Source organism: Orbicella franksi, chromosome 1 (genome assembly GCF_964199315.1).
Source record: "Orbicella franksi chromosome 1, jaOrbFran1.1, whole genome shotgun sequence".
Taxonomy (NCBI): domain Eukaryota; kingdom Metazoa; phylum Cnidaria; class Anthozoa; order Scleractinia; family Merulinidae; genus Orbicella; species Orbicella franksi.
The window spans coordinates 19,060,502-19,305,459 of NC_138145.1; the positions used below are offsets into that span (position 1 = coordinate 19,060,502).

General features: G+C 39.9%; 18 protein-coding genes, 1 non-coding gene and 4 pseudogenes across 31 annotated transcripts in view; 7 read left to right on the forward strand and 16 right to left on the reverse strand.

Annotated features, from left to right (window-relative positions):
• Positions 1 to 453, forward strand: part of LOC145495211 (alpha-1A adrenergic receptor-like) — a 5,737-nt gene extending 5,284 nt beyond the window's left edge. Inside the window, exon 2 of the mRNA XM_081474799.1 lies at positions 1 to 453. This exon is cut by the window's left edge and continues 976 nt beyond it. Coding sequence (XP_081330925.1) covers positions 1 to 78 — 78 coding nt within the window. The 3' untranslated portion in view covers positions 79 to 453.
• A 2,286-nt stretch (positions 454 to 2,739) lies between these two features.
• On the forward strand, positions 2,740 to 14,491 carry LOC145495196 (uncharacterized). 2 transcript variants are annotated; one of them, XM_081474788.1, is made up of 11 exons: positions 2,740 to 3,300; positions 4,729 to 4,840; positions 6,346 to 6,745; positions 7,421 to 7,842; positions 8,439 to 8,564; positions 8,905 to 9,033; positions 9,688 to 9,731; positions 9,991 to 10,067; positions 10,902 to 11,306; positions 12,108 to 13,040; positions 13,215 to 14,491. In XM_081474788.1, the coding sequence occupies exons 2-11, from the start codon at positions 4,771 to 4,773 to the stop codon at positions 13,591 to 13,593; spliced, it is 2,985 nt and encodes a 994-aa protein (XP_081330914.1). In that variant the 5' UTR covers positions 2,740 to 3,300; positions 4,729 to 4,770; the 3' UTR covers positions 13,594 to 14,491. The 2 variants fall into 2 exon arrangements, with proteins under 2 accessions (XP_081330914.1, XP_081330906.1); XM_081474780.1 differs by having other exon boundaries at positions 12,108 to 14,491.
• On the reverse strand, positions 11,760 to 11,832 carry Trnas-uga (transfer RNA serine (anticodon UGA)). The gene has a single exon. It is a non-coding gene; the product is annotated as a tRNA-Ser (tRNA).
• Positions 14,492 to 14,626: 135 nt separating the features above from the next.
• On the reverse strand, positions 14,627 to 32,592 carry LOC145495180 (uncharacterized). 2 transcript variants are annotated; one of them, XM_081474762.1, is made up of 17 exons: positions 32,018 to 32,592; positions 31,715 to 31,828; positions 27,206 to 27,623; positions 26,353 to 26,765; positions 25,957 to 26,088; positions 25,654 to 25,689; positions 24,507 to 24,848; positions 24,158 to 24,187; positions 22,372 to 22,713; positions 21,549 to 21,878; positions 20,720 to 21,107; positions 19,944 to 20,368; positions 18,654 to 19,070; positions 18,425 to 18,468; positions 17,549 to 17,640; positions 16,745 to 17,209; positions 14,627 to 16,280 (listed from the first exon to the last, which is right to left on the reverse strand). In XM_081474762.1, the coding sequence occupies exons 2-17, from the start codon at positions 31,791 to 31,793 to the stop codon at positions 15,698 to 15,700; spliced, it is 4,536 nt and encodes a 1,511-aa protein (XP_081330888.1). In that variant the 5' UTR covers positions 31,794 to 31,828; positions 32,018 to 32,592; the 3' UTR covers positions 14,627 to 15,697. The 2 variants fall into 2 exon arrangements, with proteins under 2 accessions (XP_081330888.1, XP_081330897.1); XM_081474771.1 differs by having other exon boundaries at positions 31,952 to 32,592.
• Positions 32,593 to 33,394: 802 nt separating this feature from the next.
• LOC145495252 (uncharacterized) lies at positions 33,395 to 52,793 on the reverse strand. Of its 3 annotated transcripts, none has more exons than XM_081474855.1 (15): positions 52,685 to 52,793; positions 50,699 to 50,820; positions 48,327 to 48,738; positions 47,470 to 47,882; positions 46,980 to 47,105; positions 46,004 to 46,412; positions 43,558 to 43,982; positions 43,245 to 43,361; positions 42,529 to 42,934; positions 41,241 to 41,659; positions 39,336 to 40,832; positions 38,729 to 38,772; positions 38,538 to 38,623; positions 37,932 to 38,381; positions 33,395 to 37,411 (listed from the first exon to the last, which is right to left on the reverse strand). In XM_081474855.1, exons 2-15 carry the CDS (start codon positions 50,772 to 50,774, stop codon positions 36,100 to 36,102), a joined length of 6,192 nt encoding a protein of 2,063 aa, XP_081330981.1. In that variant the 5' UTR covers positions 50,775 to 50,820; positions 52,685 to 52,793; the 3' UTR covers positions 33,395 to 36,099. The 3 variants fall into 3 exon arrangements, with proteins under 3 accessions (XP_081330981.1, XP_081330985.1, XP_081330975.1); XM_081474859.1 differs by having other exon boundaries at positions 52,183 to 52,787; XM_081474849.1 differs by having other exon boundaries at positions 51,187 to 52,787.
• A 475-nt stretch (positions 52,794 to 53,268) lies between these two features.
• On the forward strand, positions 53,269 to 56,133 carry LOC145495299 (uncharacterized). Of its 2 annotated transcripts, XM_081474902.1 has the most exons (3): positions 53,269 to 53,469; positions 54,389 to 54,481; positions 55,519 to 56,133. In XM_081474902.1, exons 2-3 carry the CDS (start codon positions 54,403 to 54,405, stop codon positions 55,905 to 55,907), a joined length of 468 nt encoding a protein of 155 aa, XP_081331028.1. In that variant the 5' UTR covers positions 53,269 to 53,469; positions 54,389 to 54,402; the 3' UTR covers positions 55,908 to 56,133. The 2 variants fall into 2 exon arrangements, with proteins under 2 accessions (XP_081331028.1, XP_081331021.1); XM_081474895.1 differs by having other exon boundaries at positions 53,269 to 54,481.
• A 3,001-nt stretch (positions 56,134 to 59,134) lies between these two features.
• On the forward strand, positions 59,135 to 69,133 carry LOC145495316 (inosine triphosphate pyrophosphatase-like). The gene is made up of 9 exons (XM_081474913.1): positions 59,135 to 60,050; positions 62,983 to 63,306; positions 64,199 to 64,256; positions 65,034 to 65,098; positions 65,478 to 65,551; positions 66,063 to 66,094; positions 67,154 to 67,269; positions 67,986 to 68,062; positions 68,913 to 69,133. The coding sequence occupies exons 2-9, from the start codon at positions 63,253 to 63,255 to the stop codon at positions 69,070 to 69,072; spliced, it is 636 nt and encodes a 211-aa protein (XP_081331039.1). The 5' UTR covers positions 59,135 to 60,050; positions 62,983 to 63,252; the 3' UTR covers positions 69,073 to 69,133.
• An 820-nt stretch (positions 69,134 to 69,953) lies between these two features.
• On the reverse strand, positions 69,954 to 71,722 carry LOC145495326 (uncharacterized). Of its 3 annotated transcripts, none has more exons than XM_081474937.1 (4): positions 71,673 to 71,722; positions 70,940 to 70,998; positions 70,699 to 70,789; positions 69,954 to 70,191 (listed from the first exon to the last, which is right to left on the reverse strand). In XM_081474937.1, exons 2-4 carry the CDS (start codon positions 70,946 to 70,948, stop codon positions 69,965 to 69,967), a joined length of 327 nt encoding a protein of 108 aa, XP_081331063.1. In that variant the 5' UTR covers positions 70,949 to 70,998; positions 71,673 to 71,722; the 3' UTR covers positions 69,954 to 69,964. The 3 variants fall into 3 exon arrangements, with proteins under 3 accessions (XP_081331063.1, XP_081331055.1, XP_081331048.1); XM_081474929.1 differs by lacking the exon at positions 71,673 to 71,722 and adding an exon at positions 71,493 to 71,569; XM_081474922.1 differs by lacking the exon at positions 70,940 to 70,998 and having other exon boundaries at positions 71,493 to 71,688.
• On the forward strand, positions 71,722 to 113,448 carry LOC145495275 (DNA repair protein RAD50-like). Of its 2 annotated transcripts, none has more exons than XM_081474869.1 (43): positions 71,722 to 71,817; positions 72,488 to 72,673; positions 74,333 to 74,416; positions 76,479 to 76,580; positions 77,169 to 77,228; positions 77,415 to 77,456; positions 78,462 to 78,535; positions 78,711 to 78,770; positions 79,093 to 79,138; positions 79,646 to 79,714; positions 79,894 to 79,983; positions 80,627 to 80,687; positions 81,060 to 81,137; positions 81,315 to 81,391; positions 81,732 to 81,833; positions 82,374 to 82,443; positions 82,685 to 82,785; positions 83,155 to 83,259; positions 83,707 to 83,808; positions 84,533 to 84,744; positions 85,322 to 85,504; positions 85,633 to 85,758; positions 86,313 to 86,457; positions 87,275 to 87,388; positions 87,675 to 87,770; positions 88,356 to 88,503; positions 91,071 to 91,128; positions 92,118 to 92,223; positions 92,554 to 92,649; positions 92,960 to 92,989; positions 93,595 to 93,675; positions 94,586 to 94,644; positions 107,285 to 107,432; positions 108,155 to 108,285; positions 108,470 to 108,515; positions 108,853 to 108,978; positions 109,291 to 109,343; positions 109,913 to 109,998; positions 110,412 to 110,491; positions 110,741 to 110,803; positions 111,244 to 111,377; positions 111,741 to 111,869; positions 112,422 to 113,448. In XM_081474869.1, exons 2-43 carry the CDS (start codon positions 72,551 to 72,553, stop codon positions 112,486 to 112,488), a joined length of 3,963 nt encoding a protein of 1,320 aa, XP_081330995.1. In that variant the 5' UTR covers positions 71,722 to 71,817; positions 72,488 to 72,550; the 3' UTR covers positions 112,489 to 113,448. The 2 variants fall into 2 exon arrangements, with proteins under 2 accessions (XP_081330995.1, XP_081331003.1); XM_081474877.1 differs by having other exon boundaries at positions 71,733 to 71,817; positions 72,492 to 72,673.
• On the reverse strand, positions 101,904 to 103,121 carry LOC145495290 (uncharacterized). The gene has a single exon (XM_081474888.1). The coding sequence runs from the start codon at positions 102,767 to 102,769 to the stop codon at positions 101,924 to 101,926; it is 846 nt and encodes a 281-aa protein (XP_081331014.1). The 5' UTR covers positions 102,770 to 103,121; the 3' UTR covers positions 101,904 to 101,923.
• Positions 104,129 to 105,674, reverse strand: LOC145483675 (uncharacterized). The gene has a single exon (XM_081462219.1). It carries the CDS (start codon positions 105,595 to 105,597, stop codon positions 104,512 to 104,514), a length of 1,086 nt encoding a protein of 361 aa, XP_081318345.1. The 5' UTR covers positions 105,598 to 105,674; the 3' UTR covers positions 104,129 to 104,511.
• Positions 113,112 to 114,612, reverse strand: LOC145484432 (uncharacterized). Its single transcript, XM_081463085.1, has 2 exons — positions 113,521 to 114,612; positions 113,112 to 113,272 (listed from the first exon to the last, which is right to left on the reverse strand). The coding sequence occupies exons 1-2, from the start codon at positions 114,575 to 114,577 to the stop codon at positions 113,112 to 113,114; spliced, it is 1,218 nt and encodes a 405-aa protein (XP_081319211.1). The 5' UTR covers positions 114,578 to 114,612.
• Positions 114,613 to 119,071: 4,459 nt separating this feature from the next.
• LOC145497384 (uncharacterized) lies at positions 119,072 to 125,802 on the reverse strand (annotated as a pseudogene).
• Positions 125,803 to 126,613: 811 nt separating this feature from the next.
• Positions 126,614 to 165,077, forward strand: LOC145497681 (DNA repair protein RAD50-like; annotated as a pseudogene). The gene is made up of 30 exons (XR_014050707.1): positions 126,614 to 126,706; positions 127,201 to 127,386; positions 129,788 to 129,857; positions 130,107 to 130,138; positions 132,270 to 132,374; positions 132,832 to 132,933; positions 134,111 to 134,322; positions 134,933 to 135,115; positions 135,238 to 135,363; positions 135,912 to 136,056; positions 136,860 to 136,973; positions 137,251 to 137,346; positions 137,937 to 138,084; positions 138,477 to 138,534; positions 138,864 to 138,960; positions 139,297 to 139,392; positions 139,701 to 139,730; positions 140,322 to 140,401; positions 141,440 to 141,498; positions 158,721 to 158,868; positions 160,299 to 160,429; positions 160,825 to 160,870; positions 161,212 to 161,337; positions 161,655 to 161,707; positions 162,276 to 162,361; positions 162,775 to 162,854; positions 163,104 to 163,166; positions 163,624 to 163,757; positions 164,138 to 164,266; positions 164,823 to 165,077. The product of XR_014050707.1 is annotated as a DNA repair protein RAD50-like (transcript).
• Positions 143,986 to 147,643, reverse strand: LOC145495219 (uncharacterized). The gene has a single exon (XM_081474810.1). The coding sequence runs from the start codon at positions 145,933 to 145,935 to the stop codon at positions 144,796 to 144,798; it is 1,140 nt and encodes a 379-aa protein (XP_081330936.1). The 5' UTR covers positions 145,936 to 147,643; the 3' UTR covers positions 143,986 to 144,795.
• LOC145495233 (uncharacterized) lies at positions 149,595 to 151,699 on the reverse strand. The gene has a single exon (XM_081474832.1). It carries the CDS (start codon positions 151,298 to 151,300, stop codon positions 150,329 to 150,331), a length of 972 nt encoding a protein of 323 aa, XP_081330958.1. The 5' UTR covers positions 151,301 to 151,699; the 3' UTR covers positions 149,595 to 150,328.
• On the reverse strand, positions 155,157 to 156,696 carry LOC145495227 (uncharacterized). The gene has a single exon (XM_081474822.1). It carries the CDS (start codon positions 156,613 to 156,615, stop codon positions 155,623 to 155,625), a length of 993 nt encoding a protein of 330 aa, XP_081330948.1. The 5' UTR covers positions 156,616 to 156,696; the 3' UTR covers positions 155,157 to 155,622.
• Positions 165,078 to 165,552: 475 nt separating the features above from the next.
• LOC145498054 (uncharacterized) lies at positions 165,553 to 166,891 on the reverse strand. The gene has a single exon (XM_081477936.1). The coding sequence runs from the start codon at positions 166,889 to 166,891 to the stop codon at positions 165,857 to 165,859; it is 1,035 nt and encodes a 344-aa protein (XP_081334062.1). The 3' UTR covers positions 165,553 to 165,856.
• Positions 166,892 to 171,026: 4,135 nt separating this feature from the next.
• LOC145495243 (uncharacterized) lies at positions 171,027 to 181,547 on the reverse strand (annotated as a pseudogene). The gene is made up of 3 exons (XR_014050386.1): positions 179,913 to 181,547; positions 178,910 to 179,446; positions 171,027 to 175,886 (listed from the first exon to the last, which is right to left on the reverse strand). The product of XR_014050386.1 is annotated as an uncharacterized LOC145495243 (transcript).
• Positions 181,548 to 181,788: 241 nt separating this feature from the next.
• Positions 181,789 to 218,550, forward strand: LOC145484533 (DNA repair protein RAD50-like; annotated as a pseudogene). Its single transcript, XR_014049033.1, has 34 exons — positions 181,789 to 181,881; positions 182,376 to 182,561; positions 185,047 to 185,107; positions 185,474 to 185,551; positions 185,698 to 185,774; positions 186,115 to 186,212; positions 186,719 to 186,792; positions 187,039 to 187,139; positions 189,092 to 189,196; positions 189,654 to 189,755; positions 190,963 to 191,174; positions 191,788 to 191,970; positions 192,105 to 192,230; positions 192,821 to 192,958; positions 193,763 to 193,876; positions 194,154 to 194,249; positions 194,838 to 194,985; positions 195,378 to 195,435; positions 195,765 to 195,870; positions 196,207 to 196,302; positions 196,611 to 196,640; positions 197,232 to 197,311; positions 198,344 to 198,402; positions 210,594 to 210,742; positions 211,267 to 211,397; positions 211,794 to 211,839; positions 212,177 to 212,302; positions 212,620 to 212,672; positions 213,241 to 213,326; positions 213,737 to 213,816; positions 214,066 to 214,128; positions 214,567 to 214,700; positions 215,081 to 215,209; positions 215,763 to 218,550. The product of XR_014049033.1 is annotated as a DNA repair protein RAD50-like (transcript).
• LOC145483685 (uncharacterized) lies at positions 204,078 to 206,848 on the reverse strand. The gene has a single exon (XM_081462230.1). It carries the CDS (start codon positions 205,746 to 205,748, stop codon positions 204,780 to 204,782), a length of 969 nt encoding a protein of 322 aa, XP_081318356.1. The 5' UTR covers positions 205,749 to 206,848; the 3' UTR covers positions 204,078 to 204,779.
• LOC145483693 (uncharacterized) lies at positions 206,977 to 209,173 on the reverse strand. The gene has a single exon (XM_081462241.1). It carries the CDS (start codon positions 208,577 to 208,579, stop codon positions 207,491 to 207,493), a length of 1,089 nt encoding a protein of 362 aa, XP_081318367.1. The 5' UTR covers positions 208,580 to 209,173; the 3' UTR covers positions 206,977 to 207,490.
• Positions 218,551 to 218,769: 219 nt separating the features above from the next.
• On the reverse strand, positions 218,770 to 238,227 carry LOC145495351 (uncharacterized). Of its 2 annotated transcripts, XM_081474966.1 has the most exons (3): positions 238,041 to 238,227; positions 227,270 to 228,370; positions 218,770 to 226,802 (listed from the first exon to the last, which is right to left on the reverse strand). In XM_081474966.1, the coding sequence occupies exons 2-3, from the start codon at positions 228,330 to 228,332 to the stop codon at positions 221,674 to 221,676; spliced, it is 6,192 nt and encodes a 2,063-aa protein (XP_081331092.1). In that variant the 5' UTR covers positions 228,333 to 228,370; positions 238,041 to 238,227; the 3' UTR covers positions 218,770 to 221,673. The 2 variants fall into 2 exon arrangements, with proteins under 2 accessions (XP_081331092.1, XP_081331084.1); XM_081474958.1 differs by lacking the exon at positions 238,041 to 238,227 and having other exon boundaries at positions 227,270 to 230,333.
• Positions 238,228 to 244,958: the final 6,731 nt, after the last annotated feature.

Below are 244,958 nucleotides of genomic sequence, written 5' to 3' on the forward strand. Positions count from 1 at the left end.
TGGCGACGTCCGATTAAGCGCCCCTCTCGAGTCGGCATATGCATGGAGACATCCAAGGGAACAACAACGAACAACTGAATTCTCACCCTAGTTCCAGTAGAAAAGTAACATCCGGGGTGGTACTCCCAGAAATATTGGGTGAAGGTATGTGGCCGCTTCCCAAAACCCTTACCCTATTTAAGACCAAAATCTGCGATTTTTCCTTCCCTCTATAACCCATCTAAGGGACTACTCCCCCGGGTAAGGAACCCCTTATGTAAGTGGCGTGAACTAAACCAAGATGATCCAGTGAAAATATCGTTATTTCCACCATAGTTTTATAAGTCAGTGGAACTGAAAAAAGATAAAATTGCTAGTATTCTATTCGAATGTGTGCGTTGAGCCAATGTAGAGATTAGATAACGAAAAATATATGTATATTGACGCGGCGTTATTGCATAAAACTTCTGGATTATTGCCACCCCTAAAATAATAATTACATACTATATTATACACAATAAATTATATACTTTCAAATGAGACTTCAGTCAGGTAACTCAATCTCTGTTTTCCAGCACAAACCTATATATATATATATATATATATATATATATATATATATATATATATATAAACGTTTGATAAAGCAAGGACGGACAACTTCTGACGGTAAAAAAAGTTAAAAAGTTAAAAATATAATAGAAAAACGTTTCGGTCTTAGACCTTCATCAGTTACAAGAGAAAAAGGACGAAAACTAAGTTTAAATACGGTTACAGTGTGGGAGATTACGTAACGAAATGAAAAATACAATATTGTGCTATTAATACAACGTGATTAATACAATACAGGAAGAAAATGCAAAACGAGAAATACAATGCTGTACTATAAATTGCGTCATACAGGGTGATAATTAATAGACCAAACGAAAAGAATACAATACTGTGCATAAATTACATTATAGAGCGTGATAATTGCAGAACTAGGTTAAATTCAACCAAAAAACTAAAAGAGTTAAAATAGATAAAACGGACTCTTGCAATGCGGTAAATAAAACGGGAAAAATAGTTTGCAAAAAGAATTTCACTCCAAAAACAGAATTTGTTATAATTAACTTTCTCTTGTGTAAATCTGCGTTCGCGCGTCCGTTTTATCTATTTTAACTCTTTTAGTTTTTAGGTTGAATTTAACCTAGTTCTGCAATTATCACGCTCTATAATGTAATTTATGCACAGTATTGTATTCTTTTCGTTTGGTCTATTAATTATCACCCTGTATGACGCAATTTATAGTACAGCATTGTATTTCTCGTTTTGCATTTTCTTCCTGTATTGTATTAATCACGATGTATTAATAGCACAATATTGTATTTTTCATTTCGTTACGTAATCTCCCACACCGTAACCGTATTTAAACTTAGTTTTCGTCCTTTTTCTCTTGTAACTGATGAAGGTCTAAGACCGAAACGTTTTTCTATTAAATTTTTAACTTTTTAACTTTTTTTACCGTCAGAAGTTGTCCGTCCTTGCTTTATCAAACGTTTATATATATATATATATATATATATATATATATATATATATATATATATATATAAGAAAGAATCTTTTTTATAACAACATTGACATATATATATATGATGAGTGGGCAACTGATGAGTCATGCAACTGATGAGTGGGCAACCACGAAACAGGCTTGTAGGGATGAATTTGTAGTTTATTTGTGTTTTTCCTCCCACATTATATATATATATATATATATATATATATATATAAGAATCATTTTTATAAGAACATTGAGGCTGAGATTAACCAAAATCTTAAGAACGTATTAGAACATTCCTCAGGCTGACAGTCGATTAAGAACGTTTTTATTTTGCTAATCTGTATGTATTAAATGGCAAGCATAAAATAAAGGTAACAAAAAAATGTAAAATTAGCCCAAATACTTAAGGGCATGTTTTGTATAACATTAACAATGGTTTTCTTATTGCATGACACACATCTAGGTTTGTCATAATTAATCAGCAGTTGGTATTTATAACTGTTCCAAAACAACTTCCGCACCATCAAAGTCATCAGGTGATATACAAAGTCTGAAGTATTATCAAAGTAGTTGACCTTGTATACCATGTAAATTTAAGAACATCTTAAGAACGTTTTCAGCCTCAAATCGCAAAAAAATATAAGAACGTTTAGCCTCAGCTCTAGAATTACACGTTCTTTTATTAAAAAAAATAAAGTGTACAGAAACACTTGTCAAATCCGGCCCTAAAAAAGAGATATCTACATGTACTCATGTCGCTAATTTTAGCTGAAGTTTGCCGTGCTCAATAGACTAAACAAAGAGAATAACCTTATTCCAAGGGCTCTTTGCACGGTTATTCCCATTTTTAAAGGGAAGTGAAAGCCCTGGAGGTCCTGGAGACAAAGCTGCCACTTGAGAACGACGCGTCCATTAGGTGGAAAACGTTAATTTTATTTAAACTTGTCACGGTCTTACATGCTTCGATATACCGACTCATGTGTTAAAACAAATTGAGCTACACTTGAATTCTGTCTACCCGTTACACAGTACGAAGTTGCAGTTCAAGAAAGGCTTTGAATTCGAGTACAACTTCAGTTCAGACCTCGTGCGTAAGTCTCCTATTTAACCGGTCAGCGGCAACAGTGAAGAGTGACTGTGAAAGTGTGAAGGCTATGGGAAGGAAACTGGAATGAACCTCGCTCAATCTTGTAATTCTTTTTACTGTACCCCCATTTTCTTACTATTTGTGCCACAGTAACGCATAAAAATAATACAAGAGTGATTTTTTTCATTGTAACATCCTTTAGTAAGATAAGGTCTCATATTTGGATCAAGTTTTTAAGAACTGATTTTTATTGAATTTCACTCTTAGACCGAAGTTTTGGTCAAATTTTGCCGGACTGTGAAAAAGAAATTTTCCCCGCCATCCCCTCCCCCTTTGCCCGTTATCTTCACTCACTCCTCATCTTCCCCTTCTTTTGGACATCGCTGGATCCGCCAGTGTCATGTTCTATAACATTTTTAGCGTCGAATTTTTATCGTTGAACTACTCCACGACAAGTGTTTGGACGCTATGCTATCGCTCATGTGCTGCGCTGTATGATAATAAGATGTATAAGTATGGGCTCCTGCTCATGGCAACGCCATTATCACGTCATTCAAAATTAATTAGTCTTCCGTGTTCGATGAGGACTTAAATAGCGAAGTGCATGGTTCCGCATGGCGGTCGAATATTGCCACTGTTCAGCCGCTATAATGCAAGAAACTGGTGCCCGTGAATGTTGTAGTGCATACAGGTAAGTAGGCACTTTATCAATACAGTCAATATACGACTCAAGTGATATTTAGGGTTCTTGATGGAATAGTTTATTGCATACATACATAGACTTAGTGTGCTTAACAACACATTCATGCTGCGTTCGTATAACTAAACTATATCTGGTCGTTAAACACTAGTTTTGTGACATGAACTCTACCATACAACAAGCTTAGTTTCTTTTATTTATCAATGATGGCTCTAATTGTTATGGGCATTGAATGAAATTACTGAAATCTAATATCAAAGGCTGAACGTGTCGGCGGAACGCTGGTCTATTTCCTTTAAAATAGGACAATGCAGGCCGTTTTCGGCAAATATTCGTACCCAATAAGATAAAGGGAGAGCGTGTTTTCCGTTTCTGTTTGTACGAACGATTAGTACCATTGCTTTATACAATGTTTGCTCGCTAATCTCAAGAAGAAAAGGGTAAAAAAAGCCAGATAAAGACTGAGAAATCTACTGCTAATCCGCCAACCCGAAGTGTTTTTTTAGGGAAAAACCCCAACTTCTGATTTCAGTTTCGCGGCACCGTTTTTCTTGCGACAGCGAGCTAGGCAAACTGAGGGAAAGGGTAAACCGCGACGTTTTTCGATTCTGTCGCATTCTAGTTGTCGTATATTTAGGCAACGTTTAGTGATTTATAGTATATTCGATAAATTTTGCTCTTCCGTGTGTCAGCGATTCATTTCCGGGATCAGAAATTATATTTGACTTCTGATATAGTTTAGTTGCGGTTATAACTCAAATTTACAGCCAATCTGCAACCTAGAGAAAAGAAAATAAATTTTAAGATACTAGATCAGTCAGAAGCTGCAAACTTAATTCGGAATGTTTCGAGAATGCTCCCGAGATGCAATTCTGTTAGACATGCCTGACCACCGTAAACAATGACGTGTTCAGGCCCTCTGGACGCAAATTACGGCGCTCCTGTACCGTTCATATTTTTGTTAACGCTGCTACAATATATATTACTATCCTTTCCAACAAATAACAGCCACCCGAAACCAAACACTACAATGCATTATTTGTTGTTCGGTGTTCAGCAAAATACTCCTCTTGTACACTAAATTTTGGCGGAAATTTGATCGATCTCATTTTACGGGAGGGGAGGCGCGGGGGGAGGGGGGTGGTTATCGGAAAACACCTTGATGCACTGGTGAGATGTTTTTTTTAAAAATCTTCTTATCAAATCGCCCCCCGCCCCCCCGCCCGCCAAAGATCAAGGCTTAACCAGGACAGTTAATGACGGATGCTTGAATCGGTTTGATTTTTGATATGATATGATGTGATATGATACTGCTTTCCATCCATCGTATTTGCTCTCATATGGCTAGTACAAAGGCATACCAACTGGAGGGGTAATGATGAGAATTAAAATTAAAATAAACCTTGAATTTTTTTTAAGTCTGCTTTACAGGTGAGGAATTCCGCAGCACTGAAGTTCAAAATGGCGGGTGAAGCAGCTTACTTCTTTGTGATCCTACAGTTATGGTTTCTAGTTAATGTCATCGTCCAAGGTAGTTTACCCTATGGCCCCTTATTGGTTAAATAATAATAATAATAATGAAAGTGAAGAATGATCATCGCAGTAAATTTTCCAATTTAAGCAATTGGAAAGAAGAAGCCTGAAAAAAATCAGGGCTTCAACGGGATTCCAACCCGTGACCTCCGCGATACCGGTGCGATGCTCTACCAACTGAGCTATGAAGCCACACATTGGGAGCGAGGCCACTTAATTGAGTTCATATCTTCCCGCGAGGAGTGAAATGATGTGAAGTTTATATGAAATAATTCATATATGAACTGCGGTTGTACATGAAAGTGAAGAATGATCAATTTACTGGGATGATCATTCTTCACTTTCATCTACAACCGCAGTTCATATATGAATTATTTCACACGAAGAATGATCAATTTACTGGGATGATCATTCTTTACTTTCATCTACAACCGCAGTTCATATATGAATTATTTCATATAAACTTCACATCAATAATAATAATAATAATAATAATAATAATAACAATAATAATAATAATAATAACAATAATAATAATAGAAACTACTAGTTTCCATACGGAGAGAATGAGATAGCAAATGATTTGAAGGTTTTTAACTTGACGTTGATAGGGCTAGCCTAATTGTGCCGTGAGGAATTTTGAAAGCTGGGGTTTTGAGCCTTGAGCCAGGGTATAGTATTCTGCTTCTCCTGATTACGGTTCCGAAAGATTCTACATTTATGCTAATCATTTCAGAAAACTGCAAAAGATCAAGTACTTGTGACTGCTTAAATAGCCAATCAAATAATATAATGATAAGTTAATATCTTAGAGGAGGCCTTCAATCACCTATTGGTGTTTTTCAGGAGGGTCCTCTGAAAAAGCAAAGCTCTAAAATGTATTAAAAGTCTAAAATTAAACACAGTATAGTGATAAAAGCTAAACACTTGCTCGTTTTGGTGTACTCATTGCAACAGTCTCTGGGACGACCCATAATAATAATCAATAATAGTCAACTGTTATGTGCGTCGTCAACCCCATACTGTTATGTGCCTCGTCAACCCTTTAGTTGACAGCAGTTGGCAGATGACAATGACAGCGGGTGAATAGCAATACTTTAAGTCAACATATTCAAAGGAAACCGAGCTGTAATCTCGAGCTATTGTGGCCACTAGGCTCTTGACGACTTTTTACTTCAAGGAGCTAAGTCACGGTATTTTGATTTTTTTTTTTTTTTTGCCACGAACAAAAATGCCTTTAAATTGAAGGAAACCTGAAAACAACAGTTTACCAAGATAGAAAAACACCAAAGATAATAATAAACCAGAAAGGAACAAGGATGGTTAAGGATGGAGATGATTAATATGGACTGACCAACGACGAACTCGAAAAAATTAGGCTAAACTTTTCAAGATACGCAAACTGTGACTTAGTTCCTTTAATCTATGTAACATGATGATGTAGCAAGTGCTGTATTGGAATTTTTGTAATCATGATCATTACTTACTATCTTCTTTATCCAGCATGTGACCCTCCATGTTTGTACTTTAGCGCTGGTCGAGTCATAAAGTCGATTGAACTGTCCTCTAACAAAATTTCTTCAAACGTAACTGAACTGCAGGCCCATGATGGCCGGGTCCTTGCCGTAGCAGTGGATATGGAAGAAAAAACCCTCTACTTTAGTAACCAGGTTAGCAGGACTATCAAGCGGATTGATCTGAAGTCAAGCAAAATCGAAGACGTAGCAAGCGAAGTTGGTTACTGTGAAGATATAGCTATAGACTGGGTAAACAAGTACATTTATTGGACGGATAACAACAACGGCAGGATAGAAATGTCACGTGGTAACGGAAGTGACAGAAAAGTGCTTTTTGACAGAGATGTTCAGAATCCTAGAGGAATCGCTGTGGATCCAGTCCATGGGTAAGGATTTTGTAATTATTGAATTGTTATCGGCGACTAGAACAGTAGCAAGTCCGGAAATCAGTTTCCTGCAGGGATACGAGAATTTCATTGATTGTGCTTGATTTTAACGCATTACTTTGTGATAGAATGCTGTACCCTCCACTTCTCCCCCATCGACATATAGAGGCTAACCCTTTGTGTATTGAGTACTCTGTATTATTTGCTTATTATTTGCCGTTTTACTGGAATTAACGTTCAAAGGGCTTGCCAGATCTATGGACGCTTTTCTAACTGGGTATTTTTGTGAACTGATCAGAATTTGAAGCAAATACAAGCGTATATCAGAAAATGACCTGCTTAGGTTACTCTTTTTAGTCAAGAGCATCAGTAGACACCAGGCGAAATGTAGAGGATACTCCCCAAGAAAAAGCCTGACGAACCCAATAAACTTGAAATAAGGCTCTGCTTCAGTTTAGAAATAGACCAACTAGTAAGCAAAGAAGGAAGAATTAGTGATTTGCATGGGCGTCCAATAATAATGTCTATAAGTGGTCATAAGTGAGCAGATTGCTTTTCTACATTCACACTGATTCCTGCCAGAATCTAACAGCGTGCTATTAATCTCTTTTCAGGAGGGGTGCGGGGGAAGGAGGGCTTTTTGCAGTTTTAACCAAATCATTTAAATTTATTTAGGTATATGTTCTGGACAGATTATGGAGATAAACCCAAAATAGAAAGAGCTACCTTAGCAGGACAAGAAAGGACTACAATTATTTCAAATACAATCATTACCAGATTAAAGTATCCAAATGATGTTTTAGTAGACTACACAAGCAACAAAATATACTGGGTCGATGCCGGGCCGAATGTAGTTGGAACAGCCGACCTGGAGGGACGCAATATTAAGATATCGGAACCCATAAAGAATAGCCGTCTTTTTGCTGTCGCACTCTATAATAACACGCTCTACATCACGGATTTGGAGATGAATGCAAAGTCCATAATAGTGATCGACAAGGAAAGCCTCAGAGAGATTCGCAGATTTACTTCATCAATGATCGGGAGCCTTGATCTTTTTGGATTGACCTTGTTGCACGAGTCGAGGCAGCCTCCAGGTGAGCGGGAAATCCTGCTAATTCTATACCCGTTTTTTTTTTTTTATTATTATAGAGTGGTTTTCAATTGAGTGTCGAGAGTAATCTGGCAATTACTTTGGTTTTGGTCTGGGTTTTACTAAGGCTTGAGATTGGCTTAGAAGTATAATTGGTAAATAATTGGTTTGGTTTTGGTTTTACGACACTTACTTGAAACCCACTCTAATAGCTCCTGTGTGTATTGATATTTCACTTGTGCAAGAGACTGGTTTTTAGTTGACCAAACCGTTTTAACGACTGTGAAGTCCCTAAAAGGGTAAAATGGGAATTTGGATATTCCCTTTTTTCAATGGAAAATTGGGATTTTAATAGTAATGGTGAAAATATAATTGCGTCATTTCTTTTCCACGAACATTTTAACAAGGTCACGTTACCACAACAAGCTTAGTTAGATCTCCCATGATTAAAAATTGTTGTTTTTGTCAGTCTTCCACTACAGAGGGGGAGGGGTGGGGCGAAGGTCTTGCGCCTCCGTAACTCCATCACAACCTACCTATATTTGGACGGTACAAGTCCCTTACTTTATATGCACACTAATTGTTTTCTTCCTTTCTCAGTAATTTCCCCCTGTAGTCGTGGAAACGGTGGTTGCGGCCATTTATGTTTCATTGTTCCAGATGGATACCGTTGTGGATGCCCTAACGGCACAGCGTTACGTGAAGATGGTTACTCCTGCCAAGAGGGTCTGTCTCATTTCTACAATGGATATTTATATACCAAAACTCTTATTTGTTCAGAGGCATTCATGCGTGTAACTCGGGTTTAACATCTCAAAGTAAAAGTCCCAGATTAATCAACTTTGTAATGACTTTCACAGATACATGCAATGACAGGAAACAGTCTACAGCTTTAAGTATTTTTTTTTCTAAATCATTCACCGGAGTACCTTATTTAATTGTGCGTCCTCCTTTAAGTTTCTAGGCTCTAAGTTTATGAATTAACGATTTATTGATTAATTCAGTAATAGATTGGTTGATTGATTGATTTAATGGCTGAAATTTACGTTTTTCAATTAAATTCCAGCAAACTTTACAAACTGTCGCAACCAGCCTTGTCAGAATGGAGGAACATGTTATTTTAACTTCCAAAGGTTTGCTGATGATTGCACCTGCAGTGAATACTATGCGGGAAAAGACTGTGGTTTGTATCTCGGTGAGTAAATATTAACTTTGCGTCAACCTTCCAGCCTGTTTGACAGTATTAAGATCTACTTTACTCACAAAACATGAAGAAAAACTTGCTTTGCTCAATTCTGTCAATCTTAATCCGACTGAAGATGTGCTCCTTTGGCATGATCCAAATCAGGATCAGTGATCCAAGATCACTCGGATCATGGTACATCAAAGGAGCCGATGAATCCACTGTGGTCACAGGTTCATCAGCTCCATTGATGCACCATGATCCGAGTGATCTTGGATCACTGATCCTGATCCGGATCATGCCAAAGGAACGTAACCTCAGTCTTCTCCAACCTTACTGAACTATTCTTGATTCATTTCTGTTTATCATCATACTATACTAGATATACTGTTGATTTATGGGTTTGAAAGATCTCTAGCTTACATAATTTTCTTCACTATACTTGAGTGCATAACGGCCGACACGAGTTGCATTGTTAACTTGCAACACAGAAAATAGACAGCAATTCATAGAAGTATCACATACATGTAGCTCATGTACATAGAATAGATTAAATCCTTTCAAATACCGATGGGACATTGCAGGACATTATAGTAGCTTCAACATTATTAACTATTTAGGTTACTACTTACGACTACTTAGGTTTCAGTTATTCTTACTGATTAGGTGCAGGTGCTGTTGGCATCACCCTGGAGATGAACGTTAAAGAGGTACAGTCATTTGTTGATTTGATTTCAAGTAGTCAGGTTCTGCACGTATCTAGTGGGGGCCTATGTCAAGCTTACTGTATTGAACGGTACTTTTGATAACTCTTTGAAAGTATATATGGGTGGGTCACTACATGGGTGGTGAAACTAAAACAATAGGCACGTATTCAGGTAAAACGGTAATGTGCTGTAAATACATCGCTCCATCGATCACATTTTCATTTTCATGTGCTTACTCTTTTGTTTTGTCTTTTCATTTTAGTGGGAAGAAGAAAAATTTAAACAAGCAATCATGAGAGGGCTGGACGACTATTGTAAGGGAGACATCTGTGGCTTGAGGTAGCTACTGATATGCTGGTATATATTTGTAGAAGCGAATTTCCTTTTGGAAAGCACCCTGTACCACACAATCCACTAAAGGATTTTGATACCCTGTCATCTTCTTTTCAAAGCGAAGTGTTAAATACCATAACGTGTATCTAAACATAGGAGGAACCTAACGCTACTTCCTATTAAGGCGGATGGCAACAGTTTCCAGCACTCTTACGACAGCTATACGACATCTCTTAATCAAGTGATGCTCTAGTAATATCCAGCAACTGGCGAACCAGCACTGGTAATCTTTGTGGTATAATAGGTTTCTACGTGAGAAAGAGTGGTAGTATTGATCATTTTAAAAAGTGTAAGTGATAGAAAGAGCTTTAAACTGCTGTCAACCTTGCACCTTAAACAACTTTTGTTGAGCGATAGGTAACTTCATTCGAGAAGTTAAGCATGACGTTAACGGCAGACGGCAAACGGCAAAGATAACTTCTGATTTTGAGTTCTTTTCTTCTAATCCGTAAATAGAGCACACAAAAATGGAATAACGTCTCCTACTATTCATTGTAAATACAAATAATTTCACTCTGCTGTACACACTGCTGAAGAGAGACGGCAAAAGTTTCATTTTTGCCGTTTGCCGTTTGCCGTAAACGTCATGCTTAACCTCTCTATTGTAAGTGAAGCAGTTAAACGTAAACTTATCATAGTTCGGCAACAAGGCGCAAAGATCTAGAGCCATCAACCCTCGAAATCTACAGCCGATGTATACGACAAACCAAACGATTGTTCGTGAGGGATTTGAAAGCTCTTAAATGTGCTTTTAACCATAGTGATTTCGCCTCTATACAGGAATGAATCAATTTCAAAGCAGTTCTGTCCCTGTTTCCTGAATAACTCTGCCTTCAGTGCAACTCAAGTTACTATCATTGGGAAGCCCGTGGCGTCGCCTTCAAATCATACTAAAGTGGACTTTGTAGTTATTCTTCGTCCAGTATCATCTTCAAAACCGTTGGTTGTCTTGAATACTACATTGGAACATATTGTTTGGGAAAGAGCTAACTCCATCAGTAAACATCTCAACAAAACCGTCCTTGTAAATAATCTTCCTCCATCATCGGACACACGTTGTAATGATGTTAAGTCAGTGGAAAAGGAAGAGAAGAGAAAGAGCAAAAATACTGCAATAGCAATAGGAATAATAACTCCTGTCGTGGTCATTTTACTTGTTTCAGTTGTTGTGGCTCTTTGGTACAGGTGAGAGTAAATTACCTTTCTGAAGGTTGTTTTAGCATTTAATACTTGTCTATATTCAGCTAGTAGGCCCTTCAGGTTTTGCCCAATCGATGTAGTTGCCTATAAGACTTTCACAGTAATTTGTTCCTCAAATTGCTCTTGATTCTGATGCGCGGTTTAGCGTCATTGGTTTAGTTAATTGTGAGATTCACAGAACAGATAGTGAGTAGGGTAGCCAATAAAAGAACGGCATCGTGATAGAACGTTAGAGGATTAAATAAAAAATAAATATCTTAATTGACCATTCCCCCAATGGGGCTTTTCAGGGCCAATAAAACCAAATGATGAAACAAATAATGCAAATGAACATAACATGGTTAAAAATCCCAACTGGCGGGAGGCGGACCAGTCGGCCATTTACAAGCATGACCGAGGAGTTGAACTACGGTCTACCAAGAAACAACTCCAGCTAAATGGTCAGAGCGAGACTTGAACCCGCGACCTCCGGATTTCAAGTCCGGCGCCCTAACCACTTGGCCACACTGCCTCCAAAAAGATTTTACATAAATCCTGCCTCTACAAGATTTATACTAAAACTCGATAGAAACACGGTACATGTTTCCTATTTCTTAAATAGTGCACCAAGAAGCTCAGCCTATCAGAATGCAGCATTTGCATTAGTATGCAAGTAGAATTCTACTTATTTTAAATACATAAGCTCCTCTTCTCTCCTTTTAATGTTACTTGTAGAGGTTTGAAATTGCATTATTGTACACACCATTTAGTATTGTTTTTAATTCCACAATACATATGTTCTTTCAGGCGAAAACGGGACATTCTAGCGAATCAGCTAAGAGACAACAATGAAGAGGAAAATGACGACGGGTACGAGTTTGACTTCCTAGCAGACCAAAGAGAAAATCAGCAAAGAGACAACAATGGAGAGGGAAATAACGGCGGGTACGAGTCTAACCCCCGAGAGGAACAAAGAGACAACAATGGAGATGGAAATGATGGCGGGGACGAGGCTATCCCCCTAGCGGGACAAAGAGAAAATCAGGAAAGGGGCAACAACAGAGAGGGAAATTATGGCGGGTACGAGGCTGTGCACCTGGCCAGACAAAGAGAAAATCAGCAAAGGGGCAACAACAGAGAGGGAAATGATGGCGGGTACCAGGCTTTGCACCTAGCCAGACAAAGAGAAAATCAGCAAAGGGGCAACAACAGAGAGGGAAATGATGGCGGGTACCAAACTTTGCACCTAGCCGGACAAAGAGGAAATCAGGAAAGGGGCAACAACAGAGAGGGAAATTATGGCGGGTACGAGGCTGTGCACCTAGCCAGACAAAGAGAAAATCAGCAAAGGGGCAACAACAGAGAGGGAAATGATGGCGGGTACCAAGCTTTGCACCTAGCCGGACAAAGAGGAAATCAGCAAAGGGGCAACAACAGAGAGGCAAATGATGGCGGGTACCAAGCTTTGCACCTAGCCGGACAAAGAGAAAATCAGCAAAGAGACAACAATGGAGAGGGAAATAACGGCGGGTACGAGTCTAACCCCCGAGAGGAACAAAGAGACAACAATGGAGATGGAAATGATGGCGGGGACGAGGCTATCCCCCTAGCGGGACAAAGAGAAAATCAGGAAAGGGGCAACAACAGAGAGGGAAATTATGGCGGGTACGAGGCTGTGCACCTAGCCAGACAAAGAGAAAATCAGCAAAGGGGCAACAACAGAGAGGGAAATGATGGCGGGTACCAGGCTTTGCACCTAGCCAGACAAAGAGAAAATCAGCAAAGGGGCAACAACAGAGATGGAAATGATGGCGGGTACCAAGCTTTGCACCTAGCCGGACAAAGAGGAAACCAGCAAAGGGGCAACAACAGAAAGGGAAATGATGGCGGCAACGGAGAGGGAAATAACGGCAGTTGCAGGATTGTAAACGACAAAGATTTCAATAACAGGCAAATATCGTTCGTTGGTGCAAATCGGGACATTGTAGACAATCAAAGAGAAAATTTAAGCGGGCAGCGATCAGCGGCAGGCTATGAGGACATGAGCTTCCCTCAAGGGTTGCCAATGCTTCAAGATACGTCCAGTGGTGCAATGGACAGTCGGAACATTCCAGGTAATCAGCATAAAGAGAACAGTAACCAACAAGACTGTGATGTCAAGTATGAAAACGAGGTTGCTCATCAGAATGACAACCAGCAGTTACAGGAAGCCTATGAGGACATGAGTGCCTCTCAAGCGCTGGCGACAGCACGTCAACCAGTTGAAAATGATGATGTTTCGGGCACAAACTAATCCAGTGCAATGTACGGACGAGATAAAGAAGAATCCGCGTTGACAACTTTTAGGCTAATAGGAATTTACAAAATGTTTGTACCGCTTTTCCCCAGGGTAAATAATGTCCTTTTCACTCCCTAACAGGACGTTTATAACGAAATTCGCAATTTCAATAGCCCTTTTATCAGTTAACTTTTCTCATCTGCAATACAATATCAACTAGCATGTGTGCGAGGTAATTTTGGGCTATTTTGTAGTTTCAGGTCGAAATTGCCTGGCATCCCCGTTGGATTATATTGTAATACAAATGAGAAAAACTAACCGTGAAACTAAAAGGGTTATTGCCTCTCAGTGGTAGAGTAAGTGGTAGATGTCGTAGTAAATAGTGGTCAAGTTATGCTTTGATCCCCTGCAAGTAAATGTCGAGAGCAGTATGGGATTGTGTTTAAATGCTGGCAGTATGTTTCCTGAGTACGAGTGATTTATAACAGAGATTTTTATGGCCTTTTAAATTGTTCTGCACGTACTTTAGTACAGTCCTTATTATCAGAGAAAATATAATTTAAATTGTGCTCGTAAACTGGCGCAATTTTTTTGTGCTTATATGAAGTAACTGTCGATCTCTTATGTAAGTAGCGTTACTTTTTACTGAAGTAAACATCGCATAGTTTTATAGGTAGGTAGAGTCTGCAGGTAGGTGGGTAAAGTCTGCACGCGGGCCAAGTGGTCCATCAGGCCGGAGGTAATCCCGGTTTCTGTAACATAAAGCGACTAGGTATATTTTCACTCTTCAATAGATAGGATGCTTGCTAACCCATCGCAAGGTTACCTTCGCCGGTACCCATTTATACGCCTGGGTGGAGAGAAGCACTATGAGAGTTAAGTGTCTTGCCCAAGAACACAACACAATATCCCCGGCTAGAGCTTAAATCCGGACCGCTCGATTCCGAGGCGAACGCACTAACCATGAGGTCCCCGCGCCTCTTTTTATGGCAGAGCTACATTTGCGACAGAACTAGAGATAACGAATTTAAACGATTAATAACGTAATAGTTATTTCCATTTACTAATTACTAACGTTGCAAAAAAAGTTTTTAAATGACAATTTTTATGACAACTATCTGGTAAGTATACAATAGAAGTCCAAGATCTACAAAACTGCATAAAACAGAGACACTCCGAGTGCTCTGATTGGTGAAACCAATTACCATTGTCCCGGTAACCACCCAGTTACCGATAAGGCAGCACTACGTGGAAAGACAAAGAATTCCCGACTTATTTTTTTAGTCTTCTTTTGGTCTATCAGTTTATTAACACTTAGCGTTGACCACTGAAATGAAGTTTCTTGCCACCCGCAGTGGAAGTGAAGGAACTTGAGAGAAAACGAGTTTCCTCTTTCACTGGCAGGCATAATATTTCAAACGGGAATATCTTTTTATTTAACATTCACTAGAGAAATTGGTCGAAATATAATCTTGAAGATTTTTTTTCAGACAGAAATTTACACCGATTCCTGATTCCCTTACGACAAAATCCAGTTTTGTCGCATGACGAAAAATCGGAAAATCACCTGTTTGCTGGCCGGGTTCAATGCTTTCATTTTTTTCATTTTCAGTATTCTTTTATTCTTTCGATGGAAAAGCCTATATATACTAGTCGACAAAAGGATTAGATTTACAAGCTTTTTTTGAGCTCTTTCAACATCCCGAGTTGGTTCATTGCGTTAGTAAATCCTTGGAAAATGCGGTCCATTGCTTAAATATATTGAGCATGGCCATTTTGTAAAAAGCGGCATTGATATTATCAACGCTATGCTTGAAAGTTTTCAAATTTTAAAAAAAAATTCATTCTAACAAAATTGTCATTATTTTTTTCCTTTGAAAATGTACAAGTCGTTATGCTTCATGCGTCTTTTTCTTTTTATAGAAAAAAGGGTTCCATATCAGCTTTTTGAGGTATACGTTTTCATGCTTGATTTGTTACATGTTACGATAAAAGCTTACTGTAGCAACCAGCACAAAAGACGTCTATTTAACAGTAAAATCACACATTTGTAAAAATGGAATTAATCCGAAAACTCGAAATACGAAGGCAAGGAATTGTTTTCCATCAGGCACACGTTTCACATTTCGGACGCCTTTTCGAGCTCGTCACCGGTCTCCAAAACAAGCACAGTTTGACCTTTATTTTCCTGTTCCTTACAAACACCATCATCGGGCACCATTGCAGATTCCTTCTTTTCAGTTTCCTCTTCATCACCTTGAACCGTTATGTCCACCTGGTTGGCTTTCAACTTCTTGATGGAAGCACTGCTCCGCAAAGATACTTTACTTCCGAAATCACCATCGTTGCCATTGTCGTTGGTGAGGTTTTCGTTATCGACCCAAGACATTTTCGGTTGGCTGCCAAACATATTCTTCTCGACATCAGATCTTCTCAAGGATCCTCCACGTTTATCTTGTGAGCCTAGCTTTGTCATGCCAAATTCAGAATAAATGGGGTTGCTTGCAGCGCCAAATTCATTCAGATCTTCATATGGAGAGAGAACCACTGGTTGTGGTAGGTCTCTGTAGAGACCATCATCACCTGTGGCAAATCCTTGGGTATTGTCGTACCCTGGATTCTCAAACGCTGCAACGCGTGGGCCAGGACCAGGAACATTTGAATTCTTTTTGTATGAAAATGGAAGACTGGGAATTTTTACCCTGTTGAGATGAAAAAATTTTCGATAGTCAAACTTGAAATTTGTTGCTTATACCAAGGCAATGAATTTATTTGTTCCTCTTGTGCTTGCGATCGATTACGCTTGTGTCGTTTCTGTCCATTCTTAGCAGGCGCGGATCCATACCGCTTTCCACCATTTTACAGAAATCGGTCAAATACTTTAGAATGACTCAGAAACCCTACTTATCCTAACACTATGCAATAATATGTAATTACTAAATAAGTATTTTTTAGCATGGGGTCTTAGGGTACCAATTCATTGTTATTGAAGAAATTCTCTGTTGAAAATACTTGTCTGTCTACTAACGCTAACTGCTAGTGGAAAACCGAGCTTTTCAATGACGAGATAAAAAAAAAGAGAGAAAGCGGTTTGACCCTTACTCAAGGGTCAGAAATCAAACTCTCCCCTGAAGTGATAGAGAGTAGACTAAAGAACTGTTTTTACCTGAAATACCAGACTGCCAATGCTATAACCATGATGATAATAACAAGCACAGCCACGACAACACCACCGATAACTCCCCCATTACTGCCTCCTGTGCTGGCAGCCACTTCACCCGGGACTCCCGGTGCCTGGGTAGTTGTTCCAGGTGTTTTTGTTACTTCTGGCGTTGTTTGTGTTATCGTTGTTGTCTTTTCACTGTTCGGCGTTGTTTTTGTTGTCGGTCCGGGAAATTTTGGTGTAATGTTTATTATCGTTCCATTGAGTCCTTGATTAATTTCCTCAGCCGACTCGAGTAATATTTGAGTGAGTTTTTCATTTGAGATAACAACATAGGAACCGTCAGGCATAGTTTTAACAATAGCCAACTCTACTTGAAGGTTTTCGTCGACTGGCTTGGGTTCCGTTACTATGATGTCTTCCGATGTGAAAGTCATCTGATTTATCGCTCGTTTTCTCCTTGTGCCCCTGTAGAAATGCGAAAGAAAGGTTAGAGCTCAAAGACCTCAAAGAATCAAAATCTTCATTAATATCAGTTTGACTCGAAAGCTATGACTGTGTGTCTCCGTACTCAGTAATCTCTCTGTAATACAGTGGTTAGAACACTCGGCCAGTTTTCTGGGGCATGAAATTTTTTCTGAAGTTTTGGCTATACATGATTTGTTTTTGGTGGGCAATAGCTTGGTGCAAGTCCTTTTTAAACGTCAATATTTGATGGATTCTGAATAAATAGAATGATAAATGTCACCTCTTGAAAAGGGGAAATATCAAAAATAACATGTGACTAATATAGCATGGTATACTTACTCTGAGAGTGGTACTGGACATCTGTTACTTTCACCTTCGCAAAAACTGTTCAAGATTTTGACGATGATGTCCGTCAGTTCCGTTATATTCAACTGAGAAAAAAGGAAAGATTATCACTGTAAAGGTAAATGTTTGCACAAATGACTTGCATGTTCGTGAAAACCCGCATAGAATACCATTATAGTATATTCAGTTTATTTAACCAAGTCCGAAGTTTAGTTTATAACAAAAGTTGACTTGAGATGGACCCCAACTAAGGGAGAAAGAAAGACAGTCCAAAAGCCACTTGGCTGGCGGAGGACGGTGTTGAAAGGGCTGAAGTGTCTCTCATGGGGCAAAGACCAGGCCAGAGCACGGGACAGGGGTCAGTCGCGGGGTATGATTGCAGTCTCATGTACCAGCAGGGAAGAACAGGGCTAGTAAGTAAAGTGCGCTTAGTTATAGGCAACCAGGCATCCATTAACAAAGTCTGAAGAATAAACCAGCTTATTTGCAGGGATATATATTTTTTAAAGTTTTAAATGTTTTAAAAGTCTTTTTAGAAGATGTCGACTTTTCTTTCAATGCGGTACACTGTTCGAGACGAAGGTTCTCAAGATATTTAAACTACTCTATTTAGCAAAGGCTTTGTCGGCACCTTGACCTGTAAAGTACGTCACTTAACTTCTTCCGTCTTCCCTCTTAGGCAACGCTTAATCTTCATTTTTGAACATAACTATCTTAATTTAAACAAAAAACGTAACACAGACGACTAAAAAAATACAACCTCATAAACAAAAATACGACATTCACCTGCCCGCATATTGCAAGTCATTTCTGTTTACATGTCCCCAACGAGAGAGGAAAGAAGAGAGAAGAAAACGATTGTATATTTACCTGATTGCCTGGTATCTGTATTACAATAACAACAGTTCCACCACCTGAAAAATAAGTAAGGTGGAAAGTTACTTGTACAGTTTCGAAAGCGGTTAAAATTATCACAGGCCAGTTTTTATGCAGTTTAACTAGAATGGTCTCAGTCAATTCAGAGCAAATGTCGCAGAAGCCCAGCATCACAGTGTAGCACTTTTAAGATTATTAATAATATAATTAAATAAAAACTCACTATAGTTTATTGAGCAGTGCTGGCCATGGAAATACTGTATGCACACACACGTGTAGCTGGGACCATCCATTTGGCAGCTGCCTCCGTTCTCGCATGGGTCGTTTGTGGAGCAGTAATCAGTAACAGGAGTAGTAGTCGCAGAAATCGAATTGACGAAAGATGTGGTGGCGGGGACCGGTTTTGTGGGCGAAGAATAAACTTTTGAAGGAGTAGAAGAAATGGCCATGCTGAGGTACGGCGTAGGAAGACTAGAGTAGGCGGAAGCCGAACTTATTGAAGATGAGCTTGAAACAGAGACCGATGAAGTAACTGTTGTCTGGCATGGCCCTCCAGGGCAGACGCATCTGTAACCTGGCGGGTTTATTAAACAAAGGTGGGAGCAACCACCATTGTCTTGTGCACATGAATGGTTGGAGGCTGAAAGAAATTTAAAAAATGGTGAACGTGAAAAGCTATTTTAATTTTCTCAACATCTTTCAAAGAATAAGCATGTAAATGTAAATGTAAATCTTATTCTTAGTGGTCATGCACTAATTATACAAGCACTAAGCTTAGCTAGTTTACGGGCATGCCACTGAGACAAAAGAAACAAATATTATGTTACTAACATAGTTAAAAATCCCAACTGCATTACAACAGCTTTAAGTGCATTATTTAGGGAACATGCAGCGAGAAGGTAAATGTCTCCTTCACAGAGCTTAAAAAAGTTGATTAGCACATGAATAAATCGAGGGGGGAGAGAAGGGGAACAACCTATACATTTATAATTAACTACATGTGCATTGGAAGGCTTCAGCCATGAAGGGTAAATTTTTCAGGTAGGTGCTGCATAAAAGGGCAGGGAATTCTGTTGTTCAAGTATGGCAAACGACAGGGAAAACTGTAATGTAGGCATCAAAAGAGCTTTCAGAATATCTCGAACAGACGCACCCAACGGCTGATTCATCCGGCTATTCAGCATTGTAAGGATTACTCAAATGTACATTTTAGAAAAGGGATACGGTACGTATTGTATATATATGAAATGGGTAACAATTTTATGGAGGGAAAATCATCTTTTATGTCAAAATTAGTTTATAACAGTGTAAAAGTTTGGTTCTCGACAAAGTCTCCCCCTTTAGAACCCGTTGAGTAATTAAACCAGAAAAACTAATCGAATTCGTCGAACCCAAATCAAATTTAACACAGGCAGAATTCTTGATTGCAGATTAATACCGCTATTAGTAACCATGACATTACCCTAGGACACCTAATCCATTTTATTATTAGTGTTCCATTGTGCCTCTATACCTGGTGACTCGCTGATTCTAGCATCGTGAGCGTATAATCCTGTGGGGTGCGAAAGAAGATCTACAACCTGACGAATAGGGCTGGTAAAAGTGACGTTGTTAACATCAGCCTTGTATATGGCTCCACTAAACATCGCTGCTCCAACACCAGTCCAGTAAAGAGTTCCGTTGAACAAGGTGAGACCAACCGGTCCACGAGGGTTTCCAGAAAGCACTGAATGAGTCTTGTAACTGGCAAGGTCAAGATACTTGACCAGGTTATTACTTTCGTCTGAAAAGTACAGTCGTTTTTTAACTTTGTCTAGTGATATGTCAAGTGTAGTTCTTCTAATGGAGGTCACATTCACCAAGATTACGACGTTTCTACCATCCATATCTGCGCGCCGTATTTGAGAACTGACACCAGTTAAGGTATAGTAGATATGTCTGAAAAGTAACGAAAGCAAAAGAAATTTGAATAGTATTGGTATTTTGTATGTTTCTTTCTCTTCCAAATGCATCTTCGGGGAAACCAAAATACTTCTTAAGGGAGCTCAATCACAGCAGTTTGAGTTATTTTGGCAACGTTCAGAATTACCTTTAAATTGAGGAAAACCTGAAAAAAGTAGTTTTCTGAGATAGAAAAACACCAAGAGATAATAGTAAACCATGAAGGAACAAGGATGATTAAGGATGGAGAAGATTAACAGGCATTACCAACGACGAACGTGAAAAATTTAGGCTAAACGTTTCAATATGTGCAAACCGTGACGTTGCTCCTGTAACAGAACTTCTTACCCTGCTTCGCTATCTAGAGCAATTCCATGGCACGCCTCTGAGGAGTTGATAAGCAGCATCTGATATGAACCGTCAAGCCTTGACACTTTGATGCCATCTTGGTCAGCTATGTACAGATTCTGGCCGATGTAGTCTATAGCAATACCTGCCGGATGGGTCAATCCTGAAGCTATAATCTGCCTAGAACTTCCATTTAGATGGGCACGAATGATGGATCCTGATTGTTCTGTCCAGTATGCCATTTGGCCCTTGCCGTGAAACGTTACTGCCAATGGTTTGTTCGTCTGTATTGCAAGAGGTAATCCTTTCTCTGGAAGGTCTGTGTCAAGTGGGATGTGATATAGTAAACTCCGTCCAGACCCACAAGCCAGAATAAAACTGTTTGATTCTGAAAAGAACAAAGAGATTTTGTTATTGCGTATGTTTTTCTAACAATAACAACTAAGGAAAAACCTCGGGTTACTAGTGTGTTCTCATTAACAACCAGTCTAGCACATATTCAAAACATAGCTTCATTACTAGCTCTTCCAAGATATCTTGCTCCTGAAATTGCCCCCTTTCTTTTTCAAAGTCGATCCAAGCTGCTGCATTGATGCATAACTAGTATTATGGCAAAAAAAAGTAATTTGACGACTCCTAATCCGATAAGGTATACGTGAGCGGCGGGCAGGAAACTGTAGAAATGAACGTTTGTTTACCCTTAGAAGTGATTTAGCTCAGCTGCTAATGGAGCCGAGCATCCAAACTCGAATATTTCAATTTTGAAAACATAACATTTGTATGAGTTCTATGGCTGACAAATTTTTCCTACCATTAGACACTGGCTTACCAAAATGTGCTGCTTCGCTCTCACAGATAACAGAAGCATCTTCATGATGATCACAACTGTCTACATTCCAACCCTGGTGTCCACACTGAGGAAGGGAGGTCTCATTACCTCGGCAGTTAACGCTACCGAGCCAAATTTTGCCATTCCCTCGGCCAAAGAATGCTTTTCCAGGAGCTCGTAAAGCTCTTGAGTAATTCAGCATTCTGCATACGACGTCTGCATCGTTGATATCCCAGTGGTCATCGCAAACCGTTCCCCATTCACCGTCATGAAATATTTCCACACGCCCTTCACTTTCTCTAGCTCCATTTGCGAGTCTCACAATTTGAGCTTTAATGAAAAGAGAAAATATATATATAATCATTATCTTTCTCTGGTACGAATTTGATACCAATATGTAATGCTTTGAAGGTCCTTTGAAGGGATCAATAACGCTTTACCCTCTTAGTCAATTGCCCAAGAACAATCAAAACAAAAACATCATTTACAAAGACTCTAATCACCCCTGTCAATCTTTCTTATTTGCAGATATTTAATTAAGAACTGAGCAGCCAAGTTGTCAAGCACACCACAGGCCTTTGTATCGAGTAGCATGCATTTTGATGTTACAAATAAACTCTATATTTTTATTGTATGTCAAGAAGAAAACACATACTCTCAATATTTTGGGCGCGGCATTACAAGTTGAAAGTGATAAAATAATAACATCTTGGAGACTATTATGTAATGGTTTGAATTAAACAGAAGAACAGACGCCAACTCAATAGAACTTTTTGCACAAAATTGAGCGAGGCATATAGATGAAACAGAAGGGGTGAATTACTTGGAGTTGCTATTGGTGTATGTTTACAAACGACTCCCACATCTTCAGTATGGCGACAGTTGTGACTTCCGAAGCCTGCATGGCGGCACTCTGCGATGCTCTCTTCATCACCAACACAATGGACATCGTCCAACCAAATCTGGGTCGCAACACCGTAGCCATTGTAGAACCCACAGCATTGTGTGCTTAAAGCTCCTTCTGTGAAGTTCAGCATTCGGCAAATGACGTTCGCTTCTTCGATTCCCCATGAATCATCACATATTGTTCCCCACGTTCCGTTCAGGTAAATTTCAACTCCACCCTGGTAATATGTGTCTCCACCGTACAATCTTACTTGAAGGTCTAGATGGGACGAAAAATTGGTTGCATGCAGTTAACATAATGATAGTAATAGTTCATTTAGTAATAATAATTCATTTATATAGCGCACCCATCCATCTCATCCATTATTTGCCCGATGCGCTTTACAAAACTATTCCTAAAAGCTACAATTTTACTCTAAGAAACTTAAAATCTAAAAAAACTAGTAAAATACCTAAAAAAGTAGAATCTAAAAATTAAAAATATGATAAAGAGTTAGTCTTAATAAATTTAGTAAAATTGAAGGTCTTGAGTTTGTTCTTAAATGATAAAACTGTGCTGGATCGACGTGTTTCCAAAGGAACAGTGTTCCAAATCTTCGGAGCGCATACAGAAAAAGCTAAATCACTATATGTTTTGGTGTTACAAGTTGGCTGCATAAGCAGGTCTTGAAAGTTCGAGCGAAGAGACCTAGTTGATTTCCTATCTGTTAGATATTGTGGGCAGAGACCACCATGATTCGTAGACAAAAAGAAGATGCTTAAACACGATCCGATGTGAGACAGGCAAACAATGAAGTTGTACTAAGGCAGGAGTAATATGGTGATATTTCCTTGCACCAGTCACATAACGAGCAGCAACAGTATTGTGCGTTATTGCTATTGTAGCAATAGTATTGTACATTCCAGGTTTCCTAGGTAGGTTCCAACATGAGTCTCAGTGACTTATAACGACCGACGAGCTCAGAGGAAAAGGTTTCTTTCTCAAATTCAATAGCTAGAAATTGCCTATGGTACTTGAAATATTCACCAAACTTTTGAATTGATCCGCAGAAGCTGAAACCCTTTGAAAGTCATTTTTGTCCCCTAAACCCCGCGATATACTCAGATCCCAAAAGAGCAATTGTTTTGACTGCCCTTTAACAACCAAACGGATACAACAGGTCGACCACGTTTATTCCTGGTCAATATTCTCATCAGCCATAGCTCTAGACCAATGAGCGCGCAAGAATTCTTGGAAATATATTTATCATGGGTTGTGTAACCTCGTCCCAGGGGTGTTATGTCATCGTGACACGTTGTTACAACGCTTCATTAGCGGGGAATTGGTATAGATATCATATTGTCTTCGTTTGTATTCATTCGAGTCATACGGCCGCTTTTTCGCCCTCTAAATTAAATACCCAATGACTAAGGCCGGCTAGTATTTTCGAGTATTGACGAATCGGGTTGTTGTAAGCTCTATACAGGTTTATTTTACAGGCTAGTATTGTTTTCTTTAAGTCGTTATCATGTAATTTTGATTGAAAGGACATGATGAAGAGGGTCATACAAGGTTAGTATTGGCACACCCCAGAAATGGTTGTTCAATACGTAATAAATTTTTTATATTCGGTTGAGCGGGGCAAATTAGAATACTGCGAGAGTTATTGCAAAGAAACGTGATAAACCAATCGGAATTCGAAGCAAAATTTCCAAACACATACCTGGGTGTGGCCCAGGAGCCAGAGTTGGTCCTGCAAAGTTAAATATATAATATCTATTATGAAAATATTCAATATCACTGTCGATTTTTGTTATTTTAGGTTAACCTGCTACGTTGTTTAATTACTGCAAGTAAAACAACATCTAAGTACTTTTTTAACATCCGACCTCATTTCAATATGCTTTTGATGTATTTAGTTCTGCGAATGAAAATATGAACTAACATCAAAGAATTAATGAAGTGATCTTCAGAGCTGCTTCGAAAAAATACATTCTAGGGAAAGCACGTAACACAAAAATCAAAAACAATAAATAAGTCGTAATAAGAGTTATTGCAGTTGAACTCAGTACCTTGAACAGGAGCCGTAGACTCTCTCCAACAGACAACACTAGCGTCATCTGAATGGTCGCAATTATTTTGACCCCATCCACTGTGTCGACAAGCGGCAATTGTGGACTCGTCACCTCGACATTTGACATTGTCTAACAGGATGGGCATGGATGCTGATCCTTCGCCAAAAAGCGCATTCCGTGGTGCAAACTCGGCACCTGAATAGTTCAGCATTCGGCAGATGACGTGTGCTTCGGCTATTCCCCAGTAGTCATCACATATTGTTCCCCACTGGCCATTATAAAGTACTTCAACACGACCCCTGCTGGCCAATGAGGAGCCCACGAGACGCACTTGGACGTCTGAAATGTCACAAAAGGCACACCGAAAAAAGCATAATTATGATTAAGATTTACATGCAATTCTTTTGCACAGTCGGTTTACTAAACCTCCTGTTGGCGGACACTTCGCTATGGTACATGCCACACACTACCTTTTTTAGCTCCCATAATTAAACAACTCTCCTAAGCGGACACAAAGTCATGATCCAAACAACACACACTAAATTGTTAACTTTTCGTAGGCGAATAGACCATTTTACAGTTGTCTGCTCAGTGACTTGGCCTTTGTATGGCAGCGAGGCTAGAGTTGACCTTGTTTTGATAAGTTGATAAAATAAGTTGTTCTGATGCTAACTAGGTGCATTTACATGACAAAAGCAGTGAGGTCTGTATCAAAACAAGGTCAACTCTAGCCTCGCTGCCACACAAAGGCCAGGTCACTGAGCAGACAACTGTAAAATGGTCTATTCCCCTCTTCAACGGGTACTTAGTCACGATTCCTTGCAAATGTATACACTAACTTTTAAAGTTCGACTGAATTACTTCCTAACACAGTACTTATAGTTTATAATTGGGTTTGTAAAGCCACTGCCCAGTCAAGCAGAGAGACAGTCAAGATAAATGAAAATAAACGCTGGCACGGTTTAAAGGTCAACGTATGAGATTCTTTGAATTTGAGAAAATTGAAACAAAATGTTTCCAAGATTTTCTAGTCTGGTTTATATAATACATATATATAACTAAATAATTGACAAATTCGTACTCCTTAAAGAGACCGAGAGATTTTTCAGTGAAGCCACTTAGGTATTAATCGCCGCGTACTGACCTGGAAGCGGTGGTGCCTGTGTCGCAAGTGCCGAGCCTAGACAAAGAGATATGATATGATAATTAATTGATCATTATAGTACATGGTATCGCGACTCCATGTCTCCTTCTTGTATCTCTTTTAAGAGCCGTACATTATTAAAAATATGCTATAACAAAACTTCGAACTCATGAAATGAAGTAGTGTACAACATTGAAAATTGGTCATATATAACCAAAAGTCAAATCAGTCATTTTAGGAAAGGTTGTAACCATTTTCTGTCTCTTTGTTCTCTTATTTCCTAAGTAGTATAGTTATGTTTACCGTTAGCACAAGTCGTTCCGTCGTCATTCAAGTCGACGCCTTGAGGGCATGCGCACTTCCTTCCTCTCCCTGGAGTTAACAAACATAGATGGCTGCAGTTTCCATTGTTTACTGCGCATGGCTGGTCAACGGCTGGGGAGAGACAAGAATTCAAATTTATATTTTCACCTAAACAAGAAATGGAAAACCTTCAAGTAATTTGCACAATTCTGTTGGCCACATAACGAACAGATAACGAATACAGTCACATCCTGGTCCAATTTGGAGATATATTGAATTGAAAGATTCCTCTGAGTGCCAAATTTTAGCACTCCTTGGATTTTATTTATAAAATTATTTCCAAATTAGACAGCATTTAGTGATTTACACTTTTGTAATGAAATTATAATGGCATACCCATAGGCTGCGTTGATAGGTCTGAAATCGTTACTCCGAGCACGATGTATGGAGACAAATTTTGACGAGTGTTCACAGTGGGAGATGAAGACTTAAAATTGAACCACGACACTCCTTGTAAATTCTGATCAGCCCAGTAGAAATTGCTTTGAAAGATTGCCAAGTCAAACGGATAGAAAACCGGGTGAAGATATCCTAAGCCTTGATATGCACTCCCGTCGATTCCAATTGATCCGATAAAGGTGTAAAAAAGGTGAATATCGGTCCAGTACACTCGATTCTCACTGTGATCGATGATAACGTAAAGAGGCAATCCATGAAACGTTGTGAACAACTCTTGATGATTTTCCCCTGTCAAATCTGCGCGCATTATTTTTGGTGCAGTGTTATTGTGGTCCGCCCAAACAACGTATCTGTGGAAAAATAAACAAATGTGAGAATATTTTGGGCACGAGGGCACCTGATTGGCGTAGAGCATCTTAGAAGTATACAACTATTCAGCTATGCCCATGGTCTTTACAGCATTTGTTTTAACTGGAGAATAACAGTGACTAACTTAACATCATGTTATTAAGTGGATACAAGAAATATCCTGTTTAATACCATTCTCAGTAATAAATAAAACTGTAGCAAAGCATTTTGAGTATCTCAGGTTTCATCCGTTTCATATAATTCAACGGAAGTTCGTTCTATAATTCACTTCCATTCTCCTCAGTCTAATTTTGTCATCAATGATGCATAATGCAATAAAAGTCTTGCAGAAACATGCGTTTCGAAAGAGACACTCAAACTGTTATACTTTTGTTGATCTTAGAGGGTAATCTTGGCCAAGCTACAGGCCATGTCAACTAACCCATTCCCTGGATCAACTGCAATTCCCATCGGCGACTCCACGTCTTTTGTTATCAGGGTCCGTCTGGAACTGCCATTTAATTTCGCTACCTCTATCCTCTCGAAGATTAAATCTGTCCAGTAGATCAAGCCGCTCTCCCATTCAACAGCTATGGAGTAAACTTCTCCAATGTTATCTTTTATGATGACTTTAACTTCTCCGGAAGTCAGGTTCATTCTGTTTATAGTCCAGGCCTGGGTGTCGCTCCAGTAGATCATCCTATTCCGCACGTCAATGTCAATGGCTGTTCCTTCTGCAAGATTGGAGACAACCGTCTGGAAGGTGGGGTTTGGTTGATTCAAAGAGTCGACAGCGGCACATTTTATGGTATGGTCATCAACGAAGTAGAGACTGGGATCATTCTGACAGCAGAGTACACCTATGAACACAACAGAAGTCAGCAATCCAGCAGATTAGCAATTCCGTCAGTCAATCAGTCAGTCAGTCAGTCAGCCCGTCAGTCAGTCAGTCAGTCAGTCAGTCAGTCAGTGAACCAGTTAGTCAGTGAGTGAGTCAGTGAGTCAGTGAGTCAGTGAGTCAGTGAGTCAGTGAGTCAGTCAGTCAGTCAACTAGTCATTCAGTCATGCAGTCAGTCAGTCGGTCAGTCAAGTCAGTCAGATGGTCAGTCAAATTTCAAAACATTGCTAAATTAAATCGGGGCATACCCTTTATTCCTCCAATGCTAAGTTATCGTTCTGAACTTAAGACAGAACTAATTGTTGAGCTTATCAAGAACGCGGGCGAACGTCAGCTATCATCAGAAAAAGGTATTTAGGTGTTTTTTTCATCTTGGCCTTCTACCTCCCTTACTTTCATAAATGAAAACGTACATCAAATGTACTAAATAAGGTTAGTTTCTGAACTTTCTTTTTTAATAAACATACGAGACGTTGGCATTCGAATTTAGTAAATAATGATAGTGTATTAACTGCCACTTCTCTTACGCAAACCGCTGTGAAATAAAACGATGAAATGGAAAGCTGTCAAGCGGTTGAGCATATTATTTTGAATCTTTTTATTATTATGCATCTTTTTATCATTGCTCTGAAGCCAATGAATTGGCAGCATATGACGAGACCCTTCAAATGCCATTCACTTGAAATTCCTGTTTCTTTAATAGAGCTATTTCGCTATTTTATGCTTTAATTGAAGTCCAAGACATTTTTTTTTATAGTGAGAAGGCGCTTTTAACTGCATTTATTTCCCTCACGGTATTTAGTTGAAGCAAATAAGTTTTCGACCCCTAATGCAAGATTAACCAATTTGCGTTATTTTCTCGCGGTATAGCTTGCAAATGTTAATGAGTAAGTGTCCTACGTCTCCCCTAGGGTACAATTTCCCTGTTTTCGTGATCAAAGCAGCAGCTCAGTAAAAATAAAAATAAATAAAAATTAATAAACGCATTAGACTAACAAATTTCTTTAGTTCTACACAGAAATCACTCGAAAGCGTATCATGACCAGGAAAGTACTACACGTCACTTTGGAATGCAAAGTAGTTCCAATATTGATTGTGAACAGTTCCATTGTGTTGTTGGTGTTTCCTTTGGCCTGTTTACGTCAATCGCTTCATGTTAATCGCAATTAAGTGTCAATAGACTCCACATTCCGTGCATTCCGTGAGGCCCATATACATACTTAACTGATTTCTAAACAAGTAATTATAAAGTGTTTTTATTTTACATCACGCGACTTAATGAAAGTCAACGCCTAGTTGCTGTGAAGCAGGGATAGAGAAGTTCATTTGGACCTTTTCCAGTAAATTCAGCACGCATTTGATTCAGTCAGAGCTTTTATATTGAAAGCAACATTATAACATAGCGCGCGCGCTAGTCCTTCCTAATTCCTACTGAACCATCATGAACGAAATCTCTATATACGCACGACTGTGCGTACTGTATATAACAAGGGGTTACGAATGGTAAATGTGAGACTTTGCGAGACGACGGGATTAGCGTTTTTCTTTGCGAGCCAGAGACATTTTGATTTTTTCAATTGCGAGACCGAGACTTTAACGTGTTTTGAATGCGAACTCAAGATGTTCAGGTTCTAAGATGTTGTGATGTCATTTAACTTTACTAAGAAAAAAAAAAATAAACAAATCGGCACTTCGCGACTTTCTTAGCCTTGAAAAAAATCGAGACTACGAGACAGCTTTGTGAGAAAAATAGCGACTGCGAGACGCACATAACCGCTAAAAAACAAGACTGTGAGACCCGTGAAATTCGGCGAAAATTTTGCGACCCACGGTTTTTGAAGGACCATTCGCCACCCCTATAACATGACGTGTGCATTTTCAATTTAGCTGCAAAGTTTCCGTCGAGTTTAATGCAAGTTCCTTTTGAAGTTTCGGCAATGTGAAGATTATTTTGAACAATCCAAACCCTGCTTCGAGCCTTTGACTTTTGCCAAGCTAAGATGTTTTACTTAAACTTGAGTATTTTAACTTGGTCTTCATTTTCTTTCAGCATTTTTGACTTTGTTTGCCTACATTTTCATTATAGTTAATTCGAAGAAGCGAATTTTTCATTGACAATCAGTTAGAAACCAGGTTAAGCGTTTTCGTTCAACTGTTGCTCAACTGATTGTGGCGTATTAGGATCACAAATAAAACATGTTTTAGCGCCCAATATGTTGTCGCTATGTCATAAAAGAATTGGTTCATGCTTTTAGCTGTGCGTATTCGAGTTATGGATCAACTTAGGAAGTTTGGAGAGCACTCAAGAAGCTAGAATTGCTCTCGGTTATCGCCTCTAGCAACTCTTACTCTTCTTTCGTGCTCTCCAAACTTCCCGCGTGCATCAATAACTCGATATACGCACGCTAAGCATGAACGAATTCTTTACTGTTAAATTCGCAAACTGGTGCTTCCAATTTCTCCAATATTTGTCAGTCTAATACCTTTTCTGATCGATTCTCCATCATATTACGTGATTGATTCATTGTTGTTGTTGATGTATCAGAGCGATATTTGCCAAGGTTACGAAATAACACAAATATTGTCCCGAAAAATAAAGTTATTATCTCATCTTATCTTATCTTATGTTATCTTATATGATGCTGTTTAAGGTCCTCTTCGAATGGTTTGATTTTTTGTTTTGACGCGCCGGGTTGCATGAACTCCTTAACCAGCTGCAATGTTCAATGCGATTCACTGGTCAATTGAAACTAATATCGATATCGCCTTTTTATGACGAAAATATCACCTTGCTTGATTGTAAGACGTGCGCACATGCCCTGATACACACCCTCTGCTCATATTATCACAAACTTTAGCAAAATCTCAGATGACGCTGAAATTGCAGCTGTTTGCAGCGCGAGAGCTGCAATCTGTTGCCGTGAAAATGGCGTTAAAAATCGCACCAAAAGTCGCCCGTGTAAATGTGCCTTAACATGGAATGTCACATGAAGTTCAATTAACTATCCTAACTGAAACACTGAGCTGAAAAACGAAACTGACCATCTTAAAAGGCTACAATAATCTGTCAAAACACCCGTTATATTTTTGTTTTAACCTCTGCTGTGCCACACTACTGAACAAGTTTTATGTTTTTCGGCCTCGCAAAACAACAGACCACAAAAAGCTTCTCAATTGATATTCAAATATTTATATCGTGAGCAGGTTAACCTAAAGTTTGCGGTTTTTAGTTATCATCATTACTGAGTGTGCACTCATAATAGCGGATGTAATTATAACATGTCAAAACATGCAAATTTTGACTCTCTAGCCCGCGGCTTTTATGACGTATTTGTATTTACAAACAATACTGGCACCAAAACATAACACAAAACCGAATGAATCAGCACATTTATCAGGTTCTATCACTTAAACATTTCCCCAGTTCGTTTTGGTAAATTTTACCAGCGCTTACAACCATTTTTTAAGGCTTTTTGTGATTTGCGATTAACATTTTAATAAGGCACTTTTTCCGTGTCTAAATAAATAACTCGAGTTCCCCAACGGAATTAAATTTTATCATTTTCATAATGAAAAAAAACTTTAAGAGAATCATCAGCGGTTCATGCTTAAAGAAACGACTTTAGAGAATAACAGATCTATCAAACTCGAGTTCAAGGTTTCACTCTTAATTCACTGAAATTAAATCAGTTAAGTTTTCATATAAATATGTATCTTACACAAAAATGACTGAACGTTTGTCGGACCCTTGCGACAGCCCTTCAAATTTACTGCGTATTCGAAAGAGCTACAGTTTTTGTACTTATTTCTTTTCAATTAAGAGCTCTCCTTTTTTGCGACCACTCGATCGTGCTCCCCAGAAATACCGGGCAGTTATCATGCTGTATGCCAGCCTGTTTGCCGAACTATGCTCACGATATTCGCTTATCACATGCAAAACTTCAAACGCTGTTTTAGATAAAGTTCTTGACCACAGCCAGAATATTAGACTGCAAGGTCTAACAACAAAAGTAGTAGTAAAGAACATGAATAAAGAGTCACAACTAAACTAACCTGCTATGTTCCAGGTGACAAGAACATAGAATGTTAAAGCCACCAACACGCGATAAACGTAGGAAAAAGAACTCTGCATGGTTGTACTCTTTTCCCGTTTCTGCCGCGAAGGTGCTATGGAAACAGAAAATCGTTCAGCGTAAGTGCTCTATAATTTTTTCGTGATCCTTAATTTATTCCACAGTTGTGCGCACAAGACGTCAGTTCATAACAAAAAATAATACAAATGATACTAACGATTCGCTCAAAATATTAGAGAAACGTTGAAAAGTTCTTGAGTCAGGCTTCAATTATTGTAGTTACCTTGGTATCGTTGAAATACTCTTCAGTGCTCTGCCTCTGTCTTCTCGTGGCAGCTTACGTAATGTTCCTACCAACTCTGCAGCTGTTCAGGTTCAACTTTCCGTATATGTATGCGTACCAATCAACAATATTGAAACCTTTGTTATGCAAAATAATCACAAACGTATGCAAAATTACCAAAATTTAATTGTCTCTTACGTAACATTATCTTTGTCAGGTTTCACGAAAAATATAACAGTAAAATAAGTGATTATGGGTTAGGGTTAGGGTTATTGCAAATTACTTCAGGTTTACTGATAATATTCTCATTGCCCCCGCTTCTCTGCAACTGAGAATAATTTTATTTTTTGATGAATTGGTTTGTCAGCAACTCTCAGTGTAATATTTTGCTTCAGTCTGACCTATTTTCCTTGGAGAGCTAGAAAAAAATTACAAAACAAAAAGTTGAGTAAAGCAGGACGGAGACATCTGTGTGCGAAACAACCAATAACAAGTCAAGTGATGGGTTGTATTGTACTTGTAGCCATGAGTATAAATTGAACAGTGATAAGGAAAAAACAGCCCCTTTTGTCCTAAAAAAAGAGAAAATTTGTTTGTTATGTTAACAACCAAACGTACAGATATCGACAGAAAGGAAGCTTCCAAACAATGACACAATGGGGACAATATTGACGTTATTTAACTGACTGTTTCAATTTTGCTTTCAGTTGCCATTTGCGCACGACCTGTCTTTGTAGCAACAAGCCGATTGGCTAATCTTGTCACGCTTGGAAAATTGCAGCCACGGATATGAAAATCAAAATAGTATCCCGCAGAAACCAAAAGTAGACACGATGACGGGGCAAACTTGTCAAAGAACAAAACACCAAATTAAAGACTGCGGCGTAGGATCAAAAGTATGCAGATTTCTTCAGAGATTAGGCGAAGTTAAACTCAAGTAAAATAGAGGATACACTAAAGATTCCAAAGCTATTTTCAAGCATAAGGAACCCGTGTCTTCATTAACGACGCAAAGAAGCAAGATTCACTTTGGGAAGAGGTTAGCTGATAACTATAGCAAAAAGCACTTTGGTAGAAATGATGCTCGGCTGACTTTGATGTGCAGATCTGATAGCCCAAAATAGCATAATACCCCTCTTATATCAACTCCAAACAAATCTTAACAACGCATTGTATCTTATTTTAATATATGGCTAAGGAATAGAAATAGAAATTCTTAAAAAAAAGGACTTTCCGTTCTATTGTATATCGGACAGGAAATCCGTTAGAGCAAACTCCAAACGATGACGAGTCATCTTAATACCAATACTTTACAAAAGTTTACGTTATCGATAATTTTTTCAACAAGTTGAAGTTAAGGTGACTGTCACTTCTTCAAGCGTCCCTCTTTTGTTTAAGCGCGGTGCGCGTTGAGTGAGGCCCTGTTGCACTCGAAAAGTGACTTCAACAAACCATCAAGTACTTTCTTTTCTCTTCTTTTGCGGACCGGAACTCTATTAGGGCAACCTGCAAACGATGACTTTGAAACGTGTCATTTTTAAAAGAATTTATGTTATCGATAAGTTGTTTTTTGACAAATTCATGCGCCATTTTCAGGGGACCGTCACTCCTTCAAGCTCCTTCAAGTGGTTTGAGCGGGGTGCGCGTTGAGTACCCCTGATGCACTCGAAAAGTGGCTTTACCTAACCATTAAGCGCCGCGCTAACTGTCACCGACGAAATGCAACTGCGCCGGGGAACGAGGCACGATAGGTGACGAGTATAAACGACAGCTAGAGAACTATAGTGGAATCCGGGAACGGTGCAACAAAGTAACGACTGTGAGATCACGAGCCGGTCATTTTGGCTTTGTGTTTGAGGAAAACTCGGCCAGAGAAGTCACATGATTATCGTAACGTCAATGTTTTTGAAAAGCTCCGTTTTCAAAATGTTTTCCGTCCACACTGAAAGGAAAGCCAGCGTTTTCAAACTCCTCCGGTTTGAAGCGCGTTTTCTCGAAGAGCTCCGTTTTCGTGACGGATTAGTGTGGATGGTAGGCCTAACCGGAGAAATAAAGCTTCGTTTTCGTGACGGATTAGTGTGGATGGTAGGCCTAACTGCAGAAATAAAGCTGCGTTTTGAAATTTCTCCGGCGTAGTGTGGACGGGGCTTTGAATGAGCGCAGCACGTTTGACTGCACCACATGATCATCTCGAGCTAGGTAGATAGAAACGAAGATAGTTTATTGAAGCTTTAAAATCACAGCTCTAGAGCTGAATTATAAAAAAACTTTACAAATCAATTCAAATAAAAAAAAACTATGCTAAAGTGTGATAAATGAAAAACACCAAATAAAATAGTCTATATTCAGTTGCTAGAGGAAATAATTCAAAAACTTGAGTACCCTCAAGACTAAAACGTCTTGAATGATCAAGAGGAAATTTTTCATATTCTTGCATATATGCAAATGACTAAAGTGCGAAACGCGTGCGGAATGAAAATGAGTCCTTAACGGTTATTAACATAAAATCTAGTCTGCGAGCAGGCTCACCTTTGAGTCACGCGCGCGAGCGGCGAAGAGCAAAGCGATCCGGCGGGAAGGAGTTTGGGGAGAGCTACTTTCTCGTCTTGCCGCTAAAAATGGCGCTCGCGGATACGCCTTGTGCGCTTGTGTTCCAACGTAAGCCTGCTCGTAGGCTACATAAAATCCGATTGGACAGTTTGACCGTGGCATAACCATATTAATATTAACAGGTTTAAGGAACACTGAGACACCTATTCTCGGCTAAGAATACTAAAGTCGCAAGCAGTTCATAAATCTGAACTTCAAATTTGGCCAGACATTTAAAAAAAATTATTTTGTTAAGTAAATAACAGGCTAAAGATGAAGATAGCAACCTTTACTATAAGGTTTTATATATTTACACTCCACCCCCTCCACCCACAACAACAACAACAGCAACAAAAATAGGTATGTCTGAATTTATGAAAACCACGTCAAATTTCGGGCAAAACTTTCGCCCCTGCCTTCCGCCTTTGCTGCGCTTGAAAACCTGGGGAGGGGGGAGGGACTTCCGTCAAGGAGGGTTGGGGCAGACAGGCCAGGTGTCTGGCTACCAGCTGATTCCAAGCGGGGCCCCCAGGGTTTAACCCCAGGGAGGTAGGGTGGGTCACAGAGAGAGGATTTTTGCAGGGCAAGCTTTGGCCACCTATGCCCAGCAGCGTTAGGAGCTGGCAGCCAGCCAGCCAGCCAGCCAGCCAGACACAAGCAAGGTGAGGGAGTAGGCTGCGTAGTGACAGACTGCCTGTGATTGATTGAGTACAAAAGCCTGTGTATGTTCTTCGAAAAGTGTCAGGCTGGTTGCGTTGAAATTAGGACGGTTTTCATAAATCCAGACATATTCAAATAAGTAAAACAACGGTAACTTGAAAGCGGTAATTTCACACATGGTACTGGTAAACAGATTGAAGCTCTGGCTTGCGGTATAATTTTGCGTATTTTAAGTTACAACATCGTAGTGAAAAATAATTAACAATTAATCACCGAAGTGGAGGTAAATATCCATCACTTTCACCGACACTGAGGTGAATAATTGTTTTAGTATATACCACACAAGCTGAATAATTAGCGGACCAAAACTTTATTTTGTGTGACAAGCGGTCGGAAATTTTAAAATCTCTCGCGCCGGCTGCTCGGAGGTGGATAGTACTTGCTAATCACCTCCGAGTTAACCAATCAGAGTTCGCGAAAAGCACTATTCACTTGTGTGGCATATACTAATTACAGTTATACTCCGTTTTACGGACTCCCGCTTGATTATTACGTGTGACACCTCCTTAAAACAGACGGTCCTTTTGGTCTCCACATAGCCATACATTTTCTTCCAAGGTAGTCACGGTTATCATCAATCGTTATTTGCCCTTTCGGTGCTCGTGTGAACAAGGATCGAAGGTGTACCTGAATCAATTAAGTTTTAATCAATTCATGATTTTGTTTCTGTAAACAGGTTTTTCAAGCTTTTCAAACGGTTGTAATCTGCACTCTGTATCGATTGGTTACCAGTAACTCTATATGTTCCCTAGATTATAACGGTCGCAAAAGAATCAAATTATCGTCTCGTCGGGACCAAGTTCAGTCGCCAAATATAAAACAGGTGCTTCTCCTTCATCCCGGTCTCCTTGGTTATTCCTAGGCTGATCCCTCGAGTAATTTTCACCTTTGCTTTGCTCGTCTGGGAAATCAAACTGGTCTGAAGCTCTTGCCTTGCTTGGACGGGATCGATTTGACTTCTCTGCCGTGTTTCCATCATCAGAAACATCAACTCTTAGATTTACATCCCAGGCTTTCTGGTTATTCCTAGTGTGGCCATAGCTTTGATTCTCATATTCCACGCGTTCCTTTGCGGAATCAAGATGGCCGGAATCCCTCGCCTCGCTTGATCGTGACCGATCTTTCTTCATTGCGGTGTCTCCCTTTCCAGAGTGGCTTCCGTCATCTTCTGCATTATCAAAGGCAGCACCTCTTTTAGGTCCGTAATTTTCGAGCTTGGGATGTACGGAGTTCACATTACGGAACTGATCTCTTGATGAACGACTCCTTCGAGGATCTGTGTTGAGTAGACGTGACGGGTCAAGTTGAGCATATCCATCAAACTCATTGCCTTTGCTTGGTTGCTCGAGACTCATACCCAACGGAGCGTAGAAGTTGTTATTTCGTCCGTCGTCAACGGATGGGTCAAGGGTTGAGGCAGGGCCGAACATTTTACCTGGAGGCTTCGAATAGTGCGGTTCCTCACGTTTAAGGGCGTCTTTGTGGAATTCTCTCTTTTCCAAGCTTGAATAACCAGAATCGGGGTTTCTTTTGGGGGAAACGAGCCTAACTCGCTGTTCACCTGAGGGGGACTTCTTTCGCTTAGCTTTATCATGACGGTCTTTGCTGTTTGAAGAAAAGTTTATTTTTCCGTTTTTAGGTTTAGAATTGAATTCCTCGGGGAAAGCTTCGTAAGTAGCATTAAAAGCAGCAATTGGGTTTGAGCGTTTTCGGCCATGGTGTTTCGCAATATCATTGTGTATCTGAGTAGGGAGGCGTCCATTTGCGCGGTGCTTTCTTTCAAACGCCTGATCACTGGCTTGTCTCAAATGGGCTTCGCCATCGTGTTGGTGATCACGTGTTTCCCTCATCTTAGCCTCTAGCGATGGGGCTATTTCAGCGTATAGAGGGTCCTTCTCGCGCCTGGAAGAAGATATTCTTTGACTTCGGTACCCTGTCTCTGAGGACATGACAGGTGATATTTCCTCGTAATCTGGTATGGTGAAGGGAGCCGCGTCTGAATCATCGTTATTGAAGTCACGGGGTTCGAAGCCCGGATTGTTGAATGAACATACCAATGTATCCCGAAGCGGTCGTCTTCGAGACCTTTAAAAAAAAAAAAATACAGGTGTAATTGGCTATGAAACGCTAACTCGTTGTCTGTTTGTTAACAGGCTATCTAGCTAAGAAAATTCCATTTATTGACAAATTGTGAAATGTATTAACAAAATCGACCAGCTCAATGCTACGAAATATCTACTGCCTTGATTTTAGCAAACTGGGCTCACGGTCTCTTCGGTAATGTCTGCGCGATTTCGCAAAATAATTGTCTTATAGCAGTTACGATTCAAGATTCGCGCGGAGATAATAACATATGGCATACCACAAGCCAGAAACATGCTCGATTTAAAAAAGAGACATTTTTATCAGTGAAATTCTGACGATGTGTGTAGAAATAGCCGCCTTTTCTATTACTCGCTGTTATAGCAGGGAGTTCGTTATGTCAGTTGCACTGCCCTACAACATTTGCGCTCACATAAGGAAAGCATTCGAAAAATGAACTGCTCAAATACGAAATAATGTTTGATGAAGTAGTTTGATAACAGTTAAAATTTTGACTGCTTACCTGTAAAACAAGAGAGCAACAACGATAATGATCATCAGGAGTATCAAAGTGCCGACGACAGTGCCAGCTACTCCAACAGAAGATAACTTCTCTTGCTGGCGACCTGCGGCTTGCGTCCTTTTCGCACTGGTATTATCATCATTGCCTTCTGAATCCGATACACATGGTGGATCTTTCTCTCCATTTATCAATTCTATAGAGGTATCACCCATGTACTCTGAAATCCGCTCCCACGTACTCACCACCATTCTGCAAAGAATGACAGCTGGGATGGTCTCCCGTTCAGCTATTGACTGTGGTTCATCTAAGGGTATGAGTACCGCCGCAACGACAGTAAACAATCCTGGTTTGTCGGCTTCAGAAGACCGATTGACCACTAGGACGTCGTCTGGTCGAAAAGCAACATTAGCGATTACCTCCCTTCTGCGCAATGTGGTTCTATCTTCCGGGCTAAAAGATAAAGAATGAAATTCATTGTGATTTTTTCCTTGTTATCTGCAAGCCTCTCTGTTAGATAAAACTCAAAAACCAACACTTTGTGAAGCGGGGAAATACCTTGATTTTGAGTTGAGAGCTAAAAGGGTGATAGGAACAATCACAATATACCTGTGACGAAGATTGCAGGGGGATTTGTCCCTGCAGTACTCGGTGAAAGCCCTTGAAATGCTCTTCCGGAAGGTATCATCTTTCCACTTAAAGCAAATAGGCAGAGAAAATAAGGTCAAACTCAAAGCAAGGCTTATTTTAATCAATATGAGGTCATTTTTACTAATGTCATGAAGTCATAATGGACTCACTTGGTCAACTGCCGTCTTGAATGCTATTTCCACAACATCGTTACCTGGCAACATAAAGGCAAAATTAAGGCTAAATGCTCGTGCAAGTTTGAGAGAATTTCAAATATTACTCATAGGGTAAGTCCCTAATTGCACTCGCATTCATGCGATTACCTAAACTAATGCATCGGTAAATAGCGCTAAATACGCACCCTACGACTCGGGTTTCCCAAATCTTATGATGTCAGTCTATTTCAGGGTCTCATTCAAGTCGTATACCAGCAATGGGCAAGGGATCAGGCAAGTCGATGCCAGCTAAATTATTAAAATAGCAAACTTAGACTCCCTAAGGTTAAGCAAAATTTGAGAGCTACTTGTCCCAAGGGCAAGCTAAAATTCATAAAGGACGAGTTTTTTCGAGCCCTGGACTTACTGTTTTGCATCGATCGTTGTTTGAATTACCAACAGCGTCACACCAGACAAATAAAGATAGTAGTAGAGAGGAATACAAAGTGGAAAATTACGAAGCATTCTGCACTGGGATTCTTTACACGTAACGACAGTAGATTCAATTTAAAAATCAACAAATTCACATCTGTGCTTCTTACAGGCCATAATTGATACATACCTACAAGGAGTTGACAGCGTGACAACCCATACCTCATAGGGCATACACAACTGAATGCACCTTGTTTTCCTTTTATACAAGTGCCACCATTCTGACACGGATTTGAGATGCACGGATCTCTTGAGGATGGCGATGTCGCAGAGGAGGCCAATAATATATTTGAAGACACTGATGGCGATGGGGTCATTGTTGTCTCACTTAATGAAGTTGACTTTATGAAAGATGAATGTTTTGTTGACATATGTGACGAGGTAGGCTTTCCTTGTGAGTTCCTTCGTGTAGCAGCAATTGATGAAGACGAAACATGCAGTATTTGTGACCTCGAAAACAAAGGTACCCTGAATAAAGTGGTTGAGAGCGATGGTGCATGTGATAACGACCGCGAAGATGAAGATGAGGACGATGATGGGGGTGAGGATGAAGGTAAGGGTGACGGTTTTTGTGAGGGTGAAGATGAAGATGAAGGTGAAGGTGAAGGTGAAGGTGAGGGTGGCGGTGACGGTGGCGGTGACGGTGACAGTGACGGTGACGGCGAAGGAGAAGGAGAGGGTGAAGGTGAAGGTGAAGGAGAAGGTGAAGTTGGAGGTGGAGGTGGAGGTGAAGATGAGGATGAAGATGATGTTGAAGGTGATGGTGAGGGTGAAGGAGAAGGAGAAGAAGAAGGAGAAGGAGAAGATGAAGGTGAAGGTGAAGATGACGATGAGGATGAAGATGGTGGTGACTGTGATGACGACGGTGATGTTGAAGAAGAAGGAGAAGGAGAAGGTGACGGTGAAGGGGAAGGAGAAGGTGCAGGTGCAGGTGCAGGTGGAGGTGGAGGTGAAGATGAGGATGAAGACGATGGTGAAGGTGATGGTGACGGTGAAGGGGAAGGAGAAGAAGAAGAAGAAGAAGGTGAAGGTGACGGTGAAAATGAAGATGAAGGTGAAGGTGAAGGTGAGGGTGACGGAGAAGGTGAAGGAGAAGGAGAAGGAGAAGGAGAAGGAGAAGGTGATGGTGAAGGAGAAGGAGAAGGTGATGGTGATGGTGAAGGTGAAGGTGACGGTGACGGTGAAGGTGAAGGTGAAGGTGAGGGTGAGGGTGACGGAGAAGGTGAAGGAGAAGGAGAAGGAGAAGGTGATGGTGAAGGAGAAGGAGAAGGAGAAGGTGATGGTGAAGGTGAAGGCGATGGTGAAGGTGAAGGCGACGGTGAAGGTGAAGGTAATGGTGACGGAGAAGGTGAAGGAGAAGGTGACGGTGAAGATGAAGGTGAAGGTAACGGTAAAGGTGACGGTGACGGAGAAGGTGACGGTGAAGGTGAGGGTGAAGGTGAAGGTGAAGGTGAAAATGAAGGTGAAGGTGATAGATAAGATGAAACTGTTGATGATGGGAAAACAGGTGTTGTTTTACAGGAAATGCCAACGGCAACATTAGCAGGACACGCACACTGGTAACCCCCAGGTTTTAAGAGACAGAGATGTGTACACCAACCGTTAAACAAGGTGCAAGGGTGATTGTCTGAAACGTGAAACAATGAAAGTTATAAGTTATGATTTACAAGGCACTGACCCATCTGACCCATTTCAAGCTATGTATTTGTCTTTTACAGAGGCTTTAGAAGGTCTGTCATAAAGCTAAATCTTCCGTCATCGCATCAGGTTAAATGCAATGCCCTTAAAATTCCGACCGAACCCATTATAACTTGTAATTATTCCTTGAAATAGCTTGCTGGCGTTGGAAAGCAACTGTAACTTAATCTAATCATGATTAGTTTTCGTTTTGAAGCTCATTTATCTACATGCAATCTGTCATTGCAGACGTTTTCCAGAACTCGACCAGCACAAAACTAAGGCAAATACCCAAAGTAAAGGAATCAATAGTGAGAGAACATCTAAAGTGCATATTAAAACTGGTCTATTGACATACCAGGTATCCCGGTATAGTTATGGTAGACATGAACGTCTCGAGGTCTCGAGAAGCTTCCAGCGAGACGTTTCACGTTACTACCAGTCATCTTATCTGCCGAATAAACAGATCCAAAAGTACTCCAATACAACGTATTTTCTTTCAGTGTTAATCCGTAGGGCTGGAATAAATACGCACTTCCCACAGAGAGGGTAACCTTAGCACCATTTCCTTGTTGTAAGTCAGTGTACTGTATTACAGAGTTGCTCGTGTCAACCCAGTAAAGTCTCCTATTTTCGGGATCTAGTGCTAATCCATTTGGTTTCGACGATTGCCACCAGGCGCTGGAGAATTGTACTAGGGTTTTCCTCATGCTTCCGTCCATAGAGGCACGTTCAATAGTAGGTTGTGTATTACTCCAGGAGGACCAGTACATGATCCTTAAGAAAACATAAAAATTCCATTAAAATTACAAAAAAAAAAAAAACATCGTTGACTAGCTGTCGCCTGTGTGGAATAAAATGCAGATTTACAGGCAGCAAACCAGAATTAAAGAGCAATGCTGGCAAGAGTGTAAATAGAGTAAAAGAGCTAAAAACCGGCAATTGATAATTATGTCCAGCGACTTAAAGACTGGGTTAGGTGGGGCTGGACGAAAAAGTAATTGTTTCGAGGTTAAAATGTACAGTGCTTGGAAGCGCATCGAGCGGCTTACAAAATGGCTTGAGCGGAATGTTTAGCTCTGTGACACAGTAGAGCCATTCAATAAGTGTTTTTTTTTACTAGACCACTGTTATCTGTTTAAATTTTGTTGAACAATCGAGGAAGTGTTTTGGTTTCTTACAGGTCATTTCTGCAGGTTCGGGAATGGACTAAAATTCAGTAGCTTGTAACGGAGACTATAGTGCTGGAAAATCTCATAAAAACAACCTCGCGTAATTTGCATTTGAAAATACTCCACCTCATTAGCCTGTATTGGCCTTTCGCAACAACATGCTGCATGGCAAAAGAATGCATCAGCCTACAAAGAAGCGACTTCAAACATTTAAGCTTCAGTTTTCTGTGTTTTACATACCCTAGTGCAGGCTTGTCATTCAATATGGTCGATTTTTTACTCATGATGGGCTACTGTTATTTAAATGCAATTCTTTCCGGGAATATTTAAATGTCATATTGCTATGAACTGCTGACGTGCGTGGATGTCTGTCAGAATTTCATTTTGCAAACTCGAGGTATTGGCTCCTGTGTCCAGAACACGACCTGAGGAGCTCCCGCTCTCTATATGTACTCATTGTTTATATATTCTTACCCGTTCTTCAAGTCCAACACAATATCCATAGGCTTCTGATTGTTCTGAGAGACTAGAACCTTCCTTTCTGATCCATTGAGTTTTGACACTTCAATCCTATTGGCATCAAAGTCTGTCCAATACAGATTCCGTCCAACGTGATCCACTGCAAGTCCTTTAGGACTTTGCAGACCGTTGTTGACAATAATCTTTTTTGCGCTACCATCAGGATGAGCACGTAATATCTGACGCAGCTGCAGCTCGGACCAGTAAATGAAGCGTTCCTGTGGGTCATAGTCCAGTGCTTCAGGTTCTGGCGTATTGCCTAATTTCACAGCAGTTGGTTGTGCTTGTGGGTTATCCAAATTAATCAGGAATATCTTCCGTCTACTTGAGTCGGCATACAACAAAAATTCGCTAAAATAACCTGCAATATAGAAGGAGACGACAATAACTTATCCAAACTATTATGGTTTTTATCACGACGAGGTTTTTTTGCTTTTGTCTATGTTGACAACCAAACGTTTACATGGTAAGCATAATTATGACTCATTTCACGTGGCCTGCAGTTGTTTCAATTTAAGTGTGGTACCGGTGATTCTATCTATTTCGCGGTACACGCCAACCACAATTATTGCGCAGTAGAGCTCATTTGATCATTATGGGCTACAAAGTAACTATAGTAATGTTTAGGTTAGTTTCAGGCAAGACTGTTAAAAATTTCAATAAAAGCTTACAATTTTTCTTGTCAGTCTTCAATTTCATTTCATTAGGACATGCGCACTGATGTCCACGCGGCGTCAGTAAACAAAGATGGCTGCAACCTCCGTTGTTTATCCCACATGAGGAATTTACTGCGAAAGAAAGGCATAATCGAAACGTGAATATTTAGGTGCAAGAATTAAACAAACAATAAAAACAAGAATAATCAAAGACATTTTTTAAAGAAGAAATAACGAAAGATTTCTTTTTTGTGGTGCAAAGTCTTACAACACTCATTTAATTTCATCCATTTTTTTTTTTTTTTTTTCGCAATTTAGCCACACGTACCTGTTTGCACAGTGTCATTCGCGTCATATACGCAGACATCTTCTGGTCCACGCAAGTTATCAACAATTTTTTTATTATTTCCACCTGATACTCTATCAGCCCTGTAAACTGCCCCACTCTGTCCCTGCCCTTCTGTCCAGTAGATGTAATTTCCATGTAGTGCTACACCCTTTGGATATCTAAAGGAAGGTCTTGTCAAAAACGTGGATCGTGTATTAGTGCTGAGGGAAACAAAGCTGATTTCAGTGCTTAGTCCGACCACATAATAAAGACGATTGCGTTCTTTGTCCAAAGCGAGGCCATTTGGTGTTCCAAAATGGAAAAAGGTCAAAGTGATTATCACTTTTCTATTTGTCCCGTCCATATCGGCTCGTTCTATCTTTGGGTTGTTGAGTCCACTCGCTCCTTCAGCCCAATACATGTACCTGCCAAGAAGGTGCTAAGTTGTAAAAATAATGCTTAAGAAATAGAAAACATGTACCGTGTTTCTGTTGGGTTTTAGTATAAATCTACAAAATGGGAATAAATCTTTGCGCAAGTTAAAATCATGACACATGCTGACATCTAACTGGCATCCACAAACTCTGAAACTGGAGCAAGCTAGACATCCATCTGTTTATTGAACAAGCTAATGAAATCCCGGCCTTCAATCAAATTCAAGGCTTAAAAAAATCAAGGTTTTTTGGAGAGCCGACAAATCATAGGTGTAAACAAGGTCAAACAAACGAAGCAAAGATGAATCCTGCATATATGGCTTTCTTTAACGAGGCGAGGAAGGCGAAGTGATAATACATAATACGCACGCACTGCTGGCATTTACAAAGAAGCAAAGCTCATAACATAGACTTTTCTTTATATTTCCGTTCTGATCTCACATTTGGTGACGAAACATATTCTGTACAAGGAGAAACACCTTTTCTAGGTTTACGAGCGTTTTTGAACCGATCAAGTGATTGTTGTGGGCGTAGGAATTTTTTTACGGTCAAAACTGAATAATTTGATCGTCTTAGATGCTCAAACCACAAAAACAACTTCTCCGATAATCTGATAAGTAGGCTAATGCCGAGCTCAATCGCCTCAATCGCCCTTATCTTTCATTAGGTTCATGTACATTCCTGATTACCCCTAATGCCCACCGAAACTTTTAGCAGCTTTTGGAATAATTACGCCAGACGAAAATTTTAGAGAACGAAGAAAACCGTCCGAAAATTATGGGACATGATAAAAGTGAGCACATCAATTCCGAAGATTAAAGAGAAACTTTATAGTTTTCCGAAAAAAATTGAAAAATCTAGAGCGTCGCTGGGAAACAAAATTCGAAATTTTTAGGTAATCTTCCATCCGAACAGATATTTTACCGAAATATTCCGTTGGGTGCCCCCGAGCAGTGTGCGCTTGTTAACAAAATAATGGCCGCTTCTTGAATTGGCGTTTTCGAAGTGTCTGTGAAGAGGATTTAGATAAAGTTCTGAACGACTAGTAGATTTATACTAAAACAATTAGATTATTCGCTCGCGATTTCTATGCGTGATAGTTGACTCGGGCAGCGCCCTCGTCAACTATCACGCAATAGAAATCTGTAGCTCATAATCTATTTGTTTAAAATATAAACACGAGTGGAAGGTTGGGAGAACGAGAAATGCTGTGGGAACACGAACCGACAGGCGAGTGTTTCCACAGCTTTTTTCGAGTTCTCCCAAACAGGAGACAAAACGAAACATCTCTAGAAGCACGAGGACTATTGAAAGGTAACTGCTCAGTCAGAAAGAGATTAATTACATCTTTTTCAAATATTCAATATTCAGGATCATCGCAGTTTTACACACGACTTAAGCAGTTGTGAAATTAACGCCTGAAAATCCCGTTCAGGCCTGAATTTTTTTTCAGACTTTGATTTCACAACTGCTTAAGTTGTGTGTATTACTGCGATGATCATGTTTTCATGTCTTTCTCCGCAGTACAGAAATAAATTATATGATCTCTCATATATGCACTTGTATTCAAGATTCAGTTTCCGAACCTATACCGTACATGCAGTGATCTCTCTGGGTTTGAGGCCCCATTAGGCAGGTCCTGGTATACCACCTCCCGTTAATTTTTGGCCTAAATGTCCTGTATCAACAATTCTCTCGGCTGCGTAGCAGGCTGGATTTTGAACTCGACTCATTAACAAACCTCTCGCAGCTTCGTCACTCGTGTTCGCGGCCACCGTCAAAAGAAAACCACTCGCGCGCGAACTCTCGTCAGCTGGGCAAAGGTAACAATTTTCATACTCGTTATCTCAGGATATCTGATCTAGAAAACCCGTATTCCATTAATTTTTTCCCCCCAAATATCCTGTATCCCGTTAATTTTTTTAATAAATATCCCAAATCCCGAAAACCTGTAATATAATATAAGGCCTCAAGTTTGATTGATAATCGAAAGACATTAAATTCACACTTACCCATTTTCCATGTCCAGGACAATATCAACAGGGTCATAAAGATTTTGATACACGAGCGTCTTCCTAAAGGAACCATCCAGTTTGGACACTCCTATTCTATTGCCTGTCCTGTCTGTCCAATATAGATTCCTTCCAACAGAGTCCACTGCAATTCCATCTGCTGTTCCCAGCTGATCCACTACCTGCTCCTGAGAGCTACCATTCAAATGCGCGCGAAATATTTCATCTCTGGAGCTATCAGACCAGTAGACGTACCCCTCGACGGGATCAAAGTCCACCCCTGCTGGTCTCCTGACATCATTGAGTGGAAGGGCTGTAGCGGTTGTTGAAACCGAGGAACCGGGTAACAGAGGGATTTGGAAGAGTTCTTGCTGCGTTCTATCGACAAGCAGCAGGCGCGCAGAGCTCCCTACAAAATGGAACGAAAATAATGTTAGCTAAATGATCGCTATTTTTCTGCTTTGCCGTTTCTACTTTAGATAGTTAATCAATTCAAGATTGTAGGAAAGGAAACAGGCAAATTCTATCCATTCAAGGTAGAAAAATAAATGCAAAAACTCAAAGTCCTCACAGAAGAAGTATCAATGGTAACTGCACTCTATTTCTCCTCTTGAAATGAACTCTTGTTAGCAACTACATGCCCATTCATTATTATTATTACTGGCAGACAGCCGGTGAAAGTTCACTTAAGACTTTCCCTGCCGTGTACACCGTTGAAATTGTGAAAGATTTGGTTTTCTAGCTAGAATATTCCGAGTTTAGTAACCAAAAACAGTGTTTATCAATCATCTATACAGGTTTGCTTTCTTGAATGAGGAAGAATATTCGTGCCATGGTCTTATCTAACAATCTGCCTAATCATGCTTACTATTTTCATGCATTTGGTTGCGTTTTTTCCAATTGCTAAGAGATCGCAACGGAAAGTCGACTTTCTTAGGGGTCTTTCTCATTTTATCGTCGTTACAAAACCCAGTACCTTCATCATCACACGTCTTTCCATCAGACTTCAAAATCTCTCCTGGTGGGCACGCGCATTGGTTCCCTGCTGGTGATAACAGGCAGAAGTGGCTGCATCCGCCATTGTGGTGGCAAGCGGAGCTACCTAAAAATGTAAGTGGCACTTTTGAAAAGAGTGGAAGTCGGAGAAAATCTGGCCAATTATGCTGCCATGCAGGGAAAGAATAATTACCTATTTAAAAAGCTAACGCGATCAAGGTTGGCTGCCAAACTGTTTTAAGTCTTAGCAGCTGAATTTTATCACATTTAAAATAGGACCTTGTCCTTGGACATTATCTGTTCCTCAAAGCTCACAGTTTTCCTCGAGCAACGCTCTCGGGAAGCAGCTGTTCACTTTTCGGATCAGATAATGTCCACGTACAAATATTCTAGTATATTTTCTCGCCAAATGGAGGCTATTGGTTATATAGCTGCTGCAACTATTTCTGAACATGCTGATAGATACATACCTTTCGGTTGTCGCACAGGAGAAAACATGGCCAGCCTTAGAACGTTACTTCCTCCAAGCCCCGTGTAGCTTCCAAGGGATTGCTTCGTTGCTTTGTCGATCTTGTCGATACTTTGGCTGCTCGTGTCGCTGTAGTAAAACACTCCGCTGTACAAAACAATGTCGTAAGGTCGGATACTGAAAGGGAATGTCTTAAAACTCTGTCTGCTGTTTCCATTGAAGTCAACGCTTTCTATTCGTCTGGTCTGAGAATCAACCCAGTAAAGACGGTTTGCAGAAAAGTCGAGGGTTATTCCATTCGGTCTAGGTGGCCACCATAGGCTGGTAAAACTGACCAAGGTTGTCTTACTGTCTCCAGATAGAGTGGCTCTCTCGATTCTCGCTCGAAGACCGCGGCTTATCCAAAACATGTACCTACAAAACCAAGAGAGTAGTTGAGAAAATAAATGCCCTTGGGATGTATGATTTACAAAATGATTGGCGATGATATTAAAGCATGGTCAAATTTCAGGCCGCTAGCCTTCACATTTTGCCATGAATCTAAAGTACAAGTCTAACATCTCCTGCCTCAAAAGCGTGAAATGTGGGAGGTACCATCTCTTTTATAGCAGAACGTCTAATGGCCCTCCCTTTCCCTTGCCAGCCCTCCCTTGTCGCAGATTGGATACAAACAGGACAAAAGAGTACGAGAATGGAAGAATAGAGCACTTTCACTTACGTGTCAAGCAGCCATGCAAATTTGTGGCAACAAAAGAAAATTTTTACATGAGAAAAGAGTTTTGGAACACCAATATGGCTGCCGTGACGTCATGTGAAAATACTCTATATGATCCCTCGTTTTCTATTTGCAACGCATACCCCTTTCGTGGATCTACAGCTATTTCCCGTGGGCGGCGGATTCCTGAAGTGATCAGAGTTCGTCTGTTTTTGCCATCCAGTTGTGCCACCTCAATACGTTCATTGGTGTAGTCAGTCCAGTAAATGAGGTCACTCTCCCACTCCACTGCTAATCCGTCAATCTCGCCAAGATTGCTATCTGTTAAAATGTCGTCTACCTTTCCACTAGTAACATTCAATCTCTTTATGGCGTTTGGCCGAGTCTCGGTCCAGAACACCAAGTTGAGTTTCACGTGAACGTCGACAGCCTCAACGGAGTTGAGATTGCTTAAGACTGTGTGCACTTTGGAGGAGTTGATTTCAATCGCTTTTAGTGTATTGCCGTTACCATAATACAGACAAGGTAACGATTGACACGAACTTGATGATACGCCTGGCAGGAACGAAAAAATGATATGTTAATTCCCTTTGTTATTTCCACTAACAAAACACAATAATTAACAATTATTCCACGAGCGCGCGTTGGATATTTGCTCATACACCATAATGACTGAGCCAATGAAAAGTCCTGAACTGCATTATCCAATGGTCCAGTTTTTTTTTTTTTTAATAATTTCTGTTCCATTCTATTATAAACGGTTTGTAATCCTCCCCTCGCCTATCTGGTTAAAAATGTACAGGTGTACCCCGCTAGCCATCTCAAACTCTTAAAGGAAACAAAAATAGTTCGAGATGTCGGGGGTTCGAGATAGCCGATAGCAAGAGACCAAAAAAGTAATTCCAAGAGAAACTGACTTAAGTTCGAGACTGAGTGGAAAGTTCGATACAACCGAGTTCGAGATGCTCTAATGTTACTGACTATTTTAAGGCGGTTTTTTTTTTAAGAACAAGGAAGTCTTCTCGCTGGGAGACTAAATTCTCTTCAGTGACATCACAAGAAATGTTTAAACATCAGTAAGGAGAAATGATCATCATCTACCGTGCGCAGCTGTGCTCTCTGCCTCCTTAAACTTTTCACTTCCAGAGTCAAACGTCAAGTCATTTTGACGTTCTTAATTTAATCTTATATTTCTTTGAATGATGAAGACCCATTGTGAGATTATTCAAATGAAAGCTAACGAACACTGCTATTATGTGCACTGCTTGTTTTTCATATTTCAAGATATATTTCAATAATTCGTTTTGAAATTGGCCGTCTTGGAGCCTGGTACTCATGAGAGGCAAAAAAACATTAAATTCACTGTGTTTCTTGGAAAATTAATTAATTTTAATTTTATAATTTTCTTTTTGATTGTCCCCAATTAGTAGAGGGTCTTAACCCTCGGCTATATATTCTGAACCTTTAAAAAAGTCGTTGATTGACTGAATTGTGATGTTTGAGTAATCCGTCAAACTACGCTCTGCCAATGACAGTCGCAGCTATCAATATAAGGGTTCGTTTCTTCAAGAAAATCCAAGATTGTTTTCTTGAATCCGAAAAGGAATTTTGCGTTTCTTTTCTAAACAGATTAATTCAAGATCTCTCGGATCATGGTGTATCAAAGGAACTGAAGAATCCACTCTGGGCAAGGATTCTTTGGTTCCTTTGATGCACCATGATCCAAGTAATCTAGGATTGATCTGTCTAGTAAAGAAACGCAAAATCCGTTTTCGGATTTAAGAATTAACACAATCTTGGATTTTCTTAAAGAGACACACGCTAAGTTTCTAAGGCCGGAATCTCCATACCACTCTGGTCATTACAGCGGTTGCTTAGTGACATGAACGGTGGCAGTCTGGTTTGTTCGTGCCGGCACGTATTAGCTAAATTCTTTCCCTGTTTAACTGAAAGTTATCCAGTGGTGCAGATTAAATGGCCCTTTGTGATCGTTATGCAGAAAGTATTTTTCATTTACATTCGCGTTTTTTTACACAAGTAAAGAATAAAAAATAAGAACGCCGTAATTTCAAACAACGATGTTTCGTCTTTGAACTAACCATATATCATGTATGTATTAAATAATTTACTCGCAAACTTCCGCGAAACGTGACACCGACAGAATTGGTGCCGTATATCTGTTGTAAAGCCGAACAAAACTAGCTTTATACAATACTGGACTGCAAATGTGCAAAAATTTGTCATATGTGGTGAAATTTTAAGCTAAATAACTAGGAAAAATGTCTTCTGAAAAAATGACGAGATATTTACTTTGAAAATTCTAGTCTGAGATTATGCAAAATGTTAACGTTTGGTATACTTCAGTGAGGGATGATAATGACCCCCGTTTGATCTGTAATGGGTATAGGAAAGATGATTTAGGTAAGCTAAGGACAAGGTGTTCGTGTAGTGCACCGCCACCTTAACTTACTGTCGGTTTTCTGGTTAACTCCCTAGACAGAGATACTCAGCATACCTTCGTAAATGAGCAGCCATGTCATTACTATCAAAAATCCTCGAAGAACGGAGACCGGCGACGATTTTACAGCCATTTTGAGGTGACAATCAGTGCACTGACCACATCAAAGGTAGAAGATGCTATAAAATAAAAGAGAACTTACTTTCAAAAAAATATAATTTGAGTTGCATGTACACAAAAACACAAAGAGAGACACTAAAAGTTTACAGCAGAAGACAGTACCAACATAACCCACGGTATTGTAAACAGTGCTGCTGTTAAACTTTGCAGGTAAGAGAAGAGCAATAAACTGTACAGTAAGTTTAACTTTGACCTGTACCCGAGGCTATCATGATTTAGCAACTTTAAAACCGCCGTCTAAACTCGAATCAGTCGTTCTAGTCATCCTAACACAACGGTCTGGAACTAACTTCCGGAAAAATACATTTATGCAGGAAGGCTTCCCCACACTGACAGAACATATATTACACACATCACAAAATTACCTTGGCCGTCTTACTGTCTGAATCTTGCTCGGAAATAAATCTTAAGAGATAGACGGGACGACTCAACGAGAGAATGTTTTTAAAAGGATCTTGCGTTTCGCAGGTTGATATCGCAGCTAAGGCAATCTGAGCTATACAGTTAGCAAAGGCAGCGAGATCTGTTTCCACGGTCTTTGCGGGTTTATGATTGGTATTGCAACATAAGGAAATATAAGTTTCATCGTTTATGTTTGGCTAAAAAGAGTGAAAAAAGAACTGCAGCCGAGGTGACCTGGTTTTAGCTGAGGTCAAGGAAGTAGCGCAAAGGGAAGTGACTGTCAAAACAGTGACAACTCTTGACTTATTGAAATAACCAATTAATATTCTTTGCACGTATCGCGGGAAAAACAGCCAGCTATAATCGCTCTACGAGAAACAAAAGCTAACATGGGGAGCGCGCCTTGATTTCGCCATTCGAAGACATTGCATCATATTTTAATCTTCCTCACGCGCGGCGCTCTCGATCTATCTGACGACAACAAGAATATGTCAAGATCAAATGACCCAATAAATTCGGCCATACAGTTGAACCAAGACAATCTCCTGGTTGAACCATAGTTAATAGAGGGGAATGGTGACAAGACTCGACCAAGTTCTTTGTTGTGTGTTTTTGTCCTCGTTTTTGGCCTTGAGTTGTTTACTACTGACCGAGGAACTAACCAGTAGAAACGTTTGGGTTACGTAACTCATGAACGCCAAACAAAAGATTGTGCACGGTCGTGGACCTTCCAACATAAGCCTTGGCATCTTTCTTTGCTCCCTTGATGTTTGCCGGCTTCATAACCATTCCCCTGGCTCTATTAACTATGGGTGAACCTCGCTAGTATCTTGAGCATCTTGGATATGCTTTTTCAGTCACTTACTAGTAGCTTTCCTGAGCACCGAGCACCCGACGTTTCAAACTTTTTTTTCGTTTCCCTTGTGAGGTCGAGATAACGGGGGTTCAATTGTAGGTACCTTTTTCTCCAACAAATTCGATACTTATGGTATCGATCGAGTTCCTACATTCCAATTCTCTACACCCTGTGTCTTTCGCTTGCCTCTATAGATTTTTTGGTCGTTTAAATAAAAGCGGAGTCACGATGTCACCAACGTGTATCGAATACTATTACGGCTGATCAAATGTTGAACTGTGTACACTGTCAGAGCCTAGATCTGACAAGCCCGCGCACATGACAGAAAGAGAAGAGATACGAAGAGCGTCTTCATGTCTCCGTTGTATCCATACTTCTAAGATCTTTAGGAAGCTTATGAAGTTTAATTCGCTCGGCGAGAACACTAGGAAAGATACCAAAGCAGATACCTAATTTTTCATAGACAATGGTAATATACAGCATTACATCGAGGGGTATTCAATAGCCGTTGCTCGGAGACGCGGAACATTTGGCAATTTTCGCTCGCCCATACGCGGAAAACTGAACGAGACAATTAAAATTCAAAAAAGGAAAAAATAACTTACTTGCGTCTCTGTTTTCAATTGCTAGCCAAAACTTATCACGTACTGAGCGGCTTCGAGCTGTGTCCGCTATTTCCTTGACCCCGTCACTGAGTAAATCCCAGCGGAAATAAGGCGACTCGTGTTTATTATCGACTTTTGCAGATCAGGTTTTGCAATGTTTGACATTTGAGTATCGACTTTCTGTCTTTGAATTGTTCATAAGCGTCGTGACCTCTTTGCTAAATCTCTCTTTTTTCCCCGTTAATCGAGCTTCCAGAATTCCTGAACTCAAATGTGGCATGTAGAGCCTATTGGCTCTTATTAATTTCATCCAACTCAGCAAAATCTTTTACGGTGCTATTAATTTCTTAGGATACATTTTCTATAAAAATGGTTTGCAGCAGCTAGTGCCGTGGCTGATTCAAGCCAGGAGTTTGCACGTTGTTGTGCATATTTAGATAAACGAATGCGTCTAGCATCAATAAAAGACTTCAGATAGAACGAAATATAAATTCGCACAACCAAGCATACTTTAAGATGCAGTGTTGTTCGCCGGTTTCCGTAGTTACAGTTCTCAAGTCAAGATGCTTTTGTCTGAATGCAAATCCCAGCCATTATTTACATTCTGACGTCAAAAGAAACAATATAAACCATATAAATTACGCATGAAAGCGTGACAGAAACACGGGCTATAGTGTTATTCGAAGGTGTCGACAAAGATTTCCTTTCGGAAGCTATAAAAGGCTCGTGATTGCGAATCTGGGGGTCCTTCAGAAGAGACTAGGTCAGCAACTGCTGAAGCTAAGGTAAACTGGCAAACAGAAGGGAACGCTGCATTCGCATTCGCTGATATTCTTTGCAGTTAAAATGTGTGATTTATTTGTCAGACGTCAAATGGAAAGTGACTTCATGTATCACATGGTTTAGAGATCAAAATGCGGACCAGTAGTATTTATCCACGGTGATTTTTGAAAATACGCTTTGACCAAAGTTAATAGATGCTTTGACTCTTCACAAATCAAGGGCTACCAGTTTGGCAATTCGGCCATTTGGTACTCGGGATCGATTTTTGTCCATCAGAAAATATTCAAATCGTTGTTGATACTATTACTGTGTTACTTGCCGACAACCTGGCAAATATAGCGTTATAAAAGACACTTGGAAAGTGTTTACTCTTCTCCACGCGCAAAATGTATTGTTCCCAGTCGCCAACTACAATTCAGCAGCGGATGATAGGGCGGCAGAGTTTATCAACTTTTCATGATTGTTGAGGTCAAGCGACAGTAATCTCACTTTCTTCATTTGCAATTATAATCTTGATAATGGTGAAGCTTGTAAAACACACCGCTGGACCCTTTTGTCCATTTCATGCGTTTTTCTGATAGTTGTTTCGAGTACAAAAGACGGCTACCTTACAATACACAAACTTAACTCGGAACTGAAATCGAAACTGAAATGATATCGTTTATTTTTATTATACCGAAAAAAACGACAAAAAAAAAGCGACAACACTGGCATCAACGATGCATGTGTACGGTCTGTCCATAGCTCGATATTACTCCTCCTCTATTCCTCCATTTACATGGTTTCACCGTATAAAAATGTTCCCTCCTATAGAGAACATCCAAACATTTCTCTTAAGAGGTCAATTTTCGTTCCGTTTTTTGATTCCATTTGACAGCGTCTTTTTCTTTTTCTTTCTTTTTTTTTTTTTTTTCTATAAAGGCATCCACGCCCTGATGATTAGCCTCACTGCTTGGGCACGTTTGTTGTTTTACGCTGTCTTGCTGACTGCCTGCTTATATTTGACAAGTGATGGTAATAAACTGAATCGATCATTGTGATGACTAATTACATACATTCATGGAGGGTGTCCCAATGGACTGTCCAACATTTTAGACTGCATTATATTCGTATTTAAGTGTAGATATCTTATTCTTCTCAGTTAGTCCGTGTCCCCTTATTAGTATGGGTTTCTCCCAGGCTACATGGTTGGACGCTTTAAAAAAGTTTTATTATTATTATTATCATTATCATTATCATTATCATTATCATTATCATTATTAATATTATTATCATTATCATTATCATTATTATTATTAATATTATTATCATTATTATTATCATTACCATCACCATTACCATTACCATTATCATTATCATTATCATTATCAATATCATTATCATTATCATTATCATTATTAATATTATTATCATTATCATTATCATTACCATCACCATTACCATTACCATTATCATTATCAATATCATTATCATCATCATCATCATCATCATCATTATTATTATTATTATTATTATTATTATTACTGTAGTTGGCTTTGTATTAACTGGGCACTTTGATCGACATTGTCCAGTAGCTACGTTAGCAATTTCAGGCAAACAAGTCAAACAAGCTTAGTGATCAGTGTGACTCTTTTTTTCGCATTCAGCGAATTGCATGGTTCACTAGGATGGCTCTTTTCTTGTGACCAATTCAAGAATAATCTAACAGTCACTAGAGCTCAGGGAAAGCGGTTATACGGTATGGAGTCACATCCAAACATGAACGCAATGAAGACTGTTCTACAAGCACGAACAAGTCAACTCAGCCAAATTTCTAGTTCAGAATCAACGCACATGTTTTTATCAACTACTTAATGGTACCAGTCAATTTCTGTTCGGTGGGCAAATCTCCATGAGCGGGCACGCACATTCCTTTTATCGAGCTGATCTGTCTGTCTACTGGCATAAAGACCATTTACGGGAGCGGTCGAACTTGGATCGTTTCATGACGGGCTATACTAAATGGTCAAAGAATAAAGGGTTGTGGAAAATGTCAATTTGTTTCGTTTCAGGTGCTGCGACTTGCTATTACTGCAACTCAAGAGATGACAGCTTTTGCATTCCAGAATCACTAGATGGAGTCGGCACAAGAAGTTGCGAAAGCGGCGAGACTGTCTGCGCGGTTGCCAAGACGGAACCACCGTCACCTGATGGTAATACATCTAATCATCAATACGTCCGATACTGCGCCTCGGAGTGCTTGAAATTCAACACCACATTTACGACAAAAGGCCCAGATGGTATCACGAAACACTGCGTCCTCTGCTGTTCCGACCAGGACCTTTGTAACAACTACACCATGGACCCGTGTAATCCATCCATGGCGGGACGCCTGGGACACGAGACTTTTACCATTGCACTTCTTGGTGTTCTTGCTGTAGTTTCACGCTACGTCTTGTAAATCAAAAGTTGGTATTGAATACTACATGGCATTAGCACGGTATTACGTGTGGACTGTTTTGTGTATGCGGTCTAATCACAGTCGCGGTATCATAGCAATCACTGACACAGCATAAGTTAAATCCATCTTCAAAATGCATTACATGGACCGTTAATATGACTGCATCAACTCACTCCCGGTTGAGTCATTACACTGTCACGGGTGGGAAATGAGTCACAAACTGTAAGAAGAAAAGAACCCATTGCACTGAACTTAAAGACGCAAAGTAAAGTAAGAAGTTAAGCCGAGAAAACCACGAGTGTCAGGTATCGCTATGTTGCTGCCTACCAATGGTGCAACCCCTTTGTTTCACACTCAATGCCCTCATTTTCGCTAAACTGTTCGTTTAGACGTAATCAAACCATGTTGTCATAATGATCTGCAAAGTACTCTCATCTATTTTTCTATGCTAGCTATATATATTATATTACAGCGATTATAATAAAGACATCGTTAATCTGATACGCTAGCTGGGAGATTACTCTTTCGAGAAGTTAATTCTGGATGCATAACAGCTCTGTTATTTTTGTTGTTGCCGTTGCTGGAGGGAGGGGAGGGGTGGACATACAAGATATGACTAACTATCTCCTACTAGTCTCCTTCACTGGAGAATCTTATTGTGCATTCAGTTTGTGCAACGCGGTCGTGGCCGTGCAGCGGCCAGACGAAAATTCTTACCGAGGCAACGTTAAAAAGCCCCGGGCTTTTCTTCACGTTTATTTATTAGCTATGCATAACCTCAGGAATCTGAAAAAGATGATTGAATTTTGTTAACTAGACAAATGCGTCGGTAATTCCCCGCACAAGTTATACTATAACAGCAAAAGTCAGTCTGACCACATCAAGGTGCAAGCCTGTTGGTCCAGCTCAATTATCATTCAACCAGCGTAAATCATGACGTCACAGATTGCTCAGTCTCTAAATAACCCAGCGACCACTCAATGGTAGCGCCAGCATCATAATATGGCTCCTTAGCTCTAGGGCGTTCTGTTCAGCTTTGCTGTCTGACTTGAAACCGCAAGAAAAGTTTAACCCACAACGACATTTCAATGAGCATCAGTGAGTATTTAATAGTCGCAAGCGAGTTTAGCGCCGCACTGTAATTAATAATGCCACGGTGTAAGGACAGGTGCTTTCTCAAGAAAATCATGTTTCAGTTTACGTTTCGAGCTTACTCAATCTGTCCAAAAAGCAAGAACAAAACAAGAACAAAAGATATAACTTTTGCTTTCCCTTGTTTTTTTTTTTTTTTTACTACATATTATTATTAATCAGTTTTTTACCCCCCGCTTCTCGTCTTCTTCCCTTGTTTACTGTTGGCTATCATCTGGTGTGCTTTTAGCCACCATTTGCATATTCAAATTCAGAACCGAAATTCTGTTTACTGTCATGCAGCTGATTTTGTTGCGAAATATTAACTCAGTTTCATTTTTAAGATGAGGATAAATTTTACCAGTCAGTGTCTGCGGGATCAGGACGATTCACTGTGGATACATGGCCATTTCTTTTCAGAGTTTTGTTAAATACATAAGTGTTTACAATATGCAGGGCAAATGCATTTTACTTCATAAATTAACCCAGCGGTAGTTTCACAAGCTAGTACATGGTGAGCCATGGTTTTCTGTAAATTTTACAAGTGTTAAACATTTTTTATTTTGCCCAAATGCGATTTTGAGTTTCTGAAAGTAAATTTATAATTCTACATGGCAAAATAGAATAAACTGAACCACCTATTGTTTCAGGGGTCTTATATAAATAACAATTAGTTTATTTTTTTGCACTGTGTTATGGATGGCGGTGGGAATTTTCCGTTGCTTCTTCTTCTTTTTTGGATGGGGAGGAGAGGGAGAAAGGAGCGTACCCACGAGTTCAAAAGAATCTAGCTTGCCATTACAGCAGCGCTTAGATGATATTTAACGTATTCAATGATAACTCCTTCATTGTATTCATTACTTCAGGTGCCGTAGAGAACGTACATGGGGTAACGCTGTGCAATGTCAGTTGCTCCTTGTAAGGCGAGAAGAAGACTATAGACACATCTTGGTTTTTTTTCTACAAATGCTTTGCTCAAATTTTCCCGGCGTCTTATTGTTCATCATGCTGTTTGCGGATGTGCTTGTAATAGAAGGTAAATCTATTTTAGAACTCAGAATGATCCGACGTACAAAATTATTTGGCATCGTGTACGAGTACGACTCTTCAATTCTAGTTTGCAGTCTCCACATTATCAAGTCACATACCCATCCCACCCATTGAGCTGCCCTCTACCTAAAACCAACATGAAGGGCAGGGGCTTGGGAAATGTCACTGGTTCGAAATTCGAAAATCGTACTCGTACTCAATCTCATTCTCGTAGTTCAATCTAAAGCTCCCTAATTAATATCTGGGTCACGCTCCACCGCCCAATGACTCACTCCATGGCGGCAACATACGCGCAACAAATCTTGTATTTTAATTCTTGGGATGTCATCATTGTTCAATGTTCAAATTCAACTGAGAGTCACGGCGCGGTTCCAACGATCTCTTTCGAGAGAGCTGATCGGGTTGACTGGTTGTTGCATGTGTTCTTGAGGGAGGATACTGTATTGTTACAGTGCCTCCGTGAAAGGCTATCAAAGAACTGCCAGGGCAACCAACAAATACTTGGATTATCAGCAATCAGATGGAACAGCATGTCATTTGAGGCGGGCAAACAACAGAAACCTGAAATCTCATGCAAGCTCTTGTCCCATTAAGCCATCAGGCCTCTCTGATCCTCTTAATAAGGATAAACAGTCGATAAAAGACTGAATGGACCACCAGTTAACCTTTCAAATTCACTCTCTCGTAGGCCTCATCAAGTGTCACTTTTGTGACACCAGGGAAGGGCCTTGTGGTACGGACACTTTGCAGGGAACAAGGCAACGAACGTGCTCCCGTTGGTTCAACCAGTGCTCGCTCTATAGGAGGGTCTTCCCTAATGGAACAACAGCACAAGTTGTGAGAGGCTGTGACAGGGATTGCAACAAACCCTCCATGAAGTGGACACTTGGCCGATACCAGAAAACTACTCACTGCAAATTGTGTTGCGACAGCGACTTGTGCAACACACATCTGGATGATCCTTGCAGTAGATCGTCTACTTCGGTGGCTTCTACAATACTGTGGTTGTGCGTGTTGGTTACTTTAGGACTGTGTCAAAACTAGCGCACGAATGGAGGGTGATCTTTAGCGCTGCGCAGAGAGATACCGACCCTTTAATCTCGGTGGGGCGACTCCCATATGAAAAGGAAGAAGGATGCTCGTCGGAAAATTTGAATTAAACCCCTAAAGGACACAAATCCAGGCGTGACTCGAGCTATATTTGACCTCTATAGGCTCGATTACCAGCCGCTGTTCAGGAAAGGAGCCCGCGCTAGTGGACCGGACTTGAGAGAATGGCAGAAAACGAGCCCAGAAACTGAAAGAAGAGCGTTTTAATTAATTAATAGTATTTCTTCGAGTGCACCCTAAAAGATACTTTGAGAGCTAAAAATAGCGGCGTTTCGTCATCAACACCCTAAGTGAGACCAGAATACTTGATTTCTATCCCTAAGCGAGACGACAATCATCCTAGACCTTTTCATATGGGAGTTCCTGCCCGGGCCCTTACTTCCACGAAGGGCTATCCCTCGACACATCAGCTTCCAAAGCCTCAGCGGTTAACTGTTTTAAATGAATTATCAAAAGGATGGAACATTTATCTTCTCTGCAGCCTATACTCGAGCTAGACTCGTGAAACTCTACACCCAGCAATCAAAGAGCAGCATGTCTATACCTGAAGTAGGAGTTTATTATCCGTTTTATCATACGGGTATTGGCACAATCTAGAAAACACGCGGAATATTGTAATTTATTTTTATCTTATTCAAGTATCTGTTTCCAGTCAACAACCAGGTACTCTAATTTCATCCAATTCCGCGGCAAAAACTCTTTATTTCTATGTGAATCGTAAAAGGCATCATTAAAATGTATAACGTTGTTCCTTTCCCACAAACCGACCATTATCACAGACAAACGAAGGTATAAACGATTATCAACTGCGCGGCCTTAGGCCGAGCGTGGTTCATGTTTTGCCGAGGTGATGTTTTTTTTTTAACCGCGCGGCCATGGGCCGAGCGCGGTTCATGGTTTACCCGTGGTTTTTTTAACCGCGCGGCCATGGGCCGAGCGCGGTTCATGGTTTACCCGTGGTTTTTTTTTTTTCGACTTCGGTGCGAGCAGACCCAAGCTTCCACTCGGCCAAATTTTGAGTCACGCAACCTGTGATGTTTACTCGCCAAAAGCTGTCGAAACAATAAATCTCATCTTTCGCGGGAATAAATTAAAAACCCAGCGCTCGTCAAAAATTATATTTTTTCACCAGAAATTTAGCTCGGAACATATACATATTTATATTTGTTTGAATCGTCGATGAAATGACCTATTCCGGATATTTTTTCCTTCGGGGTCAACCGAAACCTCAGATTACAAAATCACGCCGAACCCACATGTTGCAAAAAAATCTCTTCAAAACCCTGACTTTGAAGCGATATAACACTTCAGCGTTAATAGCTACCACACATCGGCAGGCGGTAAATCTATCCCTTAACAATCCAGCTTTATCGTGTTAAAATTTCAGCGAAATCGAACAAAACCAGAATTAATTCGAATTTTTTTGTGACCTCACTCCCCAGACTTGTCCTAACAAAGGAAGCAACGGTCGCCCATAGCAACCGAAAGACACCAACATAACAAAGCCGACGTTTCGGCCAAAAAACTCCACAATTATCGCCTGAGAGTTTAAACTTGAATGGGAACATCTTTTTCGAACCTTTTTCAACTGATTTAGACGAAAGACTGGCCTCGGCGGGCTACAAAAACGACAAAGAGAAAAAACAGAACAAGACAGCAGAACAAGCCGATAATATTTCATCGCGTGGCTTTCGACACGAACACAAAAATACAGCTTACTTCTGGATAAATTCAGCCTTAGAAGCCAGCAACCGGTCCCAAATTACTTTCTGTATCCTTACAAATGTCCTGATTTCCATCTCCGAAAGATTTTGCCCCAATTTTGAGCAAATAAACATTTCGCCGGCGGCGACCGCCATTACGGTGGCTTGCATACTAAATTAGCTAACTTAACAAAATTCTCCCGAGGGGGGAGATACGACAAATTTGGTGAGAATCAACAGTAACGCCAATTTTCTGTCACGTTTTCAATCTGTGGTCACTGGAGTGACCAAAATCGATACATCGGTCGGGATAGGGTTTTTTTATGACTTGTGTGACTACTTTGCTAGCCCTTTACTCGTGGAAAACACCAATTAAATTTAATCATGACTTTTAAGAAAGAAAGCTGTTGTTAATAGTGTTATTATTGTGTCGTTGATATCGTTCATGCCCATACATATCCCGAAGAAAGTTCTAGATTAAGACCGATTTGTCAACGGCTACCACTGATGGTGCAATAACACAGTTTGTGTTGATCAAGTGATGTGATGTCTACAGTAAGAAAAGAATCATCAATGACTGCTTTGGAATGTGCACTGCGTTCCGACGGTAGTGCTAAGCGAACAGTTAAATTTTAAAAGCGCGGTTATAAGATCTAACAGATCTTCTTGTTTTTTTCGACTTCGGTGCGAGCAGACCCAAGCTTCCACTCGGCCAAATTTTGAGTCACGCAACCTGTGATGTTTACTCGCCAAAAGCTGTTGAAGCAATAAATCTCATCTTTCGCGGGAAAAAATTAAAAACCCAGCGCTCGTCAAAAATTATATTTTTTCACCAGAAATTTAGCTCGGAACATATACATATTTATATTCCTTTGAATCGTCCATGAAATGACCTTTTCCGGATATTTTTTCCTTCGGGGTCAACCGAAACCTCAGATTACAAAATCACGCCGAACCCACATGTTGCAAAAAAATCTCTTCAAAACCCTGACTTCGAAGCGATATAACACTTCAGCGTTAATAGCTACCACACATCGGCAGGCGGTAAATCTATTCGTTAACAATTCAGCTTTATCGTGTTAAAATTTCAGCGAAATCGAACAAAACCAGAATTAATTCGAATTTTTTTGTGACCTCACTTCCCAGACTTGTCCTAACAAAGGAAGCAACGGTCGCCCATAGCAACCGAAAGACACCAACATAACAAAGCCGACGTTTCGGCCAAAAAACTCCACAATTATCGCCTGAGAGTTTAAACTTGAATGGGAACATCTTTTTCGAACCTTTTTCAACTGATTTAGACGAAAGACTGGCCTCGGCGGGCTACAAAAACGACAAAGAGAAAAAACAGAACAAGACAGCAGAACAAGCCGATAATATTTCATCGCGTGGCTTTCGACACGAAAACGAAAATACAGCTTACTTCTGGATAGATTTAGCCTTAGAAGCCAGCAACCGGTCCCAAATTACTTTCTGTATCCTTACAAATGTCCTGATTTCCATCTCCGAAAGATTTTGCCCCAATTTTGAGCAAATAAACATTTCGCCGGCGGCGACCGCCATTACGGTGGCTTGCATACTAAATTAGCTAACTTAACAAAATTCTCCCGACGGGGGGGATACGACAAATTTGGTGAGAATCAACAGTAACGCCAATTTTCTGTCACGTTTTCAATCTGTGGTCACTGGAGTGACCAAAATCGATACATCGGTCGGGATAGGGTTTTTTTATGACTTGTGTGACTACTTTGCTAGCCCTTTACTCGTGGAAAACACCAATTAAATTTAATCATGACTTTTAAGAAAGAAAGCTGTTGTTAATAGTGTTATTATTGTGTCGTTGATATCGTTCATGCCCATACATATCCCGAAGAAAGTTCTAGATTAAGACCATTAAGTCATCGGAGATTTGTCAAAGGCTACCACTGATGGTGCAATAATACAGTTTGTGTTGATCAAGTGATGTGATGTCTACAGTAAGAAAAGAATCATCAATGACTGCTTTGGAATGTGCACTGCGTTCCGACGGTAGTGCTAAGCGAACAGTTAAATTTTAAAAGCGCGGTTATAAGATCTAACAGATCTTCTTGTTACTATAGTTTTGGTAGTGACTTATCCCGTACCGCTGCGCGGTCAGCAGCAACGCTTTGCAGCGCCGATCGAAAAGCAAATAAACCTGGAAAGTACGAACGTTTTAGCACATAACAAAGAAGTCATTTGTGTCGTTTCCATTGTCACGCTCGAAAAGGCCTGGCGATGAGTTTAATTGTTTCAGTTTCGCGCCCGCAATTTATTGACTGCGGGAGAGTGAAAGAAGATCGAAGAAGATCGCGAAGAGAGATCAGAACAAAATGTCGAGAAATACGTTAGCATTTGTGACGGGGAATCACAACAAGCTCAAAGAAGTAAGTACGTCAAGAAAGAGTAGCTGGTCCGCTCATTCAGATCAGTCCATTTCCCCGACCTATTAAAGTTGATTAAACAACGAAGTATGCACATCGTCCATTTCAATATCCACATCTGTGTAGAGGGCTAAACTTCAGCTGCTCGAATCCCTTGAAAATTTAGGTATTGTCAAACTCCATTAGAGTTGGAGTTTATACTAAAAGTGGGCCGTAAACAGGATTGTAAACTGTACCATCTTACCCTGATTCGATCGTCCGGAACCGCCATTTTGACCCGGGCGGGGGGCGGGGTACTTTGGGAATTTCTGGGTAGGGATGTGCCGCTGGGACCCTGGAACCCTTAGCCTAAACCAGAGCTAGTTCAGCTGAATTTTGCTACCCTATACTAGAGTAAACTCCCCAAATCCCTCCATCTATCGACACTGTGGAGGCTTATTTGCGTAAATTTAAACTAACCGATTTCACTTTTTTATATTTTTGAGTGGCAATTCCTGGTTTCCTTAGTCTAAATAAAATCTTCAACCAACTGGTCAGTTTCGCGAAAAATGATACCCTATACTAGACCCAAATGCTCTGATTTATATACCCTATCCCAAAGTAAACTGCTTGAAAACCATACCCTTCATAGCAGCACATACCTATGTAGCACATATATGACAGTGCCCCCCCCCCCCGGCATTTTGAATATGTAGTGTGAAAAACTACATGGTCATACGACGGTAAAACATGGCCAGGGTATGAGCAAGCAAAGGAGGTACGGTTCATAACTTGTGCTGAGAGTTGTAAAGTATTGAAATATGTGTAGGTGCAAATTCGAATGTCTTAAGCTTTATAGCATAGTAATATACGCGATCATGTGTACAAGTCCTAACCTTCTCCGATTGTTTTGAAGGTTGTTGCGATATTAGGAGACACATTTCCCTGGAAAGTGGAATCCAGGAATATAGATTGTAAGTACGATAACTTCCAGAGAACCATTCAGGCTTTAAGGTGTAAATATTTTAAAATATAGACTGTAACTATTAATCATGCGATCAAATCGCCAGACATGACACTCGATTGGCTGGTCAGGTGCATTCTATGTTGTTATGAATGAGAGGGGCAGAGAGAGGCATCATGACCTGGGTCCACAAATTTACAGTTCTCATTCTTTCAGTATTTTCTACCATTTCTGGAAAAACTGGTTCAGAGTGCTAGAGATTATCCCTTTTTCTGTAGCAAGGATCAGCTAGACAAAAACAACAAAAACAACAACAACAACAAACAAAAACAGAACAAAAAACAAACAAACAAACAAACAGAGAAAAGAAGCAACTAGTTGTATTTGATACTCTGCCTGGATCCTGGATTCTAGTCCATTGCAAGTCCCCCACCCCTATAACTGGCATTTTTTCAGGAGTTAATATCCTCTAAGGTGAAGAGAAGTGCTCTTCCCTAAGAACACACCATAATAAACCTGTCTAGTGCTTGAACCTGGGCTGCTCAGTCCTTAGCCCAATGCACCATTATTTTCATTTTTATTATTTTTAATTTATTTATCCCCCATTTCCTGCCTTGTCAACAATCCTGCTCCCTGCCTTGCCCTCTCATCCAGAACCTTCTTGCCTTTTTTTTTTTCTGTTGGTTCATGCCTCCCCCCCCCCCCCCCCCAAAGAGCAACTTGTTACATTAATTTTAAATAATTTGAATACAGCCAATCACAAATATTGCCCTTCATCTCTCTGTAGTACCTGAATTTCAAGGTGAACCTGATGAAATCTCTGAGGAGAAGTGCAAAGTTGCTGTTAGAGAGGTTTGGTTTTTAAAAACTCATTGCACTGAATCACAACTAATGTTTAGTCTTCATTTATTCAGGTTTTGCACATGAATAATATTATTTGTATCAATATTACTTGATGATATTACTTTTAAGTAGATGTTGCACTATGTAGATAAGGGCAAAAAAGCCATGGAAGATTTACAGAAGATCATTTAATGGTTACCCCCACACCCAATCCAGACACACAATTTCCCTCCTCAGTGAAAACTTGAAGAATTTAGGTCAATGTTTCCAAGATGAATAAACCTTGACTTCATCTCTTTTACATGTTACAAAAATAACTTCAACCAGAACTTTGATGCATGTTGTTTTATTGTTGCGCTTTCTTTTCTTGATTTGTGTGTGTAATTAGATTGGAGGTCCAGTGATAGTTGAAGACACATGCTTGTGTTTCTCTGCCCTAGGAGATCTTCCAGGACCTTATATGTGAGTATTATTTTGAAATTTTTTTCTTAAGAGTAATAATTAGTATTCCTAGCAGTCCAAGGATACATGTAAATTTAAAATCATAGAGCAGTGACTGTTTAAAGAGGACAAAAACCTCTCAATACTAAAAACAATGCTTTCAGACAACAAAATGTAGGGTTGCTGATGATAAGCCTTGTACATTTTCATGTACTTCAAAATAGAATGCATGTACATGTTTTTATGTGCAAGTACCAGTAGTTTCAAGAAAGCACCACTTCCTGTCACATGTGATACTAACAAGGTGATCTCTCTTGCTACATGTGTAAGTTTTTTCTCAATTACTTTAAAAACTCTCCGATATCTCTACATATCTACCTGGTTGTTGAGACAAGTCCCACCCATGGGTTCTGTCAGTCTTCTGGTGGCCCATGATAACTGATAAATCTGGAAATATAAATAAATCTGCTGGAACTTTAAATGTAGTATTACTAACAGCAAATGTTATAATTTTTTTCCGCATCATTTTTAGAAAGTGGTTCTTGAAGAAGTTAGGACCAGAAGGTGAGCACACGGTATTTGCTTTTTGCAGGGCACTAATAAACTAAGAAACAAAAGTATAAATAAACGTACAGGTAGCATAACACAAAGTTCTGAGGTTTAAATGTTGCTGTATCTTGGCCAAGAACCGAACAGGGTTGTTGTTCATTTGAACACAGAGCTGCAATTGCCTGGAACTCTTTACCTGACACTCAAACAGTTTGAAAACCCTCTCTCTTTTAAAAGAAAGATAAAATCGATCAAGACCTATGTCAGAAACCTCAGTTTCCAAAAGGAATGCTCTGTAAATTATAATTATAAGAACCCTGAATTTAGGTATTTTTAAATTAATTGATTACTCCTCTTATCGTTATTGTATAGTATTTTCGCTTTATGACAATTGTATTGTAAATTTCTGTTTCTCTTATTTAGACTTAGTAGTTGTAGGTCCACATCAGCTGTACAGTTGTTTATTTTAAACCTACTTATCAAATAAATGTATCTATGCGTGTATGTATGTATGTATGAGTAGTGTAGATACATGTACTGAAATTGCAGATTTCTGAATGGTTTACTCGGTGATGCTTTCTTGTTTACATATAACATCCTGAATAATTGAAGACATTATCTTATACACCTGTAGTGTTATGTCTTAGCCATGTAAGTCTTTTTTTATGGGGAATGGAAGTGGGCATGTGGTTGGAGATAGGAGGTGAGCACACTAACTAGGAGGCCACCATGCCTCCACATATTGTGAGAAAGCCTCCTAATTAAAGGTTATTATTATTATTATTATCATTATTATTATTATTATTATTATTATTATTATTATTATTATTATTATTATTATTATTATTGCTCTAAGGGCTTTCTCCTGGTACTCTGTTTTCCTCCCTACACAAGAACCATTACTCCAAAATCCAATTTGACTAGGATAGGGGACCCGTATAAAGTATCTAAGGCTGATGTAGCATTGTTTCTAGTATTGTAATTTATTTTCAGTTATTTCATAGTAAATTTGAGAATGCACTACCAGTGTATCTCAGGATATAATTATTTATATTATTGTTAATCTTTTATTAGGTCTATACAGACTTTTAACAGGATGGGAAGATAAGTCAGCATATGCACTTTGTACCTTTGCATATTCAACAGGAAAACTTGAGGACCCTGTCATGCTTTTTAGAGGAAAAACAATGGTATTTACTCCAAATGAAAAGTAACTTTGTGTTTATTTTTTGTCATTTAAACCAGATTTGAGACTTGTATAGCAATCACACAAACTTACCTGTAACTACACAAATTAGATATTACAGTTAGTCAAGTAAGCCTTGTTGGTCAGTTTGGTCATATATCCATGTTTTGGATGTCATGTAAAACTTCATATATGACACAAAGTCAATGTGTAAACATGTACAATACAAAATCTGCCAAGATGTGACCAGCAATGCTTAGTTTCAGACAGCACTCAGAAGTGTGGTTTCATGAAAATCAAAGATCTGCACAAAGTGCAAGTCAAGAGTCAAGTGAGTCAAAATGCCAGCTATTCTGGTTAGGCTACGTAACAGTCTAGTTAGCCTAAATAGCCCTCCCCCCCCCCCCCAAAAAAAAAAAGGGGTTGTTAGCCTTAGATCCAGATGTGTAGGGATTACTGGGTTGCATGGCTCCCTTGCGGTTTAGCCTATACATGTATAATGCTCCTATAAGCCTACATTGTAACTAGCACTCCATTTAGTCTAAATAAGTGAATAGCAGTCTGGTGAGCCCAAGGTAGCTTAGTTAGCTTGTGGTTAGCCGTTTTGTTGGGTTCAGGGATCCTGCCTTGCCACTGAGCTGGTTTGCATATTAGTAAATGCAATACTCAAAATAAAAAAACTCATTATATAAAGTCATACTTTTCTTGTTACTTTCAAAGGGCAAAATAGTTGAACCCAGAGGTCCAAGGAATTTTGGATGGGATCCATGTTTTCAACCAGATGGCTTTGAACAGACGTGAGTCACATTGTACAATGACATTCTGTAGAAACTATTTTTAAGTTAAGTACTGTTAATCATTTTTACTGAGTTTTTACAGTATGTGTACATTCTAAGGCTTTTCGCCAGATACAATGTATGATGTGTGACAAAGCTACATTTTCAAAATGTAGGTAGCTTTGTTGATAAAAATAAATACCGGTAGTTGTAAAATAACATATTAAACAGTTTCAGTTGGTAACATGTAAAAGTGCAATATTTTACTAGACGTGGGCAGTCTGTTTTTCTCTTGAAATCAGGCAAGGATTTTGAGATGAGATGTTTCAGACTAGAAGTAGACAGCTGGTAGCCGGTCTTTTCTCTTAGGTTCAGATGGCTGCTTGTTTGTGAAGACAAATATGAAAGGGCGGTATGGGCAAAAGGGATTGAGGCAAAACGAGAAAAAAAACTAGTCTGAAACATCTTACCACAGAATCCCTGCCTGATTTCAAGAGAAAAACAGACTGCCAGCAGTTAACACTAGAAGGACACATGTATGGCTCCCAGCAGTCTAATAATTATTTTATAGGCAGGATATACATGTATATGCATTAATAAACATACATGTACATGTATTCCAAACTTGCCTTCACGTTAGCTGTGCTTGGTGTTCAGTAATTAGTAACAATACATGCAAGTCAAACGAACACTCTAGGTACATGGAGAGACATGTCCATGTACATGTTATTGTAGCTTTTAGACGTGTATCATGCAATGAGTCAAAGAAAAAATCTGTATCATGGGATATTTTTTAGTTCTTGTGCTGTATTTTTATTAGTAAACGTGTGTACACATCACCCTGACCTTCTAGTTTCTGCATTCTCCCCAGGTATGCAGAGATGCCATCAGAAATCAAAAATTCCATCTCACACAGGGGTAAAGCTCTGAAGGCATTAAAGGAACACTTTGAGAGTACAGTGACAGCCAATGAAAATCAAAGTGATGAACCAGTAAATAAGAAACCCAGGAACTTCACTGAGAAAACATGAACAGCATCAATATTGATACTGCATGAAAGTAACATTGGTCACTTGATGTACATTGTATATTTAAATATTTTCTGCTTCTGTTGAGTTAATTATTAAAAAAAAATCATTAACATTTTTAGTGTTTCACTCTTTTGTTTCACACCTTTTTATTAGTCATGATCAGTTATTTCAACATACATGTACAAATCTCCTATACTAACTAGTCTCCATTATGATAGTCTTATTGTACATGTATTACATGTATCACATAAATGGTATATTGGAAAAACTGAACCTAGTGGCAGGTATCACATCATGTGTCATGACTGTGACATTAAGAATTTTAATGCTTTTTCCCCTTTTTATAATGGCATAATGCTATTATAAACTGGAAGGAATAATTTATCTTGATATTGCCTCCCCTTACCGGTAAATCCTTTCTTATATTAAACTTTAGAATTATAAGAAATTTCTTAGAAATTATCTCTAAAAGCTGTGGGTAAAGTTGTGATCTTTAAACACTTCTTTTTGTGTTGAACTATGTAAATACCAAAATTTTTTTTTTACACCATCAATAATTTATTGTAATTGATAAAAAATAATTAAGTTTGAGGGGAACCTCCAATTTTGAAAGATTATTTTGCTTTACGCTTTACTGCTATTTCATGATAGATAAAAACCTGTTACAAGCTACTGATGACTACTATACTTTTGCCACTGCTACTGCTGTTTATGTTTTTTTGATATACTGTATGTGCTTATTAAAGTGACAATCAAACTTGTGATGTTTCTTTCTTACAAAATGGTTCAAAGAAAGTGTGGCAATGGCATTGATGAATATAAAAAGTGGCCTATGCAATTAGATTGTATGAAAATTCAAATTTGAGCTGCATTGCTGACGAATTTTAGTTAACTACCATTTGGGAACCCACCCACAGCTGGTGCATAATTTCATGTCATTCTTGTGAGCACCTCTGCAGTTCTTTTGCCTTTCTGTTACCAGAGCTGGAAGGCTGACATGGGTTGCATCACAGAGGGGTGGATTCTTGGTGTGTTTACAGCAGCAAATTGAGTAGATTCTTTGGGGATGGTCAGGAACCTTCCATTTCAAAGACTTGAAACCAGTTTTCTTGTGAGCTCCTATAAATACAACACTGATATTCATCCATCTATTTGTCTCAAATTTCCATTCAATTCTTTTCTGTGCAGTCAGTCAGTCAGTAACCTGCCATCAGGTGCATTTCTTTTTCTTTTCTTTTTTAAAGAGAAGGAACAGAGAAAGGCTTGAATAAAGGGATGGAGGGTATAATCAGAGGTTTAATAGTTGTTTGGTAAGTCGGTTATTTAGTCATTCAGTCTGCTTACCTACCTGCCCATCAGTGAATTGTTCACCCAGTCAGACTAGACACCAATCAGACTCTCTCCCCTAAGCACATGCTCCCTAGGGGAAAGGGAGGTGAAATGGGAGTTGGAAGGCACATGGGGGACGATGGGAAGTGCACTCTGAGCACTTCCGTTATTCCCTCTCCCCAGCCTCGGAACTACCAGCCTACACAGTCAATGCAACACAATAGAGGCCTTTGAAGAGGAGAGAGAGTCAGCCTTTGTTTTATTTGAAATTGTTTGATCAAATATGGTTGAACTCACCATCACACCATGGCTGGGTTTTACTCAGCCCACAAGTACACCACTTCATGGTCTTGCCAGGTTCCAAATCTTCAATGTTGCAAGGTCCATACTGTGATACGTTAAGAACAGAAAAAGAATAGTGCAATAAACTACAAGTTGTTCAGGGAAACAGCCGTGGATAGCATTCTTGGACTTTCCAATACTAGAAATCACAACAAACTGTCACAAGTAGCTAGAGGTCACTTTAAAAATTAGTGACCTTTTTCATCCTCAGTCAACCACTCTCACCGGTACCCCCTCTGAAGTCATGTGCTCTGCCTGAAACAAACACACACACATACACATACACTTTATCTAAACACGGTAGAAACATCAGTTATATTACAAGGTTGAGATTAAAAAAAAAAACAATAAACCAAAAAATTAGTCAATGCAACATTGGGGGGGGGGGGGGGGGAGGGGGTATGCTTTCCGTATTAGACTTGTGTAGTTGTACACGGTCACCTCTCCCCATGCCAGCCTAGCTGAACCCCTATTTGACAAAAATGATGTTCGGGAGGTCATGGGTTCGATTCCTGTCGGGGACTCAGAATTTTTCTTTGTCCCACGCTCGTGTCATGTTGATTAATTCACCTTCACATTTCATTTCCCAGCTTAAAATTCACCATCTTTATTAACTTATCAAAAATGATATTTGTTTGGAAATGTACGGTGAAAGTGCATTTCATGGATTTAATGAGAAAATTCGTTAGCGGAAGACACTGAGAAGACCCTATTCGGAAGTCACTCAATGAAAATAATGAAAACCGTACCATTGCCACCGCTGGACACAGCTCACCAATATTTGACACCTTCTTCCCATTATCACACGAAGCACCGTCAACAAGAAGTTGGCTCATCGTCAGAAATTAATTTTTTCCACAATAAATATAGACAAAAGTGATGAAAAAGAGTGAAGATACTTTTATATGATCTCAGAAAGGTTGTCCAACCTTCTCACCGGCTTTCAGCTTTGTAACCATTCTTTGCTTAGTAGCCTGGCTTTGTCTTTCCCCAAAATGGCGGGAGAGTTCGCATTCCTAAACAAATGAAAGAAAGGTCGATTTTGTTTGTTTGTGTATGAGATCAGCCATTAAGGTAAGCTTAAGATGTCTTATTAATCCGTAGAGAATTACAGCCATAGACGTTTAAAGATCCTCTGGACTGATTCGAATTCTGTGGCGTGCGATCTCTTACTGGAGCTGGAGCTGGAGCGGGGAGCAGCGGATATTAATCATGTTCGTTTCGCTGCGATGAAGGGTCATTTCGTAGAAACAGCTGAGACACAAAAATGCCAGTTTTGCTCTAACATTTGAAAGAAGAGCAAAATCAGGTGCTTTCTTTCAATATCGCTCCTTTGTTTTCCATGTGCTGAACAACAGATATTTTTGCACCAGTCAAAATAGTTTACCCTGGCCTTCCGTGGGGGTTTGACGAGAAATCCTGGGCTGTCAGAACTAGAAGAAGATCTTTAAATAGGAGGAATTATAATGCAGCTACAGGAAATAGCCATATTCACACCATGATTGCTCACTGGAAATTCCGAGAGGTTTATAGGAGTAGTAGGGAGGGGGGGAGAGGAGGCAGGAATGAGGGATGAGGGGCTCAAACCAGGGAAACACATTAAATATATACAGTGTATATTCTCTTGCCATGTAGACATATTTTTTAGAATGTAAAGCTTAAAGGTGATCTTGACCCCTCCTTTACCACCCTCTACAATATAATTTATATATATGCAACTCAATGTTTGAACATTCTTTTATAGAAAGTTAAGATCATACAGTGAGGCAGAGTACGGACATAGTTATACCAGTCACAGGCCTGCAAGATGTCGTCCTTAGAGAAGATGAAGATTCAAGGGATCCGGAGCTACTCCCATCTTGAGCCTAGTATCATTGAGTTCCAGAAGCCTTTGACATTGATTGTTGGATCAAATGGAGCAGGAAAGACTGTAAGTGGCTTAATGAACTACTTCATGAAAGGGCTGTTGTCTGATGAAATTCTAACTGCATTAGACATACAATGTACATGTAATGGCTAGACAAGTTTTCTTTATTATCATTGATGGCCTTCTTTATTGAAGGCTCAAACACTACTAACTTAACTTGGAGTGTGTTTGCTCAATGCGTGTCAGGACATTGTAGTGGAGCCTCATACGTTAGAAAATTTAGTAACCCATTGATCTAAAAAAATTGGTTGTCATGTGACTGTCCATCTGTACATACGTACATATGTCCGTCCATTACGCATATGCCACTTGCACTGCGTTTATGTGAGCTGAGCCTCATGTATATCTTGAAAAATAATAGAGTAGCGCCATTACTAATAAGTACATCTTTGATATTAGACATCCATGTTATGGTTAATTGACAGCTGTCAAAACAAGCTATCCATCGATCAGTATCATGTGACCATATTGTGGGCTTACGTTAAGTTTAGAGCTCATCAACATTGCATGTTTTTTTTTTTTAAGTTGACTGCTGCCCAGGTACTGGGTTTTGATTGGATTGCAGGCTCCAGCCAGGTTATTACTTTGGGGAAAAGGACAGGGTACTTGTAAAAGCGAAATTTCACACAAATTAACCCCCTTTTCTTCCAAGATATTCCTTCCACCATCATCTTTTTGATTTGTAAATGTATATGTAACAGTTTGACAATCTCACTCAACTCAAAAGTGAACTAAGATTAAGGGGCAAAACTGATGAAGTTAAATGCAATAAGGAGCTCAAACCTTCCATGTACAGTACCGTTGCAGTTGGCGGTGTTTTGATTGGCACATGCATCAGTATTCCACATGATCTTAGACCTAAGGGCATACTGGCAATCTGTATTTACAATGTAGTCAGTGTTTTCTTGAGTGTTAACATTTTGTTAAGCGTGGAAACTCATCTCAGAAGTTTTTCTCCCCCACCTCCTTCCATCTCTGCCCACTGTTTTATTAGTGTGACAGGTGCTTATTTGCTCCCCTCCATGTGGAGGCTTCATGCTGGGTTGCCAAGATTTGGAAGCCATGGGAGAGGTCTCCATTTACATGTGGGAGCTGGGTGCCAATATTGGAAGCTCCTGGATGACTCAGGCACCCAACTTCCATTTGAGAGGCAGGTGTTAATTGGGGCTTATTCCATCTGTCAGTTTGTTTTTCCCTTTAGATCGTTTTGTTCCAGATAACATCAAAACACTGTACATGTGTCTCTCCTATGGATGTTGTTCTAGCTTGAACCTCTTTGCTCTCTAGAACTACTTTTGAAAATCTGGCTTCTGAAACACCCCTCCCTCTCTCAACTTCATTCATACAGTGTACATGTATGAAGACATATCAATATTTATATCAAATGAATGTAAATTTTAATTTTAACCAAAGTGGATGACTTAGTTGAATACATGTACACCTGTAATAACTTTTACAATGCTTAAGTCTTGCACACAGAGAAACAGTATAGCAGTCAGCCATCTTGCCCTATTCCCAACCCTACATACATGTATGACTTTTCCAAAGAGACAAATTTTCTACTTTGTGATGGGTAGGCATTTTCCTCCCTAGACCTCAAATTCCATAATTTATGCTTTGATGTTTCCTTATGTTGGTGAAATTTTGCTTCCTGTTTTACAGTCAATTATTGAATGCCTAAACTACATGGCCACCGGAGACATGCCTCCAGGCGGCAAAGGAAATTTGTTTGTTCATGACCCTAAGGTAGGATGTACAAGAATAATTAGCTCATGATGATCAGTACTGGTACCAGTAATTCAGAGAGATTTTACATGCAATTAGTGATTTACAGACAAAAGCCCAATGTACTTGAATCATGAATGATGATACATTATATAACAAAACAGCCCATTGTACATGTACTTACAGTTTGTTTGAATCCTGACTTATGATACATTATATAACATAGAAAAGTCATGCCATCAGTGTTCATGTTCATATAAATGTGCATCATAATCCTATGATTATCACTCATAATTTGAGCTGGGTTAAGTTTGATTTGCCATTTCAATTGGCAATGTTTAAACTGCAATTATAATTTATTACTGATTCATCCTTTCAAGCTATGATTCACTTGGGAAATTTGGAGAACACTCAAGAAGATAGAGTTGCTCTCAACTGTACCTTGAGCAATGCAACTCTCAGGCTTCTTTCATGCTCCAAACTTCCTCATGTCTCATAACTTGATGCACGCTTAAAACGTCAAACTTTTGGATCATGCGTACTTAAAGCAACTGCGGTTGGGTGTCAGTTGATACCTTCAATTGATGCCCTTTATAGATGTGTGATCAACATCCCAATCTACATGTATACTCGATCGACTCTCGATTGACACTTGATCAACAGTTAGTCGCTAGTTGGCGGTCTCTTTTGCATTGTTCAAAATTTAGTCGACTGTTGACTAAGATGCTTATGGAACGTCAATCAAGTGTCAACTAATATGTCATGTAGTGTGTTGATTGATGGTTGATTAAGGGTATCGATCCAGGGTATCAATCCAGGGTATCGATTGATACAGCTGTACTTGACTGTGGATTCTCTTACATGTACACGTAAAACACATGGTCCAGATTTTCTTCGGATCATTTGTACTTCAGGCATCTGACAACCGAGTATCGACAGACACTATTGGTCAACGTGTTGACTGAGTGTTGGTATATATATGGACTGAGTATTGGCTGATACTTGACCGACACTCGGTCGCCATACCTAAAGACCAGCATTGGTTGCCTCTCCACTGATGTGCATGTCAGACAATGCTCGGTCAACACTTGGCCTATACTTTGCCGACATGCTCAGCCGATACTTTACTGACACTTGGCTGACAGTGGTCATTTGGTTAGCTCTTGTTACTGAGTTATATCAGGAGCCCATGGCTGTTTGTTCTATCTTCTCTACTCAAATATTAGACAATTTTCTCTAGCCCTTTGAAAGTGACTTTTGGTGGCCATCATCTGTTCTTGAACTTTCATGCAGGCAACATTCATCTATGTCAAAGACTGTTTATTTTCAGCATGTCTTTTTTCTCATCATCACTTTTACAGTGTATATAATGCAAAACAGCTATGGTCTAAAACAATAATAAATAGAAGAGTAGGTGTTAAGCAGTCATTGATTCAACTCTCAACTGCTACTGATTTTTTAATGAAGTGTTTATTTGTTAGTTACATTTCTTCATTCATTTCTTCAGTTATTCCTTCCTATCAGAGCTTGTTCAAACCTCAAGTTACGTTAGATATGTATTTGAAATGTCGGTTGTTCGAGCTGTATCCTCCCTCTATCAACATGGTGCATAGTCAATAGAGGCTCTTCTTTTACATTTTTAAAGGGAAGGGGCTAGGAGATTGCTGTCATTTCAGTAAAACAAGGGTCAACAATGTACAATACCACTGACAGTCAACCAGTACACCACTGACAGTCCAATAATTATGCAGTTGACTGTTGATTGTAACATACATGTAACAGGTGAAGTGTCGACCAACATATCGAACAAGTGCCAACCAATATTGGCGACCGATGGTCTACCAACTTGAATAACATGTCGACTGACACTTGGCCGAATTTCAGTCAACATATTGGCATATAATGATACATGTATCAACTGACACTCGGTCAACATGTCGACTGATAATATCGACTGATACTTGACTGAAAGATGCCTTTCTCTGTTTTCAAAGTGAATATGTGACACTGCCCCTTTGAAATATCTACATTCATTCCTTTTTATGTTGTTTGGGGATCTGATTTTTATGTTGAATTCATTGAGGTTGCTGGTGAACTTGAAGTACGTGGTCAAATTAAACTGAAATTCAGTGATGTCACTGGTAGTCCTATTGTTGTTACACGGACATTGGTATCTCAGCAAAAGGTACATGAGAATACACGGTAGCCTAACTGATTGTTTTATACATTGTATTGATATTATTATTGTTCTTGGAATCCAGTCATCAAGCACATTTGCACATTCTGTTTGTCACTGTCCAGTTATTTTCTTTAATTTTAATTTGAACCACATTTTCAAATACATTGTACTTTGAGCTAGACTACATTTTAAAGGTGTATCAAGCACGTAATAACGTGCAAAACAGCTAGTTACATGACTGTACATTTTTTCTCGTGTCTTTGGTCCTCACTTGTTTAATATCTGACTTACCATTTGACTTGTGGCAATTCTTCATCATTGCCAAATGACTCATGATCATAGCCTGCAGAACAGGCAGATTAGTGGAGCAGTGAGTGAGACGCGATACACGAGCGCGGAGCGTGACCATGATTTTTTTCGTCTTGCGCTTTGTGCTCGTGGTTGCGCTCCCTGCTTGTGTTTGGCATTTCACTCTAGCGTTTTGCTCTCTGCCCCACTAATCCACGTGTTCTGCAGGCTACATGATCAGAGCTTTGCAGTCTTTAGTGTCATTTTAATGCTTAAATGCAAAACAAAACTTGACATTATTTACAGGGTAAAAAGGTGGAAACAAGGACAATGGAGGGAAACATAATGCGAGAAGTCCATGGAGAGGTACTTACAATCTACTTTTTTGACATGACTGCAAATCAAGTAACGCACACTTTGTTAATAAGGTTTCTGACTTACATAGTTACATGTAAGTACATATGCATGATTGTATGTTTGATGATACAAGACATATACAGGAAGCTTTTGAGGGCTTGAAGTTTATAGATGTGTACATGTACTTTTGTTTAGAGACGAAGTCTAAGCTCAAAGTGTGCTGATCTCAATAGAGAGGTAAGGATACATGCAACTGATTTGTGAAATATAGGCAAAGTTAAAATCTGAAAGCCAATGCTGGCCAATGGTCTGTCCGATAATATTATGTGAGGGGTACTGGGAGGAGTACCCGGGGTAATGCCATGTGTGCTTTGCTTGCAATGTTTTCCTTGCTTGCTTGGTTTTCCCTCCCTTCAACTTAGGTAAGTATATCTTGCACATACTGTCTTTTCATAGTGCTGTGTTGACAAGTGCATGGAGGTAGCCTGTGTCTGGACTGCCATAATAGTGATCTCCTTGCTGTAGTGGATATTATGTGTATGTGCTCTCCTCTTCTGCTGCCTTTAAAGCACCTACCCCATAATATTTCAATTGGTTTAGAGTTTAATGGGATTGATATTGCTACTGTGTTGATTTTCATTACGTGCTGTGTTTTGTGAGACTACAATATCAAGACAATACATGTACCCCATAGTTGTTGCCTTCTGTACCAGCATGTCCTTTCTCCGCGAATAATCAAGTGTGTGAAGCTGTCTGGAATTAAGAGATTCTTGAATGATAAGACCGGGCATACTGTGGTTGAATAACTTACATGTATATATACACTTTACTTTTGTACATGTGTGTGGGGAGAAGTGTTTGCGCATGCACTAAGACACAATCAACATTACATGTTGATCATCAGAGATCTATATGTGACATCTGAATACTTTACCTTGCATGAGATGGAAAGTCAAAATCATCATTTTTATGTACCATGAAGACTATTTCTTGTACATTAAATGAAATTATGTAACATGCTATAGGCTAAAGACAAAGTAACAAAGCCTGTTGGTCATGTGTTGCCTTGTTACAGAGATTGTGTTCTGAAATTCAATGGCCAATGAAATCGTTTTTGAAACCTCTGACCATCTTTACATATTGTATGCTTATGATGCAGGGTAACAAAGATTTATTATGTGCAATAATGTTACTTTAATTGTAAATAACTTTTGCATATTCTAATATTTAATTTTTTTTCAGATGATTTCATTCCTTGGAGTATCTAAAGCAGTCTTAGATAATGTGATTTTTTGCCATCAAGAGGAGTCTAACTGGTGGGTATTGGATTATCTTGTTTATGAGAAGTAGGTTTCTGTTCTTACTAAGTAGCTGTGCATGTCTAGGTTAAAGGTCTATAGCATGGTACAAATTAAATAGTTATGTATCTTGGCACAGCTGTTTATAAAATTATGTCATAATTTTTTTCCCCTATTTTAATTTTAATTACAGGCCTCTTAGTGAGGGAAAAGTGTTGAAACAAAAATTTGATGATATTTTTGCTGCAACAAGGTATAATGTCTCTGATCTTAATTATTACATGCTCGTATACATGTATGCAAGTACTGGTGTACATGTAGAACTACACAACTAATTCTGTGATTGACAGGATATTAATAATGCTGAATTATGTTGAACATAACAGCACAAAGATTAAATACAGAATTGCTTCATAACTTGGAAATATTTTCAAAAATGTTATTACTGCAGACTGTAGATGTTAGTGACTGACTTGTTTAAAAGTTTTTCTGTACTAATACAAGCTACATGTACTGTAATCATTACTTAATAAATGAATTGAAACTCAATTTGTAAATAACTCTCTTGTTATCAGATACATCAAAGCACTGGAAGCTATTCGTAAATTTAGACAAGAACAGGTTGGTGCAATGGGGTTTCTGTTTAATCTTCTTTTGAAAATATAGTTGACGAAACAGTTTTTCTCAAGTGAAAGTTTCACTTATTGGTTGCACCTTTCATAAAAAAAAAGAATTGTAAAGAAAACAGGTAAAAGAGTGAACTAAGATGTACTTTGCTGATCATGGGCTTCAAATTGATATCAACAAGAGAGTGCACAGTGAAAGCATTGTATTATTAATTTTTGAATTCCCAGCATGGCAAGAATGTTTAAGTCCAGGGAAAGTAATATCATTTACAATATTCCTGTAATTATGGTTACTTGTAAATGTGATCCTATTAGAGTTAGCAAGAAGAAGGCCAGTGCTTCTGTGCATGTACCATAATGTAATCCATACAAGTTATGTTAAGTTAGTTGTATGAGGCTGACAACAGAAACTTGTCTGGCATTTTCACGTTTCACAAATTCAAGTTGCTCACAACCAGTTGAGAGCATTGCTATTGGCATTATTTTGTTTTTGATTCTGCAGGCCCAAACTGTGAAAGAGTATTCCATAGACTTGACCCACTTAAAGGCAAAGAAGGAAAAAGCAGAAGAGGTAAAACAGTACTATGAAATTCAGTTGCTCAGTGATAACATACTGTTGTTAAATACAAGGCGGCTATAAGTAAAGATAAGAAACCTTGTGAGTTATATTAGACATGTATACTGTGAACACTTTAAAGTGACCCTTTAAAGCAAGATGTCAGTAATAATTGTTTTAATTGCACTTGGCAGATAGCCAATGAAATGAGAGAAACACAAGGAAAGGTTGAAGCATCCAAAGACACAGTCAAGGAGCTGAATAAACAACTTGAACCAGTAGAGGTAATACATGGCCTTGTACTATGAACCTACAGTGAAACCTGTATCAAGTGAACACCCTTTGGACCCTCACTAGTGTCTGCTTAATACAGGGTGTCTGCTCAAACCAGTTTCTAGTTTGTTGTGCAATAATAGTTAATTATTAACCCTTTTGTAACAGTGTAACACAGTGTAAGATCAAAGACTAGCTAAGACTGCTCATAGTACAAAGTCCAGTCGATCAATGCATCAGTCTGGAATTATAATCACTTAGCTTTAAAAGGATATCGCTGAACAATGTTAAGGAGTCTCAGCTGAACCTTTAGAAGTAAAATGAGCCTTAAAGTGTCGGCTTATTGCAGGTTTTGTACAACAAAATGGCTTAATGTTGATGTCCGTGTCCGTTTAATAGAGGTGTCTGCTGAATGCAGGCTTATTAATTTTTATAGTAAATGTGGGAAGAAAATCTTGGGACTTGAGCTGGTGTCCACTTAATAGAGGGTGTCCGCTTAATATGGGGTCCGCTTAATACAGGTTTCACTGTATATGTTTGCTTCTTATGGAGTTATCCTTACTGCTCGGGTGTCGTGGGTCTTTTCTCAAACTGTATGCCATGTTTCTTGTCAAAGTACACATTCAGACATAATGTGATCGTGTTTTGTTACAGCTGAGGTTAGCTGAGCTTGCAAGCATTGCAGATGATGTGTTTCAGCTAGAGAAAAAAGTTGGTAGGTGCTGAGCTAACTCTGAGTCTGCCCTTATTTTGTAGCTATTAAAATACAATCGTTAGTAAACATGTGCATATAGTATTACTGACAGTACTGTGCCCTCCCATGTACACTGTACATTGTATAGTACTCTTTATAAAAACAGAATTTCCATATTATAGAAAAAGCACTATTGCACCAGAAGTTGAACTATTGTCATCAGATGATGAATCCAGAGTGGATGTGAAAGTGTAAATTGTTGGGCACCGTTACTCTCACAGTCCCTATTTGGTACCTTTGTATGTACTTGAAGGTGTTCCACTCTTATTTAAAACATTTTTTAGGAGTTGATTTGTATTAATTTTGTATCTATTTTGTATCTTTTCATTACAGAGTCCTTGTCAACAGAAAAGAGGCAACTCTTAAAGGTGGAGGCAGATCTCAAAGAAAAAATCACAAATCTCTTTGATGGTAATACCACATTCGCCATAACTTACTGTAAATTTTGCTATCAGTACCATTTTATAAGTGTCTCAATTCAGTTTCCAATAGGTTAACTTTTGAACTACTGTAGCCTGGAAAAAATGTTCTCATAACATCTGAAACATTCTTTCTATTTTGTCATTAAATGCTGTCATTTATGTTTAGGTTCTGTGGAGGAACTTCACCAGATCTTTGAAGCGTTTCGATCAAAAGTAATGGAAAAGGAAAAAACCTTGAGAGAGGTAAGTCGGATTGTATTTTATGGACTTTAGCATTGTGAAGATTCAGTTGATCGCCCTCAGAATATTCATAAGGATTCTGAACCTGAGCGTTTGAGTCTGTGTTCAAAATACCGCTTTCTGACTTGCCTCTGAATTGTTAATTACAAGTTAGAGAATTGTAACACCGAACTCAGTAATTTTTTTAAAAAAATCTAGTTAACGTTGTAAGTTGAGAGCCTGATTTGACACTTTCACATAGTGACTCGGATTTGAATCAAACTTCAGGCTAAACAGGAGTTTTGAAAGATCAAATAAAGAGTTTGCTTTTTCACAACCCATCATAATTGTTAATACATTCCAGAATGATCGCAAACTACAGACGCTGAACGAAGACCAGCAGATACTGACTGCTGACCAGAATCAGCTACTGTTGGATCATGGGAAACTTGAACAGAAGGCTCAGGTAACATTAAATGAAAACAAACTGCTAAATAAATGATTTATAAATAAATGTATTATAAATTACTGAAGGGCAGTTGTGGTACAAGGTAATAAACAGTGACACATTGCAGAAGGGATTACTCAGTAGATGATAAGATAGTCAGATGATATAGAGAGAAATAAATGGAACATATCAAAATGATTAACGGTCGTCATAATAATTGATGCACAGATCCTAGGCATGGATAAATTATGATAAGGACAACAAATACTAGCTGGTGTGAACAAGTGACCATTGATGTTGGTTTGACCGAATTCCCAACTCTTTTAAAGTGTGTTTCTTTAGTTCGTGTTGGAGACAACTTGTGTCGTCCTTGTTTTTTATCTTCACGCATTTTCCTTTTCATTTTCCTCTTTCATAGCTGTTAGTTGGATTGGAAAACAATCTTTAACTGTGCTACAACCAAAATACTAATAATACACTGTAAAATAGCCACTGTGAAAGCGGCACTTACAGCACCACACATTAAGCTATAATAATTCCTTCTTCTTCTTTTGACAGAGACACAAACAGAATCTAAGTGAGAGAGACCAGTATATTACAGATCTTGCTGAGAAGTATGACTTCAGAGGTACTTGTACAGATTATTCAATTCACATGTACACTTCAGAACCTTGGGACAATGTGGCTTCTTTTTGAAGGGCTAATTTGTGTACGTTTATGGATTAAAAACACTCAACGATGAGTTATAATTTATACACAATGATTAATTAGTGTTTATGCAAGTCTTATGCAGAAAATCCAAAGTCTCAAAGGGTACTTTTGGGAAAAAAATATATCAATATAATGATAGAAGAATTTTTTTTTGATAGGTTATGAGAAAGGCCCCTTTTCTGAGGAAAAAGTAGATCGTTTTCTTGGAGAAATGAAGAAAAACTATCAAACCGTTATTGATGACACAAAACGTCAAAGGGTAAGCAAATAGTTCAAATTCATAAGGAAGGTTACCAACGTTCTCTATACATTTGGTGTTTGTATTGTATTTGAAGGAAGTGCTTTTCCAGTGATTCTATGATTTAACAGTTTATTACAATGATCGTGAATATACAGTACAGTGGATAAAAACTGTTAAATATCCTTTCAAAGAAAAATGCTCTTTTAATATGTATACTGCGACCGTTGCACAATACTCTGAAACAGCTCAACATTTTTTAAAGATATTAAGTTTAAAAATGCTATACACCTGTATGGGATTTGAATTGGCCTAAAATAATGTCTTTACTCTTTTTTTCTTTTACTTTTTTCATGTAATATTGCATTTTTTATTGGATGAATTCCACAGCAAGTATTTGACGAGAGCCTGAGCAAGGTACAGAAGAAACTTGACGATATGAAGAAAAGTCAAGCACAGCGCGAGGAAACCATTCGACTCAAAAACAAACTCATGGTAATGAACTACAAATTTAATTTCAGTACAGGTTTTCGTTCGTGCACCTCATTCACGTTCCATTGAGATCTGATAGATTAGGCATTAAGAGAGCAAAGGAGAGAGTGTTGTTGGAAATAGAGTGAAACACGGCATGGTACGACTGAATTAAGGAAACGGGTCTGTCTTGACAGCAGTACAAAACAGGCTTACTACTTTTGATGGCCGGGACAGTAGCACCATTGACTGACGGAAAACGTTTTACCTGATTCTGAGCGAGACGACTTCTCTACTCTGCGATCATACCCTCCCTCCCTGCAAAAAGAAAAAGTCTGATTTCAGGCTACCCCTTCTCAGGTTGTCGAAACGTCAGTTACAAACAACAGTTCCACGTGGGTTTGATTAATGTCCACTGTATGATCTTAGATATACAGAACGCATTTTTTTCAACGTGATCTTGCATTGCAGAGGGAAAATCAACAGAAACTGAAACAAATAGGTCAGGAACTGAGTAACGTGGATGCTTCGGCCAACAGACTGAAAACACTGGAGGAAGAACTGCAGCGGGCGGTGTGTATCAAACTATCAATTCTTCTTACTCATTGGCACGTCAATGTCTGATGCAAATAGCTAAGTGGCTTAAGTGTTCGAAACTACTTAGTAAAGCCAACTCTTATGGTGGCTTGATACCGTAAAAACGCGATATTTCAGTTTGCCGGTGAGAAAATGATTGACGGAAAGCAAGTACAGCCAAGTTGTCGGCTATCAATAACCAATAGTTGTAAAAAAGCGTCGTGTTTTGCGATAGCTGTAACTTCATTCCAATGACTTACTAGGCTCTTACAAGCTACAGAGACTTAGTGCATTATGTCTGTCTGTCTGTCTGTCTGTCTGTCTGTCTGTCTGTCTGTCTGTATGTATGATAATTGTAACACCTTTACAGAGGCGTAATATTGTTCTAGTTAACAATTATTCCACGCGCATTGGATTTGAAATGACAAATATAGCCGCCTCATTGGCTGTAGCCATCTCATGTCCAACAAGTGTGATTGGAAAAATAATTGGTTTATAAAAACGCTCCCAAAACTATAGAAAACTAAACTAAAACAAGACATAGACATGGAATATATAAAAAAATAAACACATAAAAAGTTAAAACACCACCCCCCCCCCCCCTCAATAAAAAGTCTTGAATTGTATTATTCAATTACTCAGTTTTAATAATACGCGATAGCTGTAACACCCTTTCAGTATAAGTTACAGAGGTTCAGTATAGTTACCTTTTTACTTGCAGGAGAGAGAGCTGGAAGGTGCTCAGGAAAGTGGCAATGTCAATGTGTTATGCAAGGAGATTGATAAACTGCAAACTGACAAGCGTGAAGTGGATAATGAACTACGTCGGCTAAGAGAAGAACAGCAAGCGATGCACATGCAGTCCACAACTCAGGCTAAACTGGACATGCTGGCCAAAGACAAGAGCAACAAAGAGGATGCTATCCAGAAAATGTGAGAGAATGTGACGCGCGCCAGTGTGGCCAATTGATTCATTTTGTTTCATTTAACAGCGTTTTCACACGCATGCATTTCCGATGAAAACAGTCATCAGTGTAGCGTGGACAGAGGGCGAAAACGCAGAAAATATTGCTTTTTTAAACGAAAACACAGTAGTGTGGACGGGGCAACAGATGACAACCTCCTTCAAAGACAAAAAAAGCCCAAAATGGGAAAGAAAAAGAAATTGGTCAACTACAAGCAAGATGATTTGTTGACAACCAACAGATTTGATGAACTGCGATCCATTTCCACCCTTGTAATCCTTATCGTCAGTGCCATTTTCCTCTTTTTCCTCTCTTTCTGCCATTTTCTTCTTTTTTTGTATGTACATTAAATGACGTCCTCAATTAACAACATGGGAATTAGGAAAGCTAAAAATAATCAGCCGGGGCGCTGTCCCTTAAAGACAATTAAAATTCCCAAACAATTTGTTTTGTCGCAAATCTAAAGAATCAGAACGTCCTCTCGCGAGTTCCTTGTTGTCTCATTCTAGACATCCATTGCTATATTTTGGTTTTCTTTTATTCAGTATGGACCGTCATGAAGAAGATCTGAAATCCACGCTGGGCGCACGTGGTACGTCAGAGAGCCTGCACACGAGATTACAAGAACATGTGAGGGTCAAACAAAGAGAACTGAAGGAAATGAGAAACAATCTACAGAAACAGAAACAACTACTGTCCTCCAAACAAATGCGAAAAAAGATGATCACGTAAGAATCATGACTTACTAGAAATTAGAAGTAAAAATTCCATTGAAAACTGTCGAGTTTACACACTGTAAGAAGAATGCAGATTTCAGGTAACTATTTGTACTTAATTTTTTACTGTTCTTTAACAGAGAGAACTTAAAAGAAAAGGAGAATCAGGCATGGCAGCACAAAAGGCAGATATCCGAGGCGTGTGGGGAGAATGACTATAACACCACAAGGGAAATCATTAGCAGCAACATCGCCTCTCTACAAGAGTAAGTTACAGCTCCGGAAACAGGTGTCGTGTCTGTTTGATTTTTGTGAAGATCGTTATCAACCAGTAAGGAGTTGTGTGAGTACTCGCGAGCAATCCGAAAATTGCCACGTCAGCTTAACGGCATAGAGTATCCCCATGTTACTCAGAAACGACAGAAATCGGCCTTGAAAGCGAGAAGCCTCCGGCTAGATCTTATCTTGTGAATTGCTTTGTACTTTTTTTTATCGCTTTTTTTAGTAGTTATATGCTACTTGATTGTTTCAAGAACGTCTCACAACATGACATAACCTAATAGAGTGAGAATATCCGTTTTGGCTGAGCTAAGCAGTTGACAAAAGAAAAAAAAAAACGTTTGGCAATTCCGATATAAGTTTATTTATGTATATTAAAAATAATATATATATACATGTATTACACTTGTTGTATCCATGAAAACTAGTCTTTTGATCAGTTTCCTGCGGTTTTACGATTTTACGTTTGTAGACATGCAGGCAATATCACCAGTAGTCAACATGTTAACATGTTTTGTTGTTCTTGTATCGCATCGCGCAGTGAACGAGGTATTATCGGCTCATTGGAGAAAATCTATTCCAAGTATGTTTCTAAACTGGAGAGTGAAGATGTGCACACGAGTGGCTGTCCTCTGTGTCACAGGACATTTGAGAACAACAGGCAGATTGCTGCTCTTGTCACTGAGGTAACGTATCATGATAAAATCTGTCTACACGGTTGAATCTCTCTACAGTGGTCACTCTGGAACGGAATAAACGTGGACATTGCAGTAGAAAAGTGACCATTATTGTGGCCGCTATAGGGTTGACTGGCTTTTTTGAAATGCTAATTAAATTTTAGTGAAGTATTCTTTCTCTGTGATAAAAAAAGAAAATTCAGTTAGGTCTCAAAACTGAAAAACAGCTCATTTCTTCTTACAAAGCCAACACAATGTCCAGTTGACGGGTAACGAGACTTATAAAGTCATCAACTTGAGGATAGTTTCGATGTTCAACCAAATTCTTTCATCTAACATTGAACGAACTCTATGGTAACCAATAAGGAGAACTGAAACTACTCTTGGTACGAAAAGAGTTAGAGGCTCTTTTGAGCTCACGATCTGATGACTGCATGCATAAACAACTTGTTGTCGGTGACTGCTGAGGATGAATGTATGGTAACATAAAAATATTTTACTGCCAGCTAGCCTGTTTACGACTACGCCAATCCAGGATTAAGTTAAATTTTGATTTGGTTTTTGAACTCTTCAGCGATGTTTTCAGTTTACAGTTTTTTCCCTTCCCCTCCCAGTTTTGACGTGTGGACTAATTTCAAACCCCGCAAAACATTAGCAATGGAGAACAATTTTACATAAATAACTGTAAATGAATTTTTGAGCAACCCGTCATGGGTTTTAAAGCAACAGTATCCCTAGTAAACCATAATCAGAAGTTGTAATTTTAGTATTTTCCCTTCTACATGAAGAAACAAAAAGTCATTAATTTTGTTTTTTCCTTCAACAGCTGAGGACTAAGATTCGAACTCTGCCCGACAAAAGAGTATCAAACGAGAGGAACCTTTCTAATGAACAAAAACGCTATGACCGCATTCTTGAACTGGCCCCAGCTAAAGAAACTGTGAGTATTTTTTGCTTTTTGTTTGGTGGGAGTCTTGGAAGTGGTCACTGGTAACAGAGAATACTATTGTATAGTCTGGCCTGCCGAGTAGTGAAGAGCAAAAAAGTAAAAAGGCAACTGGTTAACCTCCCGCCAGTCAGCATTCTTAGAACGTTTTGATTGTTTACGCTACCTCCAAGCAGCACAGCAGTGCTAAATACACTGACTCTCAAACAGATTGATTGATTGATTGATTGATTTCTATATTTATTGGTATATTTATTTTTCTCTTTATCCATTTTTCTAGTTGGAATCTCTTGAGAACAATGAAATTCCTGACGTTAAATCCAAATTGGAAGAGATAGAAAGAGAAGTGCAAAGAATTGAAGAGGAAATTACTGAGGTACGTTATGTAACAACACTGAGTTATGTCGTGAAGCTACACTAAACAGAGGGAATGCTGATGGGAAACCCTGCGAGTCATCTATTGCTAGAAAATGCAAGCTCAAGTTTTGGTATGGATTATTTGATTGCAGCATCAATATGAAAGAAATAAGGAGTTACACAATAGATTGAATCACTGAGACCTCAGGTGATTTTCATAGCCGCCATTAGCAAGCGGATTAAAGACCACGTATGAGACATAATAAATATTTCTTGTCTACCAAAAAAGTGGTTTGAAAGTCTTATTTATAATCGCTCATTTCTGTATTGATTTGCATGTATGTATAACAATCCAAGAAAAGTCCGTTCCGCATGTACCAAGAATTCATCAGCAACAATTGTTACCAAAAGACAACTTGAGAAAGTGGCTTTCAAAAGCTGATGCATGAAGCCAATCACTCTGGCTATAGAACATATGCTAGCATTTATGAATCTGCAGGTGCCTGTGTTTTTAACAGAGAATTTATTTGCAACAGCAAAACGGCGAAGGTTGGCGAAAGATGATCAGTAATTGGCTTAACTTCGTAAGTCTGTTTCTCTTCAGCTTGAAGACCTTCAAAGCATAACTGAAAGTGAAGAACAGAGTGCCCGACAAATGGAACCAGACATCCGCATGTTGGACAAGTACAAGACAGAGCTGAAGGAAATGGACAGGAATATATCTTTGCTGCAGTCCAAGCTACATGGAGTTGGTTAGTCCTGGTTATATAATGCACTATGCCTAATGCGGGGGTTTTATTAACATTTTCAGCAGGAAGGCAATTGGTTTTCACAGTATCAGAAAACCTTTCTTCTAGATGGTCAAACCAGGCAGGCAAAATCACAGCCGTTCCGCGGCCCTCATTGAAACTCGACTATGGTCACTGTTCCAATTACTGTAGTGTAATGTGTTCTTTACATCTATCGATTTTCACCTTATTCATTACCAAGGGACCGTTCATTTTTTATGAGGTAGGGGGGGCTGGTGGGATTTGGGGGGGGGGCATGCGAAAAAAATGGCTTTCGAGGGGGGGGGCCATCCCAAAAAAATAAGGGAAAAAGGGGGGGGTCACGTGAAATACTTTAGTAAAACTTTAAAATGGCATAATGTCTGAATATCAAAAAATTGCTATAGAATAAACATAGAAGGCAGGATACAAATGTATTACAAACTTTCCTTCTGCTTTAAAAAAACGTTTGGCGACAAAAAGCATTTGTAGATACTGAAACAAAGTATTTAACACTGTTATTTTGGAATGCAACTTTCATTGGCACTCATCTTCATCTTTGCTGTCGTCGAGTTCTTCGTCGCCGCTTGTGCTGCTATGGGAGTCTCTTTCACCAATGCTGCAAGAAGCAGCAATGCTTTCCGTCAGAGTGTACTCTTCAGGGTACATGAAGGTGTAAACACAATCTCTGAGTTCCTGCTCAAGGTTGGTGGTGATTCTGCTTCTTGCAGCATTGGTGAAATAATTCCCTTCCAAGAGCTGTGCGACGTATGGCCCATCTCTTCTAAATAACGACGTGGCAACATCCTCAACCTTAATACACTCTTCCGGGACGGCCGCTCTAGGAGGGTACACAAGGCATTGTGGAAGATCATTTCCTAGCGGGTTTCCAACACAGATTCCATAAACTCGTTGGACGTTGTTTTCAGTCCGCTTGCTCTTTCTTTCATTTGACTTTCTGCGGTTTTCTTTTTTCCTTCTCCTTTTGTTGACGTGCTGTTTGAGTATGCCCTTGAATATGCTGTTATGATTGCTCTTCTTATTTTCTAGTGCTTCCATGTCCTGCGTGACCTTCGTCAACTTAGCTTCTATACATTTGATCTGTTTTACATTAAAACTGTGGGCAAATTCTTCGCCCTGCTTTAAAGCAAGCCCATTGGACTGAAAGAGTGTGGAATCGTGTTCCTTTACATCTTTCAATATGACATTCAACTTTTCCACCATTGCTCTGTGTTCTTTGATGGAGAAGTTCAGTTTTCTTCCATCACTGGGTTTCAACTGGTACCCTGGCATGGAAAACTCACTCGCCCTTTCTGAACGGCCATCCGCACTTAGAAAGATTGCTTCTTTTTCTTAAACCAGTTCCTGACCATTCCTGCCTACCGGAATACCACTACCTCTCCTACCAGAAGACCCCAAAAGAAGGGCGTGATCCAGATGACTGGCAGCCAAGGGTCCAAGCGAAGAAAGAGCATGGAAGTGGCAGGCTGGTTTTATCTCACCCGGAGAGCGTTGCTCTATTTGCAGATAAGTTTATTGTCAAATCAAAGTTTGTGGTGGATTATCTTCAGCATCGTGAAGTGCTGGAATTAAAAAGGAAAAGAGAGCAGAAGAAAAGGCAAAGTTAAGTAGGGACGCAAAAGATAAATCATATGAGGATTATCCTTGGACTGAGTTGTGCGAAGATCTAACCAAGCTTAAAACGCTACGTGTTCCAGAACTAAACAAGTACTTGAACCACCTCGGGCTGAAGCAGCATTTGAAAAGCAGCAAGAGTGAGAAATTAAAGGCAATTGTAAGACATTCATGCTTGTAGCAGAAGAGTCCTCTCAGAGCTGGCCAACCAACACTGACAAATGCCAGGACATTGACACAAAATGACAACAGGGCAAGTGCTGACAGCAGTGAAACGGATGAAAGTGACAATGATGAGTATGACAGTGATGCCATTGACTCTGGGGGAGAAGATGACTCAAGTAACGTCATTCTTGCATTCATCAATTCAGATGAGGAAGATGCCAATGAGAGGCCAAATGCCACACGCTCAGGGCGAGCCATAACTAGGAGATCCGAAATTGACTTCTCTTTCTTTTGATTTGTTTTTTAAACAACAGCTCTCTGTAGTATAGGGATTGTAAATATTGTCTTCATAGTGAGCACAATAACGTGAAGTAGGGGGATAATAGAGAAATATTAGAAAAGTTGAAATCTAAATATTGTTTGTTCAATTTTTTTTTTTGGGGGGGGGGGTCATCCCAAAAAATTACCGCTATAAGGGGGGGGGGGCATGTGAAAAGATTGGTAAGCTGAGGGGGGGTCATGTGATTTTTAAATGGTGCTTCCCAAATCCCACCAGCCCCCCCTCCCTCATAAAAAATGAACGGTCCCCAAGGTGACAAGTCACATAGTTGATAACCCAATCAGTTCAGGAAATGCGTTTCAAAGCTGTCAACTGGGATTCCATCGTTTTCAATGACTTTCTCTTTCACAAGAGAACGCCTACTCTTTAGCAGCGTAGTTTTTAACCATATGTTAACTACATTTCTCTGTAGCTCCTGGTCGCACCATGCAGTCGGTGTCTAACGAAATCGCGGACAGACAAGATCGATCGTAAGTGTCAATACGAACAACTTGCAACGAATTCGTTCCCCATCCTTCTCAAACTCATCAATAATTCATCAAGATAAAACAAAGAAAATCACAAACGTGAAGGAGATTTGGATTCCCGGTCTTAAGTAGCATAGATTTTGACGATTTTACTTCTCCGTTTACTCCTTAGTTTTTGTTTCGATTGAGAAGATATATCAAACACTCGAGACAGTGTTTCATCGGCTATCCAAACACCTCGAATTTCGTCAAAAATACTCCGCTGCGCGTCGTATTTTCAACTCTCTTCTCGGTGTTTGGATATCCCGATGAAACACTGTCTCTCGTGTTTGATATATTGCTTGAACGATGGGCACTGGGAACAGGGTTGGCGCTTGAGTCTTCTCCCCTTGCTACCAATATCTGAGTTTTTCTTGATTTCATGGTTTTATGTTTTATGTTGTAACCCCAAAGTGTGAAGACATGGTTGATCATCGCAAGTATACACACAACTTTTAAAAGCAGTTGTGAAATTAAAGCCTGAACGGGCTTCGAACCCATGACCTCTGCGATACCGGTGCAGTGCTCTACCAACTGAGCTATCAAGCCAACTGGGAGGTGATCACATTGTGAGTTCGTAATACACCCGCAGATGTTGAAGAATGCAAATGAATATATGAAAGATCATATATCTGAACTGCGGAGAAAGATATGAAGACATGATTGATCATCGCAGTTATACACACAACTTAAGCGACTTAATAACTGCGATGATCAATCATGTCTTCATATCTTTCTCCTCAGTTCAAATATATGATCTTTCATATATTCATTTGCATAACCCCAAAGTGTCATCACATGGTTCTAGTGAGAGGCCTAGTATTGTTTCTAGCCGTTAATTAGAGCTATCGCGCTAACTTCATTGGAATTCAAACCAAATTAGTTTTCGTTGTGAAGTCAACTCTCTCGCGCATGAGTTTCTTCGTCTTTTTACTTTGACTTTTAACCGTCAGGGACACTCTTAACAACAACGTTGACAGAAAAAGATCACAGCTGAGCCAACTACAACGGCAAATTAGTGAGCTGGAAAGTAACGTACATGATCTCAAGTCACAGAAGGTAAAATGATTCGCAAAGAATCCTTCGTAGGAAAAAAAAAAGATGGCGGCTGTACATTTTACCGCAATACCATGGGAACCTAACACAGCCCATTAGGCATAAGGAAATCCATATTTTTACACTGTGTATACAAGATTTGAAGATTATAATATAGAACATTTCTCTACGTTTTTTATGAGCCTTGTTAAGGCTAAGAATTATACGCTAAGAATTATGGGTACATGTACAAGTCGCCATGTTTATTTTTTTCCTGCAGAGGATTCTGGTTGTCAATTTGATATTTAGTAATCCAATCTGATTTACTTGCTGTTTAATTTTGAATTCTTCTAGCTACGCCTAAAAGCTCAGTTACAGACGAGAACACACTTGGAGCAACAGAAAGCTGAACTCACCGCAAACAACAGTGCCTTTACAAGAGAGATTAAGGTTAGTCACAGATCTCAAAAATAGGTCCGCGTTGCGTGCATGTATGTACTGAAACTCTAACACATGCATGAATACATGAAAAACAATCAAAAGGATAGCAAGTTATTGTGGACAGTGGTGGTCAGTGATAAGAGAACATAAACTCCTTGCTTTCTCCTAGCCCAGTAAAGTGGTTGCATTGTTGAAAGAAGAAGTCGTTATCAGTAGTGTTTGAACTGTGGCTGTAATTTTTATCTTTTCAAAATTTACTCGAGCCGAGACAAGTTTAATGAGCTATTGATTTCTTCATATACTTTTGATTCCGTTACAGGAAGCAGAGACTGAACTAACTCCTATTGCTGTGAGTAGAGATTTTTAACCCGTTTACCGTTTGTGCAGCTTTTGGTGTAGACATTCTGTCCTCATTTGTTCCTTTATGCTAGAAATTTTAATGGCAAAAATAGAAGGGTCTGGGTGAATGACTGGTAACTAAGGCCTCGTAGTAAGTTCCATGTGTAATTAACGCAAATCCCAGATGAAAGGTTAACATTTTTTCTCCTTTGCTTACCGTTTCACTTGTCTGGCGACGAAAAGCACCAGTTTCCCTAGAAAATATTTTTTGAAGGTGATTTTGTTTTTTTTTCGGTGCATGGAACTTTTCACCTGGTTGACGCGAAAACAGTGTTTTAGTCCCAAAGTTTTCTACGTCGTGCTAAAGGAGGTACCTCATTGACCGCGCGGCCAAAACGGTCACATTACAACCCTGCAAGGTAAATAGGTGTAGCAACTCGAAATGCTACGGCCATCATGACCTACAGTAGAGTTGAGAAAAGAGGTAGACATGGACACGGACATTGCTTTTTACCACATAAAGACATTTGATCCTGTGTGAAAGCTGCTATACACTTGCATATCCTGGAACATGTCAACAGTTTAACTAGCTTCATGACGTTCCTCGTCTTTCAGGCAAGACTTGAAGAGCTCCAGGCTCAAAAACTGGGCGTTGTCAGTCAGAAGGAAGCTGCGGACGATGGGAATCGCAAGTTGGTTAGTGCAGATTTTTTTGTTTGTTTAATAGGTAACACTTATTCACCGAAGTGGAGGTAAATATCCACCGCTTTCACCGAGACTGATTTGAATCTGCCACACAAGCTGAATAATTAGCGAACCTACAAATGACTTTATTTCTTTCTGATAATAAACCGACGAACTGTCGGAAATTTCGAAATCTCTGCTCGGAGGTTCATATAGTACGCTGCTTATCGCCTCCAAGTTAACCAATTTAAAACGCGTGGAAAGCACTATTCTATGGCCTTTACGATATCACATCCATATGATAGGTTTTCACATGACGTCTTGGCGGACAAGTGAGCTGTTCTCAAACAATGGGATTTCCCAATGTAAAAATGTGGTATTATCATGGAACACAATATGGCCGGCGTGAACTTAAATTGATAGATTAGTTATTTCGTTTTACGGTGGAGAAAAGGGAAGACCACTTTTTGCGGTCGCTCCTCCATGGTCTTTCTTCTGCGTGATCAAAATTTAGGTTTAGATACATATTGCCCACTTGGGACAAGAGCGAAACCTCCTCCAACCTTATCTATCTCTACGCTTTTCAAAGGGGCTCTACCTGTACTGTTATTGAAATTCAAAACATTTTTATATCAGTTATTTTATTCAGTAAATGGTTTGAACCCAGGAGTATCAGTAGTTCGTATAGTGTGATCGTCCGGGTGAGTGTAGTTCTGAAAAGAACTGTTGATCAATCAATCACCAATCACGTTCAACGGATCAGACTTATAAGATCATCGACCGACAAACACTATTCACTTGACTCTGAAGATGACTTCCGCTCAGGTTGTCGAAACGTCAGTCACCAACAACAGTTCTTTTCAGAACTACACTCACCCGGACGATCACACTATACGAACTAGTTATTTTATTGTTTTCACAGCTTAACGAAATAAGGACGAGCGGAGACAAAGTGCATGAAAAAACCGCTGACATAAGACGGTAAGTCGAGTGTGCAACATCTTCATTAAACGAAATTTGCGTATTGAGGATAATGTCTTCATGACTCATCAAGTTCCCAGAAATACCGTCAAGAGACGACATTTACTAAAGAGAATGAATGTTTCAGGATGCTGTGACACAAGCTATTTAACTCCAAACTCCAAAGAGAGTCGAAATAAGACCTTCCCAGCTGCGTTCAGACACTCAGTGCTACCCTCTATCTGTAGTTTTATTTACCTTTTGCAAGTTTAGCGTGTGAACGCTACAAGACAAGTTCGAACTTAGGAAATGCGTCTGGTTATTGGACGTGACAAGGGTTGCGTCTTATGGCCGACACAATAAGTGAACGACCGAAGAGCTATCTCGACATGGGACACGTGCTTAGAAATATGACAAGAAATTATCCACACATTGTCATTCCTGTAACTCCTTCAGAGAAACCGGCTAACGTACTACACATCCACTATTTACACAGCTAACAGGCAGATATGTTGCGAATTTAAAGTCTAGTTTTATAGTTTAGGTGTGAACAAGCATTTTTTTTCTCCCAAAACGTCAATTTACGGAGTGTTACGCCTTAGACTGTTTACAGTTCTGTTATTCTGTGGCTCGTTGTCCTGGTGAAATGTTCCCAGCTGCATCGAGGGTGCGTCCTCTACTAGACTACTTCTCTCTGGCCTTGTTTTTATGACAATTACAAAGATCAGCAACACAAAACTAAACTCATAGCTTCTTAAAAGGAATGAAACACCAAACCTGATCCAGATTGAGTTCTGGTTGAATTCTAAACCTCTTATAGCACCAAAATTACCAGCAGACACACACATAACCAGCGTTAAAGAAATTGCGGTAACCACAGATAAGTAAAGGACAGTAGCACAATATTCTTGAGTCTTTTTTGTCTGCGAGAATTATTCGTCTGTCGCGAAGATCTCGAGTTACGCGAAATTCTAAGACCAGCCACCGCGTATCCGACAGAAATCAATGTCCCCCGAATATACAGGGTCAGATTTGAAATAAAACGCCAGAATTCCCTGTCTGCGAATACAACCAGAAAGTTAGACGTAGCCAGGATTGTCGTGAAGGCAGCTGTAATGGAGAGCAGTACCCAGACGTTTTGAAGGCGATGAGACGCAAGTGTAATCTTGGTTGTCTCGAGTAGAATTAACAGCAGTATGCTGTAGGCGGACAAATTAAACGCTAGTGAAAAGCTATAGAGCATCACTGCAGTACCAGGAAGGGGAATTCATACAGAGGCTTTAACTGCCAACTGCTAGGCATCACCCTCGTCAGCCGTTGACCAGGAACTATGGTAGTGTCGGCGGCTAGTAACGGGACTACAGTTCCTGGCGCCGCCAGCGGCAGATGCCACTGGGTGATGCCTGGTCAGGCGTAATAGCAGCAAGCGTGTGGTGTATGCACAAGGAGAGTCCAGGCAGCAGAGAACTTTACTGGATGCAGTTTAATAAGATATTGTGATCAGCGCAGATTTAGGCACTGCGCGATGACTGCCAGATCCAGCTGGATGCTGCCTCTGCTTCTTCTTGAAGAGCCTTGATTGTTGCTCGGAGAGCTTTCGTTGGGAGTCCGATGTTTGACAGGAAGGACCTGGTCGATCTTGCAATGAAGCCGCGGCAACCGACTTCGACGGGTACAACACTGCAGGCCCAGCCACGATCTTCACAGCTAGCACGGAGAGGCTCGTAACGGGTTCTCTTGCGTTCGTTAGCAAAGTCAAAGTTCCCTTCCCAAGGCACAGTTAGTTCGACCAGATACACGCATTTACGGGAGTCGGACCAGATTACGATGTCTGGGCGCATTGTTGTGATGGCAATGTGACATGGAAAATGCAGGGCTGTAGATAGATCAGCCAGCATTTGCCAGTCTTGGGCACCCTTAAGTAGCCTCCGCTGTTTCGCTCTCTTCACAGCGGCTGGTTGGGGCTGCTCACCTTCCCTGTGGAACTTGATGCCTTGATTTGTCACCTCCTTAACTGGTGCCTTATTAGTGCTGGCGCATTGGTCCTGTGTGGCTTCGGCTATAACCCGCAACACTCTGTTGTGCCTCCAGGTGTGCTTCTGAAGTGACTTATTGCAAGCCGTTAACACATGCTCTAGGGTAGCACGCGTTTGGTTGCACGCGCGGCTAATGTCGTCGTCGATAATACCCCACTGTTTGAGGTTTGTAGGCGTAGGAAGGAGGTCGTACGTAGACCTCAGTAGGAAGCTGATCCTCAGTGGCTCCATCTGGGCAAGGGTGGGCCAGCTGAGTTTTCTCTGTTCTGCCTCTTTCCAGCACGACCAAGCACACTGTTTAGCGAACCCGGCTGCTGTAGCTGATCTTTTTTCTTCGTAGATGGCGCGTACCTCCTCGATGACCGTCTCACGACGGCCTTTCAGGGCTCGAAATTAAAAAAATCGTGAGGTCGCCTTTTGGCGACCAACTGGAGAAATTTAGTCGCCAGATGCAAATTTTTAGTCGCCAGTTTGTATAATCAAAAGAATATTACTTTTGGGGCTGGTTGAAAGTGTTTAATCTTGCTTAACTTCATCATCCGGTTTCTGGTCGCGTGGAACTCACTCACACAAGTAATTACGAAAATACGAGGACAAAAAACTAACATAGTTATACAAAACAATCTTACCCAAACTTAATAAGTAAATAAGAGTTTCTAACCGCTATCTTTGTAGCTTACGGGAGCCAAACACGACTGTATGGAGATAGCACGTACGAAGGAATCAACATGGCCGATTCCATTCATTACCAGATCTCCTCTTTGTAAGGACACCGCTTGCCACTGAAACAAAGGCGCAGTAAATGACGCAGATCTTTTATGGTGCGATCCATCAGATTTGTGATTGAACGTTTGTTTGATTTGTGTTCTCTTGGAAACCGGCGGAAACCCAAGCGGAAACCCCGTGAATATGTGAAAATCAAACACTTCGTTCCAGCGGTCGTTTTGCAAAATTCTGCGCCCGCGGTACCAAGGGAATGGCGTCGAAAATATCGCGGACAGAAGTTGGTAGAATTTGGCCCGTTTTTTTTTTACGACGAAAGCAAAGCAAGACGAGACAAAATGTTTGTTTTACCTTTAATCTTCTAATTTAAATCTAAATCATAGAAAAATCTGGTCGCCACATTGGCGACTAAACCAGAATTTTTAGTCGCCAAAGAGAGAATGTTAGTCGCATTGGCGACCGTATCGGTCGCAATTTCGAGCCCTGCCTTTTGGACCCTGCGTAGAGAACCAGCGATGTACGTTATTACCCAGACCAGCTCTACTATCTTGCACCGCACCTACGATGTCCTTAGTTCGAAGGCTGGCTTCTGCTTCAGTCACGGCCTGTTCAGCAGTCCATTTCCGGCCAGATTTCACCACGGGTTGTACCTCGCGGATTACTTGGTCAGGCGAATCCCGGAGCATCATGTGGAGACGCACCTTGCCAGCCTTAAATTCATCCACAACGGAAGAAAGTGGTAGCTGTACCTTTGCCGAACGGCTGTACAGCCCGACAGTTGCAAAGCTGGGAGGGATCCTTAGCCATTTTCTGAGGCATTTGTTGACGTGCCGTTGGATTGCTTCAACACGAGTGAGTGTTACCTCGTAAATCTGTAGCGGCCAAAGAAGGAGAGGAAGGAGGTCATGCTGGAAAATCAATGCCTTCAGCTTTCCAGGGAGATCTGTCTCATTGATGGCTATTAAACCTTCCTTTGCAGTCTTCTCAATTTCGGTACCGCGATGGCGGTCAGTAAGTGGGATGGTATACCACCGGCCGAGACTCTTTACAGGTTGTTCTTTAACGGTTGGAATCTGGTCGCCACCAATGGAGAAGTGGATTTCTTTGACTTGTCCGTGCACGATGGAGAGACTGCGGCATTTCTTAGGCTTGGCTTTCATACGGCACCATTCAAAAAGTTCATTCAGGCGCTGAAGGAGGAGCTCTGTCCCAGTCCTGGATTCAGTAAGAGTTGTAATATCGTCCATAAACGCTTTCATTGGTGGTAGCACTATGCCTCCATCCACTATCTCCCCCTCAGTTGCATCTTTGGCTCCCCGTAACAGCATCTCCATACACATGATGAACAGGAGTGGAGAGATGACGCAGTCCATCATGATGCCAATCTCCAACGATTGCCAGTTGGTTGTGTAGCGCTGGGTAGTAAAGCGCATGAAGGCTGAGTCGAAGTACTTTTGCAGGAGCACCTTGATCTTTCCTGGGATGTAAAAGAAGTCGAGGGAACGATAGATCAGGTCATGGGGGACTGATCCGTAGGCATTGGCGAGGTCAAGCCAGACCACATGCAGTTCACTTTTGTCTTGCTTGGCCGTCCGGATAGAGTTCCAGATCATTTGAGCATGCTCCAGGCATCCACGGAACCCTGGGATACCGGCTTTCTGCACAAAGGTATCAATAAGCCCATTGTCCATGAAGAAGTTTGTCATTCGGCGAGCGATAACGCCAAGGAAGATCTTGCCCTCTACGTTAAGCAGCGAAATCGGGCGAGAGTTGCCAATGCCAACTGAGTTCTTCTCTTTGGGGATTTGGATACCATCCGCGAGGCACCAGTCTTGAGGTATCAGGTCCTCTTTCCAGGCCCGTTGCAGGAGGACCGTGAGCTCGCCAAGCACGAGCGGACAGTTCTTATACAGCTTGTAGGATAAGCCATTCATGCCAGGAGCACTCTTGGTACGGGCTTTCCGCACGAACTCACGAACTTCTTTCGCTTTGAGGTTGGACATATCAAAGGCTACACCTGGTGGGGCTGGCCTCGTCATGCTGGCCTCGAAAATTTGCTGTGAACTTTTTTTGTGAAACTAGTGAAATCGGCCATACGGTTTTAACGAAACAACAACAACAACAAAAAATCCATTTGGCTTACTGAAAGGTACGCTTAGGGCTTTTATTTGCATTGTAGAATTAAATTTACTTTCGAATCAAACAACCGACCACAAATATGGGAGGGTAATTTTTTTTTATTTCTTTTCAAGTTTTTTAATTAAATATTACAAACCAGGTGTTTTCAAATTCTTTATCAACACCCATACCTCTTCACCTCGGAGTCGGACGACAGAAATTTGCTTTTTAATTAACTTGTACAACAGATAGGAATATAATTGACCTTTTATTACTGAGGATGTTAGGTTTTCAATTGCTAATTCAATAACCATGAAAAGAAGGTTAATGAATGTTTAAACGTTATATTAATTAGAAGGCCACATGGACGTTTGTACTTTAACTAAGTTTGTCAGGTTTTCATTTACTTAAATGTCTTGTAATGGAACAATTGAAGGACTCGGGAACGACTTTTGTAAAAGTTTGCAAGAACGAATTTTAGTTTTCGCTCCTATGGCGTAGGGACAAAGTAATACACGTGTGAAGAAAGCCATGATCCACCGCTGGCATTAATGTAAAGTCTTTTGAAAATTAGTATCATTTTGTTATTTTTCTATAATCTACGTTATGTTTCCAATATGTATTGGTCGAATGGATACGATTTAACTTCTTCAGTATAAAAGAATAGTAAGACAATTATTGTATGCCAACAGGTTGTGAAGTGAATAAAGACGATTAAATGACGAGATTTAACTGAGTTTATTAAAACCGAGGCAACAAAACAACCCTGATTAAGTGCTCTGTTGCTTAAATATATCTAAGAATCTTTCATTGCAAGAGCCTGGAGGCCGAGAAAGACCAAAACTTGACCAGGCTGAAATTTGGGTGAAAGATTATTTTATTTTGAAGGGGATGGCACATATATGAACAGTACGAGTCAACCTTTGTTCAAAACCAACCTGGAAACCTGATAATGAAGCCAGTGGACATGTGTGTTTCGGAGTGATTCTCTGCACTGAGTAATCCTTTGCTGTTAAATGTTAACAACCTGTATAACCTATATAATAATATGTATAAGAAAATTACTCGATTCTAATTGGCTGAGAGCAGTGCAGTTCAAATGAAACATCAGTGCAAAAAGTGTAACACCAGTGCAAATTACACATCGTAAGTCTAGATTATGATTGGCTGAGAGAAAATAGGAAATCAATGATATCACGTAAAATGCTGACGAAAATTTAGTGCGGAAACTTTGAAAAAGGATTTGCCGAATGAGAAAAACTGGTTTCAAGAAAGATCTTCCGGCTCCACGCGAATTTTTTCATGTTTATATTAAGAAGTAATCATACGGTTTTTCTTGTTCAATTTGGTTGAATTTTTGAGTTTTTCAAAAAAAAGCTCACTCTTTCAAATTAATTCCAAATTGAACTCGCAACCGTATGATTACCTATACTAACAACCTGCACAGATTGCGTAAACGCCATAGTTACGTCGGGGTCATTGTTTTTTCTTTATTTGTTCAGGGAAGATTTGTACTTGGGTGAGTACTTACTCACTGAAATCGATGTTTCTTTTGTTATATGCGGCAAATTTAGAGATCCGCTATGTAATTATCTTTAAACTATAAACAAATCGATTTAAATAAAGTGTATCATCTATTTACATATAAGGTGTATATAATTTTATTACGTGTAATATCTTCCTCTTTTCGTTAAGTGGTACTGTATATGAGTTATGCATAACCAAAAATTAATATGAAACATCAATTTACCCGGAAGTTGGAAGTCGTTCCAGTGCTCATAGCATTCGTAATATTCTCCGTTAGTATAAATCTACTAGCGTTCTATCACAAATGCCGTTTTCTGATTGGCTACGCCACTCTATCTATTCTGTGTTAGATAGTGAGTAGCGTAGCATTGTGTCCTTGTTAACAACATGACGGCCGCTTCTTGGCGTTTTCGAAGTGTCTGTGAAGAGGATTTAGACAAAGTTTTGAACGACTAATAGATTTATACTAAAACAATTAGATTATTCGCTCTCGATTTCTATGCGTGATACTTGACGAGAGCCCAGCCCTCGTCAACTATCACGCGATAGAAATCTCGAGCTCATAATCTTATTGTTAAATATAATCATGTTTTTGCATTATTTTACTAAAAATATGCATCTTACTAAGCGTTCTGATTAAAGAAAATACAATATTTAGAGAGGAAGCTACATCAGCCGTGCTGGTTTTCATGCCGGTTCTCTACCTCGTAAAAAGATTGCCGTTAAGCGTAAATGCTTTTTATTCCAGATTTCCTGTATCCATTTACTTGGATAATAAACGTTTTCTACTGTAATAGTGTTATTCATTATTTCAATGCCAGATAGAGATCCACTGGTGTCCAAGCAATAGTTTCGACCCTTTTTTTGTAGGTTAAGGTGACATATAGGGAAGTGTATCACAATTGGATCTTTTCGTAGTTTTTCTCTGTCGGTGTTTCCTCCACGAATGTCCCTAGCTGTACATTTGGAGCGTCATCCACGGAAACTTTTCCAGACTTTGTTCGAATGACAACTCCAAAGATCAAAAGCACAATCACAAGCTCGCAGCCCTTTAGCAGAAGCATAATAACATACCTGCTCCAGTTGGATGTCTTGGCAGACATCTCTAAACGTTTGAAGATACCGTACTGGGCAGCAGCTAAACAGATAGTCAGAATTAACATCGCTGCAGTAATAAACGGCGCAAGGAGGACTAGTATTGTAATGTTTTTCAGTCTTCGTTCCCCTGAAGATTTTCCAATCTCTCGCGATGACTGCAGGTTCCTCCACATTCTGCGCCCTGCCACAACGTAGCCAATGCAGATCAGTGTTCCCCAGGTAGAGAGAGCCAGATATGATAGAAAGTACCAAAACTTCCTGTTTGCGTATAAAACCAGCAGGTTAAAAGTCAGCGTAACCAACGTTAGTACGGCTGTGACGGCGAGCAACACCCAAATGTTTTGAAGCCGCGGAGGAGCTAGTGAAGGGCTCCAAAGCAGTGCGACTACTTTTAGCGACGCTGCAACAAAAAGCTGGATCGTTCTGAAACGACCGTGAACATTCCGACTGCCAGAAGGCTGCTTGCATTGGCGAACAATGATAGCAAAACAACTCAGCGCGAAAATGCCAAACAATGTCGCGAATGTGTAAGCATAAAAGTCCCAGGCCCAGTGATCATGGCGAAATTTCTTTCCGTTTGCAACTGAAGAAGATAAAATGGACGTTGTGACCGAGTTTAATGTAGAACTCTCGTTCTGTTGCATGTTCCTGTGGTTGCTGTCTGGTAACACTTTCTCTACTGACTAGTAATATTTACAAACCAATGCAAGCTGTTTTCTCTTATGTTAAATCGTTGTTGCAGACAGATGTCTCGATTCCATTGTTTCGAGGCCGCAATCGAGTTTTGTGTATCTTTCTTTTCTTGTATTGGCCCATATAAGCGGCACATAAATTTTCTTCTTCGCGTCAACAATAGTTCCTTATTAATAAAAGATAAAGGAACCTAAAAGCACTTGTTATTTGTGGATATAAACGAGATAATTTCGCTTAAACAGCCGCGTTGGAAAACGAATCAATAGCGAAAGCTTTTTCTTATAGCATATGCTATACGTCAGTTCTTGCTGTTTGGGTTTCTATTGTTGGATGAAACTGTTAAATTAACTTGAATTGTAAATTGCTGTCAGTTGTTTTTTATTAAAGAAAAACATTTCTGACGGCTATTTATGATGAATTTTTCGTCGAAAGTACCGGTTCTAAACTAAAATGCAAAAATATTTACTATTTTCCTCTAACAATATTTATTTATGGAAGTGCCAAAAGCCTGATGAGGAAAAAAATATATAGAGAGGACCGGCAAACTTTGGCAGAATTAAGTTCGGCTCAGCGCCTTTCGCAAGGAAAATGTCAGTTAGTACAAACCAGTTACATTAAACGAATTAAATTGTTCTTGTCCTTTAGTGCCATATAAAAACCATCTTATTAACCGAGCTTAGCCGGTCTATATGGGAGAATCTCGACCTCGTTCTTGTATACTGACCTCACTGCGTTCGGTCTGTACTCACGACCTTGGTCAAGATTCTCCCATACAGATCTCCTGCTCGGTTAATAAGAGCTAAGTACGAGTCAACCTTTTTTTCAAAACCAACCTGGAAACCTGATAATCAGGCCAGTGAACATTGTGTTTCGGAGGGATTCTCTGCCCTGAATAATCCTTTGTTGTTAAAAGAAAAAAAAAGAACATTTTTACGATCAAATATTAGGACCTCGAGTCTTACAAAAAGAGAGGGTACAAATAACATACATATAGACTGCGTACACGTCATAGCTACGTCACCCTTATTGTTTTTTTCTCTCTTTGTTCAGGCAAGATGTGTACGTAGGTGAGTATTTACTCACGAAAATCAGTGTTTCTTTTGATATATACTGCGAATTTAGAAGTCTTAATTATCTTTAAACTAGAAACAAATTGATTAAAATAAAAGTGTCACTCATTTATATAAAAGGTGTATATAATTATATTATGTGTAATATCCTCTTTTCGTTAAGTCCTACTGTATATGAGATAATTATGCATAACCAAAAACTGATATGGAGTATAAATTGACCCGGCAGTTGGAAGTCCTTCCACTGCACATAGCATTCGTAATATTCTCAAATATAATCATGTTTTTGCATTATTTAACTAAAAATATGCATATTACTGAGCGTTCTGATTAAATAAAATACAATATTTACAGAGGAAGACACATCAGCCGTGCTGGGTCCTCTACCTCGTAAAATCATTGCCGTTGTGCGTAAATGCTTTTTATACTAGATTTCCTATATCCATTTGCTTGAATAATAAACATTTTCTGGTCTGATAGTCTTATTCATTAGTCTAATGCCAGAAAGAGATCCACTGGCCTCCAAGCAATAGTTTCGACCTTATTTTTGTAGCTTAAGATGCCAGAGACTCACTCTTATAGCGAAGTGTATCAACACAATGAACTTGGATCTTTTTTATTTTTTATCTTTTGTCGTGTGTCGCACTACTCGATGCTTCGTCTTCGTAGTTTTCCTCTGTCGGTGTTTCCTTCACGAATGTCCCTAGCTGTAGGCTTGGAGCATCACCCAAGGAACCTTTTCCAGACTTTGTTCGAACGACAACTCCGAAGATCAAAAGCACAATCACAAGCTCGCAGCCCTTTAGCAGAAACATGATTACATACCTGCTCCAGTTCAATGTCTTGGCAGACATCTCTAAACGTTTGAAGATACCGTACTGGGCAGCAGCTAAACAGATAGTCAGAATTAACATCGCTGCAGTAATAAAGGGTGCAAGGAGGACTAGTATTGTAATGTTTTTCAGTCTTCGTTCCCCTGAAGATTTTCCAATCTCTCGCGATGACTGCAGGTTCCTCCACATTCTGCGCCCTGCCACAACGTAGCCAATGCAGATCAGTGTTCCCCAGGTAGAGAGAGCCAGATATGATAGAAAGTACCAAAACTTCCTGTTTGCGTACAGAACCAACAGATTAAAAGTCAGGATAATCAACGTTAGTACGGCTGTGATGGCGAGCAGCACCCAAATGTTCTGAAGCCGCGGAGGGGCCAGTGAAGTCTTCGTCGTTTCTAGTAATACGAGAAGGAGAATGCTGAACGTAGAGAGAATCAACGCCATTGAACAGCAGTTTATGAGCAATGCTGTTGTGAATATTTTCTTGGATGCTTCGTTTAACAATAAAGGGCTCCAAAGCAGTGCGACTACTTTTAGCGACGCTGCAACAAAAAGCTGGATCGTTGTGAAACGACCGTGAACATTTCGACTGCCAGAAGGCTGCTTACATTGGCGAACAATGATAGCAAAACAAGTCAGTGCGAAAATGCCAAACAATGTCGCGAATGTGTAAGCATAGAAGTCCCAAGCCCAGTGATGGGGAAATCTCCGTACAGTTGGAACTGAAGAAGATGAAATGGACGTTGTAGGCGAGTTTAACGTAGAGCTCTCGTTCTGTTGCATGTTCCTGTGGTTGCTGTCCGTTAGCACTTTCTCTACTGACCAGTAATATTTACAAACCAAGCTGTTTTCTCTTATGTTAAATCGTTTTTGCATACAGGTGTCTCGATTCAGTCCATTGCTTCAAGGTCGTAATCGAGTTTTGTTTATCTTTCTATTCTTGTTTTGGCCCATATTAGAGGCACATAATTTTTCTTTTTCCACTTCAACAACAGTTTCTTATTAATAAAAGATAAAAGGAGCCTAAAAGCAGTTGGTATTTGTGCATATAAACGAGATAATTTCGCTTAAACAGCAGCGTCAGCGATGACGAAAGCTTTTTTATTACAGCATGTGGTAGAGGGTCAGGTCTGGCTGTTTGGTTTTCGTATTGTTGGATGAGACTTTAAATTGCCTTGAATTGTAAATTGCTGTCAGTTGGTTTTAATTCAAGAATAACATTTGTTCACGGCTATTTATGATGAATTTTTCGTGGAAAGTACCGGTTCCCTAGTTACCAGCCTCGTCTCCAAGGCAAGCACGCGAAACTAATGCTTTTGGTTGAATCTTTATTTTTTTGTATTTTTGTCTTGTTTTTTTTATTATTTATGAATTGTGGTCGGCAAATGATGTCGATGATGACCGACCTTTTCAAACGTTTCCAATTACCGGTTCGGTATTTTCGGTATAAGTGCCAAATTTTAAGTGCCTTTTTCAGTTTTGCGCCCAAAATTAAAAGGTGGAGGACATTGTTAGTACAGATGGAACAGGTGCTATTTATTGTCAGTATAAGTTTTTTTTTTTTAATGAAAAAAATAACGAATTCAAAGTTTGTGTTGAATTGAAGAGGCTCTTTACACCGCCTTCGGCACCAGGTGGATTACATATGTTAATTTTACGGACCTGCCTCATCTCTGACTGACAGAATTTTGTTATTTTGTGTACTGCTATGGATTCAAACCTTATTTAGGGGGTTTCATTAAAGGTTTTTCGACCAGTCTCAATCTCACAGTGTACTAAAACGTAGGGCAACCTATGCGCTTTATGGTAATTTTTCGTAATGGCGGTTCGATTGTCGAATGTAATGATCGCAATACTAGTAACTCGATGGTTTAGTCTAAACAAGAAGTTCCAGTTTTAAGGGTGCTGGTGTGAACGTGTTCATGCGTAGTAGTCAATCAACGATCAAAGCCTAAACACCTGGCATAAACGAATAAACAGTCGACAACCAACCTGCGCGTTTTCTTCGACGGATGTTATTAACAAAATATGTCATTAACAAAATGTGTGCCATTTTTGCTGAGAATATTTTGCCAAAAAGTCTGAGCCTTAATCACCAAGAAGTCTTATCTTACTTTTGGTCAGTGGTATAAAGTGTGTTCAGTTTGCCGCCCGTTGGACTCTGCAACACGCCATGAACGTGACAGTTCAGCTTCAAATTTGCCGTTTGTAGCCGTAAACGTTTTTCAAACCTCCCCTGGCTTAAGCTGTACTATGACAATGAGCTGCGTGTCAAGAGTGCGATGCTTGGCTCTGAGCAAAGGCCGTGGGTAGGAAGTTCCTTGAGAAACCTAATGAAGACTCATTAGGATGTTTGGGATGTCTGTTGTTTGATTCTCTCTCGTGAACTATGATTGATCAGTGGTTTCCCAAGGCAACTGTCACCCAGTCGGAGCAATCGTAGCTCCCGTTGATTTCTTACACGATCCCAGACGCCCTTGTGGTGAAAGTTAGTACGCATTCTCCCCGAAGTTTCTATAATGGCGCAGAGGATTCTTGAAGTAACGTTTCTCTTGTTTTTAAGGTACGTGAATCAAGGAGGCAACACAGCTTTACAAGACAATGAATCTCGCTTAAAAGAACTGAAGGAACGAACAGAGAAACTGAAAATGGATAAAGAAGCTGTTTCCAGTGAAATTGATAAATTGAAGAATGATATCTCTAAACAGCAGGTTAGTCTTTATTACATTCTTTGCTGAGTAATGCCCAGGACAACAACAGGAGTCCCACTAGCGAACAGTCATTAAATATTAGCAGGTGTTAATCCAAGTAGAGAACCCTCTAAATAAACTAGAAAGGTACAAGGATGTTACGATTGAGGAAGACGACTGATACGGACTCACCGTTAAGTTTCCCGTTCTATTAAGCTACCTCTCCCCCCCCCCCCCCCCCCAACTTCCTCTCCACTTTTTGATGATCAGCCAAGTTGAGTTACAAATAGGACAACAAGAAAACATTTACCTTAAGATTTTTGAAGGGACGTGCTATTTTACAGACAAGCATTAAACTTTCTCCTATTTCTATGTTTTGATATGTTGTCCAGCTGATTTACGTTACGAAGTAGGACACCCTTTCTTAAAAGCCCACCTTAAACAGTCGTAAAAATTAATAGGCCCTCAGAACTTAATACAAATGTAGAACTGTTACGGTTAGTTACAAGTGACCAAATGGACCAATTTCGATACATTAAAATTCAGCTTAACACAATAGACCTCAGAACGAGGCTCTGGGGAATAAACCCCACAAACTCTGTATTTATTCCCCAGAGCCTCGTACTGAGGTCTATTGTTTTAGGCTGAATTTTAATATATCGAAATTGGTATATTCTCCCAAAGAGAAGAGAAAGAAATTGTATTATAAAGAGTAAGGAGATTTGTGGTGCTGATCTTAATAGATACGCGCTCGTGAACTAGAGGACAACATACAGCTAAAGAGCACTCAAGAAGAAATCCAAAATATTGACAAGAAGATAGCAGATGTCAACAGGGAACTGCGCAAGTTTGGCGACAACGATAACCTTATTAGGTAAGGGAACTGGCAGGCTTGGGTTGTACTAGTAATTAAAATTGTGTTGTAAAATAATTTTCCGTGGTATGGATACATTTGATATCATTTAAAGACGACTCCTGGTAGAACAGTTATGATTAAAATATAACCATGAATAGGTTGTTTGAAAACATCTTTTCAGTTGTTTCCGTTTTCATTTCAGCGAGAGACAGGAATTGCAACAACAATCTGACGAAATAAGGAAAGAGGTAAGCTATGAGTTGTTTTTGCTGTCTCCTCTATTATATTGCGGATATTAATTTCAGTGCTGATCCTATTAGCTGTTTATACCGTTGCTGTCGTCTAACTTTCTGTGTTCTGATGTCCACATAATCGGCTAAGACTAAAACATCTGCGAAGAAATCAACGTGTAAATTTCTGTTCAAAAGCGAATCTCAAATTGGAATAGTGACATTAAGTGATAAAACCTCCACTCCAAACAAACAAAGAAAGAAACAATGAAGCAAACGTTCGTAATGAGTTGTAAAGGCTCCACACTAGTGCGCTTTGCTCACTTGCAACATGTTCACCGTGTTTTTTTTTTAGAAAGCGCGCCACGAAGGACGACTAGCAGGATATGAAGAGGAAGTGAAGCGATGCCAGAGAGAATTACGAAGTCCCTTGTACAGAGATGCTGATGAGAAACACAGACAGCAAGTTATCGCCATGAAGGCAAGTGCTTCTGTAGCAATAAAATAGCGCTGTCATGTGATCTGTAGCAAAAAAATGCAGGGGTGGATCCAAGGAATTGGAACGGGAGGACGAGGCTAACTTTGAATGCGGTAACCCCTTTTAAAGCGAGAAGGGGTCCATATTCGGTCACCCCAGCCCCGCCTCCCTCCGAGCCTCTTGCTCCGCACTGATTGGAAAACAAGCTAAGTTAGAAAGTGTACGCTGAAAGGAAACAGCAAGTTTACCTCTCTTCTTGATAAAGCCACAATTTTGATGCTAACAAGTTCTAACAACTTCCTGTTTCTTTTGCAGACAACTGAAATGGCGAATTCTGATCTTGACAAGTACTACAAGGCTCTCGATAAGTATGCTTTGAATAATCTCTAAATTGGCTAACGCAGCTGAGTGTTCTAAAATACCCGTGCAAATTACTTCTCTCTTCAGGGGCGTGGGTTCGAGTCACTCTACCGAAACCCTGCATGCAGGACAAAAACTTGCTTATTTTTTTAAAATGCAAACCTTTATTTAGTCATTTGAAATAAGGTAGCATACAATACAATTACAAAAATTAAAACGTAACAGCTTGCAAAAAGAAATTAAAACAGGTGAAATAGGTAACTGAAGAGAACTTTTGCACAAAAACTACGAATTACGGCCATTATAAACACTCACAAGAATCAAACAAAGAGAATTGCTCTAAAGAGTAGCAAGGCCTCGAATCTTCTTTTTGCCCATCCCGAGCTTGTTTTTTCAAAAATTTGAGACAGGAAGAGAGACTATTTCAGCAAGGTACTCGGATTTTTGTACCATAAAATGCACATACACTGCTGATGCATTTGCTCATACAAGTCCATTTGGCCAGGTGGCTCCGCTCACTTTTTTTTTCACTCACGTTGCTGCCCCAACACTGATATATATGTCTGATTTAATTCAGAGCTATAATGCGATATCACGGTCTGAAGATGGCAGAGATAAATAAAATCATTAAAGAGTATTGGATCAATACGTACAAAGGGAGTGGTAAGATCTTACGTTTTAATATTTATTGGAATCAGTACCCCGCTAGATACTTTCCTTTAGTTTTGCTGCATTGTCAATTTGATAACACTGACATAACACTATGGAAACGCTGGTGAAAGTGCGTCTCTCATCTTAAAATTATATCAAATTTTGAACGAATTTATCTTTCGTCGAAAGGAAGTGAAAGAGTTGTATATCACATATCAGCTAGCACAAACGTTTACTTCGAAACACAAATTGATGAATTGTCGAGATTTAGAATTATGCCACCTTGACAGAAGGGGCCTTATTGAAATAATCGAAATTATAAAACAAGGGAGCTTAGCTAATTACAGAGGAGAGACAGCATAAACCCTTGAGGGTGATTGCTTGTTACAGTGGAGTCAATCATCTTTTATAATTTGTTTTTGTAGATATCGACACTATCGAAATTCGCTCAGATGAGGAAGAAGGAAGCGGAGCCATTAAAGCACGACGAACGTATAACTACAGGGTGCGTACGTCAAGTTTTGTAAGCTCTTCCTTCCTTCCTTGCCTATCTTCATAACTAGTGTCTGAGATCCCAGTTTCACATCTCTTTCAATTCCTTCTAATGTGTGTGCATGTGCGCACTCTCGGACCTTTTAGTAAAAGTGAAATAATCTGATTATCCTGGCGAACTAGCTTCATGATAACGTGAGGAAATGAGATTGCAATTGTTGCTATTGATGTGCACAGTATTTACCTTGATCATTCTTTTCAGGTGGTTATGGTCAAGGGTGACACGGCTCTGGACATGCGAGGACGCTGTAGCGCAGGACAGAAGGTGTGTGCACCCCCTCCCCCAATCCAGAAATCAATGGTCAGTCTGGTGCAGTGATAGCTGATACCTGCATGGGCTCGATACATTGAAAACAAATAATGCCCCATATTATCACTCGTATTTTTGAAGAGTTATTATCAACGTTCCATCTCCCCTCCACCCAAAACAAATTGGAAATCACCTCCGCAGACAACGCAAAAAGTTTAGTCTTGTTTCCTAGGAACCATCCTCCAAATAACCTCAGGGTCAGTTACTTCTCACAGACGAAATTCCGAGCGAAAAGATCCCTTTTCACACGAATTTGTTTCCAATGATTCTTAAAAGAACCTTATCACTTCGGTCCATAATCCCGAAGAGTGGAGGGGTAATGGGCCGGAAAAGAACCATTTGCGCGACTACAAAAGAAGACATAGCAATTGGTTATTCACCTTTTCTGATTACAGGTTCTAGCGTCGTTGATTATCAGATTGGCTTTGGCGGAAACATTCTGTTTGAACTGTGGAATATTAACTCTTGACGAACCCACTACAAATTTGGATGAAGACAACATCGAGAGTCTGGCCAACCAGTTAGCTTCGTAAGTTTTAGTCGTGTTTGTGTTTGTTTGAGCGTTTTATAGTGTGATCAGGGTTGCTGATCACACTTTGTTTCGCAAAACAGTTGTCGTAGACATTTGTGTGTATCTTAGTATTTCTGTTCCAACTCTATTCCATCCACTTTACCATCTGGTATTGTTGATTGCTTTCTGTTGATAGCTTCCATCGACTGACTAGCTAGATTAGGAGCTCGAAAATTACCGACAAGACTAGCAGATTGCAACCTCTCATCAGTTACATGTTTGTTCCTGAACTTGCATTAGCATAAGTATTGTTTTCAGATAACCTCTATTTTAAAAGGAATGCACTCGTCTCAGGTCTTCATTGTCCTGATTTTGTTTCAGAGTTATAAGAACCAGACACCTCCAAAGGAACTTTCAACTTGTAGTCATCACTCATGATGAAGAGTTTGTGGAAAATCTTGGCCGAAGCGACTTTGTGGACTACTACTTCAGGATTTACAAGGACGAGAGGTAACTTGTTATCTCCATTCTCTAAGGCCATATCAACACAGATGTGTTTCCGCTTGAATGTGCATAGTTTTTAATGTTTTTTTTTAATCTCATCGTCCTCATAAACGATGGAAGGTCATAATTTTTCTTTTGATTACGCTTCCAAAAGTGTCCGCGGGATGCTTTGGCCCGGTCAGAAACCGCGCATGAAAGGCCTCTTGCACCCAGGTAGGCACCAGTTGTTCATACGGTGGGAAACGCTTTCCACTAGTAAAATTACTATTCAGGGTATAGTATCATTTGTTTTGTGTGTACCTATCCACTACATAGCGTTTTGTCCAGTGGATAACGTTAGTCACCCTATGAACAACTGAATCCAGTGGGTTAAATCCTTCGTTTATCCGGACTATTCGTCGCTTGCAAAATCGAACTCAAAGAAATTACTCATCAAATATTTGTCGGTTCCTCTCCTATTTTTACGGGTACACCATTACACGTATTTTTTCTTTACTTTCTGAACAATTCTTTTAATATTGTACAGGTTGTAATGTATTGTTTGCACTTAATTTGCAGTGGCTTTTCAAAGATATCGAGACAAAGTGTAGCTTCATTGCATCGTGAGGAATCTCTTTTGGAATGAACCCTCAAGACCATTTTGTTGTTAAAAAGGATCATGTTGGCATCTTTGATACAGCTCTCCACCACTTGACGATACAGAATTTCTCACGAAAATAGAGCAAACGTCAGTGGTTGTTTTGTTTGATCAAACTAAATAAACTAGTCTTAGAAACAATTGACTGGTTCTTACAATTCCATTATTGTCCCTTCGCCCTTCCTAAATTAGAGCTGCCACTGTCCCTCTTTTGCCAGTTCAGCCAGTTCGGTTACAAGCAAGACGAACAATAAAATTTCGTCTCCCAGGGTAGTACTCTTAATACCGTTGTTATGGTCCATGGCAAGAGTCGTATTCACCGAATGTTTTACATGTACATAAATTGGCGGCCCTCCAACTAATTGGATCTTGCATTTTTTCATTTCCCGCCACAGTCTTGAAAGCCACCACGACATAAATTCAAAATGTCCATCGCACGCAGCTACTGAGTTGCCGTGGCCACATGGCAGTGTCTGACCTGTGGTCGGGCACCGTAAAGTAAAAGATGGGAAGCAATATGAAAATGACCCTACTTTGCGGCGACCGTGCTTTGGAGCCGGACCACAGTGACATTCATCTTTATCACACTCTTGTACATATTGCACTTCCTTTTAACAGTTGACCTCGTTTACTTCATCACTTGGGCATTTATCTAGTCCTTCGTTGAATGGAGAGAATAGATACTTCAGAGAAACTCTAGCTCCTTTCTTGTTGAGAAGTCTTGCAATAAAAATATCGCTCTGTTTGACAGCTTCATGCAACGGTGTTTTCCCTGTGAAGCCAATATCCTATATCCATTTACTTGAATAATGAATGTTTTGTGATCAAAATAGTCTTATTCATTATTCTAACTCTCGATGGAGGTGCGCCACAGGTTCCCACTTTATGTCCAAGCAATAGTTTTGAGCGGTTTTTTGTACGTTAGGCTGACACAGGCTCACTCCTATAGCTAAGATTATCTACACAATAAACTTGTATATTCGTATTTTTTTTTTATATATATTGTATTTTGCGTCTCACCACTTGGCGCTTCGTCTTCGCAATTCTCTTCCATCGGTGTTTCCTCGAATGTCCCTAGTTCTACGTTTGGAACATCATCCACGGAACCTCTTCGAGACTTTGCTCGAATGACAACTGCAAAGATCAAAACCAAAATGGAGAGATGGCAGCAGTTTAGCAGAAACATGGTTGCATACCTACTCCAAAATGTGCTCGCAGTCATTTCTAAATCTTTGAAGATACCGTATTCGCTGGCAGCTAAACAGACGTTCAGAATTAACACCGCTGCGGTTATACACGGCGCGAAGAAGAGTAGTATTGTAATTTTCTTCAGTGTTCGTTCCCCTGAAGATTTTCCAATCTCTCGCGAGGACTGCAGGTTCCTCCACATTCTGCGCCCTGCCACAACGTAGCCAATGCAGATTAGTGTTCCCCAAATAAGGAGGACCAGATATGACAGAAAGTACCAAAATGTCCTGTCTGCGTACAAAACCAGCAGGTTAAATGTCAGCATAACAAACGTTAGTACAGCTGTAATGGCGAGCAACACCCAAATTTTCTGAAGCCGTGGAGGAGCTAGTGAAGTCTTCGTCGTTTCTAGTAATATGAGAAGGAGAATGCTGAACGCAGAGAGAATCAACGCTAAGGAACAGCAATCTATGAGCAATGCTGTTGTGAATACTTCCTTCGACGCTTCGCCCAACAATAAAGGGTTCCAAAGCAGTGCGACTACTTTTAGCGACGCTGCAACAAAAAGCTGGATCGTTGTGAAACGACCGTGAACACTCCGACTGCCAGAAGGCTGCTTGCATTGGCGAACAATGATAGCAAAACAACTCAGCGCGAAGATACCAAACAATGTCGCAAATGTGTAAGCATAGAAATCCCAAGCCCAGTGATGGCGAAATTTCTTTCCGTTTGCAACTGAAGAAGATGAAACGGACGTTGTAAGCGAGTTTAACGTAGAGCTCTCGTTCTGGTCCATGTTCCTGCGCTGGCTGTCCGTTAGCACTTTCTCTACTGACCAGTAATATTTATAAGCCAAGCTGTTTTCTCTTATGCTAAACCGTTTTTGCATTTTTGCAGAAATATGTCTCGATTCCTTTGTTTTAAGGCCGCAATCGAGTTTTGTTTATCTTTGTATTCTTGTTTTGACCCATATAAAAGGCACATAATTTTTCTTCTTCACGTCAACAATAGTCTCTTATTGATAAGAGATAAAAGGAGGCCAAAACCACTTAGTATTTATGCTTATAAACGAGGCAATTTCGCTTAAACAGCCGAGTCAGTTGGAATACAATCAATAACGAAAACTTTAATAAAGTGTATTATCGTTTGTCTCACGATGTAGTCACTTGAGATGTAGATCGCGGCGTTTCGACTGCTTACTGCTAGTCTTCTTCAGGCGATAAGGTCGACTGATTGCACGGTATCATTTATATCACAAAGGTCGGCTGTGATTGTTGCATTTCGATCCTCTTATTGTTCCATTGTTCCGGCGAGTAGCTGTTCCCTCAGTGGTCCGCTCTTGGACCGTTCTCCTGTTGTTGTGTATTTTGATCGTGGCCATCCATGCTTCAGGAATTTTAATTCCACCATCGCTGTTGATGTTATTAGGGTGAAGTCTTATGTGAATAGCTTCCGTGACCCTACGTTTGTACCAGTGAGGATCTCGATCAATAAACTTGACCTCATTCCAGATAGGATAGTGGCCGGTCTCGTGGGTGTGTTCAGAAACGGCAGAGGTCTGTGTACGGGCGAGTCGTATATCCCTGTCGTGTTCTTTGATCCTCTCTTGCATAGATCTCCCTGTTTTCCCGATGTAGACTTTGCCGCACTCACAGGGATTTCCTGTAGACAACACCATCTTGTTTAGCCGGGTTGACGGTGTCCTTTGGTCGCACTAAGTGTGACCGAAGTGTCGTGTCGGACTTAAAGACTGTGCGAATGCCTTGTTGTTCTAGGCAGCGGCGGATGACCACGATGAATAACAAGAACCTTTTCCTCGACAACGAAAACTTTTTTACTAAAGCAATTCGATAGACGTCAGGTCTTGCCGTTTAGTTCTCTATTGTTGGATTGCTAATTGCTGTCAGTTGTTTGTTATTTGAGAATGACATTTGCCGACAACAATTTATGATGAATTTTTCGTGGTTCCCTAGTTACCAGCCTCGTTTCTAAGGAAAGCGCGGGAACTAATGCCGTTGTCGAGCTTTATTTGGACAGGCTCAGGTTCCACCACCGCAATCGTCATTAAATATTAAGAGGTTGTAACCCAAAAACAGAACCCTGTAAATCTACTATAAAATGGTGCAGAGATTGTTACGATTGAGGTAGACTGACACAAACTTGACGTTAAGCCGCCCGTTCAATTAAGCTTCCAGTTTCTTGTTTATGTGAATTTTCAACTTGTAGTCATCACTCATGATGAAGAGTTTGTGGAAAATCTTGGCCAAAGCGACTTTGTGATATACTACTTCAGGATTTATAAGGAAAAGAGGTAACTTATTATCTCCATTTTAAGGCCTTGGAATTGATTGTCCGTATACGCAAATGGACCTGGACCGGGTAGTTCGAAAGCTAACCCAGGATTAAAAGTGAACCGCTAATCCTGGTTTAGCTTAATCGGGCTTTGAACAACCTGGCCCAGTTGTCCAAATGATTTCGTTTGGTATAGAAGATGTGACAGTATCGCGTAATTTCACAAATCAGTTAACAAATTAGTCACAAGATAAGAAGACAACTTTTCTTTGTTCGAAGGGCTGCTTTACGTACTCGATCATGTTTATTCACACCGACATCTTGCTGGTACCGAGCTTTTTTATGCATCCAGCATTTAATCTGTTTATTATAATTTTTTTTTTTTTGACGAGGCAGCTTGTGGTTTTTAAGCGATGGCTTGTGACATCATCGCTTAATGCTGGTATACGACATTCCTTTGGATAAACGATGTCGCGCTCATGTCCCGCACGATTTATCCTGAATTGAAGCGAGGAGAACAGGAAGCTAAACCCGTTTCCTTACAAACCGCCATCTTGATTTTCGGGATCGAGAGAAATCGTTTTTCGGCGGCTTGCAGCATCAACAAAGTGTTGGTTAGATTTCCAGTTGTTAAAGGTATCGGGACTGGAGTGATTGTTGTATTTTATCCATTGTCTTCTAGTTACGTTTAAACATCCGTTTGTTTATTTGTTTTCTAATTTTCTAGACTGAATTTTAGAAATACTTGTGAAATGTTCGTGGCTAGTCTGACGCGGCGTTTCGTCTCGACCAAGAGACTCTTCAGAGACCTTTAGAATTCAAAGGCAAACTCGTTGAGCATCACGCCCAAAGTCCCGTTCGCAAATTCTTGATGTTGACAGTCTGGCCCTCTATAGCAGAAGGATTCCTAACCGTACGTTCACTAGTTAAATTTATACAAAAGCAAACAATTGTCAAATACTTGTGAGCGTACGGTTGGGAATCCTTCTGCGATAGAGGGCCAGACTGTCAACATCAAGAATTTGCGAACGGGACTTTGGGCGTGATGCTCAACGAGTTTGCCTTTGAATTCTAAAGGTCTCTGAAGAGTCTCTTGGCCGAGACGAAACGCCGCGTCAGACTAGCCACGAACATTTCACAAGTATTTGACGATTGTTTGCTTTTGTATAAATTTAACTCGTGAACGTACGGTTGGGAATCCTTCTGCGATAGAGGGCCAGACTGTCAACATCAAGAATTTGCGAACGGGACTTTGGGCGTGATGCTCAACGAGTTTGCCTTTGAATTCTAAAGGTCTCTGAAGAGTCTCTTGGCCGAGACGAAACGCCGCGTCAGACTAGCCACGAACATTTCACAAGTATTTGACAATTGTTTGCTTTTGTATAAATTTTAGAAATGGCAGTTAAATGTCATCGCTTCTGTATACATTGCGTGCTGTTTATTATGAAACAGTTACATTTAGTTTATAGATTGTCCGAAAAGTTCATGTCATTTATTTAGCCTACGGCAATGTGCAATTTGCAGCTCCTTTGAAATAAATTACCGTCACTCACTCTTACCATAGTTTACAAGTGGAAAGTGTACTCATTATTTTTCATCTTCAAGCAAATACTATCTAGAGTTCTTGGAATGTTTATCTTCTCAAACGAATCTAATACCAGGAGAAAAATAGAGAAAATCGTAAAATCTGTGCTTATGAGGAATACATTAGCAATCACGGCTTGATTTTAATTGTTTAACTGCGTGAAATATTATTGAGTTTGCGAAAGCTATTTCAAGAATGTTGTCGGATCCAAGCATCAAGCTTACTCGACAGGACCAAATGATAGTCTGGGTATTCATTGAGCAGTCAGTATTACTTGCATGTCTATCAGGGATGGCGGAGCGAATTTTGAATTGGGGAGGCTTACAAGCGAGCGCCAGAGGCACAAACTTGTAGGGGGCCTGGATATATTTGTAAAATTATTTTCTGTATTTTTTGCTTGAAATTGGGGAGTGGGGTGGTTCTAAAGCCCCGCCAGCCACCCCCCCCCCCCCCGGCTACGCCGTCCCTGTCTATGGAAAGAAATCGATTTATTTCAGTCTGCTGAAAACTATAGATCGTTTTCACTGTCACGCAATAAAAAAATAAATCGAAAACCATCCAGTGGAAAAAGCTATGCAATTATGTTATAGAAGATAACTAAATAGGCCACTTCTCCAAGTTTTAGGCCTGTGCGTTTCCCCAAACTTCAGATATTCGTCGAAATGTTTCGCCGATATTTACAGAGCCCAGTATGAAAACGCCCTGTTGGTGTACCTCCGTGGTACACCAATATGGCGGCCGGAAAATAGTGTAAACATCTGGAACTTACTTTGGCTATCCAGGCGACTGATTATCAGTACTGATCAAACAAGCATTTACATAAGCACTTTTCCTGGTGCTTTAACTTCTAAAAAGGTTCAAAATCATGGGATAAGTAGATATTTTTCGACAAACTCGATCATAGCCTTGTGTCACGCACCTCCATAACCCTGAAATTCAAAATGCTCTGGATTCCAAACGAAGCACGCTATTGAGCTTTAAAATTGTAAACAGATATAAATATAGCGCCTCTTGTGCCTGATGAGGACAAAAACTTTGGTGGCGCTTTCGTTTTGGATTTTAGAAAGTGATGACGTCACGTGAAAACGATCTATTGTTTAAGTAGGGTTTTGGACGTTTGCGGGGATCTGGGGTTTGTGAAATTCTGATGTAGAAAGTTTGGTTAGAGGAAGTGTGTTTGAAATTAAAAGGTAATGTCATAAATCAAGTCTTTCTTCTTATTTATCTAATCAGCATGCATTCCGCCTTTCTATATCTTGTCGTGTAAGCTCAACACTTAAACTGAAATAGGTGTAGTTTTTTTTTACGTTTCAATACGTCTTATGCATGATTACGTCACATGCTCAAAATTCACCACCAAGACTCGTTTGTGTAAACTTTAAACCTCTGACATCTTCGTGTTGTTTTTACCCGGGTACTCTTTTCATGTTTGCTGCTTTGGGATTCGTTCGTGATAAAATCTACAATTTGCCTTTCTGAAGAGAGGCTAGGCTTGGTGGTAAAATGTCAACACGTACATTTTGAACAAGCGCTATTATATAAGGCGTCTACACTCAGTGGAATGCGGGTCTCTTTATCCCAACCCAAACTGAGATCTTTAAGATAATCAAAAGCCAAATCTCTCTGAGTAGCCTGTTTATAAAGAAATTCGACAGCTTGATTCCATCCATTCTTAGCTGGGTTTGTCCATTCACAAGGGATTCGTTTAGATAGATATTCAGCCTTCGTGAGGGAACTTCGCATTAAGCTTATCAGGTCATCAACTCGAGATATGAGCACAAATACATGAAACTTCTTTGCAATCAGTTTGGCATGAACAATCTCCTCCAGGCACAATTGACTTTCGTCATATTTTTCGAGAAGTTGTAGTATTTTCGTTGTCTCCAAAGAACTCCCTGTGCCTGGTGAAAATTCTCTTAAGGCGTTCGTTCATGTAGGTCATGATCTCTTCTGTTGACTCCCACGAGAAATAATACTCACGAAGAGACTGTTCTTGCCGGTTCAGTTGTTCCTTGCTCTGCAGTAACTGCTGCGTAACACTACGTCGTTCCAAACGTCTTAGAAATTTAATAGAGAGAACGGTTGACGAATTCACGAGGATGTTTCGTCGAGTGATTTCCATTAGTTCAATGTGTTTAAGCCCTTCGGTAATGTCTTCCGAAAGTCGGAATAAATGGCCTAGAACGTTTAATGCGACAAAGAAAGTTCTCAGCGTTTCTTGCAGTAGTTTTTTATCACGAACGATCAGTTGAGTTTTAGAACTTGGTAAGGACTCGTCAATTATCCGCACTACTTCATGCTCTACTGCATCCATGTAACGGTTACGTAAAGTACCAGTCTGGTAATAGTTCAACTCGGCTTCGTTACATGCGCTAGCCTCTCTGTCGTAAAACTGCTTAGCGCCGGATTCAAATTCATCTAGCGTGAAGAAATTGGGGTGGCTTCCGTAGAGATGTCGGTAGATCACATTAAGTTCTACCTCTCGACTCGGATTGGTAAGTACTCCTCCATATTCCTCTATCAAGTCTACAATCTCTTGCCAATGGTCCCTTTCACCGTCTGAACTATTAACTGTTCCCACTTTTAATTTGGCAAGATACAAAGGTGTTATACCAACCAGATTGGTGCAGTTAACATCAAAACCAAGACTTGCATCATTAAACATTGTTTTAACAAACCACTCAAACCTCTATAAGCCGACAAGTGGTATACTGTGAGCTTTGCTTGGCCGCTGCTACATCCAATATTAAAACGAGACATACTTCTAGTAGCTCGAAGCAAAAGATCTGCAGCTTTTTCTGCAATTTCCATGTCTTCATAAGATGCAAAAGGGCTCGCCCCTACACACATAATTGCAAGGTCCAAAGAGCTGTGTCCGTGAGGAGTCAAAACAGTGGGATTAGCACCCCAAGAGAGAAACGTTCTTAGTCCAAGTAGGTTACCACCTTGAGCAGCTCGATGTAATGCTGTGTATCCTTCTGTATCACGACATTCATCGATTACCCGAAATCCTTTGGGATGAGCCTTAATAGCTTTCACAAGTGGGCCATCTTCTGAGTAACAGTAATCCTGATCACATGTATGTTCTTCAAAAAGGTTTTCTGACGGTATTGTGGGCTTTGTAAATGCCAGCAGATGAAACTCAGACTTACTAAAAGGTTTGTCACATTCTATGTGAACTCTTACATTAAAGCGATTTAAGACAACGTCAAGCCACTTGCCACCATTCTGCAAGTATACCAGAAGAGGTGATCGTCCTTCGACATCTTTACATTCGAGACTTCCTCCCATCGAAAGAATGTGGTAAGCGATCACAGACTGGCCTTTCTCGAAGGCACGGTGTAAGAGTGAAGTCGCTCTTTGGTCACACTTTCGCGCCAAGTATGCTTCTCGTGAGAGAAGGATATGTGCTACTGCACTATGATGTCTTTCGTTGAAAGCCAGGATCATCTCAAATTGTTCCGCCAAACTCTCGGCAATATTATCCCCGATGTCACTTTCAAAGTGAGGGCTGGCCCTACCGGGTGCGAATTCAAATTGAGAACTGAGCATATCAGGTGCGGATTCAAATTGAGAACTGAGCATTTCGGGCGCGTGTTCAAAGTGAGGGTTGCGAATATCAGGCGCGAATTCAATGGCATAATCTAATGGCGATTTATTGTTTACATCAGTCAAATCGGCACGAGCACCCATTTCTAGTAGGGTCATCACGGAACACTCTTCACCATTTTTTGCAGCAAGATGTAAAGCTGTTCTACCACGATAATCGGCCTTGTTTACGTTGTTGTTGTCTCCACGCTTCTGTAGCAAAGAGATTTGTTTCAGTTTGTAACACTGAAAGTTGAACACAAATCTTTTAATCTCGCTATGCGATTCTCCTGCAATTGTAAAATCTCCCTTTGAAATCCAGAGAAAAGTTCTCATGTTGAACGAGTTACTGTAGGGATTGCCTGACATCGCTGTATAAGACGATACTGGAGCGGTCGTTTCGAATTGATTAAAAACAGCATAATGCAATGGGGTCATTCCGCACTGATCACTTTCATAAATACTAGCTCCCATCTCTATCAAGGGTATTATGTTCTTGTTGATCGTACAAATGGCACCACTATGTAGTGGTGTGGAGCGGTTTTTGCTTTTGATGTTGATATGAAGGTATGGCCTTTGAGAAATTAACCACCTAATGAAATTGTAATGGCCATGGCATGCCGCTACATGAAGTGAAGTGGCTCGTTGACAATCACTATCGCGTGGTTGGGCACCATAACGTAAAAGCAGGGAAGCGACCTCAACGTAACCGTACCTTGCAGCGAGTAGAAATGGAGACGAGCCGCAATGGCATACATCTTCATTGTAATCTTCCTGTTCCTTCCGACTTAGAAATGAACAACTTTTACGAGGCAGTCCATTACTTGTACATTCTCTTGGCATCCAGTGGACAGAAGAAGATACATTCTGAAAATGCCTACACTTTTGTGAAACTCTAGCTCCTTTAAAGATAAGAAGTTCTGCAATGTAAACATTGTTCTTTCTAACAGCTTCATGTAATGGTGTCCGCCCTGTGAAATCAACGCAATGAGCTGTATTATCCGACTGGGGTAAAAGAACCTTGACAACTTCAGTGTGGCTTCCAGCAACTGCTAAATGAAGTGCACTTTGACAAAGAATTTTAAATTTGTCGTCTGATAGAGTGTATTCCTTGACATCATTGCACTTGCAATGAGGCATTGCTTGGTATCGGAACCTGTTTTGAAGCCAATAAAAAGACCCATCACATCGCATGCATTCAGCTGTCACTCCAACCTTCAAAAGAAAATTTACAACATTTGAATGACCTCCAGCAGCTGCATGTTGAAGTGTCACGTGATCTATATGTGCTCCACTTTGGTACAAAAGCTGAACAACGTTTAAATGCCCACTTTTTGCCGCTACTTGGATAGCTGTCAAGTTGACCCCATCTACATCCTGAAATGAAGCATTTCCCTTTAGCAGACCTCGTATAACAGCTATATGACCTCCTGATGCAGCTGCATGCATCATTGTGGAGCGCCAAAACGCTTTTGTGGATCGTTCAGTAGGATCACTCAAAACGACGTCATCCCCTAACACAAATGGTGGGAAAGGTGGTGGCTTTGTTCGGTGTTCGATGTTGGCTCCCATACCTAGGAGAAAGTCGACGTTGTCTGCAAGGCCATACATTGCAGAAACAAATGCTGGTGTAAATCCATAGTTGTCTTCACAATCAATGGTTTCAAACGCAGGAATAAGTAGCTGAAGAATTCTTCGGTTGTTATTGGCGGCAGCGATGTGAAGAAGCGTCCTGTTATCCCTGTCAATGGTAGCATTTATGTACGAGGCTTTGATGTTGCGGAACTCCTCGAGGAAACCGTCATCAGTGTCCTCAAAGCTAATATGTTGTGCTAGGCGATAAATGTCCATTGAAGAATTTTGAGCTTCTTTTACAACGCTCAAATAGTACTCAGCTAGGCGTCTGTGACCATGACTCCGACTGACATAGTACGGGTTTCCAATGTTTTCAATGCTGGTGAGCCACTCCGTAAATGAAAGGTGAAAAATAGAGATGGTGTTACCTTCCCCATATCTAATGAAATGCGATAGCCCTTTCAAGGTATAAACAAAATCGTATTCGTAGTCGATCTTTTCCTGCATTTTTAAAATTTAGAACAAACGATCAATGTGCAAAGGCTCAAAGGCTGCCACCATGACCTCTAGCACTGCCAAAGCAGATTTAAACTTCTCTCGTGATCCATAAATCCTTCTCAAGTAACCGTCTCGTTTATACCACCAATTGTTTTCGGAAGGTGTTTGAAGTCGATTTGATTGCTCCAGTCATTTTTTCAAAAATGGAACATCTCTTTTGCAAACAGGAAATTTCCTTGACTTTGACTCAATAACTTGTTTGTCATAAAGGCAATTTCTTCACCACTGCTGAGGCCGAACATTATCTTCAGCTTATTAAGAAAGCCCGCATCTTCAAATAACTTGTTTGCAACAAAGATTTCAATGTCTTGCAAGTTCCTTACATCTGAAGGATATATATGTATATACTTTTGGGATCTTAGTGAAATGCCTCAATACAGTGGAATCGTTTCGCGACGTCATTACAACCCGTATCCATTTCGGAAGCGTACTAAAAGTTTCTTCTATAAATTGAGTCATTGCAGTACCGCCGTCGTAAGTAGAGCATTCATCTAAGGCATCAATAACTAGAAAATAATATCGAAGCTCATTTTTTAGCAGCCGTAATGGAGCCGCTATAGTTTGTTCGAAGCAGTCGTAGGGATCTCGCAGACAACTTCGTTGAAGAATTTCAAGCATAAACGAACTGTTGGAAATCAACATTCCATATTCTGGAACCCTTCTGGCTATCATGTGGACTAAATTGCGAACAAGTCGACCGGGATCTTGCGTTGACTGGTCTGAATACCTGCATAAATGGTAACCAATGATTCTCTTGTGAATTGGATGAACGGGAACAAATCAGCTGAGCGGTTAGTGCAGATTTCCCAGTACCTGGCTCACCAACCACCACAACTCCCGTCACATTATGTTGTTCTCTCAAAAGTGACTCTAATTCTTGGTAGAGCCAATGACGTCCTGTGAAGCTTTCTCGGGCAGCATTTAGGTTCCTAGTAAAATTGAATTCCTTTGTGTCAAAAGGAACGCTGCCAGTTTCCAAGGGACATCCTAACAAAGGAAAAGATGGTTACAATCGGTGTTAGTTCAGTTCTGTAACACATTTACTAAGGTCTATCATAACGTCAGCATAAAATCTCCTCTTTCACACAAAAGCTAGCTTTCTAGATCGCGGTAGTTAACATGTGTCTGTAATATCTTTAAAATTTTCAAAAAAGTTTCTTCCAGGAATATAGAACTTTCTTACCGCAAATCCGTCTTTAAATGACCGTAGGCATGTTTCCAATTAAGTGGAACTCGAGATTCGTGGGGGCTGGTGTTGCATGGCTGTGACTTGGTTAGCTATAAGCATCTCCTCTCTGCTTCCTCCCCGAGCTTGCCAAGATGGACCAGGATGGCACCCGATACAATTTCCAAACATAGGATAGGTGAATACGTACTTAGGCTTCTTTGCGCAAATACAACGCATAAAACTGTGGTCCTAATAAAACAGACTACTGGTCGCCTTTTAAGTTACCATCATTGTAGGAATTGTGGTTCAGACATGTAAAGCTTCCCATCAATACTATGACAACCATCCAAACTGCTAGAGAACGGGTGTTCAAGCTTCGAAGGTTTGAGACAATTTTGTGTTTGCTTGCCAAGAATACGCACTTTGCAAGGTTAGAGACTTGTGTAGCATATGAAATATTCCGATTCCTTTCATCTTCCATTCTGTCCTCGATACCTTGCAAAAGCTTAAGCATCTTGGTTTGTTTATTTTCTAAGGATGACAGTTTCTTTTGCACCTTCCTGCTGACACTTGCGCACTTTCGCTTCAAGTCTCTGCTGGCACTTGTGCAATTTCACTTCAAATCTTTGATTTCGTCCCCAATACCATCCAACTGACCTTTAACTGTCACCTGGAAGTCAGCCAGTACCTTTCTCTCTACACTTTGCGCATCGAAGTGGTTTTCCATTAAATTTATCTCTGAAAGGGCTGCTTTGGCGTCCTTGTCAGTAGCTAGCTCCGGATCCTGGAGGAGGTTTCGTATATCTGTCAATGCATCTACCTTTTCTCCATCGGTGAGCTCCTGTCTTGCGGCATGCCCCCATTTTGTATTACGCATCTCTCGCACGGCATCAACAAGGTGTACTTGAACACGGAAATAAATGCACCAAAACATGAGGTTGGTTAACCCCGTGCAGTCAGTAGTACTCGCGTCCACGATAGGAGCCTTACTAGGCCCTAAATCGGACATGAAAAGTTTGGCCACTTCCCAGTAACCTTGGATAGGATCTGTCCATTTGCTACAGTCGCTTTGGTGCTACTTGGGAGAATTAGGTTTTCTCCCTCCGTGGCACCTTGCAAGTTGTACAGCCCAGGCGCAAGAGTGTTTTGGAGGCCTTGGGCAAGTACAAGGGGGTGCAATGGCGAGATTCGCCAACAAAGCTTGATGGAACGCTCTCATCTCCCTCTCAACGCAAGGCCTTAGTCCATCGCACATCAGTGAGAGGGCGTGGCCAACAGCCAGCCAGTTCAGGTACTCTTTCCGCAAGATTTTAGATTGCCAGTCTGTTGCAGTTGAGTGCGAAACCATTGTAATTGCTTTCAGTCGAGGAAATAAGTTGAAGCTTCCTATAAAGGCAAATATCAGTCAATAATCCAGTGAGTAGATATAAAACGTGGAGGAAGAAACGGCTCGAGGTCCGCATTCTAAATGAGAAAAACAATAGTGACAGTGGGAAGCAGTGGTGGTCCGAAACTAAGACATCAATCAAAGGGAACTATGAAGAGGTGGATACATTCAGCGCTTTCGAAATGGAGAGGTCTACTTCGATCAGCTGCTATATGTTGAACGTGGTTTAAAGATGATAAACAAGGTCATGAAAAAGAGTCAACTATAACTCTGCCCTTGAAGCATTACTACAATTTAAAAGTTTATCCACCCCTGAAAATTAAAATAATTGAAATGTTTCTTTCTTGACACTCTCAAGGATCTTTACGAATTTCCCCGAACACCTCATCCTCCTGGATTTGTGCGTTATCGTAGTTTGTATATGGTGTATACAGTATCTAGTTTTCTAACAGCGTTTTGTACCATTGTTCACAAGAGTGTTTTGTCTGGAGGTTATGGACTGATAAGCTGTGCTACTGATATTTCCAGTAGCTCTGTCTATGTATGGCTCCTGATTTTGCTGATATGAGTGCTTATAGGTCCTCTGAAAGTTTCGCTCCTAAGATTCACTCATAAATATGGGGTTATTGTCGAGCCAACTGGAATTTATAAAGCTGTGAAAGCTTGAGGGGTCCACAAGCAAATGTCACGAGGGGTCAAAGACTCTTTGCATTCAATTTCTAGACGTACACATAGTTATATATACCTTTAGTCTTTCAAACAGCTACTAGCAATGACTCGGTTACACCTGTGCTGCCACAACGAGTATCCATCGAAGAAAAGTCAAAGTATTGTACATTGCGGCATTACTTCGGAAAGTCGATACGTTAGAAAAATAATCGATAATGGTCGTTGACATATCGATTTGTGTACTTCTGAGTGAGTGACAAATTTAAATATTCTGAGCCCTAACGAAAGTCGTTTCTACGCTTCGCGTGTGCACGACCGAAAACGAGCTCGGTGACCTCCATTTTTTGATATAGATTTTTGATTAGCCGGATAAGACGTAGCTTTTGGCAAAGTTTAAAGTCTGTACATGATGCAGTTCGAGCCACCTTAAATTTTCGAAATTTTATACCCGGCCAGTCCTTTAAAAAGTCGAATCCAACTTCAAAGCAAATCTTGTCATTACCATTTTGTTTTATGGCGCCAATTCACTATTTGCTCAGGGTGTTTCACAATAAAAAGGAGTAAAAGATAGTTGAACAAACTTACAAATTAAAAGTAGCCTGTATTTAAAAATAAAAGTTAATATGTCTCAGGAAAAATTAAAAGAAATGTGTTTAAAATCTCTAACTAAGAACTCTTGCGAAAAACCAGGCTGAACCCCATCACCGCCACCATCCAGAACAGAAAGTGGAAGCCATACGCAGAGGGCAGATCATTATCAACCGCCAAGCCTTAGATTGGAAACCTCAGGAGAAACAGAAAAGAGGAAGACCAGCCGTGACATGGAAAAGAACTCTGCAAGCAGAGCTATGGACCATCAGCATGACCTGGGAGGAGGTGAAGACAGCTCAAGATCGAGAAAGATGGAGGCTCGCAGTCAAGGCCCTATGTTCTAGAGGGAACGAAGAGGAGTGTTACGCAAAATAGTATATTCCTTAATCTCGGTGCTGCTATTGCAAACTGTAAAGACTCTTCCTCCGTATGTTTTTCTGTCGAGCTAATCCATTGTGCTCCGCTGGCGCTGCTTCGCCGAGCGAAGCTTCGCAAAAAACTAGCCATGCCTCGAAATTCTGACTAGAGATCCTAAATCGAAGTTATATAGGCCACATCTCTAGACCATCTTTCGACATGCCATCTTTCGACGTGCTATGTAAACGGCCGAAAGACCTTTAAACTGTGAAACTGGCAGTTTTCCCGGTTTTTAGAGGAAGAAATGGCAAATAAATGATAATTACTGACCTCAAATGGCTGAAGAAGATTGCGTACTTTGCATGCTTCACGATTTAAGGGATGATTCAAGCGATTTTAGTGTAGTCGATCGGCTCTGAATAGTGACTTCCGATCCCGGGGGGGAAGGGTTACTCCCAGAAAAGTTGGGTGGGGGTGTGCGGTCCGCTTCCCAAAACCCTTACCCTATTTATGACCAAAATCTGCGATATTCCCTACCCTATTTATGACCTGACCAAATATTCGATACCCTATTTATGGCCTGACCATTAAATCAAAACCCTGTTTCAGACCTGCGTCATAATAAGTTCCCTATTTCAGACCAATGTTAAATTACCGTAAACATAATTTGTGATGGACTTTTGTTAATTTTCTTTTCGATAATGATGAAAAAGTGGCTTCTTCTTAAAAACATACCCATATCAAGGCTAGAGTGCAAAAACCATACCCTTTTTATGACCAAAATTGCCAAAATAGGCTAAAATCGATACCCTATTTATGACCAAAACGGCTGAAAAACCATACCCTTTGGGCCGCGCATACCTATATAGCTCATATAAGGGAGTACCCCCCCCCCCCCCGGGCTTCCGATAGCATTGGGCCGCTGCCGCTTTTAATATTCGCAACGTGTAAACATTCAAAAACAGTCGACTTATTTCTGCCAGAATGACTTCTTGATACTCCTAACCTTAGTTTGGTGTCAAATAAATCCATCTTTCATCACTACAATTCGGGTTCAATCGTAAAGAAGTTCGTTCTGCTTACATTTGTTAAGTAGGCCAGGTTACATAGCATATCGAAAGATGGCATGTTGAAAGATGTCGCCTATTGCCTGATTTCAAGCCGAAAAGGACTAGGTACGAGTCTACAAATCATGGGATTAGCAGTTATTGATCCACATAGTCATAAAGTGCAGACCAAGCTTTACAAAATCCCCAATTTTGGTGTAAATAGACCCAATAGTAAGCAAGATACAACCATTTGAAAACATCAAAATTTACAAAAAAATGTATGGCCATCTGGACATTGTCCAGATGACCAAACATTTCTGTGTAATTTTGGCGTTTTTAAATGGCTGTATCTCAGTCAAAACTAGCCTGATTAACACTAAACTTGAGCATTTTGTGAATCTCGGTGTGCTCTTTCTGACTATCACAAAATTCTAATGCTTTTTCTTAATTTTTCTTTAATTAGTGTCACCAATTAGTGTGTAAAACGCTAGAACGATTGACACTTAAATAAAGTTTACTACTACTACTGCTGCTACTGCTACTGCTACTGCTGCTGCTGCTGCTGCTGCTGCTACTGCTGCTGCTACTGCTACTGCTACTGCTACTACTACGTCTACTTCTACCACCACTACCACTTGGCTTTAAAAGGATATCGCTGAACAATGTTAAGGAGTCTCAGCTGATCCTTTAGAAGTAAAATGAGCCTTAAAGTGTCCGTTTATTGCAGGTTTTGTACAACAAAATGGCTTAATATTTTGCATTTTTATCATAGTTGTTTTTATTATTGTAAGTCTACTCTTAATTGTAATTTAAGCTTTTTAAAATCATTGTAAGTTTACTTTTAATTGTAATTTTAGCTTTTTAGCCTTTTTATTCCGTTTTTAATCTTGTCATGCGCATTTGAACATTTTATGAAATTTGCGCATTATAAATGTTATTATTATTATTATTGTTATCATTATCATTATTATTATTATTATTATTATTATTATTATTATTGGTGTCCGTGTCCATTTAATAGAGGTGTCTGCTGTCCGAATTCCCAGTTCTTTTGAAGTGTGTTTCTTTAGTTCATGGTGGAGACAACTTGTGTCGTCCTTGTTTTTTATCTTCAGGCATTTTCCTTTTCATTTTCCTCTTTCATAGCTGTTAGTTGGATTGGAAAACAATCTTTAACTGTGCTACAACCAAAATACTAACAATACACCGTAAAATAGCAACTGTGAAAGCGGCACTTACAGCACCACGCATTAAGCTATTCCTTCTTCTTCTTTTGACAGAGACACAAACAGAATCTACGTGAGAGAGACCAGGATATTACAGATCTTGCTGAGAAGTGTGACTTCAGGGGTACCTGTACAGATTATCCAATTCACATGTACACTGCAGAACCTTGGGACAATGTAGCTTTGTTTTGAAGTGCTAATTTGTGTACGTTTATGGATTAAAAACACTCAACGATGAGTTATAATTTATACACAATGATTAATTTGTGTTTATGCAAGTCTCATGCAGAAGATCCAAAGTCTCAAAGGGTACGTTTGGGAAAAAAATATATCAGTATAATGATAGAAGTATTTTTTTTTTTTTTTTTGATAGGTTATGAGAAAGGTCCCTTTTCCGAGGAAAAAGTAGATCGTTTTCTTGGAGAAATGAAGAAAAAAATATCAAACCGTTATTGATGACACAAAGCGTCAAAGGGTAAGGAAATAATTCAAATTCACAAGGAATGTTACAAACGTTCTCTATACATTTGGTGTTTGTGTTGTATTTTAAGGAAGTGCTTTTCCAATGATTTTATTATCAAACGATTTATTACAAGGATCGTGAATATACAGTACAGTGGATAATCAAAGGAGACCTATGGTCAAACTCGTGGATTAAGTAATCTAGAGATGAAACATGTTGACGAACTTGTAATTATTGGTGTATTTTTAACAGCTGTTAAAACAAGCGGGGTTCGTACCACGCAAGGTCGCACTTATCTCAGAAAGCGTAGGCTTTTTTCGTTGGCTTTCGTTGCACGATGCAAAATTGCAGCTGAACATGGAGTGGTAAAGGCTAAGGGTTCTTGGGTCACACAGGACACTCCTGCCAAAAAAATTAATAGACTACTCCCCCCCCGCCTCCCCCCCCCCCGCCCCCCAACACACATACGCCCAGATCTTGATGTTGATGTATGTCTGCCTGCTGGGAGAATTTGCATGTATTCAAGTCGTACGAGCTTACAGACCTTTTTCATTGCATTTCACTCAAGGCTATAGGTAAGGTTTCTTATGAAACAGCACTTCTTTTCCAATGTGGAACTACTTGTCTCTATATATATTGCACGTAAAATATAACAAAATAAGTAGCCTCTTTTGCAAGCATTTTCAGTGTTGATCCAAAACATCTGTCCACCCATAAACATGTGCTCCTACGAGCTCACATGGTGTTTCTTTCCCTTTGTTATCTTTTCAATCGGGAAGCAAAAGTGTAAACACAAGACAGGGTAAAAATCATTTAAGCTCATCAAAATCAAGTATTTGTGATTTTTTTTCCAAGTTTATGTGCATTTCACATTTCACTCAGAGTTCAGATCAATATACTAAATTAAACAACACAAGTATAGAGAACACAACTTTAATCTAAACTTAGCTCCATGTCGGTTGAACGTGGACTACTCAACATGAAAAACGTAACTACTATAAACTGCAAAGCTCTGAACGAAGATCCAGCTTGATTGAACATTGGATCTCACAGGAGATCTAAGCAGCCAAACTTGAAAAGTAAAACGATAATAAGTCAAAGACTACTGCAAGGCTGATACATGTCTATTCAAAACAATATTTGGGCTGGCCTCAGGTTTAGATGTTACTAATTATAAAAATGAAATTACAATATTATATAATGGTGTCGGTAAGTAAGTAAGTAAGTAAGTAAGTAAAGACTTTATTAAAGACTTTATCGTTTCGTCGGTGTTTTTCCTGGTTTCGTTCGTTGAGAAGTGTTCGTTTCGCTCATATAAGTTCATTAAGGTCCTCGAGTAAGACACATTCTCATCAAAGCTTACCACATTAGTAGGTCACTTTCCAGCAAACAAATGCTCATCTCCTGGTCATTTTGAACGCCTGGACGAGTCAAATGCTCATGAAATTCAGCGCTCAAGTTGGCCGTAGTACTAATTCGAACATTCGAAGTCAACACCACTTCAATTTAGCGAAACACCTAGCATTAATGGTCGTGTAAAAGCTACAAAATCATCAATTCGGGCTGGCACGATGCATCCTTTGAGTAGTAACCGCGCAAACACGCGAGCGAGGCTCGCGCTGACTGCACGGTTACTATTCTAATATGGCGTCGGGCTCGGTTACTATTCCAACATGGTGTCGGCCTCGGGCGCTCTCGTTCGGGCCGACTAATTACGAACAATGTCTACAACTGAGTGAGTGAGTGAGTGAGTGAGTGAGTGAGTGAGAGAGTGAGTGATACATTTGCATACGGCGGAGTCCCCGCAAGAAACACGTTTCTACGCTTCGCGTATCCACGAGTTTAAAAACTGTTAAATATCCTTTTAAAGAAAAATGCTCTTTTAATATGTATACTGCGACCGTTGCACAATCCTCTGAAACAACTCAACATTTTTTAAAGATATTAAGTTTAAAAATGCTATACACCTGTATGAGATTTGAATTGGCCTAAATGTCTTTTTATTTGTTCTTTCTTTCTTTTACTTTTTTTATGTAATATTTCATTTTTTTATTGGATGAATTCCACCCACAGCAAGTATTTGACGAGAGCCTGAGCAAGGTACAGAAGAAACTTGACGATATGAAGAAAAGTCAAGCACAGTGCGAGGAGACCATTCGACTCAAAAACAAACTCATGGTAATGAACTACAAATTTAATTTCAGTACAAGTTTTCGTTCGTGCACCTCATTCAGGTTCCATTGAGATCTGATAGATTAGGTATTGTTTTGTAAAAGAGAACAAAGGAGTAAGTGTTGTTGGAAATAGAATGAAACACGGCATGGTACGGCTGAATTGAGGAAACGGGTCTGTCTTGACAGCAGTACAAAACAGGCTTACTACTTTTGATGGCCGGGACAGTAGCACCATTGACTGACGGAAAACGTTTTACCTGACTCTGAGCGAGACCACTTCTCTACTCTGCGATCATACCCTCCCTCCCTGCAAAAGGAAAAAAGTCTGATTTGAGGCTACTCCTTCTCAGGTTGTCGAAACGTCAGTTACAAACAACAGTTCCACGTGGGTTTGATTAATGTCCACTGTATGATCTTAGTTATACAGGACACATTTTTTTCAACGTGATCTTGCATTGCAGAGGGAAAATCAACAGAAACTGAAACAAATAGGCCAGGAACTGAGCAACGTGGATGCTTCGGCCAACAGACTGAAAAAACTTGAGGAAGAACTGCAGCGGGCGGTGTGTATTAAACTGTCAATTCTTCTTACTCATTGGCACGTCAATGTCTGATGCAAATAGCTAAGTGGCTTAACTGTTCGAAACTACTTAGTAAAGCCAACTCTTATGGTGGCTTGATACCGTAAAAACGCGATATTTCAGTTTGCCGGTGAGAAAATGATCGACGGAAAGCAAGTACAGCCAAGTTGTCGGCTATCAATAACCAATAGTTGTAAAAAAGCGTCGTGTTTTGCGATAGCTGTAACTTCATTCCAATGACTTACTAGGTTCTTACAAGTTACATAGACTTAGTGCATTTTGTTTATTTTGTGATAACTGTAACACCTTTACAGAGGTGTAATATTGTTCTTTATTATAATTATGGCTGTGTCTCACAAGGACTGGGAACTACCGAATTCAAGAATTTGATTGGCCAAAATCAATATTGAAAGCGGTCTAGATTTTCCCATCTAGGCCGGCATCTAGACCGGTTATGTTTTGCGGTGAAAAAGTTGCAAACTTTAATGCAAAAATGTTGGCTATTTTGTTCTAACAATATTTATTTATGGCAATGCCAAAGAGTCTGATAAGAAAAGAAAAGAAAGTAAAGAGGACGAGCAGACTTCGGCAGAATTAAGTTCAGCTCATCGCCATTCGCAAGCAAAATGTCGGCTAGTACAAACCAGTTAAGACTAAACGAATTAAATTTCTCTTGCTTACCATATAATAAACATCTTATTAACCTAGCTTAGTCGGTCTGTATGGGAGAATCTTGACCTCGGTCGTGTGTACAGACCTCACTGCGTTCGGTCTGTACTCACGACCTCGATCAAGATTCTCCCATACAGACCTCCTGCTCGGTTAATAAGAGCTAAATTTAACAATTATTCCACGAGTGCGCATTGGATATGAAATGATAAATATATGCACCTTATTGGCTGTAATCATCTCATGTCCAACAAGTGCGATTGGAAAAATAATTGTTTTATAAAAACGCTCCCAAAATATAGAAAACTAAACTAAAACAAGACATAGACATGGAATACATAAAAAAATAAACATAAAAGTTAACATACCCTCACAATGAAAAGTCTTGAATTGTATTATTCAATTACCCAGTTTTAATAATACGCGATAGCTGTAACACCCTTTCAGTATAAGTTACAGAGGTTCAGTACAGTTTCCTTTTTACTTGCAGGAGAGAGAGCTGGAAGGTGCTCAGGAAAGTGGCAATGTCAATGTGTTAGGCAAGGAGATTGATAAACTGCAAACTGACGAGCGTGAAGTGGATAATGAACTACGTCGGCTAAGAGAAGAACAGCAAGCGATGCACATGCAATCCACAACTCAGACTAAACTGGACATGCTGGCCAAAGACAAGAGCAACAAAGAGGATGCTATCCAGAAAATGTGAGAGAATGTGACGCGCGCCAGTGTGGCCAATTGATTCATTTTGTTTCATTTCTCAGCGTTTTCCCACGCATGCATTTTCGATGAAAGCGATAGTGTTTTCAGTCATCAGTGTAGTGTGGACAGTAGGCGAAAACGCAGAAAGTCTTGCTTTTTTAAACGAATATACAGTAGTGTAGACGGGGCAACAGATGACAACCTCCTTCAAAGAGCAAAAAAAAAAAAGAAAAAAAAAAAAAAAAAAACCGCCCAAAAGTGGCAAAGAAAAAGAAACTGGTCAACTACAAGCAAGATGATTTGTTGACAACCAACAGATTTGATGAACTGCGATTCATTTCCACCCCTGTAATCCTTATCGTCAGTGCCATTTTCCTCAAACTACTTTTAACTTTCTTCTTTTTTATATGTACATTAAATGACATCCTCAATTAACAACATAGGAATTACGAAAGCTTAAAATAATCAGCCGGGGCGCTGTACCTTAAAGACAATTAAAATTCCCGAAAAATTTGTTTTGTCACAAATCTAAAGAATCAGAATGTCCTCTCGCGATTTCGTTGTTGTCTCATTCTAGATATCCTTTGCTATATTTTGGTTTTCTTTTACTCAGTATGGACCGTCATGACGAAGATCTGAAATCCACGCTGGGCGCACGTGGTACGTCAGAGAGCCTGCACACGAGATTACAAGAACATGTGAGGGTCAAACAAAGAGAACTGAAGGAAATGAGAAACAATCTACAGAAACAGAAACAGCTACTATCCTCCAAACAAATGCGAAAAAAGATGATCACGTCATGACTTACTAGAAACTATAAGTAAAAATTCCATTGAAAACTGTTGAGTTTACACACTGTAAGAAGAATGCAGATTTCAGGTAACTATTTGTACTTAATTTTTTACTGTTCTTTAACAGAGAGAACTTAAAAGAAAAGGAGAATCAGGCACGGCAACACAAAAGGCAGATATCCGAGGCGTGTGGGGAGAATGACTATAACACCACAAGGGAAATCATTAGCAGCAACATCGCCTCTCTACGAGAGTAAGTTTCAGCTTCGGAAACAGGTGTCGTGTCTGGTTGATTTTTGTGAAGATCGTTATCAACCAGTCAGGAGTTGCGTGAGTACTCGCGAGCAATCCGAAAATTGCCACGTCAGCTTAACGGCATAGAGTATCCCCATGTTGCTCAGAAACGACAGAAATCGGCCTTGAAAGCGAGAAGCCTCCGGCTAGATCTTATCTTGTGAATTGCTTTGTACTTTTTGTTTATTGCAGTTTTTAGTAGTTATATGTTACCTGATTGTTTCAAGAACGTCTCACAACATGACATAACCTAATAGAGTGAGAATATCCGTTTTGGCTGAGCTAAGCGTTGACAAAAGAAAAAAGATCGTTTGGCAATTCCGATATAAGTTTATTTATGTATATTAAAATATATATATACAAGCATTTCACTTGTTGTATCCATGAAAACTAGTCTTTTGATCAGTTTCCTGCGGTTTTACGATTTTACGTTAGTAGACATGCAGGCAATATCACCAGTAGTCAACATGATAATATTTTTTGTTGTTCTTGTATTGCATCGCGAAGTGAACGAGGTATTATCGGCTCATTGGAGAAAATCTATTCCAAGTATGTTTCTAAACTGGAGAGTGAAGATGTGCACACGAGTGGCTGTCCTCTGTGTCATAGGACATTTGAGAACAACAGGCAGATTGCTGCTCTTGTCACTGAGGTACGTATCATGATAAAATCTGTCTACACGGTTGAATCTCTCTACAATGGTCACTCTGGGGTGGGATAATTAAACGTGGCTGTTGTAGAAAAGTGACCATTATTGTGCCCGCTATAGGGTCGACTGTCTGTTTTGACTTTCTAAAACTTGGTGAAGTAATCTTTCTCTGTGATAAAAAAGAAAATTTAGTTAGGTCCCAAAACGGAAGAAGAGCTAATTTCTTCTTACAAAGCCAACACAGTGAGCAGTTGTCGGGTAACGAGACCTGTAAAATCATCAACTAAAGGATGGTTTTGATGTTCAACCAAATTCTCTAATCTAACATTAAACGAACTTTATGGTAACCAATAAGGAGAATTGAAACTTTAATCCTGGTACGAAAAGAGTTAGAGGCTCTTTTGAGCTCACGATCGGATGACTACATGTATAAACAACTTGTTGTCGATGGATGTACATGTATGGTAACCTAAAAATATTATACTACCAGCCAGCCTGTTAACGATTAAGCCAATCCAGGATTAGGATGAATTTTGATTTCGTTTTTGAACTCTTCAACGATGTTTTCTGTTTACAATTTCCTCCCTCCCCCCAGTTTTGACGTGGACTAATCTCAAACCCCGCGAAACATTAGCGATGGAGAACAATTTTACATATACAGCTGTAAATCAATTTTTGAGCAACCCGTCATGGGTTGTAAAGCAACAGTATCCCCAGTATCCCATAATCAGAAGTTGAAATTAAATTTATTTTCCCTTCTACGTCAAGAAAAAAAAAATCATTAATTTTGTTTTTTCCTTCAACAGCTGAGGACTAAGATTCGAACTCTGCCCGAGAAAAGAGTATCCAATGAGAGGAATCTTTCCAATGAACAAAAACGCTATGACCGCATTCTTGAACTCGCCCCAGCTAAGGAAACTGTGAGTATTTTTAGCTTTTTGTTTGGTGGGAGTCTTGAAAGTGGTCAGTGAGAGCAGGGAATTTTAAAACATACCTTGCTGTACTATTGTATAGTCTGGCCGACCGAGTAGTGAAGGGAAAAAAGTAAAGAGGCAACTGGTCTTCCTCCCGTTCGTTGGCATTCCTGAGACGTTTTGATTGTTTACAGAATCTCCAAGTAGCACAGCAGTGCTAAATACACTGACTCTCAAACAGAGTGATTTATTTATTTATTTTTGTCTTTATCTATTTTTCTAGTTAGAATCTCTCGAGAACATTGAAATTCCTGACGTTAAAATCAAATTGGAAGAGATAGAAAGAGAAGTGCAAAGAATTGAAGAGGAAATTACTGAGGTACGTCATGTAACAACACTGAACAACACTAAACAGAGAGAATATTGATGGGAGACCCGGCATGTCATCTATTGCTAGAAAATGCAAGCTCTAGGTTTGGTGTGGATTATATCATTGCTGCATCAAGATGAAAGAAATAAGGAGTTACACAATGGATTTAATCGCTCAGACCTCGTTAAGTGATTTTCATAGACGCCATTATTGAGCCGATAAACCAGATGAAAGAATATGTATGAGACATAAGAAATATTTCTCGTCTACAAAAGAAGTGGTTTGAAAGTCTTATTTATAATCGCTCAGTTTGTAGTGATTTGCATGTATGTATAACAATTCAAGAAAACTACGTTCCCCATGTACCAAGAATTCATCAGCTACAATTGTTACCAAAAGACAACTTGAGAAAGTGACTTTCAAAAGCTGATGCATGAAGCCAATCACTCTGACTATAGAACATATGATAGCAATTATGAATCTACCTGTGTTTAATTAGCAGAGAATTCATTTGCAACAGCAAGACGGCGAAGGTTGACAATAGCCTTGACTAAGATGATCAGTAATTGGCTTAACTTTGTAAGTCTGTTTCTCTTCAGCTTGAAGACCTTCAAAGCATAACTGAAAGTGAGGAACAGAGTGCTCGACAAATGGAGCCAGACATCCGTATGTTGGACAAGTACAAGATAGAGCTAAAGGAAATGGACAGGAATATATCTTTGCTGCAGTCCAAGCTACATGGAGTTGGTTAGTCGTGTTTTTCTAATGCACTATGCTGGGGTTTTATTAACATTTTCAGCAGGAAGGCAATTGGTTTTCACAGTATCAGAAAACCTTTCCTCTAGATGGTCAAACCAGGCAGGCAAAACACAGCCCTTCCCCGGCCCTTATTGAAACTCGACTATGATCACCGTTCCAACTACTGTAGTGTAATGGTGTTCTTTGCATCTATCGATTTTCACTTCATTCATTACCAAGGTGACAAGTCCCGTTAATTGATAACCGGATCAGTTCAGGAAATGCGTTTCAAAGCTGTCAACTGGGATTCCATCGTTTTCGATGACTTTCTCTTTCACATAAGAACGCCTTCTATTTAGCAGTGTAGTTTTTAACCATATGTTAACTACATTTCTCTGTAGCTCCTGGCCGCACCATGCAGTCGGTGTCTAACGAAATCGCGGACAGACAAGATCGATCGTAAGTATCGATAGGAATAACTTGCAACGAGTTCCCTATCCCTGAACGATAGGCACTGGGAACAAGGTTGGCGCTTGAGTCTTCTCCCCTTGTTACCAATATCTGATGTGAGTTTTTCTTGATCACTTGGTTTTACGTTTTATGTTTTATGTTGTAACCGCAAAGTGTCATCACATGGTTTTAGTGAGAGGCCTAGTATTGTTTCTAGCCGATAATTAGAGCTACCGCGCTAACTTCATTGGAATTCAAACCAAATTAGTTTTCGTTGTGAAGTCAACTCTCTTGCACCTGAGTTTCTTCATCTTTTTACTTTGATTTTTAACTGTCAGGGACAACAACGTTGACAGAAAAAGATCACAGCTGAGCCAACTACAACGGCAGCTTAGTGAGCTCGAAAGTAACGTACATGATCTCAAGTCACACAAGGTAAATGATTCGCAAAGAATCCTTCGTAGGAAAAAAAGATGGCGGCTGTATATTTTACCGCAGTACCATGCGAACCTAACACAGCCCATAAGGCACAAGGAAATCCATATTTTTGCAGTGTTTGTCCCTCTACTAACGACATTGTGTATACAAGATTTGAAGACTATAATGTAGAACATTTCTGTACGTTTTTTATGAGCCTTGTTAAGGCTAAGAATTATGGGTAAATGTACCAGTCGCCATTGTTATTTTTTTTCCGCAGAGGATTCCGGTTGTCAATTTGATATTCAGTAATCCAATCTGATTTACTTGCTGTTTAATTTTGAATTCTTCCAGCTACGCCTAAAAGCTCAATTACAGACGAGAACGCACTTGGAGCAACAGAAAGCCGAACTCACCGCAAACAACAGTGCCTTTACAAGAGAGATTAAGGTTAGTTACAGATCTCAAAAATAGGTCCGCGTTGCGTGCATGTAGGTACTGGAACTTTAACACATGAAGACATGAATAACAATCAAAAGGATAGCAAGTTATTGTGGACAGTGGTGGCCAGTGATACGAGAACATAAACTCCTTCCTTTCTCCTAGCCCCAGTAAAGTGGTTGCATTGTTGAAAGAAGAAGTTAGTTATCAATAGTGTTTAAACTGTGGCTGTAATTTTTATCTTTTCAAAATTTACCCGTACTGAGACAAGTTTAATAAGCTATTGATTTCTTCATATACTTTTGATTCTGTTACAGGAAGCCGAGACTGAACTAACTCCTATTGCTGTGAGTAGAGATTTTCATTTTCTCCTTGCAGCTTTTAGTCTAGACATTCTGTTCTCATTTGTTACTTTCTGCTAGAAATTTTAATGGCAAAAATAGAAGGGTCTGACTGAATTACTGGTAACTAAGGCCTCGTAGTAAGTTCCAAATGGAATAAACGCAAATCCCAAATGAAAGGTTAACACGTTTTCTCCTTTGCTTACCGTTTCACTTGTCTGACGACGGAGGGCACCAGTTTCCCTAGAAAATATTTTTGAATGTGATTATGTTCTTTTCGGTGCGTGGAACTTTTCACCAGGTTGATGCGTGTTTTAGTGTTTTTTAGTGTCCCAAAGTTTTAGTCCCAAAGTTTACTACGTGGTGCTAAAGGAGGTTAAACGGCCATATTACAACCTTGCAAGGTAAATAGGTGTAGCAACGAGAAATGGTACGGCCATCATGGCTTACGATAGAGTTGAGAAAAGAGGTAGACCTGGACACGGACTTTGTTTTGTACCACAAAGACATTTGATCCTGTGTGAAAGCTGCTACACACTTGCATATCCTGGAACATGTGAACAGTTTAACTAGTTTCATGACCTTGCTTTCTTTCAGGCTGAACTTGAAGAACTTCAGGCTGAGAAGCAGGGCGTTGTCAGTCAGAAGGAAGGTGGGAAGATGGGAATCGCAAGTTGGTTAGTGCAGATTTTTTTGTTTGTTTAATAGGTAACACTTATTCACCGAAGTGGAAGTAAATATCTACCACTTTTACCGAGACTGATTTGAATCTGCCACACAAGCTGAATGATTATCGGACCTACAAATGACTTTATTTCTGATAATAAACCGACGAATGGTCGGAAATTTCGAAATCTCTGCTCAGAGGTTAATAGTGCTCTGCTCATCACCTCCAAGTTAACCAATTTAAAACGCGTGGAAAGCACTATTCTCACACACCGCCGGGAGCCATGCCAAGCCGAACCACCCAGCCTGACCTTTATTAACATAAGAACATAATAGTCTCACAATGACACAAAAAAGTGTCTAGAGAATAATTTCACCTCAACTTAACAAATTCTACAAGTACTTCACGCGTGGGTAGGTGGGGCATGTCAGGCAATGGTAGATGACAAAACAAAAACTGAAACCTTACACAAGCTACGTGACCTAACCCCCCCCCCCCCCCCCCCCGCACACCTCTACCCAGACTCCCAGCCGTGTGTGAGAAAAACGTTTTCCGCTTTCGTTCCTCGGTCAATGGAAAACCACACTTCTATGGCCTTTACGGTATCACCTCCAGATGAAAGGTTTTCACATGACGTCTTAGCGGACAAGTGAGCTGTTCTCAAACAATGGAATTTTCCAATGTAAAAAATGTGCTATTATTATGGAACACAATATGGCCGGCGTGAACTTAAATTGATAAATTAGTTATTATGTTTTACGGTGGAAAAAAGGGAAGACCACTTTTTGCGGTCGCTCCTCCATGGCCTTTCTTCTGTGTGATCAAAATTTAGGTTCTTTTTTTTTGTAAATGTTACAGGACATCAGTCAACTTCCGGTGATGCTGTGTTGCTCTTGTTTGTTTGTTTCTTTAAATACATATTGCCCACTTGGGACAAGAGCGAAACCTCTCCAACCTTGTCTATCTCTACGCTTTTCTAAGGGGCTCTACCTGTACTGTTATTGAAATTCAAAACATTTTTATATCAGTTATTTTATTGTTTTCACAGCTTAACGAAATAAGGACGAGTGGAGACAAAGTGCATGAAAAAACCGCTGAAATAAGACGGTAAGTCAAGTGTGCAACACCTTTATTAAACGAAATTTGCGTATTAAGGGTAATGTCTTCATGACTCATCAAGTTACCAGAAATACCGTCAAGAGACGACAGTTACTAAAGACAATGAATGTTTCAGGATGCTGTGACACAAGCTACTTAACCCCAAACTCCAAGGAGAGTCGAAATAAGACCTTCCCAGCCGCGTTCAGACACTCAGTGCTACACACTGTAGTTTTATTTACCTTTTACAAGTTTAGGGTGTGAACGCTGTAAGACAAGTTCGAACTTATGGTTATTGAACGTGACAAGGGTTGCGTCTTGGGGCCGACACAACAAGTTAACGTCCTGTTTAGAACTCGACCGAAGAGCTATCTTGACATGGGACGGGTGCTTATAAATATGACAAGAAATTATCCACACATTGTCATTCTTGTAACTCGTTCAGAGAAACCGGCTAACGTATAACACATTCACTATTTACACAGCTAACAGACAGATATGTTGCGAAGTTAAAGTCTAGTTTTATAGTTTAGGTGTGAACAAGCATTTTTTTTCTCTCCCAAAACGTCAATTTTCGGAGTGTTACGCCTTAGACTGTTCGTTTTCAGTTCGGCTATTCTGTTTCTCGCTGTACCGGTGAAATGTTCCCAGCTGCATCGAGGGTGCGTCGTCTACTAGACTACTTCTCTCTGGCCTTGTTTTTATGACAATTACAAAGATCAGCAACACAAAACTAAACTCATAGCTTCTTAGAAGGAATGAAACACCAAACCTGATCCAGATGGAGTTCTTGTTGAATTCTAAACCTCTTATAGCACCGAAATCACCAGCAGACACACACATAACCAGCATTAAAGAAATTGCAGTAACCACAGATGAAGTAAAGGCCAGTAGCACAATATTCTTGAGTCTTTCTTGTCTGCGAGAATTATCCGTCTGTCGCGAAGATCTCAAGTTACGCGAAATTCTAAAACCGGCCACCGCGTATCCGACAGAAATCAATGTCCCCCAAATATACAGGGTCAGATCTGAAATAAAACGCCAGAATTTCCTGTCTGCGAATACAACCAGAAAGATAAACGTAGCTAGGATTATCGTGAAGGCAGCTGTAATCGAGAGCAGTACCCAGACGTTTTGAAGTCGAGGAGACGCAAGTGTAATCTTGGTTGTCTCGAGTAGAATTAACAGCAGTATGCTATAGGCGGACAAGTTAAACGCTAGTGAAAAGCTATAGAGCATCACGGCAGTACCATAACGTGTCTTGCTAATCTCGTGTAACAAGAAAGGGGACCATAAGAAAACGACCGTTTTAAGAACAGCGGCGATAAAGAGTTGCGCTGTCGTAAATCGCCAATGATTGCTTTTACTTGAAGTCCTTGCTCTTTGGCGGACAAGGAGAAGTAACACGTCTAGGATGCTAAAAACTAAATATAATAAAAGCTAGATTGAATATTGTTGTTGTACTAAGAAATATCCTTTCTGGAGATGTATGGATTGTTATTACCTGTATTAAGAGTAAATGTCAGTAAAAATCAAAGATTATCGAAAAAATCGCGGACACGGCCAAAAATCGATTTGGCTCATTTTTTGCTTGTAGGTAGCCTTATATAGGAAACAAACGGAAATGGGGTTAGATGTTTGAAATATGCACTTTAACGGGAATAAACCGTTAAAAACTTTCGGCGGGTCAATTGCTCAAATTTCACCAAGCGCGATCCTGAAATTAGGCACTTTTCGGGCAGTTGTCATACGAACAAAAATGTGACAGAAGGACTTTTCTAGCTATAGAAATATAGAGTTGGACTTGCTTAATCAAGACAAAGTGATAGTTTTTGTCTCGTGTTATTCCTGTAGGAGCTACGTCTCTGTTAAGAGACGATATCTTCGGCCTTTTGAAATTAAGGCAAAGGTGGCCTAGAATAGCTTGGCAAATAATACATGTGGTAGTGTCTCAAAGTTTACAATAACACTACCAAGAAGCCTTGAAAGATAGTTCTTTACGATTTGGGTTTTATTTCTTTGGGACCTTTGACAGTCAAAAGATGACCACCGGCCGTAATTCGGTCAAATACTATGACGCCATAATGAGATGCATAATAACAAAATTAAACGCGTTGTACACAAATAACTGTTTTGGTCAGTTATATCTTCACTGGCCGTTGAAATGACTAGAAACATATTAAAATGTCTATAACTACACTTGATTTTCATATACTGTGACAGGAGAAACAAATTTTGACTTTTCCTACCCTGTGAATCGCGCCATAATTCTGCATAATTCTGCACACAACAGGTTGAACATTTGAATTGCACACAACAGGTTAAATTTGCCACACGGCCGTTAGTTTACGTTTACTTCGCATCCAGTGAACATGAATTCGAGCATTTGCATCCCTTCTGCGCCTTCTGCACTCGCCAGTTTCGAAGATACTGAAAATCGTCAACACAAATTGGAGGAGATGCCACCAGCAGCGGCGAGCTCGAGTGACTGAAATATGTAGAACTCTGCTGTCACGCAACGCCCTCTTAAAAATTATATACGCACCGCCTTTTATAATCAGCGGATCAGTTATTCGTGAAACGTACAGGGCTCAGTTACTTGGAAGTGCAGGTACACTCCTGGACTAATTGTGTGAGTCGTGCGATGTATGGCTTTTTCCTCTTCTGAGGTGAAATGTCAGAAATATCCAGCCCAAGGTCGATGCACATGTCTCTTAGCCTATCCACTCTTAAAGTTGTGAGTGTACGTTTTTGTACAAATTCGCAGATGTTAAGATCGAAAGATACAATCGGATGCTGAATAGCCACACCTCTCATCACATTCGCACACACAGCAGACAGATGACTCTCAGCCTCGGCGGAAATTTCGTCCTCGTCGGCACTCTCCATGGCCACTTCTGAGACTTCACTGGCTTTTGCTTCGTTACCGGCGGCTGTAACTTCTAATCGCTTCTTTGCTGAAAGACGGCTAAAGAAGCCACTAATCTGCTGCGACGTGAGGACTTCATCAGGTTGAAATCGGCGTTCCCCCGCTTGGTCTCTTGCTAAGCTCACTGCTTTCGAAACTTCCTGTGGATCGCTTTTCCGTCCACTTTGCTCCCCTTTTTGAAATTGGTCAGTTAAGAATTCGGTCTGTTTCTTTGTAAAACGCACTTTTTTCTTAATTGTCTTCAGGGTCCAACCCATTGGAAGAGGCAGCAAGGCGTCACTCTTTGCTTGGACAGTAACTTGAACGCTTGGAATTTGACTGCATCCCTCCGTCAGCTTGGAAGAATATTCTCTTTTAGCTCTATCGTAGAGAGTTTCCTATTCGAGCATCATTTGGTGTTTTCCAGTATCTAGGTGTGTCTGGAGGTTTGCAAAGCGACTGTATGCTTTTACACATCCATCCTCTGGACACGGGAAAAGCATGTCGTCTGGCTTATTTTGACCAATACTGCTTCGATCTTGGTTTTTGTTTTCAGTTGAGAAATCTGCTTTGACAGAGCTTTTCTTGATATGTCGGTGTCTCACAATCTTGAACGGCGGTGCGCCACTTACATTCTGCGATGGGGGTTCTAGGATATCCAATTTTTCGGGCTGCTTCATGACTCCTTCGAACTTTGCCCATGGCACTACTTTACCGGAACCCACATTGAATGCTCTCCACACTCGTACGCCAGTTTCATCGTACTCAAAATTCTTGAGTAAGCTTATGCCATCCCATTTGATATTAAAGGTGCTTGACGGCTTGGCAGCAACATAGCTTGTTTTCACTCCTGTGGTTCCTTGGCCAGATTCAATGGCTGTTTTGAGCTGTAAAGCGTTGATGACATCATTGCCTTCGTTTACGTACCTTCCAACGTCTCCTTTGATTGTTGCTGCTTTGCGATCACATACCCCCTTTCCACCTTGAGGGTCCGAGAAGTCGTTTCTTACAACAGCCACTCCTACGGCATCGCCGGCCAGCTTAGCTGAGATGATTGAATTTCCGCTGTGATAACAACCAGCGTTATCTTGTTTGTAATAAGCCATTTCCAGGTCTGGAATTTCCTTTTTCAGGGTAGTGAGGCAGTCAAGCATTATCGAAGCCACAGTCACACTGTCTTGGGCGCAGCTTTGAAATACGTGAACAGGTGTTTGCGATTCAAAGTGCTCAGAACACTCTGACCGTCTTATGGCAACGCTAATGTGCCATGGCAATCCTCGCTTCGCAAACCAGTCTGACTGTGCCTCTCGATATTTTCGGGGCATATATTTCATTGCCCAGTCCTGGACTAACAGCACCGATCGGCTGTCGAGTTTGGCTAAAACTGAATGCTTCGCCTCAGCTTGGTGGACTGAACTTAGCTGATGGGCTTTCCAGCTAGTGATATCATCCCTTGCCTGTTTGATAGTATGCAGCATGTCAGCTTGATCTTCTGCTGACGAGAGCGCAATTGAACACTCATGTTCTATGGTACGCATGACTTCCTCTAACTCATAACACTGCACACATGACTCATTGTGGAGGTGGTCGCAGGAGCCCCGAAATTCTGCATTGCTTGGATCACTTAGCGCATAAATTCGACAATGATCGGGAACCTCTGAGGCCTCCACTGCATGTACCTAAAAAAAAAAGTAAAATGACAACCGCGTGATTCAGTGCATATTTGCAAAGCAACGCATGCGCATAGACATTTCAGAAAGATTACTTAACCGATTCTCAAATGGACGGGCTTCACGAAAATCCCGCTTCTTGCTAAGATAAGTTCTATCTCTGTCTCAACACCTGAAAACTGTAAAAAACGCTTGTGGCTTCTGATATCCTTGCTGCGCGATGACAGCGATACTGTCTGAGTGGACGGATGCCTTGCGCGTTCCTCTGCACCACAAACGCCACCAACGATATCAAGGAAAGAGCAAGACATTTTTTTTCTGCTGGAGTTTAAGCAACCGTTATCTTTATTACTTTCACCGACGATTATTACGCTTTTGCTTTTTGTTTACTTTCGTTAACTGGTTACATTTGTTTCCCGTGGGAAAATTGAATCGTTATTTTCGTTCCATAAAGTTTCCACTGTACGTTTTAAATTTGTGACATTTTGTAAAGTCTGTTTCTTTGCTGTATCTTTTTTGTTCATAACGGCAATATATTTGTTTAGATTTTATTCGTGAGGCAGAATGTACTGTTAGTTGATCTCGTTACGTGACAGATTATCACATGTCACGCAGTCGACACGCAGACAGGAACCTGTGCAAATCACTAGCGGTACCTGCCGTGTTGTACAGGATCTTTCGTGTGTGGGACGTCAAAAAAGCCGAAATTAGGATCAAAGTAGACTAAACGAAACTGGCTGGCGACACGCTATAGAAAATGACGACAACAAGTAACTTTTAAAGTTTACTCATCACCGGCTCAGTGGCTTCAATGAGTTCGCCGGTCGGCCCCCTTTACACCAACTTGCAGAGGACAGTATTTCGAAAGTATCTTCCAAGCAGCATAATAAGAGCCTATAAAAGATTTCTAAGGTAAGGAACTATTGATGTCAAAGCAAACATAACAAGCTAAGTGCGGCTGCGACTCAAACAATGCTTTGCTTGTGTCACTGCAATGTTGATGTTGTTCATTTCAATATGGCGCCATTTGCAATTTTACCGAAGTTTGGTTGGTTGGTATATTGAAACAGTAGAAGATACCAGAAAAATGAAACGATGAATTTGAAGACCTACCTCATAAGCCCTCGTGATAGTATTGCTGGAAATTTTGAGACACTACCACATGCATTTTTGCCACAATATATTAGGCCGGGTTTGACGTGAACTAAAAATGGCGAAGACGTCCTCTGGTAATTAACCCGTGGTTTCATCAGGAAGGACACGATACAAAAAATATCAGTATATCTTGGTAAAGGAAGGCCAACTGTATATATTTATAACTAGAGAATTCCTGCTGTCGCATTTTAGTTCATCTAAGGACGGCCTGAAAACTACATAATTTCGAGCTCGCACGCACTCATTTTCGATCATGCAATTCATAACGGTTTATTCCCGTCAAAATGAATATTTACACAAACTAACCTCATTTCACTTTAGCTAGTACCTATAGCTACCTGTAGACAAAAAATGGAACGAAACGAATTTTTGACCATGTCCGCGATTTTTTAATTTTTCTTTGATTTTTAGAGACATCCACTCTTAAGTCGTTTGTGTTCAATTGTTCTTATTTATTGTTCTCAGTTAACAGGTATTTGAAATTGATTTTTGTTTTTGGTAGCACTTTTTATTCACCGATAAGTCAAACTGAGTGCCTTTTACGAACGGAGAAGCTTTTACTGGAGGAAAAATGGTGTAAATCCCCCCAAACAAACCATTGGCTACACTACCCAACTTACTGGGTAGAAAATTTGCTGTGAACCTTTTTTTGTGAAACTAGTGAAATCGGCCATTCGGTTTTAACGAAACAACATCAACAACAAAAAATCAATTTAGCTTACTGAAAGGTAGGCTTAGGGCTTTTATTTGCATTGTGGAATTAAATTTACTTTCGAATCAAACAACCCACCACAAATATGGGAGAGTAATTTTTTTTATTTCTTTTCAAGTGTTTTAATTAGATATTAAAAACCAGGTGTTTTCAAATTCTTTATCAACACCCATACCTCTTCACCTCGGAGTCGGACGATAGAAATTTGCTTTTTAATTAGTTTGTTCAACAAATAGGACCTTTTATTACTGAGGATGTTAGGTTTTCAATTGCTAATTCAATAACCATGAAAAGAAGGTCAATGAATATTTAAACGTTATATTAACTAGAAGGCCACATGGGCGTTTGTGGTTTAACTAAGTATGCCAGGTTTTATTTACTTAAATGTCTTGTAATGGAACAATTGAAGGACTCGGGAACGACTTTTGTAAAAGTTTGCAAGAGCGAATTTTTGTTTTCGCTCCTATGGCGTAGGGACAAAGTAATAGACGTGTGAAGAAAGCCGTGATCCACCGCTGGCATTAATGTAAAGTCTTGAAAATTAGTATCATTCTGTTATTTTTCTATAATCTACGTTATGATTACAATATGTATTGGTCGAATGGATACGATTTAACTTCTTCAGTATAAAAGAATAGTAAGACAATTATTGTATGCCAACAGGTTGTGAAGTGAATAAAGACGATTATATGACGAGATTTAACTGAGTTTATTAAAACCGAGGCAAGAAAACAACCCTGATTAAGTGCTCTGTTGCTTAAATATACCTAAGAATCTTTCATTGCAAGAGCCTGGAGGCCGAGAAAGACCAAAACTTGACCAGGCTGAAATTTGGGTGAAAGATTATTTTATTTTGAAGGGGATGGCACATATATGAACAGTACGAGTCAACCTTTGTTCAAAACCAACCTGGAAACCTGATAATGAAGCCAGTGGACATGTGTGTTTCGGAGTGATTCTCTGCACTGAGTAATCCTTTACTGTTAAATGTTAACAACCTGTATAACCTATATATTAATATATATGAAACAATTACTCGATTCTAATTGGCTGAGAGCAGTGCAGTTCAAATGAAACATCAGTGCAAAAAGTGTAACACCAGTGCAAATTACACATCGTAATTCTAGATTATGATTGGCTGAGAGAAAATAGGAAATCAATGATATGACGTAAAATGCTGACGAAAATTTAGTGCGGAAACTTTGAAAAAGGTTTTGCCGAATGAGAAAAACTGGTTTCAAGAAAGATCTTCCGGCTCCACGCGAATTTTTTCATGTTTATATTAAGAAGTAATCATACGGTTTTTCTTGTTCAATTTGGTTGAATTTTTGAGTTTTTCAAAAAAAAGCTCACTCTTTCAAATTAATTCCAAATTGAACTCGCAACCGTATGATTACCTATACTAACAACCTGCACAGATTGCGTAAACGCCATAGTTACGTCGGGGTCATTGTTTTTTCTTTATTTGTTCAGGGAAGATTTGTACTTGGGTGAGTACTTACTCACTGAAATCGATGTTTCTTTTGTTATATGTAGCAAATTTAGAGATCCGCTATGTAATTGTCTTTAAACTGTAAACAAATCGATTTAAATAAAGTGTATCATCTATTTACATATAGGGTGTATATAATTTTATGACCTGTAATATCTTCCTCTTTTCGTTAAGTGGTACTGTATATGAGTTATGCATAACCAAAAATTAATATGAAACATGAATTTACCCGGAAGTTGGAAGTCGTTCCAGTGCTCATAGCATTCGTAATATTCTCCGTTAGTATAAATCTACTAGCGTTCTATCACAAATGCCGTTTTCTGATTGGCTACGCCACTCTATCTATTCTGTGTTAGGTAGTGAGTAGCGTAGCATTGTGCCCTTGTTAACAACATGACGGCCGCTTCTTGGCGTTTTCGAAGTGTCTGTGAAGAGGATTTAGACAAAGTTTTGAACGACTAATAGATTTATACTAAAACAATTAGATTATTCGCTCTCGATTTCTATGCGTGATAGTTGACGAGGGCTCAGCCCTCGTCAACTATCACGCGATAGAAATCTCGAGCTCATAATCTTATTGTTAAATATAATCATGTTTTTGCATTATTTTACTAAAAATATGCATCTTACCAAGCGTTCTGATTAAAGAAAATACAATATTTACAGAGGAAGCCACATCAGCCGTGCTGGTTTTCATGCCGGTTCTCTACCTTGTAAAAAGATTGGCGTTACGCGTAAATGCTTTTTATTCCAGATTTCCTGTATCCATTTACTTGGATAATAAACGTTTTCTACTGTAATAGTGTTATTCATTATTTCAATGCCAGATAGAGATCCACTGGTGTCCAAGCAATAGTTTCGACCCTTTTTTTGTAGGTTAAGGTGACATATAGGGAAGTGTATCACAATTGGATCTTTTCGTAGTTTTTCTCTGTCGGTGTTTCCTCCACGAATGTCCCTAGCTGTACATTTGGAGCGTCATCCACGGAACCTTTTCCAGACTTTGTTCGAATGACAACTCCAAAGATCAAAAGCACAATCACAAGCTCGTAGCCCTTTAGCAGAAACATAATTACATACTTTCTCCAGTTGAATGTCTCGGCAGACATCTTTAAACGTTTGAAGATACCGTACTGGGCAGCAGCTAAACAGACAGTCAGAATTAACATCGCTGCAGTAATAAACGGTGCAAGGAGGACTAGTATTGTAATGTTTTTCAGTCTTCGTTCCCCTGAAGATTTTCCAATCTCTCGCGAGGACTGCAGGTTCCTCCACATTCTGCGCCCTGCCACAACGTAGCCAATGCAGATCAGTGTTCCCCAGGTAGAGAGAGCCAGATATGATAGAAAGTACCAAAACTTCCTGTTTGCGTATAAAACCAGCAGGTTAAAAGTCAGCATAACAAACGTTAGTACGGCTGTGACGGCGAGCAACACCCAAATGTTTTGAAGCCGCGGAGGAGCTAGTGAAGTCTTAGTCGTTTCCAGTAATATGAGAAGGAGAATGCTGAACGCATAGAGAATCAACGCTAAGGAACAGCAGTCTATGAGCAATGCCATTGTGAATACTTCCTTCGATGCTTCGTCCAACAATAAAGGGCTCCAAAGCAGTGCGACTACTTTTAGCGACGCTGCAACAAAAAGCTGGATCGTTGTGAAACGACCGTGAACACTCCGACTGCCAGAAGGCTGCTTGCATTGGCGAACAATGATAGCAAAACAACTCAGCGCGAAAATGCCAAACAATGTCGCGAATGTGTAAGCATAAAAGTCCCAGGCCCAGCGATCATGGCGAAATTTCTTTCCGTTTGCAACTGAAGAAGATAAAATGGACGTTGTGACCGAGTTTAACGTAGAGCTCTCGTTCTGTTGCATGTTGCTGTGGTTGCTGTCTGGTAACACTTTCTCTACTGACTAGTAATATTTACAAACCAGTGCAAGCTGTTTTCTCCTATGTTAAATCGTTTTTGCATACAGATGTCTCGATTCCATTGTTTCGAGACCGCAGTCGAGTTTTGTGTATCTTTCTTTTCTTGTATTGGCCCATATAAGCGGCACATAAATTTTCTTTTTCGCGTCAACAATAGTTCCTTATTAATAAAAGATAAAGGAGCCTAAAAGCACTTGTTATTTGTGGATATAAACGAGATAATTTCGCTCAAACAGCCGCGTTAGAATACGAATCAATAACGAAAGCTTTTTTCTTACAGCATATGCTATACGTCAGTTCTTGCTGTTTGGTTTTCTCTTGTTGGCTGAAACTGTTAAATTAACTTGAATTGTAAATTGCTGTCAGTTGTTTTTTATTAAAGAAAAACATTTGCTGACGGCTATTTATGATGAATTTTTCGTCGAAAGTACCGGTTCTAAACTGAAATGCAAAAATATTTACTATTTTCCTCTAACAATATTTAGTTATGGAAGTGCCAAAAGGCTGATGAGGTAAAAAAATGTATAGAGCACCGGCAAACTTTGGCAGAATTAAGTTCGGCTCAGCGCCGTTCGCAAGGAAAATGTCAGCTAGTAGAAACCAGTTACATTAAACGAATTAAGAGTGCCTGCCTGTAAAAATCAGACAAATTCTTAATTTCGCGGCAAGGGTCGAAAATTCGATTTCGCTCATATTCTTGTGGTAGATAGGCTAGGGCATGACAAAAACTACTGGATAGTTTTTTTGGCAAAATATCCTTTTATTTCAAAGAAATATGCAAATTACCAACTTTCGTTAAAATCGTCATTTGACGCACCATTTTCTTAAGCCAGTTTGAGAGCCTCGCATGCAAAACCACATCATTCTTCCGTCTTTAAAACACTCAAATATTTTTGTCCAATGTTTAAATGTGTACTGGGTTGGTTTTAGGGAATGCTGAGTTGTCTTTTTGGGTGCAAAATAATTAAATTTCGAAGACAGGTATTTCATTCACTTAAAAGTACCTCGTGAATATAATTGATTTTCACCATGTGCGAAACCTTCAAATGGATTAAGCTTCTGATGGTTGAATCGCAGAAGGATGATCTACAGATTCCTGTAAAAATTTCTTTGGGCAAATGATTGTGAGCGACGCGAGAGCTTTTCAAAGTACGTCAAAAATGCAAATATTTGACCATCCGTCGTCAAATTTCAATTTACGGGTTAGACGTATATTTTAGCATGCGCCACATGACTTGACCTATAATAAGTTGAAATAGACACAGGGCTGATAATTTCGAAATGCTCTAACCTCATTTGTTGCAAAAGGCAGGTCCAAAGCCAATTTGACGTGTTTCTAGTCGATCTCTCACCATTCGTCGTACATAAAGCAGAAGTTTGCTTTTGTTTACACAAGGTTAACGTCCGATGTATATCGCCAACTGTCAACCTATTATTCGTCAAATACCATGGATCTGTGACCATCTTTCTGCGCATATGAACATCACTGCATCTAAAATGGCTGAGTCATTTGTAGATAGTTGCTTGCTTTGCACTGCGCCAAAATGATGCGTTTGATCGATTGCTGACCATTGCTGATAAGCGTGTCGGCGCAGCACAATCTTACAGCCGTTATTTGTTCGTCACGCAATGCTGTCACGGCATATGCTGCATATTTTGATCCATTTTGTATAGAGCACTCTCAGGATAAATGAAACAATTTAATCATTGTTCATCTGTTTGTTCATATATATAATAATATGTATATAATCGTATTCTATAGTGTACGTGGCCTCGGTCCAAATCACGTTTGCTGTACGTTTTGATGTTTCAGACAACAGCTGATAAAGCTAGTGCCAGTACTCCCTAGAATTTTAAAAAAAATCGCCATGAAACAAATTATAGATCAATGAAGCAAGAACTAGCTTAAATAAAAATAGGAAATCACAACGTGTCTAATTCATGAGAAAAACAGACTAAATTTAATTAGTAATGCCATGCCATTTTATTTGGCGTATTTTGTTTGCCTAGTGGCGAGGCATCGGTATGTAGCGGTGGTCGAGTAAAAGATATCAACAGGGGCAATGGTAAATTATTCATTCTTCTCATTTCTTAATTTAATCTCTTCCTACTCAACACGATTGTGTGCTCCCAGTGGTTCCCAGCTTTACGGAGCCTTATGTATTAGGATAGAAATTGTCCTGCCCCTACCCCCTAAAATGGGATGACAGTATTGCGTGATGAAAAAGGAACCGCTGCAAGCAAGGATTCAACCCATCAAACCATGATGATCAAACGTAATATTTTGGTGTAGTGCAAAGCAAGCAACTATCTACAAATGACTTACCCGTTTTTGACTTAGATGCAGTGGTAATCATATGTGTCGAAAGAGGGTCACGGATTCATGGTATTCGACCATTAAATAAGTTGACAGTTGGCGATGTACATCGGACGTTATGTAAACAAAAGCAAACTTCTGCTTTAGGTGCGACGAATGGTGAGAGAAACACGTCAAATCGGCTTTGGACCTGGCTTTTACAGTAAATGAGGTTAGAACATCTCGAAATTATCAGCTCTGTGTCTATTTCAACTTATTATAGGTCAAGTCATGTGGCGCATGCTAAAATATACATCTAACCCGTAAATTGAAATTTGACGACGGATGGTCAAATATTTGCATTTTTGACGTACTTTGAAAAGCTCTCGCGTCGCTCACAATCATTTGCCCAAAGAAATTTTTACAGGAATCTGTAGATCATCCTTCTGCGATTCAACCACCAGAAGCTTAATTCATTTGAAGGTTTCGCACATGGTGAAAATCAATTATATTCACGAGGTACTTTTAAGTGAATGAAATACCTGTCTTCGAAATTTAATTATTTTGCACCCAAAAAGACAACTCAGCATTCCCTAAAACCAACCCAGTACACATTTAAACATTGGACAAAAATATTTGAGTGTTTTAAAGACGGAAGAATGATGTGGTTTTGCATGCGAGGCTCTCAAACTGGCTTAAGAAAATGGTGCGTCAAATGACGATTTTAACGAAAGTTGGTAATTTGCATATTTCTTTGAAATAAAAGGATATTTTGCCAAAAAAACTATCCAGTAGTTTTTGTCATGCCCTAGCCTATCTACCATGAAAATATGAGCGAAATCGAATTTTCGACCCTTGCCGAGTTATTTTCCATTTTTATGGACAGGGACTCTTAAATTGTTCTTGTCCTTTAGTGCCATATAAAAACCATCTTACTAATCGAGCTTAGCCGGTCTATATGGGAGAATCTCGACCTCGTTCTTGTGTACCGACCTCACTGCGTTCGAGATGTACTCACGACCTCGGTCAAGATTCTCCCATACAGATCTGCTCGGTTAATAAGAGCTAAGTACGAGTCAAACTTTTTTTCAAAACCAACCTGGAAACCTGATAATCAGGCCAGTGGACATGTGTGTTTCGGAGGGATTCTCTGCCCTGAGTAATCCTTGGTTGTTAAAAGAAAAAAAAAAAGAACATTTTTACGATCAAATATTAGGACCTCGAGTCTTACAAAAAGAGAGGGTACAAATAACATTTCATATAGACTGCGTACAAGTCCTAGCTACGTCACCCTCAATGCTTTTTTCTGTCTTTGTTCGGGCAAGATTTGTACGTAGGTGAGTATTTACTCACAAAAATCAGTGTTTCTTTTGATATATACTGCGAATTTAGAAGTCTTAATTGTCTTTAAACTAGAAACAAATTGATTTAAATACAAGTGTCACTCATTTATATAAAAGGTGTATATAATTATATTATGTGTAATATCCTCTTTTCGTTCTTTTCGTTAAGTCCTACTGTATATGAGATAATTATGCATAACCAAAAACTGATATGAAGTATAAATTGACCCGGCAGTTGGAAGTCCTTCCAGTGCACATAGCATTCGTAATATACTCAAATATAATCATGCTTTTGCATTGTATAACTTAAAATATGCATATTACTAAGCGTTCTGATTAAATAAAATACAATATTTACAGAGGAAGCCACATCAGCCGTGCTGGGTCCTCTACCTCGTAAAATCATTGCCGTTGTGCGTAAATGCTTTTCATACTAGATTTCCTATATCCATTTCCTTGAATAATAAACATTTTCTGGTCTAATAGTCTTATTCATTAGTCTAATGTTCGAAAGAGATCCACTGGCCTCCAAGCAATAGTTTCGACCCTATTTTTGTAGGTTAAGATGCCAGAGACTCACTCTTATAGCGAAGTGTATCAACACAATGAACTTGGATCTCTTTACTTTTTATCTTGTTTCGTGTGTCGCACTACTCGATGCTTCGTCTTCGTAGTTTTCCTCTGTCGGTGTTTCCTCCACGAACGTCCCTAGCTGTAGGCTTGGAGCATCACCCACGGAAACTTTTCCAGACTTTGTTCGAACGACAACGCCAAAGATCAAAAGCACAATCAAGAGCTCGCAGCCCTTTAGCAGAAACATGATTACATACCTGCTCCAGTTGAATGTCTTGGCAGACATCTCTAAACGTTTGAAGATACCGTACTGGGCAGCAGCTAAACAGACAGTCAGAATTAACATCGCTGCAGTAATAAACGGCGCAAGGAGGACTAGTACTGTAATGTTCTTCAGTCTTCGTTCCCCTGAAGATTTTCCAATCTCTCGCGAGGACTGCAGGTTCCTCCACATTCTGCGCCCTGCCACAACGTAGCCAATGCAGATCAGTGTTCCCCAGGTAGAGAGAGCCAGATATGATAGAAAGTACCAAAACTTTCTGTTTGCGTACAAAACCAGCAGGTTAAAAGTCAGCATAACCAACGTTAGTACGACTGTGATGGCGAGCAGCACCCAAATGTTCTGAAGCCGCGGAGGAGCCAGTGAAGTCTTCGTCGTTTCCAGTAATATGAGAAGGAGAATGCTGAACGCAGAGAGAATCAACGCCATTGAACAGCAGTTTATGAGCAATGCTGTTGTGAATATTTTCTTGGATGCTTCGTTTAACAATAAAGGGCTCCAAAGCAGTGCGACTACTTTTAGCGACGCTGCAACAAAAAGCTGGATCGTTGTGAAACGACCGTGAACATTCCGACTGCTAGAAGGCTGCTTGCATTGGCGAACAATGATAGCAAAACAACTCAGCGCGAAGATACCAAACAATGTCGCGAATGTGTAAGCATAGAAGTCCCAAGCCCAGTGATTGGGAAATCTCCGTACATTTGCAACTGAAGAAGATGAAATGGACGTTGTAGGCGAGTTTAACGTAGAGCTCTCGTTCTGTTGCATGTTCCTGTGGTTGCTGTCCGTTAGCACTTTCTCTGTTGACCAGTAATGTTTACAAACCAAGCTGCTTTCTCTTATGTTAAATCGTTTTTGCATACAGGTGTCTCGATTCCATTGTTTCAAGGTCGTAATCGAGTTTTGTTTATCTTTCTATTCTTGTTTTGGCCCATATTAGAGGCACATAATTTTTCTTTTTCGCTTCAACAATAGTTTCTTCTTAACAAAAGATAAAAGGAGCCTAAAAGCACTTATTATTTGTGCATATAAACGAGATAATTTCGCTTAAACAACAGCGTCAGCGATGACGAAAGCTTTTTTATTACGGCATGTGGTATAGGGTCAGGTCTGGCTGTTTGGTTTTCGTATTGTTGGATGAGACTTTTAAATGACCTTGAATTGTAAATTGCTGTCAGTTGGTTTTAATTCAAGAATAACATTTGCTCACGGCTATTTATGATAAATTTTTCGTGGAAAGTACCGGTTCCCTAGTTACCAGCCTCGTCTCTAAGGCAAGCACGCAAGACTAATGCTTTTGGTTGAATCTTTATTTTTTGTGTTTTTGTCTTGTTTTTTTTATTATTATTTATGAATTGTGGTCGGCAAATGATGTCGATGATGACCGAGCTTTTGAAACGTTTCCAACTACAGTTCGGTATTAGTGTCTTTTATTTTTGGTATAAGTGCCAAATTTTAAGTGCCTTTTAAAGTTTTGCGCTCAAAATTAAAAGGTGGAGGACATTGTTAGTACAGATGGAACAGATGCTATTTATTGTCAGTATAAGTTTTTTTTTTAATGAAAAAAATAACGAATTCAAAGTTCGTGTTGAATTGAAGAGGGTCTTTACACTGCCTTCGGCACCAGGTGGATCACACATGTTAATTTTACAGGCCTGCCTCATCTCTGACTGACAAAATTTTGTTATTTTGTGTACTGCTATGGATTCAAACCTTATTTAGGGGGTTTCATTAAAGGTTTTTCGACTAGTCTCAATCTCACAGAGTACTAAAACGTAGGGCAAGCTATGTGTTTTATAGTATTTTTTTCTAAGGGCGTTCGATTGTCGAATGTGATGATTGTAATACTAGTAAATCGATCGTTTTGTCTAAACAAGAAGTTCCAGTTTTAAGGCTCTTTACCCCGCCTTTGGCACCAGGTGGATTACATATGTTAATTTTACAGACCTGCCTCATCTCTGAGTGACAGAAATCAAGTTTACAATTTTTTTATTTTGTGTACCGCTATGGATTCAAACCTTGTTTAGGGGGTTTCATTCGAGATTTTTCGACCAGTCTCAGTCTCCCAGTGTACTAAAACGTAGGGCAAGCTATGTGCTTTATGGTAATTTTTCGTAAGGGCGGTTCGATTGTCGAATGTAATGATCGCAATACTAGTAAATGGATGGTTTTGTCTAAACAAGAAGTTTTAAGGGTGCTGATGTGAACGTGTTCACGCGTAGTAGTTAATCAACGATCAAAGCCTAAACACCTGGCATAAACGAATAAACAGTTGACAACCAACCTGCGCGTTTTCGTCGACGGATGTTATTAACAAAATATGTGTCATTAACAAAATGTGTGCCATTTTTGCTGAGAATGTTTTGCCAAAAAGTCTGAGCCTTAATCACCAAGAAGTCTTATCTTACTTTTTGTCAGTGGTATAAAGTGTGTTCACTTTGCCGCACGTTTGACTCTGCAACACGCCATGAACGTGACAGTTCAGCTTCAAATTTGCCTTTTGTAGCCGTAAACGTTTTTCAAACCTCCCCTGGCTTAAGCTGTACTATTGCAATGAGCTGCGTGTCAAGAGTTCGATGCTTGGCTCTGAGCAAAGGCCGTAGGTAGGAAGTTCCTAAAGAAACCTAATGAAGACTCGTTAGGATGTTGGGGATGTGTGTCGTTTGATTCTCTCTCGTAAACTATGATTGATCAGTGGTTTCCCAAGGCAACTGTCACCCAATCGGAACAATCGTAGTTCCCGTTGATTTCTTACATTATCCCAGACTCCCTTGCGGTGAAAGTTAGTACGCAGTCTCCCCGAAGTTTCTATATTGGCGCAGAGGATTCTTGAAGTGACGTTTCTTTTTTTGTTTTTTTCTCTTTTTTTTAAGGCACGTGAATCAAGGAGGCAACACAGCTTTACAAGACAATGAATCTCGCTTAAAAGAACTTAAGGAACGAGCAGAGAAACTGAAAATGGATAAAGAAGCTGTTTCCAGTAAAATTGATAAATTGAAGAATGATATCTCTAAACAGCAGGTTAGTCTTTACTGCATTCTTTATTGCCTTCCTCTCCACTTTTTGATGATCAGCTAAGTTGAGTTACAAATAGGACAACAAGAAAACATTTACCTTAAGATTTTTGATGGGACGTGCAATTTTACAGACAAGCATTAAACTTTCTCTTATTTCTATGTTTTGATATGTTGTCCAGCTGATTTACGTTACGAAGTAGGACACCCTTTTTTAAAAGCCCACTGTTCTGCGGCATTTTGTAATAACTACGCATTTTGTAATACCTTACGCATTTTGTAATAAAAGTTGCAGCATTTTGTAATTACCTGCAGTATTTTGTATTAAATGCAAACGACGCATTTTGTAATAAGAGCCGCAGCATTTTGTAATAAACGTCAGTCTACGCAATTTGTAATAACGTGGTGACGCAAATTGTAATAAGTCTCTTCACACGATAATTTCACCAAGCATACAGATTGGCTGGATTCCCTTCAACACCAACCTGATGGAAAATCAGTTATTATATTATTGCAGGATTTTTTAAACTGAATATGAGTACAGTATCTGCATGGGTATTTGTACAGTAGATGCACGCGATTTTTTAGATAAGTTCTTTTTTCTCACTTTTGTCCGAGTCTTGGAATCAAGTTAGGTTCACGAAAAAGAAAGTAATAAAACGTCAACATTTGCGTGACAATGGGTGGAACTATTTCAACTGGTGGTATTCCATTCTCCTTTATGAAGATTTAGGAAATTTTTAAGGAATTGAGAATTTTATTTTCCAAAATTTATACACCTCTCAGACTAAAATTATGCCACATGCTTATTGAAAATATAGATTTGCATAGAAGTATGTGGGTTGTTTAGCTCCCAATATCTGCTAAAAAAGAGCACTTGACAAACTATATTAAGCCAGTGTCGAAGGGAATCCAGCCAATCTGTATGCTTGCTGAAATTATCGTGTGAGGAGACTTATTACAATTTGTGTCACCACGTTATTACAAATTGCGTAGGCTGACGTTTATTACAAAATGCTGCAGCTCTTATTACAAAATGCGTCGTTTGCATTTAATACAAAATACTGCAGGTAATTACAAAATGCGTAAGGTATTACAAAATGCGTAGTTATTACAAAATGCCGCAGAACAGCCCACCTTCAACAGTCGTGAAAATTAATAGGCCCTCAGAATTTAATACAAATGTAGAAATGTTACGGTTAGTTATAAGTGACCAAATGGACCAATTTCGATATGTTAAAATTGAGCCTAACACAGTAGACCTCAGAACGAGGCTCTGGGGAATAAACCCCACAAACTCTGTAGTTATTCCCCAGAGCCTCGTACTGAGGTCTATTGTTTTAGGCTGAAATTTAATATATCGAAATTGGTATATTCTCCCAAAGAGAAGAAAGAAATTGTAAAGAGTAAGGAGATTTTTGGTGCTGATCTTGATAGATACGCGCTCGTGAACTAGAGGACAACATACAGCTAAGGAATACTCAAGAAGAAATCCAAAATATTGACAAGAAGATAGCAGAGGTCAACAGGGAATTGCGCAAGTTTGGCGACAACGATAACCTTATTAGGTAAGGGAACTAGCAGGCTTGGATTGTACTAGTAATTGAAGCAACTACCACTAATACTCCCCCTTATGAAAAACAACTTTACATTTCATTGTTTGAGATTGGATGTGGACAAAAAAAACAAGGAACAAGAACGAATCCGTTCTTAGGTTCAGACGAGGGAACGTCTTACAGGTACTGTGACTCACAACTCCTGTAATCATATCTGACAATTATGAAATGGCACGTAACTACGCTTGAAAAAGGCTAGTTAAAATTGTGTTGTAAAATAATTTTCCTTGGTATGGATATATTTGATATCACTTAAAGACGACTCCTGGTAGAACAGTTATGATTAAAATATAACCAGAATAGGTTATTTGAAAACATCTTTTCAGTTGTTCCCGTTTTTATTTCAGCGAGAGACAGGAATTGCAACAACAATCTGACGAAATAAGGAAAGAGGTAAGCTATGAGCTGTTTTTGCTGTCTCCTCTATTATATTGCGGACACTAATTTCAGTGCTGATCCTATTAGCTGTTAATACTGTTGCTGTCGTCTAACTTTCTGTGTTCTGATGTCCACATAATCGGCTAAAACTAAAACAGCTGCAAAGAAATCAACGTGTAAATTTCTGTTCAAAAGCGAATTTCAAATTGGAATAGTGACACTAAGTGATAAAACCTCCACTCCAAACAAACAAACAAACAAACAACCAAACAATGAAGCAAACGTTGGTAATGAGTTGTAAAGGCTGCACACTAGTGCGCTTTGTTCACTTGCAACATGTTCACCGTGTTTTTTAGAAAGCGCGCCAAGAAGGACGACTGGCAGGATATGAAGAGGAACTGAAGCGATGCCAGAGAGAATTACGAAGTCCCTTATACAGAGATGCTGATGAGAAACACAGACAGCAAGTTATCGCCATGAAGGTAAGTCAAGTGCTTCTGTAGCAATAAAATAGCGCTGTCATGTTATCTGTAGCAAAAAAATGCAGGGGTGGATCCAAGGAATTGAAACGGGAGGACGAGGCTAACTTTCAATGCGGCAACCCTTTTTAAAGCGAGTAGGGGTCTATATTCGGTCAACCCCGCCCCACCTCCTTCCGAGCCTCTGGTTCCGCACTGATTGGAAAACAAGCTAAGTATGAAAGTGTACACTTAAGGGAAACAGCAAGTTTACCTCTGTTGTTAATAACGTCACAATTTTGATGCTAACAAGTTCTAACAACTTCCTGTTTCTTTTGCAGACAACTGAAATGGCGAATTCTGATCTTGACAAGTACTACAAGGCTCTCGATAAGTATGCTTTGAATCATCTCTAAATTGGCTAACGCGGCTGAGTGTTCTAAAATACCCGTGCAAATTACCAGTCTCTTCAGGGGCGTGGGTTCGAGTCACTCTACCGAAACCCTGCGTGCAGGACAAAAGCTTGCTTATTTTTTAAAATGTAAACCTTTATTTAGTTATTTGAAATAAGGTAGCATACAATACAATTACAAAAATTAAAACGTAACAACTTACAAAAAGAAATTAAAACAGGTGAAATAGGTAACTGAAGAGAACTTTTGCACAAACACTACGAATTAGGGCCATTATAAACACTCACAAGAATCAAACAAGAAGAATTGCTCTAAAGAGTAGCAAGGCCGCGAATCTTCTTTTTGCCCATTCCGAGCTTGTTTTTTCACAAATTTGAGACAGGAAGAGAGACTATTTCAGCAACGTACTCGGATTTTTGTACCATAAAATGCACATACACTGCTGATGCATTTGCTCATACAAGTCCATTTGGCCAGGTGGCTCCGCTCACTTTTTTTTTCACTCACGTTGCTGCCCCAACACTGATATATATGTCTGATTTAATTCAGAGCTATAATGCGATATCACGGTCTGAAGATGGCAGAGATAAATAAAATCATTAAAGAGTATTGGATCAATACGTACAAAGGGAGTGGTAAGATCCTATGTTTTAATATTTATTGGAATCGGTACCCCGCTAGATACTTTCCTTTAGTTTTGCTGCATTGTCAATTTGATAACACTGACATAACACTATGGAAACGCTGGTGAAAGTGCGTCTCTCATCTTAAAATTATATCAAATTTTGAACGAATTTATCTTTCGTCGAAAGGAAGTGAAAGGGTTGTATATCACATATCAGCTAGCACAAACGTTCACATCGAAACACAAATTGATGAATTGTCGAGATTTAGAATTATGCCACCTTGACAGAAGGAGCCTTATTGAAATAATCGAAATTATAAAACAAGGGAGCTTAGCTAATTACAGAGGAGAGACAGCATAAACCCTTGAGGGTGATTGCTTGTTACAGTGGAGTCAATCATCTTTTATAATTTGTTTTTGTAGATATCGACACTATCGAAATTCGCTCAGATGAGGAAGAAGGAAGCGGAGCCATTAAAGCAAGACGAACGTATAACTACAGGGTGCGTACGTCAAGTTTTGTAAGCTCTTCCTTCCTTCCTTGTCCATCTTCATAACTAGTGTCTGAGATCCCAGTTTCACATCTCTTTCAATTCCTTCTAATGTGTGTGCATGTGCGCACTCTCGGACCTTTTAGTAAAAGTGAAATAATCTGATTATCCTGGCGAACTAGCTTCATGATAACGTGAGGAAATGAGATTGCAATTGGTGCTATTGATGTGCACAGTATTTACCTTGATCACTCTTTTCAGGTGGTTATGGTCAAGGGTGACACGGCTCTGGACATGCGAGGACGCTGTAGCGCAGGACAGAAGGTGTGTGCACCCCCTCCCCCAATCCAGAAATCAATGGTCAGTCTGGTGCAGTGATAGCTGATACCTGCATGGGCTCGATACATTGAAAACAAATAATGCCCCATAATATCACTCGTATTTTTGAAGAGTTATTATCAACGTTCCATCTACCCTCCACCCAAAACAAATTAGAAATCACCTCCGCAGACAACGCAAAAAGTTTAGTCTTGTTTCCTAGGAACCATCCTCCAAATAACCTCAGGGTCAGTTAGTTTTCACAGACGAAATTCCGAGCGAAAAGATCCCTTTTCACACGAATTTGTTTCCAATGATTCTTAAAAGAACCTTATCACGTCTGTGCATAATCCCGAAGGGTGGGGTGGGGGGGGGGGGGGGGCGGTAATGGGCCGCAAAAGAACCATTTGCGCGACTACAAAAGAAGACATAGCAATTGGTTATTCACCTTTTTTGATTGCAGGTTCTAGCGTCGTTGATTATCAGATTGGCTTTGGCGGAAACATTCTGTTTGAACTGTGGAATATTAACTCTTGACGAACCCACTACAAATTTGGATGAAGACAACATCGAGAGTCTGGCCAACCAGTTAGCTTCGTAAGTTTTAGTCGTGTTTGTGTTTGTTTGAGCGTTTATAGTGTGATCAGGGCTGCTGATCATACTGTGTTTCGCAAAACAGTTGTCGTAGACATTTGTGTGTATCTTTGTATTTCTGTTCCAACTCTATTCCATCCACTTTACCATGTGGTATTGTTGATTGCTTTCTGTTGATAGCTTCCATCGACTGACTAGCTAGATTAGGAGCTCGAAAATTACCGACAATCCATTAACAGAATACAAGACTAGCAGATTCCAACCTCTCATCAGTTACATGTTTGTTCCTGAACTTGCATTAGCATAAATATTGTTTTCAGATAACCTCTATTTTAAAAGGAATGCACTCATCTCAGGTCTTCGTTATCCTGATTTTGTTTCAGAGTTATAAGAACCAGACACCTCCAAAGGAACTTTCAACTTGTAGTCATCACTCATGATGAAGAGTTTGTGGAAAATCTTGGCCGAAGCGACTTTGTGGACTACTACTTCAGGATTTACAAGGACGAGAGGTAACTTGTTATCTCCATTCTCTAAGGCCATATCAACACAGATGTGTTTTCGCGTGAATGTGCATACTTTTTAATGTTTTTTTTTGTTAATCTCATCGTCCGCATAAACGATGGAAGGTCATAATTTTTCTTTTGATTACGCTTCCAAAAGTGTCCGCGGCATGCTTTGGCCCGGTCAGAAACCGCGCATGAAAGGCCTCTTGCACCCAGGGTAGGCGCCAGTTGTTCAAAAGGTGGGTAACGCTCTCCCCTAGTTAAATCACTATTCAGGGTATAGTATCATTTGTTTTGTGTGTACCTATCCACTACATAGCGTTTTGCCCGGTGGATAGCGTTATTCACCCTATGAACAACTGAATCCAGTGGGTTAAATCCTTCGTTTATCCGGACTATTCGTCGGTTGCAAAATCGAACTCAAAGAAATTGCTCATCAAGTATTTGTCGGTTCCTCTCCTATTTTTACGGGTACACCATTACACGTATTTTTTCTTTACTTTCTGAGCAATTCCTTTAATAGTATACAGGTTGTAATGTATTGTCTGCACTTAATTTGCAGTGGCTTTTCAAAGATATCGAGACAAAGTGTAGCTTCATTGCATCGTGAGGAATCTCTTTTGGAATGAACACTCAAGTCCATTTTGTTGTTAAAAGGATCATGTTGGCATCTTTGGTACAGCTCTCCACCACTTGACGATACAGAATTTCTCACGAAAAAAGAGCAAACGTCAGCTAGTGGTTGTTTTGTTTGATCAAACTAAATAAACTAGTCTTAGAAACATTTGACTGGTTCTTACAATCCCATTATTGTCCCTTCGCCCTTCCTAAATTGAAGCTGCCACTGTCCCTCTTTTGCCAGTTCATCCAGTTCGGTTACGAGCAAGACGAACAATAAAATCTCGTCTCCCAGGGTACTCTTCATACCGTTGTTATGGTCCATGGCAAGAGTCGTACTCACCGAATGTTTTACATGTACATAAATTGACGGCCCTCCAACTAATTGGATCTTGCATTGTTTCATGTCTCGCCACAGTCTTGAAAGACACCACGACATAAATGCAAAATGTCCATCGCATGCAGCTACTGAGTTGCCGTGGCCCCATGGCAGTCTCTGACCTGTGGCCGGGCACCGTAAAGTAAAAGATGGGAAGCAATTTGAAAATGACCGTACTTTGCGGCGACCGTGCTTTGGAGCTGGACCACAATGACATTCATCTCTATCACACTCTTGTACATATTGCACTTCCTTTTAACAGTTGACCTCATTTACTTCATCACTTGCGCATTTATCTAGTCCTTCGTTGAATGGAGAGAATAGATACTTCAGAGAAACTCTAGCTCCTTTCTTGTTGAGAAGTCTTGCAATAAAAATATCGCTCTGTTTGACAGCTTCATGCAACGGTGTTTTCCCTGTGAAGCCAATATCCTATATCCATTTACTTGAATAATGAATGTTTTGTGATCAAAATAGTCTTATTCATTATTCTAACTCTCGATGGAGGTGCGCCACAGGTTCCCACTTTATATCCAAGCAATAGTTTTGAGCGGTTTTTTGTACGTTAGGCTGACACAGGCTCACTCCTATAGCTAAGATTATCTACACAATAAACTTGTATATTCGTATTTTTTTTTCTTTTTTGATCTTGTATTGTGCGTCTCACCACTCGGCGCTTCGTCTTCGCAATTCTCTTCCATCGGTGTTTCCTCCTCGAATGTCCCTAGTTGTACGTTTGGAACATCATCCACGGAACGTCTTCGAGACTTTGCTCGAATGACAACTGCAAAGATCAAAACCACAATGGCAAGATGGCAACAGTTTAGCAGAAACATGGTTGCATACCTGCTCCAAAATGTGCTCGCTGTCATTTCTAAATCTTTGAAGATACCGTATTCGCTGGCAGCTAAACAGACGTTCAGAATTAACACCGCTGCGGTTATACACGGCGCAAAGAAGAGTAGTATTGTAATTTTCTTCAGTGTTCGTTCCCCTGAAGATTTTTCAATCTCTCGCGAGGACTGCAGGTTCCTCCACATTCTGCGCCCTGCCACAACGTAGCCAATGCAGATTAGTGTTCCCCAAATAAGGAGGAACAGATATGACAGAAAGTACCAAAATGTCCTGTCTGCGTACAAAACCAGCAGGTTAAATGTCAGCATAACAAACGTTAGTACAGCTGTAATGGCGAGCAACACCCAAATTTTCTGAAGCCGTGGAGGAGCTAGTGAAGTCTTCGTCGTTTCTAGTAATATGAGAAGGAGAATGCTGAACGCAGAGAGAATCAACGCTAAGGAACAGCAATCTATGAGCAATGCTGTTGTGAATACTTCCTTCGACGCTTCGCCCAACAATAAAGGGTTCCAAAGCAGTGCGACTACTTTTAGCGACGCTGCAGCAAAAAGCTGGATCGTTGTGAAACGACCGTGAACACTCCGACTGCCAGAAGGCTGCTTGCATTGGCGAACAATGATAGCAAAACAACTCAGCGCGAAGATGCCAAACAAAGTCGCAAATGTGTAAGCATAGAAGTCCCAAGCCCAGTGATGGCGAAATTTCTTTCCGTTTGCAACTGAAGAAGATGAAACGGACGTTGTAAGCGAGTTTAACGTGGAGCTCTCGTTCTGTTGCATGTTCCTGTGGTTGCTGTCCGTTAGCACTTTCTCTACTGACCAGTAATATTTATAAGCCAAGCTGTTTTCTCTTATGCTAAACCGTTTTTGCATAAATATGTCTCGATTCCTTTGTTTTAAGGCCGCAATCGAGTTTTGTTTATCTTTCTATTCTTGTTTTGACCCATACAAAAGGCACATAATTTTTCTTCTTCACGTCAACAATAGTCTCTTATTGATAAGAGATAAAAGGAGGCCAAAACCACTTAGTATTTATGCATATAAACGAGGCAATTTCGCTTAAACAGCCGAGTCAGTTGGAGTACAATCATAACGAAAACTTTAATAAAGTGTATTATCGTTTGTCTCAAGATGTAGTCACTTGAGATGTAGATCGCGACGTTTCGACTGCTTACTGCTAGTCTTCTTCAGGCGATAAGGTCGACTGATTGCACGGTATCATTTATATCACAAAGGTCGGCTGTGATTGGTGCATTTCGATCCTCCTATTGCTCCATTGTTCCGGCGAGTAGCTGTTCCCTCAGTGGTCCGCTGTTGTACCGTTCTCCTGTTGTTGTGTATTTTGATCGTGGGCATTCATGCTTCAGGAATTTTAATTCCACCATCCCTGTTGATGTTATTAGGGTGAAGTCTTATGTGAATAGCTTCCGTGACCCTACGTTTGTACCAGTGAGGATCTCGATCAATAAACTTGACCTCATTCCAGAAAGGATAGTGGCCGGTCTCGTGGGTGTGTTCAGAAACGGCGGAGGTCTGTGTACGGGCGAGTCGTATATCCCTGTCGTGTTCTTTGATCCTCTCTTGCATAGATCTCCCTGTTTTCCCGATGTAGACTTTGCCGCACTCACAGGGAATCCTGTAGACAACACCATCTTGTTTAGCCGGGTTGACGGTGTCCTTTGGTCGCACTAAGTGTGACCGAAGTGTCGTGTCGGACTTAAAGACTGTGCGAATGCCTTGTTGTTCTGGGCAGCGGCGGATGACCACGATGAATAACAAGAACCTTTTCCTCGACAACGAAAACTTTTTTACTAAAGCAATTCGATAGACGTCAGGTCTTGCCGTTTAGTTCTCTATTGTTGGATTGCTAATTACTGTCAGTTGTTTGTTGTTTGAGAATGACATTTGCCGACAACAATTTATGATGAATTTTTCGTGGTTCCCTAGTTACCAGCCTCGCTTCTAAGGAAAGCACGCGAACTAATGCTGTTGTCGAGCTTTATTTGGACAGGCTCAGGTTCCACCACCGCAATCGTCATTAAATATTAAGAGGTTGTAACCCAAAAACAGAACCCTGTAAATCTACTATAGAATGGTGCAGAGATTGTTACGATTGAGGTAGACTGATACGGACTTGACGTTAAGTCGCCCGTTCAATTAAGCTTCCAGTTTCTTGGTTATGCGAATTTTCAACTTGTAGTCATCACTCATGATGAAGAGTTTGTGGAAAATCTTGGCCAAAGCGACTTTGTGATCTACTACTTCAGAATTTATAAGGAAAAGAGGTAACTTATTATCTCCATTTTAAGGCCTTGGAATTGGTTGTCCGTATACGCAAATGGACCTGGACGGGGTAGTTCGAAAGCTAACCCAGGATTAAAAGTGAACCGCTAATCCTGGTTTAGCTTAATCGGGCTTTGAACAACCTGGCCCAGTTGTCCAAATGATTTCGTTTGGTATAGAAGATGTGATAGTATCGCGTAATTTCACAAATCAGTTAACAAATTAGTCACAAGATAACAAGACAACTTTTCTTTGTTCGAAGGGCTGCCTTTACGTACTCGATCATGTTTATTCACACCGACATCTTGCTGGTACCGAACTGTTTTATGCATCCAGCATTTAATCTGTTTATTATAATTTTTTTTTTTGACGAGGCAGCTTGTGGTTTTTAAGCGATGGCTTGTGACATCATCGCTTAATGCTGGTATACGACATTCCTTTGGATAAACGATGTCGCGCTCATGTCCTGCACGATTTATCCTGAATTGAAGCGAGGAGAACAGGAAGCTAAACCCGTTTCCTTACAAACCGCCATCTTGATTTTCGGGATCGAGTGAAATCGTTTTTCGGCGGCTTGCAGCATCAACAAAGCGTTGGTTAGATTTCCAGTTGTTAAAGGTATCGGGACTGGAGTGATTGTTGTATTTTATCCATTGTCTTCTAGTTACGTTTAAACATCCGTTTGTTTGTTTGTTTTCTAATTTTCTAGACTGAATTTTAGAAATACTTGTGAAATGTTCGTGGCTAGTCTGACGTGGCGTTTCGTCTCGGCCAAGAGACTCTTCGGAGACCTTTAGAATTCAAAGGCAAACTCGTTGAGCATCACGCCCAAAGTCCCGTTCGCAAATTCTTGATGTTGACAGTCTGGCCCTCTATCGCAGAAGGATTCCCAACCGTACGTTCACTAGTTAAATTTATACAAAAGCAAACAATTGTCAAATACTTGTGAGCGTACGGTTGGGAATCCTTCTGCGATAGAGGGCCAGACTGTCAACATCAAGAATTTGCGAACGGGACTTTGGGCGTGATGCTCAACGACTTTGCCTTTGAATTCTAAAGGTCTCTGAAGAGTCTCTTGGCCGAGACGAAACGCCGCGTCAGACTAGCCACGAACATTTCACAAGTATTTGACAATTGTTTGCTTTTGTATAAATTTTAGAAATGGCAGTTAAATGTCATCGCTTCTGTATACATTGCGTGCTGTTTATTATGAAACAGTTACATTTAGTTTATAGATTGTCCGAAAAGTTCATGTCATTTATTTAGCCTACGGCAATGTGCAATTTGCAGCTCCTTTGAAATAAATCACCGTCACTCACTCTTACCATAGTCTACAAGTGGAAAGTGTACTCATTATTTTTCATCTTCAAGCAAATACTATCTAGAGTTCTTGGAATGTTTATCTTCTCAAACGAATCTAATACCAGGAGAAAAATAGAGAAAATCGTAAAATCTGTGCTTATGAGGAATACATTAGCAATCACGGCTTGATTTTAATTGTTTAACTGCGTGAAATATTATTGAGTTTGCGAAAGCTATTTCAAGAATGTTGTCGGATCCAAGCATCAAGCTTACTCGACAGGACCAAATGATAGTCTGGGTATTCATTGAGCAGTCAGTATTACTTGCATGTCTATCAGGGATGGCGGAGCGAATTTTGAATTGGGGAGGTTTACAAGCGAGCGCCAGAGGCACAAACTTGTAGGGGGCCTGGATATATTTGTAAAATTATTTTATGTATTTTTTGCTTGAAATTGGGGAGTGGGGTGGTTCTAAAGCCCCGCCAACCCCCCCCCCCCCGGCTACGCCGTCCCTGTCTATGGAAAGAAATCGATTTATTTCAGTCTGCTGAAAACTGTAGATCGTTTTCACTGTCACGCAATAAAAAAATAAATCGAAAACCATCCAGTGGAAAAAGCTATGCAATTATGTTATAGAAGATAACTAAATAAGCCACTTCTTCAAGTTTTAGGCCTGTGCGTTTCCCCAAACTTCAGATATTCGTCGAAATGTTTCGCCGATATTTACAGAGCCCAGTATGAAAACGCCCTGTTGGTGTACCTCCGTGGTACACCAATATGGCGGCCGGAAAATAGTGTAAACATCTGGAACTTACTTTGGCTATCTAGGCGACTGATTATCAGTACTGATCAAACAAGCATTTACATAAGCACTTTTCCTGGTGCTTTAACTTCTAAAAAGGCTCAAAATCATGGGATAAGTAGATATTTTTCGACAAACTCGATCATAGCCTTGTGTCACGCACCTCCATAACCCTGAAATTCAAAATGCTCTGGATTCCAAACGAAGCACGCTATTGAGCTTTAAAATTGTAAACAGATATAAATATAGCGCCTCTTGTGCCTGATGAGGACAAAAACTTTGGTGGCGCTTTCGTTTTGGATTTTAGAAAGTGATGACGTCACGTGAAAACGATCTATTGTTTAAGTAGGGTTTTGGACGTTTGCGGGGATCTGGGGTTTGTGAAATTCTGATGTAGAAAGTTTGGTTAGAGGAAGTGTGTTTGAAATTAAAAGGTAATGTTATAAATCAAGTCTTTCTTCTTATTTATCTAATCAGCATGCATTCCGCCTTTCTATATCTTGTCGTGTAAGCTCAACACTTAAACTGAAATGGGTGTAGTCTTTTTTACGTTTCAATAGGTCTTATGCATGATTACGTCACATGCTCAAAATTCACCACCAAGACTCGTTTGTGTAAACTTTAAACCTCTGACATCTTCGTGTTGTTTTTACCCGGGTACTCTTTTCATGTTTGCTGCTTTGGGATTCGTTCGTGATAAAATTTACAATTTGCCTTTCTGAAGAGAGGCTAGGCTTGGTGGTAAAATGTCAACACGTACATTTTGAACAAGCGCTATTATATAAGGCGTCTACACTCAGTGGAATGCGGGTCTCTTTATCCCAACCCAAACTGAGATCTTTAAGATAATCAAAAGCCAAATCTCTCTGAGTAGCCTGTTTATAAAGAAATTCGACAGCTTGATTCCATCCATTCTTAGCTGGGTTTGTCCATTCACTAGGGATTCGTTTAGATAGATATTCAGCCTTCGTGAGGGAACTTCGCATTAAGCTTATCAGGACATCAACTCGAGATATGAGCACAAATACAGGAAACTTCCTTGCAATCAGTTTGGCATGGACAATCTCCTCCAGGCACAATTGACTTTCGTCATATTTTTCGAGAAGTTGTAATATTTTCGTTGTGTCTCCAAAGAACTCCCTGTGCTTGGTGAAAATTCTCTTAAGGCGTTCGTTCATGTAGGTCATGATCTCTTCTGTTGACTCCCACGAGAAATAATACTCACGAAGAGACTGTTTTTGCCGGTTTAGTTGTTCCTTGCTCTGCAGTAACTGCTGCGTAACACTACGTCGTTCCAAACGTCTTAGAAATTTAATAGAGAGAACGGTTGACGAATTCACGAGGATGTTTCGTCGAGTGATTTCCATTAGTTCAATGTGTTTAAGCCCTTCGGTAATGTCTTTCGAAAGTCGGAATAAATCGCCTAGAACGTTTAATGCGACAAAGAAAGTTCTCAGCGCTTCTTGCCGTAGTTTTTTTTTATCACGAACGATCAGTTGAGTTTTAGAACTCGGTAAGGACTCGTCAATTATCCGCACTACTTCACGCTCTACTGCATCCATGTAACGGTTACGTAAAGTACCAGTCTGGTAATAGTTCAACTCGGCTTCGTTACATGCGCTAACCTCTCTGTCGTAAAACTGCTTAGCGCCGGACTCAAATTCATCTAGCGTGAAGGAATTGGGGTGGCTTCCGTAGAGATGTCGGTAGATCACATTAAGTTCTACCTCTCGACTCGGATTGGTAAGTACTCCTCCATATTCCTCTATCAAGTCTACAATCTCTTGCCAATGGTCCCTTTCACCGTCTGAACTATTAACTGTGCCCACTTTTAATTTGGCAAGATACAAAGGTGTTATTCCATGCAGATTGGTGCAGTTAACATCAAAACCAAGACTTGCATCATTAAACAGTGTTTTAACAAAACCACTCAAACCTCTATAAGCCGACAAGTGGTATACTGTGAGCTTTGCTTGGCCGCTGCTACATCCAATATTAAAACGGGACATACTTCTAGTAGCTCGGAACAAAAGATCTGCAGCTTTTTCTGCAATTTCCGTGTCTTCATAAGATGCAAAAGGGCTCGCCCCTGCACACATAATTGCAAGGTCCAAAGAGCTGTGTCCGTGAGGAGTCAAAACAGCGGGATTAGCACCCCAAGAGAGAAACGTTCTTAGTCCAAGTAGGTTACCACCTTGAGCAGCTCAATGTAATGCTGTGTATCCTTCTGTATCACGACACTCATCGATTACCCGAAATCCTTTGGGATGAGCCTTAATAGCTTTCACAAGTGGGCCATCTTCTGAGTAACAGTAATCCTGATCTCATGTATGTTCTTCAAAAAGGTTTTCTGACGGTATTGTGGGCTTTGTAAATGCCAGCAGATGAAACTCAGACTTACTAAAAGGTTTGTCACATTCTAGGTGAACTTTTACATTAGAGCGATTTAAGACAACGTCAAGCCACTTGCCACCATTCTGCAAGTATGCCAGAAGAGGTGATCGTCCTTCGACATCTTTACATCCGAGACTTCCTCCCATCGAAAGAATGTGGTAAGCGATCACAGACTGGCCTTTCTCGAAGGCACGGTGTAAGAGTGAAGTCGCTCTTTGGTCACACTTTCGCGCCAAGTATGCTTCTCGTGAGAGAAGGATATGTGCTACTGCACTATGATGTCTTTCGTTGAAAGCCAGGATCATCTCAAATTGTTCCGCCAAACTCTCGGCAAAATTATCCCCGATGTCACTTTCAATGTGAGGGCTGGCCATACCGGGTGCGGATTCAAATTGAGAACTGAGCATTTCGGGCGCGTGTTCAAAGTGAGGGTTGCGAATATCAGGCGCGAATTCAATGGCATAATCTAATGGCGATTTATCGTTTACATCAGTCAAATCGGCACGAGCTCCCATTTCTAGTAGGGTCATCACGGAACATTCTTCACCATTTTTTGCAGCAAGATGTAAAGCTGTTCTACCACGATAATCGGCCTTGTTTACGTTGTTGTTGTCTCCACGCGTCTGTAGCAAAGAGATTTGTTTCAGTTTGTAACACTGAAAGTTGAACACAAATCTTTTAATGTCGCTATGCGATTCTCCTGCAATTGTAAAATCTCCCTTTGAAGTCCAGAGAAAAGTTCTCATGTTGAACGAGTTACTGTAGGGATTGCCTGACATCGCTGTATAAGACGATACTGGAGCGGTCGTTTCGAATTGATTAAAAACAGCATAATGTAATGGGGTCATTCCGCGCTGATCACTTTCATAAATACTAGCTCCCATCTCTATCAAGGGTATTATGTTCTTGTTGATCGTACAAATGGCACCACTATGTAGTGGTGTGGAGTGGTTTTTGCTTTTGAAGTTGATATGAAGGTACGGCCTTTGAGAAATCAACCACCTAATGAAATTGTAATGGCCATGGCACACCGCTACATGAAGTGAAGTGGCTCCTTGACAATCACTATCGCGTGGTTGGGCACCATAACGTAAAAGCAGGGAAGCGACCTCAACGTAACCGTACCTTGCAGCGAGTAGAAATGGAGACGAGCCGCAATGGCATACATCTTCATTGTAATCTTCCTCTTCCTTCCGACTTAGAAATGAACAACTTTTACCACGCAGTCCATCACTTGTACATTCTCTTGGCATCCAGTGGACAGAAGAAGATACATTCTGAAAATGCCTACACTTTTGTGAAACTCTAGCTCCTTTAAAGATAAGAAGTTCTACAATGTAAACATTGTTCCTTCTAACAGCTTCATGTAATGGTGTCCGCCCTGTGAAATCAACGCAATGAGCTGTATTATCAGACTGGGATAAAAGAACCTTGACAACTTCAGTGTGGCTTCCAGCAACTGCTAAATGAAGTGTACTTTGAAAAAGAATTTTAAATTTGTCGTCTGATAGAGTGTATTCCTTGACATCATTGCACTTGCAATGAGGCATTCCTTGGTATCGGAACCTGTTTTGAAGCCAATAAAAAGACCCATCACATCGCATGCATTCAGCTGTCACTCCAACCTTCAAAAGAAAATTTACAACATTTGAATGACCTCCAGCAGCTGCATGTTGAAGTGTCACGTGATCTACATGTGCTCCACTTTGGTACAAAAGCTGAACAACGTTTAAATGCCCACTTTTTGCGGCTAGTTGGATAGCTGTCAAGTTGACTCCATCTACATCCTGAAATGAAGCATTTCCCTTTAGCAGACCTCGTATAACAACTATATGACCTCCTGATGCAGCTGCATGCATCATTGTGGAGCGCCAAAACGCTTTTGTGGATCGTTCAGTAGGATCACTCAAAACGACGTCATCCCCTAACACAAATGGTGGGAAAGGTGGTGGTTTTGTTCGGTGTTCGATGTTGGCTCCCATACCTAGGAGAAAGTCGACGTTGTCTGCAAAGCCATACATTGCAGAAACAAATGCTGGTGTAAATCCATAGTTGTCTTCACAATTAATGGTTTCAAACGCAGGAATAAGTAGCTGAAGAATTCTTCGGTTGTTATTGGCGGCAGCGATGTGAAGAAGCGTCCTGTTATCCCTGTCAATGGTAGCATTTATGTACAAGGCTTTGATGTTACGGAACTCCTCGAGGAAACCGTCATCAGTGTCCTCAAAGCTAATACGTTGTGCTAGGCGATAAATGTCCATTGAAGAATTTTGAGCTTCTTTTACAACGCTCAAATAGTACTCAGCTAGGCGTCTGTGACCATGACTCCGACTGACATAGTACGGGTTTCCAAGGTTTTCAATGCTGGTGAGCCACTCCGTAAATGAAAGGTGAAAAATAGAGATGGTGTTACCTTCCCCATATCTAATGAAATGCGATAGTCCTTTCAAGGTATAAACAATATCGTATTCATAGTCGATCTTTTCCTGCATTTTTAAAATTTGGAACAAACGATCAATGTGCAAAGGCTCAAAGGCTGCCACCATGACCTCTAGCACTGCCAAAGGAGATTTAAACTTCTCTCGTGATCCATAAATCCTTCTCAAGTAACTCTCGTATATACCACCAATTGTTTTCGGAAGGTGTTTGAAGTCGATTTGATTGCTCCAGTCATTTTTTCAAAAATGGAACATCTCTTTTGCAAACAGGAAATTTCCTTGACTTTGACTCAATAACTTGTTTGTCATAAAGGCAATTTCTTCACCACTGCTGAGGCCGAACATTATCTTCAGCTTATCAAGAAAGCCCGCATCTTCAAATAACTTGTTTGCAACAAAGATTTCAATGTCTTGCAAGTTCCTTACATCTGAAGGAGACAAATATACTTTTGGGATCTTAGTGAAATGCCTCAATACAGTGGAATCGTTTCGCGACGTCATTACAACCCGTATCCATTTCGGAAGCCTACTAAAAGTTTCTTCTATAAACATTACGAGCCAGAGCTAACCGGAAGCTCAAAAATTCGCTCGGTCCGGTTGCTATGGGGTGATGTCATTTATCTGTTAGGTTGCTGTCATCGCATGACTTTTGCGGTTCTATTGTGGTTAGCGATAATTGCTTTTAGTGAGAGTAATTGTGTACAAAAGTAATCTGGTTATTTTCAGCTATGATCTGGCCACATAATTGATATTTTATAATAAATTTTCATAACGGGGGAATATTGCGCGGTAATATACGAGAAAGACTTGGACTTCGAATGAACCCGTCATCGGTCGTTGAAAACGGACACAAAACGAGATGTGCCTCTGAATTAGAAGATATGGTGTCTCTCTGACGCATTTGTGCGAAATTGAGCCAGTTTCCAATCGAATTTGCCTCGAGGAGTTAAAGAAGGCGCGTGGCTTTTCTTTTCACGGGAAGGGAAACAAAGGAGCTGCCTTGACTATACATTTGGAGTGGTTTTCGCTTAAACCATGCAACAGTTGTTGAAAACCAAACGAAACCGCCAGCCACGATTGATTTATACATGAATTCATTCACCCAAGAACGACGGAGAGAACCAGAAGTGTTTTCAGCTTGCGCTGCCCGTGACCAAACTCCCAGAGCATCGAATCAAGACAACAGCTTCAAAACTCAACAAGCCAAACGCACCAGGTTAAGTTCTGCGACTACTATTTTATTTATATCATGTCATGCTTTTAGATTGTATGGGAACTAGATAGCTACTAAAATGTTAAATCACTATTTTCATTCGTGGGTTAGACCCTAGACTGAAGTTCATGGTACACCAGTTTTCTGAAAGACGAATCCAGATATATAGTAAAATCACCATGTAGCCACATATTATAAATCCGCTCTGGTTTGCCCACGCAAACGTCCTCGCAGTTTTTCCAGGTTACCGAGTGCTACAGGATATTTTACAAAGATCACATAATTTTTCAGTAATGCGTGACACTATAGGAAACAAAAACAATAACAAAATCGTCATTTTTCCGTCGTGCGTGACATTATAGGAACATGTTACATACCCTTTCTGGTTCATCCAGGCTGAAGTCCATGCAATACAGTTGCTGAGTGCTTCGGGATATGTAACAAAATCGTCATAGTGATTTTTCCGTCGTGCGTGACATTATAGGAACATGTTACATATCCTTTCTGGTTCATCCAGGCTGAAGTCCATGCAATACAGTTGCTGAGTGCTTCGGGATATGTAACAAAATCGCCATAGTTATTTTTCCGTCGTGCGTGACATTATAGGAACATGTTACATATCCTTTCTGGTTCACCCAGGCTGAAGTCCATGCAATACAGTTGCTGAGTGCTTCGGGATATGTAACAAAATCGCCATAGTTATTTTTCCGTCGTGCGTGACATTATAGGAACATGTTACATATCCTTTTCTGGTTCACCCAGGCTGAAGTCCATGTAATGCAGTTGCTGAGTGCTTCGGGATATGTAACAAAATCGTCATAGTTATTTTTCCGTCGTGCGTGACATTATAGGAACATGTTACATATCCTTTTCTGGTTCACCCAGGCTGAAGTCCATGCAATGCAGTTGCTGAGTGCTTCGGGATATGTAACAAAATCGTCATAGTGATTTTTCCGTCCTACGTGACATTATACGAACATGTTACATATCCTTTTCTGGTTCATCCAGGCTGAAGTCCATGCAATACAGTTGCTGAGTGCTTCGGGATATGTACCAAAATCGTCATAGTGATTTTTCCGTCGTGCGTGACATTATAGGAACATGTTACATATCCTTTCTGGTTCACCCAGGCTGAAGTCCATGCAATACAGTTGCTGAGTGCTTCAGGATATGTAACAAATTAAAATCGCCATAGTTATTTTTCCGTCGTGCGTGACATTATAGGAACATGTTATATATCCTTTCTGGTTCACCCAGGCTGAAGTCCATGCAATACAGTTGCTGAGTGCTTCGGGATATGTAACAAAATCGCCATAGTTATTTTTCCGTCGTGCGTGACATTATAGGAACATGTTACATATCCTTTCTGGTTCATCCAGGCTGAAGTCCATGCAATACAGTTGCTGAGTGCTTCGGGATATGTAACAAAATCGCCATAGTTATTTTTTCCGTCGTGCGTGGCATTATAGGAACATGTTACATATCCTTTTCTGGTTCACCCAGTCTGAAGTCCATGCAATACAGTTGCTGAGTGCTTCGGGATATGTAACAAAATCGTGATGGTGATTTTTTCGTCGTGTTGTTTCCAGAACCGCTCGGCATTTCTCGTAAACAATTACATTATGTACTCGAGATTTACATCGCTCTTGAGAGCTTTGTCATAATTTTTGAGATAATTTCCTGACTGCCCATAACATTAACTGATTTTCAAAGTGTCGGTGTACATAGTCTTCGAATTCGACTACTGGAAAATTTAGATTATTTTTGGAATCGCTCAGCAACAAACAGAGAATATACAGAGAATACCCTAAACAGGTTTGAATCAGGCTTTCCATGGAAAAACTGAAAACATTTCTGACTCTCGGGCATTTCTGGGCTGCTGGGCATAGTCACTTCGCTTACTGAATAACAGTGATAACTGAGATTAGCGTAAACGTTTCATCTATACGTGCTCGGTAGCTTTGCAAGAGTAAGAAATGTATTAAAGAGTCTAAGTTTTAAACTGGCGGTTGCGCCCCAACCTAGAAAACACATTGTTTCAACGTTATTTTTTCTTTTAATCCAAATTCTTGACGTCAGTCGCGCGATTTCCCGAATCGCCGACTATTAAAATGTTTTTTATCTTTCTGACGCGATTGAATTGTGTTACAGTAAATATAGTTTCCCACTTTAGGATTATGACACATTCGTGCAAATCTTGACGCGTTTTGTGGAACATAAACGATTACCGACAGGGATATGATTACACTGGAATGTTGTAAGCCACTGGATATCCCGTGGAGATGTAGGACTAAAAGTTCTACATCTCCACGGGATCCCAGGTCTGTTTTTTGGTTGCTAAGAACGTCTGGCTCGTTATGTGAGTCATTGCAGTACTGCCGTCGTAAGTAGAGCATTCATCTAAGGCATCAATAAATAGAAAATAATATCGAAGCTCATTTTTTAGCAGCCGTAATGGAGCCACTATAGTTTGTTCGAAGCAGTCGTAGGGATCTCGCAGACAACTTCGTTGAAGAATTTCAAGCATAAACGAACTGTTGGAAATCAAGATTCCATATTCTGGAACCCTTCTGGCTATCATGTGGACTAAATTGCGAACAAGTCGACCGGGATCTTGCGTTGACTAGTCTGAATACCTGCATAAATGGTAACCAATGGTTCTCTTGTGAATGTAAGGATTGGATGAACGGGAACAAATCAGCTGAGCAGTTAGTGCAGATTTCGCAGTACCTGGCTCACCAACCACCACAACTCCCGTCACATTATGTTGTTCTCTCAAAAGTGACTCTAATTCTTGGTAGAGCCAATGACGTCCTGTGAAGCTTTCTCGGGCAGCATTTAGGTTCCTAGTAAAATTGAATTCCTTTGTGTCAAAAGGAACGCTGCCAGTTTCCAAGGGACATCCTAACAAAGGAAAAGATGGTTACAATCGGTGTTAGATCAGTTCTGTAACAGATTTACTAAGGTCTATCATAACGTCAGCATAAAATCTCCTCTTTCACAGAAAAGCTAGCTTTCTAGATCGCGCTAGTAAACATATGTCTGTAATATCTTTAAAATTTTCAAAAACGTTTCTTCCAAGAATATAGAACTTTCTTACCGCAAATCCGTCTTTAAATGACCGTAGGCATGTTTCCAATTAAGTGGAACTCGAGATTCGTGGGGGCTGGTGTTGCATGGCTGTGACTTGGTTAGCTATAAGCATCTCCTCTCTGCTTCCTCCCCGAGCTTGCCAAGATGGACCAGGATGGTACCCGATATAATTTCCAAACATAGGATAGGGGAATACGTACTTAGGCTTCTTTGCGCAAATACAACGCATAAAACTGTGGTCCTAATAAAACAGACTACTGGTCGCCTTTCAGCTTACCATCATTGTAGGAATTGTGGTTCAGACATGTAAAGCTTCCCATCAATACTATGACAACCATCCAAACTGCTAGAGAACGGGTGTTCAAGCTACGAAGGTTTGAGACAATTTTGTGTTTGCTTGCCAAGAATACGCACTTTGCAAGGTTAGAGACTTGTGTGGCATATGAAATGTTCCGATTCCTTTCATCTTCCATTCTGTCCTCGATACCTTGCAAAAGCTTAAGCATCTTGGTTTGTTTATTTTCTAAGGATGACAGTTTCTTTTGCACCTTCCTGCTGACACTTGCGCACTTTCGCTTCAAGTCTCTGCTGGCACTTGCGCAATTTCGCTTCAAATCTTTGATTTCGTCCCCAATACCATCCAATTGACCTTTAACTGTCACCTGGAAGTCAGCCAGTACCTTTCTCTCTACACTTTGCGCATTGAAGTGGTTTTCCATTAAATTTATCTCCGAAAGGGCTGCTTTGGCGTCCTTGTCAGTAGCTAGCTCCGGATCCTGAAGGAGGTTTCGTATATCTGTCAATGCATCTACCTTCTCTCCATCGGTGAGCTCCTGTCTTGCGGCATGCCCCCATTTTGTATTACGCATCTCTGGCACGGTATCAACAAGGTGTACTTGAACACGGAAATAAATGCACCAAAACATGAGGTTGGTTAACCCCGTGCAGTCAGTAGTACTCGCGTCCACGATAGTAGCCTTACTAGGCCCTAAATCGAACATGAAAAGTTTGGCCACTTCCCAGTAACCTTGGATAGGATCTGTCCATTTGCTACAGTCGCTTTGGTGCCACCTGGGAGAATTAGGTTTTCCCCCTCTGTGGCACCTTGCAAGTTGTACAGCCCAGGCGCAAGAGTGTTTTGGAGGCCTTGGGCAAGCACAAGGGGGTGCAGAGGCGAGACTCGCCAATAAAGCTTGATGGAACGCTCTCATCTCCCTCTCAACGCAAGGCCTTAGTCCATCGCACATCAGTGAGAGGGCGTGGCCAACAGCCAGCCAGTTCTGGTACTCTTTCCGCAAGATTTTAGATTGCCAGTCTGTTGCAGTTGAGTGCGAAACCATTGTAATTGTTTTCAGTCGAGGAAATAAGTTGAAGCTTCCTATAAAGGCAAATATCAATCAATAATCCAGTGAGTAGATATAAAACGTGGAGGAAGAAACGGCTCGAGGTCCGCATTCTAAATGAGAAAAACAATAGTGACAGTGGGAAGCAGTGGTGGTCCGAAACTAAGACATCAATCAAAGGGAACTATGAAGAGGTGGATACATTCAGCGCTTTCGAAATGGAGAGGTCTACTTCGATCAGCTGCTATATGTTGAACGTGGTTTAAAGATGATAAACAAGGTCATGAAAAAGAGTCAACTATAACTCTGCCCTTGAAGCATTATTACAATTTAAAAGTTTATCCACCCGTGAAAATTAAAATAATTGAAATGTTTCTTTCTTGACACTCTCAAGGATCTTTACGAATTTCCCGAACACCTCACCCTCCTGGATTTGTGCGTTATCGTAGTTTGTTGTATATGGTGTGTACAGTATCTAGTTTTCTAACAGCGTTTTGTACCGTTGTTCACAAGAGTGTTTTGTCTGGAAGTTATGGACTGATAAGCTGTGCTACTGATGTTTGCAGTAGCTCTGTCTATGTATGGCTCCTGATTTTGCTGATATGAGTGCTCATAGGTCCTTTGAAAGTTTCGCTCGTAAGATTCACTCATAAATATGGGGTTATTGTCGAGCCAACTGGAATTTATAAAGCCGTGAAAGCTTGAGGGGTCCACGAGCAAATGTCACGAGGGGTCAAAGACTCTTTGCATTCAATTTCTAGACGTACACATAGTTATATATACCTTTAGTCTTTCAAACAGCTACTAGCAATGACTCGGTTACACCTGTGCTGCCACAACGAGTATCCATCGAAGAAAAGTCAAAGTATTGTACATTGCGGCATTACTTCGGAAAGTCGATACGTTAGAAAAATAATCGATAATGGTCGTTGACATATCGATTTGTGTACTTCTGAGTGAGTGACAAATTTAAATATTCTGAGCCCTAACGAAAGTCGTTTCTACGCTTCGCGTGTGCACGACCGAAAACGAGCTCGGTGACCTCCATTTTTGTTATAAATTTTTGATTAGCCGGATAAGACGCAGCTTTTGGCTAAGTTTAAAGTCTGTAAATGATGCAGTTCGAGCCACCTTAAATTTTCGAAATTTTATACCCGGCCAGTCCTTAAAAAGTCGAATCCAACTTCAAAGCAAATCTTGTCATTACCGTTTTGTTTTATGGCGCCAATTCACTATTTGCTCAGGGTGCTTCACAATAAAAAGGAGTAAAAGATAGTTGAACAAACTTACAAATTAAAAGTAGCCTGTATTTAAAAATAAAAGTTAATATGTCTCAGGAAAAATTAAAAGAAAAGTATGTTAAAAATCTCTAACTAAGAACTCTTGCGAAAAACCAGGCTGAACCCCATCACCGTCACCATCCAGAACAGAAAGTGGAAGCCATACGCAGAGGGCAGATCATTATCAACCGCCAAGCCTTAGATTGGAAACCTCAGGAGAAACAGAAAAGAGGAAGACCAGCCGTGACATGGAAAAGAACTCGTCAAGCAGAGCTATGGACCATCAGCATGACCTGGGAGGAGGTGAAGACAGCTCAAGATCGAGAAAGATGGAGGCTCGCAGTCAAGGCCCTATGTTCTAGAGGGAACGAAGAGGAGTGTTACGCGAAATAGTATATTCCTTATTCTCGATGCTGCTATTGCAAACTGTAAAGGCTCTTCTTCCGTATGTTTTTCTGTCGAGCTAATCCATTGTGCTCCGCTGGCGCTGCTTCGCCGAGCGAAGCTTCGCAAAAAACTAGCCATGCCTCGAAATTCTGACTAGAGATCCTAAATCGAAGTTAGATAGGCCACATCTCTAGACCATCTTTCGACATGCCATCTTTCGACGTGCTATGTAAACGGCCCAAAGACCGTTAAACTGTGAAACTGGCAGTTTTCCCGGTTTTTAGAGGAAGAAATGGCAAATAAATGATAATTACTGACCTCAAATGGCTGAAGAAGATTGCGTACTTTGCATGCTTCCCGATTTAAGGGATGATTCAAGCGATTTTAGTGTAGTCGATCGGCTCTGAATAGTGACTTCCGATCCCGGGGGGGGGGGGAGGGTTACTCCCAGAAAAGTTGGGTGGGGGTGTGCGGTCCGCTTCCCAAAACCCTTACCCTATTTATGACCAAAATCTGCGATATTCCCTACCCTATTTATGACCTGACCAAATATTCGATACCCTATTTATGACCTGACCATTAAATCAAAACCCTGTTTCAGACCTGCGTCATAATAAGTTCCCTATTTCAGACCAATGTTAAATTACCGTAAACATAATTTGTGATGGGCTTTTGTTAATTTTCTTTTCGATAATGATGAAAAAGTGGCTTCTTCTTAAAAACATACCCATATCAAGGCTAGAGTGCAAAAACCATACCCTTTTTATGACCAAAATTGCCAAAATAGGCTAAAATCGATACCCTATTTATGACCAAAACGGCTGAAAAACCATACCCTTTGGGGCCGCACATACCTATATAGCTCATATAAGGGAGTACCCCCCCCCCCGGGCTTCCGATAGCATTGGGCCGCTGCCGCTTTTAATATTCGCAACGTGTAAACATTCAAAAACAGTCGACTTATTTCTGCCAGAATGACTTCTTGATACTCCTAACCTTAGTTTGATGTCAAATAAATCCATCTTTCATCACTAAAATTCGGGTTCAACCGTAAAGAAGTCCGTTCTGCTTGCATTTGTTAAGTAGGCCAGGTTACATAGCATGTCGAAAGATGGCATGTTGAAAGATGTCGCCTATTGCCTGATTTCGAACCGAAAAGGACTAGGTACGAGTCTACAAATTATGGGATTAGCAGTTATTGGTCCACATAGTCATAAAGTGCAGACCAAGCTTTACAAAATCCCCAATTTTGGTGCAAATAGACCCAATAGTAAGCAAGATACAACCATTTGAAAACATCAAAATTTACAAAAAATGTATGGCCATCTGGACACTGTGTCCGGATGACCAAACATTTCTGTGTAATTTTGGCGTTTTTAAATGGCTGTATCTCAGTCAAAACTAGCCTGATTAACACTAAACTTGAGCATTTTGTGAATCTCGGTGTGTTCTTTCTGACTATCACAAAATTCTAATGTTTTTTCTTAATTTTTCTTTAATTAGTGTCACCAATTAGTGTGTAAAACGCTAGAACGAGTGACACTTAAATAAAGTTTACTACTACTACTGCTGCTGCTGCTGCTACTGTTACTACTACTGCTACTGCTACTGCTACTGCTACTGCTACTGCTACTGCTACTGCTACTGCTACTGCTACTGCTACTGCTACTGCTACTGCTACTGCTACTGCTACTGCTACTGCTACTGCTACTGCTACTGCTACTGCTACTGCTACTACTACGTCTACTTCTACCACCACCACCACCACCACCAGTACCACCACTACCACTTGGCTTTAAAAGGATATCGCTGAACAATGTTAAGGAGTCTCAGCTGATCCTTTAGAAGTAAAATGAGCCTTAAAGTGTCCGTTTATTCCAGGTTTTGTACAACAAAATGGTTTAATATTTTGCATTTTTATCATAGTTGTTTTTATTATTGTAAGTCTACTCTTAATTGTAATTTAAGCTTTTTAAAATCATTGTGAGTTTACTTTTGATTGTAATTTTAGCTTTTTAGCCTTTTTATTCCGTTTTTAATCTTGTCATGTGCATTTGAACATTTTATGAAATTTGCGCATTATAAATGTTATTATTATTATTATTGTTATTATTATTATTATTATTATTATTATTGGTGTCCGTGTCCATTTAATAGAGGTGTCTGCTGAATGCAGGTTTATTTTATAGTGAATGTGGGAAGAAAATTGTGGGACTTGAGCTGGTGTCCACTTAATAGAGGGTGTCCGCTTAATACAGGTTTCACTGTATATGTTTGCTCCTTATGGAGATATCCTTACTGCTCGTGTGTCATGGGTCTTTTCTCAAATTGTACGCCATGTGAGAGGCTATTTCTTGTCCAAGTACACATTCAGACGTAATGTGATCGTGTTTTGTTACAGCTGAGGCTAGCTGAGCTTGCAAGCATTGCAGATGATGTGTTTCAGCTAGAGAAAAAAGTTGGTAGGTGTTGAGCTAACTCCGATTCTGCCCTTATTTTGTAGCTATTAAAATACAATCATTAGTAAACATGTGCATATAGTATTACTGACAGTACTGTGCCCTCCCATATACACTGTACATTGTATAGTACTCTTTATAAAAACAGAATTTCCATATTATAGAAAAAGCACTATTGCACCAGAAGTTGAACTATTGTCATCAGATGATAAATACAGAGTACATGTGAAAGTGTAAATTGTTGGGCACCGTGACTCTCACAGTCCCTACTTGGTAGCTTTGTATGTACATGTACTTGAAGGTGTTCCACTCTTATTTAAAACATTTTTAGAAGTTGATTTGTATTAATTTTGTATCTCTTCATCACAGAGTCCTTGTCAACAGAGAAGAGGCAACTCTTTAAGGTGGAGGCAGATCTCAAAGAAAAAATCACAAATCTCTTTAATGGTAATTCCACACTCAGTAGCATTTTATAAATGTCTCAATTCAGTTTCCAATAGGTTAACTGAACTACTGTAGCCTGGAAAAAATGTTGTCATAACATCTGAAACATTCTTTCTATTTTGTCATTAAATGCTGTCATTTATGTTTAGGTTCTGTGGAGGAACTTCACCAGATCTTTGCAGCGTTTCAATCAAAAGTCACGGAAAAGGAAAAAACCTTGAGAGAGGTAAGTCGGATTGTATTTTATGGACTTTAGCATTATGAAGATTCAGTTGAGCGCCCTCAGAATATTCATAAGGATTCTGAACCTGAGCGTTTGAGTCTGTGTTCAAAATACCGCTTTCTGACTTGCCTCTGAATTGTTAATTACAAGTTAGAGAATTGTAACACCGAACTCAGTAATTTTTTTAAAGAAATCTAGTTAACGTTGTAAGTTGGGAGCCTGATTTGACACTTTCACATAGTGACTCGGATTTGAATCAAACTTCGGGATAAACAGGAGTTTTGAAAGATCAAATAAGGAGTTTGCTTTTTCACAACCCATCATAATTGTTAATACATTCCAGAATGATCGCAAACTACAGACGCTGAACAAAGACCAGCAGATACTGACTGCTGACCAGAATCAGCTACTGTTGGATCATGGGAAACTTGAACAGAAGGCTCCGGTAACATTAAATAAAAACAAACTGCTAAATTACTGAAGGGCAGTTGTGGTACAAGGTAATAAACAGTAATACATTGTACAAGGGATTACTCAGTAGTTGAAAAGATAGTCAGATGATATAGAGAGAAATAAATGGAGCATATCAAAATGATTAATGGTCTTCATAATAATTGATGTACAGATCCTTGGCACGCATAAATTATGATAAGGACAACAAATACTAGCTGGTGTGAACAAGTGGCCATTGATGAACATTGGTTTGACCGAATTCCCAATTCTTTTGAAGTGTGTTTCTTTAGTTCATGGTGGAGACAACTTGGGTCGTCCTTGTTTTTTATCTTCAGGCATTTTCCTTTTCATTTTCCTCTTTCATAGCTGTTAGTTGGATTGGAAAACAATCTTTAACTGTGCTACAACCAAAATACTAACAATACACTGTAAAATAGCAACTGTGAAAGCGGAACTTACAGCACCACGCATTTAGCTATTCCTTCTTCTTCTTTTGACAGACACAAACAGAATCTACGTGAGAGAGACCAGGATATTACAGATCTTGCTGAGAAGTATGACTTCAGAGGTACTTGTACAGATTATCCAATTCACATGTACACTGCAGAACCTTGGGACAATGTAGCTTTTTTTTGAAGTGCTAATTTGTGTACGTTTATGGATTAAAAGCACTCAACGATGAGTTATAATTTATACACAATGATTAATTAGTGTTTATGCAAGTCTTATGCAGAAGATCCAAAGTCTCAAAGGGTACGTTTGCGAAAAAAATATATCAGTATAATGATAGAAGTATTTTTTTTTTTTTTGATAGGTTATGAGAAAGGTCCCTTTTCCGAGGAAAAAGTAGATCGTTTTCTTGGAGAAATGAAGAAAAAATGTCAAACCGTTATTGATGACACAAAGCGTCAAAGGGTAAGGAAATAGTTCAAATTCACAAGGAAGGTTACAAACGTTCTCTATACATCTGGTGTTTGTGTTGCATTTTAAGGAAGTGCTTTTCCAATGATTTTATTGTTAAACGATTTATTACAAGGATCGTGAATATACAGTACAGTGGATAATCAAAGGAGACCTATGGTCAAACTCGTGGATTAAGTAATCTAGAGATGAAACATGTTGACGAACTTGTAATTATTGGTGTATTTTTAAGGGCTGTTAAAACAAGCGGGGTTCGTACCACGCAAGGTCGCACTTATCTCAGAAAGCGTAGGCTTTTTTCGTTGGCTTTCGTTGCACGATGCAAAATTGCAGCTGAACATGGAGTGGTAAAGGCTAAGGGTTCTTGGGTCACACAGGACACTCCTGCCAAAAAAATTAATAGACTACTCCCCCCCCCCCCCGCCCCCCAACACACATACACCCAGATCTTGATGTTGATGTATGTCTGCCTGCTGGGAGAAATTGCATGTATTCAAGTCGTACGAGCTTACAGACCTTTTTCATTGCATTTCACTCAAGGCTATAGGTAAGGTTTCTTATGAGACAGCATTTCTTTTCCAATGTGGAACTGCTTGTCTCTATATATATTGCACGTAAAATACATCAAAATAAGTAGCCTCTTTTGCAAGCATTTTCAGTTTTGATCCAAAACATCTGTCCACCCATAAACATGTGCTCCTACGAGCTCACATGGTGTTTCTTTCCCTTTGTTATCTTTTCAATCGGGAAGCATAAGTGTAAACACAAGACAGGGTAAAAATCATTTAAGCTTATCAAAATCAAGTATTTGTGATTTTTTTCCCAAGTTTATGTGCATTTCACATTCCACCCAGAGTTCAGATCAATATACTAAAATAAACAACACAAGTATAGAGAACACAACTTTAATCTAAACTTAACTCGATGTCGGTTGAACGTGGACTACTCAACTGACATGAAAAACGTAACTACTATAAACTGCAAAGCTCTGAACGAAGGTCCAGCTTGATTGAACATTGGATCTCACAGCAGATCTAAGCAGCCAAACTTGAAAAGTAAAACGATAATAAGTCAAAGACTACTGCAAGGCTGACACAGGTCTATTCAAAACAATATTTCGGCTGGCCTCAGGTTTAGATGTTACTAATTATAAAAATGAAATTACAATATTATATAATGGTGTCGGTGTTTGTCCTGGTTTCGTTGGTTGAGAAGTGTTCGTTTCGCTCATAGAAGTTCATTAAGGTCCTCGAGTAAGACACATTCTCATCAAAGCTTACCACATTAGTAGGTCACTTTCCAGCAAACAAATGCTCATCTCCTGGTCATTTTGAACGCCTGGACGAGTCAAATGCTCATGAAATTCAGCGCTCAAGTTGGCCGTAGTACTAAAGTACTAGCGAAACACCTAGCATTAATGGTCGTGTAAAAGCTACAAAATCATCAATTCGGGCTGGCACGATGCATCCTTTGAGTAGTAACCGCGCAAACACGCGAGCGAGGCTCGCGCTGACTGCACGGTTACTATTCTCATATGGCGTCGGGCTCGGTTACTATTCCAACATGGCGTCGGCCTCGGGCGCTCTCGTTGGGGCCGACTAATTACGAACAGTGTCTACACCTGAGTGAGTGAGTGAGTGAGAGAGTGAATGACACATTTGCATACGGCGGAGTCCCCGCAAGAAACACGTTTCTACGCTTCGCGTATCTACGAGTTTAAAAACTTAAATATCCTTTTAAAGAAAAATGCTCTTTTAATATGTATACTGCGACCGTTGCACAATCCTCTGAAACAACTCAACATTTTTTAAAGATATTAAGTTTAAAAATGCTATACACCTGTATGAGATTTGAATTGGCCTAAATGTCTTTTTATTTGTTCTTTCTTTCTTTTACTTTTTTTATGTAATATTGTATTTTTTTTATTGGATGAATTCCACCCACAGCAAGTATTTGACGAGAGCGTGAGCAAGGTACAGAAGAAACTTGACGATATGAAGAAAAGTCAAGCACAGTGCGAGGAAACCCTTCGACTCAAAAACAAACTCATGGTAATGAACTACAAATTTAATTTCAGTACAAGTTTTCGTTCATGCACCTTATTCACATTCCATTGAGATCTGACAGATTAGGCATTGTTTTATAAAGGAGAACAAAGGAGTAAGTGTTGTTGGAAATAGAATGAAACACGGCATGGTATGGCTGAATTAACGAAACGGGTCTATCTTGACAGCAGTACAAAACAGGCTTACTACTTTTGATGGCCGGGACAGTAGCACCATTGACTGACGGAAAACGTTTTACCTGACTCTGAGCGAGACCACTTCTCTACTCTGCGATCATACCCTCCCTCCCTGCAAAAGGAAAAAAGTCTGATTTCAGGCTACCCCTTCTCAGGTTGTCGAAACGTCAGTTACAAACAACAGTTCCATGTGGGTTTGATTAATGTCCACTGTATGATCTTAGATATACAGAACGCATTTTTTTCAACGTGATCTTGCATTGCAGAGGGAAAATCAACAGAAACTGAAACAAATAGGCCAGGAACTGAGCAACGTGGATGCTTCGGCCAACAGACTGAAAACACTGGAGGAAGAACTGCAGCGGGCGGTGTGTATTGAACTATCAATTCTTCTTACTCATTGGCACGTCAATGTCTGATGCAAATAGCTAAGTGGCTTTAGTGTTCGAAACTACTTAGTAAAGCCAACCATTTAAGTGATCATTCTTATGGTGGCTTGATACCGTAAAAACGCGATATTTCGGTTTGCCGGTGAGAAAATGATTGACGGAAAGCAAGTACAGCCAAGTTGTTGGCTATCAATAACCAATAGTTGTAAAAAAGCGTCGTGTTTTGCGATAGCTGTAACTTCATTCCAATGACTTACTAGGTTCTTACAAGTTACAGAGACTTAGTGCATTTTGTTTATTTTGTGATAACTGTAACACCTTTACAGAGGTGTAATATTGTTCTTTATTATAATTATGGCTGTGTCTCACAAGGACTGGGAACTACCGAATTCAAGAATTTGATTGGCCAAAATCAATATTGAAAGCGGTCTAGATTTTCCCATCTAGGCCGGCATCTAGACCGGTTATGTTTTGCGGTGAAAAAGTTGCAAACTTTAATGCAAAAATGTTGGCTATTTTGTTCTAACAATATTTATTTATGGCAATGCCAAAGAGTCTGATAAGAAAAGAAAAGAAAGTAAAGAGGACGAGCAGACTTCGGCAGAATTAAGTTCAGCTCATCGCCATTCGCAAGCAAAATGTCGGCTAGTACAAACCAGTTACGGCTAAACGAATTAAATTTCTCTTGCTTACCATATAATAAACATCTTATTAACCTAGCTTAGTCGGTCTGTATGGGAGAATCTTGACCTCGGTCGTGTGTACAGACTTCACTGCGTTCGGTCTGTACTCACGACCTCGATCAAGATTCTACCATACAGACCTCCAGCTCGGTTAATAAGAGCTAAATTTAACAATTATTCCACGAGTGCGCATTGGATATGAAATGATAAATATATGCACCTTATTGGCTGTAATCATCTCATGTCCAACAAGTGCGATTGGAAAAATAATTGTTTTATAAAAACGCTCCCAAAATATAGAAAACTAAACTAAAGCAAGACATAGACATGGAATACATAAAAAAATAAACACATAAAAGTTAAAATACCCTCACAATGAAAAGTCTTGAATTGTATTATTCAATTACTCAGTTTTAATAATACGCGATAGCTGTAACACCCTTTCAGTATCAGAGGTTCTTATAAGTTACAGAGGTTCAGTACAGTTTCCTTTTTACTTGCAGGAGAGAGAGCTGGAAGGTGCTCAGGAAAGTGGCAATGTCAGTGTGTTAGGCAAGGAGATTGATAAACTGCAAACTGACGAGCGTGAAGTGGATAATGAACTACGTCGGCTAAGAGAAGAACAGCAAGCGATGCACATGCAGTCCACAACTCAGGCTAAACTGGACATGCTGGCCAAAGACAAGAGCAACAAAGAGGATGCTATCCAGAAAATGTGAGAGAATGTGACGCGCGCCAGTGTGGCCAATTGATTCATTTTGTTTCATTTGACAGCGTTTTCTCACGCATGCATTTTCGGTGAAAACGATAGTGTTTTCAGTCATCAGTGTAGTGTGAACAGTAGGCGAAAACGCAGAAAGTATTGCTTTTTTAAACGAATACACAGTAGTGTGGACGGGGCAACAGATGACAACCTCCTTCAAAGAGCAAAAAAAAAACCCACAAAAACAAAACAAAAAAAAAAAGGCCAAAAGTGGCAAAGAAAAAGAAACTGGTCAACTACAAGCAAGATGATTTGTTGACAACCAACAGATTTGATGAACTGCGATTCATTTCCACCCCTGTAATCCTTATCGTCAGTGCCATTTTCCTCAAACTACTTTTAACTTTCTTCTTTTTTATATGTACATTAAATGACATCCTCAATTAACAACATAGGAATTACGAAAGCTTAAAATAATCAGCCGGGGCGCTGTTCCTTAAAGACAATTAAAATTCCCAAACAATTTGTTTTGTCGCAAATCTAAAGAATCAGAATGTCCTCTCGCGATTTCGTTGTTGTCTCATTCTAGATATCCTTTGCTATATTTTGGTTTTCTTTTATTCAGTATGGACCGTCATGAAGAAGATCTGAAATCCACGCTGGGCGAACGTGGTACGTCAGCGAGCCTGCACACGAGATTACAAGAACATGTGAGGGTCAAACAAAGAGAACTGAAGGAAATGAGAAGCAATCTACAGAAACAGAAACAACTACTATCCCCCAAACAAACGCGAAAAAAGATGATCACGTAAGAATCATGACTTACTAGAAACTAGTACTATAAGTAAAAATTCCATTGAAAACTGTTGAGTTTACACACTGTAAGAAGAACGCAGATTTCAGGTAACTATTTGTACTTAATTTTTTACTGTTCTTTAACAGAGAGAACTTAAAAGAAAAGGAGAATCAGGCACGGCAACACAAAAGGCAGATATCCGAGGCGTGTGGGGAGAATAACTATAACACCACAAGGGAAATCATTAGCAACAACGTCGCCTCTCTACAAGAGTAAGTTTCAGCTTCGGAAACAGGTGTCGTGTCTAGTTGATTTTTGTGAAGATCGGTATCAACCAGTTAGGAGTTGCGTGAGTACTCACGAGCAATCCGAAAATTGCCACGTCAGCTTAACGGCATAGAGTGTCCCCATGTTACTCAGAAACGACAGAAATCGGCCTTGAAAGCGAGAAGCCTCCGGCTAGATCTTATTTTGTGAATTGCTTTGTACTTTTTATTGCAGTTTTTAGTAGTTATATGTTACCTGATTGTTTCAAGAAAGTCTCACAACATGACATAACCTAATAGAGTGAGAATGTCCGTTTCGGCTGAGCTAAGCGTTGAAAAAAGAAAAAAAATCGTTTGGCAATTTCGATATAAGTTTATTTATGTATATTAAAATATATATATATATATATATATATATATATATATATATATATATATATATATATATACATGTATTACACTTGTTGTATCCATGAAAACTAGTCTTTTGATCAGTTTCCTGCGGTTTTACGATTTTACGTTTGTAGACATGCAGGCAATATCACCAGTAGTCAACATGATAATATGTTTTGTTGTTCTTGTATTGCATCGCGAAGTGAACGAGGTATTATCGGCTCATTGGAGAAAATCTATTCCAAGTATGTTTCTAAACTGGAGAGTGAAGATGTGCACACGAGTGGCTGTGTCATAGGACATTTGAGAACAACAGGCAGATTGCTGCTCTTGTCACTGAGGTACGTATCATGATAAAATCTGTCTACACGGTTGAATCTCTCTACAATGGTCACTCTGGGGTGGGATAATTAAACGTGGCTGTTGTAGAAAAGTGACCATTATTGTGCCCGCTATAGGGTCGACTGTCTGTTTTGACCTTCTAAAACTTGGTGAAGTAATCTTTCTCTGTGAAAAAAAAGAAAATTTAGTTAGGTCCCAAAACGGAAGAAGAGCTAATTTCTTTTTACAAAGCCAACACAGTGACCAGTTGTCGGGTAACGAGACCTGTAAAATCATCAACTAAAGGATGGTTTTGATGTTCAACCAAATTCTCTAATCTAACATTAAACGAACTTTATGGTAACCAATAAGGAGAATTGAAACTTTAATCCTGGTACGAAAAGAGTTAGAGGCTCTTTTGAGTTCACGATCGGATGACTACATGCATAAACAACTTGTTGTCGATGGATGTACATGTATGGTAACCTAAAAATATTTTACTACCAGCCAGCCTGTTTACGATTAAGCCAATCCAGGATTAGGATGAATTTTGATTTCGTTTTCGAACTCTTCAACGATGTTTTCTGTTTACAATTTCCTCCCTCCCCCCAGTTTTGACGTGGACTAATCTCAAACCCCGCGAAACATTAGCAATGGAGAACAATTTTACATATACAGCTGTAAATCAATTTTTGAGCAACACGTCATGGGTTGTAAAGCAACAGTATCCCCAGTATCCCATAATCAGAAGTTGAAATTAAATTTATTTTCCCTTCTACGTCAAGAAAAAAAAAAATCATTAATTTTGTTTTTTCCTTCAACAGCTGAGGACTAAGATTCGAACTCTGCCCGAGAAAAGAGTATCCAATGAGAGGAATCTTTCCAATGAACAAAAACGTTATGACCGCATTCTTGAACTGGCCCCAGCTAAGGAAACTGTGAGTATTTTTAGCTTTTTGTTTGGTGGGAGTCTTGAAAGTGGTCAGTGAGAGCAGGGAATTTTAAAACATACCTTGCTGTACTATTGTATAGTCTGGCCGACCGAGTAGTGAAGGGAAAAAAGTAAAGAGGCAACTGGTCTTCCTCCCGTTCGTTGGCATTCCTGAGACGTTTTGATTGTTTACAGAATCTCCAAGTAGCACAGCAGTGCTAAATACACTGACTCTCAAACAGAGTGATTGATTGATTTATTTTTGTCTTTATCTATTTTTCTAGTTAGAATCTCTCGAGAACATTGAAATTCCTGACGTTAAAATCAAATTGGAAGAGATAGAAAGAGAAGTGCAAAGAATTGAAGAGGAAATTACTGAGGTACGTCATGTAACAACACTGAACAACACTAAACAGAGAGAATATTGATGGGAGACCCGGCATGTCATCTATTGCTAGAAAATGCAAGCTCTAGGTTTGGTGTGGATTATATCATTGCTGCATCAAGATGAAAGAAATAAGGAGTTACACAATGGATTTAATCGCTCAGACCTCATTAAGTGATTTTCATAGACGCCATTATTGAGCCGATAAACCAGATGAAAGAATATGTATGAGACATAAGAAATATTTCTCGTCTACAAAAGAAGTGGTTTGAAAGTCTTATTTATAATCGCTCAGTTTGTAGTGATTTGCATGTATGTATAACAATTCAAGAAAACTACGTTCCCCATGTACCAAGAATTCATCAGCTACAATTGTTACCAAAAGACAACTTGAGAAAGTGACTTTCAAAAGCTGATGCGTGAAGCCAGTCACTCTGACTATAGAACATATGATAGCAATTATGAATCTACCTGTGTGTTTAGCAGAGAATTCATTTGCAACAGCAAGACGGCGAAGGTTGACAATAGCCTTGACTAAGATGATCAGTAATTGGCTTAACTTTGTAAGTATGTTTCTCTTCAGCTTGAAGACCTTCAAAGCATAACTGAAAGTGAGGAACAGAGTGCTCGACAAATGGAGCCAGACATCCGTATGTTGGACAAGTACAAGATAGAGCTAAAGGAAATGGACAGGAATATATCTTTGCTGCAGTCCAAGCTACATGGAGTTGGTTAGTCGTGTTTTTCTAATGCACTATGCTGGGGTTTTATTAACATTTTCAGCAGGAAGGCAATTGGTTTTCACAGTATCAGAAAACCTTTCCTCTAGATGGTCAAACCAGGCAGGCAAAACACAGCCCTTCCCCGGCCCTTATTGAAACTCGACTATGATCACCGTTCCAACTACTGTAGTGTAATGGTGTTCTTTGCATCTATCGATTTTCACTTCATTCATTACCAAGGTGACAAGTCCCGTTAATTGATAACCGGATCAGTTCAGGAAATGCGTTTCAAAGCTGTCAACTGGGATTCCATCGTTTTCAATGACTTTCTCTTTCACATAAGAACGCCTTCTATTTAGCAGTGTAGTTTTTAACCATATGTTAACTACATTTCTCTGTAGCTCCTGGCCGCACCATGCAGTCGGTGTCTAACGAAATCGCGGACAGACAAGATCGATCGTAAGTATCGATACGAATAACTTGCAACGAGTTCCCTATCCCTGAACGATAGGCACTGGGAACAAGGTTGGCGCTTGAGTCTTCTCCCCTTGTTACCAATATCTGATGTGAGTTTTTCTTGATCACTTGGTTTTACGTTTTATGTTTTATGTTGTAACCGCAAAGTGTCATCACATGGTTTTAGTGAGAGGCCTAGTATTGTTTCTAGCCGATAATTAGAGCTACCGCGCTAACTTCATTGGAATTCAAACCAAATTAGTTTTCGTTGTGAAGTCAACTCTCTTGCACCTGAGTTTCTTCATCTTTTTACTTTGATTTTTAACTGTCAGGGACACTCTTAACAACAACGTTGACAGAAAAAGATCACAGCTGAGCCAACTACAACGGCAGCTTAGTGAGCTCGAAAGTAACGTACATGATCTCAAGTCACACAAGGTAAATGATTCGCAAAGAATCCTTCGTAGGAAAAAAAGATGGCGGCTGTATATTTTACCGCAGTACCATGCGAACCTAACACAGCCCATAAGGCACAAGGAAATCCATATTTTTGCAGTGTTTGTCCCTCTACTAACGACATTGTGTATACAAGATTTGAAGACTATAATGTAGAACATTTCTGTACGTTTTTTATGAGCCTTGTTAAGGCTAAGAATTATGGGTAAATGTACCAGTCGCCATTGTTATTTTTTTTCCGCAGAGGATTCTGGTTGTCAATTTGATATTCAGTAATCCAATCTGATTTACTTGCTGTTTAATTTTGAATTCTTCTAGCTACGCCTAAAAGCTCAATTACAGACGAGAACGCACTTGGAGCAACAGAAAGCCGAACTCATCGCAAACAACAGTGCCTTTACAAGAGAGATTAAGGTTAGTTACAGATCTCAAAAATAGGTCCGCGTTGCGTGCATGTAGGTACTGGAACTTTAACACATGAAGACATGAATAACAATCAAAAGGATAGCAAGTTATTGTGGACAGTGGTGGCCAGTGATACGAGAACATAAACTCCTTCCTTTCTCCTAGCCCCAGTAAAGTGGTTGCATTGTTGAAAGAAGAAGTTAGTTATCAATAGTGTTTAAACTGTGGCTGTAATTTTTATCTTTTCAAAATTTACCCGTACTGAGACAAGTTTAATAAGCTATTGATTTCTTCATATACTTTTGATTCTGTTACAGGAAGCCGAGACTGAACTAACTCCTATTGCTGTGAGTAGAGATTTTCATTTTCTCCTTGCAGCTTTTAGTCTAGACATTCTGTTCTCATTTGTTACTTTCTGCTAGAAATTTTAATGGCAAAAATAGAAGGGTCTGACTGAATTACTGGTAACTAAGGCCTCGTAGTAAGTTCCAAATGGAATAAACGCAAATTCCAAATGAAAGGTTAACACGTTTTCTCCTTTGCTTACCGTTTCACTTGTCTGACGACGGAGGGCACCAGTTTCCCTAGAAAATATTTTTGAATGTGATTATGTTCTTTTCGGTGCGTGGAACTTTTCACCTGGTTGATGCGTGTTTTAGTGTTTTTTAGTGTCCCAAAGTTTTAGTCCCAAAGTTTACTACGTGGTGCTAAAGGAGGTTAAACGGCCATATTACAACCTTGCAAGGTAAATAGGTGTAGCAACGAGAAATGGTACGGCCATCATGGCTTACGATAGAGTTGAGAAAAGAGGTAGACCTGGACACGGACTTTGTTTTGTACCACAAAGACATTTGATCCTGTGTGAAAGCTGCTACACACTTGCATATCCTGGAACATGTGAACAGTTTAACTAGTTTCATGACCTTGCTTTCTTTCAGGCTGAACTTGAAGAACTTCAAGCTGAGAAGCAGGGCGTTGTCAGTCAGAAGGAAGGTGGGAAGATGGGAATCGCAAGTTGGTTAGTGCAGATTTTTTTGTTTGTTTAATAGGTAACACTTATTCACCGAAGTGGAAGTAAATATCCACCACTTTTACCGAGACTGATTTGAATCTGCCACACAAGCTGAATGATTATCGGACCTACAAATGACTTTATTTCTGATAATAAACCGACGAATGGTCGGAAATTTCGAAATCTCTGCTCAGAGGTTAATAGTGCTCTGCTCATCACCTCCAAGTTAACCAATTTAAAACGCGTGGAAAGCACTATTCTCACACACCGCCGGGAGTCATGCCAATCCGAACCACCCAGCCTGACCTTTATTAACATAAGAACATAATAGTCTCACAATGACACAAAAAGTGTCTAGAGAATAATTTCACCTCAACTTAACAAATTCTACAAGTACTTCACGCGTGGGTAGGTGGGGCATGTCAGGCAATGGTAGATGACAAAACAAAAACTGAAACCTTACACAAGCTACGTGACCTAACCCCCCCCCCCCCCGCACACCTCTACCCAGACTCCCAGCCGTGTGTGAGAAAAACGTTTTCCGCTTTCGTTCCTCGGCCAATGGAAAACCACACTTCTCTGGCCTTTGCGGTATCACCTCCAGATGAAAGGTTTTCACATGACGTCTTAGCGGACAACTGAGCTGTTCTCAAACAATGGAATTTTCCAATGTAAAAAATGTGCTATTATCATGGAACACAATATGGCCGGCGTGAACTTAAATTGATAAATTAGTTATTATGTTTTACGGTGGAAAAAAGGGAAGACCACTTTTTGCGGTCGCTCCTCCATGGCCTTTCCTCTGTGTGATCAAAATTTAGGTTCTTTTTTTTTTGTAAATGTTACAGGACATCAGTCAACTTCCGGTGATGCTGTGTTGCTCTTGTTTGTTTGTTTCTTTAAATACATGTTGCCCACTTGGGACAAGAGCGAAACCTCTCCAACCTTATCTATCTCTACCCTTTTCTAAGGGGCTCTACCTGTACTGTTATTGAAATTCAAAACATTTTTATATCAGTTATTTTATTGTTTTCACAGCTTAACGAAATAAGGACGAGTGGAGACAAAGTGCATGAAAAAACCGCTGAAATAAGACGGTAAGTCAAGTGTGCAACACCTTTATTAAACGAAATTTGCGTATTAAGGGTAATGTCTTCATGACTTATCAAGTTACCAGAAATACCGTCAAGAGACGACAGTTACTAAAGACAATGAATGTTTCAGGATGCTGTGACACAAGCTACTTAACCCCAAACTCCAAGGAGAGTCGAAATAAGACCTTCCCAGCCGCGTTCAGACACTCAGTGCTACACACTGTAGTTTTATTTACCTTTTACAAGTTTAGGGTGTGAACGCTATAAAACAAGTTCGAACTTATGAAGTGTGTCTGGTTATTGAGCGTGACAAGGGTTGCGTCTTGGGGCCGACACAACAAGTTAACGTCCTGTTTAGAACTCGACCGAAGAGCTATCTTGACATGGGACGGGTGCTTATAAATATGACAAGAAATTATCCACACATTGTCATTCTTGTAACTCGTTCAGAGAAACCGGCTAACGTATAACACATTCACTATTTACACAGCTAACAGACAGATATGTTGCGAAGTTAAAGTCTAGTTTTATAGTTTAGGTGTGAACAAGCATTTTTTTTCTCTCCCAAAACGTCAATTTTCGGAGTGTTACGCCTTAGACTGTTCGTTTTCAGTTCGGCTACTCTGTTTCTCGCTGTACCGGTGAAATGTTCCCAGCTGCATCGAGGGTGCGTCGTCTACTAGACTACTTCTCTCTGGCCTTGTTTTTATGACAATTACAAAGATCAGCAACACAAAACTAAACTCATAGCTTCTTAGAAGGAATGAAACACCAAACCTGATCCAGATGGAGTTCTTGTTGAATTCTAAACCTCTTATAGCACCGAAATCACCAGCAGACACACACATAACCAGCATTAAAGAAATTGCAGTAACCACAGATGAAGTAAAGGCCAGTAGCACAATATTCTTGAGTCTTTTTTGTCTGCGAGAATTATCCGTCTGTCGCGAAGATCTCAAGTTACGCGAAATTCTAAAACCGGCCACCGCGTATCCGACAGAAATCAATGTCCCCCAAATATACAGGGTCAGATCTGAAATAAAACGCCAGAATTTCCTGTCTGCGAATACAACCAGAAAGTTAAACGTAGCTAGGATTATCGTGAAGGCAGCTGTAATCGAGAGCAGTACCCAGACGTTTTGAAGTCGAGGAGACGCAAGTGTAATCTTGGTTGTCTCGAGTAGAATTAACAGCAGTATGCTATAGGCGGACAAGTTAAACGCTAGTGAAAAGCTATAGAGCATCACGGCAGTACCATAACGTGTCTTGCTAATCTCGTGTAACAAGAAAGGGGACCATAAGAAAACGACCGTTTTAAGAACAGCGGCGATAAAGAGTTGCGCTGTCGTAAATCGCCAATGAATGCTTTTACTTGAAGTCCTTGTTCTTTGGCGGACAAGGAGAAGTAACACGTCTAGGATGCTAAAAACTAAATATAATAAAAGCTAGATTGAATATTGTTGTTGTACTAAGAAATATCCTTTCTCGAGATGTATGGATTGTTATTACCTGTATTAAGTCGTTTGTGTTCAATTGTTCTTATTTATTGTTCTCAGTTAACAGGTATTTGAAATTGATTTTTGTTTTTGGTAGCACTTTTTATTCACCGATAAGTCAAACTGAGTGCCTTTTACGAACGGAGAAGCTTTTACTGGAGGAAAAATGGTGTAAATCCCCCCAAACAAACCATTGGCTACACTACCCAACTTACTGGGTAGAAAATTTGCTGTGAACCTTTTTTTGTGAAACTAGTGAAATCGGCCATTCGGTTTTAACGAAACAACAGCAACAACAAAAAATCAATTTAGCTTACTGAAAGGTAGGCTTAGGGCTTTTATTTGCATTGTGGAATTAAATTTACTTTCGAATCAAACAACCCACCACAAATATGGGAGAGTAATTTTTTTTTATTTCTTTTCAAGTGTTTTAATTAGATATTAAAAACCAGGTGTTTTCAAATTCTTTATCAACACCCATACCTCTTCACCTCGGAGTCGGACGATAGAAATTTGCTTTTTAATTAGTTTGTACAACAAATAGGACCTTTTATTACTGAGGATGTTAGGTTTTCAATTGCTAATTCAATAACCATGAAAAGAAGGTCAATGAATATTTAAACGTTATATTAATTAGAAGGCCACATGGGCGTTTGTGGTTTAACTAAGTATGCCAGGTTTTATTTACTTAAATGTCTTGTAATGGAACAATTGAAGGACTCGGGAACGACTTTTGTAAAAGTTTGCAAGAACGAATTTTTGTTTTCGCTCCTATGGCGTAGGGACAAAGTAATAGACGTGTGAAGAAAGCCATGATCCACCGCTGGCATTAATGTAAAGTCTTGAAAATTAGTATCATTCTGTTATTTTTCTATAATCTACGTTATGTTTACAATATGTATTGGTCGAATGGATACGATTTAACTTCTTCAGTATAAAAGAATAGTAAGACAATCATTGTATGCCAACAGGTTGTGAAGTGAATAAAGACGATTATATGACGAGATTTAACTGAGTTTATTAAAACCGAGGCAACAAAACAACCCTGATTAAGTGCTCTGTTGCTTAAATATATCTAAGAATCTTTCATTGCAAGAGCCTGGAGGCCGAGAAAGACCAAAACTTGACCAGGCTGAAATTTGGGTGAAAGATTATTTTATTTTGAAGGGGATGGCACATATATGAACAGTACGAGTCAATCTTTGTTCAAAACCAACCTGGAAACCTGATAATGAAGCCAGTGGACATGTGTGTTTCGGAGTGATTCTCTGCACTGAGTAATCCTTTGCTGTTAAATGTTAACAACCTGTATAACCTATATATTAATATATATGAAACAATTACTCGATTCTAATTGGCTGAGAGCAGTGCAGTTCAAATGAAACATCAGTGCAAAAAGTGTAACACCAGTGCAAATTACACATCGTAATTCTAGATTATGATTGGCTGAGAGAAAATAGGAAATCAATGATATGACGTAAGGGACCGTTCATTTTTTATAAGGTAGGGGGGGCTGGTGGGATTTGGGGGGGGGGGCCATGCGAAAAAAAATGGCTTTCGAGGGGGGGCCATCCCAAAAAAATAAGGGAAAAAGGGGGGGTCACGTGAAATATTTTAGTAAAACTTTAAAATGGCATAATGTTTGAATATCAAAAAAATTGCTATAGAGTAAACATAGAAGGCAGGATACAAATTTATTACAAACTTTCCTTCTGCTTTAAAAAAACGTTTGGCGACAAAAATCATTTGTAGCTACTGAAAAGAAGTATTTAACACTGTTATTTTCGAATGCAACTTTCACCGGCACTCATCTTCATCTCCGCTGTCGTCGAGTTCTTCGTCGCCGCTTGTGCTGCTATGGGAGTCTCTTTCACCAATGCTGCAAGAGGCAGCAATGCTTTCCGTCAGAGTGTACTCTTCAGGGTACATGAAGGTGTAAACATAATCTCTGACTTCCCGCTCAAGGTTGGTGGTGATTCTGCTTCTTGCAGCATTGGTGAAATAATTTCCTTCCAAGAGCTGGGCGATGTATGGCCCATCTCTTCTAAATATCGACGTGGCAACATCCTCAACTTTAAGACACTCTTCCGGGACGGCCGTTCTAGGAGGGTACACAAGGCATTGTGGAAGATCATTTCCTAGCGGGTTTCCAACACAGATTCCATAAACTCGTTGGACGTTGTTTTCAGTCCGCTTCCTCTTTCTTTCATTTGACTTTCTGCGGTTTTCTTTTTTCCTTCTCCTTTTGTTGATGTGCTGTTTGAGTATGCCTTTGAATATGCTGTTATAATTGCTCTTCTTATTTTCTAGTGCTTCCATGTCCTGCGTGACCTTCGTCAACTTAGCTTCTATACATTTGATCTGTTTTACATTAAAAATGTGGGCAAATTCTTCGCCCTGCTTTAAAGCAAGCCCATTGGACTGACAGAGTGTGGAATCGTGTTCCTTTACATCTTTCAATATGACATTCAACTTTTTCACCATTGCTCTGTGCTCTTTGATGGAGAAGTTCAGTTTTCTTCCATCACTGGGCTTCAACTGGTACCCTTGCATGGAAAACTCACTCGCCCTTTCTGAACAGCCATCCGCACCTAGAAAAATTGCTCCTTTTGCTTGTAAGATGTCAAACTGCCTGGATCGTTCAGCTGTAAACCTTTTCTTAAACGACTCGTCGCTTTCGCCATTATTGCGCATTTTGGAATGAGCCTCTTTCATGATGCTCATGTAGTAATGCGCTCTTTCCCCGATTGGATTAACAATATAAAGAAGAAAGAGCATGGAAGTGGCAGGCTGGTTTTATCTGACCCAGAGAGCGTTGCTCTATTTGCAGATAAGTTTATTCTCAAATCGAAGTTTGTGGTGGATTATCTTCAGCATCTTGAAGTGCTGGAATTTAAAAGGAAAAAGAGGTCAGAAGAAAAGGCAAAGTTAAGTAGGGAGGAGGATTATCCTTGGACTGAGTTGTGCGAAGGTCTAACCAAGCTTAAAAAGCTACGTGTTCCAGAACTAAACAAGTACTCAAACCACCACGGGCTGAAGCAGCATTTGAAAAGCAGCAAGAGTGAGAAAGTAAAGGCAATTGTAAGACATTCATGCTTGCAGCAGAAGAGTCCTCTCAGAGCTGGCCAACCAACACTGAGAAATGTCAGGACATTGACACAAAATGACAACAGGGCAAGTGCTGACAGCAGTGAAACGGATGAAAGTGACAATGATGAGTATGACAGTGATGCCATTGACTCTGGGGGAGAAGATGACTCAAGTGACGTAATTCTTGCATTCATCAATTCAGATGAGGAAGATGCCAATGAGAGGCCAAATGCCACACGGTCAGGGCGAGCCATAACTAGGAGATCCGAAATTGACTTCTCTTTCTTTTGATTTGTTTTTTAAACAACAGCTCTCTGTCGTATAGAGATAAATATTGTCTTCATAGTGAGCACAATAACGTGAAGTAGGGGGATAATAGAGAAATATTAAAAAAGTTGAAATCTAAATATTGTTTGTTCAATTTTTTTTTTTGGGGGGGGAGGTCATCCCAAAAAATGACCGCTATAAGGGGGGGCCATGTGAAAAAATTGGTAAGCTGAGGGGGGGTCATGCGATTTTTAAATGGTGCTTCCCAAATCCCACCAGCCCCCCCTCCCTCATAAAAAATGAACGGTCCCTAAAATGCTGACGAAAATTTAGTGCGGAAACTTTGAAAAAGGTTTTGCCGAATGAGAAAAACTGGTTTCAAGAAAGATCTTCCGGCTCCACGCGAATTTTTTCATGTGTATATTAAGAAGTAATCATACGGTTTTTCTTGTTCAATTTGGTTGAATTTTTGAGTTTTTCAAAAAAAAGCTCACTCTTTCAAATTAATTCCAAATTGAACTCGCAACCGTATGATTACCTATACTAACAACCTGCACAGATTGCGTAAACGCCATAGTTACGTCGGGGTCATTGTTTTTTCTTTATTTGTTCAGGGAAGATTTGTACTTGGGTGAGTACTTACTCACTGAAATCGATGTTTCTTTTGTTATATGCGGCAAATTTAGAGATCCGCTATGTAATTGTCTTTAAACTATAAACAAATCGATTTAAATAAAGTGTATCATCTATTTACATATAGGGTGTATATAATTTTATTACGTGTAATATCTTCCTCTTTTCGTTAAGTGGTAAAGTTATGCATAACCAAAAATTAATATGAAACATGAATTTACCCGGAAGTTGGAAGTCGTTCCAGTGCTCATAGCATTCGTAATATTCTCCGTTAGTATAAATCTACTAGCGTTCTATCACAAATGCCGTTTTCTGATTGGCTACGCCACTCTATCTATTCTGTGTTAGATAGTGAGTAGCGTAGCATTGTGCCCTTGTTAACAACATGACGGCTGCTTCTTGGCGTTTTCGAAGTGTCTGTGAAGAGGATTTAGACAAAGTTTTGAACGACTAATAGATTTATACTAAAACAATTAGATTATTCGCTCTCGATTTCTATGCGTGATAGTTGACGAGGGCCCAGCCCTCGTCAACTATCACGCGATAGAAATCTCGAGCTCATAATCTTATTGTTAAATATAATCATGTTTTTGCATTATTTTACTAAAAATATGCATCTTACCAAGCGTTCTGATTAAAGAAAATACAATATTTACAGAGGAAGCCACATCAGCCGTGCTGGTTTTCATGCCGGTTCTCTACCTTGTAAAAAGATTGGCGTTACGCGTAAATGCTTTTTATTCCAGATTTCCTGTATCCATTTACTTGGATAATAAACGTTTTCTACTGTAATAGTGTTATTCATTATTTCAATGCCAGATAGAGATCCACTGGTGTCCAAGCAATAGTTTCGACCCTTTTTTTGTAGGTTAAGGTGACATATAGGGAAGTGTATCACAATTGGATCTTTTCGTAGTTTTTCTCTGTCGGTGTTTCCTCCACGAATGTCCCTAGTTGTACATTTGGAGCGTCATCCACGGAACCTTTTCCAGACTTTGTTCGAATGACAACTCCAAAGATCAAAAGCACAATCACAAGCTCGCAGCCCTTTAGCAGAAACATTATTACATACCTGCTCCAGTTGGATGTCTTGGCAGACATCTCTAAACGTTTGAAGATACCGTACTGGGCAGCAGCTAAACAGATAGTCAGAATTAACATAGCTGCAGTAATAAACGGTGCAAGGAGGACTAGTATTGTAATGTTTTTCAGTCTTCGTTCCCCTGAAGATTTTCCAATCTCTCGCGAGGACTGCAGGTTCCTCCACATTCTGCGCCCTGCCACAACGTAGCCAATGCAGATGAGTGTTCCCCAGGTAGAGAGAGCCAGATATGATAGAAAGTACCAAAACTTCCTGTTTGCGTATAAAACCAGCAGGTTAAAAGTCAGCATAACAAACGTTAGTACGGCTGTGACGGCGAGCAACACCCAAATGTTTTGAAGCCGCGGAGGAGCTAGTGAAGTCTTAGTCGTTTCTAGTAATATGAGAAGGAGAATGCTGAACGCAGAGAGAATCAACGCTAAGGAACAGCAGTCTATGAGCAATGCCATTGTGAATACTTCCTTCGATGCTTCGTCCAACAATAAAGGGCTCCAAAGCAGTGCGACTACTTTTAGCGACGCTGCAACAAAAAGCTGGATCGTTGTGAAACGACCGTGAACACTCCGACTGCCAGAAGGCTGCTTGCATTGGCGAACAATGATAGCAAAACAACTCAGCGCGAAAATGCCAAACAATGTCGCGAATGTGTAAGCATAAAAGTCCCAGGCCCAGCGATCATGGCGAAATTTCTTTCCGTTTGCAACTGAAGAAGATATGGACGTTGTGACCGAGTTTAACGTAGAGCTCTCGTTCTGTTGCATGTTGCTGTGGTTGCTGTCTGGTAACACTTTCTCTACTGACTAGTAATATTTACAAACCAGTGCAAGCTGTTTTCTCCTATGTTAAATCGTTTTTGCATACAGATGTCTCGATTCCATTGTTTCGAGACCGCAATCGAGTTTTGTGTATCTTTCTTTTCTTGTATTGGCCCATATAAGCGGCACATAAATGTTCTTTTTCGCGTCAACAATAGTTCCTTATTAATAAAAGATAAAGGAGCCTAAAAGCACTTGTTATTTGTGGATATAAACGAGATAATTTCGCTCAAACAGCCGCGTTAGAATACGAATCAATAACGAAAGCTTTTTTCTTACAGCATATGCTATACGTCAGTTCTTGCTGTTTGGTTTTCTATTGTTGGATGAAACTGTTAAATTAACTTGAATTGTAAATTGCTGTCAGTTGTTTTTTATTAAAGAAAAACATTTGCTGACGGCTATTTATGATGAATTTTTCGTCGAAAGTACCGGTTTTAAACTGAAATGCAAAAATATTTACTATTTTCCTCTAACAATATTTAGTTATGGAAGTGCCAAAAGGCTGATGAGGTAAAAAAATGTATAGAGCACCGGCAAACTTTGGCAGAATTAAGTTCGGCTCAGCGCCGTTCGCAAGGAAAATGTCAGCTAGTACAAACCAGTTACATTAAACGAATTAAATTGTTCTTGTCCTTTAGTGCGATATAAAAACCATCCTACTAATCGAGCTTAGCCGGTCTATATGGGAGAATCTCGACCTCGTTCTTGTGTACTGACCTCACTGCGTTCGATATGTACTCATGACCTCGGTCAAGATTCTCTCATACAGATCTGCTCGGTTAATAAGAGCTAAGTACGAGTCAACCTTTTTTTCAAAACCAACCTGGAAACCTGATAATCAGGCCTGTGGACATGTGTGTTTCGGAGGGATTCTCTGCCCTGAGTAATCCTTGGTTGTTAAAAGAAAAAAAAAAGAACATTTTTACGATCAAATATTAGGACCTCAAGCCTTACAAAAAGAGAGGGTACACATAACATTTCATATAGACTGCGTACAAGTCCTAGCTACGTCACCCTCAATGTTTTTTTCTGTCTTTGTTCGGGCAAGATTCGTACGTAGGTGAGTATTTACTCACAAAAATCAGTGTTTCTTTTGATATATACTGCGAATTTAGAAGTCTTAATTGTCTTTAAACTAGAAACAAATTGATTTAAATACAAGTGTCACTCGTTTATATAAAAGGTGTATATAATTATATTATGTGTAATATCCTCTTTTCGTTAAGTCCTACTGTATATGAGATAATTATGCATAACCAAAAATTGATATGAAGTATAAATTGACCCGGCAGTTGGAAGTCCTTCCAGTGCACATAGCATTCGTAATATACTCAAATATAATCATGCTTTTGCATTGTATAACTTAAAATATGCATATTACTAAGCGTTCTGATTAAATAAAATACAATATTTACAGAGGAAGCCACATCAGCCGTGCTGGGTCCTCTACCTCGTAAAATCATTGCCGTTGTGCGTAAATGCTTTTTATACTAGATTTCCTATATCCATTTACTTGAATAATAAACATTTTCTGGTCTGATAGTCTTATTCATTGATCTAATGCTCGAAAGAGATCCACTGGCCTCCAAGCAATAGTTTCGACCCTATTTTTCTAGGTTAAGATGTCAGAGACTCACTCTTATAGCGAAGTGTATCAACACAATGAACTTGGATCTCTTTATTTTTTATCTTGTTTCGTGTGTCGCACTACTCGATGCTTCGTCTTCGTAGTTTTCCTCTGTCGGTGTTTCCTCCACGAATGTCCCTAGCTGTAGGCTTGGAGCATCACCCACGGAACCTTTTCCAGACTTTGTTCGAACGACAACGCCAAAGATCAAAAGCACAATCAAGAGCTCGCAGCCCTTTAGCAGAAACATTATTACATACCTGCTCCAGTTGAATGTCTTGGCAGACATCTCTAAACGTTTGAAGATACCGTACTGGGCAGCAGCTAAACAGACAGTCAGAATTAACATCGCTGCAGTAATAAACGGCGCAAGGAGGACTAGTACTGTAATGTTTTTCAGTCTTCGTTCCCCTGAAGATTTTCCAATCTCTCGCGAGGACTGCAGGTTCCTCCACATTCTGCGCCCTGCCACAACGTAGCCAATGCAGATGAGTGTTCCCCAGGTAGAGAGAGCCAGATATGATAGAAAGTACCAAAACTTCCTGTTTGCGTACAAAACCAGCAGGTTAAAAGTCAGCATAACCAACGTTAGTACGACTGTGATGGCGAGCAGCACCCAAATGTTCTGAAGCCGCGGAGGGGCCAGTGAAGTCTTCGTCGTTTCCAGTAATATGAGAAGGAGAATGCTGAACGCAGAGAGAATCAACGCCATTGAACAGCAGTTTATGAGCAATGCTGTTGTGAATATTTTCTTGGATGCTTCGTTTAACAATAAAGGGCTCCAGAGCAGTGCGACTACTTTTAGCGACGCTGCAACAAAAAGCTGGATCGTTGTGAAACGACCGTGAACATTCCGACTGCTAGAAGGCTGCTTGCATTGGCGAACAATGATAGCAAAACAACTCAGCGCGAAGATACCAAACAATGTCACGAATGTGTAAGCATAAAAGTCCCAGGCCCAGTGATCATGGCGAAATTTCTTTCCGTTTGTAACTGAAGAAGATAAAATGGACGTTGTGAGCGAATTTAACGTAGAGCTCTCGTTCTGTTGCATGTTGCTGTGGTTGCTGTCCGTTAGCACTTTCTCTGTTGACCAGTAATGTTTACAAACCAAGCTGTTTTCTCTTATGTTAAATCGTTTTTGCATACAGGTGTCTCGATTCCATTGTTTCAAGGTCGTAATCGAGTTTTGTTTATCTTTCTATTCTTGTTTTGGCCCATATTAGAGGCACATAATTTTTCTTTTTCGCTTCAACAATAGTTTCTTATTAATAAAAGATAAAAGGAGCCTAAAAGCACTTATTATTTGTGCATATAAACGAGATAATTTCGCTTAAACAACAGCGTCAGCGATGACGAAAGCTTTTTTATTACGGCATGTGGTATAGGGTCAGGTCTGGCTGTTTGGTTTTCGTATTGTTGGATGAGACTTTTAAATGACCTTGAATTGTAAATTGCTGTCAGTTGGTTTTAATTCAAGAATAACATTTGCTCACGGCTATTTATGATAAATTTTTCGTGGAAAGTACCGGTTCCCTAGTTACCAGCCTCGTCTCTAAGGCAAGCACGCAAGACTAATGCTTTTGGTTGAATCTTTATTTTTTGTGTTTTTGTCTTGTTTTTTTTTATTATTATTTATGAATTGTGGTCGGCAAATGATGTCGATGATGACCGAGCTTTTGAAACGTTTCCAACTACAGTTCGGTATTAGTGTCTTTTATTTTTGGTATAAGTGCCAAATTTTAAGTGCCTTTTAAAGTTTTGCGCTCAAAATTAATAGGTGGAGGACATTGTTAGTACAGATGGAACAGATGCTATTTATTGTCAGTATAAGTTTTTTTTTAATGAAAAAAATAACGAATTCAAAGTTCGTGTTGAATTGAAGAGGGTCTTTACACTGCCTTCGGCGCCAGGTGGATCACACATGTTAATTTTACAGGCCTGCCTCATCTCTGACTGACAAAATTTTGTTATTTTGTGTACTGCTATGGATTCAAACCTTATTTAGGGGGTTTCATTAAAGGTTTTTCGACTAGTCTCAATCTCACAGAGTACTAAAACGTAGGGCAAGCTATGTGTTTTATAGTATTTTTTTCTAAGGGCGTTCGATTGTCGAATGTGATGATTGTCATACTAGTAAATCGATCGTTTTGTCTAAACAAGAAGTTCCAGTTTTAAGGCTCTTTACCCCGCCTTTGGCACCAGGTGGATTACATATGTTAATTTTACAGACCTGCCTCATCTCTGAGTGACAGAAATCAAGTTTACAATTTTTTTATTTTGTGTACCGCTATGGATTCAAACCTTGTTTAGGGGGTTTCATTCGAGATTTTTCGACCAGTCTCAGTCTCCCAGTGTACTAAAACGTAGGGCAAACTATGTGCTTTATGGTAATATTTCGTAAGGGCGGTTCGATTGTCGAATGTAATGATCGCAATACTAGTAAATGGATGGTTTTGTCTAAACAAGAAGTTTTAAGGGTGCTGATGTGAACGTGCTCACGCGTAGTAGTTAATCAACGATCAAAGCCTAAACACCTGGCATAAACGAATAAACAGTTGACAACCAACCTGCGCGTTTTCGTCGACGGATGTTATTAACAAAATATGTGTCATTAACAAAATGTGTGCCATTTTTGCTGAGAATGTTTTGCCAAAAAGTCTGAGCCTTAATCACCAAGAAGTCTTATCTTACTTTTTGTCAGTGGTATAAAGTGTGTTCACTTTGCCGCACGTTTGACTCTGCAACACGCCATGAACGTGACAGTTCAGCTTCAAATTTGCCTTTTGTACCCGTAAACGTTTTTCAAACCTCCCCTGGCTTGAGCTGCACTATTGCAATGAGCTGCGTGTCAAGAGTTCGATGCTTGGCTCTGAGCAAAGGCCGTAGGTAGGAAGTTCCTAAAGAAACCTAATGAAGACTCGTTAGGATGTTGGGGATGTGCGTCGTTTGATTCTCTTTCGTAAACTGTGATTGATCAGTGGTTTCCCAAGGCAACTGTCACCCAATCGGAACAATCGTAGTTCCCGTTGATTTCTTACATTATTCCAGACGCCCTTGCGATGAAAGTTAGTACGCAGTCTCCCCGAAGTTTCTATATTGGCGCAGAGGATTCTTTGAAGTGACGTTTCTTTTTTTGTCTTTTTCTCTTTTTTTTTAAGGCACGTGAATCAAGAAGGCAACACAGCTTTACAAGACAATGAATCTCGCTTAAAAGAACTTAAGGAACGAGCAGAGAAACTGAAAAATGGATAAAGAAGCTGTTTCCAGTAAAATTGATAAATTGAAGAATGATATCTCTAAACAGCAGGTTAGTCTTTACTGCATTCTTTATTGCCTTCCTCTCCACTTTTTGATGATCAGCTAAGTTGAGTTACAAATAGGACAACAAGAAAACATTTACCTTAAGATTTTTGATGGGACGTGCAATTTTACAGACAAGCATTAAACTTTCTCTTATTTCTATGTTTTGATATGTTGTCCAGCTGATTTACGTTACGAAGTAGGACACCCTTTTTTAAAAGCCCACCTTAAACAGTCGTGAAAATTAATAGGCCCTCAGAATTTAATACAAATGTAGAAATGTTACGGTTAGTTATAAGTGACCAAATGGACCAATTTCAATATGTTAAAATTGAGCCTAACACAATAGACCTCAGAACGAGGCTCTGGGGAATAAACCCCACAAACTCTGTAGTTATTCCCCAGAGCCTCGTACTGAGGTCTATTGTTTTAGGCTGAAATTTAATATATCGAAATTGGTATATTCTCCCAAAGAGAAGAAAGAAATTGTATTATAAAGAGTAAGGAGATTTTTGGTGCTGATCTTGATAGATACGCGCTCGTGAACTAGAGGACAACATACAGCTAAGGAATACTCAAGAAGAAATCCAAAATATCGACAAGAAGATAGCAGAGGTCAACAGGGAACTGCGCAAGTTTGGCGACAACGATAACCTCATTAGGTAAGGGAACTAGCAGGCTTGGATTGTACTAGTAATTGAAGCAACTACCACTAATACTCCTCCTTATGAAAAACAACTTTACATTTCATTGTTTGAGATTGGATGTGGACAAAAAAAACAAGGAACAAGAACGAATCCGTTCTTAGGTTCAGACGAGAGAACGTCTTACAGGTACTGTGACTCACAACTCCTGTAATCATATCTGACAATTATGAAATGGCACGTAACTACGCTTGAAAAAGGCTAGTTAAAATTGTGTTGTAAAATAATTTTCCTTGGTATGGATATATTTGATATCACTTAAAGACGACTCCTGGTAGAACAGTTATGATTAAAATATAACCATGAATAGGTTATTTGAAAACATCTTTTCAGTTGTTCCCGTTTTTATTTCAGCGAGAGACAGGAATTGCAACAACAATCTGACGAAATAAGGAAAGAGGTAAGCTATGAGCTGTTTTTGCTGTCTCCTCTATTATATTGCGGATACTAATTTCAGTATTGATCCTATTAGCTGTTAATACTGTTGCTGTCGTCTAACTTTCTGTGTTCTGATGTCCACATAATCGGCTAAAACTAAAACAGCTGCAAAGAAATCAACGTGTAAATTTCTGTTCAAAAGCGAATCTCAAATTGGAATAGTGACATTAAGTGATAAAACCTCCACTCCAAACAAACAAACAAACAAACAAACAATGAAGCAAACGTTGGTAATGAGTTGTAAAGGCTGCACACTAATGCGCTTTGTTCACTTGCAACATGTTCACCGTGTTTTTTAGAAAGCGCGCCAAGAAGGACGACTGGCAGGATATGAAGAGGAAGTGAAGCGATGCCAGAAAGAATTACGAAGTCCATTATACAGAGATGCTGATGAGAAACACAGACAGCAAGTTATCGCCATGAAGGCAAGTCAAGTGCTTCTGTAGCAATAAAATAGCGCTGTCATGTTATCTGTAGCAAAAAAATGCAGGGGTGGATCCAAGGAATTGAAACGGGAGGACGAGGCTAACTTTCAATGCGGCAACCCCTTTTAAAGCGAGTAGGGGTCTATATTCGGTCAACCCCGCCCCACCTCCTTCCGAGCCTCTGGCTCCGCACTGATTGGAAAACAAGCTAAGTATGAAAGTGTACACTGAAGGGAAACAGCAAGTTTACCTCTGTTGTTGATAACGTCACAATTTTGATGCTAACAAGTTCTAACAACTTCCTGTTTCTTTTGCAGACAACTGAAATGGCGAATTCTGATCTTGACAAGTACTACAAGGCTCTCGATAAGTATGCTTTGAATCATCTCTAAATTGGCTAACGCAGCTGAGTGTTCTAAAATACCCGTGCAAATTACCAGTCTCTTCAGGGGCGTGGGTTCGAGTCACACTACCGAAACCCTGCGTGCAGGACAAAAACTTGCTTATTTTTTAAAATGTAAACCTTTATTTAGTTATTTGAAATAAGGTAGCATACAATACAATTACAAAAATTAAAACGTAACAACTTACAAAAAGAAATTAAAACAGGTGAAATAGGTAACTGAAGAGAACTTTTGCACAAACACTACGAATTACGGCCATTATAAACACTCACAAGAATCAAACAAAAAGAATTGCTCTAAAGAGTAGCAAGGCCGCGAATCTTCTTTTTGCCCATCCCGAGCTTGTTTTTTCAAAAATTTGAGACAGGAAGAGAGACTATTTCAGCAAGGTACTCGGATTTTTGTACCATAAAATGCACATAGACTGCTGATGCATTAGCTCATACAAGTCCATTTGGCCAGGTGGTTCCGCTCGCTTTTTTTTTCACTCACGTTGCTGCCCCAACACTGATATATATGTCTGATTTAATTCAGAGCTATAATGCGATATCACGGTCTGAAGATGGCAGAGATAAATAAAATCATTAAAGAGTATTGGATCAATACGTACAAAGGGAGTGGTAAGATCTTATGTTTTAATATTTATTGGAATCAGTACCCCGCTAGATACTTTCCTTTAGTTTTGCTGCATTGTCAATTTGATAACACTGACATAACACTGTGGAAACGCTGGTGAAAGTGCGTCTCTCATCTTAAAATTATATCAAATTTTGAACGAATTTATCTTTCGTCACAAGGAAGTGAAAGAGTGGTATATCACATATAAGCTAGCAAACGTTCACTTCGAAACACGAATTGATGAATTGTCGAGATTTAGAATTATGCCACCTTGACAGAAGGGGCCTTATTGAAATAATCGAAATTATAAAACAAGGGAGCTTAGCTAATTACAGAGGAGAGACAGCAAAACCCTTGAGGGTGATTGCTTGTTACAGTGGAGTCAATCATCTTTTATAATTTGTTTTTGTAGATATCGACACTATCGAAATTCGCTCAGATGAGGAAGAAGGAAGCGGAGGCATTAAAGCAAGACGAACGTATAACTACAGGGTGCGTACGTCAAGTTTTGTAAGCTCTTCCTTCCTTCCTTGCCCATCTTCATAACTAGTGTCTGAGATCCCACTTTCACATCTCTTTCAATTCCTTCTAATGTGTGTGCATGTGCGCACTCTCGGACCTTTTAGTAAAAGTGAAATAATCTGATTATCCTGGCGAACCAGCTTCATGATAACGTGAGGAAATGAGATTGCAATTGTTGCTATTGATGTGCACAGTATTTACCTTGATCACTCTTTTCAGGTGGTTATGGTCAAGGGTGACACCCCTCTGGACATGCGAGGACGCTGTAGCGCAGGACAGAAGGTGTGTGCACCCCTCCCCCAATCCAGAAATCAATGGTCAGTATGGTGCAGTGATAGCTGATACCTGCATGGGCTCGATACATTGAAAACAAATAATGCCCCATAATATCACTCGTATTTTTGAAGAGTTATTATCAACGTTCCATCTACCCTCCCCCCAAAACAAATTAGAAATCACCTCCGCAGACAACGCAAAAAGTTTAGTCTTGTTTCCTAGGAACCATCCTACAAATAACCTCAGGGTCAGTTAGTTTTCACAGACGAAATTCCGAGCGAAAAGATCCCTTTTCACACGAATTTGTTTCCAATGATTCTTAAAAGAACCTTATCACTTCTGTCCATAATCCCGAAGGGGAGGCGGGGGTAATGGGCCGGAAAAGAACCATTTGCGCGACAAAAGAAGAGATAGCAATTGGTTATTCACCTTTTCTGATTGCAGGTTCTAGCGTCGTTGATTATCAGATTGGCTTTGGCGGAAACATTCTGTTTGAACTGTGGAATATTAACTCTTGACGAACCCACTACAAATTTGGATGAAGACAACATCGAGAGTCTGGCCAACCAGTTAGCTTCGTAAGTTTTAGTCGTGTTTGTGTTTGTTTGAGCGTTTATAGTGTGATCAGGGTTGCTGATCACACTGTGTTTCGCAAAACAGTTGTCGTAGACATTTGTGTGTATCTTTGTATTTCTGTTCCAACTCTATTCCATCTACTTTACCATCTGGTATTGTTGATTGCTTTCTGTTGATAGCTTCCATCGACTGACTAGCTAGATTAGGAGCTCGAAAATTACCGACAATCCATTAACAGAATACAAGACTAGCAGATTCCTACCTCTCATCAGTTACATGTTTGTTCCTGAACTTGCATTAGCATAAATATTGTTTTCAGATAACCTCTATTTTAAAAGGAATGCACTCATCTCAGGTCTTCGTTGTCCTGATTTTGTTTCAGAGTTATAAGAACCAGACACCTCCAAAGGAACTTTCAACTTGTAGTCATCACTCATGATGAAGAGTTTGTGGAAAATCTTGGCCGAAGCGACTTTGTGGACTACTACTTCAGGATTTACAAGGACGAGAGGTAACGTATTATCTCCATTCTCCAAGGCCATATCAACGCAGACGTGTTTTCGCTTGAAAGTGCATACTTTTTAATGTTTTTTTTTAATCGCATCGTCCACATAAACGATGGAAGGCCATAATTTTTCTTTTGATTACGCTTCCAAAAGTGTCCGCGGGATGGTTTGGGCCGGTCAGAAACCGCGCATGAAAGGCCTCTTGCACCAGGGTAGGCGCCAGTTGTTCAAAAGGTGGGTAACGCTCTCCCCTAGTTAAATCACTATTCAGGATATAGTATCATTTGTTTTGTGTGTACCTATCCACTACATAGCGTTTTGTCCAGTGGATAGCGTTATTCACCCTATGGACAACTGGATCCAATGGGTTAAATCCTTCGTTTATCCGGACTATTCGTCGGTTGCAAAATCGAACTCAACGAAATTTCTCATCAAGTATTTGTCGGTTCCTCTCCTATTTTTTACGGGTACACCATTACACGTATTTTTTCTTTACTTTCTGAACAATTCCTTTAATAGTGTACAGGTTGTAATGTATTGTTTGTACTTAATTTGCAGTGGCTTTTCAAAGATATCGAGACAAAGTGTAGCTTCATTGCATCGTGACCGCAACCACGTCATAAATTCGAAAAAATCATCACACGCAGCTACTGAGTTGCCGTGGCCCCATGGCAGTCTCTGACTTGTGGCCGGGTACCGTAAAGTAAAAGATGGGAAGCAATTTGAATATGACCGAACTTTGTGGTGACCGTACTTTGGAGCGGAGCACAGTGACATTGAACTTTATGACACTCTTGTACATATTGCACTTCCTTTAAACAGTTGACCTCGTTTACTTCATCACTTGCGCATTTATCCTGTCCTCCGTTGGTTGAGAAGAAAAATATCGTTTTGTTTGACAGCTTCATGCAACGGTGTTTGCCCTGTGAAGCCAATATCCTATATCCATTTACTGGAATAATAAATGTTTTGTAATCAAATATTCTTATTCATTATTCTAACTCCCGATGGAGGTGCGACACAGGTTCCCACTTTGTGTCCAAACAATAGTCTTGAGCCGTTTTTTGTACGTTAGGCTGACACAAGCTCACTCTTATAGCTGTGATTATCTTCACAATAAACTTGTATATTCGTATTTTTTTATCTTGTATTGTGCGTCTCACCACTCGGCGCTTCGTCGTCGCAATTCTCTTCCAGCCTGGTTACCAGCCTTCGCGCGCGAACTAATGCCGTTGTCGGGCTTTATTTGGACAGGCTCAGGTTCCACCACCGCAATCGTCATTAAATACTTGTAGTAATCGTCGATTAACGAGTGCGTTCAAGTTTTGGTAGGCTTGGTATGTTAAAAAAACAAACATTCTAGTGACAGCATTTTGTGCCTGAGCTGTTAGGTAGACGTGAAATTGGTCTCCGTTCAGCAGGAGCATAATAAAAGTGAATTGATCGCAACACCACGTGCATACGAGAGGGTTTGTTCTCGTTTATACATGTATTGTGTAATATTAGTTACGAGCGGTCAGTAAAAAACATCAGCTCCTGAAAACATGGACTGCAGTCGGGAGGCCGCATTTAGTCCTCAGTCCCCATTTTATACCTGAGTCAACGCGCGTTTTATGCCCAGTCCGTAATGCTTAGTCCGCCTTTAAAACTTAAGTCTGTGTTTTATACCCAGTTCGTAGTTCGTAGTCCGCAGTCCGCAGTCCGCAGTCCGCAGTCCGCAGTCCACAGTTCCCAGTGTATGTTTTATACTGACCGTGTAAATCGACACCAACCATGTTTGTTCCGTCGGTACGCGAGACATGTGCTTTTAGTAACAAAACTAAGGGGTGGCGAATGGTGCTTCAAAAGCTCTGGGTCTCGTAAGATTTAAGTCGAATTTCACGGGTCTCACAGTCTCGTTTTTTAGCGGTTATGTGCGTCTCAAAGTATCGATTTTTCTACAAAGCTGTCTCGGAGTCTCAATTTTTCGCAAGGCTGAGGGTCTCGAAGTCCCAATTCGTTCCTTTATCTGTTTTTATAAATGACGTCTTCTCTTCACTTGATGTTGAATTTCAATGAAGCAACTTGAAAATTTTCCGAGGAAAAGTTAATCCTAACTTCTCCTTATTGTCTTAATTCCACAAAAAGGTACAAAACCTACCGCAACGTCCGTTTTGGCGCCAGAAAAACAGTTATTCATAACTTAGTGTGTTATAATCGAATTTCCAGTTCCAGTCAGTTCCAAGAAGCTGGCTAAAGGCTGTGCAAGCTCATTCTAGCTCTCAACTAAATCTGGGGCTCGAATTTTAAGAGTCTGAATAGCCTGGAGAACAGGCGGATTAGCGGGTTCTAGCGCGATACACGAGCGCGCGCGCGAAGCGTGAGAGCAGGGCGGAAAAAGGCCGGGTAAATATAAGCGCCCTGATGAGAGCCCTCTAATCCGCCTGTTCTGCAGGCTAGAGTCTGAACGTCTCGCGCTCGCACTCAAAACACTTTGAAGTCTCGGTCTCGCAATCTAAAAAGTCAAAATGTCTCGAGCTCGCAAAGAAAAACGCCTGTCTCGCCGTCTCGCAAAGTCTCGCATTTACCATTCGCCACCCCTAAACTGGGACAATTTTTTTGTTTACGAACACGACTTTGAATCGCCTTGGCTTTGGGGTAACAGCTACAGGGCATTTTCATTTCCGAAACAATTTAGCGGAGCACATTCTGGTGTACCAAAGCAACCCTGTGGGAGTTTCAACTCATTTCCTATGTAAACACTATCGTTGGGTTTACCATAGTTTGCGCACAGAGATCTAGGCCAGCGACAGGCGAAGTGAACCTCATTTCCTCCTTTGATTTATTCAGCAGAAAGCAGCATTGGTTTCGGTCGAAGAGAAGAGGGTACACAACACGCAGCCAAACTACAGCTTCCTGTTCGTACGAAAAGTCGTACACATTTCGTGAAGACATGTCTGCAAGGTTTTTAAATGCCATTAACACTGACTTCGAACTTTAAATAAACAACTTATCCGCTACAGTCTTCAATAAGCTGCCTCGAAAAGTCGCACACATTTCGTGAAGACATATCTACAAGGTTTTTAAAAGCCATTAACACGTACTGACTTCGAACTTTAATTAAATAAGCAACTTCAGTATATATCCGCTACAGTCCACAATAAGCTTCCTCGACACTCGAAAGTCCGCAATATTGCGCAACACTTGAAACAATGCACATGGACGAACATGGAAATGACGTCATTCGCCCCTGAAGAATTTTGGGGGTGGGCCAATAGATAGATAGATAGATAGATAGATGGATGGATGGATAGATGGATAGATGGATAGATGGATAGATGGATAGATGGATAGATGGATAGATGGATAGATGGATAGATGGATAGATGGATAGATGGATAGATGGATAGATGGATAGATGGATAGATGGATAGATGGATAGATGGATAGATGGATAGATGGATAGATGGATAGATGGATAGATGGATAGATGGATAGATGGATAGATGGATAGATGGATAGATGGATAGATGGATAGATGGATAGATGGATAGATGGATAGATGGATAGATGGATAGATGGATAGATGGATAGATGGATAGATGGATAGATGGATAGATGGATAGATGGATAGATGGATAGATGGATAGATGGATAGATGGATAGATAGATAGATAGATAGATTCGTAGATCTGGAATTTTTTTCTGCATTACGCGATTAGAACTGTGTTCTGTCGAACGCAGTTAAGAGGTTGTAACCCAAACAGAGAACCCTGTAAATCTACTATACAATGGTGCAGAGATTGGTACGGACTTGACGTTAAGTCGCCCGTTCAATTAAGCTTCCAGTTTCTTGTTTATGTGAATTTTCAACTTGTAGTCATCACTCATGATGAAGAGTTTGTGGAAAATCTTGGCCAAAGCGACTTTGTGATCTACTACTTCAGAATTTATAAGAAAAAGAGGTAACTTATTATCTCCATTTTAAGGCCGTAAAATTAGTTGTCCGTATACGCAAATGGACCTGGACCGGGTAGTTCGAAAGCTAACCCAGGATTAAAAGTGAACCACTAATCCTGGTTTAGCTTAATCGGGCTTTGAACAGCCTGGCCCAGTTGTCCAAATGATTTCGTTTGGTATAGAAGATGCGATAGTATCGCGTAATTTCACAAATCAGTTAACAAATTAGTCACAAGACAAGAAGACAACTTTTCTTTGTTTTTGTTTCAAGGGCTGCCTTTACGTACTCGATCATGTTCATTCACACCGACATCTTGCTGGTACCGAACTGTTCTATGCATCCAGCATTTGATCTGTTTATTATAATTTTTTTGGAAGAGGCAACTTGTGGATTTTTTAGCGATGGCTTATGACGTCATCACTTACTGCTGGCATACGACATTCCTTTGGATAAATGATGTCGCGCTCATGTCGCGCACGATTTATCCTGAATCGAAGCGAAGAGAACAGGGAACTAAACCCGTTTCCTTGCAAACCGCCATCTTGATTTTCGGGATCGAGTGAAATCGTTTTTCGGCGGCTTGTAGCAGCGACAAAGTTTTGGTTAGATTTCCAGTTGTTAAACGGAGGTATTGGGACTGGAGTGATTGTTGTATTTTATCCAATGTACATGTCATCTAGTTACCTTTGTTTATTTTCCAATTTTCGTAACAGAATTTTAGAAATGGCGGTTAAATATCATCGCTTCTGCATGCGCGGCACGCCGTTTATTTTGATTGTCCGAAAAGTCCATGTCATTTATCACATTTGGCTTACGGCAATGTGGAATTTGCAGCTCCTTTGAAATAAATTACCGTTACTCACTGTTACCATAGGTTACAAGTGGAAAGTGAACTTATTATTTTTCAACTTCAAGCAAATACTATCTAGAGTTCTTGGTATATCTTCTCAACCGAAACTAAAACCAAGGACAAAAATAAAGAAAATCGTAAAAGCTGTACTCATGAGGAATATATTAGCAATCACGGCTGATTTTAATTGTTTAAGGTGGCTGAACACAGTTTTTGATACCTGTGTTTCATTCACCTTTTTCTCTAAAACCCTTGATCCCTCGGTCGTAAAAAATGGCAGCAAGCTAGTTAACAACACAAACTTTGGTTTTTTGTTGGTTAAGCTGACGTATGTGCCGTTGCCATGACAACATGAATAAATATGAACAGGCCTTTCAAAATCGGGTTTTGTTTATTTGCAGAAAATCTAGTCATCAGATTTTCTTTATAATTTGCATGCAACAAGTTTGTAACGATTCTCATAAGTTAACACCATTTTGGTAATAATTTAGCAGAGAGATCTTTAATTATCCCTTGTTGAAGGTTCACTGGAATATCTAGAATTTCTTTTGTTAAAGTTCAATTATTTTCAATACTCCAGTTACTTATTTCCTAAAGTATTTTCGTGCCAAATTTCGTGAAATTCTAATGAGTAGTTCTCGAGAAATAGGCGTATTTCCGAGAGTGCAATTTTCATTCAATCGCAATTTTTTGACTTACTACGCATGCGCTGCATTTACTGGCTTCTTTGGTAAGAGAGAAAAAGCTGAGAATTGCTGGGTTCTTTGCATCGTTACCTTTTCTAACATATCTTTGTAATAAAAGCCATCAATACACTGCGTTCAATTATAGAGAAAAATAGCACAGATACTGCGGGTGTTGAGTAAATAAAGTGATCGCTCTATTGACGGCATGTTTGGTTTTTGCAATTCTTGTGCGCGCGCTGAATTGCATCAGCAAAAGCGCGCGCAAAAGCTGTGTTCGGCCACCTTAACTGCATGAAATATTAATGAGTTTGCGGAAGCTATTTCCAGAACGTTGTCGGATCCAAGCGTCAAGCTTACTTGACAGGACCGATTGATAGTCTGGGTATTCATTGATCAGTTATTACTTGAATGTCTATCACGGATGGGGGAGCGTATTTTGAATTGGGGAGGCTTAACTTGTAGGGGGCCTGGATATATTTGTAAAATTATTATTTGACGTATTTTTCGCTTGAAATTTTTTTTTGGGGGGGGGGGGGGCAGGGGGGGCTAAAGCCCCGCCAGCTCCCCCAGCTCCACCGTCCCTGTCTATGGAAAGAAATCGATTTGTTTCAGTCTTCTAGAAAACTAGAGTTTGGGAAATTCTGGTGCGGAAAGTTTTGAAAGGTAGTGTGTTTGAAATTAAAAAGTACTGTTATATATCAAGTTTTTCTTATTTATCTAATCAGCATGCATTCCGCCTTTCTATCTAACCGTGGAAGCTCAACGCTTAAATTAAAATAGTTGTACTCGTTTTTACGTTTCAATAGGTATTATGCATGATTGCTTCACATGCTCAAAATTCACCATCTCGACTCGTTTGTGTAAACTTTAAACCTCTGACATCTTCGTGTTGTTTTTACCTGGGTACTCTTTTCATGTTTGCTGTTTTGGGAATTTCTTCGTGATAAAATTTACAATTTGCCTTTTCAAAGGGAGCGCGGGCTTGGTGAAATGTCAACATGTATAAGCGCTATTACATAAGGCGTCTACACTCAGTGGAATACGGGTCTCTTTATCCCAACCCAAACTGAGGTCTTTAAGATAATCAAAAGCCAGATCTCTCTGGGTAGCCTGTTTGTAAAGAAATTTGACAGCTTGATTCCATCCATTCTTAGCTGCTTTCGTCCATTCACGAGGGATTCGTTTAGATAGATAATCAGCCTTCATCAGGGAACTTCGCATGAAACTTACCAGATCATCAACTTGAGATCTGACCACAAATGTATGAAACTTTACTGTCATCAGTCTGGCTTGAAAAATCTCCTCCATGCACAACTGACTTTCGTCGTATTTTTCGAGAAGTTGTAGTAATTTCGTTGTGTCAAAGAACTCACTGTACCCGTGGAAAATGCTCTTAAGGCGTTTATTCATGAGGGACATTATCTCTTTTGTTGACTCCCAAGAGAAACGACTCTTACGGAGAGATTGTTCTTGCCAGCTTACATTTTTCTTGTTCTGCAGTAACTGCTGTGTAATATTACGTCGTTCCAAACGTTTTGGGAATTTAATAGACAGAACGGTTGACGCATTTATGAGGAAATTTGGTCGTGTGATTTCCATTAGTTCAGCTTGTTTAAGCCCTTCGGTAATGTCTTTCCAAAGTCGGGATACATCGTTTAGAACTTTTAACGCCACGAAGAGAGTTTTCAGAGTTTTTTGCAGCACTTTGTTATCAAGAACGACCAGTTTTGTTTTAGCACTTGGTAAGGACTCGGCAATTATCCGCGTTACTTCACTGTGGACTGGTCCTAGGTAAGGGTTTATTAAAGTACCAGTCTGGTAGTAGTTCAAGTCACCTTTCCTGCATGCGCTAACCTCACTTTCGTAAAACTGTTTACCATTGGCCTCAAATTCGTCTAGCGTGAACGAACTGGGGTAGCTTCCGTAGAGATGTCTGTAGATCACATTCAGTTCTACCTCTCGACTGGGATTGGTAAGTACGCCCCCATGTTTTTCAATCAAGTCTATAATCTCTTGCCACTGGTCTCTTTCAGCGTCTGAATTATTAACTGTCCCCACTTTTAATTTGGCAAGGTACAAAGGAGTTATACCATGCAGATTGGTACAGTTAACATCGACACCAAGAGTTGTGTCATTAAAAAGTGTTTTAACAAAACCACTCAAACCTCTGTAAGCCGACAAGTGGAATACTGTGAGCTTTGCTTGGCCGCTGCTGCATCCAGTATTAAAACGGGGCATACTTTTTGTAGCTCGAAGCAAGAGATCTGCAGCTCTTTCTGCAATTTCCATGCCTTCATTAGATGAAAACGGGCTCGCCCCTGCACACATAATTGCAAGGTCCAAAGAGCTGTGTCCGTGAGGAGTCAAAACAGTGGGATTAGCACCCCAAGAGAGAAACGTTCTTAGTCCAAGTAGGTTACCACCTTGAGCAGCTCGATGTAATGCTGTGTATCCTTCTGCGTCACGACATTCATCGACTACCCGAAATCCCGAAGGATGAGCCTTAATAGCTTTCATAAGTGGGCCATCTTCTGAGTAACAGTAATCCAGATCACAGACGTGTTTTTCAAAAAGGTTTTCTGAAAGTACTGTGGGGTTTGTAAATGCCAGCAAATGAAACTCAGACTTGTTAAATGGTTTGTCACATTCTACGTGAATTGTTACATTAAAGCGATTTAAAACAACGTCAAGCCACTTGCCACCATTTTGCAAGTATACCAGAAGAGGTGATCGTCCTTGGTCATCTTTACATTCGAGACTTCCTCCCATTGAAAGAATGTGGTAAGCGATCACAGCTTGGCCTTTCTCGAAGGCGCGGTGTAAGAGTGAAGTCACTTTTTGGTCGCACTTTCGCGTCAAGTGTGCTTCTCGTGAGAGAAGAATACGTGCTACTGAACTATGATGTCTTTCGTTGAAAGCCAGGATCATATCAAACTGTTCCGCCAAACTCTCAGCGACAATATTCCCGATGTCACTTTCAAAGTGAGGTCTGGGCACGTCGGATGCGTATTCAAAGTGAGGGTTGACAATATCAGGCGCGAATTCAATGGCATTATCTAATGGCGTTTTCTCGTTTAGATCAGTCAAATCGGCACGAGCTCCCATTTCTAGTAGGGTCATCACGGAACATTCTTCCCCATTTTTTGCAGCAAGATGTAAAGCTGTTCTACCACGATAATCGGCCTTGTTTACGATGTTGTTGCCTCCACGTGTCTGTAGCAAGGAGATTTGCTGCAGTTTGTAACACTGAAAGTTGAACACAAATCTTTCAATCTCGCTATGAGATTCTCCTGCAATTGTAAAATCTCCCTTTGAAGACCAGATGAAAGTTCTCATGTTGAACGAATCACTGTAGGGATTGCCAAACATCGCGGTATAAGACAACACTGAAGCGGTCTTTTCGAATCGATTAAGAACAGCATAATGTAACGGGGTCATTCCGCGCTGATCAGTTTCATAAATACTAGCTCCCATCTCTATCAAGGGTATTATGTTCTTGTTGACCGTACAAATGGCACCACTATGCAGTGGTGTGGAGCGGTTTTTGCTTTTGAAGTTGATATGAAGGTAGGGCCTTTGCGAAATCAACCACCTAATGAAATTGTAATGGCCATGACATGCCGCTACATGAAGTGGCGTGGCTCCTTGACAATCACTGTCGCGTGGTTGGGCACCATGATGTAAAAGCAAGGAAGCGACCTCAACGTAACCGTACCTTGCCGCGAGTAGAAATGGAGACGAGCCACAGTGACATACATCTTTATTGTAATCTTCCTGTTCCTTCCGACTTAAAAATGAACACTCTTTACCACGCGGTCTATCATTTTTACATTTTCCTGGCATCCAGTGGACATTAGATGATATATTCTGAAAATGCCAGCACTTTTGTGAAACTCTGGCTCCTTTAAAGATGAGAAGTTCTGCAATGTAAACATTGTTTCGTCTAACAGCTTCGTGCAATGGTGTTCTCCCCGTGAAATCAACGCAGTGAGCTGTATTATCGGATTGAGATAAAAGAACCTTGACAACGTCAGTGTGGCTTCCAGCAACTGCTAAATGAAGTGCACTTTGACAAAGAATTTTAAATTTATCGTCTGATAGAGCGTATTCCTTGACATCATTGCACTTGCAATGAGGTATTGCTTGGTATCGTATCCTGTTTTGAAGCCAATAAAAAGACCCATCACATCGCGCGCACTCATCTGTCACTCCAACCCTTAGAAGAAAATTCACAACATTTGAATGACCTCCAGCAGCTGCATGTTGAAGTGTCACGTGATCTACTTGTGCTCCACTTTGGAACAAAAGCTGAACAACTTTTAAATGCCCACTCTTTGCTGCTAGTTGGATAGCTGACAAGTTGACCCCATTTACAACCTGAAATGAAGCATTTCTCTTTAGCAGGCCTCTTATAACATCTATATGACCTCCCGATGCAGCTGCATGCATCATTGTGGAGTCCCAAAACGCTTTTGTGGATCGTTCAATAGGATCACCCAAAACGACGTCATCGTCCACCGCAAATCCTGGGAAAGGTGGTGGTTTTGTTCGGTGTTCGATGTTGGCTCCCATACCTAGGAGAAATTCGACGTTGTCTGCAAGGCCATTCATTGCAGAGACAAATGCTGGTGTAAATCCATAGTTGTCTTCACAATCAATGGTTTCAAACGCAGGAATGAGTAGCTGAAGAATTCTTCGGTTGTTATTAGCGGCAGCGAGGTGAAGAAGCGTCCTGTTATTCCTGTCAATGGTAGCATTTATGTACGAGGCTTTGATATTACGGAACTCCTCGAGGAAACTGTCATCAGCGTCCTCAAAGTTAATATGTTGTGCTAAGCGGTAAATATCCATTGACGAATTTTGCGCTTTTTTCACGACGTTCAAATAATACTCAGCTAGGCGTCTGTGACCATGACTCCGACTCACATAGTACGGGTTTCCAAGGTTTTCGCTGCTGGTGAGCCACTCCGTAAAGGAAAGGTGAAAAATAGAGATGGTGTTGCCTTCTCCATATCTAATAAAATGCGATAGCCCTTTCAAGGTATAAACAAAATCGTATTCATAGTCGATCTTTTCCCGCATTTTTAAAACTTGGAACAAACGATCAATATGCAAAGGCTCAAAGGCTGCCACCATGACCTCTAGCACTGCCAAAGCAGATTTAAACTTCTCTCTTGATCTATAAACCCTTCTCAAGTAACTCTCGTATATACCACCAAGTGTTTTCGGAAGGTGGTTGAAGTCGATTTGATTGTTCCAGTCATTTCTCCAAAAATGGAACATCTCTTTTGCAAACAGGAAATTTCCTTGACTTTGACTCAATAACTTGTTTGTCATGAATGCAATTTCTTCACCACTGCTGAAGCCCAACATTATTTTCAGTTTATCAAGAAAGCGCGCATCTTCAAATAACTTGTTTGCAATAAAGATTTCAATGTCTTGCAGGTTCCTTACATCTGTTGGAGACAAATATACTTGTGGGATCTTAGTAAAATGCCTCAACACACTGGAATCGTTTCGCGACGTCATTACAACCCGTACCCATCTCGGAAGCCTGCTAAATGTTTCTTCTATAAATTGAGCTATTGCAGTACCACTGTCGTAAGTAGAGCATTCATCTAAGGCGTCAATAACTATAAAATAATATGGAAGCTCATTTTTTAGCTGCCGTAATGGAGCCACTACAGCTTTTTCGAAGCAGTCGAAAGGATCTCGCAGACAACTTTTTTGAAGAATTTCAAGTATAAAAGTACTGCTGGAAATCAACATTCCATATTCTGGAACCCTTCTGGCAATCATGTGGACTAAATTGCGAACAAGTCGACCTGGGTCTTGCGTTGACTGGTCTGAATACCTGCATAAATGGTAACCAATGATTCTCTTGTGAATGAAAGGATTGGATGAACGGGAACAAATCAGCTGAGCGGTTAGTGCAGATTTCCCAGTACCTGGCTCACCAACCACCACAACTCCCGTCACATTATGTTGTTCTCTCAAAAGTGACTCTAATTCTTGGTAGAGCCAATGACGTCCTGTGAAGCTTTCTCGGGCAGCATTTAGGTTCCTAGTAAAATTGAATTCCTTTGTGTCAAAAGGAACACTGCCAGTTTCCAAGGGACATCCTAACAAAGGAAAAGATGGTTACAATCGGCCTTAGATCAGTTCTGTAACACATTTACTAAGGTCTATCATAACGTCAGCATAAAATCTCCTCTTTCACAGAAAAGCTAGCTTTCTAGATCGCGGTAGTTAACATGTGTCTGTAATATCTTTAAAATTTTTAAAAAAGTTTCTTCCAGGAATATAGAACTTTCTTACCGCAAATCCGTCTTTAAATGACCATAGGCATGTTTCCAATTAAGTGGAACTCGAGATTCGTGGGGGCTGGTGTGCCATAAACGTCGACTTGGCTAGCTATAAGCATCTCCTCTCTGCTTCCTCCCCGAGCTTGCCAAGATGGACCAGGATGGTACCCGATATAATTTCCAAACATAGGATAGGTGAATACGTACTTTGGCTTCTTTGCGCAAATACAACGCATAAAACTGTGGTCCTAATAAAACAAACTACTGATCGCCTTTTAACTTACCATCATTGTAGGAATTGTGGTTCAGACATCTAAAGCTTCCCATCAATACTATGACAACCATCCAAACTGCTAGAGAACGGGTGTTCAAGCTACGAAGGTTTGAAACAATTTTGTGTTTGCTTGCCGAGAATACGCACTTTGCAAGGTTAGAGACTTGTGTGGCATATGAAATATTTCGATTCCTTTCATCTTCCATTCTGTCCTCGATACCTTGCAAAAGCTTAAGCATCTTGGTTTGTTTATTTTCTAAGGATGACAGTTTCTTTTGCACCTTTCTGCTGACACTTGCGCAATTTCGCTTCAAGTCTCTGCTGACACTCGCGCAATTTCGCTTCAAATCTTTGAGTTCGTCCCCAATACCATCCAATTGACCCTTAACTGTCACCTGGAAGTCAGCCAGTACCTTTCTCTCTACACTTTGCGCATCGAAGTGGTTTTCCATTAAATTTATCTCTGAAAGGGCTGCTTTGGCGTCCTTGTCTGTAGTTAACTCCGGATCCTGAAGGAGGTTTCGTACATCTATCAGTGCATCTACCTTTTCTCCATCGGTGAGCTCCTGTCTTGCGGCATGCCCCCATTTTGTATTACGCATCTCTCGCACGGCATCAACAAGGTGTACTTGAACACGGAAATAAATGCACCAAAACATGAGGTTGGTTAACCCCGTGCAGTCAGTACTACTCGCGTCGAGAATAGTAGCCTTACTAGGCCCTAAATCGGACATGAAAAGTTTGGCCACTTCCCAGTAACCTTGGATAGGATCTGTCCATTTGCTACAGTCGCTTTGGTGCCACTTGGGAGAATTAGGTTTTCCTCCTCTGTGGCACCTTGCAAGTTGTACAGCCCAGGCGCAAGAGTGTTTTGGAGGCCTTGGGCAAGTACAAGGGGTTGCAGTGGCGAGATTCGCCAACAAAGCTTGATGGAACGCTCTCATCTCCCTCTCAACGTAAGGCCTTAGTCCATCGCACATCAGTGAGAGGGCGTGGCCAACAGCCAGCCAGTTCTGGTATTCTTTCCGCAAGATTTTAGATTGCCAGTCTGTTGCAGTTGAGTGCGAAACCATTGTAATTGCTTTCAGTGGAGGAAATAAGTTCAAGCTTCCTATGAAGGCAAATATCAATCAATAATCCAGTGAGTAGATATAAAACGTGGAGGGAGAAACGGCTAGAGGTCCGCATTCTAAATGAGAAAAACAATAGTGACAGTGGGTAGCAGTGGTGGTCCGAAACAAAGACATTAATCAATGGGAACTGTGAAGAGGTGGATACATTCAGCGCTTTCGAAATGGAGAGGTCTACTTCGATCAGCTGCTATATGCTGAACGTGGTTTAAAGATAATAAACAAGGTCATGAAAAAGAGTCGACTAACTCTGCCCTTGAAGCATTAGTACAATTTAAGTTTATCCACCCCCGAAAATTAAAACAATCGAAATGTGTTTTTCTTGCCACTCTTAAGAATCTTTAGGAATTTCCCGGAACACCTCACCCTCCTGGATTTTTGCGTTATCGTAGTTTTTTGTATATAGTGTATACAGTATCTAGTTTTCTAACAGCGTTTCGTACCGTTGGCCACAAGAGTGTTTTGCCTGGAGGTTATGGACTGATAAGCTGTGCTACTGATGTTTCTCAAAGTTTCGCTCGGAAAAGTTACTCATAAATATGAAGTTGTTATCGAGCCAACTAGAATTTATAAAGCCTCGAAAGCTTGAAGGATCCACGAGCAAATGTCACCAGGGGTCAAAGACTCTTTGCATTCAATCTCTACACGAACACATAGTTATATATGCCTTTAGTCTTTCAAACAGCTACTAGCAATGACTCGGTTACACCTGTACTGCCACAACGAGTATCCATCGAAGAAAAGTCGTAGTATTCTAAATTGCGGTATTACTTCGGAAAGTCGATACGTTAGAAAAAAAAATCGATAATGGTCGTTGACATATCGATTTGTTTACTTCTGAGTGAGTGAGAAATTTGCATATTCTGAGCCCCAACGAAAGTCGTTTCTACGCTTCGCGTATGCACGACTGAAAACGAGTTCGGTCACCTCCATTTTTATTATAGAATTTTGATCAGCAGGATAAGACACAACTTTTGGCAAAGGTTAACGTCTGTACATGATGTGGTTCCGAGCCACCTTAATTTTTCGAAATTTTATACCCGGCCAGTCCTTTAAAAAGGCGAATCCAACTTCAAAGCAAATCTTGTCATTACCATTTTGTTTTATGGCGCCAATTCACTAATTGCTCAGGGTGCTTCACAATTAATAAAAAGGAGTAAAACATAGTTGAACAAACTTAAAAATTAAAAATAGCCTATATTTAAAAATAAATTTTTTATGTCTGAAGAAAAATTAAAAGAAAGGTATGTTAAAAATCTCTAACCAAGAACTCTTGCGAAACACCAGGCTGAACCAGGAGCCATAATCGGGGACGGAGACCGAACGCGCGCGCCATTTCTGGTAGAGCGTTTTCACTCACGTGATGAAATTTGCATATCGTCATGACAACCGACTTCATCCGCCATATTGGTGTTCCATCGCAGAATGCGTGCTACTCGTGGCAACCAACACCTGTGACATTCTGTATGACATTCTAGCGTTCTTAGCGAAGAAATTTAATTTTTGTCATCATGGTCCTTTGCCTCATTGTTAGATGTGGCAATAAAACGGGCAAGATACGGCCCACCGCTGAGAAAGTAATTTTTTTTTCGTGGTCCACGTGTTGTTGTCGGAGCGAAGATTGGTTCCCTACTTTGTGTCTTGGGTATTTTAATAGTAATGTTGCCGGAAGGAATTACATGCTTGTTATAATAATATTAAGGCCTTCATGTAGGGTATCTACGGGAAGGGACTACAGGTGTATCCAAGTGCTCAATGGAACTCAATTGCCCCTACAAAGATAAAAATATTAATTTCGGTTTCAAGTCAACCCCTAATTCTTAGCATAGTATAATCATGGTAGTTCATCAACAGAGCCATTGTCAGCACTATGTTTTTGTAATTGAAACAACTTGGGAAGATCCACAGTTGATTACATCTTTCTGTTCATTCCAAGATAAATACATGTAAGAAGTGTTTGAGACAAACTAGACAAAGTGTTTGACTTTGTTTCTAAAAGGAGTTTCATATATTAAGTCATTCAAATGTACTAGGAAACATTTGCAATAGTTCATTCTTTAGGGAGTGATACAGATGTGCTCTCATTTTGCAGATATCAAATTGCACAGTTTGGGGAGGTATGCCATAGGCTAGGCAGGTTGCAAAGGCAGCAGCAAATACCCTGCAGTCACTGCCATTTTGCTGTTGCTGAACAGGAACAACTTGAATGCCAGTAAAATTTGTCTGTCCAACAAGATTAATTACCTGATCTTCTACTTCACTATAAATGATGTTACGGTAAAGACTGTCATATAAATTCACTGTGCCATCTCCACACCCCACCGATGCTACGCACACCCAGTGTTGTTCCCTGGTGTGTAAAATCTGAATAAATTCACCATTGACCTGATTAAAGTTTCTGCAGGGACCCAAAGTTGGTCTCTGCAGACCCTGAACTCCAGGGTTAATTTTTCTAAGATATACATGCACTGCATGGATGATATCACAATCAAGCCAGCCGTGGGGGGACAAAATCAGTTTGTTATGTTGTTCATTGAGCTTTGCTAGGGATGCTGACTTTTCAGTAAGGACTGTTGAAATTCCAGTTATAATGACATCATCATCATCTGACTTGCATGCATGTAAACAGGGTTCGTACGGGTCCTGGAAAACCTGGAAAGTCCTGGAATTTTATTGTGGCATTTTCCAGGACTGGAAAGTCCTGGAAAAGGGCTACTGGTCCTGGAAAGTTCTGGAAATCTGTTGAACTCAAGTAAAAAAAACATGAAATGTATGGCAGACAGTAAGGAGAATTAACATTAAGATAATGGGAGTGAAAGGGTTAGCGTGAATTTTAGAGTCCTGGAAAAATCAATCTGAGTCCTGGAAAAGTCCTGGAAATTTGTTTCTGAAAAAGGGTACAAACCCTGTGTAAAGAGTCCTTTGCTTCTTTAGCTTCCATGGTATTTAGCTTGACTTTGCCCCCTGACTTACAAGCCATACATTCCCATGTTGTAAGGGCATTGTTTGGCATTCTTTTGAAGTTTAAGCAAGCCAAATGAAAAAACTGTCCGTTTTCACACAATGGGTAATCACATTTAAGGACTTTATCTGAAGGCAATGGCTTCTTCACACACATGCAGTCCAGTTCAAGAGCTTCATCCAAACTTTCTTTTGTTTGTTTGCCTTTTGATTTCTTACTCCTGGCTCCAGCAGTTTTTTGGCACAGAGGACAAAACCACTTTTTGGGTACTTTTTGGACTTTCAAGCAGGTTAAGTGAAAAGAGGAAATGGGACATGCTTGGTTGCTGCATGTTACAACAGCATCAGTAGTATTCATCCTGCAAAAGCAGATAGAACTGAGACCAGATGATGGCTGAGACACAATATCTCCAAAAGTGATTTAGTTTGGGAACAACAGAATTCCAGTGACAGATATCTGGGAGAATTCTTTCACATAAAAAAGCAATTTGTTCATTAAAACCATAAACAACAAAGTCACAGTAATTGTATTCAGTAGTGAATATTTACTGTTGTGATTGGTAATAGTATGCATGTTCTCTTTGAAGACTTGTAGCTCCATTTTCTGACTTCCAACATGAGTTGGACTTCTCAAGGTAATCTTTGAGGTCTGTATCCTTCAAACAATAGGGGCACTTTACGGCACTGAAACGGGTGCGTAGGGAACGTCTTTGACGGCCGTTGGCATCAAACAGCTACATTTCACCTGTGTACATGACAGCTTTTCGTTCACACGATTCCATGCTTCAATGTAGAAGAGGATGCTCGCAATATGCGAGCAGCACTCTCCTTGTCCTGCCATACATCCAACGCAGTGTGCGAAAAGAACAGTACCATTTTCCTCGGTTATAATCCACAATGTATCACACGGATCGTTCATTCTCTGTAAATGCCTGACTTTTCCGAGAACAATGTAGTTGTTTCCTATTTTGTGCCCTTTCACGCAGCTCACAAACCCTGAAATGAACTGATTATATGCTCGCAAACTCCGAAAAGCTTTAAATTGATCCTTTCTGTAGTAGCTTGTCCCAAGCACTAAAAATGATTGCAAATCCATGGATTCGACCCGTGGCAAACAGTCTGGATCATACGTTTTGTCTGGAATTAAAATGGGATCGATACCAACGCAAGAAACCTTTTCATAGTAACGTTTCTTCACGTGGGGATCGAGGTTGTTCGCATAATCGCTAAAGGGATTTGCCGCCATCTTGAAAAATATGTAACACCAACATGGCGACTCAAATTTCCCGCGAACTTTGTAACGTCATGTGAAAACGCTCTATTGGGGTTGTACCTATGATATGGGACAATTTTTCTATTTTTAGAACATGCGGCACACGCGTGTACGTGCTGCGAGGACTTTTGCGGATATAGCGCGGGGAAATGACTTCCGAAATTCCCGAAATGTTTGATGCTTCTGGCCCACAACTCAATACTTTCATGTCTGTTGGAATTTTGCTTTAGTGTTTTCGTTGTAAGCTGCTCCAGTTTGAGTGAAGTAAGACAGTGTCAAATTTAGTTATGTGCCGCTTGTGACCAAGTTGTGTTCCGCAGCTTCTTTTACAAGGGCTCCTCATTACTCCACTCTAAGTTTCACAGATGTTGAAGATTAACAGCTTTTCTAAAACACAGCAAAAACTAGTTGGATATATTTGGATATTTATTAAATCCATTTTGAAATCACTGGCTATCCTTGCAATCTGATTGGCTCTCAATGGTGCGATTTATTCACGAATCGCACTATTTTTTGCTCTAAATCGCATCTTTTTCTCAGCCATTGAGAATGGGACAGTAAAACAAAACAACAAATCAGATTTCAATATTAGTTTAAAGTAAACAATAAAATTTCAGGAAAATGAAAGGCAAAAAGCCATTGTGTGGAGAATTTAGCAACTAGTATTGCCAAAACTCTGTTGTTATTGTGTTTTTTTTTCCAAAAAACTTGACGAGTGTAATTAATTACAGTTTCTAAATGACGATTATCAGCTCCTTCAGGCTGAACAACAACTTTAATGGAAGTTTCCAACTTTCAGTGTCCATTTTGACGAATATTTTGGCGATTTTTCTTCAACATCTGCTCAAAATCCGTATGATACCGAGTCCAGTAAAACATAAACAAACGAAAACCACACAACAACAAATTCAGGGCCATCTCAAGAAGGTAGATGTTTCCAGGTTTCTGGTAGTTTCAAACGAAGCAACAAAAGAGCTCAACTCTGTCGCTGTGAATAAACATAGTCAAAATACGCCCCGCTCCACAAAACAGTGAATGAATGAACGTCTTACGAAGCTGGTGTTAGTCCCGCCATCTTGGAAATATCTTGAAACAAATGGCGCCGCAAGAACTCGACAAGGTCCTGAGTATTGAGTCCTTCGCCGAGGTCACAAAAAGAAACGGAGATGATAACGAGCTGGACTCCCTTAAAATCATGCCATTTAACGGTATGAAAGAAAAAAACGTACCATCCACTGGGCATCGTCCACTCGAGGGAGTTTCACAACTCAAAAGAAATCCATCGCAGAATTACGCAGGATGCACCTTCAAATTCCTTCTCCAAAGACAATGAAAGGTCTCAGCCTCAACCACAGAAGAAAGAAAGACCTTTCATCATTGATTCAACCGACGAGAATTGAACTTTTATACCTGAAGCAGACTATTTTCGTTCTGACTTCAAAACCGCTTGTTTCTTTGTCATGCTCGGATGAGTTTTCGTCACATGACATCGTTTTGCATACTAAATGAGACGTAAAGGCGTTTCCGGTTCCGCTTTTTTTTTTAACAAACCGGCCACTGGAACAATACACCAAAAGTCTAAAAATTAAGGCGATAAAATTGTGCGATCTCAAAATGGATCTAATAAAGTGGCAATTGAACTTCATGTCGTGCAATTTTGATCTGAAATCATACTTGTGATTTCAAATCGAACTCGCGCTGCGCGCTCGTTCGATTTTGAATCAGACCAAATTGCACTCCACTCAGTTCAATTACCATTATATAGCAGCGTTTCAGGACTTCAAAGTTTCCCTCCTCTTGCCACACGCTTGCGAGGATTTCAACAGAGTCTATCTCGACCGAAAAGTAAAAAAAAAAAAAATAGTTGCAAGTTTGAGTTTCGCCTGAATTGTAAGCAACGCTTGATGTTTTACCAAGGCCCAATAAGCGACAATAGAGTTTATGTCTGTAGATGCTGCTAAGAGCCCCCGCCGATGCGTGTTTTATACAGTCAGTAAAACATGACAAATCGGACTTGCCCACTTTCGAGTGAAAACGTACATCGAACTCATATATCTCTAGTTTTTAAATATGTTTAAGGTTGATCAATGTTTGAGAACATACTGAGAACTTAGCTGAAAATATGTTAATACAGCAGAAATAATCAGCTTTCTTTAATCAACTCGAATAGTCACGGTACTTGAATAAAGATTTCGATTTTGTTGGTTGAGTTATCAAAACTCCTTGTCTATTTTATTTTCGCAGTGTAGAATTTCACTATGTTAAAGAAACACACATGATGTTAGTAGCCTTTTGGCGTTGGTGAAAATTGTTGCAGCATCTCGGCACAAAAGACAGCGAAAGAAATCTTTGACAAGATTTGTTGACAATTGAAAACACGACTCGCGCTGCACTATGCAAATGAGTTACTTGTACGCGTCAGACTTTCCTTTCAAAACCTTTTGCAAACTCGCCAAACAAACAGAAACAATAACAAACATAACCAAACAGGGTTTGGTTATGATTAAGCATTGTTTGGGAGACTCACAAATTAACACGATACCAAAGTAAAGAGTTTTCTTACATAACTTTTCTTCATAGAACAAGCGCAAAAGCTTACGCGTATAACTAGCGCGAGCATTCATTCACAGCGCGAAATCGAAGTCATGTTTTCGACCCTGAAAAACTCACCTTTTCCATTAGCTCAGAGCATAAAACTACATATAAGAGCCCTGGTTCTTATTCCCTGCCTTATTCCCTGCCATCGCTGTGAAAAATCTGCGAGAGAATCACGCAACTCTCAACATTTGAACACGCAACGTGACAACATCCACGCGAGAGCAGCGGACATGTGCGTGGATCCGCGCGGATATATGACGTCAGGATGGCGCAATTTGTTCTAAAAATAGAAAAATTGTCCCATAGCATAGGTACGCGCAGATCCCAAGACTTACGGTCTCCGTCCCCGATTATGGCTCCTGGCTGAACCCCATCACCGTCACCATCCAGAACAGAAAGTGGAATCCGTACGCAGAGGGCAGATCAGTATCAACCGCCAATCCTTAGATTAGAACCCTCAGGAGAAACGGAAAAGAGGTTGACCAGCCCTGACATGGAAAAGAACTCTGCAAGCAAAGCTATGGACCATCAGCATGACCTGGGAGGAGGCGAAGTAGACAGCTCAAGATCGAGAACGATGGAGGCTCGCAGTCAAGGCCCTATGTTCCCGACGTTACTAATCGAACCAAATCGAATGTTCGATTAATCGAACTCAGTCGAACTTAATCGAACGCAATCACGCGATTGGGTTCGATTGAGTTCGGTAATCTAACACAATCGAACTCTCACAAAAAAAATTTGACCAATCGAACGCAATCGAACGTTCGAGTGAGTTCGATTGAGCTCGATCAAGTTCGATTAGTACGGTTGGGTTCGATTAGGTTTGATTAGGTTCGATTTGAGGATGGATGTTGATTGAAAAGCAACGGTCGTAAAATTTGCGGTCTATTACATTCGGCTGGAAATGGGGGTATGTTGTATGCGAATAACGGGTGAATACGAGGGTGTTTAGCCCAGAACAACGAATAAATACTGAGAGGAAACTGCTTTTGTCAATTTTATTACTGTTAGAAAAGCTCACAAGTTGTTCCGCCGGTTGCCACTCCTTATATAGTCACTTATTTCTTCGGTTTCTTTCAACGTGTTCTGTATTCCAATTTGATCTAAGGTTCTCGATAAGTTTAACTTTACGTTTCGGGATTTTTTTGTTTTTGTTTTTTTTTTTTTTTGCGATTTTACAGTTTATTCTTTCAATGTATTTTCCATGCCAAAAGTCTATACATCAATAAAAATATTACTAGTTAATTATTCATTTGTAACTCTTACTTAGACAGACTGTTCAATTATCGGCTGTATTAAGGTAAATTTAAGATTTTTCTATTGTGTTCGATTAAGTTCGATTGGGTTCGATTAATTCGGAAATCGAACGCAATCGAACTCTCACACACAAATTTTTGGATTCGATTTTGTTCGATTATCGGACTAATCGAACCCAATCGTTCGATTTATTTCGATTGAATTCGACTACCGAACGGTTCGATTAGTAACGTCAGGTATGGAACGAAGAGGAATTTTACGCGGAATAGTATTCCTTATTCTCGGTGCTGCTACTGTAAACTTCAAAGGCTCTTCCTCCGTATGTTTTCAGTCGAGCTAATCCATTGTACTCCCCTGGCGCGGCTTCGCCGAGCGAAACTTCGCTAAAAAAAAGCCATGCCTCGAAATTCTGACTCGAAATCCTAAATCGAAGTTAACTATGCTTTCGACCTCTGAATAGAAGTTCAACTAATTCCACCAGGCGCGTAACACGTTCACTAGTTAGTTCCACTACGCTGTCGCTAGAACGCCTAAAAGTAGATTGCTGTAAAATTGCAAGAAATGACAAGAAGACAACACAGATAAGTTTAAAGGAAAGTGCCATCATTTAAAAGCAACAGGAATTCTCTTTACAATGTTCGAATCTCTTTATACAACGGAAGGCCGTGACTAATAACTATAACTGGGAGATGTTAGGACGACCCCAAGACCTCGCTAGCGATCTGTGCTGCATTAAAGCGCTGAGAAAGGAACACACTTTTAATGTTGTGAGCCCGTCGTGCTAAAACGTCCACAATGAATTATCGAACTTTACCGGATCGGTTACTGTGAAATTATATGACACCTGCAAACTGGATAAATCTAATTAATTAAAATTAGAAATCAGTCCCAAAACATTTCCGATTATAATAATAATAATAATTATTATTATTATTATAAACTTATTATTATTATTATTATTATTATTATTATCCAACTGCAGCGAATACCGTCCAAATAACAGTAGAAATATACAGCGCTATTGTACAGTTATTTGTACGGTAGAAAACCTGTTTGGCTTACAGGTCGGCGCGCGCACACAAAACTGTTACACTCTCCCTCTTTCATTGATAAATTTATTGACTACAGCAGTTGAATAATAAATCTCTTATTGGATGTTTTTGTGTGTAGTATCGCTCTATATTTTGACTCGTTTGTAGTTAGACTCGCCCTACGGGCTCGTCAAAATATGGCACAACTCGTAAAAATATACAGCGATACTACACACCAAAACATCCAATAAGATATATATATATTTTATTTCATAATGTCCAAAATGAGCAGGAAGGTAAGTGTAGCTCGATCTCATTGAAAAGACAAGCATAGGACAACTATAGAACCAGCTTTGGCTCGTTTTGTGTAACTTCAACCCTCGCATGTGTAATACTGAAATGCAACTTGCAGTCTATAGATTACAACTAGTTACAGACAAGAACGAGTAGCAGTCAAATATCGAACATTGATAATACCACTATTATTATTCGTTAGTATTAACAGGATGCCTGCGTTTATTATCATCTTACCTGAGGCTCTTTATTCTAAGTTCCAAGAACAGCGACAAACTTGCATGCAGGAACGAAACACTTTTTCTAGGAAACGTCCTAGGGAAAAACCCCTACACCATCATCCTTTGCAGTGAAATTATTACATCATAAAGGAAATTTGATAGCACACTCTATTTCCGTTTCATATCTGAGGTTGAGAATATCGGACCGTGAAGGTCAAAAACCCGTGACAGTCGAGTTGGTAAAACAAATGACGTGGCCCACGACGTGACGTGGCGTGACGTGACGAATCACGATTTCGATTGCGCACCACCAGCAGCAAACAAGAAGATCTGTTAGATCTTATAACCGCGCTTTTAAAATTTAACTGTTTGCTTAGCACTACCGTCGGAACGCAGTGCACATTCCAAAGCAGTAATTGATGATTCTTTTCTTACTGTAGACATCACATCACTTGATCAACACAAATTGTATTATTGCACCATCAGTGGTAGCCGTTGACAAATCTCCGATGACCTAATGGTCTTAATCTTTGTAGAACTTTCTTCGGGATATGTATGGGCATGAACGATATAAATGACACGATAATAACACTATTAACAACAGCTTTCTTTCTTAAAAGTCATGATTGAATTTAATTGGTGTTTTCCACGAGTAAAGGGCTAGCAAAGTAGTCACACAAGTCATATAATTTAATAATAAAACTCTATCCCGACCGATGTATCGATTTTGGTCACTCCAGTGACCACAGATTGAAAACGTGACACAAAATTGGCGTTACTTTCGATTCTCACCAAATTTGGACAGTGGGATGATCTCATCATTAGCCAATTACAGGCCATTTTTCAGCTCTTTTCGTCATATCCCCCACACGGGAGAATTTTGTCAAGTTAGCTAATTTAGTATGCAAGCCACCGTAATGGCGGTCACCGTCGACGAAATGTTTATTTGCCCAAAATTGGGGCAAAATCTTTCGGAGATGGAAGTCAGGACATTTGTAAGGATACAGAAAGTAATTTGGGACCGGTTGCTGGCTTCTAAGGCTGAATTTATCCAGAAGTAAGCTGTATTTTCGTTTTCGTGCCGAAAGCCATGCGATGAAATATTATCGGCTTGTTCTGCTGTCTTGTTCTGTTTTTCTCTTGGTCTTTTTCGTAGCCCGCCGAGGCCAGTCTTTCGTCTAAATCAGTTGAAAAAAGTTCGAAAAAGATGTTCCCATTCAAGTTTAAGCTCTCAGGCGATAATTCTGGAGTTTATTGGCCGAAACGTCGGCTTTGTTATGTTGGTGTTTTTCGGTTGCTATGGGCGACCGTTGCTTCCTTTGTTAGGTCAAGTCTGGGGAGTGAGGTCACAAAAAAACTCTAATTAATTCTGGTTTTGTTCGATTTCGCTGAAATTTTAACATGATAAAGCTGGATTGTTAAGGAATAGATTTACCGTCTGCCGATATGTGGTAGCTATTAACGCTGAAGTGTTATATCGCTTCGAAGTCAGGGTTTTGAGGAGATTTTTTTGCAACGTGTGGGTTCGGCGTGATTTTGTAATCTGAGGTTTCGGTTGACCCCGAAGGAAAAAATATCCGGAAAAGGTCATTTCATCGACGATTCAAAGGAATATAAATATGTATATGTTCCGAGCTAAATTTCTGCTGAAAAAATATAATTTTTGACGAGCGCTGGGTTTTTAATTTTTTCCCGCGAAAGTCATTATCGGAGATGAGATTTATTAATGTTTCAACAGCTTTTGGCGAGTAAACATCACAGGTTGCGTGACTCAAAATTTGGCCGAGTGGAAGCTTGGGTCTGGTCGCAGACAAATCTGCGAAAACAAGAAGATCTGTTAGATCTTATAACCGCGCTTTTAAAATTTAACTGTTCGCTTAGCACTACCGTCGGAACGCAGTGCACATTCCAAAGCAGTCATTGATGATTCTTTTCTTACTGTAGACATCACATCACTTGATCAACACAAACTGTATTATTGCACCATCAGTGGTAGCCGTTGACAAATCTCCGATGACTTAATGGTCTTAATCTAGAACTTTCTTCGGGATATGTATGGGCATGAACGATATCAACGACACAATAATAACACTATTAACAACAGCTTTCTTTCTTAAAAGTCATGATTAAATTTAATTGGTGTTTTCCACGAGTAAAGGGCTAGCAAAGTAGTCACACAAGTCATAAAAAAACCCTATCCCAACCGATGTATCGATTTTGGTCACTCCAGTGACCACAGATTGAAAACGTGACAGAAAATTGGCGTTACTTTTTATTCTCACCAAATTTGTGGTATTCCCCCCCTCGGGAGAATTTTGTTAAGTTAGCTAATTTAGTATGCAAGCCACCGTAATGGCGGTCGCCGCCGGCGAAATGTTTATTTGCTCAAAATTGGGGCAAAATCTTTCGGAGATGGAAATCAGGACATTTGTAAGGATACAGAAAGTAATTTGGGACCGGTTGCTGGCTTCTAAGGCTGAATTTATCCAGAAGTAAGCTGTATTTTCGTTTTCGTGTCGAAAGCCACGCGATGAAATATTATCGGCTTGTTCTGCTGTCTTGTTCTGTTTTTTCTCTTTGTCGTTTTTGTAGCCCGCCGAGGCCAGTCTTTCATCTAAATCAGTTGAAAAAGGTTCGAAAAAGATGTTCCCATTCAAGTTTAAGCTCTCAGGCGATAATTGTGGAGTTTTTTGGCCGAAACGTCGGCTTTGTTACGTTCGTGTTTTTCGGTTGCTATGGGCGACCGTTGCTTCCTTTGTTAGGACAAGTCTGGGAAGTGAGGTCACAAAAAAATTCTAATTAATTCTGGTTTTGTTCGATTTCGCTGAAATTTTAACACGATAAAGTTGGATTGTTAAGGAATAGATTTACCGTCTGCCGATGTGTGGTAGCTATTAACGCTGAAGTGTTATATCGCTTCGAAGTCAGGGTTTTGAAGAGATTTTTTTGCAACATGTGGGTTCGGCGTGATTTTGTAATCGGAGGTTTCGGTTGACCCCGAAGGAAAAAATATCCGGAAAAGGTCATTTCATCGACGATTGAAACAAATATAAATATGTATATGTTCCGAGCTAAATTTCTGGTGAAAAAATATAATTTTTGACGAGCGCTGGGTTTTTAATTTATTCCCGCGAAAGATGAGATTTATTGTTTCAACAGCTTTTGGCGAGTAAACATCACAGGTTGCGTGACTCAAAATTTGGCCGAGTGGAAGCTTGGGTCTGCTCGCACCGAAGTCGAAAAACAAGAAGATCTCTTAGATCTTATAACCGCGCTTTAAAAATGAAACGGTTCGCTTAGCACTACCGTCGGAACGCAGTGCACATTCCAAAGCAGTCATTGATGATTCTTTTCTTACTGTAGACATCACATCACTTGATCAACACAAACTGTATTATTGCACCATCAGTGGTAGCCGTTGACAAATCTCCGATGACGTAACGGTCTTAATCTAGAACTTTCTTCGGGATATGTATGGGCATTAACGATATGAACGACACAATAATAACACTGTTAACAACAGCTTTCTTTCTTAAAAGTCATGATTAAATTTGATTGGTGTTTTCCACGAGTAAAGGGCTAGCAAAGTAGTCACACAAGTCATATAAAAAAAACCCTATCCCGACCGATGTATCGATTTTGGTCACTTCAGTGACCACAGATTGAAAACGTGACAGAAAATTGGCGTTACTTTTGATTCTCACCAAATTTGTCATATCCCCCCTCGGGAGAATTTTGTCGTCGACGAAATGTTTATTTGCTCAAAATTGGGGCAAAATCTTTCGGAGATGGAAATCAGGACATTTGTAAGGATACAGAAAGTAATTTGGGGCCGGTTGCTGGCTTCTAAGGCTGAATTTATCCAGAAGTAAGCTGTATTTTCGTTTTCGTGCCGAAAGCCGTGCGATGAAATGTTATCGGCTTGTTCTGCTGTCTTGTTCTGTTTTTCTCTTGGTCTTTTTCGTAGCCCGCCGAGGCCAGTCTTTCGTCTAAATCAGTTGAAAAAAGTTCGAAAAAGATGTTCCCATTCAAGTTTAAGCTCTCAGGCGATAATTCTGGAGATTTTTGGCCGAAACGTTCGGCTTTGTTATGTTGGTGTTTTTCGGTTGCTATGGGCGACCGTTGCCTCCTTTGTTAGGTCAAGTCTGGGGAGTGAGGTCACAAAAAAACTCTAAATAATTCTGGTTTTGTTCGATTTCGCTGAAATTTTAACACGATAAGGCTGGATTGTTAACGAATAGATTTACCGCCTGCCGATGTGTGCTAGCTATTAATGCTGAAGTGTTATATCGCTTCGAAGTCAGGGTTTTGAGGAGATTTTTTTGCAACGTGTGGGTTCGGCGTGATTTTGTAATCGGAGGTTTTTGTTGACCCCGAAGGAAAAAATATCCGGAAAAGGTCATTTCATCGACGATTCAAAGGAATATAAATATGTATATGTTCCGAGCTAAATTTCTGGTGAAAAAATATAATTTTTGACGAACGCTGGGTTTTTAATTTTTTCCCGCGAAAGTCAGTATCAGAGATGAGATTTATTAATGTTTCAACAGCTTTTGGCGAGTAAACATCACAGGTTGCGTGACTAAAAATTTGGCCGAGTGGAAGCGTGGGTCTGGTCGCAGACAAATCTGCGAAAAACAAGAAGATCTGTTAGATCTTATAACCGCGCTTTTAAAATTTAACTGTTCGCTTAGCACTACCGTCGGAACGCAGTGCACATTCCAAAGCAGTCATTGATGATTCTTTTCTTACTGTAGACATCACATCACTTGATCAACACAAACTGTATTATTGCACCATCAGTGGTAGCCGTTGACAAATCTCCGATGACTTAATGGTCTTAATCTAGAACTTTCTTCGGGATATGTATGGGCATGAACGATATCAACGACACAATAATAACACTATTAACAACAGCTTTCTTTCTTAAAAGTCATGATTAAATTTAATTGGTGTTTTCCACGAGTAAAGGGCTAGCAAAGTAGTCACACAAGTCATAAAAAAAACCCTATCCCGACCGATGTATCGATTTTGGTCACTCCAGTGACCACAGATTGAAAAGGTGACAGAAAATTGGCGTTACTTTTGATTCTCACCAAATTTGTCGTATCCCCCCCCCCGCCTCGGGAGAATTTTGTGAAGTTAGTAATTTAGTATGCAAGCCACCGTAATGGCGGTCGCCGCCGGCGAAATGTTTATTTGCTCAAAATTGGGGCAAAATCTTTCGGAGATGGAAATCAGGACATTTGTAAGGATACAGAAAGTAATTTGGGACCGGTTGCTGGCTTCTAAGGCTGAATTTATCCAGAAGTAAGCTGTATTTTCGTTTTCGTGTCGAAAGCCACGCGATGAAATATTATCGTCTTGTTCTGCTGTCTTGTTCTGTTTTTTCTCTTTGTCGTTTTTGTAGCCCGCCGAGGCCAGTCTTTGGTCTAAATCAGTTGAAAAAGGTTCGAAAAAGATGTTCCCATTCAAGTTTAAACTCTCAGGCGATAATTGTGGAGTTTTTTGGCCGAAACGTCGGCTTTGTTATGTTGGTGTTTTTCGGTTGCTATGGGCGACCGTTGCTTCCTTTGTTAGGACAAGTCTGGGAAGTGAGGTCACAAAAAAATTCTAATTAATTCTGGTTTTGTTCGATTTCGCTGAAATTTTAACACGATAAAGTTGGATTGTTAACGAATAGATTTACCGCCTGCCGATGTGTGGTAGCTATTAACGCTGAAGTGTTATATCGCTTCGAAGTCAGGGTTTTGAAGAGATTTTTTTGCAACATGTGGGTTCGGCGTGATTTTGTAATCTGAGGTTTCGGTTGACCCCGAAGGAAAAAATATCCGGAAAAGGTCATTTCATCGACGATTGAAACAAATATAAATATGTATATGTTCCGAGCTAAATTTCTGGTGAAAAAATATAATTTTTGACGAGCGCTGGGTTTTTAATTTATTCCCGCGAAAGATGAGATTTATTGTTTCAACAGCTTTTGGCGAGTAAACATCACAGGTTGCGTGACTCCAAATTTGGCCGAGTGGAAGCTTGGGTCTGCTCGCACCGAAGTCGAAAAAAAAAAAACCACGGGTAAACCATGAACCGCGCTCGGCCCATGGCCGCGCGGTTAAAAAAACCACGGGTAAACCATGAACCGCGCTCGGCCCATGGCCGCGCGGTTAAAAAAAAAAACCACGGGTAAACCATGAACTGCGCTCGGCCCATGGCCGCGCGGTTAAAAAAAAACCACGGGTAAACCATGAACCGCGCTCGGCCCATGGCCGCGCGGTTAAAAAACCACGGGTAAACCATGAACCGCGCTCGGCCCATGGCCGCGCGGTTAAAAAAAACCACGGGTAAACCATGAACCGCGCTCGGCCCGTGGCCGCGGGGTTAAAAAAAAAAAACCACGGGTAAACCATGAACCGTGCTCGGCCCATGGCCGCGCGGTTAATTAAACCAGTTCTGTTCTGCAGTTGCCATTGGAAATTTCATTCGACGTGGAAGGCGGCAATTCAGAAAATAAGGAAGTTGACCAACTAGATAGAGATGGATCAATACCCTAACCACACACAAGATATGATTTAAAAAGGTCAGTTGGAGACACTTTATGCGTCTGAGACTGGTGGTTGGCGACAGGTGGTTAGCTTGTCTTGAAACTAAGCTGGAGACAGGTGCGGAAGGCAGGGACGGGAAGTAAAGCAGAAGAATGCAATTCTTTTTTGTTTGTTTTTTAAAGATGTTTGCATCTGCATCAATACAGGATATTCGTGTACATAAACATACTAGTTTCAGTATAATGTATTGTTACAATGCTTTCATTACTGTTGGTTTCAGTTTCTTACACTGTAAACAACAGTAGAATTTCAGTAAGCTTCGTGTCCCAGTAATTGCCCATTTCGTGGTAAACTTTACAGAATGATAAGTGATTATTTAAATTAGCATTGTA

Bases quoted from the DNA above. Each gene is read 5' to 3' on its own strand.
- LOC145484432 (XM_081463085.1), bottom strand. From the start codon at position 114,577: ATGCAAAAACGGTTTAGCATAAGAGAAAACAGCTTGGCTTATAAATAT. The intron at 113,273-113,520 runs GTGAGACGCAAA...TTGGCTTCACAG, and splicing joins CGAAGACGAAGCGCCAAGTG to GGAAAACACCGTTGCATGAA.
- LOC145495233 (XM_081474832.1), bottom strand. From the start codon at position 151,300: ATGCAACAGAACGAGAGCTCTACGTTAAACTCGGTCACAACGTCCATT.
- LOC145495299 (XM_081474895.1), top strand. From the start codon at position 54,187: ATGCATGTGTACGGTCTGTCCATAGCTCGATATTACTCCTCCTCTATT. The intron at 54,482-55,518 runs GTAATAAACTGA...GTTTCGTTTCAG, and splicing joins CTTATATTTGACAAGTGATG to GTGCTGCGACTTGCTATTAC.
- LOC145495227 (XM_081474822.1), bottom strand. From the start codon at position 156,615: ATGCAACAGAACGAGAGCTCTACGTTAAACTCGCCTACAACGTCCATT.
- LOC145495219 (XM_081474810.1), bottom strand. From the start codon at position 145,935: ATGCGTACCATAGAACATGAGTGTTCAATTGCGCTCTCGTCAGCAGAA.
- LOC145483675 (XM_081462219.1), bottom strand. From the start codon at position 105,597: ATGCAAAAACGATTTAACATAAGAGAAAACAGCTTGGTTTGTAAATAT.
- LOC145495326 (XM_081474922.1), bottom strand. From the start codon at position 71,579: ATGAGCCAACTTCTTGTTGACGGTGCTTCGTGTGATAATGGGAAGAAG. The intron at 70,790-71,492 runs GTACGGTTTTCA...AACGTATCACAG, and splicing joins TGTGTCCAGCGGTGGCAATG to TATGGACCTTGCAACATTGA. The intron at 70,192-70,698 runs GTGAGTTCAACC...TTGTATTTATAG, and splicing joins AACCCAGCCATGGTGTGATG to GAGCTCACAAGAAAACTGGT.
- LOC145495180 (XM_081474762.1), bottom strand. From the start codon at position 31,793: ATGCAGAGTTCTTTTTCCTACGTTTATCGCGTGTTGGTGGCTTTAACA. The intron at 25,690-25,956 runs GTAAACATAACT...CTCTTTGTCTAG, and splicing joins CGGAACGACTTGTGCTAACG to GCTCGGCACTTGCGACACAG. The intron at 24,188-24,506 runs GTACTGAGTTCA...TTAACTTTGCAG, and splicing joins GTCTACGGCTCCTGTTCAAG to GACCAACTCTGGCTCCTGGG.
- LOC145498054 (XM_081477936.1), bottom strand. From the start codon at position 166,891: ATGCAACAGAACGAGAGCTCCACGTTAAACTCGCTTACAACGTCCGTT.
- LOC145495351 (XM_081474966.1), bottom strand. From the start codon at position 228,332: ATGGTTTCGCACTCAACTGCAACAGACTGGCAATCTAAAATCTTGCGG. The intron at 226,803-227,269 runs GTAAGTTAAAAG...TTCCTTTGTTAG, and splicing joins CCACAATTCCTACAATGATG to GATGTCCCTTGGAAACTGGC.
- LOC145495196 (XM_081474780.1), top strand. From the start codon at position 4,771: ATGGCGGGTGAAGCAGCTTACTTCTTTGTGATCCTACAGTTATGGTTT. The intron at 7,843-8,438 runs GTGAGCGGGAAA...TTCCTTTCTCAG, and splicing joins CGAGTCGAGGCAGCCTCCAG to TAATTTCCCCCTGTAGTCGT. The intron at 9,034-9,687 runs GTGAGTAAATAT...CTTACTGATTAG, and splicing joins AGACTGTGGTTTGTATCTCG to GTGCAGGTGCTGTTGGCATC.
- LOC145495316 (XM_081474913.1), top strand. From the start codon at position 63,253: ATGTCGAGAAATACGTTAGCATTTGTGACGGGGAATCACAACAAGCTC. The intron at 63,307-64,198 runs GTAAGTACGTCA...ATTGTTTTGAAG, and splicing joins ATCACAACAAGCTCAAAGAA to GTTGTTGCGATATTAGGAGA. The intron at 64,257-65,033 runs GTAAGTACGATA...ATCTCTCTGTAG, and splicing joins GGAATCCAGGAATATAGATT to TACCTGAATTTCAAGGTGAA.
- LOC145483685 (XM_081462230.1), bottom strand. From the start codon at position 205,748: ATGCAACAGAACGAGAGCTCTACGTTAAACTCGGTCACAACGTCCATA.
- LOC145495252 (XM_081474855.1), bottom strand. From the start codon at position 50,774: ATGGCTGTAAAATCGTCGCCGGTCTCCGTTCTTCGAGGATTTTTGATA. The intron at 47,883-48,326 runs GTATGCGTTGCA...TTGGTTTTGTAG, and splicing joins GCTGTAGATCCACGAAAGGG to GTACATGTTTTGGATAAGCC. The intron at 38,773-39,335 runs GTATGTATCAAT...TTATGTTGCCAG, and splicing joins ACGCTGTCAACTCCTTGTAG to GTAACGATGTTGTGGAAATA.
- LOC145495290 (XM_081474888.1), bottom strand. From the start codon at position 102,769: ATGCAACAGAACGAGAGTTCTACATTAAACTCGGTCACAACGTCCATT.
- LOC145495275 (XM_081474869.1), top strand. From the start codon at position 72,551: ATGTCGTCCTTAGAGAAGATGAAGATTCAAGGGATCCGGAGCTACTCC. The intron at 79,984-80,626 runs GTAATACATGGC...GTTTTGTTACAG, and splicing joins AACAACTTGAACCAGTAGAG to CTGAGGTTAGCTGAGCTTGC. The intron at 110,804-111,243 runs GTGTGTGCACCC...TTCTGATTACAG, and splicing joins GCTGTAGCGCAGGACAGAAG to GTTCTAGCGTCGTTGATTAT.
- LOC145483693 (XM_081462241.1), bottom strand. From the start codon at position 208,579: ATGCAAAAACGATTTAACATAAGAGAAAACAGCTTGGTTTGTAAACAT.